This window comes from Numenius arquata, chromosome 2 (genome assembly GCF_964106895.1).
Source record: "Numenius arquata chromosome 2, bNumArq3.hap1.1, whole genome shotgun sequence".
NCBI lineage: Eukaryota > Metazoa > Chordata > Aves > Charadriiformes > Scolopacidae > Numenius > Numenius arquata.
In genome coordinates this window covers 23,536,260-23,824,617 of record NC_133577.1, presented here as the reverse complement: position 1 = coordinate 23,824,617, position 288,358 = coordinate 23,536,260, and the positions used below count along the sequence as shown (strand labels likewise).

Sequence of the window (288,358 nt, the reverse complement as noted above, 5' to 3'; positions counted from 1 at the left end):
ACGCAGCGGGAACACAGATCTGTCTGCTTGCAATCCATTCTCAAATTTACTCTCTTGGATCATCACCACAGCATCGCCACCAAATGGCAAAGCCAAATTAGCACTTAAAATGCCTGAAATTTTATTAATGCCAAAGAACACAAAGAAAATACATAGCATCTCTGTCCTTGAATGGAGAAACAAGCTCACAGAAAGCCCAGCTCAATTTGCTTCCATCTTCTGATGCCTTAAGCAGTGGCATCATTAATGTGACTAGCAGCGATGAAAGGAATAACAGACAAACAGAAAGAACACGTGAAAGCCAAAGCCTCCCGTGAGTGATGAAATAAAGACCTCCCAGAACTACCAGCAGGAGAAGGTATTCCTGTCAGACTATTTCCTCTGGACATATCATGTTCTGGGATACAAACTATTTTTTTGAGCAGATAAGTTCTTGCTCATGTAATATAGCATTTGTAAACACGTATTTCCATGAAACCTCAAATACATTAACCTGCTGTGCACAGAAGACAGAGAAATAGCAGTGAATTACACACTCTGCAGAGCTGATTGACAGGGCAGAGATCGAAGGAGAAAAAAACAGACTGTGGGAAGATATGCAATACCCCAGAAAACACATTGCTTAAGAACTTACACAGAATCCAGTCATCTGTGGTCACAAGTGAATGATACATGGACTCCAACACCAAGCCCACTTCCAGGTGTACACACGAGGCAGTACAGTACTCTGGCATGAAAGAACAGCCCCTTCAGACACAGAGGAAAATAGCCTTGCTCCCAAAAGAAGTGAACAGAAAAAAGAAAAAAAAAGAAAAATGGGACATTATCTATAAAATGAGACAGATGTTAAGCATGTGTGTCAGATTCACATTCAGCTGCCGTATTTTTGGGCTGTGTACAGTGGCAGCTATACCCATGTCAGCCTTTTTCTTCATTTTTGATACCTAAAACTTAGCATGAGTGTTCCGGAGACATGTGCTGAAGGTACATTAAAGGCTCATGCAGGTTGCGCTATACATGTTTAATGCTGTGGTCTCAAATGTGACCAAAGCTACAAAACTGAAGTGCCCAACTGGGACTTGTCATGGACCTGGATACTCAGGCAGAGGATAACGTCACCTTAGCAAGTGTTGGATGTGAAGCACAGGAGGTGCAGAGAAAGGGATAAACCCGCAGCACTGAAATGCAGAGCTGCAGGTGGGAGGCAGCCATAAGCCCGGGCGGGAGGCAGGGAGAAGGATCCCAGTACAGGGAGCTGGGGCTGGTGAGGTTCCCTGCTGCCAAGAGGGTGGCCCTGGGAGACCTTGGAAGCGCACCTTATAAATGCATCCCTTCAGGAAACTGCACTGAGGGCAGGAATAAGCAACCTCTCTTCATCTCTGAAGACTGCTAAGGATGGTGTGCCGATGGCAACCTTTTCAAGTTTGAGCACTGGGCGTCCACTGGCTACGGCCACCAGGTCTGCCAAAAGTGCCAACCAAAATAAGCCCACTTAGAGTGACTCAGCAGGAGACACATGCCCCAAACAGAAAATGATAGAACGTCCAGTAATCAAAAAAGGGCCTAAGCTCCCATCAGTTTTATTTTCAACTTGCTGTAATAAAATAAGCCTAGTTGTTTGAAAACTATTTGGAGAATGTATTTTTATGGGCTTTCTCCTAAGGCCAAGGAAAAAAAAAGATAACTAATTAGATGCAGTGACAGGAGGTGGAGGTTGAAGAAAACATCTTAGTATCAAGATTCTCAAAGATGGAGAGTTATTTTGGATGCCTCCATTTATGGGCAGCTACTAGAGGAGAGCCATACTTTCAGAAAATGATTCAGCTTCTGAATGCTGGGTTCCATTAAAGTGTTTCTATTGCCCAAAACCTGATGACTAGTTATTGTGGTTGTCAAGTTGTGTGATTATTGTGGTACATTTTCCTGAGTGTAAAAATGTGGTAATAAATACCACAGCAGTCTGCTTTGAAGCTTCATATGTTGTTATCTATAAAATGCTTTGAATAGACTTTAATGGAAGAACTCATAAATGTGTAAAAAACTACTATTATCATTTTTTATGAGATTGATATTTAAAGGGTGAAGCAAAAAAGAAATGTTGTGACAATATGATAAATGCCTCTTTTTTACTGTTCTGCATGGACAGCAGGAAGAGAACCCAAGGTAGACCTGCAAGGCCAAGGTAAATTAATTAATTAACAATTGAAAAATATTTTTAAAAAATACCCACTGTCTTTATAATCAAATTGTAAAAGTGAGATATTTCTAAAAATGAGCTGATCTGGGGGTTTGTCCTTTGATCCCACTATCTTTAAAGTACACTACAAAAACTGAAGAGATTGTAACCTCTTGGAAAACCTTTTACAACAGCAAACAAGGGCCCTCCTCTGACTTTGAAGATATCCTGCAATTAATTAAGAAGTCCCTAAATGATTTTGGAATGAGTCAGGAGTTTTACAGAATAACTGGCAGGCTTCCACTTATAGAGAATCACTGGGAATATAAAAAAACAGGGAAGATTAGCCTTCCCCATTAAAGACAACAGCATTAGGAGCTGTTTTCAAAACACTAGAGCTTCTTCTAGCCTAATGCTTTCAAAGCTGCTGTTCTCAGTTAAACTGATGAGTTGTTCTGTGTCTTTATTTTTAGAATGGGAAATTCAAAATAAACTTGGAAGAAGTTCTTTGAAGTCAAATGCACAAGTCAAAATATGAAAATTACTTTTTGACACAACTGACTCCTGCTTTTTTCCTTGTGAGGTTAGTTAAACCAGAGTAATCTAAAGTACTATGGAAGATGAAGGAGAATATTTTAAACCTGTTTTCCCTTGCTTTACATTGATGTAAAAGGCTGTGAGAGATGGAAGGCAGCAGTGGTCTGGGCCTTTCACATCCTGACTTCCCACTAAGTAAATAACCTCTCAACCAGTGCCTGATCAATTCCTCCACTGATCTGAAAACCAAAGATAACTTCTCTGTACATAGTGGCCTATCTCTATGGTCCCAGAAGGGACGGCAGATTAACACCTCATCCCTGAAAAGCTACTCACCTATGCTGTATTTTCTGAAGGCAAGGAGCTACAAAGTTCTTCATACCCTGCATTCTGAAAAGACACTGAGTTGCAAACCTTCACATTTGCAAAGAAGAATACCTAGGAGTTGGAAACAAAGTGAAAGCTTCCTCCCTGCCTCCTGCCCTCTCTTCCTTCCTTCTTTCCTCCCTCCCCAAAGTAAAGTGGCATTTTGCTCTATTCCCACAGAAGTAAGTGAGAACTGGATTGGTTCTTGTGGTTTGCTTCGGTTATATTTGGGAAATTTTTTTTATCCATCTTCCTGTAGTATTACTCCCAGTAATAACACCAGGGCTTTAAAAAGACTAAAGGCTCCCAGGGTTGCAGCTGGTAGATTTTCATGCAGAAGCGACAGAGTATTTTCCCCACTACAGTAGATCCTCTTATCTGGTTCATTATCAGTAGAATCTCCTGTGCACTAAAATCCAGAGGCAGCAAAATAGGCATGTGCTTAGAGATAAGCTGATGTTTACATGATTTGCTAGATGAAGACCTACAGACAAAAGCTGTTATGGAGAAAATGTGATACCATATGGACATTCTCTCAATTGCCACATTTCTTCCAGATTTGTAAATGCTTTTCAGGTGGAAAGCTGGAGAACCATGGATTCCATACAGTTTAACAGTCCTTTTGCTTCCCTGTAGAGCCAGCGGTAAAATCTATTTAAGCTTTACCACCCGACTCTGAATCCTAGCAAGGGGGAGAGTTCAAAAAACCCACAGCTGAATGGAAAGTCCTAAATTTTTTTTAAAAAGGAAAGGAAATGGGGTCAACAAATGGGAAAGCCAACTGTTACTCGGAAATATTTTAATTCCAGTCTGTACAACAAATGCTCTTCAGCTACATGAAGCAGATAAAAAGTGACTGCAGATTTTGGTACTGTCCTGTCAAGTAGGTTAGCAAAATAAAGGCAGATGGGGAAGGATTATATCTAATTCTTTTTCCTAATTCATCTTTTCCTGCCCGTTCCACTGTACCCAGTCTAACTAGAGATTTAGTAGCTTAACTTCCCCTCTATAGCTCACAGTGACAAACTGCATAGTATAGGTTTGCAACTTCCCATCATTAGGAATGGTTAATTGGACACAACTGCTTTTCAACAGCTGCCTTTAAATGCTGCTTCTGAACAAAGGATGTTTACAGTGTAACAACAGTAGAACTCTAGCTTCATTTTTAAAGGAAACACCCTAAAAAGCCCAGGAATATCAGAGTGTTTCTGGTGAATGTAGCTGTCCTGACCAGTGAAAGAATTTCAGGCTGGAATCTCTTACCTAGATGTGGGTAATCTCACAGCACAATACTAACAGTACTGACCTAAAGATACCTTACCGTGTCTTTCCTGTGCTCTCTTTTCCTGTGTAGATAAAGAAAGGAAGCCGTGTAGCACAGCCCTGATAGTGCAGAGAGCGTGTAGTCCATGATCCAGTGTGAGAGGGCCCGCTCTGCCGCCACGGCTTCTTGTTCCCTGCCCGATTCTGTTCTTCCTCCTTCCCCACTCAATTATTTAAAGCTATTTTTTGAAAATTCCCACTGTTTTTTTTATGTCTGTTTTCAAATGCCTGGCTTGAGACACGCTAAGCCTGATCTTCCCAGGTGTTGATGATCAAAACCAGCTCCTTAGAGAGTCAATGGGGAACTGACAGTATTCGGCACCTTCCTAAGCCTAGGTTATAGTATCTTCAGGGAAATGGGGAAGAGTGCATCCAGCATAAGGTCTGTGCTGCCTCTCTGCTTCTCCTAATTGCTTTTACACCTCCCTCTGCACTAACACCTCTTGAAAATTCCAGATCTGGAATAGCCCCCCCCCCTTTTCTTTTTTTTTGGTGCTTTTATCATTCTTCTCTTAGAGTTTCTAAATTTCTTCAGTAAAAATCTTGGAAAATAACTTTCTTCCTACATCTTTCCTTTTATTTTCCTCTCCTCTCTTTTTCTCCACTATCACTTGCTTTGTTTTCACCAGAAAAAAAATTGGAAGGCACATGTCAGCGACAACAGCACCATCTTCTGTTCTGCAGAGATTATGAAGGCTTCACTCTCATGTTTCCATGTGTTCTTTGGAGATGGGTCTGGTTGAAAAATTTGGAGCTAGAGCTGGATCTGAACTAACTCTTCATGAGCCTGAACAAGTCTGAATGTACATGGGGAAGTACGAGTGCATGAAAAGCTAGAAAAACTTCAGCTCTTACAGCAATTATCTCCGTGATCCACCTTTACATTTGCCTTTTATTCTCCTCCTCACAAAAACTCAGTTGCAAAGCTTAGGCTACTTTGGCTTTCCTTCCGTGTGGCTTGACACATTGCCTGTTTCTGATTTTATTTATTTGTTTGTTTATTTATCACAATTAATGTTATCCTTATTCTCTACCAATAGTACTGCACTGATTGTCACTGGGGGAAATACGCAGCCCAAATAGATGACAAGATACACAGTGGCAGAGAATCAGCTTATCACTCCGCATAGAAGGCCATAGACCACAGAAGGTCATAGACCATGTGCTGCCTAAAAATTTGTGTCAGTGTGACAACAAAAGGGGTGTTTGGGGTATAAAAGAGGAAATGAGGTGGGAGTTAGCACGAGAAAAAAAGCAAAAAGCATGACATCTTACTTGAAAGTCTAATATAGGAACAATTAAGACTGGCAGCATGGGTAGGTCAGTGTGGAAGTCAATGTCTTGGTATTTGATAAAAGGATAGGGAAGGATAGGCTAATGGGCCTGGACAGGGAAAGGGAAAAGAAGCAGCATGTGTTTGATGTAGCACAGAGGAGGGAGCCAGCAGAGGGACATAAAGGGAGAAGTGGCAAGGTCACAACAGCAGGCTAAGAAATAGATCTTCACAATGGCAAGATCTAATTAGGGCAAGATTGCTTCTGTTAAGCCAGGGAAGGGGACGTGGATGTAGTATGATGACAGCCCAGACAATAATATTAAGTATGTGGGTACATAGGAATGGGCCTGTTTGGGGGAAATTCTACAGATAGAATTTGCAAGATCCAAGGTTTGTTCATATTTCACAATGGAGTTTGATGATAGAAACTTGGAGCCAGCTGCTCAGCAGGTAGCTTGTGGGCAGTGAAAGCTGACATACGGTAATAACAGCAGACATACTGTCAGTCAGATTGGGATATAAGAATCAGACTGGGATGCAAGTGTTGAAATTAACACTGAAATGGAACTGGAGAGGACAAACTCCAGGCTCACTGTAAGTGGGTAGTAAGTTCAGAAATTAAAGGGAGGAAGGAGAGAAGGTGATAGCTGGAGGGACAAGCTGAATCTAATTTTAAAATGGTAAAGATTAAGACATGCTTGCATTGTGACATGAAAGAGCCAGAAGAAAGGTTTAGAAGCGACGCAGGGTGAATGAAACAAGAACGAGAGAATCAGGAGATAACAGCACAGCCTCTTTGGAGAGATGTTGTGACCAGGTTTCCTGGCTGCCTATCGATTATTTCTGCTTTCAGTTTGAACACTTCTGCCTCTATCCCTCTTAGCAAGGGAGCTCAAGGACTTTAGGGCAAACTGCCAAAAATGAGGTGAGTTTATTCCTTCCCTTTCTCACCTCTTGTAACTCTCTTTTTCCTTATGCCCTGGCAGAGAGCAGAAGTTTCTCAGTAACTGCCCTTTCCTAGTCCTTCCACTTCCACCCAGCTTGTCCAGCTTCACCTGTTGCGTGAAGAGGCAAAATAGTTCTGGCAGAAAATAAACCCCCTTGCGTTCTAACACTCCTCACCGAGGTGGGAGGCTCGGGGCAGCTGGGTTTAAATTCTGAGTGATGCCCAATTCACCACTATCAGTCCAGTCGCGTTTAGTATATTAAACTATCCCGATTCTGGATACACTGACAGTGGACTGCACCTTCAGTCTAGTCGTGCTCACAAACTAGCACGGCCGCACCTTAGTGTCTGGTCGCGTTCAGTGAGAAACCGAAACGGCTAGCTACTTAAGCAGTGCAGTTTATTTAAGCAACAGATATAAAGGTTCTTTTGGTTTGCCAGTGATAAGTACAGTCTGCAAAGCACGTGCGAGTAAAAGAAAAAATGTTAATGGCACAAAGCGCGTGACAAAGTTACAAACAGTACAGCCTGGCTATAAATGTAACAGGTAACCCTCCAGAGAGATTTCTAAGTTCCCCGAGGAAGCACTCAGTATAGTCTAAGTCTTACCCACAGGCGTCCCTATGGGGGGGAAGAAAGGCTCAGCCCGTCGACTGGTCCCGGGAGTCAGAGGCAGTCCGTGATGGGGTCCTCCCTGACTTGTTTACGATGGTGTCTTCCCTAGCATCCCCCCTTTCTCGGGTTATTTTTATATTATTTTTTACCTTCAAGGTGGAGTTTGAGTGACTTTACTCATAAATACCTTTATTATGATTGGTGTAAAATTCTCTCGCCTCGCATTTAAAGGTATAGTTTACGAAAAATTCAGGGCGCAGACTCAAGGAGAAGTGGTCGCACCTTGGAGGCGGGTAGCCTTCGGGCTGGAGGTGTGTTTTGGCATTATAATGACATTATAATGAGCAAAGTTCGCACAAAGGACAGCATTTCATCAAAATTTGACAGACTGTTGGCTCAGGGTAGCAAGCATGCCGCTTACCACTTCCATAGGATCACTTTGTTCCCATTCTGCTGTGTAATCACAGAGCTTGGCCATGGAATCTTCACTCCACTCCATCCTCCGTGTTGCTTTTGCAAGCAATATTGTTCAGGGAGTCATAGATGTAGCGGATTCCTTGCATACCAGCTGCTGCTGTGTTCCACTCTGGAAATGTTTCGATTTTATACCTTTCCTTAATGTGTGAACAATGCTATATATTTCTAATAAAAATTATATTTTAGGAATTATTCCACATCACCTAAACCTAAAAGATACATATATGTCTGTACTTGGGCATGAACCTTTACCATAGTACCCGGTCACCTTTCCCCATGCATGCTCCCCACTGCAAGTGCTGTCTTGGAGTGAGATACGTGTAAAAGCCATGTGCGCTGCTGTTTTTTTGCACAACAGCACCAAGGAAACCTAGAAGAGGACATGAATATACCTAACTATCTGATAAAGCTTCTTTTATGGAACATATATGTGCTTTTCATTTCATTCTCCCTTTTTATTGTGGGATAGGGATGTGGTAGGAAATTTTCCACATGACTCTTTTTCAGAAATCCCCCATCTACTTCTCCTGCTCGCAGCGGGAGAGGAGGGAAAAGGCTGTTTCATGTACCTGGTCCCACTAGAGATGTTACACTACACAGACACACTCCAGTGGACTCCAGCAAGGAAAGAAAATGACGCTGCAGGGTCAGTTAAGCCCTACTCCTTATAAACTGTGTGGAATTGCCTGTTATTGTGCAGGTGGTAATACAGGACTCTAGGAGTTTACATGACAAGAACTGTATTTTGTGTGTTTCAAACCCACCATCAACACGAAACTTTTTAAAGACATATTTTTGGCCTGGGCTCTAATAGTTTAATGTGGTGGCTTAGCTCAGCAGTGGCTTTATGGCAACAGCATAAAACATACTTCCAAAATTGTAAGTGGCTTTTAAGTAATTGTCTGTAGTTTATACTGTAGTTTTGTCCATGATCCTTTTCCAATACAACCAACTGGTGGAATGATCATCCACGCATTGTTCCTCATACAGAATTGCCTGGTGGTGTGATCACAAGGGAAAACATTTACATCAGAACAAGTATACAATTTGTCTACTACAGAGTATGCAGTTAATTAAGGCAGTGATTTTTTAACTAGGCGTGTGAGGAAGGAACCTCAGTCCTCTTCTATTACTAAATTGGTGTACCATTATGGGTCCTCATGAAAACCAATAACCTCTTATCATTAAGTGTCTGAGGTGTAAAATCAGCCCTAACTTTGTCAGCTAGTTATCATGTGCTGGAAATCCAAATCATCAGCAAAGGTGCTGTTATAAAGTTCAGGTAAGAATCAACAATAATATGTGTTTCGCATCTTTGTCCTGCCTCCCATAGGCTCAGGAATAGTATTAAATGGCACAGAGACTCTGGTTAAGGGAGAGGAGTGTGTAGTAAGCCCAACGCCTGTTACAGGGAGTTGAGCAGCATTTTGTGGCCTATAGATAGTAGTGGCTTGTGAAGAGGACATGTCCAGACTGGCCATTTATTTGAGGGCTGTCTGCTATTGTGGTGGACTGGGTTTGATGCTTCAGGTAATTCCTCTTAGTATTAGGTTTTTAAAACAGAGTAATCTGATTGAGGGAGAATATATCATATGGCAGAAATAAAGCAAGCATCTGCGGGCTGTCCTCTCTTAAAAAAAAAAAATCAAGCTATTTCAACCTTTGATCTAGCCCATGCGCTGAGGCTGGAAGGGACCTGGATAGGTCAGGGAATATAGAATATCTTCTAAACAGGAGTGCAGAGAGCAATCAGTGAGTGTGGGGTGTTTTGAGGGCTGAAGCTGGTGCAGTAAGTCCAGGCTGAAAGGGCTTTGGGATCCTAGATGTGGCTGCAGCTGGCAGGCTGGGAGCCTGCGAGCAGGGCTGGCTCAGGAAGAAGGCAGGAAAGGGTTGGAATAAGCTTGGAAAGTGGAGAAAACAGAACAGGACGTGGTCTTTGGTGAAGTTGGGGTATGTGTTGGAACTGTAGAGCTGGGAAGCACAAATTTAAGGTCCTAGAACGAGGACACTTAATGAGTACCACAAGTGGGTGTGAATGTTATGGCTCTGGCCATTTGAAAATTACAAAATGCTGCTTCTTGCTCCTTTTCTCTCTCTTAACTCCATATCCACCTTTCTGGGCTTTTTTTCTTGTTGTTGTTTATTTTTCTGCATCACATTCCACTCAGAAGCTTCCCAGCCTAATCTCCCATTGCCTTAATTTCTCACCCACTTCTTTTTGTCTAGTAAGACCATCTGCAGGGAAAACAGTTCAAATTCACATGCTGATGTTTAACTTGACGAAATAAGACTTCAGATTTGGTGCCCCGCTGTGATAAAAATAAAGGCAAGGCAGAACTCAGAGAATAACAGAGAAATAGCACAGCACCTAGTATTTTATTCCATTTTGATTACCACTTTTTGTGCAGACCTTTTACACTTCTTTTAGTTAAGTTTTACAGGTGCCTGGAAGGGAAGAGTAAGAATGTAATAAAGAAGGGAATACCCTGCCTGGCACTTTTTCAAGCCTGATAAAAGAAACACCCACAAGTCACCAGACTGCATGCTGTAAGTAAGTAATGGAAGAATTACTAAAGGCAGTAGGACACAGAAGGAGTACTGTGTCCAGTTCTGGGCTCCCCAGTTCAAGACAGACAGGAAACTGCTGGACATGGTACAGCAGAGGACTACAAAGATGATGAGGGGCCTGGAGCATCTCTCTTATGAGGAAAGGCTGAGGGACTTGGGTCTTTTTAGTCTGGAGAAGAGAAGGCTGAGGGGGGATCTGATCATTGCCTATAAATACTTAAAGGGAGGGTGTTAAGAGGGTGGGGCCGGTCTTTTTTCAGTGGTGCCCAGGGATAGGACAAGAGGAAATGGGCACAAACCTGTACATAAGAAGTTCCATCTAAACACGAGGAGGAACTTCTTTACTTTGAGGGTGGCAGAGCACTGGAACAGGCTGCCCAGAGAGGTGGTGGAGTCTCTGTCTCTGGAGACATTCAAAACCCGCCTGGACACGTTCCTGTGCAACCTGCTCTGGGTGGACCTGCTTTGGCAGGGGGGTTGGACTAGCTGATCTCCAGAGGTCCCTTCCAACCCCATAACATTCTGTGATTCTGTGATCAGAGCAAATGGAAAAGCAAACAAAACGTATTACAGCATGAAAGAGATTTCAACTGTAAGGATCCTATTTACTAACATACATTACACTCATTCCTCCTCTGAAAAATGTTCTTCTGCAAAGAAGAGGTTTTACTTTACACTTAAGTAAATGTACCAGTTCAAACTGTTTTCTTGAGCTTTTTCTAGATTCTGTATTTTATATGTAACTGAACACATGCAGAGTGGTAAGGCATACAGAAACTGTGTCAGCTAGCAGGTTTTAAATAAACCTGCTTTTTCTAGAATATATTGCATGTATAGTCACACTACACGTCCATTTCTAGTAAGAAGCTTCAACCATTTTGCAATTGGTAGGCTCTCAACAAATTTCTAATGAAGTTTAGGGAAAACGGATAACCAGGAAAAGGAGAGCCTGTACTCATGTGATGTGGAGAGAGGGATTAAGCGGGAGCTCACACCGAGAACTTTCAATAAGCCATTCTTCTTCATTAGATGCCTAAGCAACTATGGCTCTGGCCAGTCTGGTAGCTCCCATACACATTGGAAACCATGTTGTACCCGTGCTGCTGCGCAAGGAATTTGCTGTCCATTGCTTTCAGAGGAATAGAAGGTTCCAGGTTTGCCCTTTGCTACAACCACGTCTTCTAGGAGAGTTGGTTTGCCACCATTTTTGATATGCCAATCTCTAAATTATTTTTCAAGGGAATTCTGATCTTGTATAGTGAATTTACAGCTACTGGAAATCGGGTTGCTTTTCTTAGTGATACACTTTGGCTGCAGTAGTACATTCAACTGCTTGGGAGTTGTTCTCTGGCCCCAGTGCCGGTGGCCAGGACCCTTGTACCAAGCTAGGAGCACGGAACCAGCACCCAGGAACCACTCTGATCTCTCTTCCCAAGGCGGACACAGGGCCTTCAGGCAGACCTCCGGAATGCTGTGATGACAACGTAGACTGGTGTCAACAACTTATATTGGCATAAATGCAACAAGAAGTCCAAAAGATGGTAAAACAGAGCCTTTTGTGTATTACTGCTGCTTGATCTTGTGTTGCAACGTGCATGAAGTTGCACGTAAAGAGAATTTCTAAGATGCACAATGAAGGAAATTCACCCCCTCAAACACGGTGCTGACAACCAAGATGTCTTGGGTAGACCCTCCTGCGCTCCGCCCTCGAGAACACACAGGAGGGTCGAGCTTTGCTTAGCAGCCCCGACAGCTGGAAGCCGGGACGCGCATCCCCGTGGGCGTGCAGGCCTGCGGGGGTACACAGCACCGCACGACCCAGAAGCTTTCCGGTCGCTTTCTCCCCAGCCCCCGCACGGCAGCCACGCAGCTCCCCCGACTTCTACGACCGACCCCCGGGTCTCGCGTCCCTCAGCGCCCCGCTTGAGGCGCCCACCGGCCCTCCGCCACCCCTCAGGCGACCGGGCGCCGCCGTCCGCCGCGCGCCGTCCGGCCGAGCCCCGCCCGCCCCCGCATGCGCAGGCGCGACGCTCCCGCGACGCTCCGCGCCGTTCCCCCCCGCAGGATGGAGGTGGTGCTGGCCGACGCGCTGCTGGCCGGCGGCGGGGACCCCTGCGCGCTGCTGCGGGCCCTCAGCGCGCCGCTCTCCGCCGAGCGGGCGGAGGCGCTGCGCCTCCTGCTCCAGCGCCTGGCGGCCGCGCCGCCGCCACCGCCGGGCGAGGCCGAGGCGCTGCGGCGGGTCGCCTGGGAGGTGGCGCTGGAGCGGTGCCGGCCGCTGCTGCGCGGCGGGGAGGCGGCGGGAGGGGGCTGCGGGGAGCGGCTGGGGCGGGCGGCGCGGGGGGCCCTGCGGCACTGCGTGCAGCTGTGCGGGCCGCCGCTGGCGGCGCGGCTGGCCCGCGACGCGCTGGCCGAGCTGGCGGCGGGCGGCGGGGCGGGCGCGGAGGCGGCGGTGGAGGCGCTGGTGGCGGCGGCGCCGCGGCTGGAGGAGCCGGCGCTGGTGGCCGGGTGCGTGGCGGCGGCGCTGGCGCTGGTTCGGGAGGAGGGCGGGGGGAAAGGAGAGGAGGAGGCGGCGGCGCTGGTGGCCGGGCGGCTGCTGCCGGCACTGAGCGGCAACGGGGCGGCCCTGCGAAGCGTCTGGGAGGGGCTGCTGGGCGGCGGTGGGGCGCCGCGGGCAGGGCGGGCGCTGCTGGCCCTCAGCGCTATGGCCGACGCCCTGCTGCCGGGGGGCCCGCCGGGGCCGGCTCTGGACGCCCGGCTGTGCCCGCGGTTCTGGCGGGTGGTGCAGGAGGGCCTGACGGAGCGGGACGGGCTGTGCCGCAGGCGGGCCCGCTACCTGCTGAAGCGAGCCCTGGACCTCAGCGGCGGGCAGGGCGGCGAGCTGCGCTGCCCCACGGACGGCGGAGACGGTACGGCGGGGCCGGGGGGCGGCGGCAGGGGGGCGGGAGGGAGGCGGGCGCGGCTGAAGGAGAAACTCTTTCTTTTTCTGTCAGAATCGAGTCTGTTTTGGTGGTCTGCTGAAAAGAGCGAGAAACTTCAGCAGTTTTGGGAAACTTACATTTTGATAATGGAAACTTTGGAAGGAAACCAGGTAGGAGCACCCTAAAACCTGCGCGCGTCGTAGCTGTCTGTCACACCTCACTTCTGGCACACGCGCCGGAGGCGTTTTTGTTGGGTGAAATATTTCCAGCTTTGGTCATTGAGGGTATCTGAGTAACCATTAACAGGAGTATTTTTATTTCTAATTTTAAATACTTAAAGCATGTTGGATTTGCTTGTTTGGAATAAATTCAAAGCTCGCTTCTCTCTTTGGAATATTTCTGGTTAAAGCAGTGAATAGAACTAAGAAAGGAAAATCTGGATCGCAGCTAATTGCAAGACCGCGGGTGACCCGTTTCTTAGTGAAAGTCAGGCTGTTGCAACTTAATAACCTCTCTTCAGCAGCGGGGGAGCTTCATCTGTGCTTTGGGTGAAAATTAATGAGTTTGACTCGGCGTTTAGTGGACTTGGCAGAAAGATTCCTGTTGACCTGAGGCTTCCATAATTCTATGGTATTGTGGTGTTAACTGTTAGTCGTGAATACCTCTTTTTAGTTATTTTATTTTGTTTGTACATAATTGTTCTGTAACTGAGAGAAATAGTATTTACAAGGATGTTTAATTTTAGAGATTTGTGCTGGTTTGTTCTATTTTTGATTAATAGAACGGTTGATTATTAGGGAGTATTATGATACACTAGCATGGAAGTATCAATTTTTCTTAAGTGCTAAACTGCGATTGAGTGTTACATACCAAGTGCTGGGATCAGTTGCAGAGGCATTGCAGGTTTGTTTAAGTGGAGTTGTGTTGTCATTTACTGTGTTAATGCTATCGAGAGTAAATTCTAGCCCATGAGTAAGTGCCAGTTCCTAGGTTTGAGATATAAACTGACTACTTACATTACATCTGATTTGTGTTTCAGATCCATGTCATAAAGCCAGTATTACCAAAACTAAACAGTTTATTTGATCATGCTATATCAGGGGAAAAAGGTAAGACATAACTTTTCCTGAAACATCTCCTAAATATTAGGCAGTTAAGTCACGCTTTTTTTTTTTTCCTTCTGCTGTATTAGTAGCAGTTTTTTATTATGTTTTGTTTCTCAAAGTAGCTGTTTTCTGGGTGGCTATTCCAGTTTTGTGGGTCTGCTATATGCATAGGTTGCTTGCCAGATATGCAGGGGCAGTGCCACTATGATCCAAGAAGAAAAAATGCTAGCATATGCTTATTGCTTGCTATGATATCTTGAAATATTTTTTTTTCCTATTGGCAAACCCAACTAAATGGTCCTTTTTTCACGATGTTTTGCTTTACTTAAGCTAATGTGAAAATAAAACAAAGCCAGAGATTCTTGGGGTGAGTCATGAGAGCCAAGTTACCTTCACAACTCCCTCACTGGAAGTGGGGAAAGAAAAAATTAAATGAGTGCTGAGACAACACGGTGAAGGATGTAGTGTCATCTGTTGTAGGGCAAAACGGAACGCATCTAATTAGGTAGTACAAGATGTTAGAAGTTAAGGTTCAGAGATTTGTAAAGTGGGAAGACTGTTAATGGGGAAGTGTTGCAGGTGAATACAGTGTTGAGATGAGGACAGTTGCAGGAAAAAGGATGTGGTTTTTGCATTTGTTAGTCATTTTAATTTGTAAGTACTAAAATTTAGAGGGTAAGTTTTGAAAGCCATGTTAATAAATACTTTTTTTGTATTGGAGATTTAGCAGGGTAGTTTTATAAATCTAATAGCTATAATCATCCTTCTGAAATGTCCTGTGAATTGACTGTGATGTTGTCCAGAATGTCAGTGTGTTGTGTGTTAGTATGCTAATGTGTCACTGTCATTTCTGTGTCAATCTAGAATAATTTGCTTTTGTAACAGGTTGTTGGTTGTTTCACCCATCATGGCACATGTGCATCTATAAACGAATGTTTGAGAGTGAGAATAAAACATTGATGAAGGAAGGCGTTCTTCATTTTCTGGAGCTTTATGAAACAAAGCATCTTCCAAATTCGCTTTGTTTTTCAGAGGTAAGGGTGTTACTGATACTTGCCGGAACAAATGGATATTCTAATTTGTAATATATCTTAACACTAATTGCCTTAGTAGTGTTGGAATTAGACACGCTCTGTAAAAATGACAGCTTCGTTGTGCAAGTGATGGCAATATTTGTAAGTGGCATCAAATATATAATTGCTTGAAAAGTGGCCTGGCTAGAGGGAATGCATTTTTGAGTGCATTCATGCCTATATTTCAACCTAATGCTCTCTAATTAAAGTTGGCTCCCAATTTATTGAAATTTGTTTACCAGAAGTGAAATTCTCAGAGGCATAATTGATGCTTCAGATATTCAGAGTCCCCTGAACCTTTGCAAAATTATTAATTAATATTAACTGATTGAACGGTGTCTTGGATAAACCTGATCAATAGACTTCAAGTCTGTGCATAGTATCTCCTGCTTAAGGATGGATTTTGAAGATCCTGTGAGGAGGTGAATTTCTCTGTAGTACAATGTGTATGTTACTGTATCCTATTAAAAAAACAAACTACAAAATTCCATATGTGGGAAGAAATATTTTAAGTTTAAAGTTCTTGATTATTTTTTTTTTATTAGTATCATTTGTAGGTTGATCCCCCTGGCCAGCCTACACCTTAGTAGGGAGTGATATATATTATACTGTTGGTTTTTTTCCTACTCTCCTTCATAGGAGGATTGCCCTCAGAGGTTAATGCTTCTGACTTACACAAATTAAGTCAGCCTCTTGACAACTAACTTGAAATCCAGTCAGCCTTAAAACATGTGCTAAATCTTTCTGCGTGTGTTGGCCTCTAGTCTTTTATTTCATTTCATCCTCTTCCCCAAAAGATTTCTTATTTGCCTGCTGCTTTCACAATGCTCTGTGAGATGTACCTAGTGAAAAAATTGCATTGCTTGTTTATTCTTCTGCTTCCCTTTCTCTTTAGTTTCCTCCTCTTTTTGCTGCTACTAGTTAGTACTAGCAAGAGTGTTCTCTATTTTCTGACTCTGTCCTTTTAAAGGCTGGTGAAATAAGTCTGGTTAGCCTCTATGTAACAGTGCCTTGCGAGTGTAAATTTAGCCATTGTTCTTGTTTCCTTTTATCAGTTTGTTATTGGACCGTTAATGGATGCCCTCTCAGAAAGTTCCCTTTATAGCAGGTAAGCCACTGATACTTTTTTTAAAAATAAATATATTGATTATTGGAAATATATTCAAATAATACTGGTTTGAGTATGTGGGTAAGGTCTTGGATAAAGGAAAACACATTAATAAACAAATGGTGTTGCTAAACTCCCTACAGGTACAGAGTTTTTCAGGAAAGGTGGGTGGCTGTGAAGTAAGAAGTGGGTTCAATTTTATGCTAGTAGTAGCAACATAGGGATGCCCTAATGTCCTAATTTATGCCTGGTGTTGAAATACTAATTTGGAAATGAAGTGAGATATGGTAAATTAATAACTTGAGAAGATAAAAAATACTTCATTATTTTCTTGCCATAGAGAGAGGGGGCTGCTCTAATGGTTGCCAATTCATGACTGATAAAATGTTTTTTCAATGGTGCCTGATTATCTTTTGGGAAATTAATACTTTTTCACAGGAGAGTATTTGAGGTTGACAGACAACAGTGGCTTCCCTTGATGTAAATACATAAAAAAACCAGACAAAAGTTTGAGGCGTTGCAAGTTTGCTACGCATTCAGTGTACTGATGGCATTTAGTCCTTTGTGTTAGTTGCGTGGAGAGTACCGAGAATGGGGAATAATGTGCTAAAAGCACTTTGTGCACTCAGCATTACGCCAGATGCAGTGGCTCAGGCGATGCAGCTAGTAGTCTGCAACTCTGTTCAGAACGGTGTTGGAGGAGCCTTGACTGGCTGACCTGGTTAGGTGGCTAGAAAAGTTGGCACAGCCTATTTATGCACTTTTTCGGGGGGTAGGAAGGAATGTGACTGTTGTTTATTAAAGCGGTGATCAGTTTGGACTGGGTGATTCTGGATAAAGTGTAGTCAAAATAGGTTGTTTCATCTAAACGTGACAGGGCAAACATGACCTCTTTGGGCTCTGGCAGGAGTTAGGTGGTATCTCAGTCAGCTGGCTGCAGTCTGCTTTCCATGGGTGTACCTGATGGGAAGTCAGAAGTTGAAGCAAGTGCTGAGTGTTTCGGTGTGTATATTAGAGCTGTATTGGATGGATGCTTCATAATTTCTCTTAGCTGCTGTATTTTTGGTGAAAGTGTTGGGATATGTAGAGGAGGGTGTGTGTTTGAGTATACCAAGAATACATAGAGCGCTTATGGTTAATGTCGGGCTGTGTGAGAGAAAACTGTAAAATCACATGACTGTCTGAAGCTAACCATTGATAGCCAGGTTCCTGAGACCTCTGATGGGACACCAGTTGTCTCTGTTAGTCTCATGGAGCATTTCTTGTGTCTTTACTTAACCTTCTGTGCTGATCTGTAGTTTTGTTTATACTGACTTTATAACTTGCTCCCTTGCCCACTCGTGTAGGTAATTTGTCTTTGCTGTTCTCCAGATCAGACTGGTCGCATCCTTACCATGTACCACAGATCTTGTCCTGTGGGCCTTGGCAACCCGCTCCTGGAGGCCCATGTCATTCTGTGGGTGTGGGGTTGAACTGACAGTGCTGTTTCTCACTGTGGGCTCAACGTAAGGTGCTCTCAGGCCTGAGTAACTGGACTTGAGGCTGTGCTTGATTGCCGGAGTGTGCTGCTGCCATGTCCTTAGAGGTGACATCCTCTAAGGATCCATCGTCTGTGTGTTTGCTGGGTGCTGCTGGAATAGTGGGATAAGTGTAGGATGCAGCTGATGCACTCCATCTCTGTGGCCTGCTAGAGCAGTCTCTGAAGTGAATTAACCACTGAACTGCACTTTTTTTTTGTTTAGGGGCAATCCTATTTGTAGCTGTTAACATGCCAGTTGTGTATTTGATGTTTTAAAACCCAACAGGACACCAGGTCAGTTGATGGGAGCCTGTCCTCCTTTGGGAACGAGGCTACAAAAGTTTTTGGCTACCTATCTCATGCTTCTTCCAGAAGAAGAAAAAGGTATATTTCAATTTCACCTTTATCTTTTTCTAAATAAACACACCAAATAAAAACTATGGTCTCATTTTCCAAATCTCATGTAAACATTTACCACTATTTTTCTACATTACTTGAGGGAAAAAAGATTGTGTTTCCAGAGAAGAGAGAGAGAGAGATCTTCACAGGCTTTGAGGCATGCTGCAGTATTAAACTACAGAATTGTTTTAGGGGCAAACTGAATCAGACTTACTTTTTGTATTAAAAAACCCAAACAAATTCCTAAATTCTGAAGGTGAACAGTATTTGCAGATTCTTTTTTCTTTATTTTTCTGCATAGATAATACTGTGATGAGCAAAATCTTTAGAACTATTCTTTTCTTTCTTTGTTTTGGGGGGGGGGTTGGTGTGGGTTTTCTAGTTTTGGTATTTTTTCTTTTTTAATCTACATGCCAGACTTTTTTAGTCGCAACCTGTGTCATTAGGCATTCACAAGAGCCAGTCTTAGTTTGAAGCTGAGTAAGGATTCTTTTATTCTGAGGTTGGATTGAGGAAGATTTCTGAGATTGTTCCGAATTTTGGTGTTAGTGTAGGCTGAAAAGAAAAAGCAACTTTTGACAGACCAGAGTTTAGTATCTGTTCTAATTGGATTAAATAAGGGTAGACCCAGCTCTGTTCAGTGTCCTGGATTTACAGGTACATATTCTGGTAGTAAATACCTTACATGTTTGTAACACCATAGATGCCCTATTCTCTGCTCCGTCCCAAGGCATATATTTTGTTGCAAAATGGAGAATCTGTGATTAGCCACCCTGAGACTGGGTCACCTGCTTCTACAAACTGTAGCTCTGGTTTCTTGTTGAGGCTTGCTTTTGCCACGTCAGCATCCAATTAAACTGGTTGGATCGCTGTGTACTTTGGTCTGCCATCACACAGACAGAGTAGCAGCTTAAAAAAAGGCATTGTCCAGTACTCAAAATAATCTGATTTAAAATTCCATTACTGAACATGATGAGTAGTGCAGATCACCAAAGCCCAAATTTGATTTATTTCTAGTTATATCCTTACCGTATTACCTTACTGACAGGCTTCTTTGCAATGTGCTTTTTTCATTGAAGTAATTTGGAAATCACTCCGTTGTCTTTCATTTAATTTTCAGAAATGATCATAGCACTCTCTTGCTGGGGTCCATATCATTTAAATGCATTGGAGAACAAGAAATCACTCTGAATTGTTTGTTTTGATTACTTTTTTTTTTTTTAAGGTAGTTTCCTGTTAAAATTTATTCAGAAGATGACAAGTAGGCATTGGTGCGCTGTCCCCATTTTGTTTCTTTCTATGGCTCTGGCATATATTCCTGCATGTAAAGTACTGGGCACTGAAGGACTTCATGCTTTAAGGTAAAATGCACACTGCATTGTGTTTGTGCAGACTTCTTATAAAGAAAAGTGCTGAACATCTGGAGAGCCAGGATTTAATTCATATTTGTTACTTCTGGGAGGATGTGGTGGCTGTGCACGGGAGTGGAAGGTTCTTTATGTCTCATAATGCATTTATATCTCTGCGTGACTTAAAAAATTAGTGTTTTGCCTTTCAGTCCTTTGTCGTCACTTCTTTTTTGGCATCATTTTCCCTTGGTCTTCCATACTTGTTAACTGATATATATCAAACTTCTTCCTCTTCTTCTAATTACATTAAAACCTTGTTTAATGGCAGTTGAGGCTATATCAGGGGACAGCCCACAAAATTGAAAAATGAGAGACTTGTAAATAAAAGGCTAGGTAAAAGTTCTTGGCATGCATGTTGTCCTTAATCACACTGAAGTTTCTGAAGTGTCTGCTTTCACTTCCTAGAGCCACTAAAAATCAGTAATTATTACAGTTTAATCAAATTTGAGCTTTGAAATAAAATCCCAATAGTGGTGGAAGGAATATCGGATAAAAATAGCTTACAAAAAAAAAAGGCCAAAAAAAGTCAGACACACCTCTGCTGATAAAAGATCATTGAAGGTTCTTTCAGTGTTGTGCTAGAATGAGAATTTGATGGGAAAGATGTTTTATTTCTATATTTATTACAGATAGAAATGCAAATATTAAATAATCAGCTTGAACTGATGTCATCATGGGGATTGTTCCTTTACTTTCGGATTTGTTGCACTTCCCACTCTCCCCAACCCCACCTTTTTTACCTTGTCAAATATATGTTTATCCAAGTTTTAATGTCAGTTTTTGAAAATACATATAGCAGTCATCTTGGTTCCAGGTGGTATGCTGCCTGATCAGGCAGTGATTGTGTTATGCTTTGTAGAATATCTTTGTTAAATAAAATCTAATACATTGAAGAAGGTTAATAATTACCAAATGCATGAAAGTGTTTAAACTTTGTAAGTGTGTGTTTTCTACAGCACATATTTTTCTTCTTTCCAGAGATGTCCTCCAGTGTACTATGATTACACATCAGATTTTGTTGCGTGGAGCTGCTCAGTGCTATCTTCTTCAAACAGTTATGCATTTGACAGATGTGGTGAGTTTAATTTGTTGTCTTTTTTTTTTTCTCCCTAGTGCAATAGAAACGCACTAACACTTTAACAGGGTAAACAGGACTCAAAAAACTGCTAAATACAACATGGAACAACTGCTTTTGGTGAATTTGCAATTTTTTTAGTGACTACTTAAAAAAATTGTGCTATATAAATATAGGTATGCTTCTGTTAACTTTGGTTTTCATATGATGTATTTTTTTCATTACCTTTTACTAGATGTTTTCTTGTAGGGCTTTCATGCAGTAGTTATGGAAGAGTATCCTATTATGATATCCATTGTATAAACTCAGCTGTTAACAGATAGAAACTAAATGGACTTTTCCGAAATACCCAAGAGAAAAAAAGTGTTCATAATACCAGAATGCTAAAACCACCATTAATAGCAAGACCTTAATTATTCAGTAGTCAATGTATTCGTGTTTTGATTGTCTTATAACATGCTTACTTTCTAGATAAGTAGACCTTCTTCCATGTTGTGTGTTATGGCTATAAAACTGTCTGAGCAGAATTTTCTTTTGGAAATACAGATACAGTACTTATCAGTAACTCTTACTTGTTTATGTATGTTCATTTAAAAGGTATCATCAGTGAATAGCACTATTCTTGTATTAATTTTCAGTTAGATTTTAATACTTAGGAAAATTTAAGTGTTCCTTTGTAAAGATAAGTTGGTCCAAAAGACACAAAAGTGAGTGTGTCATGGAAAGGAAAAAATCAATTTCTTTTTCTGAAACTTTCACCAGATGACAGCAAACTTCTTAAGTCCTTATATAGATGTTATCGGTTTTATATTATGTTGGCAACTATTGTATCTTGATTAATTTCTTCAGGAGAAAGTGTCCCTCCCAGAAGTTTCAAGCTTTCTTCTGTCTCTTAGACCAGAGGAGTCCCTAAGGAGAGATACTATGTTATGGGTAGAGGTGAGAACTGAAGCTGATTCTATGTTTATCAAACATTTTTTAATACCTACCTTACTCTCTGGAAGACCTTTTTTTGGTGTTAATTAGAGGGGGATGGTCCTCTAAGCCTCAAGACAAATACACACTGTGAGGGGTATTAACTGTATTTTTTGATGTTACAGCTTGCATTTAACAGTGCTGTTACATTGGTAATGTCAGTACAGAGCTGGCAGGTATGGTTAAATAGTAACATACTGGTTTTAATTTAGCTTTGCAGGTGGTTTCAAGAGAATGACAGATGTTTCAAAAAGTCTGTAACCTCCGATTTTGAGCATCGAGAGACGTCATCATTATGTCAGTATGTACGCAGTCTTGTGGGAGAGTACTTGAAGACACAAGCATCTGAAAGTAAGTTAAATGTTTATTAATATAAAAATATTTTAAAGATAATTTAAACAAAAAAGTTACAAAAATCCTTTGGATTTTAGGAGAGCTGTTTGTTTATTTATGTTATACTTACTGAAATTCTACTTAATTTGTGTCGTGATTCTTAAGTTTGAAATTTATTTTCTAATTCCAGTTTTCCTTCATAAAATACAGCCCTGCGGTATCAATTGAAAGTTAAACCTTAATACTCAGTTTTAATGCTGCACTGATGCTTTTCCTTTGATTTCTTTTGTTACTTTTTTGGTGGTGTGTGAAAATGCTGGAGTATGGGGGCAGAGGAAAGCACAAGGGAATGTGAATAGTTATGGGTTCTGTAGCCTTTCTCAGCGCAGCTTAGCAAAATGACCGAGTATATTTAGGGAGAGAGATGCCGTATGGTAGTGCAGCTTGGCAGCTCATTACACACCTTCCTGTGCAAGTGATGTTCTTTTGATCTTGGACAGCTTGCAGCAGACGAGCTGCCGGGCATTATAACCAAGGAAGGTTCTTTGTATGCTCTATAAATATGCACAGACTTCTTTCTTCACTGCCATGTTTTTTTCTTTCTTTGAAAGGAATGGATTGAAGAATTGAAAGGAATGGCAAATTGACTTTTTGAATACTTTAACTTTTGTGTGGTACTCAGTTACTACTTCAGTACTGCAATTGTATCAAATTCTATATCGTTTTATAATGTCTAAAGTCAAAACTGAACACTTTTTTAATATTATACCTGTAGGAGATATAAAAGCTAGGCCAGAATTTGCTAATGATGAATAGGTTCAGAAGCTTCCTGCAGCCTGGGAAACTTCACTTGGTTGTCTTATGGTTAGAAAAGTTGCAGGCAAGTTTTGCTTCTAAATGTAAATGCTTTGCTAAAAATTTTGGCAGATCCTCTCTCCTTCCTGAAACGTTTTTTCCTTGGTCTATATTATCTGTAATTTCATGGCAAACATCTGTGTTTCACTTCTAAAAAAAGTGATGTTTGTAATGTCCTGGTTCAAAATGAATCTTAGCTTATAAGCAGCTCTGTGGAGGAAAAAATAAAAAATCAACCATGTCCAGCTGCTTGAACTGTACCTCCAAAGTGTGTTTTGCTTTATAAATTCCCAAAGCCAAAAACATACCAGTCAAGAAAACCTAAACCCAGCTTATGTACTACTATTTAAGAAACATTTTTATAAATATAATGATGTCCTATCTTTATGTCTTCCATAAAAGACCCATGAAAAGAGAAACTTTAGTTAGTTTTTTTTTTTTTACATCCTTTTGACAGAATAGTTTTAGTTCTTCATATAACTTTCAGCTGGTCAAAATTACAGCTGATGTTTCTGACAAAGCATAATGGAATTATTTTCTTTGTTAAGTTCATTTGAATACACTAATGTATTTTTAAAAGCAATAGAAAAGACTGCTGGGAGCACCTACATAATATAACACATTGCCTAAAATTGATATAAGCATAGAGGCCAATGAGATTAGCCTCTTTGAGGCATAAAGGAGAAGTAATTGTGTTTGATTTTAGTTTATATCTAGATAAAAGAACGCAAAAAATTACTAATAATATTCTTGTTAGCATTAATTGTTATACTACTAATTTATTAAGTTGCAAACACAAAAGTTTTAAAAATTAACATGAAGGTATTTTTTAAATGCTGTGGAAACCTTAAAATATCTTTAATCAGGAGAAAATTGCTTTATGCCTGACTGGTTTGAAGCTAAGCTTGTCGCAACAATGATTCTGTTGGCTGCAGACGTGGAGCAGATGAGGAATAAATACAGGTAAGTATGAAATACCTTATTTTACATTTCTCTCTTTTTCAACTCCCTCACTCCTGAAGGATCCGGTAGAAGCCTGATCAAGTCAGGAAGTTGTCCACTTTTCTCTGTAGACTTTGGGTCAGCCTTAGACCTCGTCCAGCTGTTGCTGCAAACATACTGGGTAACATTTCTAAAGATACTTGAAACGTGTCCTATTTATTTCCGTAAGTGACTTCAGCACTTAAGGCAGATACTCAGAAGAGGAATTTCTTTTTAATTTTTGTTTTTGTGTAGTGAAAAAAGCAACATAGAATGGATTGAACTAGAGGCTTTCTTGAACCCTCTTCTGGATGTCTTGATGAAACTTGGCAGTAATGCTTACATACCAACACTGAAAACAGATAAAAGCCTACAGCTTCTCTTGAAGTTATTGCAGACCCGTTCGTTAAAATGTTCCAATACGCAAGATGGTTAGTGATATCTTCAGTATACTGTATCTTATATTAATTATAGTCTAACTAAAACTAAGGTACTTACTGTTTTAAGGCTATATTGTCAAATTAATATTAGTCTAGAAGTGGTAAATGTAAAAGTTGACAATCTGGCATATCTGTTACAGAGTTGAGCTGTGGGCTCAATCCTACAGGGGCTCTTCTGAAGGTGTCCTAAGGGCTGGGAGTTGAGAATGTGGAAGGCTTCTGAGAAAGCAATGGTTGTCCATTAGGATTAGATTAGCAGTTAGCTAAAATTTGGAGAGTGTGACCGTATTAAAAATATTTATGGCCAACCTATGGATTCCATAAGTCATTTAGGCACTCCAGAAAGAAGTTAGCATAGAAACCAGGTATAACCTTCTTAGTTGCCACAGGTTCAGCTGGAGCCAGCCTTCCCTGAGTGAATAGTTAATCTGCTAGACATACTGTTTTCTGAGTTGACTGGTAGGTAATTTTGTCTCAACTAACGCTGTTTAGACTGCAAAAGACAGGATGCCTCTGATTATTTCACACTGTTAGGCGTGATTTCAGTAGGCATGCTTAACTGACTTGCTTTAGTTTGATGTTGATTAGAAGCAAGGAGGCTAAGAGGTACCCACCTAAGCACAAGTCTGCTGATCTGACTCTCTAGGAGTTTTGGCCCCCCCACAGATTGAGCACTTTAGCTTGTAGGCCTTTCAGGAGAGTCTGAACAAAAGCTATGGAGTCCTTACTATTCCTTTGTTAGAACTTGGTCAATTTGTAACCTGAACAGACCTTTTTTTTTTTTTTTTTTTTTCTGAGAGCAAATGAAAAATTGCAATATTATTTTCATGAATTTGATGCTGAACTGGAACGGGAGGGATCTTGGCATTTGGGTTCTGCTTCTCCAGATTATTTGCAGACTTTTTTTTAGTGTTTTCGTAACATGGAGTACAAGAGTAGCTTTGGAGTTGGGGTCACAGGTCCAGGCCCCTGCATGAAAAAACATTATTTCAGGTTCTGCATCCAGGTTTCATAAAGATGTCTAAATGCATCCCTGAAGTAAATGCTTACCTTTATTTTTAAAAGTGTTTTATTCATTCACACACACCCTTTGGATTTTAGCTGTTTGACTGAAATATTGAGAACTAATTATGCAGACTGTTAAAGTTCATATTGTGGGGTGGTCTCTGACTGCTGGAGTGGGTTCCTTCAGATGAAGCTAAACTGGAAGATGTGTCCCAGCTGCCAGTGTGCATTCAGTCTGCAGCACAAGGCTAGAACAAGCCTGGAACAGATCCCTACAAAACACATAGGAGTCCATGTTAGGTTTTTAGTATCAAGAATATAACTCTGTAAATAATTTCCTTGTATGCCTTATTTCCTTATGTGCTTGCTAATGTAGATGTAAGTGATTGCTCCTGCTTTGGGAATTTTGATGCCTGATTTAATCAGCACGTGAAGTTCTGCTAATAGAGTTCTTGAGGTATGGCAAGGCTGAGCATCACAGTTGTCTCCATCCTTTTGAACACTCCCATCATCAGTGGAGTCTTTCAAGAGGCTTTCAGAATTGGACTTGTAATACTACGTCTTTTTGTGTTAAGTTAAACAAGGATTGCTTTGCTTTTCTTACGTTATTTTCTACAGTGTTTTCATGCTTCTTCCTCCTGCACAGGAGAGCCAAGTAATAGATCTTGTTTCTGCAGCTGTGAATTGACTCTGTTGAGGGGTGAGAAGAATAATGCTGTAAAATGCAGAAGTTTTGTCCTGTCTGTCAAATGGAAAATGATAAAATGGGAAGGAAGAAGAAAGGAATTTAGGCTTATAAAACAAGAACGTCAACAATTGGGAACTGTTTTATTTAAGAATACTTTAATGGGGATAGACATGTCTGAAATGCATGCTGAAATCAGCAGCATTTTTCTACAGGTCTTGCTATCTGTACTGTTGGTAGACCTCACTATTTTGAACAGTAAGTTTTTGCTAATTTTTTTTTTTATAGTATTGCAGAGCCACTGGTAGTGAACTGGATTTTATGTCCAACATGTTTATCTGCAGAATTTCTGAATTTTAATTGCAGAAGATGTTTTAGTGATTTGAGATTTATGATGAAATGTGATAATAATCTGATATAGATACATGGTTTGTTCTAAACAAATTAATGAGCCATTTTAATAGAGAACATTGAAAGTAAGTACAGTATAGATTTGGGACTTCTGGACTCTCGTTATATTTCTACTGTTTGAAGGGCTTCCATTTCATCATAATTTCACTACATGAAGTGTAATTCAGGGTAACTCTCTCAAATACTGGAACTCATGACTGATATTTTTAGAACAAGATGGTCTTGCAGAGTATTTTAACTCCTCTTTCATATTGATATCTTATTTCTTTTGCTTTCAGCTTAGCCCTTACCCTTGAAACACAGGCTGAAGTGTGTTTGTGGTTAAATGTGTTTTAGCAGAGTGACTTACCTCCCTTGTGTAATAAACTTGTGTCTTTTTGTTTGTGAAATGCTCTGCACATGTGGTACGCTTTGTAGCCTAGCCTTTTCTTAGAAAATGTATTGGATTTCCTGTTCTAAGCTTATCTGTTGATTTACAATGTTAAGCCAGGAAGCTACTTGACTGGAATCTTGTAAAAATTACTGTGTATCGAAAGCTGAGTTATTTCTAAACAGCAAAAAAACCCACAGACAAACAAAAACCCTCAACCAAAAACGGTTTTCACTTCTGTACATATTAGAGATGGATAACTGCATTTTTTCTCATATACAATTTATTGCTGGATATGGAAACTTCTGTTCTTTAAAGAGTAAGTTCATTAATAAGCTGTTTGTGCAGAAGGTTGGAATAGGACAACAGGGGAAAAAAAGTTGGGAACTTTTACTAAGAGAAATTATGCTTTGATCTTCTGGTTTTGTGTAGGTTTTGGTTCACTGAGTCATGATAAGTCTCAGGAAAGAATATAATTTGGTTTGATTCTTTCAATCCTATGGCTTACACTGCTAAAGACTACAGAACTGTTTTAAGGTATTCCTAGGTATTTAAATACTTGTTACTGTATAACTTTGACTCTGTAACTTAACTAAATCTGCTTGATATAATAAATTTCTTGAGGAAATTGTATTTCTGTATGTTAAAACATTTCTTTTCTTTTCTCTTCACACAGATGGGGTATTGGTTTTTATCTGGAAATCTCTAGTGACACCTTTGGAGAGTATTCTTGGATTTCTTCTCAGACGGCTTACTGCAAATGAGTTAAGCACTGTAAGTAATTACTGTGATATACTTTGGTGTGGTTTTGCTTGTTAGTTTGATTTACTAGTATTCCTAATTTTCATATAAAATCTTTAAACACCTAGAAAGTCATTTTGCATGGAAACACCTCTGTTAACATTTTGAATGGGCACAGTAAGAATACAGAAAAAAAAACCAAAAGTGTCTTGACAAGTAGTGTTTAGTGTCTGTGGTCCATATTCCTTGTTTCTTCTCAAATCTAAAGAAATCATATAGTAAGAAATCATGAGTTTCATGTCATACTGTATCGCACCTGCTAGCACAGTTTAGAGGTGTTTGGAGACTTTCAGTACTCAGCCCGGTTAACATCTTTAGTGACTGTCTTCCACTGTTTGCTCTTTGCTGTGGCCAGTGTTTAAGTTTATACCCAAAAGAAACCTGTGACTTCTGAAGCAAAAGAACTTGACAGTAGAGGATTTTGACTTGTTTAAAAATACCGTGTTGAATGTATTAAAGAGCTGCACCGCTTCTGATGCTCAGGCGAGCTCAGGTGTTTTTACATAGCATTCGTTTGTGTCCAGTAAGGGAAGTTAAATAAACTTAACAATTAAAAGAATTGGAGATTTCTTTCAGAATTTCACAGTGTCTCTTCTAAGGCATATTCCAGAGCCCTAAACTAGAAGAACCTGTAAGCTGAAAAGATTTAAAAAAAACAACCCCAAAACCAAACAAAAAAACCCCAAACCTCCCTCTACCCCCAAAACCCTAAAATGAAATAAAAGGTTGTTCAGCTGAAATGACTGCTGTTGTTTTCCTTCTGCTATCATTGTTACTATTAGTTTTCTTTTTTTTCAGTTTGGTTCCTTCTCTTAATGCCTCAGATGACCTTTGTTTCCTCATTTTTAGGTTGGAGATCTCGATCGCTGTGATCTATACTTAGCTTTAATTCCAGAGATAGTGAATTTGTGCTTGCAAGTCGGCTGGAAGAAAATACCATCTATCAAGAATTTCATTTTCTCCCTGACAAATGCATCTATTCGTAATCTTCAGGAGACAAATTGTGAAGAGGTAATTTAACGTTATTTGCAACAGTGAATATTAATATAAAATAAACCAGTAAATATTAATTAAAATAAATATTTTATTTGTAATGCTTATATAATGTTTGGATTATATATAAATAATTATATAAACATACTAGAAGTGCAACTTAATGTACAAATATTTATATTATAAATATATTTTATTTTAATATATATTATAAAATAATAAAAAATTTATGTGAATATGTATGTGTATATATATTCCCTAACACGTGTATCTTTAGTTGGCAGTGTAATGTTAACGTAAAATATTTGTAGCTAAGATTTTTATTACTTTTGTGTGCTAGAGCTATGTGTACTTAAAAGGTTTTTCCTCAGATATGAACCAGTCTTACTGAGGAAGTTACTGGTAAAAGAAACGCCTTTTGTATTAATGATCTGTTGAATTTCCAAGCTGAAACATACAAAGAAAAAGAAATTCCAGAACCCATCATTGCTTTGGGTTTCTCATATAGTTATTTTTCTTGTCCCATAGTTGTGTGATTGGTATAGCTAGTATATCGGAGAGATGTATTTTCAAAAGGTAAAGAAACATTAATAACTTCTATAAAAAGAGGAGATTTAAATTAAGATTTCTTAGGCAATATCTTTGGTATTTTCTGCATTGAATTATTGATCAAGAACAGTTAATAACATTAAAAAGTTTGTATGTATTTGATTTGCTAGGCTTACTTTTCTAAGGAAACAAAGACTTAATGTCTTTTTTTGTTTGGTTATGTGAATTACGTACTTATTCCATAGTTTCAAAGTAAATGTTTTATGGTTCAAACTTAGTGTTCACTGGGGTCTCTACCAACTTCTTTTGAATTCAGTAGAATTGTCATGATGATATCCTCAGTTGAGTACATCTTCTGTTTAAGAAGAAAAAAGAAAACACTGAGTAATTACAGATAAGAAAAATCTTTCCTGTGCTCTAGAGAGCTGAAAGTAACTTGAAGATATTTAAATAACATTGAGTTTTTAATACTATTAGAAAACTGTATGTTTATTGACTTATTTAATTGAGTCTTTTTATTTCATGCCTCTTTAAATATATGCGTTTATCACACAAAATAATGATAGTCGGTGTTGTGACCTTTCAGCTTCTTGGAGCAGTTAGAATGTGGTATTCCTAATTTCAGCTGTTGCATTGGGTCTCTGACTATGTGGACTCGCGTCTTTGTTTTTTTAATTGCTATCCAGCAATGTATGTAAAATGCTACCTGGCAAGATGGAAGTGTTCCATCGTAGTTGAGCTAGGCGCCTGCACTTAATGCATAAGTGACTGTAACTTGCAAGATTTACACTCTTTTCAGTGCTTGCAACTTGTGGTTGATTGCTCTGACCCAGCCGAGTAAAGCTGTGTTATGCATAGGGTAGGAAAATAAGGAAGTAGATGGGTGCAGGGTTGCTACCTTATGATGTCTGAAGTGATACAAATAGCAGGATTATCAAATGTATCAGGAGGTTATTTGTATCTTATTAGAAGAAATCTGTGCCTGTTTTGTTCATATATGATTTGGTTTTAATTAGGAGCCAAAGCTTAAAGAGCAGATTAAAAAAGTAGCTAGCATGGCTTCACTTACAGCAGTTTGTGAGATAATGGATCGGAAACCTGAAGTGTGCCTTGAATCTCTGCCTTCTGTGGATGCTCTGAAGAGATTTATTTCCTTTTCTCAATACAATGAAGTATTAAAGAAGCCATCTTATGTTGAAGAAAAAAGTAGGTACGTCTATGCTATAGCTTCAGTAATTCTCCAGAATAAATTTGATTAGCTTGGAGCAGTGATTAACATGCTGGCTTTTCCTGTTCTTTTCTTTGATAACTTTTTGCCAGGATAAAAAATGAAGACTTCTGAACACAAACTCTTCATTCAGTTGCTCTTTTGTCTTAACCTTCAGGTTTCAGAACATTAAAGCAGCCATAGCATCGGACCAAAGGTTCTTTTGCTCAGTCCTCTAGTGCTATGAAGCCAGAGCTAACTTTGAATGTTGCTTATCCTGATGCCAGCCTAAATACATATACACTGCACAAAGCCATAGCATGTATAGAAACCAGTTTAAATTGAAATTATTTACTGGTGAGGAAGAGAAGCCCAGAGCAAGCCTGAGGGCCAAAACCCAAATACATGGTTAACAAAAAAATGTTTGCCAGCATGTGGTGGTGTTTCCATTGGATACTCTCCCAGATGTCTATGACCAGTGAGACTGCCTGAGCAGTGAGACTGCTTTTTCTGTGTTTAAAAAACTTTTTGTAGATTTCCCTTCCATGAACATGTCCAATCTCCCCTTAAGTCTGTGTAAATTTGAGCATCTAGAAGAAGTATAGTGAATTTAAGCTGTTCCTGGTGGAGCAGGAATGTGCAGGATAAACTAATACAATATATATTTAGGAATAATATTCTCCTTACAGCTTATGTGAAGAAACAACATCTCAAGGCTGGGGGAAAATTGTTGCTCGTTATGTCTGCGACCAGTGGATTTGCCTTCGTTTTATTTTAAATTCATTTCCAACACTGGCTCAAGAGTATGAAGGAACTTCAGAAATTTCATTATCTACAGTTGAAAGGTCAAGAAAAATTCTAGAGTCTGCATTAGAAGCCCTAACTATTCTTCCTTCAGACCAAGTTTTAGCTGTGTTTGACTGCATGAAAGTCCTTGTTCCCAAGGTAAAAGATAAAATAATGGCATGATATTAATAGTTTTTGGTGTGGTTTTTTTCAAATGTAACACTTTTTTCTTCTCTTTGTTTTCAGCTTCTGGACTCAGCGGAGTCTCTCTGCATAGAAGCATTTGATTTGGCTTGGAAAATTATATCCTCTTTGAGCAACACACAGCTAATATTTTGGTCCAATCTAAAAGCTTTTGTTCACTTCGTCTTTGACACTGAGGTTCTAGCGGTTGCTGCAAGTGCAAAGGGTCAAGCATATGCCAAAATAAAAGAGGTCAGTTTAAGAGTTCTTTTTTGAGAAGTGAACATAAATTTTATCTGGATCCAAAAACGTATTTTGCTTTTTATTTTCCCTTCAGCTGTTGTCATGAATTTTTCATTTCCAAAAAGGTACTAGTTTGAGAGTGTTAGGACAAAAGATCTGAGAATCAGATTGAGGATAGACAAATACATTGTTTGTTCTTGTAACACAGAAAATGAAAATTACTATTTCTTTGACTTTGCAATCTGTTCAGTATCTTCCGCATTCTGCAAGGGTTTTCTTGGTCTTTATTTTATTTTTACATTATCCACTTCGTAACCTTAATGTGGACACAAGCCAAAATAAGACAGGTATGCAAAGATGTTCTAGGTATCTGTTAGCTTTTTTCCTTAATGAATGCCTGTAATGAATAATTGTATGCTCAGTGTTGTAGGAAGTGATGAGCTGCAAGTTAGGTTTTTTACTTTGATCTTAAAATTTGTTCGAATTCTTAGAATTGCTGTCTTAACTCCAGCGTTAGTATTTCAAGCATTATCTAAGGTGTATTTTCCCAATGCTGAGAGTCTGGTCTATGTGACAGCTATCCCATTGTCTGCAGTGGGACATACCACGACAGCAGGCATCAAGGAGGTAATGAAGGTCTCCTATACTCAACAAAGGGCATCTGGTCGAGCCACCTTCTGCCCCTTCATAAGAAAATGAAGATAAAGTTCACAAGCAAGTGCCTACTTATGTGTATTCTTATCCCACTTCTTGGCAGTTTCTATTGCCATTGATGACACCTTGTGCAATGGCTGTATAGTTTTAGCTAAAGAGAAAGAACAAATAGAACTGCCTAATGCTGATATGTCACAGAAGTATAATTTTGATTTTGTCTACCACAGTGCACTCTGTCTTTTTAATAACAGTTAGAAGGAGCGGAACAAATGGGTATTTTTGGGCCAAAAAAGGGAATATTGCTATGGTAAAATCCAGAAAGGCTTCCGCGGAGGTGTCCAGAGTGTTTAGTGTTCTAGAACTGAAATTTCTTAAATTTACTTTCTGTGTTCTGGGCTTCTACTATATTAATTAAACAAGTGAAAAACATTCCAGGATTTTGAGAAGTGTAGTAAATGCCATGCTGCTTCTCCTCAGGTGAAACACAATAGTTTGGTTCTGGAATTATTAGGAAATGTACGTGGGCTGTCTTTGCACTAAAAGAAAAGTTTGAATTCTCTGTAAAAAGACCAGAGGTTTCTAGGATGGTTTTGGCTTTTTTTCCAAAAGGTTTCTTCAGAGTGCATTCTAGTACTTCAGTTTTGGCTCTTCATGATCTTCTTGGTGCTTAATCCTTAGCAATTTAGAACAACTTTCTCTATAAAATCAGACTGTCAAAGAGTTTTCAATGTTACCAAAAGTATAATTTCGTAGCAGGGAAGAGAAAAAGCTTTGTCTTGTAAGAGCTATCACACCTTCTGGAAAACCATTGCCATGGACACCTCTAATTGATGTTGTCTAAAAAGGAATTTATAAAAAACAAATGCACCTGTTCGTTCTGAATCTCCCTGTCCTCTCCCAAATGCTTGCAATTTCTTAGAAAAAATTTATTTTGTAACTGAAATTTACTGTTGCACTTAGCCTAACGAAGGCAGTAGGAGGGGAACATTTTGGGGCAATTTTTCTTGGTTTTTTTTTTTTTTTTTTTTTTTGAGAAATTCTACGTAACTGTTTCGTATATCGGAAATAAAAAAAAAAAAAGGAAATGCTACACAGATATTTTTCCACTCTAACTCAAATACGAACTTTAACTTCAACATGAATGTAGTCTTTAATAAAGAAGAAAATTAGTGATACACTACCTATGGAAGAATTTGTTTTTCTAAATTGATAAGGATTGATTAAAACCACCAGGTTTGTAGTCACTGAAGTATGCCCAGGTGCATTTGTTCCAGTTATCGGGAGATTGATGTAAAGCGTCTGATGTTATACCTGTTTAAGCAAAGATCAGTCCTGTCTTTTGTTAACATAAATGTACTGGGGGCCATTGTTGCCCGTTCACCTGCCCTAGAATCAGGGAATTCTAAATAGATTGAAGACAGCATTACCCTGAGCAGATCTAGGATGCAGAAGGAGATCAGACCTGCTAAAATAGGTGTCACTGCAATATTATTCTAATCATTCTAGCACTTCTGAATACTAAATTTTGAATCTTTTATTCTTCTTTTCAGATAATTTTCAAGCTCATAGATATGTCCACATTGAAGACTGGAGTCTTCAATGTAGTCCTTAGTCATTGTTGTCAATCTTGGATATTTCCCACTGTTATTGAGAGAAGTGCCTTGACGAATGCTTTCTTAAATGCTGGAAATTATTGTGAACTTATCATTGAGGCTTGTGTCTTTGGAACTGTATTTAGGAGAGATCAAAGGTATAAAAAAAATCATTGTGATTATATTTGTTATACTTTTATGAACTTTGTTTTCTTTTAAACTTTGAGATAATTACTGAAATTATTTTGGTATGTTATTCTGCTAATTTTGTTGCTTTGTCTTCTTTCGTCTGTGAAGACTTATTCAGGATGTGAATGCCTTCATAGAAAATCTTGGAGAAAAATGTGCAGCAAATGTTGTTACAGAAAGGTAATGATTTTGAGGATACATTTTGCAACATTTGGTCTGAATTGTGTCTTCATTACGATTGATGCTACAGTAGGAAAGATGCTGGTTTTGAAGTCAGCTTCTTATGAGTATAGTCATAACCTTCTTAAGTATTGGTAAAAGGGATATACATCACATAACATTTTTCTACATTTTGTATTTTAATTATGAATGTAAAGTATTTTCTGGAAAATACATCCCATTTGTTAGCCTGAATGGAACTTAAATAACTACTTCCTCATCGTTTTACCTCATAAAAATGGTACTTTTTAGGATGCAGATATTTTACTGAGTGCTGCTATGTACTTCATCAATGTAGACAAGACAGTTAAGAAACTCAGGCTTCAATGCAGCCAGATTTGAACCTGACATTTTAAAGTTGTTTGTAGGCTTTTTTAGTTTCCATACTGGCAATAGTTTCTGCCTCCAGTTTTTGAAACGGGGACATTGGCTGCTGGATTATTGAACTTTTTTAGTACCTTCACTCCCACCTTTACTCAGTGGAAGAAAGTCAGAGAAGCGGTCTAACATAGGGCTTTGGAAAGCGTTAGTAATTGCTAAAACCAGAGTTTCTAAGAATCTCTTACCACTTCTAGTTCAATACTCCTGGATTTTGTCCCAATAGCTTCTTTGTTTCCAAATGTCTGGTTGTGACAGTGGGCAGCTGTGTGTTTGTTACCCATAATGTTACTAATTCTACTCTTGGCATTAATTATTCCAGGTGTCCCTGAGTAACTAATAGGAATCAAGTGTTGTTTTCACCAAAACTGTAAGCATAAAATAGTTGTTTTAAGATTACAGTTTACAAAAACTTTTTATGATACAGCTATTTCTGTTGAAAATTATTTTAAACACTTAGATGCTATTAAAGACCTCTAGATAGGAACAGGGGCGGTTATCTGGAACTCGCTAGGTTTTTCATGAGCAATGATGAACAGACCTTAAAATTCTGGTTCTGGATACTTGCATATTGTCTCACTGCAGACAACTTGGTGGCTGTATGTTAAAGATAATGTTTGGTACTTTTTTATAATTTAGGAATTACCTTTAAGTCTGAAGAAGCAGAGTTTGATTTTTTTTTTTCATTAATATTTTACAGTACAAATCGAGATGATCACTACGTTCGTGTTTGTGCTATTAAATTTCTGTGCTTGTTGGATGGATCAAATATCTTGCATAAGACATTTATGGAAGACATTTTCATCAAACTACTTGATAAAGTAAGCTTCATTTCTCTTGGTAATAAATGTAATGTTAGTGCAATTATTAAAGTCTAAAGTATTTACAGTTGACAGGATGTATTTACAGTTGTTGGTATAGCCTGTAGATTTGTCTGGTAATACACTTTTTTTAAATTTCTTTTTTGTTATGAGACAGGAGTTAATTCAGCCAAACCAAAATAGTAAAAAATGTCTTTTGGGTTTATTTCTCTCTTTTTAATGGATTTCCTAACTTCCCAGAACATTATCCGAATTGAAACCATTGTTCCATTAAGAATCTTCCTTTAGGCTGCATTTTGAAGTACCACATTTCACTTTAACAATTGCAGACTACCTTTTGAATTGAGAGAGCTGTTGTCTCCTTGGGAGACCTTAATAAACAGGATTAATGGAGAACGTTGGGGTCTGGTTTTCATTTGTGTCATAGCTGCTTATGCATTGGCACAGTGTAAAGTCAGTGGTAAGTTACTACAGCTGCTATTAGAACGTCACCTATGCATGCTGGTACTTTAGAATTCTGCTTTTGTCTGAAGAATGAGAAATGCGTGGTCCTTTATTAATTTCCTCCTGTCAATTAACTAGAGAAAAATGAATAATATTTGTATTGTAAGATTGATCAAGTGGGAAAAGTGTGGTTGACATTTATTTCTTTCTTCGCTTAACTGTGAAACTTTAACATATAAAGTGTATTTGCGTTTTAATATTAAAATAGGACTTGGATCACTAAATTATTTGCTTTTTAAAAAGTTAAGGAAATAGTTTTGAGTGTCATGTATTTTGAAGGCCAAAACAGAGTACACAGGGAAAGAATCTAAGTGATACGAGAACAGGTATTTCAAATCTTTTTAAAGCTGCATTTATCTCATCTATTTTCTTTCATGTAAAAGATCTTACTGCAGAATATCAATTTCTGTCTCAAAACTAGAGCTGTAGTTACAAGCTGATTTAATTGATAGCATGACTAAACCCATTTAAAAAATGTAGACACTAGAATAGATATGCTTTCATTTATATACTCAACTCTTCACTTAGGATCTTTAGTTCTTATATAACTAAATGACAGCTTGAGTCTTCATGTTCAGTTTTATGTAGTACTATTTTAATTGTTCATATACAGGAGGTGCTGTAAACTCGTCAACTTTCTGCTGTTTGAAAAGTCTTAATACCTAACATTTTTGTGCTGTTAACTAAAAAAAGCTGAGTGGAATTGTATATTTTTTCAACTTTCCAAACTTCTCATAGACAAGCATCAAAATTTAATTCTAAATTAATATATTTTCCCTAATTTTATATTTAATGCTGATACTAGCTGTGCAGTAGATGCTGGTTTCTCAGTACAGGAAAGTATATTTCCATGTATTCAATTTTAAAGAAAGAATAGGTGATAAACCTTTTAATTTGCTTTTAGGATGAACTGGTATCCAGATCAAGAACACGCTATTATGCAAACTCTTTACAGCATAGAATTAAAAACCGGGTATGGCAGACTCTCTTAGTTCTTCTTCCAAAGCTTGACCAGGTATTGTTCTTCACTATGAATTCTTAATTAAATATTTGCTTTAAAGAATAATTTGGTGTCACGCAAACTGCATATGTTAAATTACAGCATAGTAGGAAAGGCATGTAATCTCTGTGGCTGATGTGGAAGTGTAGTTTCATTCTTTCAGTCTAAAGTCATGTATTTATGATGCATTTGTAGAGGTCACTGAAAACTGATTCTTGGATTTGTGAATTATAGGAGATTTGATTGTTCCTGTTAAAGTTAGTTAAAACTCTGTATTGACTATATGATTTAAAGCTTTTCATTTAGTAAAAATGTTGCAACTTTATGAATACTCAGAAAATTGAGACGTTTTGGTTTCATCTAGTGCTTCATCATAATAAAGTACTTGAAAAGTGTAACACAAATTAGATGGTTCTAAAATGTTTTCATTTCAGTATTAAAAATATTTCTAATATTATGATAAAGCTGAGAATGTTCTTTTATTTCAAATTTATTTCTTCATAGAAATAACCCTAACAATATACTAAATGATTATCTGATTTTGTTTTCTCAGAATTTTTTGTGTGGTATCCTTGACAAAGTTTTCCAGGCTGGATTTGGTAACAATCAGGCATCTGTGAAATACTTCATAGAATGGATTGTTATCTTGAGTCTACATAAATACCCCCAAATCCTTAATAAGTTCTGGGAGTGCTTTTCCTATGTAAGTAAGAACTTTGGCATTCACTTGAAGAGTAATTTGAACAAAGAGGGTGCGGTTTGTCTTCCCATACATTATTTTCTATCTATTCCAATTTCCCTTTAGAAGCAATAGGTTGTTGAGCAGATTAAATTAACTTGGAAGTGAGTGTGGACTATTGTCTGAGACATTTCGAAATTTGTGATATAGAAGTGGCTGAAGACAAGCGAACTCTTCCAGTTAAGAGGTTTCTTTTTATAATGTGCTACTCGGCACAGTAGAGCTGGCACGCTGAGTCAGAGTACCTTTTTGTTTGGTTGTTTGGGGTTTTTTTTTATGTTTTGGGTGGTTCGTGAAGTAATTACCTTTAAGAGTTGGCCTGTAAAAATAGTAAAATAGTAATTATCTCTGTTGGTATCCTTGAATTTGCACATTGTACATTTGGGCTGAGAGAAAATGTAGGTACTTGCATCTCTTCCAGTGTATAGGAGTGTATAGACATGACTTGCTGTGGTGCCTCTGCTGAAGCTCACCACTCATAATAGTTAAATGTGGATGTCTTCTTGCTTATCAAATAGCGTAGTTGATACTGTAGGTTTTTTGAAAGACAAACAGTAGGACAAGAATTAAAATTAAATTAAAAAATTGGAAAAAATATATATACATTTTTTGCCCCAAACCAGGCAGGTTTTTAATACTTCCCTGAGACAACTTTGCTTGCCAGTGATGTGTGCTGTTATTATATAATTTTTAAATTTTTTTTTATTTTCTGCGCCAGGGAAAAGATTTCTCTTTCCATTTACAATTTATACTTTTTTAAAGTGCATAAAGATGCACTTAAACTGATGAAAAGTGCTGTGACGGATGTAACCTTTTCCCATTTTAGAGTTTCTTCCAAGAGCTCAAGCAGTTGGAATTGCTATCATTTTAGTGGATGATAATCTGATGGATCAAAGCAATTTCATACTGATAACAAATGCACTGAATCACAGTGGGCCCATTCAACCACAAGCAGAAAATGTGGATTTGTGAAAAACGGATACAGATTGTACTTTCAGAGGCTATCCTGGAAAACAGTGACTCTGAAAAGGATTTTCAGGATCATATTGAAAAATAAACTGAACTTGAGCACTTGAACTTGGGGGAAAGAAGTGTTGAAACCCATTTCTTCCAGTGCAAAATGTGGATGAGGCTGATGCTAGGCCATTTGTTTTGCATCCAATGCCCATGCTTGTGATGACATGGAAAAGTGCAAGCCCTGTGAAAAGAATCCCCAAGACTTTTATTGGGTTTAGAGTTTTTGAAGGCGAGGGGGAATACAGTGAATTTGGGTTGAATTTTAGCTCATTTACACTGCTGTATACTTCATTCTGATTGATGTGTTTAGTAAAGAGCAGATAATGTTAGGAAAAATGAAATCTTAATAATACGAAGTTTGTGTTTCAGTAAATTTTGCTGTGAAAACACATAGTTTTTTAAATAGTGTTTATATTCCATCTGTAGAACATGCTGTGAAAACTTACAGGGTATAGAAACATTTTTATATATGCATATTTCTCTTTTGCTTTAGGATGAAGAGAAGCTTAAAACAAGCATCTGCACATTTTTATCAGTGTTATCACACTTTGACATCGTTCTTCAAAATACCTCAGAGAAGGTAAGTTTGACGAAGTGTTCATTCTTCAATCAGTTGCAGTACATATGGATTTCTGAAATAAAAAAGATTTTTGCAGTCTATTTTCAAAACCTTTTTAATACCTGCTTCTTGCTAAGGTATCCTTTGTTGCGGAAAACACTAACTCTTCTTTTCACCTGTTACGTATAGGATTTAGGGGAATTAGCTAAATGGCAGATGTTCTGGATACATAGGGCCTGATCACCTGTGAGTTTTTCTAGAATAGCTACTCCAGTTTTAACTAACGTATGGATGCACCTGGGTTTTTTTTTTTCTTGCTGCTGTTGTTGAATCTGCATGAAATTGGGGGGAGAGAACCTGGAAGAAGGTGATCTTTCTATAGAACAGCAGCACACAAATATGGAGTTCTTTGGCAATAGCTAGTCCATATTACATTCAGAATTTTTTATTTGGAATTCTCAATTTTTTATTGAACTTCATGTAGAGGATGAAATACGGTCAGATGTTACATTAGGTCAACTACTTCACATCTGTAGCAATCCAGGCATTTCTCTTTTTTTTTATACTGTTTGCATACATTTGCAAGATCAGCTTTCTAAGTGCTAGAAAATCAGAAGTTAATAAAGGTTTCCTTGTGTGCAGAAATATAATTTTTAAAGCCAATCGATACATTTGCAAAACACAAGGGGGGCTGTAGGTCTGTGCCCTACTGAGAAGGAAGAAAAGAAATTTGGACTGTGTTCTGAAGCCTGTATTTGCACATACAGGTACTGTTAAAGCCTTGGACTTTCTGAAAGGCTGTTTTTTGAAGAAGCCACTGTTTCTTGGGCCACTCTTGCTTTTCTGCATTGGTCCGTTAAGACTTTAACATAAATGAAAAAAACTTCTTTATCTTTTTTGGTTTTTTAGAAGCCAGCTTTGAAGAAAGCCCTCATAGTTGTTCTACAGTGGTGTTTCAACCATAATTTCAGCGTTCGACTTTATGCGTTAGTTGCCCTTAAAAAAATCTGGGGTATGTGCAGAATGTTGCATGTGGAAGAATTTGAAGCTCTGACACCAGTTATTGAATCTAGCCTTCAACAAGTGGAAAACATGCATGGCACAGGGTTAGTAGCATTTTTCTGACTTACAGCTTAATATTGTTGTTCTGAGCCATTTGCAGCAAGTCTAATTTTCTAAAATAGCACGTGGTAATTTTTCTGGGGTATTTTTTGGGGGGGGGGGGGGTATTCTGTTTCAAAATAAACCAAGACCTTGGATATTGAAATCTAATTATCAGCAAAGAAAATGAAGTGATCATTCAGTGTACCATTAAAGTCTGAAAGCACTACAGGAAAAACTCAAGGCGTGTTCAAACAGTGCTGATAGTTTAGGGGTGGGGTAAAAAAAATACTCTCAGGAGCTTAATTTTCTTGCCTGATGGGTTTTGAAGCAATCAAAATCATTCTTCCAAACTTCCTGGTATCAGTAAATTTTCAAATGTAAAATCTGAGATGTTTTTGATGTAAATATTTGAAAAAACTTCTGTGGGAAAAAAATGGATAGGGACGTTAATTTTGGGTGATGACTAAATGAGCTTTACAGAAATGCTTTTCTATTTACTGATTTGGAAATACAACAATTCAGTTAAATTTTGTACTATCTGTGTGTTTATATCCTTTTTTAAGCCCTGTTTTTAGGAGTTCTTTAGAACTAGGTAGAATTTCTGACAGTGGTGTCGGCCAACATAAGCTTGGGACTGCTGCTGACAGGCCTTTTGTCCCCCACCCCCGAATCAGAGTCACTGTTAAATCACCCGTGTCAAGACATGGGATGGAAAAAAGCAGCAGAGGAGTCGTCTGCTTTTTTTTTTTTTTTCTTTTTGACAGCTAAAAGTTGTCACTGAACAGTGGGCTAGGATTCAGTTTACTTCAGAGGCTTAGATGGGGTACCCTTTCTTGTGAAACTTGCTTCTTTTGATAATAGAATTTAGAGACATGTTATGGGCCTTTCTTGAAAGATGAATAAACTTATTCCTTGAGTGTTGTTCTTTCTTTTTGGTTTTTTTTTTTGTTTGTTTGTTTTTTTAAATGGGTCCTTATTTAGTTGTTAAAGTATTAAAGTATACAGTAAATACAATCAGGTTCACTTATTCAAATTTGACAATTAAAAAAAAATAATCCAGTACGTTGCCTTTTTTGTGCATCTTGCATTACTTTCTGCAATTGCAGGAATGCTAGGAGGAACTGGCAGCGAATCCAAGATCATTTCTTCTTTGCAACATTTCATCCACTTGAGGATTACAGTCTAGAGGCAAGTCTGAGAATATTGCTGATCATTGTAGTTCTGTAGTTTTACAACTATATTTTTATCTTTCTTTGTATGTTCTAGTGTAGGATGAGTAAGGATCAACTATTATTCATTTAAAACTCTGAAAAAATACTTCACCTAAGTTGTGATGGATTTTAGACTATGACTGCAGCTTAATTCTCCAATAAATACTGTGTTAAAAACCTAAGTCAATGAAAAGGTATATGTGATGAATGTGCCCATCTGTGTGGGAGTTAATCAGGTTTTGTATTTGTGGCTGGAAAAGTTACTTAGTAACTGAAGAGCATTTACTTAATCACAGGTAGTTAAGATTTTTCAAACATCTGTTCTTAGAAGTGACTTGAGGTTGCTTAACTAAATTATTGTTTCATGTGAACGGGATACAGATATATAACTTCTAGAGCATCTTTTTCAGCTATCCTTTTTGCTGTAGCTTACGCAACTTAGAGCTGAAAAAACACTGAGGGAAGGCAGGCAAAAATAAGGGTGCAGATAAAAATAAGAGATAGAGGAACTAAGCTGAAAATAGAAGATAAACCTGAACGTGAAAAAGGATACCTGTGTTCTGTCACAAACAGTGCCATCTTTCAGCGAAGGAATTTTTTTTCTTTTTTTGAACTGATGTTCTGTGAAATAGTTTTGTGAACACTTAAATATGTTAGGTACGACTTAGCAAAATTCAGAAGTGAAAATCCTGAACAAGGTGGGGGGGAAAGCAATGCTAATACTTTTTAAGTATTTAAATATATCCAGAGTGCATTTTCACTTTCAGCTTACAGGTGCATTGGGATAAACAAAATGTCTGGGGTTTAAACTCTTCATCTTATTCAGCTTTTCCCTTGGTGGGTGTGTGTGTTCCTCCTTGATGGATTGTAGTTAGCTGTATTGGTACTGCTGAGTTGGATTTTACCACTAGATTTTAATGCTTTTGACTAGGTTCCTTTTGACATCAAATCAATCCGCGTTCTTTACTAGAAATTCATAAGGGCATCTGAAAACTTCAGTGTTACGCTTAAAGCACTTCCACAAGACCTCTGTGCTGAGAAGCATAGCATTAATTCTTTGGTATTCTAGAATTTCAGAACAGTAATCAATGCAATCCTTAAAAAAGGTCTCATCAGAGAGAGAAAGAGACTAGATTTATGAAAGTTTGGGATAGCACTTTAAGTAAAGTGATGAATATTGAGATATATATTAGTAGGTTTTATCAAGTGCCAAGAAAAACAAGTATTAAAATCATAGAATACAAGATAAAAGGGGTGTGTGATAAAATTACCAGAGGTTAATTTATTACCTGTTTTGCTTGCTTTAGTAGTGCTCTGCTAATAACCCCATGTTACATTGCAGACAATATTTTACACTCTTCCCCGCCTTTCGGAACTTGCTGAAGATGAATGGATCTCAATTGCTAAATTTGACAGACTCACTGATGTTTGTTTGCCACCAACATTTCAGTGGTATCGTTCTCGAACGGAACTTCGTGATCTGAAACCAAGTGACTGGTCTCAGCAAGACATGGGTAAAATACAACTAATATACATTAAATATAATTATTTGTATGTAGTAGCTGTGTATATCTGTTATGGTTTAACTCAAGCTGGCAAGGACCATGCAGCTGTTCACTCACACGCACCCCACCCTCCACCCGCCGCCCCAGCCAACTAGGGTTGGGAGAAGAAGGAGAAAAGGAGAAAAAAAACAACTTGTGGGTTGAGATAAAGACAGTTTAATAGGACAGTAACGGAAGAGAAAATAATAATGGTAAAAGAATATACAAAATAAGTGACGCAATGCAGTTGCTCTCCACATGATGATCAGGTGCCCAGCCTGTTCTGAGCAGTGATAGCGGATTCCTGCCCCCCGGGCAACCCTGATTTATATACTGAGCGTGATGTATATGGTGTGGGATATTCCTCTGGCCAGCTTGTCCTGTCTGTGCTCCCCTTCAGCTTCTCTGGGAAGCTGAAAAAGTCCTTGACTTAATATAAGCATTAATTAACAACTACTAAACAGTATGTGTTATGGACATTCTTCTCATACTAAATTTAAAACATGGCAGCTACTAGGAAGAAAATTAACTATCCCAGCTGAAACCAGGACAACATCTGTATTCAGTCTGATCTCTTACGTTATCCTGCTGAATTACGCTTATATCTATGTGAGCGGAGTGTGTACCATAAAATAATAGTAGATGACTAATGGTGTCTACAGTATTACCATTTAGATAATCTTTACTGAAGCAGTAGTTTCACTACCACTTGCATGGCCATATGACTAATACTTCTTTTTATAGGTTCAAATTCAGTTGAAACAGATAGCCAGACAGAATGGACTGATGTTCAGAAAAAGATTATACCTTGGAAGAACAGTACTCCCAGTTTAGACCTCGAAATGGTATTTCAGGATCGTGCTACTAAACTCGGTAAATCAAACAGCAGACTGATTGTGGTGGCTTCGCTTATCGATAAACCTACCAATTTAGGAGGTAAGGTTGATTGCATGTTTTAAAACTTTTATTTTAGACCATAGAGCCCACTTGGATAATAAGAATGAATTTCATCTTATGTTGAGAATTAGAAAACTATTTAATTATTGCTCAGAGAAATAGATCATCATCTTGGAAGAAAGCTGGTAACCAAAAGAAATGCTACCTACTTCGGAAGAAGGGGTCTTATACTGAAAATAGTTATATTTTAAGAAAAAAAAAAAAGTGTTTACACCTAGCATGCATTAATTAAATAGTACTTTGCTGTAAATAGTGCTCAGTTTCTTACTGTTTTTTATATTCTTTGTTACAGTTGAGTTTTTCAACTGTGTATGCAATTAAAGGAAATAATTTGCTTTTATGTTTTTTTTTTTCTGTAACAATTAAACTGAATCTTGTAGACCTACTAGTTTTTTGGGATTATTGGACAGGAAAGTGCAATTTCCTGATTAAATACTCCTTCACAATATTGTGTGAGCCATGATATAATAAATCCTGCAAATGATGTAATAAATCCTGTAAATACTTTATTGCGTTGTGCTTGCGACTGTCAGCAGTTTCAATAACAGCAGTGAGCCTGTTAATGAAAAATCAGCCCAGAGGCTGGTGCTGTGTGCACTGTAACGCTGTCATGTGTCATTCTGTCAAGCCTTTCATTTAACAGGTACTGGATTTAGAGCTTAAGCGTGGGTGTATGTGTCCATCCATCCCTGCCCAGGCTTTTACACTGACTCATTACTTTGTGTAATTGGTATTGTAGAAGCGTGTTGTCAGACATAGTGCTTTCCTAATTTTTATCTTTCTGCTAAGTTATAATTATTTTTTTTCTCTGGTAAATTATATGAAGCAAAAGTGTGACTTAGAACAGATTTAACAAGCACATGAAACTGATTAAAAATAGAGGACTAAAGTAATCATTTCTTTCTTGGGTTCTTTGTCCTTTTTCACTTGCTAAAATATTCTGGCTTGGTGTTTATTTTATATACACAAAAATGACTGATTTTTCTGTTTGTAGGTTTATGTCGTACAAGTGAAATATTTGGGGCATCTGCACTAGTCATTGGCAGTCTTCATTATATACAGGATAAGCAGTTTCAGCATCTTAGTGTTTCTGCAGAGCAGTGGCTCCCCCTTGTTGAGGTGAATGGAAATATTTTAATAGTTAAAAAGCGTACTGTACATCTTCAGTTCATCAGATGCATAGTTCCAGAGTCTTACTTTTTTCCTCTTGCAAAATGAAATTTTTTATTTAACAGAAGCTCCCACTGTTGTCTCTGAGACTTAATCTTGAGTATTTTGGAATAAACTTTGAGTCAACCTCATAAAAAAGAATTTTAAAAAAATACTTTTAATTTCTTACTGCTGTGATAATGGTTACGTGAGCTGTCGTTACATCTGCTGTGATAAACGGATTATGTGTGCTGTCATTGTTAAATCTTACTCTGTGTTTTATAGTGATGTGTTGGAATTTAATGTTTATTTATAAAAGTTGAACAGAATTTCATTTATCTTGCTTGGTCCATTGCTTTGGTAACTTCATGGGAATAATCTTTGAGTTTGTCTGAAGCTAATTTGTGCCAAGCTTTTAGAACCTATTATCTAGCTTAAAAAAATGAGGGTTTCAGCCTATTTGTTTAGTATGTGGTAGAAAATGTGTTTGTGATACTTCATAATAATCCGCTGTTCAAGATCAACTTTGTTTAAATCATCTGAAAAATTCAGTGCAAAATTTTCATTTTTTTTCACAGTGTTTATTTTCAGCCTGTAAAGATTTTTTTCTTCAGAACAAGATAGCTGTAGTGTGTTTTACCTAGAACAGAATGCTGGTGGATACACGTTGTAGTTCCTAATCTCTGTGCAGAAGTATACTGATTAATAGAGTTTGTTGCATGAAGAAATTGGCATCTAATACAAATAAGCAGTTTAGAGAGTAGGATGAAGACAACCAAGAAATTCATCCCTGCAAGCTGTCACAAGTTGTAACGCAGGCATGTAAGGCAACTCGGCTTCAGTACTGCTGTTGTATTGTTTTGGGAAGGGATTCCAGGTTATAACAACTATGCAAGAGTGATGCTTTTACATTTTGATGTAAGGTTTGTAGCTGTCAGAAGCGTAGAAAAGCCTTTGTTTGTTGTATTAGTGGAGTACATTTTTGTGGCATTAACTTAACTTTTTGTGCTATTGCTGAAGAGCTTTTAAAATGGTAATCTGTGTGTACGGACAGAGTCTGTGGGGATAGAGGGCTTTCACCTTAAAAACTGTCCAGTTAAATTGATTTTTTACAATAATGTCAGAAGTTTACAAATGGTAGTATTAAAATATTTTTATATTTCTCTCTACTTTTGATGGACAGGTGAAGCCAGCTCAGCTTGTTGATTATTTACAGCAGAAGAAAACGGAAGGCTACACTATTATTGGTGTGGAGCAGACAGCAAAAAGTTTTGATCTTACAGAATATTGTTTCCCAGAGAAGTCACTATTATTGCTGGGGTAAGAACACACACTTTTTCGTAGGTGTACCTCTTGCAGTCCATCCCTTCTACTAGTCAGTTTGGTCATAGGAAACCCAAGTGACACTGGTAAACCTGGATTTAGAATGGGAAGTGATTTATGGAAACAGCAGAGCTTGGCTTTGTGTGCTAAGGAGTGGGAGGTATTGATATCCATACACTGTAACTTCTTTTTTTTTATGGGTGGAGGTAGCAAAAGCTTGGATTATAGTTTTCCAGGTGCAACAGAGATATCATCTGTTCACTTCAGTAGGATGGGGCCCTGTCTGCGTAGGCTGCACCAAGCTCAGGAAGGAGAGCTGCCTGCTTAACTTGGGTGAGGAGGACTGGAGCAGAGTGGGAGTCTGCATAGCTGAGAGATGCTTTGCAAATTAAGGATGAGGCACGGGACAAATTAACAAGTTTTTGCAGTACATGCAGAGGCTGGGAGGACTTCAGAGAAAAGCAATAATCAGTTCCTATAAGCAGGCAAGCCTCAGATGTGACAAAGGGGAGGCTACTTCAGGAAATCTAGAGGAAAGTGCCTACAAGTCAGAAAGCTACTGGAATTGCAGGGCCACTGAGTGAGACCAGGAGGAAGGGCCTGTCTATCCTTCTAGGACAAAGTGGGCAGAAATACCTGTTTTTCAAACCTCTTTATAATACATAGTTTGTCTTCAGAATGTAGTTCTCATAATCACTTTGTTCTCTTCTAATTAAAAACATAGTTTTAATTACTGATAACCTTTGGTATCTTCTGGTGTGCTCTGAAGAGGTGAAACATTTCCAGTTCAAGGCTTTGATCAGTCTTGACACTCCCTCATACCAAGACCTCACTGAGTGTAAGGTGGGCAGCTGAGCTTCCCTGCTGTGCCAGCAGCTTCATGCCCTGGTCACTTCATCTATTTTGTTTCGCTGTATGTGGATAGTTTCAAAGTAAAGGCAGAGAGGGAGTCCTTCTGTTGGGTGTTCAGCTAGTGCTGGACCCGTCAATTAAAGATGGAAGTGCTCTGCCAGTTTTCCTATGTCAAAGTTTAGTCAGGTCTCCCATTTTTCCTTTGTATGTGTAATGTATTACTGCTTTAAAAAAAAATAAATCATTTCTTGTCCTCATCAGTTATATTGAGGGCAGATGCACAATTTGTCAAATAGTGTTTTGATGCTGTTGTGACTTTTCCATCTCCTGCTTTCTAGAACACCTATCTTTTCCCACATACAACTTACTGTTTCTTCTTTGCTAGAAATGAACACGAAGGAATCCCAGCAAACCTGATTCACCACCTGGATGTCTGTGTGGAAATTCCTCAGCAGGGTATTATTCGATCACTCAATGTTCATGTAAGTGGAGCTCTGCTGATTTGGGAGTACACAAGGCAACAAGTGATCAAGCAAAAAGAACAAAAATAACTGCCATGAGTTTCGTGCCTTATTGTAGAGCTGGGTGACTTCCTGTGGTGCTACAACATGAAATTCTGAAGAGATGAGATACAAACTCAGGGTCAATGAGGATTCTTAAGTTTTGCATGTTTTGTTCTCTTGTAGTTCAGACTGATTTTTTAAATGCCTTATTAATACTTTACCTCCTTAAATGAAACTGTTGCATTGGAAATAAATATTATTTATATTGTATGCGGTGTGTGATTTTTTTGTACTAATAGAACATCAGCACAGTACCATGAACAATCCAACCTCAAAACATGGGCTTTTTACTGCAGTTACTTTGTGGTGACCACGCTTGAAATTCTACAAGCACCATCAAAACTTACTGTAGCAAAAGTATTTGATGCCTCCAGCATCTAGATATACTAGATCATATAATTTGTGCAAGGTAAATTCACTTACATTATTACATTAAAGGCTGCCCCTTGTTTAAGTGCCTTCTGTGGTCAAGTTTACTAATCCTGCTGTGAACAGTCTGTATCTTTAAATGGAGCTGCATTGGTAAGGTAATCAAAACCACAAAATCATACAAAAGTCCATAATGTGAGAATCATGATAAAGATCTGCCATAATTCTAATAGCAATACTGCTAGAAAACTGTTACAGCTAATGTAAAAATTCCTATTGCTTATAAAAAATTGGCATACTCAAAATATGTAAAGTATCATATGCACAGGATGCATTAGGTCATCTGCTGCCTGCTGTTTTATAAATTGATATCTGACTTAACTGATATTTGTCGTTTATATTATACCACCATCTCCTTTTGACAAGGAGGGGAAGGTAGAACGCATTTTCTTTTTTTAATGGAAAAGCTGGTTCAGTTACTGAAAAACAATTTTATTTTTCTTTCAAATATGTACATTACACTATTAAATAATCATTTATTCAGGTGAACCAATTTGACTAATTACACATTCAAAACCTTAGATTTGTGAACAGCCCTGCACTGTATTTCTTTGACTTAAGAAAAAGCTGTCCGTGACCATCTTTTTTTTCAGCAGGCACGTGAGACCTTGCAACAAGAACAGCAGCCTGCATTTCGGAGAGACAGACAGGTTACCAGTTCTTGAGCTCAAGCAGCTTTTGTCGCTTCCTTGTGCTTCCTCCTTCCATAGTTGTTCTCACTAGATTTATTTTGAAGAGCAGAGTACCTTAAGACTTTCCAGCAGCTTCTGGAGGATGATAGCCTTCTGTTTCAAGCTTTTTTTTATATTTTAAAAAGTCTCTTCTTTTGTCAAAATACTTAACCTGTTTAAAAAGAGAAAAGATACTCATCAGAAGAAACTAGCAAAGGAAAGGGCTTTGAGCATCACAAGACTAAGAAATAAATGATCTTTGATCACTGAACTTAGGGAGGAATTTAACCCACTAGTTAGGAGTTTCTTGCTCCCTTGAAGCAGAAGACTAAAGGGTGAGAGCGGGTTTGGGTTTTGTGGGTTTTTTTACCATTCTGAAAGTGAACTTCATTACTTCCATGGACATCTAATAAAAGTAGTCTGTTGCTCTGCTATTTTCAGTGCTATGAACAAAGATTATCTGTAATATGAACATAAGTCCAGCAGCCTTTCTGTGGTATTACAGACTATGTGACCTCTGAATTCATCGCCTCAAGCCACTGATGTGTATGGTGCAAAGCACTGGCAGATGAAACCGCTGTCACTAGAGATGACCTATGACAGAACTTCAGTGCTCCAAGTGCAAAGTCCCTCTCCAGCTCTCCTGTAGGCCCCCTTCAGGTACTGGGAGGCTGCTATAAGGTCTCCCTGGAGCCTTCTCTTCTCCAGGCTGAACAACCCCAGCTCTCTCAGCCTGTCTTCATAGGAGAGGTGCTCCAGCCCTCTGATCATGTTCGTGGCCCTCTGCTGGACCCATTCAGCCATCATTATAATGCCATCATTAACATTTACCTTGTTAATGATGGCAACTACTGTTGGAACTAGTAGGCTGAAGTCAGTTAAAAAAACAGGTACATTCACAGTTATGTACCTGTTTTTTTAACTGACTTCAGCCTACTAGTTCCAACAGGAACTGCTCTCACCCTCAGACGCTACTGTTACTAAAAGGCAGTGCCTATTAAAAAAGTTAAGAATTGCAGCTTAATCAAGAAACTAAAAAGCACAAATGAATGTGTTAAATGTAGGCTGACGGTTTACTGTGAAATTATACTACATGAAAAAAGGTATTCTTATGCACAAGAAGGTATCAGATGCCACTCTTGTCATGCAACTGCAAGCTCTGCATGTCTCCTCCCTTCCATATTGGCCTTCCTTCTTTGATAACAGTAATTTCCGTGTACTTCCAAAAGCTCCCGAGTACCTTTTGGAACTCGTTTGGTTTTGGTTTTTTTTTAATTTAACAATAAGCCTGTATGCTTGTATAGTTGCATATTTATATGAAAGTTTGATATCATATTTTCTTTTCCCTTTGTACTATAAACTACTCTCCATAGTTCCTAGGCCAGCCAGTGGTCTGCTGGCCTAATTTCTAATTTTCTAATTTCACAGCAAGACAAAAAGTGTGCAAATCATGTTATGTGTGACAAAGGTGCCGGGTTATCAATGAGAAAGTGCAAAAGTGCACATGTTCTGCCATCATAGAACGGTAGAATAGTTAAGAGTTGGAAGGGACCTTAAATATCACCTAATTCCAACCCCTCGCCCTGGGCAGGACACCAAGCAGGAGTTGCCATCATTAACAAGGTAAATGTTAATGATTGCATTATGGCATTATAATGATGGCTGAATGGGTCCAGCAGAGGGCCACGAACATGATCACAGGGCTGGAGCACCTCTCCTATGAAGACAGGCTGAGACAGCTGGGGGTTGTTCAGCCTGGAGAAGGCTCCAGGGAGACCTTATAGCAGCCTCCCAGTACCTGAAGGGGGCCTACAGGAGAGCTGGAGAGGGACTTTGTACAACGGCATGCAGTGACAGGAGGAGGGGTAATGGCTTCAAACTGGAAGAGGGTAGATTTAGATCAGATATAAGGAAGAAGTTCTTTACTGTGAGGGTGGTGAAACACTGGAACAGGTTGCCCAGGGAAGCTGTGGATGCCCCACCACTCAAAGTGTTCAAGGCCAGGCTGGATGGGGCTTTGAGCAACCTGCTCTAGTGGGAGGTGTCCCTGCCGACGGCAGGGGAGTTGGAATTCGATGATCTTTAAGGTTCCTTCCAACCCAAACCACTCTATGAGTTGTCACTGCTCCCGCCAGGGCGCACAGAAACGCTCGGTTCATGTAGTACCAGCCCCGGCAGGCCGGGGGACGCGTCGGGAGCGGCGGCTGCTCACCCACCCACTGCTGGGGACAGCGGGACTCGAAGGACAGCCGCAGCTTCTCGCACTTGGAGGCGTCGTCCGCGTGCTTGTCCAGGCACTGCCAGAACTCGTCCCGGGCCCCCCAGCAGGCCTTCCGCTCCTCCATCGTTGGCGCCGACATCTTCGCGCTCTGTAGACCTGGACGCCGACGGTGGGCTCTTTCCCAAGCGGGGCCCGACACCGCCCTGCCCTGCGGTCCCAAAGCAGCGGGGAAAGGAGTTGCTTGAGGGGAGGCCGCGGGCCCCGCACCGCGCTCGCCCGCCCGGCCCGGCCCGGCGCGGCGAAGGTCACGGTCCCGGAAGCGGTACTGCCCCGGAGACGAGCGGCGCGGAGCTTTACTCAGTGCGCAGGCGCAGACCCGGCGGCGCGGGGTGAGATTGGCGGGGGGGCTGGTTGTCCCGCCCCCGCGCGCGCGGGCCTTGGTCGCCATGGGGACGGAGATGCCGGTGCCCCTCAGGGGCCTGGTCGGGTCCGGGGCTCCGTAAACGCTCCTGCCCGCAGCGGTTCCCCCCACAGGCCCTTCCCGGGTGCCTTCCCCCGAGGAGGGCGAGCCGTGGGTCTGCCAAAGGCGCGTAAAAAACCCCAGCGATACTTGGTTCCGCTGGCTTGCACACAGCTGTGCGCATTTGGTGAAAACTGTTTTGTCGCTATATCAGCTGATGGTAAAAACAAGGAAGAACTGGTTTACCCCAGTGGAAAAAAAAAAAATTCACCCGTGGTCAGGGTGATAAAATGATACCAGAAGTGTGGAATCCGGTTGGGTGGGCACCTGGTGAGCTCAGCCCAGCAGCAACACCAGGCACGAAGCTGCTGCCTGCAGTGCTGGTTAAAAAGCATCCAGGAACAAAGTCTTTAATTGTTTTATTTGCAAGTTCATGGCATTTCCTCGTGGCAGTCAGTCCCTGTAGCCAAGGGGTTGATAGTCTTCCACACCGGCCACCTGGAAATGTGGAGTGGTTTTGCAGTTTTGAAGCATGTCTCCATAGTAACACACTTCGGTTTCGGGAAGGGTGACATTTTGGCAGCTTGGAAGAGCCTCACTCTGCAAGGTGCTGAGCCCCTGGCAGCTCCCCAGCTGGCAGCTTTACCAGGAACTTGTCTTGAAGATAACTTCTTAAGCCAGGTAATAACCAGATCCACCAGAGGGGATGTGATACTGGACCTGATGGTCACCAATACAAGTGAGGTACTCAGTGACTTCAAGATTGGAGGCAGCCTTGGGCTGCAGTCATCATGCACTGATGGAGTTTGCAGCCTTGAGGTCAATGAGTCAGGCAAAGAGTAAAGTCAGGAGCCTGAATTTTAGGAAAACAAACTTACAGCTCTTCAAGGAGTTAGTCAACAAGACCCCATGGGAAGCTGTCCTCAGGGACAAGGGAGCAGAACAGAGCTAGCAGATCTTTAAGGATACTTTTCATAGAGCACAAGAGCTCTTGATCCCCAGGTGTAAGAAATAGGGAAAGGAAGGCAAGAGACTGGCATGGCTGAGTCAAGACCTGCTGGTCAAATTAAAGGGCAAGAAAGAGATGCACAGGAAGCCAGGACAGGTATCCTGGGAAGAGTGTAGGGATGTTGCCCAGTTGTGTAGGGATGGGGTCAGGAAGGCCAAGGTGCAGCTGGAGCTGAACTTGGCAAGGGACACAAAGAATAATAAAAGGGGCTTCTAAAGGTAAAAAAAAACAAAAAACAAAACAAAAAACCCAAAGAAAAAGAAGGTCAAAGAAAGTGTACCCTGCCTTATGAGCCAGACTAGCAAACTGGTAGTGGGCCCATGTGAACCTCATGAAGTTCAACAAGGCCAAGTGCAGGGTTCTGCACCTGGATCAGGACAAGCCCTGGTATCAATACAAGCTGAGGAATGAAGGGATTGAGAACAGCCCTGCCAAGAAGGATTTGGGGGTACTGCTGGACGAAAACCTGGACATGAGCTGACAGTGTGTGCTCACAGCCCAGAAAGCCAACTGTATCCTGGGCTGCATCAAAAAAAATCTTGGCCAGCAGGTTGAGGGAGGTGATTCTGCTCCTCTACTTCTCTCTCATGAGACCTCACCTAGAGTACTGCATCCAGCACTGGAGCCCTCAGGACAGGAAAGACAGGGACCTGTTGGAGCAGTTCCAGCGGAGGGCCACAAAAATGACCAGAGGGCTGGGGCATCTCTTCTATGAGGACAGGCTGAGAGAGTTGGGGTTGTTCAGCCTGGAGAAGAGAAGGCTCTGGCAAGACCTTATTGCTGCCTTCCAGAACTTAAAGGGGGCTTATAAGAAAGATGTGGACAAACATTTTAGTAGGTCCTGTTGCAATAGGACAAGGGGTAATGGTTTTAAACTAAAAGAGGGAAGATTTAGACTGTAAGGAAGACATTTTTTACATTGAGGGTGGTGAAACACTGGAACAGGTTGCCCAGAGTGGTGGTACACGTGCCATCCCTGGAAAGATTCAAGTTGAGGTTGGACGGGGCTCTGAGCAACCTGATCTAGTTGAAGATGTCCCTGCTTATTGCAGGAAAGGTTGGACTAGATGACCTTTTAAGGTCCCCTCTAACCCAAACTGTTGTATGATTCTGTGATAGCCAGTGCTCCTTCTGGTGTGTCAGGCTGCTTGGCAGCCAGGTCAGGGAGTAGGTGTTGCTGAGCTAGGTTTCTTCCTTAGCATGAGATAATGGTTCTGGCTGGTGGTGGTGAGCATGCTTTCCACGTTCTCCTTGCAGGTGGCTCACTTGTCTGAATACAAGAAAAGGTATTTTAAGAGAAGACCAAGAATATGCAGTTCTTCAGCAGAGCCCCCTGCAAGCCAGCCAGATTTGAGGGGACTTAGTCAAAATACCTAACCAAGCCCTTGGAACGGATACTTTATTGGAGCAAAGTGAATGCAACTGCTGCTGTACACTGCACGGTATATAACACAGTCCATGTTCTCGTCCCCCGCCTATTTGCTTAACTACCTTCTGTTTGCTAGACTATGATAGGTAAGAGATAGAAATTCAGTAATTTACTTTCTAATAGAACAGGGGGTTTAAGGTGAGTGAAGTCACTCCAAAAGTAGAACTTCAATTATATTTTTCCGTTGAAAAGAATTAATACAGACGTAAATTTATATTACAGCTTACTTATGACCCTATTACACTCAAGCTTTTGTGAAGCAAGCTTTTACAAGCATGAATATTGAAAAGAAAGTTAGTGTTAAGTCTCAAGACTGAAACGTGATAATAGGAAATGTCAGTCGTGTTTTAGATTTCAAAATTTATGGTGCGCATAATGTTGTTTAGTTACTACATTGACGAAACAGGGGGGATAATGTGATTATATATAATTAATCACAAGGCCCAAATAGCACATCTGGGATATTTGTGATAAATAGTTTTTTCTTTAATGACCTGTAGCCCAAGAAATACTCACTGGAGACAATTGTAAATAACTGTATAGTGGATATTATGGAAATGTAGTGATCTGGTTTTAGAAAGTGCAGGAATAGATGATTCTATGCTTCTATGAATAGAAAAAAAAGACAAATTTATCTAATACATTTTTAATGGCAATATTTCCATTTGGTTAAACTGCTATCATAAGGAGGTGGATTTTTTTGTTGTTAGTTAGCCAATTCTAAGTATCGTTAGTGTCTTACTTATGGGAAATGTGCCCAGGAAGTAATTAATGGGATATTTATAGTAGCCAGGCAGAGGTAAATGTTCTAGAAAGATGGGAGGCAAAAAAATTCCAGATTTGTTAGGTGCACTGGTTGCCACAGTTGAAGCATTTGAATTACATTTCCATTTAGCAGTTAGTGAGATAGATGTTACAGAAATAGATGCCTGTCTCCCACTGAAACTCTTGCCAGCAATGTGTTAGTGCATCATGTGGAGTTTATACAGAGGTTCAGCTCTCAGACCCTTTTGTCTCTGTTCCTGCTAATTGGGATACAGCATGGTGTGTGCTTTGCCTTCCAGTTAACATCTAACAGATCTCTCCTCACCTACAGCCTTACTTACTCCATATTTAATTGGAATTTGCCCAGCGGATTCTGTATTGGCAACCATAATGATTTCTCCTTTCACTTTGGAAGCAATTAGTGTGTTACGGGTGGCCGTAGGACTAATAATGCAAGCCCTTCTTGGTGTACTAAAGCTGTGTTCAGCTTTGTGCTTAGACCAGGAGCTCAATTAATTTGTTTTTCTTGCATTTAAAGATTCTGATAGGTGATCCTTATCCGTAACAGATTTTCAGGGAACTGGATTTTAAAAACGAGTTCTTTAAGCAATATAGCCCTGTGTCCAACTATTTATTTTGCTGGAAATAATAACAAAATCTTACCTGAGGTACGCTGGGACATTCTCTTCTGTTGTTCAGCACCAAGCAGTTTTCTTAATAAAAATTTAAAGAATATGTAGTGTGAGAGAGCTATATATATGGATTTTCATTCTTGCTTCTCAGATGTCTATTAAGGTTGTAACTGACTCCTTTGATCTTATAGTGTTTCTTGCTATGCCTGGTGAAAGAAAATAATTAAACAAAAAAAGCACAAAACAATCAGAAAGATTAATTGTGCCTGGTTTTATTATTAAAAAATTGAATAAATTAAGCAAAGAAACACCATGAACTGCAAACAGTAATCACCTCTTTCTGCTCCTCTTTGAAATGTTTTAACAGAGATTCCTTAAAAAATTGAACATCAAGCATCTCTCTGAGTGGATCTCTTGAGATCCTGTGTCACCAAATTTCAGATTCTGCTTTCATCCTTTTACTCGCTAAAGACCCTCATGGGTTACTCTTGGCAGTAGCATCAGCTTTGAAGACGTCGTCTGCAAAGGCAAGTGTAGAAACACTCTGTTCCTGTGGAGGGGAAACATTTATACATCTTTATTGTTTAAAGTCTTCCTTACGTTGCTTTCTGAGGTTATTTTTGTGGTTTATTAGGGTTCCGTGAGACTTAAGTTCTCTTTCAAATAGGTCCTTCTTTAACAGAAAAGGTAATTTTAATCTTTAAAATAGCTTTTCAAAAATCTTTTAAAAACTAAGTAGCTCTCTTGAAGAATCAGGCTTCAGAAAAGACCACTGATATTTTGAGCAATAATTTTCTGAGCTTTGTAAGAGAATTGCTTAAGAAATGGCAGACAGCTAATGAATTACTTAGTTAATAATTAATGAGTTCATTATTTAGTAGTCACAGATAATACTAAATTATCTATGTCTGTAAAGAAAACTTTCTCTTTACATAACCTTGCATTTAATACCAAACATTTGCAAAGAAAGATCAGAAAGAGGCTTATTAGATTCTAAAAGTTTAAGAAATGTATACTGTACTTTCTGTGGCCTTATGCAAAGTACTATTATTTCGTAAAGACTTCATGTTGAGTTTTACTTCTATGAATTTCCTTTTAACAATAACATGCTTAAACTTCTTTGGATGAGTTAGCAAAAATTTAGGCTTTTGAATTAATAAAGAAGGAGGAGTGTATGAAGAGAAAGAAAACTGTAGCTTTTTTTTGGCAACGTTAGCAAATCAATTTTTGGAATCCCTAAGAAAATGTGTATTATCACTTTATTTTTCAACTAAATGTGTGTTGGGGCTCTTACCTTGATTTCCTCATAATGCTGTCTTGCCTGAGTGTTGTGATGAGGATCCCTGCACTAGGGAGTGCCAAAGTGACATGAACATAGAGAATTAAGCACATGGCTTGGGACACTGAGGGAGAGACAGAAGTAGAGGCTACTGCAGCTTTCTGCGATAGCTCTGCATGGATCAGAGGACTGGGTGTGTGGGTTCATCAGGTAGCGCTGGAGGGGATTTGGAAGGACTAAGCCATCTATACAGGCTGGTATGTTTAGTGATCTGAAGCCTGCTGAGAAGAGGCTTGCTTGTCTTTGTGACCTCTCACGGACATCAGCGGAGTACTCTGTGGAACAGTGTCTGAAAATCACTAGGCTACTGAGAGGAGTGACGATTACGATGAAGAAAAAACAACAACTGCAGGTTTAGGATTCTTTTAAGGTGATGAAGTCATTTGCATTAATTATAGGCACTTGTTTTTAATGCCAATATTCCATTTTTGTTCAGTTTTTAGGAAGGAAGAAAACAGAAAAAGGAGTATTTTAGGAAAAGCAGGCGATGGTAAGGTGGGAAGTCTGACTAATACTTACTCTTCTGCTGGCTCCTGATTAGCAATTCTTCAGGCCCACCAAGGATGAGACAAGCTTGCTTTGCAGCAGTGTTGATGCTCAGCTTTTTGCAAGAAAGCTAGATGGGAAATTGGGAGCTTGCCTGTTCTACAAGCAGACTCAATTTTCCAAAGCTATGTAAATGGAAGAAGAAAACTTGTCTTTTGAGTTTCATTTGGATGCCTTCTGTGGCATGTTATGTACTAAATGCAAAGAAGTGGTTCCTAGTTCTCTGTGAGACTGAAACACGTCCTAAAATTCTTTATCAAAAATCCAGCTGCATGCTTGCATTCCGGTATTGTATTTAATAATCCATCAGCTGCACTGATTACCTTATGTTCACTATAAGCATTGTCTGTGAAGCGTAGGTGTATTGTACCAGGTGGAATTGCTTACATGTGCACAAAAGCTTCATCATTCTCAAATGTGGTATTTGTTCCCAAGATAAATGTCAGTTTTCTTAGTAGCCAAGCTAGCAAGTGACAGGCCTTTGACCGAATCCAAAATCACACAATGAGAGAGAGATGGTTTTGTTTACAAGTCAGGAAGGCATTTAAAATGTGTAATTGGCCAAAAATCACAAGGACAGTATTACACAACTTACTCTGCAACTAGGCTGCTGTCATTGAAGACTTGGGAGCTTCAGAAGGCAGAGGGACAGTGAGACCCATCACAGGGAGACAGCACAGCTATGTTTACTCGCCCATAATGTATGCTCATAGCCAATAAGGCAGGATATCCAAGCTGAAGTTCACATCTTGGAAGTCCTTACAAATCCTGCTGCTTGGACCTCACTGGAATCCAGCTTTCAGGATTCTTTTAGGAATCTTATAAGAATCTTTTAAGCATCTGGGTCAGTTGTGATGTGCAGAAGGTGAAGCTTGGAGTTGGTGGCTGCCTTGGCTGCGGAAGTTAGTGAAGGCAGCCTTCCCTATGGAAAAGCAGAGAAGTCTCAGTCTCTCAGTAGTCTTGTTCTTTCATGTTAAAAGGAGCGTGAAGGGTGGATGACTTTCCACAGACTCATCTTGGCCCTTTTTTTTTGAGAGAATAGGAAGCACTGCACTTAGATTTCTGAAGAGTTTCTAATGAGGCTTCTTACCAAAGAAATTAAGCTGCTGTGGATCAAAACAGAAGGTTTTCTTGTGGGCTAATAACTGGTTAGGGAGGAAGGAAACAAAATGCAGGAATAAATTATTGCTGTTCAAAAAGAGAGAGATTACCAAAGGACCTGTGCTGAGGCCAGTCTTCTTGTGTGTACTCATAAATGGTCAAAAAAACATGTAGTGACCATACTTTTTTACTGATTTAGGAGAGTCAAGACTAAAACTGAGAGAGCATCTCTCATTGTCATGTGGCCAGGCAGCAAAATAGCCGGTGGCATTCAGCATTAATAGACATGAGGTAACGGACATGGTGAAAAAGTCTAAAATACATGATGAGGGGCTCTAAATTGACTGTTGTCACTCATCAAAAAGATTCTCAATTTATGGTGGAAAACTCTGTTAAAGTACATCTACTTTAGTTCTCTTCATTTGGGTGAAAGATGCTCTGCAGGTTGATTGCTGTTGTTCCCAATCAATGCACTGATGGTTGTCTTGAGATGTTAGGTGGACTGAATCTAGAAGTAGAGGGAGAGATGGAGATGAAGAGCTGGAAAACTCTTTTGTGTCTTCTGAAGAGATCATCTAGCTCAGCAGTAGGATTAATGAAATGTCTCTAGATCGTTGCAGAGAAATTGTATTTAACAGGTTCGCTACTAATGTGAGCTCCACCACCTTCTTTGTTTAAGGCTTTTCCAGAATTGTAGCTCTCCTTGTATGTTTCACTCTTCATTACTAAGAAGTTGATTGCATCCTAGTGTATCTGCGATGTGCATGGAGAAATACTGATCACTACCTTCTTTAGAATGACCTTGTGCATATATAAAGACCCCTCTAACAGACTTTCAGGTAGAATAAAGAAATATGAGGCTTATTATTTTCAGACACATTAGTTTGAGCTACTGGTCCTGTCCTTAGGAATCTGGTTTCATCTTAAAAGAAGGCTTTTAGGTTGCAGGTGGGCATTTGACTTCCTTTTTTTCTTTCACGAGATCTTTCAGCTCCGTTTTTTCTTATTTCCCTTTTTAATGTTCAGGATTTTTAGATAAGGTGCAGGTTATTATGGAAATGCCCTAGAGCATGCCAGCTGAAGAAGAAAATCTAATTGCTTCTCTTTTAGTAACGACAAGCTAATTAAACTCATCCATCAAAATCCATTACTGCTGGCAGTTTCTGCAAAGACAGCTTGCACGAGGGCTGGACTGTGAAAGAAGCTTCTCAGCCTTGGCCTTTGCCAAGGAGTAGCTCAGGCTTGGAGGCCTTGAAGGACTCCGTCCTTTCTGTAGTACAAATTAGGGACATGAAGTCAAACTCCCAGTAGTTTATGACTTTACAGCAAGTGCAGAGACCCCATTTCTTCACACTGGAGTTGTAGCAAGGGGCAGGTGGGCTTCTTCCCCTGGAAAGTGTTTCCCAAAAGGCATTTCTGTCCTGATCCCATCAGCAGCTCTCCTGTGCTCCTGCTTCACAGCAGCTGCATTGCTTCTGGCTGCTGTTCTTTCCCTATTCCTTGAAGAACCCCTCAGCCCCAGCCTGCTTTCTGAGTCTGTGTAGCCCCCCGCCTAAGTCCCAGTCTGCTTTCTGAGTCCACATAGCCCAGGTGGGTGACTGATGCTGTTCCGAGGGCTTCTGAAGTGCTGGAGACCTGTGACATCCTTTTCAGTGAAGAGGAGGGGTGTTTCATGTGCATTTCTGTTGTGTAGACTTGTGAGTTTATTTGGAATATGATCCAGAGCTATGCAAGCCAATTAAGACTTCTGTATTCACTGCACAGGGAAACCTTCACTTTTCAGTGGCTTTGCAGGCCTGCAGGTACAGTAGCAGAAAGGGTTTTGACCAGAAATGGTGTCCACCTGGCGATGTTACCTTCCCTAGAGATTGAAGATTAACCCCGACCAACTCAATATTGCACTAGCTTTGTTACAGAGCACTCTGGAGAGTTGGGGATGCGTGATTTGTCCCTGAGCTTACAGGAGACATTAATTCAGCTCCAGAACCTGGTGATCTGCAGGTCCTGCTAGTCTGCCCTCAACCCTCAAAACAGTAAAGCTACATGTTGGTTTCATTGCCTTCTGTTCATCTGTTGAGTATTGTGATTGGATTTCTGCCTTTTATAGCTATTTTTCTGAAAACTACTGATATGAACACAACCATCCTAGACAGAAGAACAGGAGACTTTTTTAAAAATAAGCCCAGCTGTGACTCATGTGCTGATGAAAGGCTCATGCAGTCACTGTGGAGAGTCGCAATAAAAGATTATGATAAAGGTAGCAGCAGGAGACAACTACAGACAACAGGCCAAGGAGAAAGACGTGCAAGGGAGGGGGAGAACTGCTGTTTTTTCCCGTGGATTCTTCACTGCTATATTGTGCATGGCAAAAGCTGGCACCTGCAGTGGGGTCTGGTGATGCTATTTACTTTCCTGAGATTTTTTTTTTCCAACTTGCTGTTTTAACAACCCCACTGGATCATTACTGTTTTCCCCCTTTGCTGGAGGAGCCAAGACACATTGTGAGGGCTAAGTTGGGGGCAGAAAGCTGAGGATCCAGGTCAGCCCCTGAACAAGGGTGCACACTGGTGGCTGGCAGTGCTATGCAGGAGCAGGAGCCACACAGTGATGAGGCAGGAGACCAGCTTCAAAGACACCAGGCAGCAAGGTCTGATGCTGCAGGGAGATGCAGTTCTGCTTCAGAAGGAGGTTTGACATGGCCAAGGATGGGCTAAAAGTGCTGGTTCCAGGCTTGTGTTGCTCTCTTCTACAGAGCAGGTACAGCCCTGCAGAGCTGTGTGGGGTCCATACAGGCCAGCAGTGGTCTGACTCACAGGGTGCTGTAGGGATTGCTCACAGTCCTTTAGCCCATGAGGGCAAGCAGGGGAGCCTGCCACCACTCAGCCCTCACCTCCAAGGCACTGAATTTGTCCTGGGAGTCCTTTAACTATCCAAGATCAGGAGGGTTCAATCTTACCCTCACCTGAAGGGTGGTCCGGTTACATCTAATGCTTTCTCAGAAGGGTTTGCTCTCTGCCTTGTCCTTCTGGTGGGAGCCAATTACTCCAGTTCTTTTCATTCCTCAGCTTCAGATCTATGAAGCTTTGGCACTTATAGATGCACATGCTTACTGATAGGGATGTACCGTTTTCTTGACATTCTCCTAGTCACATCCTGGGCTTCAGTATCTGGAAGGTTTTGCTAAGCAGCTGCTCACTGCCAAGTCAGGTGCTTTAAAGCAACATTTTGCCTGAAGAAATATAGGTCACTTCATCTGAGGTCTAAGTGTAGACTACACATAGGTCTATGTGTAGTTTAGAATTGCTTAACATGGGTAAATCTAGTTTGCTCAGCTCCTATTCAGGAGAGAGATTGTAATATATTGCTGCTTGAAATCCCAGCCCTTGTGTGTGTTTAGCCTGTTCTCAGGAAGGATGAGCCAACAGAAGCAATGACAGTTGCATCTGGTAAGTCAGAGTTTTACTGATGCTGCTTTCCATTCTGGTGCATAAATCCACGCCTCCCCCACCCCCAATCTGTACTGAATGTTAAAAAATCTGCTGCCATTTTAGTAATAAATACATTTTAGTTGCATTTTTTAAGGTGGCATTTAGAACCTTTTGGATACCTACCAAGCTGCATAAAACACACAGGAAAATGGAGTGCAGTGATGACAGAAGATGCCACTTATTGGGACTATGGAAAATGGAAGTGTACATTATACTCTGGCCTTGCCCCCAAGACAGGGAACTTGGAAGCAGTGTGGGGTACTTTGAGGATGACAAAATCATATGCACGAAGATGGAGTAAACTCTAAGCCTGTGTGTGCCCTTCAAACCAGTTATTAGAGTTGTACCTGTGCTCCTGCCCTGTGCCTTACCCTCCCCTGCTTCCCAAAGAAATAGATTTAAAAATTTAGGTGTGTAACCCTGGATGGAACAGTCGTTGCAAGCAGCTTCCCACAGTCTGATTTTAGCTTGTGCATGTAAGTTCTGTTAGCAAATCTTTGGTGTCTATTTGGGCATGAAGAAATATGTAGGGAACGGCATACAGGCTGGACTAGGGCCTAATTATTAACATACAAACTCATGTCCCATCCATAGCCCTTAAATAACTGTTAGCATATGCATGTATAGCTGCTCACCGATGGTTTCAAAGGAAGGTCAGCTTTTCCTTTGGTCTACTGCCAGACACGTGTTTCCTGACTGATGCCTAACATAAACCCCCTGGACGGATTTGTCCAGGAAGTATAGAGCAGACTTTTGTGTTGAGGAGAGACTGGCCTTGGTTGCTTTGATGATCGTGTCTCTCCCTTCTGATCGCTTTGGCCAAAGACTACCCACAATAACACTGGAATAAAGGTGTAGTCAAGAGGAGGAAACAGATAGCATTGGCTGAGGGTGAGTTTAAAATCTTTTATTATTTAGCTTTGCCAAACAGATAATGGAATCTGAAGTTGATTTGCTAAAATGTTTTAAAGTGGATGCCACCCCTGCCTGAGACTAAGAGGGCCTCAGTGGCAGCAGGGACTCCTAGGCTATGGCAGCAGTTCAAAAGAACACTTTTAATTTTGTATGCAACAATGTAAACTTCAAAAATAGTAAACTATAACCTTTTTCCCCCCTTTTTTACATAGCATGTGATCTATCACAGATAGAAATTCAATGGCGAACCAAAATCGCTTAAGTAAACATCCTGGTGCTTACAAGTTTCATAAAAAGTGTTACATTTGATGTAAATATCTTACATTTTTAACTCTTAACACTCACAATTATGGAGTAAAAGCAACTGGCGATTCACCCCCTTAGTCCATGCTCTCAGACTGTACCTCAGCAACCACGCTCTTGCCAGCCCCTTTGATCATTTTCGGTCGGATTTTTCCCACACAAGACCAAGACTTCCCCTTCCTCACACTGGTGTTAGTCAAGCGCAGCTCCACACAGGGGTAAAACCCGTGCAAGTGAGAAGAGAACCAGGTCTCCTGCACACAAACTTGCAGTCCCCTGGGTCCTGCATTCCCACAGAAGCCACGGCGCATATGGGGGAGCACGTCCTGATGTCAGTGGGAATTTGGGGTCCCCCGGGGCTGCAAGCCCGAGCCCTGCCATCGAAAGCAAGGGCCTCGCGGTGGGACCTGGTTCTGTGTGGATAAAGACAAGATTTGTGTAGAAGGCACTGGATTTCTCTTGCATGATTCTAAACGTGGACTACAGTCATGTGCAGAATAAGGAGATCTGGGCTCTAAACTCCTTTCTCTCTAGTGCTTTAGTGCATGCATTTTTAGCACTTGAATTTTCTCCTGGTTGCAGCGCAACATGCGCTTGTCTACATAAAGTGATTTCCAAACCTCCTTCCTTCCACTCTTTCCCCCATCTTCCTGTCCCCAAAAAGATTCCCTTTTGGTTCCTTGAAAACTTCTAGAGTACAGCTCTGGTCAAAAATAAACGTGTGATGTAGCATAGCATTTGTTTCTTTTAAATCACAGTGTGCAATGCATCATTCGGTACCTAAAGTTCAAAACGTCTGCCCTGCTTTTCATGAAAATCATTCTTTAAAATAATCTATGCAAATAATATATTTTGACTATATATTACATTCATTTAAAAAGAGAAGAGAGGTTCTTGGTTTGCATGTTGGTTTTTTTTTTCAGTGTACTACTTAAGTGAAAGGTCTGACGTGAAAAAGTACAAGCAAACTGGACATGCCAAGACTCGATGCCTTAGATGGTGATCATATCAAAACTGTACAGGTATGTACACCATGTTGGACAGGTGTGCTTCTTCCCAAGAAAAGACCTTTGCGTCATCATATATAAGGTTAACCACAAAGTTTTGGTAAAAAGAGCATTTAATGAGCAAAGGATGACATGGAGGGGCGAGTTCTCCGGCTTTTGTTAGGCAGTCCTGAAGCAATGTCTCCATTCCCTTCGGGGATTTCTTCCTTCTTCCGGACTTTGAGACGCGTGAGGAGCTTTATTACCCACACGTCCCATTCCTCTGGCAAGAGCAGCAGGAGGAAGCCCAGGCCAATAATGATGATGGCAATTACTCGGACACTGTTGAAGACAATTTCACTCGTGTAGTGATCAACAACTGTGTGGGACATTGAACGGGTGTTATTACATGGGACAAAGCATTAGGGCAGTATCCCCTTCCCTCCCCCTTGCCTCCCCAGCTCTGAGGGCTGGCTGGGGCAGAAGAACATGACCATGGAGGCAATGGTGGCAGGAGACTACCCTTCCTGCTGGTTTAGCACACAGCAGGGTAGGGCCCCTTCAGAGCAGGCAGAGCTGGCCTGTGGCCTCAGGGCACACAAGGGGATGATGCTTGGAGCTGCAGTTGTCTGCAGCAGCATCGTCTCCCTTCCTCGCTGACAGCACAGGAACTCCCACTGAGGTCCAGGTATGCAGAGAAAGGGGCATTTCCCTTCCCTGGCACAGCAGCTTCTTCATGCAAATTTTTCTTCTCACCCTGACTGCCTGGCTGAGTGACACCCTGCACACCCCGAGCCATGCACACACCCTGGTGGGGATCACACCGTTCAGTACCAAAGTCTGCTGGGGCAGCCAGCGGTGCCCAGCTCTGCCTGCCTGTAGCTGGGAGCTGCTGCCTGTCCCGCGGCACCAGTTCAGCACGCTGGGTTTTAGGAGCCTGGTGTCTCTGGTTTGGGCCAGGTTTGTCCCTGCACTCCCCTGCCCAGCCCTGTCAGGCTCTGCAGTCTCTTGGCCTTCCCTAAAGTTCAGAAAACTGACAATGTACCAGTTGAATTCCCCAGTGTACTTGATAAATACCTGCAATGTTATTTACCACAGCAAGCAGAATTACTAATACATATTTGCTCTAAAATGTAAGCACTTTTATTTGTTTCAATTTAGTGTTAAGCCTGCCTTGAATTAAATCATTAAGAATTGATTTCTACTCATCCATGAGAAGTATGACTTCAAATCTAGTTTTTTTTTTTTCAGTATACTAGCTTCTTCAGACAGTAATTAGAAAAGAAATTCTAGAGATTATGAACATTCGTGTAATGTTATACATTACATATTTAACACATAAAGTATACATTTTTAATCAGTGTCATCTTCATGAGTCTTCGAGAGGAGATGCAAAACATGTTTAATAAAGCTATTTGCTTTTATCCCTGTTGTGTATTTGAAAGGGCACAGATTTAATGTATTCATTAAGATGCAAGGCAGAAATTCTTACCCGCATTCACTGGGACACTCAGTACAATTCCAAGAGAAATCAAAGTGGGGTAGGTGATAGCAATCCCAAAATTTAGTAGAATATTGAATGCTGAAGAAGAAAGGAAAGAAAAACATCTTTTACTACAGTGAAACGAGGCAGAAGGAATGTCGCTTGAAACCTTTATACTTTATTAATCCCTCTGTATGTTGTTTATATAGAAGGCATATCAACTTCTGTTGTTACTCCTGGAAGATACCTGTGGACAGACCTCTGTCTGCTGCATTTCCGTCTGCCTGAGACATTGCTGTTCCCAGGGAATTCTATATCCCACTGGATAGATAGATATCCAGTGGCAGGATCAGGTGGGTACAACCTGATTCTCAGCATAACATTGCAGTGACTCCCACTCTCTGCAGCGATCCACTGCCCTGCTGGACAACTAAACACTTTTCACCTGGGAGATTTCAGCCAAACAGTCGCTTCTGACTGAATACTTTTTTCATGGAAAAGCTGCCTCCAGGTGCAGGTGGAAATCTAATCCTCTTCCAGACAGGAACTTGCTAAATACAATTTCATACAATGAAATTATAATATCATTACAACTGAATGATTATAATATCACTCCATTGTAATACCACACACTGTTTGTGGAGTGTCTTATGACAAATTAATAATTGCTTGGACCAAATTCACCCTTGTTTTAAGATGATTGATTAACTTTAGCAGTCAGGAGAGCCTTGCCAATACTGACCTTGTCAGCAGCTGGGGCTCTGACTGTTTTCTAGTAGTACCTATACATTGCACACCCCAGCGATCGCTTGCCAAGCTCTGCGCTGCTTCCTTACAGAAAACTTCCATTGAGTCCACAGATAAGTAAACCGGAGGCACTTCTAGAGCCAAGTGTTGTGACTGTTCAGGGTAAAAGGAGCTGGGACTCGAGATGGGGATGGAGAAGGGCTATTTCCAATAGAAATCAAAGTTCTAGGAAATGTGATGCTGTCATCCAGTTTAGGGACCAACTGTGGCAGCACAGTCAACACATCTAGTTTAACAAGGAACAGCATCACATTTCTGATGACCATGAATCATTAAGGCTTGGATTTGGCATCTCTCCCAAGCTGGGTTCCCTTGGTGGCCCAGGAGTGCCACCTACCAAATTCCCATCAGCGCTATGCAACGCTACATTTTCAAAAGTTTCCTGCTTTTTATAAATAGTAATTAGCCATTACCGAAGTCAGTGGAGGCCACCTTGACTGGCCTGGCCTAACCTGCTTGCTTGGGGGATGCTGATGAGCCCAAGGTAATGCCCTGCCTGGGGGGCAGCTCCCCGTCACAGCCCGGGCAAGTACCACTTGTCTCTGTGAGGCAGAGCCCACGAGTAGGAGTTAGGACAAGCTTTTACAGTTTAGTCCCACAGCACCTTCTAATGAGGGCCACAATACCCTGGCTTGGTAATAACAGCAGAATTGGGCTCTACATTGCCACCTAGGAATGGACTCTCTGCATGATTTCTCAAGCTAATAATTAGGTTGAGAAGAAGGGAAAACAGCTCCAGTATGGCAGAGGCCTGCAGCTTCCACCAGCAGCCAATTTCTGGCATCATCCTCCACCCCAAGTAGCGCGAGAACTTTATGTCTACTCACTCAATAAGAGAATCGAAAATCCACAGAGGTTTCCCCAAGGAATGATTTCAAAAGAGCTCCAGTACTCCACTTTGGTAAAATAAAGGATGACGGGAATACAGGTAACGAAGAGGACGTTGAAGACAGCTAACACGGACAGGAATAAGGCAGCTTCTCCAAATTTAGCACTGCCCAAAAGAAGTTTGAATAAAACCTACAAGAGGAAAACACATGGGTTTAAAACTCTCTTGTACCATTCCTCTGGACGCTGGTGTCCTGGATCCAGTGGCTTCCTGTTCGGAGCTTGGGGCTGAGGGGCTGGGTGCTGAGTAGTGTCAGCCATCACCTAAGCCGTGGTGCTTGCCGGACACTTGAGATGGCTGCTGGTGAAGCTGTGGAGAGCAGCTTGTGTCCCCCAGCCTTCTACCTCCTGGCACCCCCTGGAGCACAGCCAGGGGCAGCTGCCAAATGAGCCCATGTGGGAAGGGGACTCGGCACCTTTGGCTGTGCACGTCCTGAAAGGGAAGGGCGCTCACCCTAGCCTAGACCCTTTGGTCTTTTTTCTGCATGCTCCCTTCAGGAAAAGCTCTGAAAAATTTGACACTAAAACCGGAAGATCGGTGGAGCAGGTGAAGCAATGTGTGTGATCTCCTTGCATCGGACATCACTGGTCCAGGCCTTGATCTGCCACCTGAGGAGTGCTGCAGTGGTGAGCAAGCACAGTCCATGCAGTCTGGATGGCCTCAGTCCTTGTCCCCCAGGAGCACTGCTCTCCCTGCTGCCTCCCAACACGTGATCACAGTGTTGGGCTGCTTCCTCCCTGGGAACTCGTCCCCAGAAGGCAGATGACAGCACAGCAGCAGCCCCGCAGCCCAGAGCCCAGCCACGGCCTGACTAATGAGACCATGGGGAGGGATTTAAAAGCTTTGGTTTGTCAGTGGGAGAAAGCATAAAGAGAGATGGAACGAGGGATGTGAGCGGCCCATCCAGGGAGCTCCTGTGGATGGGTCTGGTCTGGGGTCTGCATCAGGTTTCCACCACAGAACTGCAGAGGATCTGGTGGATCCCCTGGGCTCTGGGTACAGCTTTCCCCTGCTACGGGCTGCAAACCAGGAAAGCCGATGGACTCTGACTTACTGGTTTGTGCTGGGATGGTAGGTCCCCCACCAGTGTGAGTTGTCTCTTTCCTTTGTCTAACTAGAGACCTTCAGACCAGTCGCCCAGGGCCACTGCCTACTCCCACCACCTCGCAGCCATCACTGGCCAGTGCGGCTGCCTTGCTGGCTCTGCATAGTGGAGCAGAACATCCTGAAAGCCACTTACTCCTCATTTGCCACCTGAGGACAGTGTGTTGCCCCTGGCAGGGTGGGCAGCCAGCACAGAGAGACTGAAGTGTCCGTGCCGGGGGGAGGAGGGCAGGTTGAGGTGACTCTGCTGCATGTGGCGCAGCTCATCTGCCTGCAGATCTGCCTGCCCCTCCGACATGCACAACCCATGGAAACTGAGCCAGACTGCGGAAAGCAAGAATGGAATGGCAGCAGCAGTGACAGAGTGGTATTTGTTGCAGAACAAGCTGCACAGCTCCGTCTGTACAGATGTGCAGGGTGCGCTGCAGAGTAACACTCTGCTGGCACTGCCACCATCACCTCCCCATGCACCATCTCTGCCTGTGACTGGTGGAACAGCCCTGAGATCCCTGTCCCTCTCAAGGACCAGTCATGCCATGGGAGAGGGGCAAAGCTAGGCTTTAGCCTTGAATAACCCTCCCTGCCTGCAGATGACTCCAGAGCCATGGCGTTCCCTTGGGTCTGGAGGGCACATCTCTAGTCTGGCAAGGAAATGCTCTTTCAAAGGAAAAATCTGTATGAAGCTTCATGACCTCCCTTATGTAAGACATAGGGCGATCTGAAAACATGAGCAGAAAGCATTGCAGCACAGCGCTGAGGGACACGGATGGATGCTTCTCAGTTTGGTGAGTCTCCCCTGATTGCTTGTGTTAAGGCCACAGGGCTTGCCTGGCTAGTTTGTGTTGGAGGACTGGTATGGTGGGATTCATTAGACCAGATGAAGATGTCTACACCTCATCCCAGTCTCCGTGTCCAAGCCAGGGTGGGTGAACTGCACCTTACAAGTGCTTATTCCTCTCTGTGAACTGCGACTCTCTGTGCCATGAGCAGCACAGAGGCAAACGCACGTATGTGTCTCAGGCTGAGTGAAATGGCTTTCTGCCCAGCAGAGAAGGCTGCATGTCATCTCACACACAGTGCGGTGTGCCCGGCTGGTCAGGATGAGACCTTGATTCATAGGCATGTGCTTTGGAATTTAAGCATGTGATTATTTCCGTGGTAAGCAATACTTTAAGCCCAGCATAGGCCATGTATGCCACTGAAGGAGGACTGACAAGGGGAGGTAACACAGTGACTTGAAAAAGAAGCTAAATCTCTGCAGGGCACTTCCAGAGTGAGTAATTAAATCCAGCACCTACGGAAAAGCAGCCTCATTTTTCAAGAAGGTGGAGCGTCTATAAGTCCTCCTGTGGGCACTGGAGAAGACTCTTCCCAGGAAGTAGGAGTTTTTATCCTAAGTGAGGGCAGACATCAAAGCAAGCGAACACCTGAATGCAGCGTTGCAGAGTCAGTGTGTTTATGGCAGAGCCCCTCAAAGAAAGGCGTGTGGCACTGAACTGCGTGGAGGTTTGCAAGTAAGACAAGAGCAGTTAATGTGAGCAACGGGGGTGACTAGCATCTTTCTGGGAGGGGAGACCCAGGTGTGCTTACCTTGTAGAGAGCAGACATTGAGGCAGAGCCCACCACCAGGGCTATCCCAATAACAGAGTGGCTGTGAAACCCATCAGCGTATGTCATCATAACTATCCCTGCAATAGCAAATATAGCAGCCACAATCTGGTTGGAGACAAAGAAAGAAAGCAAATGTTACTGCGCAACCCCCAACATGGAAAAATCATGACAGCAGCTTTAAAGGAGAGGACAGTAGTTCTGCATCATCTGTTTATGTAGGAAACGAGTAGCAAGCCCTGGCTGGTAATCCAGGGAGCAATGCTGCCTCCCCTCGCAGCTTCCCTGGCTGCAGGCAGAGCTGCGAGGGAGCTGCTGCCCCAGGGGATGTGTGTGCAGGGCCCAGGGTTTCAGACGGAGCTGAAGGGGGAATTTCATCTCTGCCACTGAGCCTCCCCACCAGTGAGTCCCTGCAGCCTGTGCGTGACAATAATACACAAGTAATAATTCCCTGGCGCTTGCAGGAAAGGCTTTGAGTCCTGCAGAGGCTTTGGAGGAAAAAGGTTTTTGAAGTAAGCAGGGGAATTAAACTCATGCAGCTACTTTCCAGTTCAGATGTGTCATTTCAGAGAGCAGAGGGAGGTTAAGCCAGCCAGCCAGGCCCGCAGCAATGCCTGAGGGGGCTCATCCAAAGGGAGGTAGCATTCATGAAGGCAGGCGACAGGCTGCTCCCAATTCAGCTGGGTCAGCAAGAGACCCATGGCTTCTCTGGGACTGTCCTGCCAGATGCCTCAAGCCTCCCTGGGTGGTAATTCTGGGGTGAAAAGGGCTTTCTGCATGCTCCCTGCTTCCTGGCTCTGCAGTGGTGCGAGGGATGCCCTGCTTAGACCACATCCCTTTTGGCTGCACAGTCATGGTGCTGCTTCTAAGGTGACTGGGATAAATGAGTTTATTTTCACCCTTAGCTGGGTCAGTGCCAGTCAACTCTCCCCTCTCTTGGTGCCAGTCTTAAGCTCCATCCACAGGCTGTGGCTGCTTACACATCCAAGAGCAATGGCCTCCTCTCACCTTTCCCGTTCACCACCAGAGATGCTGGGGCTGCTGTGAAGATGCAGGGGGAAAGCCTGTGTGCCAAGCTCTGCTGCCACCTGAGCAAGCAAGCTGCGGTGGGCGGACCCCTTTACCAGCTGCAGGTCTCCATCCTGGCAGCACCAGCAGCCTCTTCCCCAGGTTGAGTTGGGGCTGGTGCCGGGGGGCCACCTATAAAGGTTCCACAGACAATCACCCAGCAGATCCCTCCTGCACATTACATCAACAACTCCGATTTCCTCTAAGAGAAAAACCGCCCCATTTTTGCAAGCAGAAGGGGATCAATTTCTCCAAAGGTGTTGCTGTAGAATGGCAGGGTGGTGTAAGGGCAGAAAAAAGCCAAATCAGCAGAAGCTGATGCTGCCTGGAAAATACGGCTGCTAATAGCATCTCAACAAGAAGGGGCTTGAGTCTGGAAATTGCTGTACTACTGTTCAAGATGCTGCATGAGCACAACTTCGTCAGGCTATGGAGGGGCAGGGTTTTCCCCAGCTGCTCAGCTCCCTGCAAAGCCCAGCTAGGTGGGCAGCAGGTTCTGAAGATGCTGATTTATGACCTGATCAGAGCGGAGCCCGGTGCAAGCTGTAGAGGCTGGGTGTGCACGCTGCAGATTTGGAGAGGTTCAGATACGGCATCTTGGCTTGCAGCCCTGTCAGCATCAGATCTCTCCATGCACAGCTGTGGGGCATCATTTCTAAGGCAAAGCTTGGCAGTGGTGTAACTGGGCCCTACAGTCCTGGACAGGCTTCTTTTTAAGGAAAGGAGAGAAAAAATTCTGACACATGGCTCTATTGCAATGTGGGGCTGTTTCAGATAGGCAGGACTGAAGGAGCTCAGCAGCCCTCAGCAGTTCTCTCATGTCAGCATGCTGTTGCTTGTCAAATAAAAATTCAGACACTCTGTGTGGCTTCAGAGGCACAAGAAAAAAGGTCATTGAATGAGACTAGCATGGGGCAGGTGCAGAACAATGAAAAAGAGATTTGTCTTCACACAATATATAATTCCGCCAAGGAAAGCTTTGCTGTTGCACACCGTGGATGCAAAAAGTTTGCCAGGATAAATTCATGGAAGAAAAAAATCCATCAATGACTATTAGCTATAGGAACATCCCTTCCATCTCAGGAAGTCCTTGAGCCTCAAATTGCTGGAGGCTGGAAAGTGTCATGAGGAAATATCATTATAGGCTTTTCCTGTTTAGACAGATTTTGCTAGGTGTCCACTACAGACAGCTGCTGGGGCAGACGCACCTTTGCTCTGTCTCAGTATGGCTCACTGTAGAGCTGCAAAATACACGGCTTATCTGGAAGATGTCAACTCCAGCCCTTTCACATCCCCTGTGCTACAGCCCAGGTGACAAAGAGTGGCAGATGCAGCATTTCCTGTAGCATCTGCTTCAGACGTGGCCGTCTCCTGTCTGAGATGCATGGGGCTTGTCCAGCCTGAGACCAGGGGGACACCACAGCAACACGCCAGGCTGTGGCAACCAGCCAGTACCTCCATGGGTATTGGTGAAGAGAGCCTGCTTGGGTCCCTGCTGGTGGCTGCAGCTCCGCTGCGGGGGAAACTTGGAGGGTGCATTAATGAACTGCAGAATCAAAAATATCCAGTTTTGCTTTAATGTCAGGGGCTGGCTGGCTTCAGAGCACCTCCCGGGAGGCTGGGTCTCTGTCTGGTTGGAAAGGAAGACTATGATTTGGGATTTGATAGCATAGTTATTTCCAAGTTCCACTGGCAGGTGTGCTTGTCTATACGTTATGTACACAGGAGGTACTCGCAAGCGATGGCTCTCTTGGATCCTGAGCTGTTTTATTTACTGGAGCATGGAGTGAAACACCAAAGTCAAAGACCAAAGCAAATAAATGCAGTCTGCAAACAGCTTTGCTGGGGCAGAGGTCCTTGCCTCTCCTATCGAGCATGTCATGAGTGTCAGATGAGTCTTGGCCTCACCTCTCAGCCTGCCTGTCGACACGCCAGGCGTGTCACATACGCTTTCTCTGGAAGCCTTTCAGCCTGTCTATCAAGCACATCATTAGCGTCAATGACAGGCTGCTTGCACCGCGCCACACCATGGCTACTGGCCTGCAGCAAATGCCTCAGCACAGCAGGGCTTGCAGAGGCAACGCTTCAGGCACTCACAGCTTCACCACATGGGTGTCTTCTCTGAAACCAATATAGCAGCTTGCAGCCCAGTTGGACCATTGCTCTGGGCACAGTGAAGGGAAAGGGGGAGAAATGCAACTTCCTTACAGGAGATGTAGGCATTTACAAGTGCCTGAGCATCGAGGATGGGATTTTGTAGCTTGCTCTTACATTTAAATTCCAGCCAAATTGTAATTTAAGTGCTTGTAGAGCTACCAGTTGCACTTCTGAAGGCCAAGCAGGATACTTGTACATGCTTAAACCCCACTGAGATGCTGCCTGTCTCACCTAGCTTCTCCTGCAGCAGGTGTGAACAGGGACACCCAAACATGTGGTCAGAGCTTTGCTGTGGCACTATCCATCCTGCTGCGCTGCCAGGGAGATGGAGTAGGAGCATGGGAGGGCTCCTGCTCACCACAGGGCGAGGCACTGCCCCCCATTGCAGCCTCGGCTGCCAAGTACTCTCTCAGAGGGTGCTTCTAGAAGGGTCAGCAGCTCTCACACAGCATGGCCCCGAGGGATGGTGAGCTTTGGGGCTGGGCTGTGTGCTGGCTGGCAGTCCCTAGGTTGCTGCCAGAGAAGCCCCAGCAGCTGTCCCTCCTCCTGATTGCCAGCCCCAGGAAGAAGGCTTTGTCTTGGGGCTCATCCCAAGGCTATCCCTGAGAACGCCAGGCAGTGCCACCCTCCATCTCTGCTGTTTTTCACATGGGCTGTACAGAAAAGGGAGATAAGAGGGAAGAAATTGCATCTCACCAGGAGACTCCACGCTACCTCCCTCTGCAGACAGAAGCATCCCCAGTGCTCCCATGGTGGCAAACGAAGCTGGGCAGCAGGACTGCTGTGCTGCCCCATGCCCTGCCAGTCTCTAGAGACAAGCATCTCCTCACTCCTATTTTGTCACCAGTCAGGATGCCACATCTGCCCAAGAGCGAATAGCCCAGTCCTCCTGTAAGCCTCTTCCCCCTGCGCCCAGACCCCTTGCTAGCCCATCACTGGAGTGAGATGGCCATTTTCCTCCTTGGGATGGAGGTGGCTTCTCAGGGAGCAACCCTTGCCACGCCTTCCCAGTGCCAGGTGCCATGGTGAGGGGCTGGGACATGTGTCAGGAGCACCACGCAGCCTCCATCGCCCTTGTCCCTGTTCTGAGTCTCTGCTTCATTACTGCTGGGTTTCAAGCGAGTCAGTGTTTCTCAAGGCAGTGCTGATAAGAAATGAAGGACAGCTGGACATGGCTGAGACCACCACTCAGGTCTGCTTTCCTGCTCCCTCCACTACTTCTGCCCTTTTGGGAAGGGGGGGATCCAGAGCAAGATTTGTCCTCCAGCACATCACCTGCCATGACACAAAACCTACCCTGGCCAGGAAGCTACTGGAGAGGGTTTGATCACCCTGGCTCTTCATGCATGGCCATGCATGCAGGAGAGGATGAGAAGCGCCTCTACTCCAGCGTGTGTGTGCCGGTGTGGGTATCCCTCCATGCAGGTCAGCTTCTCTCCCCTCAGACCACAGCCATATCCAGCAGTGAGAGATGGCATGTGCATACCAAGAAGCAAGCAGCACACACTGGAGACCAGTGGTCACCCCTCTACAGACCTCCTCTCCTACTGTCCCACCAGCACTGCAGCTGACAGTGCCACCAGATGGCTGAAGACCACAAAAATATAGTGTTTTTCTCTACCTTCTCTACCATTCTCTACCATTCTCTACCATTTTCTCTACCTTCTACCTTTCTCTACCATCAAAATGGCCAGCACGTCCAGCTATGACAACAGTGACACTTCCCGGCCTCCAGGATCATTTCAGGATACCCTGACTTCTGTACTCAAAAATCCCAGTTAATTTGTTTTCAGGGTACAGCTACCTGAGCAGATGGGTGGGCAAGTGCAGACACCAGCTGGCCAGACCAAGCTTTTGGCAGGTACATTTTGCAACAATTCCCTGAGCAGCCTGTTGGCTGCCACCACCTCAAGGCTGGCCAAGCTCTCCTGCCGGAGAGGAACACTTCCCGAAAAGTTAACTCTCGGTTGCTCCATGCAGCAAGGACTAAGAACCCTCTTCTGAACACTGAAAGCATTGCCCAGGTGGGTGAGCAGAGAGCTTCTCAAATGGCAGGCAGAAAGTAGGTATCATTACCATTATTGCTGTTAATAAGTGTCTGCTGGTGCAGCAAGGCAGGAGGGACCTACTGGTGCCTTTTCCTTGCAGTTACTCCTGACCCTGGCAGGATGCCCTTGGCCCGGGGGTGGTGGGTTACCCACTTGGCCAGCTCTGCTGCCAGAAGACACTGCATGCTGAGGGCCACCAAAATGGCAGCAGGGTCAGCAGGGAGCTGCGGGGATTTCTGATAGCCCCTGTCCTATGGAGCCGGCGTTCACATGGGGTGTAGGACTAAGGGTGTAAGCAAACATCTGGGATGCCAGCAGGAGAGCAGCCCTGGGGGAGCAGGCCTGCTGCCACAGTGCCTAGCCCCCTGCCCGTAGCTGCTGTCCAGACGCAAGTCCCCATGCACTGGCATCGCACTGATCCTCCACCAGTGACACACACACATGCTTCGGCCACAGGTGGGGAAGGGTAGCCCAGCTCTCCTCCCTGCAGCCGCTGCTGACTGAAGTGAGGGCAAAGGATAACTGTGCCACCCCGCAAGCCTGTGGTTGCGTGTCAGAGAGGTGAGGACCCATTAAATTCACAGGTCAGGACCAGAGCTGCGTGCAGCCGGGGCTTGCAGCAATGTGCGGTTAGAAACAACCAGGTCTGGTGCCACAGCCTGGGAAGTGTCACTCGGAAGGGGCAGGCAAAAGCTGATGCATGGCCACAGCAACATGGAGATAGCAGCTACCCTTCATGCCATGCTCTAGGGCAAGTAACCTCTTTTCAGAAGGAAAATGCAGAGAGGGAGACTGGGGGCTCTGGGAGTTTGCGGGCACCAGGGCAGGCTGCAGGGAAGGATGTGTCCCTGCTCTGCAAGGATTTCTGCACCTGCTTGGCCATCTGCACGGGTTGCTGCTCGACTCGGCCGGCGGGAGGGAAGGGGAAAAGGAAAGGCAGAAGGGGGAGGGGGAAGGAGGAAGACAGAGATAAGGAGTCACTTACCCTCACTCCCATGAACCTGTCCCTCAGAACGATCCATGAAAGCAAGAACACAAAAGCTTTGTTGCAGCAGAACAACACGGAGACATCCGTAGTGTTTATTTTCTTTATTGCATGTAAGTAAAGGTAGTTTGTGAGTGTCCAAAGAACACCAAAGGGTGCTGCCTTGGTAAAAAATACCTTCAAAGTCAAGCCATTGTCTCCAAAAAAGCGGCAGCACTCCCTAAAACAAGGAGAGAAAGGCAGCATTATTACACAAGCCAGTCAGAGTCCGAAGCAAACATACGGACTTCTTTTCTTTCTTGCTCCTCTTCTTCTCCTTTGGGGAAAGAGGGGCACACACCTTATAAAGGGGAGAAGGCAAACAAGTTCCAGCAAGTTGCAACAGCTGTATGAACACGTCGGGCCTGCAAACATGGGAGGGACAGCAAGGAAAGAGCGAGGGGAGAGGTGATGCCAGGAGGTGAAATTTCGCCCTTGCCATGAGCAGCTTCCCAGTGGACATCTTGAAACAGCATGGGGCCATCCTCCTCTTTTCACCCCTCTGGGCAGCAGGATGCTGAGGCGCCAGGGCTGGTAGCAAAGCCCCTTGCTCCCTGCTCTTGCCGCAGCTATGGGACCCCAGTGCCCATCTGCCATCTGCTACACAGGGCTTGGAAGGAGCCTCAAAGGAGATCAATTTGGGGGTTTTCTACCCAAGGGGTGGCAGCTGGCTCAAGCCCCCAGTGCAGCAGCAGGAATAGCAGCAGGAGCTGGGCTGGCAGCTGCCCACTCCTGCTGGGGCGAGGACATGCACCGGGACGTGGCACCTGGGGACATGCTGGGCCAGTTGGAGCAGCAGCATGGAGCCAGGAGCTCAGGTGTACAGCAAGGGCTGGGGATGCTGCAGGTACGGCCCTGGTGTGAGAAAAGGAAACACCAGCGGTTTATTTGTGTCCCGGAGGCACTGGCGGGCAAAAGGGGACGGGAGGTGACGGGTGCAGCCTGGCCTGGCTGGCATGGCTCTGGGGAGGCAGCGGGTGAGGGCTGGGATGGGGCTGCGGGGTCTCCTCTCTGGAGGCTCTGCCAGGGGAAGCCTGTGGGCAAGCGGCTTCTGCTGGGCGGCAGGGCTGGAGCCGCAATAACGCTGGTGCGTGGGGAATGCAGTATTGCAGTGAAGCGCTGCAGCGGCTGCCAGGTGCAGGGCACAGCCTGCAGCCTGCTGAAGGGGGCAGTCAGTGGTGCTGCCCTGGCCTGGCCTGGCTGTGCTGGCTTTCAAACCTGCAAAATCCCGGAGCCCTGAAGTACTTTAATGAGGTGCTTTGACAAAATTTGAGCAAAATTAATTTTTCCTCTGACAATGAATGCCAAATAGCTTTTCACTGCTGCCTTGAATTTCAAGCTGTTTGTTTCCCGAGACTGGGCATGTAAGTCTCATTATTTGCAGTCTGATGAAAGTGTGATTTTGATCCACTTTCTCAGAAGATGGATCTGTATCAGATGATTACCTAAAGAAACCTAGACATGCTCCGAGCCTCTTCAGATTTCCCCCATCACTAAGTCTATGTCTGTCTACACCCTCCTCCGCTGCAGCAGGTACAAGGCTGCAGGGTAGAGGAAACACACATTTTTTTGTGTTTGTTGGGTTTTCTCGCCTGCCAGTCTCTCGTACCAAGCCATGGCTGTGCAGAACTTACCCATCTCTGGATGTGATGACCCTGAGCTTTGGCTGTTGTACGCGGACTCTTTCATCTGAGCAGATGGTTCTGCATCGTGTCGCTCAGTGTCACAGACAGCACATCAGTGTCCTTTGTCCTCTATGAAATCACCTGCTGGCAGCAGCCTATTCCCTGTCAAACCTGTTAACTGCCTCTCTGTAACAGTAAGAGAGCTACCCCTCTGCACCAGAAACCGCAGCCTGACTTCCCACCTGCCGGCACCGTGCAGGGCTGTTCAGGGATGCGCACAGCACCAACACACACCACCTTTGCTCAGCACATGGCTTGGATCCACTCTCCCCTTCCACAGACACTATGCCCAGTGCAAGTCTGGCCTTCAGCCTTGTGAAGCGCTGCCTGTACCAGCCGCTTGCCACAGGGGACACAGAGTGCACGGGGATGCAGAGAGACGTTGAAAAAGCCAGTCCTGAACTTCAGGAGAAGCTTAAACCTGTTTCCCAAGACACTGGGGATGGTTTGACTGCCAGGGTGTCACAGGTAGTCAGTCTAATGCTCTGAAGACAAAAAAACCCACAGGCACAGATTAAATTAAATGACATCAAGTAAGATTAGTATGAGAGGGACAGGAAGGCAGTAGTCAAATGAAAGGACTAAAATGGAATTTATGTTGGCATCCATTTTGGAGGAAAAAAGTTCCTCCTGCCAAAAATCTGTTCCCCACATACAAACTTGGGTATTACTATTTCATATACAGTAAAAACATGTGCTTTTCCTGTACTGTGGGCCTGATCCTCGCCTAGCAGATGCCACTGGATCCATATGGTAGTGCAGTCTGGCACTGACCCCCACCCTGAATCACCCCGTGTAGTGCCATGATGCCCCAAAGGGCAGCCTTGCCCTGGCACGGATCAGGACCCTGAGCTGCATTTCCCGCTTTGGGAGTCTCACTGGCCTATACAACAAAACTTCCTTTTAGCTCTTTTGGCTGGTTTCACCAAGTCTGAATTGCTTCTTGTAGACCAGCTCTTTATGGCAGAGGTTTCCCCATCCAGCCCGGGCTGTGAGGGAGCTTCTCCCCGAGGACACCTGGGGCTGTGGAGGGTGCTACCAGATGTGCACCCACACGCGCAGCGAGTGCCGTCATCCAAAAATATGCACTGCTGAACTGCGGGCTATTTGTGGGGGGTAGAAGATGGGTTAGATGGCTTTCTTGGACGTGGCATCTTCAGTGAAGTCTGAGGAGCATTAGGGGAAACGTGGTATGTTTCATGCACCAGTATGATTATATAGTGTACAACAACCCCCTCACAATTAATTGTCTCCCCGGGTTTGCTACTGCTTATCAGGGAAACTGATTTTTCCTTGGTGCCATAACGCAGCTTGTGAAGCCGTACTAGGAAGTGTTCGATGAAGAGAGTTGTCAGTGATTAACAGTAGATAAACAGTTACAGGAAGCAAGACAGGGCTGTGCTATAACCTACACCACAATCCCAAAACAGTTGGGGGACGAAATCACTCCAGAAAAAACAATCTGCAACTTTAAATATTTTGACAGAACATTTTGGGCATGGTTGCTCCTGCTGTCCAGTAATTTCGGTTTTGCCCACAACGGTACATTGTACCCAATGAGTATCCTGATGTTTTATGGATACTTTTTGGCAAAAACAGAGCTTGTGTCCTGTGGCGCTTCAGGCATGCCTGACTGCGCCAGCAGAGCCTGCCTATGAATATTTTAACAATCTTGTCTGCTAACGAAAATGTTACTTTTGAAGACAGACAAAAACCACCCTACATGGAGGGCAGTCTGAAAGCATTCGGTGCCCTTTGAAGCCCAGCTCCGCACTGTGGACCCTTGTGTAAGGTCTGACCCCAAGTCTCCCAAATCCACGGGGCAGACAGGGAGCTGGGGTCGGTTCCTTGAGGTTTTACAGGACACAGACCTTTGCAGGTCTACCTGCCCAGGACAGGACATGGAGGGAGTCCTCTGCTCGCACTAGAGCAAGCTGGCTGCTTCTGGGTCAGTAAGAAGATGGCATTAGGTATCTCCTTCTGGGACAAGTGTGCAGTAATGGTGGAAGAGCTGCTGTGGAAGCACACCTCTCTGGCAGGGAGACAACCAGCCCCCTCCAGCGTCGACTGGCAGGGCCAGCAGCCAAGCTCTTTCATTTCCAGGATAAAATACAATTTCTACCTCAGTTTACTCAGGCTTCGGTGAGCCGGTGCTGCTGCACAGCCAGCTCTAGCTCATCTGGGCGAAGAGGGAGGATTACCAGATGCCTGGAGGCTGCAGGCTCTTCTCTCTGTTGGGTTTGTCTCTGGTACTAAATCCCTGCTGTTTGCTAAAAATGGGCAGAGGTGCCGGAGGTGTGCTTTGCACAGAAAGCAGGCAAGGGATCCTGTAACCAGGCACTCCCCTGTCCTCCCGGTGCCTGCCCTCAGACAGAGTTTTCCAGCAACTGGAGCCGAGTGGGGCTGTTGTGGAGCGTACACACAACCAGACCCTCTTGGTCACGGTCCTCTGCAGGCACCCTCTCCCCACTCACACGGAGTATGCACTGCTGCCCATCATCCCTTAGACCCACTGGACAGCTTTCGAGGACCTCCTGGGCCGTACACCTACAAGAGTGAGAGCCTCTGGCCTACCTTCAATAATGCCAGGGTTAACAGCAAGCAGCCTTATTTGCTCATAGAGTGTATATTTTCCATGTATTTCTAAGACAGCCAGCTGGAGGAGACTCTGAAGATGCTCTGGTAGTTCTTTGTGAGATGAATGTGTGTGCCTGTGGCTCTAATAACCTGGTAGAGCACTGAGTCCCAAGGACACAGCGTGGTAGTGGGGAGCTTCTGCCCACTGACCTTTAGGTATGTACAAGCAACCTTTTATGTTTGAGCTGGGACCCCAGGCTCTGTTCAGAGTCACTGGAGATGCACATTCCTGAGCACCTCAGGAGGTGCTGAGCCCAGGGAGATGCTACTTTATTTCTCTCCTTTAGCTCTAAAAGGGACCTCAGACTGAGGAGCACAGAGACCGGCACCTCCAGCACGTGTCTGGAAGGAGAAACCCCACCCTCTGTCTTAAAAGAGAAATTGTCATCAAAGACTGACCAAACCTACTTCTGCCTGCATTTCCAGAGGTTCTGCTGGTGTCACCTACCACCACAACATGAAAGCTGCCTCGTTGCTCTTTTGCTGATACAGTTTGTTTGCTGGTCTCACCCTGCTTTGCCCACAGAGCAGTGGGACTTTCGGTGTGGACAACAGCCAGAGAGGCCATTGGGAAATGCTGATGCAAAGCTCAGGCGTGCCCTGGCCCTGTGCATCCCTGGGTCACGCTGCTCATGGCTCCTCCTGGGCAAGGAAGCCACTCTACAGACATCCTGCAGAGCCACCCTGCTGAGATGATCTCTCCTTAACCGTGTAACCCTCCATGTGAGGAGTAAATTCTTACAACTGCAGGCTGTTTCCAGATAAGGCGGCAGCAGACAGGAAGGAGTTTTGGTGTTGCGGGGCATAATGCCATATTTTGCAGATAAACTAGCTTCCTGCATTGTTTTCCTTGATTCTGCCGTCATGAGCTAGAGTTCCACTGTAATCACAGCCCTCGGTTTAAAATATAAATGCAAGCCATTAGCCAGGGCAACAGCAAAGGCCTGTGTAAGACTGGAATGGAAATGTCAAAGGAAGGATACTGGAAGGGAAACGTACTGGCTTAATTGCCGCAGCAGCAATAAAGAAAAGCTTGCTCCCGCTCAGAAGTGTCATATCCATGTTCACAGACAGTCTGAAGGCTCATGACTGAACTAAAAGACAGGATTACACTGCTGGGAGGAGGTCTGCATGTGAACTGAGAGAACTGCAGCCTGGTGACAGGTGGCCCCTGGGAAGTGTTCCAGAGAGATGTTACCCAGCGGACGTGCTCGCCGGGGGGTGTTGCTGAGGGAGATGCTGCAGCCGGCATCTTTGCTGCGTGTCGGGGTAACGGGATGGTGCAGGTGAGAAGGAGGAGGAGCACATGCTCAGCCTGGTTGTTCTCTTCCTCAGGATGCAAACTGGGCTGGTTGGCATAAAGCCCAGCCGTGAGCAGAAGCAACTTTCAGGTCATCCTCTGCATGGAAAGACAGCAGTAGGGACAGATGGAAACCTGCCTGTAGGTATAAAATAAAGCAGTGGGCACCACAGGGCATGACTTAACCCGCCTTGCTGCCGCTGTGGCACAAGCTCCCCGCAGTGACAGTCAGCAAGTTCTGACCGGCACTGGCCAGGCTGGATGTACCAGCGGTCCCCTCTCCCAAATGGGGATTCTGGTCCCCTGCTGCTTGTCACAGGGTGTGCTGACAACTTAGCGTGGCCTGATGGAAATGCGTAATGTCACTTGGGAATGGCACGTAGCTGCTACGGCACTACAGGAACTGTGCTGGGATGAAAGATACTGCAGAAAAGCCTAAGGCATAGAGATGTTACTGCTTGTGTTTTTACTCTAAATTGTTTGCTGGTTTCTTAATCTTTCATGTACTAGTTCTTGTTTTTCCTCATAATCTTTTTAGTGTGTATCTTCATTAACCCAGCAAATGGCAAATTAGCTCTGCCCCATTAGGCATGTCTCCAGCACAAGACGACTAGCAAAATACCTCCATCACTGGAACTGAGCATCCCCAGTGAAGTAAATCAGAAGTAGTTAGCACCAAAATTGCATGCTAAGTAAGAGTTAATCATATTGAAAGCAAGTGTTGCAGTCAAATAAAACTTGCAAATAAAATATGACAGTAACGCTCCATTTTTCCCCCACTGAGTTCACCGTTATATGTTTAACACTATTCACCTTCCACTGCCTGTTTTATCTTTAACCATTGCTAGGTAGATGGGATGTTTCTCCACTGCTTTGAACCTTGTGCAAATGGAATGCTTTTTGTTCCCATTTTGCAAAAAAAACCCACCTATGAAGAGGAAAGGTTGACAAGAACTAAAAAAAGCACACATCGTGTGTTTCCCCAGGCCAGGGGTTTGGTCTCTTGATACTCACTGCAGAACAAACCAATGCCAGAAAGGTTAATAAACCATTGAAGCTGCCATTACATCTTTGGGAAAGATGCAGCAAAGTAGAAAATATCTGGGAGGAATACACATCCTAAGGGAATACTTTGCACAAGCTGCTTATTTCTCCTTTCTAGGCTGTTAACTTTTGTTACAATTTTCTCATTGTCGCAGTCTTCATACTAAGCCTGCAAAGCAGGTTTGGATCTGCTGTTGCTCCTAGTGGGTGGTATTTTTTCTTTGTAGGCTGTGCTTCTTACTTTGACCTTCCAAGGTCTGTACCTGCAAATTGAATTTGGCTAAATTGCTCTTGATTTTCAGCAGAGTGAGCATCGCTTCCCTGGAGCACAGCAAAGCCACCACCGCGCCAGTGATTCTGGCCTCTTGATTAGAGATTGGCAGGCAAAACATGTTTTGCTAATCCCTGCACTGGTTAGGCCTGCATGGATAAATAATCTGCAGGTGCGCTGTTAACAGTCGTACATTTTCCATTCAACGTACAAAAAAAGAGACATGGACTGAAATGTCATGCCATATCTTCGGGGGGAACTCACAAACCAGTTGCAGTGAGCAAAAGCAAAGAAGTGAGATGAGGTGCCCTGGCTGTTAAAACCAGGGGAGGAAACTAAAACCAAGTTTAGTATCTCCCAGTGAAAAAAAAAATCCCACGACATTTTTTCATAATTCATCCTGTTTGGGCCACAGCATCCCTCAAGTGGAGGTAGGGAGAAGACTGCTGTGCAAATCAGAGACACGAATAAAACCAAAATAGTCCTCAAAAATGCTCTGCAAGCACGATGCGTTTCCCAGAAAACAGGATCATGCCTCCAGCTCCACTTTCCTCCCCCTTGAGCCAGTGCTGACCCGAAGGGCAATCATGACAAAATCAGCCTCTCAGGTGGGTGGATGTCAAAGCAGTGCAAGAGAAGAGTGAGGTCATGAAACCCATTTTACAGATGTGCAAGCTAGGGCATGGAGAGGCAAAGTCCCAGGGTACTTGAAAGAGGCAGGATGAGGGCTGCCTGTAGGCTGCACCTTTGGAGAGACGGGGATTTGCTTTTCCCGCATGTTTATTTTATAGCCAACTCCTGTTACTTATCAAGACAGCCCCCGAGCGCCTTTTTCCTGAGTCACCGCAGGTTCACATGCCAGCAGAACAGTTGCACGGAGGCTCCTGTGGTGTGCCCCAGATCATAAAATGCTGCGAATAAATCCGCTAGCCTCAGCACTTTGCAGAGAGGTGCCCGGGATTCCTGCCCTGGCTTTTATTGTCCAGCTGGTCCGAGGCTCCTACAACAAAAGCCCCTGCCTCCAGCTTTTCTCCCGTGCACCCAGAGCAGCTCAGGAAAGCTGCTTCCCAGTGCTGGGAGAGCACAAGCTCCTCCTCGGCTTCCACAGGGCAGAGGTCTGAGACCTGCCCTGGGTGTGCTGCTGCCCCTCGCCCACCCTGCTGCCTGCACTGCCTGCTGAGGCACACCTCAGCGTGGCCACTAAGCCAGAGGACGGGGCCAGGGCACCAGCCGTGTCACTTCTCAGAGACACTCTGTACTTATCCAGCCCGGTCTGTCCGTGCTGAGGACTGACCTAGGGCTGCAGAGCCTGTCCCTTCGGTCTCTCGTTATACCCTGCCTAACGGGAGACTGCAGCCCGGCAGGTAACATCACCCCCCCGGTGATGACACTGATTTCTGGACTCAGAGACAAAGGGTGTCCCTTTTTTCCTGGAAAATGCCTGGCTGTTCAACTAATACAGCCCATGGTAATGGCTGGTGATGGGGCAACATTAAGCCATTTAGTGAGTGATTTACCACGATCAGGCATTTTTCCTTTACTAGATCTGTGCCCGAGAAGAGCTGAAGAAATGCTTGGCTACTGTCAGAAAATCTCAAGTTTGGAGCATCCTATCCTTAAAAAGGACAGGCTGTCATAAAAGCACCATTTTTGCAGCTGATTTCACAGGGAAAAGTTTCTATAATTGATTGCTCCTGTCTTCAGGGTCAGGTCATTTTGAGAGCATGTCTACAAATCTTACAAAGCAGGAAATTCAAGCAGCAGGTCACTCATGGACCGTGCTGTGCTCTGTCATGCCAGCGTGCTGCTCCCAGCCGAGGTCCATGCCAAGTGCATCCGCTCATGGCCACCACAGTAAGGATTTCACCCCTCCCCGCCGTGCCCCAGCAGGGATCCGTCCTCCCATGCTGTCCCTCCTTCTGCTGGGGGCCCTCGCTGGCGGGGGGCCCCAGCTGAAAAGCTGAGTGGGTTGCAGGGCTGTGTTCTAGCCCCAAGCCCAGCTGTGGGAAGGTGGCAGAGGGACCTGCCGTGGGGTGTGAGTGCTGCTCGCACAGTGGGTTTAGGGCTGGATATGGCCCCATGGTCACCAGCATCGGACCACCTGAGAGGGGGCAACGCTGTCGGTGTGGCTTTCTCCCCCAAGTGGATATGGCTTTTACGTTCCCTTCTGCTAGCAGAGTTCAGTGGCACAACATGATGCTCTGCCACAATGTATAATTCAAAACATTTATTTCCAACTTCGTTTATTTCCAGCTCCAGAGGTGGGAGATGGGGCGCTGCTGCCTACTTCCAGCTCCAAGTAACTGGGGGCTTCCTTCAGCGGGACTGCAGGGTGGCAGGTCCTGCCATGACCCCCTACAGCTTGTTCCACCCCTGATGAGACCTGTGAGCTGCAGCTGATGGTGCCCGTCAGGAGCTCTGTGCCTCTTCTGACCTTCCAGCTGGGGCTGGCACTAACCCTGGGGAGGGAGCTTGGAGACTTTGGGTGGGGGCAAGCCTGCAAACTGAACCCCTCCCACTGAGCTTGCAGGAGGGAGAGATGCAATAACCTGGCCAGGGAACACCAAACCCTGAAACTAAGAAAGGATGGAGAACTGGAGAATTTCTGGGTGTCAGGTACCTCACGCCTGCTTTCCTCAGCTCTGGGGGTGAATTCGTGCAGAGCCAGAACAGCGAAAAAGGCCTGAATTGAAGCTTAAAGCAAGAGGTAGATCTGGGGCTTGACACCAAACCTACCTGATTACATGAGCTGAAAAATAACTGACCAAAGTATTAAGTGGTTTTTCAGAAATGGACATTATCTAAAATAGTCCTATAGCTTGTTAATACCCATCGGCCCATAATATTTTTCTGTAAGCCTTTTATCAAATGCAAGAAATGACCACAGAAGTCAATGCAGGGTACAGTGACATTTCTAAATTTCTAAATGCTGTTGAACATTTCTGTTTCTACACATGATTTGGGGCTGGTGGTCTGCCTTGAAACTTCTATCTATTCCGGGAGTTTCCAGCTCATTTGCAGAAAACTCATTCTGATAGGCAACGAAATAAGAAAATTATCTTAAATGAAACAAAAAATCTCCAGGCTGATCTTTCTTCACTGAACTAGAGAGACAGAAGCAATTGGTTTTGCTCAGCGCTGTACACGTGCCAAACTAGGCGTTTGCACAATAAATGGTCCCAGGAAATGCTTAGCTATGGATTTACATAATACACCAGAATGGCTCCAAAAGAAGCAAATAATACAAATCTTACAAACCACCTGAATACACATTTCCAAGACAAGCCTTAGCACATGCTCAGAAGCCTTAATGAGAAGCTGTTTAAACTAACATTAAAAAAAAAAAAAAGTTTAAAAGAACAAGACCAAACCACAGGGAAAATTCACTTACTGTAAACTCCCTTAGCAAAGCTCCCCTGGGGTGGGAGACTCGGGCTGCGGAAGCACATGGAAAAGTCTGCAGCCTCCCCTGTGGGATGGTCCTCCACCCCAAAATTTGCTGTGCCTGGGGCACTAAACCTCTTCAGCGTGCCCCCATCCATTTTAAGTGAAGGGAGCAGCAGTTCTGGGATACACTCTACAGCTTTTACATACATGACTGCAGCAAAGGCTGTAGGAAGCGGATCGCATTAAGATGAATATTTAATTTAAATTCGCACCCGAACATACTGCAGAATTTTGCATCCAGGTTGTTTGTCGTGGGAGCAGGACCACCAGCCACTTCTAACAGGACATGAGGGAAAGCGTTAAGGAGGAGGCAAAGTTGCGCAGCAGCACTACTGCACTGCCGATACTTTGGAGGAGGAGCACCGGCTGTAGCAGTGCGAGCAGACACTGCAACAGATTTCCCACAGAGCCACATCTGGCCACGAGCACCAGAGCGAGCTGAGCTCACTCCGGGGTGTCTTATCGCAGCGACAAGATGGTCCCTCTGAAGTCCCCCTTCAGCTTGCTGCGTGGGGCAGGCTGGCATCTGTAGGTATTCCATCAGGCCAGAAGGGATGTGCCATTTTGGAAAATGCAGCAAGTATTGCTGGCAAGAAGCAGCTTTTAGTGTGACAACATGCACTCAGCGATCAGACAGCTGAAGTTATCACATGGTGCATTATCCAGCATTTTCTGCCTTTACACCTTAGAGGTACCCCGAGCCTGCGTTACTTTATACTCTTCTGGATAATCATAGAATCATAGAATGGTTCGGGTTGGAAGGGACCTTAAAGATCATTGAGTTCCAACCCCCCTGTCATCGGCAGGGACACCTCCCACTACACCAGGTTGCTCAAAACCCCATCCAACCTGGCCTTGAACACTTTGAGGGATGGAGCATCCGCAACTTCTCTGGGCAACCTGTTCCAGTGCCTCACCACCCTCAAAGTAAAGAATTTCTTCCTTATATCTGATCTAAATCTCCCCTCTTTCAGTTTAAAACCATTACCCCTTGTCCTATCGCTACTCTCCCTGATAAAGAGTCCCTCCCCATCTCTCCTGTAGGCCCCATTCAGGTACTGGGAGCCTACTATAAGGTCTCCCTGGAGCCTTCTCTTCTCCAAGCTGAACAACCCCAGATAAGTGGCATTATACAAATAAAATGTAATACTCTTGCTATATGCAATCCCCAAACACCCACAGACCAGGCAGATACTACACTTGGACGTAGAGATGAGCTTTTTAGTCATGCTCAAAGATTGCGACTGATTACTGAGCCCATGAGGAGATGCAACCCTTGACTTGGTCTGGTATAGCACACAGGATCGGCCTTAAATCCTCTGGTGGGCTGCTGGAAGGGGCAGCAAGGGGAATGAAAGCTTCACAGGTGGCTGAGGTTTACTGGCATGCCTGTGGTGGGAGCAGAGGGCTGGTTCCTGCTGTGTTTGGGGCAGGGCTGGAGGATGGGCGAGAGGGAACTGGCCCATTTGCAGGGCAGGGTGTGAGGGATGGAGGTTACGCTGGGAGTTGCCGTCCTGCCCAAACTGAGTAAAGAGAAAGGAGTGTCAGCTCTGGCAGCGCCAGGTAAGGCCACGCGCAGGCAGAGAGTGCAGAGCAGTTAGTGAGCTGCATTGGAGCTGGTGACGATCCTTAAGGAGTTATGGAACAAACTGACAAAATGAGCAGCAGCGAGTTGCCAGACAGCATTTACTCAAGAGCTCAAAAAAGCCCAACAGTGAAACGGGGAATTCCTAACAGGGATCTGTAACTTTGCCCTTAAAACCGCCTTCCTACGTGCAGCAAACACCCCATTGATTCTTCAAATCTAATTAGCATTGTGATTGCAGCTGGCCATCCATTTTGAAAATGACCATTGCTGGTTAAAGATGGCGCTGCATCACCTTGTCCTCCTCCTGGGTTCACCAAGGAGTGATGAGGCCAGGGAAGACCATGCGCCCATTCAAGGGGCACAAGGACACAGCCGGGATGTTCCTGCCCCTTGCAAGTATTTCCAGCCCAGCAGAGCGGCTGGTGAGCCTGACTCCAGCAGGACCATTCCTGCTTATGCCATGCACCTAATGACTGCCATCTTCCAAAACAGGACACCGACTGAGTGCTGAGTTCAGGCATTCCTGAGGAATTCCCCCTGCACCGGTCATGTCAGGTAGAAGTGGCCCGGGACTGTTGGGTCTCCAGAGGGACCGCTCCCCTGGAGAGGCTCTTGCTTCTCACTTTTATCCTACGCAGTCGAAATGCAAAAACCCCGCAGGGCTCCGCTCTGCAGCCGCTCCGTGCTGCTGCTGCCAGGTGCCAGCAGCGCCGCCAGCCTGAGGGAAAGCCTCTCATCACCCTGAGGGAAAGCTTCTGGCCTCTACGGTCCCAGTTTTCCCCCTGGGCAGGGATCAGGGCAGTGCAGCCCTGCTCCAGTGTGCCCCAGACTCCCCAGCCCACCCCAGTTTTTGGGAAGGGCACCCCAGCTGTCAGAGGAGCTGCCGCAGGGCTCCTTCCCTCACCCAACGTGGCTGAGGAGCAGGGGCTGCATCTGGGGGATGCACAAGCACCAAAGTCACACATAACTTGTGTCCTGCATGGCCCAGGCTCTCACATGAACGTGTTTGCTAATGTTGGCTTTTAAAAGGTAAGTTAATCGATTTTTTTCTTTTAAAAAAACCACACCCAAACTGCAAACCCACATTGTTTTTAATGTTAAATGTTAAAAACAATGTTCAGATTGGATATTAGGGGAAATTTTTACACTGAAAGGGTTATTAAGCATTGGAATGGGCTGCCCAGGGAAGCGGTTGAGGCACCATCCCTGGAGGTATTTAAAAGACAGGTTGACATAGTGCTGAGTGACATGGTTTAGTGATGGTTTGTTATCAGAATTAGGCTGATGGTTGGACCAGATGATCTTAAAGGTCCTTTCCAACCCAGACAACTCTATGGTTCTATGTTACCTAAGCAGACTAGGGAATTCCCTGCAGGTGCCAGCAGTTTGGAGAGGCACCTCAAGCAATGGTACAACTCCTCAGTTACTGGGCAGGTGAAAAGTCTCCCAGGGAAAGTGCTGGAAAGGGCGTTAGGAGACTGAATTTGCAGTCTGTGGTGATGATCTATCAAAATTACCCCATGTGAGCATGGCCAAGCCACCCAGCCAGCCTGTCCCCCCTCTGCTCTACAGCGGGGCGAGAGGGTACAGGCTCCCTGTTATTTCCCAGGGCTGTTGTGCGGCACTCAGCATGTGGTGAGGGACAGCATATACAAACTAAGGCAGAGAAAACCTAAACATTAGGCTCTCAAGGCTTTCACTGCCGGAGTCAACATCGTCACTGCTCTCTGTCATCATCCAAAATTTCCATTGACGTCAGTGGATGTTCTGGGTGTGAAAGGCCTGCAGAGTCTGAAACTGTGCAGCGACCGCTTGTGGATACCTTAAGCTTGGCCTGATGTGACCTGAACCACTTACTACTTTTTGGAATAGTCAAAATGAAACTTTGAGGAGAAGCTGGCCAGCTGGCCTCTTGTGAATCGGATTTTTGTAGCGGTTGGTACAGGCAGGCAAAAAACTATGTAAGAATAAAATGCTTTTATAATGGCTGATGTCTCAGCTTCTGGAAATGGAGGGGTTTCGTATCTGTTAATTTAGAGGCAGAGTGCTGACAGGAGGGGGAACAGTGTTGTTGCATCTTAGGAGAGGGAAAGAGGAAGACAACAAGGGGCAACACAAGAAGGAGAGAAATGTCTCAGTGGTAACACTGGCTACACAAACACCCTGAGAGAGATACTACTGAAACCCATATGTATGTTGGAATATATATATAAAATACATATACATACATACATACATACACTCACATGCATGTTTACTTTGGATCTTTATGCCTATGGATTCTCACAAAGGCTCTGCAGGGAGATACAGCTCCAGCTGGGCAAAGCCCTGCCAGCCCATGGCCCTTCTTGCTGGCGATGCCAGCCTTAGGATGTGTGCATAAACCATTGGCTCAGTAAATCCTCACTCTGTAGCAGCATCAAGCTGTAATAAAGAAAACGAGGGAGATAAGTCAACTTCACAGCCTAAATACTAATCATTCAGCACCGTGACAGGATACTGGGACAGCTGGGAACAGGAAGGCATGTGAGTCAGGAGATACCGAAAGAGACACCATCAACTTGGCAGCCAGTCAATGAAAAGAAAGTTATACAAAAAAAGAAAGCCGAGAGCTCGCTGACATAACAGAGAAGCTGACATTTACGACGCACAAATTGCCCCTAGATGCATTAAATAAACTGGGATATAGAAAGGAAATAATCTTTTCTAAATACTTGTATTTGCAGTTGTCATCATTTTTAGAGAACCTTGTATCAAGAACAGGTGAATCTTTTCTGTTTGAAGTCTGTTTGCCTTTTTAATTGCACTGCTGATGTCCATTTAACACAAAACCAGAGCACTCTGTCCTGTACTCCCTTACTCTCTGCCCTTCAGCAATGTCATCCCAAGCACAGCGGCACAGCAGGGAGGGGAGCGGGTCCTGGACAACCCATGGAAGTGGAGTGAGGAGGTCTTGAGACACTGTGATGGGAGTAGATGCTACCCTCATCCCAGAGCTGGATTTAACAATACCCTTCAGAGCGTGGCGATCTTTGAAAAGCAGCTTGTGAGAGACTGAGGAACTCGGCAGTCTTACATCACATGAAGTGAAGGAGTACAGCTGATGAGTACGGTGCCAAAAGGGTGGTGTTATAAAATATGATGTACAGCACTTCTGAGATTCATATTTCCAAACAGTTTTACTTGTTTTGACCTTGGTCCCAATAGGCTAGTCCTTCAGAAAACATGCTCTTTGACACGTTGCTGTTGCTGGCTGCATTAATTTTGTGCAAGCCCTGGTAAAACCAGAGTGATATGTAACACAAATCGAACGGCTTCTGTGGTACTGCAACATTTAGGGTCTCTCAAGTGGTATACAATAACTGAGAATGGCTTGGAAATCAATTACCTGCTATCCAAGAGAAATACATAATTTTTGGCTCCCCGTATGAGCACTTTCTTGTTTGAACAGTGAACAGGCAAAGTAAAAAATACCGACGCCCACTGTGTCTTTAGAGAAGGACTGGATAGCACAGAAATGGAGCCATAGCAGCTGGAACTCCAAGAGACTGGCTCATGAAGAGTTAGGTAGATACAGCCCCAGTAAAGAGCAGGAGGAACTTGTGAGGCTTGGGTCTTTGAGGACATGTTCTACAAATGTTGGTCAAAAAGCTGTAAATTTTTATTTTCATTCCATTTGCAGTGAAAGAAAATGCTTATCCGCTGGAACAGAAGTGTCTGAAGAAGGGTACAGGTTAAAACTTACAAAAAATACTGAAAGAGGTTTTGAAATTGTTCTTTTTGAACATTTTAAGTGAAATCTGACTTTTTAATTACAAATGAGTATTCTCTAAGTCTATAGTGGAAAATAATGGAAGTGATCCGAATCAGCAGAAAATATTAAAAAAGAATAGGCAAGAAAATATTTTAGTTGAAAGGTGGTTTTATTTTCATTTCCCTTGTTTGGATGGATGTTCTTGGATTTCACCTTTCATCCACTTGGAACAAGATTTGTTCTGAAATTTCAAAATGCCTCCTGGAAAAAGAAAATAATTGTCTCCCCCATCTATTAATGACCCTTGATACTATCCCTTAGCAACACTTCAATGTGACTGCATAAAAGGCACTGCTGACCCAAGCTTCATAGCCAACAAAGAACTATGTCTTGAGGTAGGACAGTTGTTCCTCCATAGCCTTACAATACAGTTTATAGTTATCTTCATAAATAAGACCTATAGGAGGAAATATTAAAAGAAACCACAAACCTAACTCTGCTAGAGAGATCATGCACATGCCAGTTCAGGAGCCTTGTCTCTCCCGGCTTTTCAGAGTTACAAAGAAGTCTGTAAAATTACAGGCATCATTACATGAGGACCTTATGTAAAAGCAAAACTTTCTCTGCAGACTCAAGACATGGAGTAGAGAGCATCAACTTAATTTTCTTTCTGAGCACCGGTGGTAGGTCCAGAAGATGGATGTAAGCCACATTTGTCTTTCAGTCTTTTTGCACTCTGAGGGACCTACATCCTCGTAGTTCTCTCAACCTTTGCCTCTCCTCTGCTGAAGCCAGCAGCCTCTGTTTCCAAAGGAGCTACGGCCCCTTCTCTTCCTGAAAGCTGTGTCATTTGCATGGGAGAAAGAGCTGCCTATGGGCTGGATATGTGCAGGGAGTAAAAAGGTGTCTCCAGAGATCTGCCATTTGCAGCCACGTGTCCATACGCATTTCCTCTGGGATGGGGCCAGTGAGAGAGGAGAGCTACGAAGCAGTCCATTAGATAGCAACAGATGCAGATGCCCCCCAGCTGTGCAGGAATGACAAACTCCAGCAGAGCCCTGCCTGCTGATGCTGATGTGAACTTGGGGTCCAGAAGCTGGACCAATAGCAAACAATTACCCCAGATTCAAAGAGCTGCAGTGACCCCGCTATGTGTATTGTTGTACTGGATGGATCAGGTCTTTAAAACCGGTGTCAGCTGCCAAGGCTATTAAATCTTATGCTCATCTGAATTCCACAATGGTGTAGCTCTGTTTGCCTCCCCAGTTTCTACTGGAAGTGTGGAGTGGCACATACGTGGGTCACCCTTGTGCCCCCACTGTTGGCTATTAGAGCAGCCACATTGGTGTTGACTTTTCTTCCAGCTGCTGTCAATATCCTACTCTGAACTTTTCAGCCAACATCCTCATTAGAGACAAAATAAGAACATAAATACCTAATGGGGTTATTAACCCTCAATCGCTTCATTCAGAATGAAGTAAAGCAAGCGTGATATTAAAAAGAAGAGAGAAAAAATATAACGGGAGAGAGAGATCAGATAGAAATTGATTCATTCTACAAGTAAACAAAGAGATTATGGCACTGAGGTGATTATGCTGCTTAGAGGTTCGAAGAAAATGAGATCTATTTGAAGTCCCTGGAAAGACCAAAAATGAGAAGAGTGGTGAGAGACAGTCAGGAATTGAAGGAACCAGAACTTAAGGAGGTTTCAGATTTGCCAAATTTAAAAAACAGACTCAAAGTTGAGATGGTGGAGCAAAAAAGTGCTTGTGAATAAAAACTGCTGGAAGCCACGAGCACCCCTCTGAATGGTACGCTAGCTATTATTTTTTATGTGTTTGGATGGGATACTGTAGCAGTTCTTCAGAGGCCAGAAAGAAATTTGCTTCGAATCTGAAGCCTTCCACAGATAGTGTGCTTCACAGAGCTGATCTGTGTTTTAAAAATGTTAAATTATTTATATGAAATATTTAGTATTTTTAAGGTTTTACTCTTAGTCAGTAAGAGATGGTGGAGCAACAAAAATCTCTGGCCAGTGTCTGGTGCCACAGAATTAGGAAAACACAAAGCAATAGGGTCTTGTCATTACCATGCATGTGGGGGGGGAATGTCAGTGTGGTTTGGATCAGGCTGTTACAGCACACACTGCTTTCCTTCCTAGTGACATTTTTTATGTACTTGTTCTTTTTCTTTTATATTTTTATTGCCTACTAAACAGTTTCTTTTGGCTCTGCTTTTTGTGATCCTCAGTGCAAAGAAAACAGTTCTGTTCAGAGAAGCACTTTGAAAACTGCCCTGATGAGGAGCAAGCTGGTGCCTCACTAGCATCTAATGCACCGTCCTGATCTTGGCTGTGAATTCACAAATTAGGCTTTCAACCCAGTCATCACTGAAGGTACTGATTTACTGTGAAAGACTGGCAGCCAGAAAGGAGTCCTCATCTGCAACAGTAATAACACAGGAACTTTTTGGAAAACGATGCATAACTCCTGAGTTAACGAATTGGAAAACCCATCTGCCGGTCCACATGCTGTACTCCTGTCTTCAGCATCAAAATTATTGAAATAATAATACAGCGTAAGCCTTCCCCTCTGCCTGGTCTGTGTCAGTGATGCATTCACTCAGGATTCCAGGATGGACCTGGACCACACAGGAATTACCAGCCTGGGTCCAGCCAAGCCCTGTCCTGTCTCCAGCAGCTGCCAGTGGTGGAGGCGCTGGGGACACAGCACACGTGAAGAAATCCTTCCCCTGGGACACCCTGCCACTTTCTTGTCTTTCTCTCCCTGCTCTTCTGCTTCATCCACCTTGGATGCATTCACAGTGCACTCTCACTCAGCCTGTAAGACAAGCTTAGCTCCCCGCAGTTCAGGAGCAGTGAGAATAAATTACCATTTCATTAATTAAAGTTATCTGAACCACTTTGGTGTAAATGCAGAGCCAAAGTACAGCTCTGTTGTAATTGACAGAATGAGATAAACCACTGTGATAAACTCCTGATCATCTGCTCAGCTCAGCTTGGATTTTGCCAGCCTTGGGGAGCGTGCTGCATGTGCCCAGTCTGCCACCCAGCCCTGTCAAGTTGAGCACCTCTTCCTGTGACAAGGAACCATCCATACTATCCATACTGGGTGCCATGATGGTGCCAGGATTCACTAGGACTACATGTCTGGAGAGAGAACAGGATCACTACTGTCTGGGAACTAGCAGAGCAGACAGAGGGTCAGGATTATCCAGACTGGAGATACGCTGTCTAGTGAGAGCACCTGGAAGACTTGTGAGACGTTTTAAGTGGCAGAGACTGACTGCTGACAGTAAACTTGAGGTGACTCAGGAACATGGTATCTGGATTTGTCTCAGAAATGTGACTGTGACATTTGAAACTGCCAAATGAAAATTACACTTTTAACCCGCATTTCCCTTAATCGGACTAGATCATGCATTTCATGATTTGTGATTCATTTCATGCTAGAAATGTTCTGACCATTATCTGCTTCTGTGTTTATTACATTTTGATGTGCCTCTGGTAATGGCTTTAATAAAGTGTCTGGAATAGAGCCTGTTAAAGAGTTTTCTTACATTTAGATGCTCAGATACCATGTCATTGACTGTAGCACAGATGAACATCCTTTTATGATAGAGGATTTCTAAAATAAAATGTAAGAATATCAGGAAAGACCCTCACCTGCTATAACCCGATTTAGAGTTTTTACAAAAGTAATTTTGGTTCTTTGACTATTTTTGACTATAGGAATCAAGCTCCTTTTAATCTACATCAGCAAAGCGTGCAGCACATCCATTTTTACAGCACTCACTTTTGGCTGAGATGAAATAGCTCTGTGACATACAGCTGCAGTTTACGGCATCTTCCTGGATTTAATGGGTAGAGGGAGTTACAGGGAGTGTGAGACACTGATCTTCTGAGTGAGATGGTAAGGGCTGTGCAATGAGTCTCCCTCCTGCTTGCTGGTTCTGAAAGCCGAGCTGCAGCGAGGAGAACCAAGTATTTGCCAAATACGAAATTACCGGGTTCATTTGTCTTCCACCTTCCACTCCTGTGACATGCTTATTCCTTCCTTCATTTTGGAAAATGACCTTGCGATCCTTACTTCCAGGATCACACTCTGCTTCCAGAGCAGCTGCACAGACAGCAGTGAAAAATCTGCTCCCTGCTATTACAGGGCAAATGCACCGTTAGGGCAAAAAGCGTGGGGTGTCCTTGCAGCAAGAGTGAGCTCCTGCTGAAACCGTGCCACCTAGGACAGAAGTGGACTTTATCTGGCTATGATTAATGCCTGCCCTGTGGGCATGACTGCTCTGTCTTTTTTTTTTTTTAATAACGGATTTATAAAGCCCGTGACTTAGACTATAATTGTAAAATGGCTTTTCTGGCCCTCTCCCAGATCTGTGGCTCCAGAGGCCAATATCAGAATGTGCTACATAATTTGGATCGGATACCCTTTGGTTGCAGTTATGGTCAGTGCAATCGCAGCCACGTACAATGGATTGCCTGGGAAATGAAAATGGTTGGGTTTATAGCAGAAAGCATGCAAGGAGGAGGAACAGTGCTGCTCTGAGAATGACTAAAAGCAGAGGAGAGGAGCATAGTTAGTTGGCCTGTTTCGGTGTGCCTGTGAATCCTTACACATGCATAGCAGGGGGTGTTGAAAAATTTAACAGAATTACTGCTGGGAATGTATCACAGCCTACATATTCTGTAAGTGCTTTTCTCAGTTCAGATATAGATTAATTTAACCAGATAACTTGTTGACATTATCTCAAAAGCAGGTTTGCATCTTTCTAAGACTCTAAGATTTCTTTCGACCTTGGATTGATAATGTCTTTTGGTTAAGCCAGCCTAGCCATGCTGGGCTCAGTGCTGCAAGCTTTCTGGGGGAGCTTCACAGTGAGACTCGTCATTTGCCTGCTTCTCACACAGGGCGTCCTCTTTCACTGACATTAATAGGCTCTGGACATCTTATGTTATGTTCTGACATGAATGGGGTGAGATTACAGCACTATGTCAGCAGAAAGCAGATCTTCGGAAAAAAAGGAAACAGGCCTTTAGAAAATCCTGGGTTTATCCTCATCTATAAGGACATTTGTAGGTATTTTCCCTCGTGTTCATCTGCCAGGTTGTGCTACTGCATCACATGCTGTGTTCCTTAGCTTCATGGTGAGTTCCATGAAGGGGTGAGAAAAGCATTACCCCAGTGTCCTCATGCTTCTGCCCGACTTCCCTCGGCAGGTACTGTGGGACCAGAGCCCTCATCCACAGAGCCCCAAACAGCAGCTGCAGAAGTCAGCATTCATCACCAGTTAAATGAAAAATAGCTGATTTTAGCAGACATGTGCCTCAACCTCGACTGCGGGCTCTGTGGCACAGGCGCTGTGTTTGCTTCCCTGCTGGAAAAGCACATAGCGCAAGCTGCTGGTGCGGATCAGGATTTGCTGGATGCTAATTTCATACAAAAATTAAGTGATAATGATACTTACATGGCTGTGTGAGCTAGGCAAAGGAGACACAGGCTTAGATAATGGAGATTTAATCTAGCATGCATGCTAGGAGAGGAAGGGAATTAGAAGTCAATAAATAGAGAACAAAAATACATGAATGAAAAGTTCAGCAAGGAAGATGTGTATGGACTTGAGTTAAGGCAGTGCCGACCATGGGGGAAAGAATAAGACAAAGATGATGATTAAGGCTAAGTCTCCTTATTGCTTACGGCATCTAAAAAATGTGTAAGATGATGGATGTGTTAATTAGCTCACTGCATCTCAGTAGCTGAAGTAGTTGGTAGGTGGGCCGAGCCATAAACGAAAACATTGCCAGCATGTGAGAGAGACTTAGCAGGCAGCTTCAAGATTAGATGGGAGAAGGGAACAGGAAAACATGCAGTACCACCCTGAAGATACATAGTGGAAAAAAATCCACTTAATAATTCTTGCTTTTTGGTTTTGATGTGAACTTTATTTTATTGCTATGCTCCTTCAAAAAATACATATTTAATCTTTTCTCTTCAGGATCAATAGCACATGTAACAACAAGGATGAATATGCTAAATTTAGCGTTCATGGTCAATGCATTCTTAAAAGAGAGTTTTCCCTAATTATAGAGTATAATCTGTGAAATAACAAATAAACTATTATTGTACTAACTGCTCATATCCATGTTTACTCATGGTCACTGCCAGAATGGAGTAATTGTGTTTTATGTGAGGCTGTTATTAAAACTTAGAGCATCCCCAGAGATCTTTGAAAATTGAGGTTTACATGTGTTAGGAAATGGCTTGCAATCACATTTAATGTATACATAAATCATCCTAGAAAGTAAACCAACAGAGACAAATGATTTGGTGTTGATGAGACTCATTAAATTTCTCATAAAGATAATATAAAAAGAATTTGACAAAAAATCCATAGACAGCACAAATGAGCAAGCTGCAAGGAATTACTGGATTTCTCCACCTTCACACTGAAATCCTAGGAGGATCATATCAAATTAAAACATAAATTCATATACAGGTGCCTAATGCACTGACTTTTCCAGTGGGCTGAAGACTGTCACCACCCACTGATTTCAGAAGGAATTATGAGTGATCAAATTTGGATTTTAAAATAGAGGTGTCTCTGGCACAGGGCATCAGCCATGGTGGGATTCCAGCCCAGGAGAGTTGAAAAGCCTTATTCAAGGGGAGTTTTGCATTTTGGAAATGAGGACATTATCTGCGTATGGCTGTGGAGGAAGGAGCACTTACCATAAGGATTTTTTTTAAATTTGTAGGTGTATGGAGAATGAAGAGGGCTGTCGAGGGCCATTGTTTTATACCGAACAGGAGTGGGATGGCAAACGGTGTAAATGGAGGTAAGAGCCGCCCGTCCCACAGCCTGATCCCCCCGCACAGCCAGGGTCTGCCTTGGGTGAAGGCAGCCTGGGGTGACACTGGGGGGAAAATGACAAGCCAGCTGGGGCAACCTGAGCTGCAGGCACCGTCGTGCTTGTGGGCAGGAGTGTGCTGGCGGTGCCTCAGCCCCCCCTCCCAGGGCTCCAGCTCTGTTCTTTGTAGGGGGAAGGGATTTTCGGAGCAGCGCTTGCAGACAGATGCTTGAGAATAAGCAGCCTTCCTGCTGCGAGAAGGCAGGTGTCCGCTCCCTCAGCAAACAAGCTGGGGCCTGATCCTGGAGACTCTGCTTTCCCACTGAGACCCACAGGCTGTGCAAGGGGATTTTTCCACCCCAGTCAAGGGCATGTCTCCACATTTACCCTAGAGCTAGAGAGCACAAAATATATGGCTTCATTTTCCTTTCCTTTTCAACAGTTTGTATTCTCCAGGGGAGCTCCTGATCTGCAGGACACTGTATGAAGGCTGTCAAAAGTAAAACCGCCTGTTACCCCTCTGGGACATCCCTGCTCTTGCAGGGCAAGGGGGCTCAGCGTGTGTATTCAAAGGGTGCATACACACACACACACACACACACACACACACACGTACAGAACCATGAGGAGACATTTCCAACAGTTTTCACTACTGGTTCACCACTCCTTCCAAACAAGTCATTACAGTTTCACCACAGTCTTTAGTAAGACTAGAGAATCCAGCAGCAGGACCTCAAAAATGCTACCCAAAATATCCTGATGCCTCATGGGGTATCAGTAACAGAGTCATTTGGAGTCACAGTGTCCTCCAATATCCCTATCTAACCCCCCGCACCCCCCCATCCCTGATGCACACTATGTAAAATCTGTTTCGTTTTACTGTAACTGTGCACTGGGTAAACTGTGTTAAATTTGGCTCTGTCAATACCCCATGTACACAACTAGGATAAAGAACCTCATTGGCTGGGCTCAGCCCTTTCTCAAAACTTCAGGCTCTGTGATGAAACTGAGAGAGATGCTACTCAATAAGCTTAAACCCTTGAGAGAGAAAAAAAATGTACCGAACATTAGTTCATATTGTTACTAATTTTAGTGTCGCATCTGAATTTCTTTTCAGATTGTTTCCCAGGAAGAGTGACAAGAGCAACAGTGTGGTTTCAGCCTCTGACATGAAACTATCTATTCAGAAACCTGGTGAAAGCGATGCCTGTTTTGCTGCCCTACTGTCTCCTGGATCTCCAGCAGCGAGAGTGCCACTCCTCTGGAAGAGCACTGTTAGGGCAGTGAAGGGATCTGAAGAACCTCACTGATGCAGGGGGGCAAAGCACCTCCAAGGTGTGCAGGGCTCTAGGTGGCTGGGGATGCCAGGTTAGTTATCTCCTAGGGTTGCTGGCTACTTTCCCGATACTGGGAAGCTAGGCAGCTTTGCCATGCCCATGCTGGGGCTGCCCCAGAGGTACAGCCTGCTGAAATCTCATTACAGAGCCAAAGATTTATAAGCTGAAGAGCTGCAGGGTGAGCTGACCGTGAGGTAGGCAGGTGGCTCTTTTGCTGAAGGGATCCCACAGCAGGAACGGCAGCTCCAGTTCACGCAAAAAGACCAGTGGCTTGCAGAAGCAGAAAGCAGGTGATCCTGTCATCTAGCTGGAAACGTTTTCCATCTCGTTCTACCTCATTCGTGCTTGTTTATTTAGTAGTGCTGGGTGAGAACGAGCAGTGCTAGTCGCTGCACAAGAGCATGGGGGAGGCACAAGATGTGTTGCGAAGACTGTAAGGCAGCTACTAGGAATCAGGTGGGCATACTGAGGATGACAGGGACATGAGCATGATTTGTATCAAGTCTTATGGAAAAATCAGTTAATTCATTCTCAGAGAAGCATAAGATAACAAAGTTGCATCAACAAATCTTGTCTGGTCAGTGCTTTTTGTGTCTTTAGTTGCCAGGAAAAGGGAGCACACCAGAACACGGGAGCGGTTACAAACTGCATCCCCGTGGAGGAGGGATGGACCAGGTAAGCATGCACTTGAACCAGGACAGGTCTTTCAGGTGTCTGCATTTTGTCAAGCACAGAGTGACTGTGTTCAAAGCCTTAGGTGAGCTGAGTCCGTGCTAATAAGCTTATCTGCAGGAGCACATTAGATCAGCCACGATAAATCTAATTAATATGGGTTTGCATCTCACCTGCTGCTGCCAGTCCTGCAATACCCTTGGTGTGTTTGTGTTAGCGAGGATGGATCTGCTCACGCTTTACCTCTGAGAGAGAAGAGAGGCACCTGAGGAGGCAAAGTGTCTGCTGGAAACCACACGCAGATGTTTATGCCTGTTTGCAGGATGGGGCATATGTCTTAGCCTTTTGTGGATCTGACCCCAGGACAAGCCCTGCTCCTCAGGAAGGAGGGCCATTCAGCATCGCTGAAAATCAGTGCCAGCACCCCCAAACTCCAGTAATTTAGTTAAATTATTTATTAAAAATACTGATAATAACACTAGCAAGGAATCAGTGGGATTTGCCAATTACTTCTTTCAATTTGGTTCATAAATGTTGCTGGGGAGCTGGGAGCCAATTTCAGGTGACTTACACTAGTCCAGATTCTTACTGTCACCGACCCCAGAGCTGCGCCAACGTGAGGTATTTTTGGTTTGAAAAGAGTGTAAATGAATGGAGAGTTTGGCTCGTGGGGTGAGGACTGGATAACATGATGACAGAAGGGCTTTATAAACATTTATTATTCAAAATCTCTTCTGCAAACGCAAATACGCCTAGGCAATTATCTCACTTTAGCTGCAGATGGGCAATTTTGATGCAATTATTATGCACCTTCAGTACTACAAAGCTTTCAGTGCCATTCCTTTTGAAAATGTCTGAATTCAACAGAATGACAAAACTAATGAACTATTGCATCTTTTTCCTGTCAGCTGCACAACATCTAGTAGGTGCCATCAGCACGCTTCGTGCGGAGGAGCTGGGTGGCCATGGCTGTTAGCCCAAAGGCACACAAACGCCAAACGCCCACTGAAGGCAAACTCATCGGTAGCCTTCAGTAGCCCCGTTACTTGAAGAAGGATGATTTGCTATTGTACCTTCAGATCGTGACATCACATTGATTCCAGGATGCTATTTGTCATCCTTCTTTCAAATTTCCCTAATGAGATTTTTCTACATGTGCCTAAAATCCATGGTTATTTACTGTTCTGTGCTAGACAAAGGCTTTTTGGGTAATGAGACTCCAGATACCAGCAGCACAATAGTGGAAAGTGTCTGAAGCCACACTGACGAAGAGAACAGTTTGTTTTTAGCACAATTGCTATGGAGGAAACACACTTGTCTCCAGTGTCTTGAAAATACTTGTCTCTGGTTTCTTGCAGCAAACATATCCGGGAAGCCAGCTGTTATTATTTTTTTCTTATAATACTTAAAACAAAACAAAGTTTAAGAAATATAAAGCAGCAGACAACATTTTGCAACTTGCCAGCCAAAAGTAAGGTCCACAAGTAACTACACATATAACTGGTAAGATTTTCAAGAGGAATGTCCTCATTGTGACTCCTGTTTACCTAAAAAGAAAGCCAATTTGATGCTCACTTTTGAAAAGATCCCAAGAAAACACCTTTAGCAGTTTGGTAAATTTTATTTGTACATTTATTCATGTTAAGAAACGAATCTGTTAATGTGTGAAATAGCTGTTGCTGGTATGTTCAAATCTTCCCTGGATACTCCCGAGAGATTTGTCTGGACCCCTGTAACTTGGATGGCTCTGTGGCTGCTGAGCTCTGGAACATCCCACGCTAAGAACCTGCAGCCAGCCCCAGGACTCAACACATTAGCAATACTACGCTAGGCATGCTGTCCATCAAAATCATGTAGGATTTACTGTTTTAGCTTAGCTCATAGAAAAGCTAAAAGAACTATCTAGCTCATGTGAGTGTTACGTTCCAGCAGAACTCACGCAATCTGCTCCCACAACAGGCCACGGTTGCCCCACCATCTCCCATTCCCAAGGACGCACTAACCACTCTTTCAGGCTCCTCTTGTTTTTCAGACTCCTGACAGCTCAGCTGCACACCGTTAGAAAGCTCTTCCCTTGTTTCAAACACCTCACTCGTTCTGTTTGATGCCACTTAGCTCTTTCCTCACTTTCTCCAAGCCATGCATGATTTAGCTGACCTTTATCATATCCCCCTACAGTCATCCCTTTCACATGATGAAGAGTAAAAGCCACATGGAACTTGGTAAGGCAGAAAGTAACAGCATTATAGGAACTATCTGGAACTACAGAAAAGCACGTCTGTTTAAGTTGTTTGAAAAATCTATGAAATCGATAGAACTCTCCGTTAAATGCCGTAAGACTTTCAGAGGGTTGGCCTTAATTGCTAAAAATTTCATGAGCAAGTGCACGTCTGCAGGTACATAAATGGAAGGCAGCTGAGCATTTGGCTGTGTGTCACTGTATCCTCTATAGGATACTATTTTTCAACATTAAGTTTTTCTACTTCAGTTCTTCAGAATCAAAAGAAACTTTTTAAAAAATAATGTGGGGGAGTAGGGTGAATTTCAGCCTGGTCAAAGCCTGAGTTTCCCTCTGAAAGAAGGAAAGATGAAACACAATGAAACACATCTAAGTAGTTATTAACTTAATATTTTTAATATTAACCAAGCCAGACACTTCTCTGACAGAAATCAGCATGCTGTTACGGGACTCAGTGGAGCTGTGCCAGCTAAGGTCAAGCACTGACTGGACCCCATCACATTTAATATAGAGAACTTCATGAAATACTGAAAATGATAGGTGAAAATTTGTTTGATTATTAAAAATAAGCTAAGCAGAAACACTTTGTAGTGGGTTAATACTTTTTTTTTTAATGTCAAGGTTAATTATAAAGAAATCAAATCCTGAGGGTTTGAATCAACATGTTCTGGCCTGAGGACAGAGAAATATTTAAGGTGGCTCTGGCAAAAAGGGGCAAACAGCAGCAGAATGTGTATCTGCTGCTGGTACCCAGATATGTAATGGGTACGTGTAATTTAGAGGTACCTAGAGACAGGACATGAAGAGATGCCATGAAGTACACATATATTTCAATAATAATAGCTATGTCTCGTTCAGTGTCTGCAGATCACTAATCATTAACAAAATAAAAAAGAAGATACGATCTGAGCCCAGGTCCCCAGCAGCCAGAATTACTCCATGTTTCTATGACCTGATGTTCAGGATATCATGGTGAGATGGTCTAACAAGAGCACCATTTGTTAGATGGTGAAAATATCAGACAGCATTATAGAGCTGTAGCTTCATTTTTATTCTAGGTACTATTAAGAGGTACTGAACTAGAGGTGCAATTCTTGCTATTTCCTAGTGTGCTATTTAATAGTTTATTTAATAGAGAACTTTTCATAGCTGAAGAATTATCTTTCTGTACTTGGAAATCTATATGCATCCAGCTGAAAGCATAATAAGGCAGACTAGTGAAGAAACCGGTAGTTTCAGTGCAGAAAAAGCAAGATACATTTTTCAGTTGACCTGGCCAGCCTCTACAATAGATACAGTGAAAAGAATTAAAAAAAACCAACCCCACAGTATTTTGGTGAAGCAAAACATTTCTTAGAAGTGATGCAAGTGAAAATGCAAGATGACAACAGGGAAGTTTTCAAAGGTACGAAGGAAACGTTGCAGCACTCTCTTAAGTGCTCATGAAATTAGCAGCTTCAGTAAATGAATAACAGCCCTCCAGCCCTGAAGAGAAGGAACATGATTTATAAATCAAGAAACCACAAGCAATCAACACCAGCTTCACACAAGGAAGCGCTAAGTTGGAACAGGGAACAGATGAGGCGGCCACAGTGGTCTTGTTAGCGTAGGCTTGCTGAAGACAAGAGGCCCAAATCATATGGCAATGACCATACAGCCATAAAGTAAATGACGCTCTTTCCTTTAAACTTGCTGAGCTTTAGCCCTGACCTCAAAGACTGACAAACAGACCAACAGGGGGATTGTTTCTTTTCTACAGCTAGGCTGAAATGAAGTGGTCTTCACTAACTGCTACTCAAAGCAGGCAAACAAGATAAAAAAAACCCCAGATTTTGTTTGTCTTCTCCATTTTGGATTGGATTCCCTGTCAGAAAGCTACCATTTGGAAAGCTGTTTTAGCACTAGAAAACACAGAAATGGTTGTACGTGGGTGTGTAAGTACATATATGAACCTGTCTGCCCATCAGCTCGTATCTTACCATTGTTTCCCTCCAAAAAACGCTATGGATGTTCACAGACACCATTACATAGCCACTTGACAGGGTTTTCCAATTTATGATGCCCTGTTCACATACCTATGTTGCTACCACCCTTCACCTTTGGTTATTTCTCCCTTTTCACCAGCTATAGCTCTGACTAACAAGCAAGCGTGGCCAGCTCCTGCAGACCCGCACTGAACAGGATCTTCAGCTAGGTACTTGTGCATTTATATGAGGCTGCCTTTCCATGCAAACACAAACAATCCTGGGAAATCTGGACACAGTCCATAACCACTAGGCAGCTGGACAAAAAGGTTTTTTCCACTTCTGTAGTACTGCCAGCCTCCGACACTTCTCACTGTATCATCCGTCTTTATTGAGAGCTGTTAATTATAGCTACGAAGTCTGTTACCATACAGGCACTTTCCTTTTTTAAAGCAGCTTTAAAGGTAGCTGCCTTCAAGATATTTTGACACAGATCTCGGCTGAAAAAAAATACGCAGAATTCCTTCTCACTCCCTTCTGAGTTTTGTTGCTGTTTATGTTGCTGTTGTAAACAACATGGGAGAACCTGTCTAGGATAGTCCACATTTAATGACTTTGTGCACTGGGTGTCAAGATACTTGATAGGATGACCAAGGTAAAATACTTCCTGCAAAAGGACCAGCTACGAACTCTGTCTTCCTTCATGTTATGATGACTGGAAAAACAGCATATCCATGCTCACCTCAGCTTTCTGCTTCTTTCCCCACACAGTAAACATGACCGCACACTCTTTTCCCAGTCCTTTTTTACCTCTGCCAGCCATAAAATGCAGTCACTTTTCTGTTTGTGTGTGCAGGTCATGCCTGCAGGCAGGGAAGGGAGGAGGTGACCCCTGAGGTCCCTTCAACCTAACTTCTTTGTTTCCATGGTCTCAGTCAGTGCAGAGGGATCAGCATAGGTAGGATCAGTATAGGTGGATTTGCTCTTGAGCTCTTCTGGGAAAAGCCCTTGCAGCAGGGAAGCTTGGCAGCTGCTAACCAGAGGAAGAGCCAGTTAATGAAGTGGAGTTTAACTACTGACCAGAGATCATTCAGTGCTGCAACACACCACATTCTTCCCTAGCAAAAGCCATTCCTAAATACATTGTTTCGTAGCACATGCCCTGTCTGCAGGTAACAAGAACTACTTCTCTCTCTAGTCCTTGCCTCAAGCACAGTTACCTCATAGGAGTCATATAATGTAATTATTTTAGAGCATCTGTTCAAGCCACAGCAGAGAAGACAAAAGTAATGGAAAAACAAGACAAAATTACAGGACACCGCTTAATTCAATCATCCTTGGAATGATTTTGCAAACCAGGCTCAAGATTAAAAAACATGTGTTTCTCTTGATCAGGTAGTACCCAGTTTTCATTCTTGATTAGCATTCCAAAAGGTCCAAAAGCCCAGAAGGGGTGATCCTCAACAGATGATGGATCTTCAGATTACAGGAAAATTTTTCACCAGGCAAGAACATTAAGCTGTTTCCAGAACGTCATGGTCTGAAATACATATGCAATCCCCGAGAGCAAACTGGGAGGTTAAATTAGAGAGAACTGGTTTACTAAAGAAGGAACCACAACCATTTTCTCACAGAAGCTATACCACAAGCTCTCAAAGGCAGTTAGCTACCTGAATAGAAAGAATTAGCAAACTAGTCAAACAGAATTTTAAAGAAATTCTCTTAAAGATGTTTTCAGGAGACGTAAAAGCTGGGGTCAGTTTAGAAAGGGAGATAAGCATGTAAATGCCACCTTATGTGCCCGAGAGCCAATGCAGGCTTTGCATTGTGAGAGCTGCCTCCAGAGAAGTTAGGACTCCGGCATTAATTTTGTGGCATTCCGCCAGCCACTCACATCATCAGCCTAATGTAGGTACCAAGCTTCCATACCATGTACCTGAGGAACAGAAAAACTACCACCTTGAACACGGATCTGGGAGCAGTTTTTTAAGCTTTCCGATGGAAAACATCAAGAGGGAGTGCCACCTCAAGTCTAGGATGGCGGAGGGCTCCCACTAACAGCTAAAGTTTGGCAAACAGACTTTCTCTTCCACTTCAGCCTTTCCTTCTGTTCACCTTACATGCCTCATGTTTGTGTCTCCTCTTTAGGTGTTTGCTCTCCCCATGGAGAAAACTGGGCAAAGGAAACTGGGCATTCAGCTCCAAGCTGGTAGTGCTGGAATATGCAATGGGGCACTGAGGAGCCAGCTGTGGCAAATTTCCTTGCTAATCTAACCCCTGGTACTGTCTTCAGTGTGTAGAAAAGACTAACGTGAACAGGAGGCTACTCTAGAAATACTCTGGAGCAGGCAGACTGTAGAGCATATTTTTGACAACTGGCTGAGAAAATTTTGTTTCAGGAGCCACAAAGAGCAGGAAACCATGACACTAATCTTTAGTCACCTAAGAAAACAAGTCTCCCCAAGGAAGCAGCTGAAATGACAATTTATGTGATAATCTGGCAATAATGCAGCATAGCTGTACTATGCCAAGGCAGTAGCAAGGAGGCACCTCCAAAACTCCTGTGGGGTAATGCACCCCTAGCCCATGTCCCACAGGAACACACTTTCCTTCTCAAAAGGAAAGAGACAGCAGCTACCACAGGTTTCATCAGGAAGGGGTAATTATCTAACTTTGAGACACAGAAGCCAACATCAGCATCACCCTGAGCTCTGAGGCCTGGGCTTCATCTGAGCTAAGCCCAAACGAAAGCTCCATGCCCTGGCTTGATGACAAATGCACAGCAGGCTGGATATCGGACAGATGCCCACCAGCACTGCCCCTACCACAAATACCACATGGTTCCAGCAGAAGGCTTCACTGCTACTGCTACTTGCTAATAGTATGATTTGGCCCCTTCTTCAGCTAGAACCCCTGGAAGAAAAGTGCAAATTCAGTGAAAACAGCCTGAGAAGTGATACTGTGGCCCATCAATAACACATGACCAACAACAGTTCAGACATCTGCAGGAGAGATACAGATGACCACAAGTGTGATAAACCTCTTGCACAATATCCACATATTCTTTTAATTAATTGCTTCAACACCAAGCACAAAGGTAAGCCCTGACAGACTGCTGTAGAGATCAAACTGATTTAATGTGGAGTTACTCCTGGCTTGTATCTAACTCAGGCAAGAATCAGATGTCGTATCTTTTAATGTCAAGGGTCCTTTTTGTTCTTTGATTTTTTCCCCCAGCAAGCTGATGGGAACTTAAATTGTAAAGTGATTTTATTTTGAGGACCACAAAGTAAATAGATATTATTTTAAGGCTAATGTACTGAATTAGACAAATAGAGTTCATAAACTCAAGTTTTTTGAAAGAAAACATACTTCATTGGGTAACATTTGCTAAAAACACTTGTATTCATCATGCCTTGATGCCTTCATAGCTTATTTATGGCTCTATTAATGTTGTCTGCTCTGGTGGTGAAGCTCCCACCTAAGTAGTAATATAAATCAGTAGGATGCAAAAAGTCGGCCACATCGCAACATTTTAATGCTTCTGGGTAAGAGAGACTCATGAATACAAAATACTGAAAATCAATAGTAAAAAAGCATGCAGTCATGCCAAATCAGGCTCTGACCTTCTTCCCCCTTAAAGTTTCATCGTGGCCAGGCAGTTGGGTACCACCACGGCATGTCCATGTTCTCTGCCTGCTGTAGAAGGGGAGGGCAGTGCCCATGGGGCAGGGAGTTGGATTTTCGTATGAGTAGGGATCAAACTAATGAGCCCAACTCCTGGAATTACTGGGGATGCCGGGCTAGTGCCCTGTCTGCTCCATGTTGGCAGAAATACATGTGAAACACATTTAGAAACTGGCCCGCATTCTCCTGGACATCACGTGAAGCTATGCCACTGATAATTTATGGCTACTGAAGAGCTATCTCAATTCTGAGCCCATATACATATAAAGCAAAAGTGACTCTTGTGAAGTTAGTATGTTGGTAAATCAGAGTAAGTGAGATTTACTACATTAGTCCTCTACAATTGTTGCTCCTGGTATTTTGGTTAAGTTTCAAAGAAATAACTATGCTTCAGTGTTACCTGCAACTTTTTTCTTTCTTTTCAGGGTAAAATCTTCACATTCTGCAAGATTAGTGCTAATTTGGGGGTAGTATAGACGAAAAACTCTGATTCAGTGAAAAAGAACATGTTAAAACATGTTCCAAGTGTGGCTGTGGATCAGTGCAGGTATGTGCGACCATTCTTTCATTCACCCAACACATCAGCTCTAGTCAAGGTTATAGATGAAATTTAGTTTTAGCTTCTAGAGTTTTCTTTAGCTCAAATGCTTTATGAAATAAAAATCAAGATCTAAATGACAAACAAATAAATAATAATGCAAACCATTCTGGAAGGTCCTGCCCTTTCCTTCTCAAAAAATAATTAGGTAAGACCGTACCTTCAAAATAAGCAAGCTTTCTGAGGTATTCTCCTGCTAAAACGTGAACACAATCCTCCAATATTCCCCAAGTTGGCACATAAAGAGTAAATCTTTATAAAAGGTGTGTTTTGTCCTGTGTAGAGACACACAAGGCTAAGCAATATCTTACAGAGATTTTAATTTAATCTTTCTTGTAGCCAGGGAGCTTTAAGCTCTAGAGCTTTTAATTTATGTTACCTCATAAATTAATAATGTAGGTATGACGAAGGGTAGCTCATCAGATTAAATGTGTCATTTTATAAAGCCGTTTGGAAGAAAAAAGTATGAAGCCAGCATTAAGTAGTCTTAAATGATCCATTAGGTGCATAAATCATTACATGTGTTATTTCTGGACTGGACAGTGGTTGAAATGAATGATAATTTAGTTACTGTAATTTTATTTTAAGCTAGTGAGCACTTGCACAAGAAGTAAGAGAGCGGTGCTGACCCTGGTGTGCTCTTCAGTGGCCTGCCAGAGCTCTCTGCATCACTCCCACGCACAGTCCCGTGCCAAGGGTGCGCGGCACCCTTGGTAGTGAGCATGGGACAAGTTCTCCCTGAGTGGTCTGCACTTGAGCACAGCTCTGACATTTGATGGAGCTGCACAGGGAGACTAGAGCAGTTTGGATGTGAATACATAAGTCTTGGGTTGCTTTGAAGAGTGACTTTCTCCCCATTCTGTGGACCCAACTGATAATCTACTTCAGCTTAAACAGAACAATTCCTTACCATGCAATATGGGTCATTCAGAAATTCTTAATACTTTACATTATGGCCTAATACTCAAAATCTTATAAAGAAACTGAATAAACCTGCTCTTAAATTTAATGTGCTACTGTAAAATTTTGGTGGCAAATTTAAAAAAAATAAATATGTGCTATAAAATGGGGGAAAAAAATCTGTGCAGCTTTAAACTGGGTTGTGTCCACAACAGCTATGGTCTTCTGTGAAACTAAAGAACATACAAATTCATATATATATAGCATTATGTGTGTATATATATATATAAAATCTGTGTAGGAGAGACTATATATCTATTCACTGTTCCTACATTTTATGATCCCTCTTTTGTATATTTTTTCCTAATGGTTGCTATTACATGCTCTTTAGCTGTACGGCGAGGTACCCCAAAGCACTCCTGCTGGCCGAGGCCCCACAAAGCTGTCCACTGAGGAAGGGGTGGTGGGAAGGCACTGCCTGTGCCGCAGTGAGGGGATGCTGAGCTGCCCAGCCCTGCTGAGGATGATGTGGCTGCCCAGGTGTCCTTGGGGAGCATTCCTGCCAAAAAAAATTAGGTGCCTGTGGATTTTAGCAACCTGTGTAGGCAAGATCTCAGAATCCCTTCCTCTACTACCTACTAATGCATGTTCTTTACTAAGGCTGCTGCAAGCTTACTTGTAATGATGTCCCCCTGCATCCCAAACAGGCTGCAGGGCTTGCACCTGCTCTTCAACTCAGCCATCATTTAATTAAATGGAAGACATAAAACTACCAACCATATCAATTAACCACAGCAACAAAGACTATAATGCTTGAGTTTTAACCCCAGGGATCTGGCAAACCACAACTGCTCACCCCAGAATTCAGCAGTATTTAAAACATTATCTGAGAGCAGCTGGAAATAAAAATACTTAAAAACCAAAGAAACGAAAAGGTAGTTATTTTAGGCTAGCATTTGCTATTGTTTTCAGATTAAACTGTTGCTTTCTCTAACCTCCATACTCCTCTCATCTCTGAAGCAACCACATTTGCTGTGGAGTAAATAACAAATACAAACTGACAACTGAAGTGCTGGAAGCATGACATCTTATGAAAATGCCTTTAAAACTTCCGGATACTGCTCTAGGACCTGCAGTGAACAATGAAATTCCTTTATCTGAAGCCCCCAAATGATTTAGAAGGTCATTGTTATAGAAGGAACTGTAATGATGGCTAAGCAACACAACTTCAGCATTTATAATCTTAACCCTAGTCATCTGAGGTAGTGCATTGCCTGAGTACCCTGTTTTCTCAGATTTTTTCCTGTAGTGAGTTTCCACCTCGCTGCTGCGCAGCTGGAAGCTGAGAAATGTGTACTTCTTACTGTTTACTTTCTCAGCTACTTCATTAAAAGGCTGTGAGCCCCACTGTGTAACAGAAGGGGAAAACGTTGTTCACATCCTTCCACGTATCGGGGAAGCTCTCTGACACAGGACATCTTGATGGCTGAGTCATCCCATCTGTCCCAGACACCTCTCAGGCCAAAACGAGATGAGATGAAGGAGCACTCCCCAAGAGGAGGTCCTTCAAGCAGCCAGAGCATCCTCAGCCCCTCGCGGAGGACGGGCACTCAGGGTTTTCCACGAGTGCTTCAGGCTTTGTGGGTTTGGCTTGCCGTAAAGACAAGGTGTGCTGAAGACAAAGTGCTGCCTTTGGTTATGACTGCGCTTCCTCCCGGAAATAAACACAACAGCTTGAGTTTAACTGGGATCAAAGCGTGGCCTTTGATGTCAGGGGCATAATGCCAGGAAAATACTGCAATACTTTTCACTTGGCTATTCAAGGCACTGCACTAGTCCTGAGTTTGGAAAAGAAAACTAACTTAGCTTACTAAGAGATTGCCATAAAAGCCAGCTGTGGGTAGAAGAAGAAGATATTAATAAAAAAATGATGTTCGCAGAGATTTGAACAGAAAGCTCTTGAGAAGCAATTGCAGAAAATGCAGACTTTCATTACGTGACTTGTATGTATTGGAAATAAACCTGGATTTCTTGCTGTTGAAGTGAAGTTGTATTAAGAATAATCACATACCACCTAGCACAGGACACAGAATGTATTCAGAACATCCTTTAACAAACCTGAAGAGGAAAGCAAATGCAACCTTGATTTAACTGGCTGATCTGAATGAAATGTCCACTAGAAACAGAGCAGCATACAAGAGCCACAGGAGAAAAAAAAAAAAGCTCCCATACCTGTATCTTTGCTTTGGAGACTGCTTTTCAGCTGACTTAAAAACATGTCCAAGATAATACAAAGGAAAGAATAAAAAGTTCCAGTTTGTTGCAAACCACGTTAGAGTGAAGGGCGCATCAAATTTCTTAAAGGTCAGTTTTGCTAGCTGGGTTGAACCCGACCAGGAGGAGCAGACACCCAGGACCACAGCCACACCCCAGAAAATCTTCTTGACTTGCGTCACGGAGCATTTCCAGCAACAGCGGTTCACCCTTCCACCGCCTTCCGCCCCGGCTTGCATCTGTGCTTCGGCGGGGGCTGGAGACTCCCGCGAGCGCTCATCCCCTGGGGAGAAGAAAACACAAGGTTTACTAAGGAAATCCAGCCTGCACTTTACTTTGCAAATCCTAGGCCCTTCTGAAGTCACGTGGAGCTTTGCCAGCAAAAAAACCCCACCAGGTCTTGCCACAAAACGTCCTTCGTTTTTAGATCATTGCAAAGCCTCTGGTTCAACTGAGGCATAATTACAAGGCAAATAATAATTATCACCTCTAGATTTAGGAGCCACTGCATAAAATGGAAATGAAAATTACATGTTGCTTTGATATACGTAGAAAGGCTTAACACAACACTTAAACTGATGCTGTTAGGACACGTAAATGAATGTAAAATATGGTATTGAGTTTAATAAAGCAGCAACGGTGATTACAACAACACTTGGAATTATTATTGTCTTGGAGAACACAGAATTGGGCCGCTTACGGAATATGGTGTTTCTTAAAGGAGAGAGGGGACAATGCATTTAATCCTGCAGTTAAAGCATGATCACTGCAACGTAAGGAGCACAATTAATACTGATCTTGGATCACCAAGTATTTCAGTGATCCCTAGCAAAACAGGTCTCCTGAAGCTGTAACCAGACGGCAAAAATTAGACCAACGCACAGGCTGCCATGAAGAGCATTTCAGACTAGACAACCCTAACTTTTTTTAGCTCGAGTCCTGCACCAAATGAGACCAGACTGGAACTTTGCCCCAGTATAACTGAGCCTAGCGTGCTGCTGGAAATTTCTCCACTAAAAAAACCTTTCCCTTTACATGCTTAAACGTGAATTATTATAGCCCTGCTGTCATACCACTATCAGCAGATACTGTGGGCAGCTTGTGAATGACTGAGCAAAGTGAGGTCAGGTGGATCAGTTCCTATCGAGATTAAAGCATGCTGGCAGACCTCAGCAGCAGGCCACTGCCTTTAGGGCTTTCACCTGCCTTTCTTAAATTCACCCCATTCAACAACCGCTAAAGCCGTCAGTCACCCGCATGCAACACTCAGCAGCGATTTCTGTGAAAGACTGACTTCAGTTTAGTCGGTCCATTCACTTGAAGGAGGATGTAATAGTAATTCATGTTGAAAGCCAGGAACCTACAACTTCAAAAGTGTCCAGAGGTCATTTCATGCATTGAAAGGTGAAAAGAGAAATATAAGTACTGCCAGAACAATGAGAGACTGCATTTTTTCCAAACATATATAAATGTTCAACGCAGACTAAGAGAGATCCACACACAAAAAATCCTTCCTTATCCTGGTGAGAACCAGTATTTGGAATGGAAAATCTCTTCAGACCTCTTATTTCAGGTTAACCTAAATTTGTATTTACATGAGCTAATACATCATTAAAGGTTTATTCCAATGGAGAGAACTATTTATTTCTTTACAGGTAAGAAATGCATGATCTGAGCTAAAAGTACCGTTAGTTTGCCTAGTAAAGTTGTATTTTGTAGCAGGAAGAACTGTGGCTTCTGTTTGGTACCTTGAAATCTAAAGAGTGTAGAGCAGTAAAGATATAAATATCTAGTTTTTCTGAGTGGCTTTAAGAGAGATGGGGATGTTGCTGATTTCTCCACTTATTTCAGTTTTCAATAGGAGATTGTGTGGTCAGCTTCCCACATAAGAGGAGATGCACCAGCAGGCCAATGAATTATCCAAAGTTGATGTGGCTTTCTATTAAACACGTAATGAAAGGTTACAAGCTACCTGCTAAATGTTAGAAGAAGATAGAAATGAAAAAAGGCTGCCTGTGAACCCTTCGTTCATTCAAAATAATTTTAACACATTTTCTTTGTAAATATTGTTTGTAACTAATGCTTTTTGCCTCACTCAGTGCACAGACCTGTCAGGGTTCAGTTTACTGAACAATGAAACATTCCTCTAACTTCACCACGTAATGGGCAGCTGCCAGCGCTTTCTTTGCACTCCACCACACAAGTCCCGCAATGATTACTGAACTTTTCCTTTCCTCTCAGGCTTTTCTACTGGGCGTTGTCACTGCAACAGCAAACATTTCACAGGCTCTAACGAACTCCAGCATCCTTCCCACGGACCACAGGGAGAGCTGGGCACAGAAAAAAAATGAACGTAGGCAGCCAGGGTGCCAAGTGAAAGCTTAGAAGGGGTTTGTGCCACCGTGTCAACACAGGGAAGAGCCTCCCTCCACTCGCAGTTTGCATCTCTGCAACTACTTGGAGAGGTAGGCAAAAATGTCCTCCTTTTAGAAGATAGCTAGCAGGCCACCCGCTGTCCCCCTCTTCTCTCCAGTTACTCCCATAGGAAGCAGGAAACCAGGATTTAAACCCCTCCTGCTGAAGGTATTTAACACTAGGGAACATGCCTTAAGCCACTAGGGTATATGATATCCCAAGATGAGTAGGTGCTCTGAATCACAACACTGAAGCTGTGTTATTTTTTCTAAAATAGGACTCGATCACTGAGACAGCAAGATAACATGTCTGGCCCTCTGGGCCAGTAGTCTTGGCAATCACTGAAAAGAGGGAAAATCACAACTATATCATCTGATCCACCAAACACTCAACATAAAATAATGCAGTGTTTGGTGGACATCCCACAACAGACACTGGGAAGGATCTTCTCCTCACCAAAGGCTGAAGCCGCCCACCCTGCTCCCCACTGCACTGTGCACATACGCATGAGTCAGCAGCTCATTTGGACAACTTGCATGAATATCACTACCTTTTAACTCTATTCCATGGCAATTACCTCCTATGAAATAAAGCTAAACTTTATTGATGTTTTCTCTGCTCTGCAAAATTACTTTTTGCAGAGCAAAATTACTTTGCTCTGCAAAATTACTTATCCAGGTACATTTGATTTTGTGTTAAATACAACAACAGAAACATTCACTTCCAGCAAAAGACAGTACTGCATGTGTCACTTCTAAAGTGATCTTGCAGCTCGAGGCTCACATTTCTAAGGATGCTCATTCTTTGGATGCACTTACATGCTGGATGGCGTACAAAGCTATCCTAGGCATGATGGGTTTCAAGATGACAGGCGCCATATTTTGGGGTAAAAATCACTGATCCAATGATTAGCAGTTACAAGCTAAGACCTCTTTTAACTATCCATCAGTGAAACTGCATCATGCCCTCATGATTTCCTGGGCTGCTGGAGGACTAGATGGCAAATGGACACAGACTTTTCCAGTGGATGTGGCACTGTCCTGGAGGATACCTGGGACATAATCTGCCCCTCCGAAAGCCAGACTGTGTTTGGAAATCGTGGATGCTACAGATGATATACACCTATGTAGTGCCATCCTCAATTCACCACATTGTGGACTTGCCTGCATGCATAACACCCAGAGCTGTACCTTTCCCTGCCCAGTCCCTGTGTCCCCAAGAGGACAGTTTTTGTCACCCAAGTCACAGATGCACAGATGGAGTGACATCAAACCCACACATGGATGAGAAGCTCCTCACTGTCTTTCTAACACTGCTCAAGGCAACAGAATGCACATGAATTTAAAGATGGCAAAATGGCTTTTCAGAATGGATGAGGCAGGATGTTAAAGATTTTTATTTCTGGACATCCTCCTCCAGACTTTTAATGGGTTTCTTCCGTTACCCTTTGCAGCAGACTGCTCTGTATGCTACTGTATCCCTCAAAAGAGTAAATCAAGATGCTGAGATAGAGAAAAAATGCCTATGCTTTTACTAAATTTGGCTTTTAATTCTCCCGTTTTTTCATTCGTTTTCCTGTTTCATAAATCCCAACTGGAACCACTCCTCTTCCCTCCCTTTCAGCCAACCTCTCTCCTATGGCATTCAGAAGCAAGGGAAGGAAATCACCTCCAATGCTACTGCCAATGCTATTACCCATGAGGATCCCCAACCCCAGAAAACTGCCATCCTTCTGTCTCCTCTGTTACGGGGGAGAACCCTCTCAGCTGACTTCAGATACCTGTGGTAGGGACACCTCTACCTGAACTACTCACTCAACGCTCCCAGTTGAGTCCATAGACAAAAACAGGCACTGAAAGGCTGTGCTTACCCCATGTAAGGTAGATGCCTTAGATGATGTGCCCTTTCTCACTGGCTACAGATGCTTTCACTGGGTTAGAGAAAATCCACTCCAGCAGAGGTTACACCCTGAAATAGTCTGTCCGGACCTCTTCAAAAGTGCTTTAAGGCTTAAGACTCTTGTGCACAGTCAGCCAGTTAAAGGCTTACCATGGGAGCACACTGTACCTCACTGTAGATGTTAAAAATGTGATACTGATAAAAAGCAAGGGCAGCATTCATCTTCTCTGTTTGAGACATCTGCTGTGCAGACTTGTGTATCTGAGACAGTCATTTACACTTTCTGCATAGTTAGTAGACAGAAAAAAGACATTTCCATAGCACAATTTATCTCCTCCTAAAACAAGCCAGATGAATCACCCTCTCCCAAGTGCTTGTTTCTCTCTACCAGCTCTAAACAGTCTGAGACGACAAGCTCAGAAGTAGGTGTCTATAGTGTGGGTGTCTGAAGCCGGGTGAGGTGAGTCCCACCTCCCCACCACTGCTGTCAGGAACAGACAGTAAAGCCACTGCAGACAGCACTGGTGGGCTCAGAGATGGGCCCAGCCACATAAGCATATATAGCTGTCACCCACGAACTGCTGTAGATGCTGCCGACTAGTCAGCAAATAAGCAAAAGAAGTATTACAGAAGCGCTGGGTGCCCTCAGAGTGAGAAAGTGACCTTCACAGACTAAGGTCCTATCTGTTAGGGACTGAAACATGTGCCTAATGATAATGCACAACTCCCCCAGTTTCCCCAGACTATGAATGTGCTTCAGTGTAAGCATATTCTTAAACAGCTCTTTAAATCTGGCTTCTGGAAAAAATTCTCACAGAAGGAAGAATCCTCACAGGTCTCTCTGACAATTACAAATAAGCCATCCTCAAGGCATTTCCATCTTGCCAGCCTCTCAAATGTTTTGTAGCTGCTTGGGCATTGCACAGAATAAGTTTGTAAAGCTTGCAAAAATATTATCTGCCCATCATAAATAGGGGAGAAGGAGCTGAGGCAAGTCCTGTAAGACAGCACCTGACCCTCAGTGTGGGTAGAGCTCTAGAAACCTGTGACATGCAGGGGGTTCCAAGCTGGACGCTACACAACGCTTATTCTCGCAACCTTGAATGTTCTGTGACTTCCTCCTCAGCCAATAATTACTACACTTCCTCAGTGGGAGACCCTTAGTTCCAACACAATTACTTACCAGTTACAAACATACCTAAGAACACACACAAGGACTTCCAGTGGTGGTTTTCTGGATGCACAATACTATTTTTCTCAGTAGTTCACTCCCAAACTCCTCAAAGTGTTTTTATCGCATTCCTGTCTACCACACTAGCTATGCATTATTTAACTGTCCAGGATTTTTGAGCTAAGCTCTTAAAAAACAGCTGAGGCATCATCCTGTGAAGAGAAGATGAAGTGCCATGAAGTGATTTACATCTCTAATTGCCACTGTGGTTGTCTAAATCTGAAATGATATTTATTCAGATATGTTGCCCAGGCATTTTCTTTACAGTTAGTCAGGTTAACGAGTGAGGTCTTACGGATTCATCTGTTGCCTGGCAGATCACCTGGTAGCCAGTGCAGCTTTCTCATGCCATTGTCCACGATGATCTCTCCTTTAACAGGTCACCTTGATAGCAGGTTTTAAGGAACTGTTAATATTTCATTTAGGAAGCCAGTAATCTCCGTGTATCAACCTTTCCAAAGGCCCATGTCTCTGCTGCACAGAACAGTAATGAGAGCACGCACAGCCTAACTTCTGCATCAAGGGACATTCCCTCCTTCTCCAAATTAGCTTTAGCTTTGCCAAGGCTGCTTGCACCAGCTGTATCCTCCGCCCAACCCTCCTAGAGCTCCTCAGATGCCAAAGAATCTGTTCCTGGGGATGCCTAAGCATCATGACTCATAAGCAGGTTTGTGCCTCTCTTACACCCAGACCCTGTCAGGATTCAAAGACACATTTGTTTCCACCTCTCATCTTAAGGATCATCTCCAAGAAATATTTCTGTCCTGTATTTGTCACTGAAACAAGGCCTAGAGCCTCACTTTTTCTCCTCTAGGCAAATGCCCTCCTCACTTTGTGTTTTCCCAATAAATAAGGACATATTCTTATATTCGTATATTCTGAGCAGAGGAGTTTTGCTGATACCTGGGTTCCCCTAACCTTGGAGACCCTGCAAATGAGGGGACCCTCTTGGGCAGATGGGATTCCTGCTCCTTCTAGCCCTGGGTGGGAGGCTGCTGTATGTACTGAGCTACTGAAGAGGAGCACACACTCCACCTCCACGTTTTGAAGGAAAGGGTTCAGCCACACAGCTGCAGCTCAACTCTGAAACAGAGTGGTAAGTGCTAGAGAGGTTGAGCAATAGTGAGGAATGGGCATCCTAGCATGGCATAAAGCACAGGTCTCTGCTTGGCGTTACCTACCAGGCAAGGTAGATGATTCATCCTGCAGCCTCATCAGTGTCCTCTGACAGGGGTCAAAACAGGCACATTTGGTAAAGGAGATGCAGTTTCCCTTTTTTTACGTTTTTAAGAGGCTTCTGACAAAATCCCACTCCAAAGGGCGTTAGAGAAAACAAGCAGCCAGGGAAGGTGCTGGAATGGATAAAAGGCTCAGTACAAGATGGGAAACCAGTGGGGAGTAAATACAGCAATGGGGGAAGTAGCTGAAGCTCTACAGAGGTCTTCTGTGGGACCTGCACTCTTCACCATAACCACAGATAACGTGAACATGGGGACAAGTGATGAAGTGATGAAGTTTCCTAATGACACGAAGTTAGGCAGGTCAGCAGAGGGATGATAGACTGCGTGAGTGTGTCATAAATCAGCAGCTGGAGAAGTGTGCCGATAATGAGGTGCAGATGCGAGTAAACAATCCATATGCTGCACACACAGCGATGGGGACCGGCCACTGCCACTAGAGATCCTGAGCCCTTCACCAGTTGCTCCACAAAAAGGGCAACTCAGTGTTCAGAAGCAGCCAAAAAAGCAAAATAACTACCAAAAATTATGAGGAACAAAGCAGAAAACAGAGAAAAAAGTTGTTTTCTACATCTGGGAAAACGGCAGCTGTCAGCACACCCACGCTGCAAGAGATGCATCTCAGGGTAGAAAATGCACCTTCCCAATTGATTCCACTAAGCTGGAGACAGGACCAGACAGACCTTTGGTCAGGTCCCTGTTGTGGCTGTGCTTGTGATTTTTGAGGATTAGGTTCCTCTTGGGTTCCTACGGGGAATCTGTGAGTTCTGTGGATGGCTGCGAGTGGGACTGCAATGCGTAGGGCTGCAATGACTCTGGGTTTGTCTGTGCACATTTCCCCAACTTTCCAACCATGGTCGGTGCTGAAGGTCTAACAGACCAGTATTATATTTTTTAATGAATACCAATTAATGTATCATAATGGAAATAGGACAAAACCCCATAAACCTTTATTAAATCAGTTTTTAAATGAGAATATTTGGCGAAAATGGCATCGCACATAAGGATATTTAGATGCTACTTGGGAAACTGTAAAAGTTAAAAGCATTTTCTTTAAATACTTTGCTTTTACAGTAACAGATAAAAATAATTTTACTTAATTTGATCATGGAATGGTATGACTAAATTAAGAATAAATCAATATAGCAGATAGTTTTAAAATCCACAGTAGAGGTTATTTTAAAGAACAAAACCAGGGTATTAACATAATAGGTCAGAAGGTCTGAATTTGCTTGAGGCCACAGACTAAGGGATGTAAGTGTCTGGAAATGGGGAAAAATGCATGAACACCAATTCAAAGCAAGACGAATGCAGTCTGAGTTCAGCCCCTCTTCTGCTATTGGTATTCACAATATAAATTAACTAATTATACAAAATAAAGTGTTATGATAGCCTATTCAGGATAATCAAACTTATCGGATCATCTCACCTTAATTTCAACAGGGCAGGAAACAGGTCTGTTGGCTCACAGGCAATCAATATGATTTTGCTTTCCTCTTGTCTGTGGAAATCTGTCCCATATCACTGATACCACCAGATCATCCACATGGCTTAACTTGTACAAAATAGGCATAAGTTTCTTATAACAGGTACTCCCAAAACCTGAAGTATTACTCAAAGATATATAATTTTCTATCACTAATGGTTATCAGGTATTAAATCCCATTTTATCCTGTGCTAAATATTATACTTAAGCTTACTAAGAGTTGGAATTAAATAATCTGCACATATCTGTTGAAGATACGCTAAGTTCTCCTCCTTAGCATACATAGTTCTTTCTTCCCCTGTCAAATACTCCACCAAGGCCTCCTGCAAAATATATATTCTAATTCCTGCTGCTGATACAGAGAGAGCTGAAAAATTATCAACTCCATACTGCAGCAATTTGGACTTTAATCCATTTAATTTATCTTCAGAGGCAACTGGTTAGAAATTCTACTAAAAGTGCTGCACTTGAATAGGCCTCATTAAAATACGATATTCCATATTGTTCGGTGAGGAATTCCCCTAAATACTGTCGTCTTTATTATTAATCAGAATGTGTGACTGGAGTCCAAAGTTAAAATGGAAGATACTGGGCTTTTATTGCTGTATCAGCATTGTGGTATCGAAAAGTAACAGCCATAAAAGCACATAAAGAATAAACCTATGAGATATATATTCGTGATAGTATGGAAAAAGAGGGTTTGGTTTTTATTGCTCATTATTCTGCATTCCTTGGTTGAATAAAAATTGGACTGAAGCTTACAGTGAGCTACCTGGTGAGGTTACTGGGAGTTTTGCCATTGACTTTGAGGAGACCAACAATTCTGTGCAAGCAGAACTTCCCTTACAACAAAAATAAACTATGAGCAAAACTCTATTCTGGGCAAATTTGTGCAAATTTCACCCTGAACAAAGGCTTGCGAGATGATTGTCTGTTCTGATGAAAAAAACAAACTGGATTCTCTGCAGGCAAGTACTGTATTAATTAGCCAGGCGTTTGAGTGCCATGCATCTTTCTTGAGTAATAGTTTTATCTCCAAGGGAATTCAACTAATTATACTAATCTAAATGGCACATTTATATCAGTACCTATATACAGGAATTTATATTGAGGTAAGCGAATTCACGCTAACTGTGGAGGCTATGCCGGCTGCATTTTATCAAAACCAAGACAATGTTCTTTCTCCTTTACGGAGCTTTCCAAACTTTAGAGCTGTTTGGCTTTCAAGTAAACACAGTTTTAGACAGAAGATTTTGCTATAGCCCAGTGATTTGTTGCGTACTGAATTCTAACTCAAATTGATTCTTCCCTTACAACCTAAAGGGTTAACCTGCTATTGAACCTCAAACACAAAGCTTTTTTGAGGTCCTAAGTTCAAAACAAGATAGTTGGAGCAACTGTTCTCTGACAACCGATAACTGGATATTAGAGTGGACTTGACGTGAACTCGAGCACGTTCACACTGGTTGGAGCAACATATGTGTACCCAGAGAATGATTTGCTGCTCAAGGATCTATCAGAAGGAAGAAGAGAATGCCTCATCACCGCTCACCAGCAAGCTCAGGAAAAGCGGCGTCTCCTTTGACAGCAAAGTTAGGTTTGGCTAGACCCATGTTGGTACCAAGGCACTCAGTATAACTCCAAGCAAAAATATGTTACATCCAAAAATTCTAGTTTCTATTTTCTCTCTGATACTTGCCTCTTCCTCTCTTCAGTGAGAAAGACTTTTGCAGTCTGCTATTCCTCACTTGTTCAAATCAGCTACAGAAGACAGACTCATGCCTTTTTCAGCCATAAGTACAATACTATCCTTGCTGAAACTTTCACTAGGAAATTTGATGTGATTGCGGAACTGGCATTTCTAGATCATACTTCCTCACTTTGGTATTCTCCATGACTGAATTACAAGGCTTAAGGGACTCACAGGTAGATTTTTTTGAGGAGGTTTTTGTCCAGAAGTAGTGATACTGAGCAAAATGCATACATATTACTTCAAGAAGAGTCAACATATAATTTTTGTGTAACCAAGAGGTGCTAGATCCCATGGCGAAATTCATGCCTTGAGTAGGACTCTCAAAATTTCTGTGGCAAGTACCCCTGCATTATGTCCAGATAGAGTGGATCCAAGTTCCTGGAACTGGGCAGGTAACATCGGAGGTGGTACCTGGCTTCTCCAATACATGGTGCCAACACATTTGGTGGGCAGCTCTGCCTAAAAGCAAGCCATCTCTGCACTGCTAAAAATGCTAAAAACACCTCGTTTCCTGTTGCCTTTGATCTTGTTCTGCAGTGGCTGTCAGCAAAACCCAGTGAAGATTACAAAGTAAATCTACTTTTTTATTGGGCAAATTCCTGCTTCTGCAGGACGCTATCCAGGTCTGCAGTGGCATCTCACGGTTTATAATTAACAAAGATTAACTGGGCTGTGGACTAAAGGTTGGCGATGGTACTCCAGCCAAGTGGAGGGAGCCACTTCGTATCTAAGTGAATGTGCTGTGCTGAGTATAACATGCTAGGGAAGCTACAACATAAATAATGCTATATGTGAGGCTTATAACTTGGAAATTGCTGGGGAATATGTGTAGAGTGATCATAGACTTTTACGTTGAACTACTAGTCTTTTCTGAACTCTGGCTCTTACACTGAACTGCTTCTATACTATAAAACCCACTGTCTACAATCAATCAGGAAAGAGAGACAAAATTTCTGGCAGCCAAGGGGACAAACTGCAGCCTGGGGTGCATCAAACACAGCAAAACCAGACAGTCAAAAGAGGTGATTATCCCTCTCTATTCAGCATTAGGACAGTCTCACTGTGAATACTGTGTGCAGTTCTGGGCCCCACAGCTTAAGAAGGATGTGAAGGTCCTTGAATGTGTCCAGAGGAGGGCAACAAATCTGGTGAATGGGCTGGAAGGATGTCCTACGAGCAGCAGCTAAGGACTCTGCATTTGTCTAGTTTGGAGAAAAGGAAGCTGAGGGGCGACCTCATTGCTCTCTACAGATTCCTGAGAAGGGGAAGTGGAGAGGGGGATGCAGATCTTTTCTCCTTGGTATCCAGTGATAGGATGTGTGGGAATGGTTCAAAGCTGCACCGAGGGAGGTTTAGACTGGACGTTAGGAAGCATTTCTTTACTGAGAGGCTGGTCAAACACAGGAACAGGCTTTCTAGAGACGTGGTCAATGCCCCAAGCCCATCAGTGTTTAAGAGGCATTTGGACAATGCCCTTAATAACATGCTTTAAATCTTGGTCAGCGCTGAATGGGTCAGGCAGTTGGACTAGATGATCACTGCAGGTCCCTTATGACTGAAATAGTCATGATGATCACCTATGATGATCTATTCCTTTACAAGAATTATAAAATGAAAATAGGAGATAATGAATGACACATTCTGGTGGCTTAATATTTATTTTTTACTAGTTATTGTTACAACTTCTTATGGGAGAAATCTATAATTACATTGATGGATTAGTAATCTGCTTATTTTTTGAGAGCAAATGCCTAAATTGATTCAAGATGACCGGAAAATGCACCTTACTTCATTTAGAGATAAGTGGGTGAAATGTAATGGCCTGTGATCTACAGAAGATCTGAGAAGATGATCCAACAGTTGCTGCTATTCTTAAGTTCTGTCACTGTAAATGAAACTATTGTTTGTCCATAGTGTATACACGTTGGCTCATTTCAGCCGCTAAAGTAAGGAAGCTTGGATAAATCTTTAATAACTTATCTTTCTGCTTCATGACGCATTAAATGTCCTGCCCTGGAAATAGTTTAGTAACATCAAAATGGTCTCATTTTATTTTTATATCATTTGGGGAAGGGACATACAGTGCAGAAGTTATGAGTCACCTCCAAACCTATAGTTTATGGGTTTCCACAGGCAAGATGGTATACGAAATATCCAGTGGGACATGATCAAAGATGAGCTGGTGGGAATCCCCAGTGAGTATGCCTAGAACAACTAAAAGCAGCTCATTTTGAGGCTGTTTAAAACCTAAGAAAGCACGGTGCCACTTGGGAAGGGAGCCAGGTGTTATGCAACAAGAAACTCCTCACGCGTTTGGAACAAGATCTTGGATATCTGCTCAAATACGCTGTTGCATTAACTGAAAATACTGCAAGGAATAGGAAAATTGGGCAAAAGTTGCCCTGGGGCAAAGCCAGAGTGTAATTACTACCTATGCGTGCTTAACACCCAGTACCCACAGTAAACATGGAAGAAGGTACTGCTATTCCATCAGGGGAGTAAGTCTCATTGACTTTACCCTGTAATAGCAGAGCTCATGCTGGCAGGTACCACGGAGAAGCAGGTACCACGGAGAAGCAGGCACACGGCAAATTTACACCCTCATTCATTCCAGTAGCTGCACTCAAACTTGTTACCGTTACCTTCACCCCTAGATCATTCGCTGCATCCCAGGTCCAGCCAGGAGTAAACGAAAGCACTACCACAACTATGGAGCAAACACAATGTGGGTTTGATGGTCTCTGCCCTGATCGTGTATGTTCATAACTAAAACCATCTTCTGTGCAGGAAGACAGGTTGATCAAAAGTGAACATTTTGCCAATTAGTCCCCGCAGAAGCAAGCACGCATTCCTCGCAAAGGCCACTTTGGTGGGGAAGCTACACACAAACCCACAGCCCTGGCTGAGCCACCCAACCATCGGCCTCTCCTGCTCTCCAGCTGCTGCTGTTTTCTACAATGCAGGAGCACTGCATATTTCTATAATGTACAGTTCTCACGTAAAAAAGGACCAGTGGGCACAATGCTAACTCCTGGGGTGAAATTTTCACAGGGTCTGTCCCAGTGCTCAGTCAAAGTACAAACAAGCACTGCCTGACTAACAAAACCTTTAGATGCCACCAGAACACTGCTAATAGTTAGACAGCATTTATCCAGAGATATATTTATGCAACGTTTCAGCTGATTTCCCAAAAAGGAAGTTTTAGTAGGAACCTGAAGTCGTTGACTTCAGTAAAAGAAGTCCTCTCACATCTCTGATCCATCCATTTGTGGTAGTGCCATCCCGTGGCCAGAAAACGTGTGTGGGAAGTTTGGGGATCCATTCTTATCTACTGCAGGTCTTTTCTTGCCTGCTCTGTGAAAAGACGTACTGCTCGTTTGTAGACAAGTTGCTTCATTCTGCAGTTTCTCAACTGCTCCATCTGCAAAATGAGGATAATAAAAATGGCATCTTTTAAGGAAGCAGACTGCCACTCATGGAAGTTTTTGCTGTGCTTGGGATCTTCAGTTTGTGCTTGCTAAAGAAGGGAAAAAGATTTATTATTAAAGTGATTACAGTGTTGATATGCTTGTAACAAATTCCCTCCAGGCATGCAACTATATTAAAGGCCAAATTCATTTCTCATTTGGTACTTGTACAAATTCCCTGCAACTCCAGTGGTGCCGACAAGGTTACTCCAGCTGAGCAGGTGGCAGAATCTGGTTCCACAGCAACTCAGTTTAGACAGTTATGTATAATCATTGAAAGCAGAGAGGTATCATTTGCTTTATAAGCAACTCTGAATATCACTAGTCACTCTTCCTGACAGAACACTGCAGAGGAAATGTGCTATACAGGAAGGCTACCATTTCCTTGGTGCTAGAAGCCTGGGAATAAGTAGCTCTAAGTAGGGACTAATTAAGTGAAGGATGGGTTTTCTCTGGCAAGGTGACTGTCCTGCAGCTACTTGTGAAACCTGATGTTACCTATCTCTGGAAGATCCCAAGATGCAGAGCAGGGATGGAAATATTTACCTTCCCAAGGAAGGGAAGTCAGTCCTCAAAGTACACTGTGTTTTCATGTACAAATAAGGTGAAACCAGTCAACTGGCTGGACTGAGAGGAACGGCCACTGTGGTATGGATGGAAACTGGTGAGAAAAACAAAAGATGAACAAGCACAAACCAAGCACCGAACCTACATTTCTCAAAATATGAAACATGTGCAATGGTACCAGGCACAGAAAACACGTTATGGTTACTGCCTGCCTAACTGATGCATGTAGATACAGTTGTCTTGAAAAGTGCTGGTACAGCAGGCTGAGAGCATACTGATGATTCAATCTCTGGAATAATTTGAAATGGCAGTCACGCTTCTGAAGGCGCACAAAGTCCTTATCTCCCTTTTAAAGCAAAGAAGCTACTGCACCGACAGGAAAATAGAGGGAATGCTGGAAGGCTTTACAGCAATGCATATCAATGAAAGGCTCCTCTTGGCTAACTATCCTAGAGTGAAACATATTCCTAGTGGTTCTGCCAAAGATCCTTGAAATGCCTTGATGGTGGTTGATTGGGGAGAAAATAATCATAACTATGAAGCAGAGGAAAGTTTTTGCTGTCTTACTCTTGTACCATTGGCTATGCCTTTTTCAAGGGACTTGGGCTACCAGAGAACGTTAGGAAGGCAGATCTTTGCCAGAGGACCAAGGGAAGCTGGACCAAAGGAAGCAAGCAGTCCACAGTACGCCCACTGCTTCACTTTATTTTTGCTTATAACTACATCTTGGCTTTTTCATATGGCTCTGAACACCAGCTGGCAAAATTAGTCAATATTAGTCTGAAAGGAAATGTTGTCAATTGATTTGCAAAGAGAAGCTCTCAAACAAAGCCAGTCTGTTTCATTAAAAGGAAGCAAACAACAAAGGAAACTCTTACCTGCCTCGGTACAACCTCTGGGCCCTATCATACACCATCAAGGCAATTTAGATTTTGCTACCGATGATAAAGGAAAGAAGAATCTGAAGTAAAGAAAGAAAAGTCCAACTAGGTCAACAAAGTCCCTGGTGGGCGGCGATAGGGTATCTGACAGCTAGTATGCAGAGCAGACATGGAAATGCTTGAAAGGATTCCATTTTATGGCACATGGAAAGATTGCGCTGCTCCTCTTTCTATATAAAGTAGGTAATAAACTGTATTTGAACTGGTAGAAGAGGAATGAGATGACCCAAATTTCAAAGCAAGAACTTGGTGGGTTATTATTATTTATGATTCAAAAAGCGTGTGCAATGCACCAAAAGAAAGGGAAACATGCTCCCTACATTGAGGAGCCTCCAATGCAAACCTTGAAAGAAACACTCTACTATGCACAGGGCTAACTCCAGGTGCTTCAATTTATTGTAATTATAGTGTAATGAAGATCAGACCTGCACTTCTTGCAGTGAGAAAACTGAGATCCCCTTTCCTATCTCTACAGCAGGTGCTTTTTATATTGGGGGAATGAAACAGCTGTATTCTCCATGAACTGAAATAAAAAGCTTCAGGTACTCCTGATTTTCCACTTTTACTTGCTGATTTTAGTTCCTTTCCCCTTCTCAGACATTGTTATGTTTTCTCACTCTCTCCTCTCCAGAGCTATTGCTACCAGTTTTTTATTTCCTTTCTTTGTTCCTTAGTTTTTCAATATTACTTTTTACCTTCTTTGTGAGCTTTCTATGGAGTCTCACATTCATATTTTACCTCTTACTGTTCAATCATTCCCTTTTTTGAGTTGTTCTTCCTCTTTGCCTCATCTTGCTCATCCCTTTCTGCCTCTCCTCCCTCCATTCCTCTCGCCAACCCCATTCTCTCAACCAATTACCACATCCCCCAGTGGATCCCCCAAAGCATTGGCTTCCTCTTTTCCCTTCCTTCAGGAACTGAGCTCCACATCCATCCCTCAAATGGGCTCCTCTTCCTGACCTGCACCCTCCTTCTGTTCCTCCTGCTCCTGTATCACCCCCTCCATCTCACCTTCTCTGCTTCTCTAGGACATGGCCTACAGGTTTCTACCCAAGATTCCAGCTCCTTGCCCCACACCTCCCCACTGGCTATGCACAGAGCTTCAGAGCTCTCTGGGAAACCCTCCAGAGAATATCACTGCCCTTTTGAAGGTCTCCAGCCATGGTTCCTGAAAGTCTCCAAAGGTCCCTGTGGTCCCTGAAGGCCTGCCAGCCCTCCACTGCTGTTGGTCTCCCAGTATCCCTTGTAGCTACAGGGTCCCAGTCCCACTGCTACCGTAAAGCTGGACTAGCAACCAGAGGCGATGACAGATGGTTGAGATGTGGGGCAGTGTCCCTCCCATCGGAGGACAAATCTGTCCAGCATCCTTCCTCCCTTCTGCCAGGGGTCCAGCCTGGCAGGTACTTGCTCAGGGGCTTGGGGGTCGCTCCCTGTCCCCGAGAGGAACTCTGCCTCTGGAGCGTGGGGGGCGAAACAGCCAGAGCAGAACGGGGGTGGGCGTCGGCGATGCCCGGCGGCGGGGGGCTGCGCGACCCGTGGGCGGGCGGCAGGAACCCCCGCCGCCCGCCCACGGGTCGCGCAGCTCCCCGCCGCCGGGCATCGCCCGGGTACGGCACCCGGTCTCCCCGGAGCATCCCCCTGTCGCGGTACCCAGTCTCCCCGGAGCATCCCCCGTCGCGGTACCCGGTGGCCCCGGAGCATCTCCCGTCGCGGTACCCGGTCTCCCCGGGATACCCCCGCGGCGACGGCCTCCCGTCCCGCTCCCGGCGTCGTCTTTTACCTTCCACTTTGGTGAGGGTGAGGACGGGGCTGTTGCAGGCGCTGAGGGGGGCCACCCTGGCCGAGTGCTTCTTCATGGCGAGCCCGTCGCCGGCGGCAGCTCCCCGCCGCCCCGCGCCTACATCCTGGCGCCGCCGGAGCCCTCCCCCGGTACGGCTCCCGGCCCGCCGCCCTCTGCCGCAGCACCGGGCGGCGGCGGGGGCTGGGGCTCGCCCGCCCGCTGCCGCTCGGGGCTGCTGCAAACCCGACGTCACCGGCACGGCCCCCCCCGCCCGCCCCCAAGGGCTCCCGGGGCCGCCCCCCCGGGTCGAGGAGGCGGGAGGGGGGACGGCGCCCGGACGCCGCGGCGAGGGGCGCTGCTGAGCCCCCCTCCCCGGCCTCGGAGCGGCGGTCGGCGGCGTGCCTTGCTCCGGGGCCACCGGAGCCTTCCCGGGCGCAGCAGGAGGGGAGCCCGGACCGTAATGCGGCTGCGGACACCGCTCCTCTTCCCGCTGCTCGGCCAGGGCTGCCCGGAGCGAGCCGGGCTCCCGGCCCCCGCGGTGTCTGCTGCCGCCGGGCTGCTGCACCCCACGGAAAGGGCTCCCGGCTTTTCACGGTCTGCTTCGGTTCCTTCTTACTGTCTTACGGGAAAGGATATTTTACACTCTCCAAACCATTTTTTGTTATTTGCCCGTATTATATCCCTCCCTTATTCTCCTTCAACACCCATCGCTATTCCGGGTCGATTTTTGCCTTTAGTAATTTCTACCATTCTTCCCACAGCCTTTCTGTTCCTGCTGTGTCCTTTCTAAGAGGGACACCAAAATTAGACACAGCATTCAAGATGAGGATACACCATTGATTTATCAATAATATTCCAATACTTGCAGTAGCGTACTCTACAGCTTTCTTAACGCAGCTTACCAACTTCTTTTTGAGGCATGAAACACAGTACCTCCATACCTACACACAAGTTAGGTAAAATGTGGTATTTCACAACTGGATGCTGCATGTATGTAGCGACTTTTTATGGTGGTTTTTTTTCCCCGCACAAATATTTTTAAGACCCAACATACCAACAGTGTGTGGTAGATTTACCCTTCTGTCGATATGCAAAAGTCTAACTGTTATTAATTAACAAGACAATGCAAGTGGATCCAGGAGAGAACAGATTCTAATGAACGAATATGAAACACATAAAAAAGATTATATCGCTATAAGCAAAGAATCATGTTGCACAAGATGTTGAGCATGGTAAGCTCCGTACCCTTACTCTTAAATTACCCTTACAACTAAAATACTTGGCACGTTTGCCAGGTTCAGATACAAGATGCGTCACCAAAGACGCAAATACTCAACATTTCTTAAGATTTGCTCAAATTAAAATGAGTGCACTTTGCAAACAAGACCGGGCAGCCATCAATACTCCACAAACATTCCAAAGTATTTGTTAATTATATAAATACTGGCTATTGAAATGCAGCGCTGGCAGACTGTTTAGCAAACCGTGGGAAAACACCACCTTACGTGTGCTGTGTGGACAGCTCTTACATATTTAAGAGGTGAGCTTTCTTGGTGGGTCATATCTGGCCAGTTAGCTTGCACATGTCTCATCTGGTGATGTGCAGTCTGATGAAGCTCAGGGGTGGTTTGCATTTCCTGTGCCCCTTCCGTGTCAGCTTTTGGGACAAGCTTTGTCAAAAAAGTCATTCATCTCCTTTCAAAGTGATCCTTTTGGAGAGTATACTCGTGCTCAGTGCTAAGACCACAAAAGCTCAGCTTGGTCAAATGAAAAAAACTGGCTTTCATGGTTATTTCCAGATCTTCTTGGTAGAATTATCTGATCCATTCAGCTTCCTGAGATGTCACAGATCATAGGCATGTTGGGAACTGTGGGTCCGTCTTGTTTCACTGCACTATTTCATCTTGGAGTCTAATTAGTTTCTGATCTTTGAAAGAAGTTACATAAAAAGAGGCAGATCTCACCTCAGATGGTTCTGTCCGTGAAATATTTTGCAATGTTGCAGTGCCTTTTATCTGAAGATTTCAAAGCACGTTATAAAATATTAATTCATTTTACACTGCCTCTGTGAAGAAACTTCAGGCTCACAGGTGGCTAAAATACAGCCACAAAATATAAGTGACTCCCTCAGATTCAGATGACTATGTAACATCAGTGAGGAACAGGACCTGGATAACCCTGGCTGGCTTCTGCTCTGAGCTTAGCTTCCAGGAACATCTGAGCCTCTGCTATGTAAGCAGAAAACTACTAAATGAGCATTTTACATCCAAATTTAACCTACTTTTCCTAGAGGTAAATGGCTGTGCAAGGCAGGACAATCAGACTTCTCCACTGGCTGTATCTTACAATCAATGGGACGTTCACAAGAATTAAAAGGATATTTATTAAAAACTCTTTGTTGCTCGGCACTTACAGTCTTTCCTTTCTGCAAGGTTTCTGTTCTCTTATTTTTTAAAGGAAAGACACAGCAATTGTTTTACACAATACATTGTTTTACTTGGAGGAATGGTGCTGCTCACCTACAGAATCACATTGAAAACAAGACAATTTTTTTTGATGATGTTATTTTATCTCTGCATATATTTAATATTGCAGGATTTGTAGAGTTGTTAACATGTTTCAGGCTTGCGGTGTTTTATTTAAGCCTAGAACTCCAAAGGTCAAAGACTTGTATGGCAGTAACTATCTCCTGCGGCTGGCTGGACCTCTGCTTGCCAAGATGAGGGTCGTGGCCAAGTGCTAGGAGGCATCTAAGACTTCAAACCTTGTGTCCTCCTTCCTCCTCTGATGATGCCTTGCACAACCACTCAAGACTCTTCGCCTCAGTGTTCAGTTTACTCACCCCAGAGAAGCTTTCAAAGGCACCAAGGACAATTATCAATCAAGTAAGACTGGTTTCAAATTGGGGATAGGAGATCCAACCACTGTGGGCTTTTGGAAGTCTTTTGCCCAATACATGTGTGCAGTATAGCTAACCGGGGCTGATGCAGTCTGATACGGCTCTGCCTGACCCTGATCCCAGAACATTTTAACTCCGTCAGTCTCTGATTTCTTCCGCTGCCCTTACAGACGCACACACTTACACCAGAAATCCACACTTAGGCCACTGTGCATAAAAATATCAGCCACGTATCACAATAACAAAAAGTTGTGTTTATTCAATGAAGTCTAGAGTGCCTGAGGTCTGTATTCCAAGGGCTCTGCAGTGAGAGCTGCATTTCGCAGCAGGCTCATTACTTTCTGAACTTGTATCATGCTGCAGCCTCCTCACCTCTCTAAGCCTTAACACATTTGCTGCTGGATTACATTTAGTTTAATTTACAGTAAGCATCTTATAGTATAAGCAATGCAAAACTGATGCACTTAGGGTAAAATTTCAAGTAAAATTTATGGCTTTTTTCCTTTACAACAACACTCCCATATTCAAGAGGCAACGGAGGAGAAGCTGGCGGATGTTTGGGCTGCAGACAGCTTACAAATGTCGAGAGGAAACTCTCAAAGCTTGAAAGCTGGAGAAAGCAGACTTTCATTTCCGATCACGAGCAAGGATGCTTCACGTGAAAAAGGCAAGGTTGGATTAAAAATCCAGGATGACATAGTTAGAATCTGCCCAGTTTGAAGAATTTGTGGAATTTGTAGTTTGATGGAACTGGTTTTGTTACAGTCAGTTTACCCTTCTTCATTTTAGATTAAGAAAGTATAGTCATTGGGTTGGAGTTCTTTATACGTGAAAGTATATATGAGTGTGCTAACACCCAGCATCATACTGCTGTTAAGCTCATGTACCATCACCACTCTTCTGAAAGTTTTCTTATTTACATAGAAAGGTAAATTCAAGACAAAACTAAATTCTCATAGTAATGTGTGCTACCACCTTTGACTTTTATCCTATTAGCTAGTTTGTTTAACCAACATGAAACATGCGCCCAGTTGGTAACATGCACAATTGATATTTTTCCAATTCAGACATATTCATGTTTAGTGTACTCATTAATAGGACATTTATTAATTTAAGTGCTTGCCTTACCACTGAGGGCAATAATTGTTGTGCTTAGCAACCCTAAAGGAAATGGAGTGTAGACTTTTACTTGTGTAGCCAATTTCCTAATAGGCTCCATCTCATGCCAGAATGAATTCATCTGCCAGGAGTCAGATACATGCATGAAACCTACACTGCCCACAATCTGTCAGGAACAGATCATCCTTTCTTCCAGTTTATTTGAAGTTATTCGGTGAATATTCTCCACAAACAACTATTAGTCTGTTTGTGAGGAGCTTGTTCTACTCGAATGCCATGTCAGTTTTGTTTGGTTACTAATAACTTTCTAATCTGTTTTTATTTACCAATTAAAAAACCATAAATGTCAAAAGCACATTTCTAAAACAAATAATGGCTATTTTGGAAGTGATGTTTGCTGTCCTGCAATCATTCTGAAATCTGCATTTAGATGCACTGTCTGGTGACCATCCACCACTATTCTGTTTGCACGCCTCCTAAATTCACATCCTCCACTCCAAACTCACATTTTTGTCAAATTTACATACAGTCTTTCTCTGCAATATTAGCCTAGCTGTAAGGACGACCTCTTCCTAATCTTCCCTATTCCACAACAGTTCAGTTACTTGCAGTATCATGTCTTGAATTCGCAGAACAAGGCAGTAAAGGGAAGAGGAAGGATTAAAACCCGTCTGGTTAGAGGTGTTCTCCAGACTGCTCCGAACAGAGGTTACTATGTCAGAATTACTGCTACACCTGAATGCCTTCTCTTCAAATTTTGTCAGGTATACAGTGCTACAGACAACAGTAGCATCCAAGGTGTCCATAAAGGCTGCAGATTGTATATATGACCACATATCCAACAGTTCCTAGACACGGGTGCAAAATACTGGTGAGAACATGTTCCTCATGTTTTTTAAGGTTTTGTTTATAACTGCTGTAAGCATTACTGGAGGAGACAGCACTGATGAATTTTATTTCCAAATCTCATAAAATATTAACTGTTTCCAATATTTGCTCCTGGTTTTGCGCATAAAAAACAGCTGCATTTCAAATAATACTGGTGAATTCCACAAAATGTAAGAAAAAAAGCTAGTTTAAGTCTCAGAGTTCCAACACTGGACTATGTAACTTTAATTTTCATACTTGTGCTTTAGGATTTGACATGAAACATTCATGTCTTAACCAAGTTTTGGAAGGGAAACATTTCGTCATTTTTTGTGTTACTTTGAATTTTAAAGAAAAGTGAATTCGGTGCCCATGGGCATGTATGGGATTGTGAAGTTTAGTGAATGAAGCCGTACATTTACAAGGGCATCAGATGTTTGCCAAGCTGCTTCAAACCTGTCTGACACCGCCAGGGGTCAAGAGCATCCCAAAGGCATTCATTCTCAGTCTTCATTGTCTTTGGCAACACAGGGGAAATGAGCACTGGTATTAGTCCAAGGCAATACTTCCTCACAAAGGGACATCCAGGAGAAATATGACAGAGACTATTCATTTTCTGGTGGCCACTGGGTCTCCTGCAACTGACAGCAGATTGAGAACAGGTGCTTAAAGGTGAACAGCCCATGAATACAATGCAAATTCGCATGGCTCTTGTCACAATTACACGATGCCCACACAGCTCCTTCAGTGGTCTGTCTCTACACCTTTACCTCTCTACAGGTGCAGTTTGAGGGAGCTCCCCATTTTGGACCAGGTGGATCAGGAACAACCCATCATCTGGCTACTGTGATTGTTCAGTGAGGCCACCTGCAAGGTTTGCTTTTAGGAACTGTGACTTATAAGGAAATACAATGATCAGACTACCTACATATATGGCATTTTTTGATGTTAGTGGTGGGAACACAGAAGAAACTGAAAAGGAATAAACCAGTTTAACACTTCACATGCCCATTTGTCTTCCTGCAATTTGTCATTCCCTGGGAACTCCAGCAGGCCCAACAGTTTTGCCTGGTAGAAGCTGCTCTTTGCTAGCTGCTCCCGACAACTCCACCAACCCTCCTTCTGTCTCTTGTCACTTTTTAGCCATTTCAAATGTCGATTCCCAAAGCTAGCAGTTCCCTGTGCAGTTGTGGCTGGAGATGAGAAAGTCGTGCTCTCATAACCTAACAGTCTGGCAGTTTTTCTAATGACCCTCCTGGGTTTATCAGGCAATTGCTTTTCCTTGCATATTTGCATATGGGATGCTGCCTAACTATGAGACCTTAATGACCCCAAATCACACAAAATACATTATTATGCCATCAATATCAACAATTCAGTAACAACTATTTCTTAACCCTCTCATTATCTAGGATACATACAGTATTAAAAATGACAGGGCAGCACCTCTACATTCTTCACCACTAGCCGACTCCTGGCCAGTTGTCTTTGTAAAACACTGGATGAGCAGTGCATTTACACGTAGTTGTGCATGTTTTCCACCACCAGAAACAGAGTGTAAACTGTGTTAAACCTCTACTGCTGTAACATCCCAGCTTAGGAGGACCTGACTCCTCTAGTAAAGATGCAAAGGCCAGGAGATCATGTTTGGTAGTAGGTCACACTTCTAGCATTGTAAAAAAAATGGGTGAAAAAAAATCTGAACTTGGAATACATGAAAACAGAATTAAAAAATCAGAAACCTAAAAACAGGATTAAAAAAATCTATTGTTCAGACTCCGGCTCAGAAAGAAAAGAAATAAGTTCAATCTGTGAGACAAGCTTTTGTCCTCAAAGAAAAGGTTCTTTCAGAATTGACTGAGCAAATAAGCATATGCTCCCAGCCTCAAGGACACAAGCAGAGCCCATGAGAACTGAAGACAGAAACACATCTTTTTCTCCTTCTCACCTGGATATTTACAGAACTCTGCACTGCCCTCCCAAGTAGTATCAGGCAGGAAAAGAACAAAAAATAAGATGAAAAAGGGACATCCAAAGATCTTTCAGACACTTCTGAACAAATATATTCTGTATTTCAAGTCACCCTTCTAATGGACAGTGCTCTGGGATGAAAATCACGACATCTGTCAAATTTAAGTTTCACTGCCAGCGGCTTGAACCAAAGATTAGGTAGGATGTAAGCACTCCCAGTGGCTTGAGGACTGGAGGGGGTTTCAGCCCACATAAATAACTTGCCAGATATTTGCCAGGAAGAAAATTGCTGCCTATCTAAAATCCAAAGACACATAAGAGCCAGCAGGTCTGGACTGATTCCTGTGTTGCCCTTTTACCCGGAAGGCTGATTTTAAACACTTTAAATAATTACATTTTTCCTGTTCTCCTCTGTATACTCTGCACTTTGTCTTTCTTCTTACTTTTTATGTCAGTATTTCTTGTGTTCTTTTTAAATTGCATTGCCTTTTCCTCTCCTCTTTCATGTCTTTCCTTTGTCAAATTTCTCGCAGTGCTAATACTAAGAAGCCCGCAATATGAACTGAATGCCACGTCCACTTACAAAGTTACACAGAGAAACAGAAAAAAACATTCAACTGTGGGTTCTGGTTTTTTTATTGTTCATGTCCATCACAACTCTTCATACCTAGTACTGGGATTTTTGGAGGTGTTGTAGACCTCACCATTCACAGCTTCAAAGTGAATTTGCTGTAGCTGTCCAGAAGCTGTGCACCTCTCCAGGTCTCCTACCCTTTGCTCTGTGATTTTAAGTTTCTGCCTGTGCACACTATCAGTGCTATGCCTAGAAGAATTCAAGATGAGGATGAAAAATAACGCCCTAGGCACAGCATCTCCCCAAATTTTCCAAGTCTGCCCTGGTTCCTTACAGGAACTCCAAGCGAGGTCTGGCAGAGAGGGCTTCTGGGTTAATTCCCGGGAAGCAGCAAGTCAGATCCCTTGAAGCAATAGGTTAATTTTCCTGGGACCTCTCACGGAAACACTTGAAGTAAGTAGCTGTGCTGATTGCCCTCAGAGAGACCATTCAGTTTGGCACACTGAGTTCCTCCTTCAAGTGTAGATTTTATTTAAAAGGAATTATATAGGATGAACCTTTTAGCACCAAGTGCTTTGTAATTATATCCTCTCTACCCTGCAATCCTAATCTCTCCAGTCTCCCTCTCTTGGAGAGGCTAATTGCTTCATCTTGAGCCCACTGGCTACTTCACTGTCTTTTGGGAGCTTCTCATCTTGCTTCTTTCAACTGCTATTAAGGGAGATATTCTTATAGTTGGGCCCCAGGTATTTTATTATTATATGAGACAGCAACATAAGCCTGCTTCCTAAAAGAATATCTGTCTTCAGATATGGGGAAAAGGGAGAGAATACTGGGGTGGGAATGCCTATATAAAATCTAAAAGTACCTACTGGTGTGTGTGCTACGAGCAGTGGCAGTGTGATCCTCCCACTCCATTTCAGGCTCTGCTATTACTGTGACACAGGGCGTGAGTTAAGTTTCTGCCACAAGTTACTCATGAGAAACCTGGGACTAACTTAGCTACTTCCTTAATGTGCTTTTGAGTTCCTATGCTGAAAAGCCCTGAGAACAGCCAAGCATTACTGTTATTAAACACTTGGAGTACATCTAACAGGCTTACTCTTTATAGTAATACTCCTGACCTGGACAGGCTGGAGAGTTGGGCAGAGAGGAACCTCATGAAACAAGGGCAAGTGCTGGGTGCTGCACCCACAGAGGAATAACCCCATGCACCAGTACAGGTTGGGGGATGACCTGGTGGAGAGCAGCTCTGACGAAAAAGACCTGGGAGTCCTGGTGGACAACAGGATGACCATGAGCCAGCAATGTGCCCTTGTGGACAAGGCGGCCAATGGCATCCTGGGGTGCATCAGGAAGAGTGTGAACAGCAGGTTGAGGGAGGTTATCCTCCCCCTCTACTCTGTCCTGTTGAGGCCCCATCGGGAGGACTGTGTCCAGTTCTGGGCTCCCCAGTTCAAGAAGGACAGGGAACTGCTGGAGAGGGTACAGCAGAGGACCACAAAGATGATTAGGGATCTGGAGCATCTCTCTTATGAGGAAAGGCTGAGGGACTTGGGTCTTTTTAGTCTAGGGAAGACTGAGGGGGGGGTCTGATCAATGCCTACAAATACTTAAAGGGTGGGTGTCAAAAGGAAGGGGCAAGTCTTTTTTCAGTGGTGCCCAGTGACAGGACAACAGGAAACAGGCACAAACCTGAACACAGGAAGTTCCATCCAAACATGAGGAGGAACTTCTTTACTTTAACGGTGGCAGAGCACTGGAACAGGCTGCCCAGAGAGGTGGTGGAGTCTCCTTCTCTGGAGATACTCAAAACCCTCCTGGACATGTTCCTGTGCAACCTGCTCTAGGTGGACATGCTCTGGCAGGGGGGTTGGACTAGATGATCTCCAAAGGTCCCTTGCAACCCCATAACATTCTGTGATTCTGTCATTCTGTCATTCTGTGAATTTATCACCCTTTCTTAATAAAGAGGATGGATTTATTACTAGTGCAGAGGGTGACTGCTGTTTGTCACTATTGCAAGAATAATTAAAATCTTTGGGTCATACACTAAATCTGAGTTTTTGAAATGACAGTGAAACAGCATTTTGTAGACCAAGAAGTACCTCTCTTAATATTCTAGATGTTCATAAATTGATTCATATCTTATATATCTTTATAGAATGAATGATTTTAACCTCACAAGGGCATTGCTGAACAATACAATGTCAGATGAAAACCTACAGCAAAGGTATATTGCCTTGTAGTCATGGGAAACACCACGGAGAAAGTCTAAAGTCCTTTGGGCTGCTTCAAGGCCATGGGAGTTTTGATTAGAGAGCAGGGTTAAAGAACAGAAACAAGCTTGAGGTTGTGGCTGGAAAGTCAGGAGGGCTGCTCTGTCCCCTTGGAAAGGAGCTACTTTATATGAAGGACCATGGATACAGTCAGGAGATTCATAACAATGTAAAACTAGAATTATTCCACAGAGTTCAGTGCAGCCACGACAGATGAATGCACAGGCAGCAAAGAGTATAATTTACCCCAAATACCATATGTTTGTAGTAGCCCTCAAAAAACAGTCATGAGACCAAGGAAAACTGGAATTTTTTTCCAACAGGAATACTTTGAATAAAAAAGGCAGGATTGTAATATTATGTTCTCCAATTGATTAATTTTTTAAGTTTAAAATCAGCAATAACCTTGTGGCGTTTTTTAACTCTTCAGATTGGAAATTAAGGGAATATCAGTTTAGCTCTAAAATATTTCATGCATACTGACCAGATAGTGATGAGATGGTCTAATAGATTGCCTTTGATCTCAGCAGATATAGGGGAACCACAGCCTGAGGGTCTGTGAAGGAGGTCAGAAAAAAACCAGGGAGAAAGCAATGGTTTCTCCTAGTCACTCTTGTGCCTCTCTCTGTATTATGGCACACAAATTTACTACAGGTATCTTCTTTTCCCTCCACACTCTCCAGCAGAAGGTACGTCTGCTGTTTGTGGAGGTTCTGTATGGTACACAACTTTTATCTTTTGTCAGCTTGATTCCTGCCAACTTTTAGGAGTTTTCAGTTTACATGTTGTTGCAAAAAGCAGAGATTTCTACAATCTTCCTTGGGAAGTGAATGTCCATTGGTGGATCTTGTCTGTTTTTCTCTTGTAGTATGAGAACAGGTATAGTGGGTTCTTGCTGTCTCTTGCTAGCCGGTACTTGCTAAATCTGTACAAATTTTGTTAAAATAGGCATGACAATTTTTTAAGATGCTGGAGTAGAAACTTGAAGTTTCATGCTTATGTGACAATGGCTGCGAGCATTGAAAAATGTGTCATTCTATGCTATAAGCCCTGTATTTTACACAATAACAAGATAGCTCTTTATAAAGACCTGCTGCTGCTTATCATTAATCCCTCAACTTCTAGACTGGATTTGGCTAATGCTTTTGGGGAATAAATCTGGATCATTAATTAACAGTACCAGGGATATCTGTAATAAGATTACACACATGGTTTTACATACCCATGACTCAGTCGATTTTCTTTTGAACTTTTGCCATTGCACTCAATGCACTCAACACTGGAACTGTCATTACTGATAAAACAGTAATAATAGAACAGCTAAAAAGGAAACTAAAATTTAAAAGTAGACAAGTTACAAATATTAGCTTATAGAGTAAAAGGAGGGAGAGTCACAATAAGCTATGAATCCATAGGAAAGCTGAAAGAGGGCAAAGCATTAGGCAGAAATATCCAAGACAGAGAAGGAAACAGAGAACCACCAGACAGGATAAGCCAAAGACAGATGAACAACAGAACAGGCAAGCATCAGAACACAAATGCAAAACAGACTTAGAATCAAAAATAAGGATAATATTGGGTTAATTCAGAAAAACTGAAGCACCTGCCTATTGAGAAGAAAGTCCATGAGTGCTTTGGATAGAGTGTGGGAATTCAGCAGATCCTGTTCCTTTCAGCTGGAGTTAAAAATAGGCTACTAAAGCACAGATTTTTATTACAAGGAGGCTCCTTGTCCTATAATATGTTGTTTGGGGTTAACATGCATCCTTGTTCAAAGAGGCTTTCAACTTGTTCTTTAGCTACAGTTTGATCCTTTCACCGGGGCCACCAGGACAAATTCTTTGGAGAATCCAGCTGATTTGTGTCCCTCCCATCACGCAAAGCAATCCTGGTCAAATACAGGAGTGTTCGTTGGATGGCACACGGATATGAAGTAGGAGTAGTGGGGAGAAGAATGGGCACTTCATCTGAGGCTCTTGGTTGGTACCCTACGGTACAGCACAACCCCGGGGGAACATCAGCTCCTGGTGTCACAGCAGGATGAGGCGTGCTCTGACCTTTGCTAGGAGCTGGACAGATGCCTGGATGATGGTAGGAAAAGGGACCCAAGAGCAAGAGACGGCCTATCCATCTCCCTCTCAACTGTACTGAAGCTCCACGAGGCAGGCTCCAGGCTCTGCGCTGACGGCAGAATCCTTCTCCCAAGATCTGGAACAATGAAACTTCCCCCATTAGGTGGCTGTTCGTGTGCCTCTTCCATCTCCCACTCTCACCAGATGCAGGTCTGGATCTCAGGTTAAATTTCCACTGAACTGTGAAGCAGTGGGAAAGCAGATTTATATCCTGCATGTTATTTCCACCAGCATTCCTCCAAGTGTATATAAAATATTACTATAATTCTGTCCTAGGGTTCTGTTGATATTAACAAATCACTTGAATTTTGCTCTAAGTAATTAAAATTACAAGTACCTTTCATTGCAGTTACAGGCAGGAGGCAAATGTGGCTGGGGCCTTGTTATTCAGATATGTGTAATAATTCAGGCAGCGGCATATATTTCTTCAACTGCTTTTCTTTCATAGAACAGTCTAAAGCCTTCAGCAATGCAACACACAGTTCCTCAAAGCTTCAAAACATAAATCTAGGTCCCATACCACCTAATGCAAATAAATAGCACAAACACCAAGCAATTTTTTTCTGATTAACTATGTCTAAAACACCTTGCAAATAAGTTATAGCTGCTTCATGTAGTAATTCACTGAAAATAAATAACTCTTCAGTGTCAAGTTAAACTTGGCTTGGATATTAGCATTTCCAGTGCAAAATATAAAATAAACTGAGCATTGCTCATGGAGACCTAAAAAATAAAGCTTTAGACTGAGTCCAGGCTCTCTGGCTCTTTTAGACATCTCTAGGAATAAACCAGCACTTCATACGAAATAAATATAAGACTTGCTGTTTGCTCAGTCTTTCCCCCACTAATGGCATTTCTCCAGGATTGACTTTCTAGAGAGGATTAAAACAACAACAACAAACAGATAAAGAAAAGAAGGGCAAATCAGTAAGCAAATGCAGTTATAGGAGATGGGAAGGTTATAAGGCCTCTCAGGCCCTATTCGCTGGAGCCTTTAATCACTGTATAGGACATAGCTAGTACATTTAAAGGAACTTTGGAAACTCTAATTGAAATGACTTATATACTCCCCACGGCACAAGACTGTATATGGGAATTGACAAGCTTTTTCTTCGTTTCTTTTTCCCATCAAAAAGCTTATCTTGTGCTCTTTTCCAGATTGTTTGGATGAACAAGGAAGGTTATGAGTAGAGAAGCAGTATGATGCCTGGAAGGCTTGCATGAGATGGATGAAAGAATCAAAACAGAGCTTTAAATCTACAAGGAGCTAAGGCTGCTGCATGACTAAGCTTGAGATAAGTCCTTGCCAGTCAAACAGGAGGAAAGACGCCTGGTTTTGTTAACCAGGAACTCAGAATAGTTTTTGTCATCCCAGCATTTAAGAGCTACTCATATAATCACTGTGTAAAATAAGGTCATAGAAGGCGTATCTGTGGGAGACATTTTTTTGAATGATACTTTTGTGTCTGACAAAGCAAAGAGGGCACCAGCTGAAGATAACAATACAAAGGCAGAAGACAGGCAGAAGCATACAGAACTTATTAGTGCAATTAAGGCTACAGAAAGGGAGGACATAAAATACTAACAAGGCAAATGTTAGGAGTGTGAGTTGGCTTTGCTGAGATAAATGCAACAGAGCTCAGTCTAAAAGAGCATCCAAACAGATATTCACAGATAGCCTGCATCCATTTCATTATTTTAGGAGTGTAAAGATTTACTTGAAAATTACTTTAAAAAATAAGAATGTTTTTGCTGTCTGGACAGGATCCAGACATGGACCCCTTAGGCCAGTCTCTTCCCATTAACTGCTGAAGCACTACAGAGAAATCCCCAACTCACCACTCTGTCTTTTAGAAGGATACATTTAGGTGAAAGGGGACCATTAATTTCTATGTTTCACTCTATGTAAACCAATAATAATAATAATAATAATAATAATAATAATAATAATAATACTCACTGCTTCATGTAAGTTAATGCTATGTATTTTAAAGAATTCTGACCCTACTCTCCCTCCTCTGGCAGTGTATAATATTCATAAAGATAATAAAATAAGCTGTTTGCCCTTCAGTCAATCTATACCACCCACATTAAGCTTCACCCAATTTAACTGCCAGTTAATGTCTTACTGCTGTCTAAATCCATAAGCAGCAGGATTGGTTAAGTCCTTTTGCTCAAAAAGCAGCGTTCTTTATCTTGTAGAGGTATCTTGTTATACAACCTTTACCTTATCATACAACCACTCCACCAGGTATTATTTATCAGTGAAGTCAACACCTACATAACGACATTCTATCTGATCATTTTAAGTACATCAGCATTGAGCCAAGCTATGTTTTTATCTCACTACATCCTTATCTCCCCTATATCTTATCAAACATTCTTTTTCATATTTTATATTGCTAATCAGGGAGAATCTTAAACAGTAGTATCTGTTCATCACATGCTCTAATAATTGAATACCACCAGAATTGTGTTCAGCAGCTTGCATTCATTGAAAAGGCCTATAGCCGTGGTGTGGATATCCCAGTTCCACCTATGGTTTCCTTCCTGGGCCATTGCCTGCAAAGTGAAAAAACTCTTTATATTCTCTTTCACAGTGATTTTTACTGTTCCTACTATTACTTGTTTGGGGTTTTGGGCTTGGGTTTTTTTGTTTGTTTTTTTTGTTGGTTTTTTATTTATTTTGGACAGCATGTCCTGAAAAGAGTCTTTAACTGAAAAGATACAACGTCCTGTTGCGTTACCAGCAAAATGACTGCATTTCAGTGTGCAGAGCTGCATAATAAGTTCAGGCAGTCTGGTCTCACTTCCAGACAGCTTGTAGATTAAAAATTGTTTTCTCTGCTTCAGGGGAAGTCACTCAAAGTCACCGAAGACCTTACTGTAAATGTTCATGTGCATGCCGCTATATACTGGCAACAACGAGGGTCATTATGTTCTGCCTTTCCTATCCATCTTTCGGGTTTTTTACCCCATTCAGCATGAAGTTCAGGAAAGCATTTAAATCTCCTCCATTTTATCTGTGTTTCAACTGGAGAAATTATGCTTTCTTTTTCAATTCCAACCCAAAGTAAGTACAATGCATCTGGTATGATCAAATTGCTAGCCAAAATGACTGCCAATGACTGCCTGATCAGTGCTGAGGGACTGGGTTTCTCGTTTGTGGGGTTTTTTAATATTTGGAAAACTTTGGGGTGAAAGGCACTGAAAAGCAAATAGAAATCATTACTGCTTCTCTTGTCACTTAAGATACTAACATAATTAGAGTCACTGCTACTTCTGCTGCAGATAACACAGATGGATGAAAGGGAACAGAGAAGATCCTTCAGGCCTACAGGAATTTTTTTGTTGTTGTTTAGCACTAAGGAAGATTATGAGAATCCAAAGCCTAAGAGAGAAGCTGAATAAGTGGTAGTTAAAACACACCTGGATGTGAAAGGCAAAACAACTGTGGATAATACGTAAGACTGTGTCAGAATGGTTTATTATTAATCTCAATATAGGGCCTATTTTATTGTGGTTTTCATTTTTCTTTTCAGACTTTCCCTCCTCAGCAATGTGAAGGAGCCTTAGGGATTTGCCATGGATCCCAAGAATAACTTGAACTGAGCCCAGATTCACAAGAAAGAAGGAAAGTGAGCATAGCACAAAGTCATTTATATTATAATCGCATGAATTAGCATATTGTAAGTCATCCATTTTTATCTCCCATGTCAGTAATGTGCCCTGATTGCTGATGATAACCATATATATTAGCAAGCTGAATGTTCCATCAGCTGAAGCCAGGGCACTGGCAATGGAAGGATCACTTTCAAATGTTACATCTTTTGACGTATATGCTTAATGTGGTTTTCTGCTGTGTTTCATGGTTTATCATTTCATGGATCATAGTATGCTTGCTATTGACATTACCACTCAGCATGTTTCATTTCCAGGCCTCATACTACGCTCATAGTGTGCTGCTCAGGCACATAATCAAAACGCCAAATAATGAAGCTTCAACTTCAACTGACCTGAGCATATCTTCAGAGCTCTGAATCTGCTTATGAAGTGATTTGTTGAGTGGGGTTAAGTAGATATTTAAAACTGAGAATGTGCATTGGTGCTTTACTGATGCTGATTAGCCTCACTCCACGTCACCTATTCAATTTAATCCTAGAGCACACCCATTTCCCACTCCTTCAGCTGATGTTGTTAGGAATACGGTGTAACTCCACCCATAAAATCCCATTCTCTCCCAAGTCCTACTGAACTCAGTATTTATCGCAGGTGTCCCAGAGGTTAGTTTTGCCCCATGGGAAAAATACTCCTTTCAGTTTCACAGCAGCTGCCTGTCTGTTTTACTGGGTAAGTAATCAAGAGCAATTCCCTTTTTTCTTGTTTTATGGTAAAATTCAAACAGGAGAAGTCTGAAACATGGTTCCTGAACCATTTTTTATTTTGACTGCACTCACCTTGCTCTCTGCTATTTAACACGTCTCTAAATGAAACAACTGTCTTTCCATCCTCTCTTCATTCTAGAACTTCGTTATGACTCTAGTCTTTTCCCCACCTCCTGTTTCTCCTATTCCTGCTGAAGTTGGTCTGTGAAAGATTGGCTAAAACTGGCCACAACAGCTAAATTTTATGTAATAAATTATGGATTTATGCCACTTCAGTATGAAACCCAGAACGACTCTGTCAGAAGAGCGTTTATTTAAATTTGGTGGTCTGACTTAATGTGATTAACCCTGCCAATAACGCTAACAAAAATCAGAGAAAGAAAAGAAGGAACTCAAAATACTAAGTCATATTTTAATGTTTTTAATGTTAAGGGAGATAGAGAGCTGTCTATGTGTCTGTCTTGTAAGCGTATTTGTGAGACCAAAATGCTGTGCAGGTATTACCTTTCATAATATGTAAATTGCATTTTCCTACAAAAAGGAGGAAAAGTGGAGGAAAAGTTCACATTACAAATCATTCTGTCTAGGACAGAAAGTGACTGCAATGTAATTAGCAGGAGCTTAACGGCTGTTGTAAAAAGTCACATCTCCTATGAAGAGAGGCTTTGCACAGTCCAACCTAGACAGACTTGAACAATATTACTAACACATTCATTATATCCATTATAATGCCTCAAGCACATTTGCAGCCAACCCAGGCTGCAAATAAAATACATTTCCCTAAATGGATTAATAAGAAAGTGGAGGTCTTAGAATTGCTTTGACATATCATTTGTACACATTGTCATCCTGACAACTCCGAAGTATTAGAGAAACTCCAACACAGAGACTGTGTGCAGAGAGCCCACAATTTATTACAGTCTACAATGCAGCATCCTGGATCTGTTGATTAGCCCTTAGCTATAACAGCTAAGAGATGTCTCAGAAAAAGTCTAGAAGACAGCTTAGTTAAGAGAATATTTCACATATATCTTTATCTCACATCTTCCTTTTTTAACATTCTTATTTATAACTATGTTTTCGTGTCTATGATGAAAAATGTCGCCTATTACTTTGCTAGACAACACTTGTTTTAGTTTACTTTATGCCTCCCCACCCTTTAAATCTCATGAGACAGATGCATTACTTTCTCAGAAGCAAAAGGTTCAAATAAAGCAGTACTACAGTCAGACCCTGGATACCTGCAAACTAGGACATGGCTTGGACTTCCAAACAACAGCAGGTGAGGAAAGTGTGCACTGCTGTGGATGAACTGTTATATGTGGAAAACCAGGTGGAAATAAATCACCAAAAATCCGCATGGGCACCTTGCACTCTTTAGAAACCCCATTTGTGACAGAGCAGAGGTGTCCCTCAGCCCCCCAGGCCAAGCAGGGGTACCTGGTGCAGGCACAAGCCTCTCGCAGGCATTCGGGGAGTGAGGAGAGGAGATGTGTGTGCTCGGGCACCTGGGAGCTCTGTAAGCACACCACCTTGCTCAGCCGTCCCAGCTGAAGACCTCAAGACCCCTACAGCATTTGACAGTGATTTTAGGCAGAATTTTGAGTGAGTACTTCTCTCGCTGCCACTTCTGTGCATGTGTTCAAAGAATTTCAGTGAAGCAGAAAGGCTCTGTTCTCCCTTTTGGAAGCCCAGTTTGTTACTTGAATGAGGAGATGTCCCAACTTTCCTGAGCGTATCTGCACAAGCCTACTGTGTGAACTGTGTCCACTGATCCACAGGAGTAAGGTATCTGCAGTCTGGTCTTAAGGGTGAGATCCAAATTCTGCAGCAGGCAACAGGAAGGCTATTGCTGGTATCTGTTGGACTCCTGGCTTCGGTGACTTTGCGTAACCCACCAAATGCTGAGTTGTTCTATTCCCACTGAAGTCTCTGGAATTGTAGCAGAAGAGAAAATGTCCCAGAGCAGGAAGCAATTGATAAAGTCACTATTTTTTCAGCAGTGATTTAGAATGTCAGGAGTGCTGGAAAGTGCAGAAGGTGTTCAGTGGGGATTGAAAAAAACCAGAGCAAGGGATTAAAGAGCCCAGGCTCGTCTCATCTGTGAACAGCTACCTGATACCTGATCTTCAGATAAAATAATGATACAGGAACTTTATGAAAAATGTGTAGGTATTCAGAACATCATATTTATAACCTGTACATATGACATCTTAAAATGTATTGTAAAAAAAATCTTCACGTAGGCCCATTGTTGCCGATGACACACTGTATAGCGACTTATTTTGCACTTAAGGTACGGCCTATCTCAAATACTTTGGTTTGATCCTTAGCATAAAGGCAATAGAAAATGCTGTTCTGCCTTTTATAAAATGTCTTTGTCAAAGCAGTAGAATTGAACCCTAAGTCACCAAAATGCATTAGACTTTCACGCAAAGCATGATAGGGCTTTTGCTCCTCACTCAGCTGTTTTGGCTGGCTGTTACAATCACTTTGAGATTGTTCTGATTTGGCTCTCTCAGTTACACCTTTTAGAGCTCAGACAAGACATTCTGCTTGCAGTATTACTTGGTGTATTTGGCGTTTGCTGCAGTCAAGCATGGTTGTTGTTAGCGTGGATCCACATAAGCAGAGACTCATCACAGAAAGGGCTATGATGATGATGGGAGCGAGTCCCTGACCGAAAGTGGAGGGAGGATGCTGCATGGAAAGAGTACTGGTAAGAGCATCATGTGCATTGCTGTACGTTGTGTGTGTTGTCTTTGAATAACCCAAAACAAGCAGAAAGCTGTAAGTTTGTTAGGATATGCATAGTGAATGCTTCAGATGTTTATAAATATGATACAGTCACCATCAGTAACTAGCACAGTTATTATTTCACAAAAGGCAATAACCATTCAAACTTGAAGGAATGTGCTAATTAAGATACAGAGTAAGGTTATAAAATAGAGAAGCCCAGGGAGAAAGAAAGGTCCCACTAGCTATATTTACATTTTTAAATTTTAATTTCAGAGCTTGGTGCCAGAGAAGAAAGTAAAAGGCTGCCTCACCACAGCCATTTGCTAATAAGTACAACATTTACCTGCCGGTGGGTGGCAGGACTGAGATGACAGATCAGAAGAGGGGAATCCATCCTAAAAAGAGGAACAGGGTAGATTCAAGCTGTAGGGCAGCTCCCAGAGCAAATCAGAGTGGCAAAGTAAGTTGCCTATTCTGCTAGGTAGTTTTGGAGACCCACTCCACAGGCAAGGGATTTCTGCCAAAAGGACACCTTGGCTATCACAACCAAGTCCACACTCAGAGCCCCGTGACCATGCAGATGGGGTACTCCAACACTGCAGGCTGCCGTTTTCTGCTTCTCTTTTGGTTTTGTTTTCCATTACCCAAACATGTCATTTGTATTTCAGGCTAATATTTGAAAGAGATCTGGGACAATCTGATGCTCCTTGGTTTTCCTACTTCCTGGGTAGCCAGGAATCCAAACCAAGAGGGGTGTGTGGAAGCCTTCCAGCACCTGCAGCCTGCTATCTATGACGGAACCTGCAGGCACTGGAGGTGCTTATTGCCAAGTGCCAGGGAGAAATCAGCCCGGCCATTTATTATCTGCTGCCTCACAGGCAAAGCTATGAAAGGAAGCCATCATTTACCACCTTGGGTGACCCTCAGGTTATCTTTTCATGGAAAGATACATGTATGCCAGAAACTTAGAAAAGGGGACAACCCTGTAAGGCTGGAAGACAAATGAGTAGTCTCTCCTTATAAGAGTAGACAGAAGCAGAGTTTTGTTATTCTGAGCTATTACAGGGTATATCAATTAGTTTGCAAGTAGACTACATGGCAGCAAAGGTTAGAAACGCTTCTGTTGCTGACTATTAAAAATGGATCAAAAGATCATACTACAAATACTGTAAGGTGGGATTTGAGTTTTAGTTGTTCTGAAGAGCTGTTAGCAGAGGAAATTACCTCTCTGCTGTCTCCCAAGACAATCTTTTCATGCAGTGAGTATGATCCAAAGCTAATTAGCATCAGTGGAAGGAACTCTTGGCTGATATTTGTGTCTGCACTGAAGTGAAGATGAAATGCTTTAGTAGTGGGGGAAGGATTTCATCCAATGAGCATCCAGTGAAAGGGTTATAACCAGTAAGCAATTCAGACAGGAATAACACATCTCCCTTCTCCTCCCCACCTCTTCTTAAGTTGTCTCTCAGACATGATCAGGAGCTTCTCCCGAAGATCTTGGAAATAAAGAATTTTCTTAAGAGTGATAGTAGGTGGACACCTGCAGTATGCTTCTGGGAAGCTTTCTCTTACAGGTACAATCAATCCATGCTTGAGTGAGCTATAGAACTGATAACATTTACACTAAGAAAATTCTCTGAGAAAACAGTCTGAAAAGTGTAATACTGAACATGCCGCCCCTCCCTCCACACTTTAAACTAAGGACGAGTCATCTTTCTTCATATTTTTTTAAATAAGGTAATTTTAGAAGCAATATGAAGCAGAAGTAATTTTTAGCAGCACCATTCATAAGTTTGAAAGCTTTTATAGGGTACGAAAAATAAGTACTGTGAAGCAAATGCATGGGATAGGAATAAAACTCCAAAATTGCCTAATGACCAGCTAAAAATATATTTTGACTCATACCTTTCAAGGCTTAAGAAAATCAGAAGATTTCAAGAAGGTGGTATTTCAACTGGGCTACGAACTCTGTAAGACAAAAGCTATCAACTAGCGCACTGGGTTGTATTTGTGATATTTTGAATACACTGTGGTATCCTCTTCTGTCATCATTTGCTTAATTCTACAGTCAGCCCCAAAAATACATGTATTCATAAACCAAGTTCTGCTTTTAGGAATGAGTACACTTGACTTCTAATTTCAGTGGCACTTGGGTGCAAATACCTCAAACCCTGCATGCTTATTAAGTGTCCTTTGTTTTGTTCCCCATCTCTAGGCTATGGTACACTGCAGAATCCATAATTCAAGTGCATCTTTAACTTTCCTTGTTTCCTTCCTCCAATGTTACCGAGACACAGCAAAGTGATTATTAAAATACACATTCCTGCCCTATTCCTCAATCATTTCAGGTGAAAATGCCAATCTAAAATTCTCTTTGTCTTAGCTCTACAGAGCTGGCACAGCTTTAAGGGCAGCCATTTGAGATTTTCTCCTGTCTTGCACATCATCAATAGTCCTTTCCAGGTAAGTTCCACTTAAAAATATCTTTATAATGGGTAACTGTATTACAGGTAATTGTGTCAAAATATTTGCAGCATAAGATCCCCAGTGACTTTATAGTTCAGAAAGAAAACAACATAATGAGTATGAACTTATTAAGGAGTTTCCCTTTCCTACGTGGGCTGAAACCTTGCAGGGAAGATGCACGGACAGATTAACAGAAGTCTTTTAGTCTTTCTATACTTTGGAGAGGAGGGAGAAGGGGAAACTTTCACTGAGACAGTGAATCATTTGTCCTGACACATTCAAGTTCGTTAACAAAACAAGCAGTTATCCTAAGTTAAAGCTTTGCCCAACAGTGTCAATCCTGCTCTTATTTTAAAATGTCCTTAAACAGTTAACCTACACTGACCTGGATTTTTAAAGATTGCCAATGAATCCTCAGGCAGAATCAATGGTGTCTCTCTTGGATGTGCTGTATGGTGTTACCATGTACAAGATCTGAGTCAGTAGGTAGCTCTCTCTCATCCTGTAAGGATGATGCAAAAGTTGCCTTACTACCAAAGGAAGGAGTTTCTTTTCCAAATGAAGCAGCTCACGCATGAGAAATGCTGCTACACATATCAGTCCTTCTGCTGCATAAGAATCCAACTTACTGAATTGTCACAAGACTCCCTGTCAAAAATACAAAGCTTATTTGCCAGTGATACCCTCCTACTCTGCTGCAGCCCACAAAATGCTTAAAGTAACCAACCAAAGGTAAGCTTCGAAGCCTTCTGCCTTGAGCTTCAGTTTCAAACAAAGCAATTGAAATTTAAACAGAGGAAGTAAATGTTGTTCTGTTCATGATTTCACCCTTCAACCAGAAATAAATACAAATCCCCTTATTCGTTAACTATTTAATGAAACTGAATCAGGTGAGTGTTCATAAAAGTATTGTTAGAAATTACTACGGTGGTGTGATCTTCAGCATGAAAACAGAGCACTTAAGTGATCCTGCCACCTTCAGTCACCTTGTAAGTACAGGAAAGGTGTCAGAAAGTTCTCCAATGCATCTCTGTATTTCCTCTGTAATATTGCTAGGCAAGTACTTAATGGTGGAAGCAGTAAAATCCTGAACAATCTTCACCATAAGCTGCTGCCTTCAGTTATAGTTGGCCTAGCAGGGCTTACCTTCGGATCCCCAGACTGAGTAAAGAGAGAGACAAGGAAGAGCCTACGTGGCTGTCCGTAACATTTAACTGTTATCACACTGGCAGATTTATGTGTTGTGGTTCCCTGTGTCCTTTCTTTTGCCTGCCCTTTCTAGCTTTTATCCCTACTTTTTGATCCATACACAGTGGAAATGGAGCTCCTGCTTAACTCTCCTCCGGACTGTCTCATGGCAGGACATGGTTTGTGCTACATGTCTGCTGGGTGACCTCTTTGTGCCTCAGACTATGACAAACATTATTCTCCTTCATTCCTGCCCCATTCTTCTACCACATCACTGTCCCTTAATTTCAAGTCAATGATTTTGCAGCTTGACCCTCTCCTCCTCCAATCCTTCCTAGGTTACAAGGGCTGAAAAGCCACATTTCCTTATACCTGAGCTATAAAGAGACTGCTGAATGTGCTGGGAAGCACCTTGGGGTAGCAGATGTTAAAACTGAGATTATTAAATGTTCTGGCTATGCTGGAGCATGAATGAATTTGAAGAGATGAGCTCCTAGCTGTTCTGTTAGCGACATGAGAAGAGTTAACTGCAGTTTGGGTAGCACAGAGGAACAATTTCAAAGCAAGAAACCCTGAAATGTCAAAGAACAGAGTTATCAAAACAGATCATTGTTAACAAATGGCTGTTTATTGCTAACACAAAGCAAATGTATGATTTGAAGCTGGATTCTTTCTGTAAGTGTTTACTAGAGGAAGAGACAAAAAAAGACATTTGTATCCTATCAGTTGTTCATAAAATTCACAACTGTTTCCATATGGCCCCCTACTATACTGTTTTATGACTTCCCATTTTTGGTCTTTAACAATGATCCACTGAGTGAAACACGCTCTCAGTATTAGCGTAGGTACATCCTATTTGCAAGACTAATTTTTTAGAGGAAAATGAATTTGAAATAGTGACTGGAATAAACGTCATGCACTTGAAGTTCTCAGAATATCATGCATGCCTGGACAAAATCTACCATACCACAGTTGACTGACAATGACAATAGACTTGTAATTCTATTGGTAATTGCTCAGTTTGGGTTTGTCACCTCAATTTTCCTGTCTAAGTTCATGTGAGTACGTGTGGGTCTTTTGAAACGCCTTGGCACCTCTTTTGTGCTAGGAATTAATCAGTAGTACATAATGCACGGTAGCAAAACCACACTGCAGAACATGATCTCATGAAAGCACTGCAGAGAGGAGGGACTCAAGTTATTCAATCAGTTCAAGGAAAATACCTCGAGACTGTTTTCAGGAAACACTCTCCAGGACAAGTTTCACCATAACTAATTTCAGTTACTGTGGCTTTTTTCTGCATGTGTTCAAGTAGCTAAAAAAAGGGCAACAAGCGCACACACCAGCTGAAACCCTCATTCCTTTGCTTCTGTGCAGTAAAAAGGGTGATCAGTTTAATGTTTCTGAGAGCTAGGCTGTCTGCTCCCCTCCAACAAATAGCAGGAGAATCAAAGGTAGGAAGAAACCTCACCTCGGCTTTCACTGGCAGTCATACAGATACAACATTACAAAGTCACATATGCCAACATTCATTAAGTATCTTTTTTGTAAATAACCTTATTTTTACTTTTTCCTCTGGCAAGCAATCTCACCCCACTGGAAGTGCCACTAATGCATTACTGTGTAATTGGAATAACATTTGCAATGCCATCAGAGAAAAGGCTTCAGCTTGAACCTTATTAACAACCTAAGGATGAAACAAAATACTTAAACTATAATTTGAGGGGTGGGTAAATATCTAGCAGACTTTGATGGCAAAACAAGTGCGAAGGAGCTTATCACCACCTGGCCCGCGTTGTTAGAAAAGACAAAGCAAACTAGAGCAACGCTGCCTGGCTACGGTGAAATGCATAAGGAAAAAATCAGCTATCCAGGGGGACAGCGTGAGCTCACAAGTTTTTAAAACGCATGGACTCAGAAGTTACAAATCACAGCATTGCACAGGCAGAGCAGAAGGCTGTTTGTCTCTCCTGGCAGGGTGCTGAGGGCTTGCTGGCACCTCGGAGCAAGGGCAGGCTCAGCTGGACCATGGACAGGCCAGCTGGGCTAGCCTGGGTAATAGTGGCAGAGAATCATAGAACCACAGAATGGTTAGAGTTGGAAGGGACCTTAAAGATGCTCAAGTTCCAACCCCCCTGCCATGGGCAGGGACACCCCCCACTCTACCAGGTTGCTCAAAGCCCCATTAAGATCTAGTTTTAAATTCCAAGTAAAAGAAGTCCATTCAACCCACTGGTCACAGAATTGTGAACTGCCAAAGATGTAAGTCTCCTAAAGCAAGAGACAGTGGCAGATTTGACTGCTGGGGGACAGGATTTAGTTTCTGGATTACACAAACACCTGAGGACTCCAGCTAAAATCAGTCTGCAAAGGTGGAGGCAAATATATTGCGACTGGTGTCAAGACAACCAGACAAGCTTTCTGAGGGCGAAATGTTTTCTGTACATCAATATTCCAGGTGTTTCATGTAACCATGAACCAAATGCACTCAAAATTAGCAATTCGTATAGCAGTTCCAGAATTTGCTTCAGGCTGAAAAAACGGAGTTCACCATGATCTCAGGCATTAGGGCCTCTTCTCAACAGTTCTTTGAAAATTATGAGCACCAGGGAAAGCTAAACCCTATTACACAGCATGTGACATCAAATGCTTGAGATCTTACGCAGTTTTCGATGTTATTAATTTTCTACCTGATGGCAGTGTGTTCCTATTATTTTTGCCTCCCACTCTTGTTCTGTGATGAAAACTCTGCAGTAAAAATTCAGGTTAATTCCTTTTATTTTTCTGCCTCCTGCTGCTATTCTATCTGTAGGAACTGCTGCAGAAAAGTAAAACTGTAGCAGAACAGCCTAATAAAAACATTGCTCTATCCCTTGTGATATTAATATTAACAGAATTTCACAGCTCCCTGTCTCAGACAGTGAAGAAAACAGCTCTTAATTCTCATGTTCCAACTATTATTTTCCCGTCGTCATGGGGTAGCAGAAAATCAAAACCACCCACCACCTCCTGCACAAAAGCCATCCCCAAGAGCTGCACAAAGAACACTGTCATCTTCCAGTGGCTTCAGTGATCCAGTTTTTCTGACTTGGGTGGGTTGGGGTGGTTTTTTTCTGGCTTTCTACATAGCTATTACTATCCAGTGCATGGCTACAGACAAAGCAAAATATCAGTTTCCAGAAGACAGGGCCTTCTGTGGCCAGAAGGGAAAAGTGCAGTCACCTCTGTGCAAATTCTCCTCCACCATCTGATCTGGAATCACAGCACAGAAGGGGATGGGGCCAGAACCAGCCACAACATGAAAAGAACAAACAAATCTGTGATCCCTTCTTTTTGCCTTGCCCAGACACAATAATGTTACTTAGTCGTGTATTTTATAATATAGAACCACGAGTGAGTGTCCTTTGCAGCTAACACCAGAGATTTTTATGATTAGCAATGGATGGATTGCTAACAATTCAGGTAAGCACCTAAAAATGTCAATCCCCATTACAACCTTTGAGCTGCAGGCACGACTGTTGAGATTTAGGGGACTATATTACGATATCGCCCTCTAGTGTCCACAAACAAGAGAGAGAATATCTTAACTACTGGTTCATCTCAGCACTTCTTTTTCAGCAGGGAAGTTCACAAGTTTTAAGCCTATAATACTTAAAGGGTGGGCGTCAAGAGGAAGGGGCCAGTCTTTTTTCAGTGGTGCCCAGTGACAGGACAACAGGAAACAGGCACAAACTTGAACACAGGAAGTTCCATCCAAACATGAGGAGGAACTTCTTTACTTTAACGGTGGCAGAGCACTGGAACAGGCTGCCCAGAGAGGTGGTGAAGTCTCCATCTCTGGAGACATTCAAAACCCACCTGGACACGTTCCTGTGCAACCTGCTCTAGGTGGACGTGCTCTGGCAGGGGGGTTGGACTAGATGATCTCCAGAGGTCCCTTCCAACCCCATATCATTCTGTGATTCTGTGAAGTGGGTTTGCTGTTGAAAAGCATGCATGGGGTTCACAGTATTATGTACTAGACATGCCCAGCTCAGCTATCACATGCGTTGAATCTCTGCAATTGCCACATCAAGGTTGTACTTTCATTAGACCAAGTGAAAACTAACAGAAACACAGTTGTTTTAGACAAAGCTGGCAGACCCAGCTTATTCCCAGCTGTTCTTCTGCATGGGGAGAACAGCCAAGGTCCTACTAAAGCTGGATGAGGCCATGCAGGTTGCTGAGACCGGGGACTTTGCCTTAAGGTGCCTTAAGAGTCTAGTCATGCCTGGTCATCTGCATGAGGACCTACAAGAGGATGCGAGAGCATGCAACATCTGCCTCAGAGCAGCCAGTCTGTGAGGAATGTCCAATATAAAACCACCCAGCCCCATAGGCAGCATTTCTTGTGTAACCTGTTGAGATCAGAAACAGGTTACAAGCCACCCCTACACATCCCCCCCCTTGCACAGAGATGCCCTGGGGAAACATCAGGCTCAAGCAGGAGCTTTAGGTGATGTGTCCTGACTGACTGGGGTCTGGATGGAGGACTAAAAAGATGGAAGGAGGAGTGGTATTTTGTCACAGACCGTAACCTTTGGGATGATGTGGAAGGAAGGGTTCCCGATCCGTCTGCATAAAGAGTGAAACTCCTTGGAGGAAAGACATACATAACACTGAAGTTGAGCACATGTGAACTTGGAGAGGTTACTAACATTGTCTGTGCACAGAAAAAAACCCCAAACTTTCTCCTGCTCATCCTCCTAGCATTCCCATTGCCTTGAAAGCAAAGACACCCTCAACAGAGAATGTAGTGACTACAATAGTAACACTTTGCAATGGTTTTATCTAAGCATAGATATAATACCAGATGTGCAGAAGCCCAGAGAGGTTAACCTGACTTGTTCAAGGTCACAGCACATGCCCACAAATAGATCCAGACCTCCTGGCTCCCAGGCCTGTGGTTAAACCACATCAGAGAGCCTTGCCCTCAGCAAATGTGCTGAGAAGTTGCACAACCTGAACTTACTGGTTACATGTCTTTCTGAAGTTCCTGACAGCAATCCATAATCAGATACTTCCAACTCAGCATTACAACTGTGATCTGCTGGTGGTGACACACGCACTGTCTTTGACTTTTGTAAGTAAGCCTGGTGCAGTATCAAGTCTCTTTTAGACAAAAATCCAATCAATGATTAACAGTTGAGGTGCACCATATCCGCTGGGATCTTTAAGGGTATACAGTGACTTTGCAACTGCATGAGTCTCCATGAGACTTAAAACGTGTTACTTCAAGATCATTTTACTTCCAGAAATAGTTTAGGTTAGTACTACTATTTATTGTAACTTCTGAGTTGAGAGAATCCTATTCACTTAACTACTTTTGATTTTCATCTTAAAAGGTGACAGCCAAAGTTTCCTGGAGGTTTTTTTGATGGGGTCCTCCCTTCAATGCAGTCTGCTGAAGGAACGATTCTCCCTTCCCTTACTGATTTTTCATTCACTCCAATTATACAGACACACTCAAGACTGAGCTGCAGCAGCATTTCTTAGCCGTCATGAGAAGACTGTTTTGAACCTTGAAATCTATGATTTCAAATTGCCTCTTACTCCAAGTTCTTTTTTCTGATTCAAAGAACTGTGTGAAGGGAATAATTCAATTCTCTTCCCTTCCATTTTTCTGTTTCGAGCTGGGAGAGATCAGGTATGACTTGGGTTGTCATCTACTGAACTGCTGAAAGGGGCTTGCTGTTAAGTTCTCAACAGGAAATGACCAAAACCCAGCAGAGGAATGAAAGAAAGCAGACTATAGATGGGAGGGTCTAATCAAGCCATCATTAGACTTGGCTTCCAAACTGATAGCAAGAACAGATTTTGGGGGAAATTCAAAAGAAATAAGTCACTGAGTGAAATTCAGTTTTACAGTAGAAAACATAAAAATGTGGTTTACTTTTCAGCATATGAGCATGCCACAGTATAACCAGGGTTTCTCTGCAGCTGCAGTGGAGAGAGACGGATGGCTATTAAAATTGGCTCTGCATGGTAGGTTCCGGGCTGAGGCATGCCAGTACGTGCTCTGTATAGAATACAAATGGTCTTTAGAAGGAAAATTTATTTCACCCTTTTTTCTTAATTTCTCCACCACTTATGCCGTCGTCTTTTCCTCTCACTTCAGGGGTTCTCACCTGTGAACCCTGATCACCCCCCAAGCAGGCGCAGATCACCTCCCAAGGACAGGAGAACCTGACACAGCAGCACGAATGTGAGCTCCTGCAACACCTTCACACCCGAGAGCTGCTTGTTCCGGGCACAGCATCCTTGGTGAACAGAAGGGGACCGAGAAGGACATGCAGAGGAAAGTCTTAGTATTGGTGTCTTAGTATTTCACCTTCCCGTTGGGAAATGCTGTAAGATCAAGTAATTGCAGCCCTAATGCTGATCTTGACGAAAAGAATTTAGAATGACTAAGTTAAAGGAACAAATCACAAAGGTTAGTTAACTAAACACAAAGTACCTTAAGGGCCAGACACTTAAAAGTCAGAAACCTGAAGGTGCTGGTATGTATAGATTAGGAACTTTAGAAGCTTTTTTAATATGACCAATTTCCCCTGAAATTAATGGAAATCCAAGAGGCTTAGAACCCCAAAACTCTATCAACAACAATAGGTGCCTCTCTGCACCTTTAGGTGCTTTACTTAAATGCCTGGCCTAAAATCCAGCTTTCAGCAGTTAGTTCCATGTGTTAGATGGATCAGGCACACAAAAGCTTTTCAAAATCTTTCTACAAAAATGATTCCAAAAGTTACAAAGAAACACATTGTCAAATGTGTTTAGGAGCCAAAGATTCTTTTAAAGTAATAGTAACTGAAGGGCAAGGTTTTCAAGGGTACATAGATACAAGGGATAGACAGGTGCTTATCAAATTAATAGAATTGTGTTTAATCCTATTAAAAACAAAAATATCAACACAATTTGATTATTGTCTTATAAGCACACACACTCCTCAAGCAGGAGGGACTGTCGTAGGGCTAGTTATTCTAATAGTATTTGCCAGCAATATTCCCCTTCTAAGTGTTTTGTAGACAAATAGCCCATTGCTTCAATACACTTGATATACCTGCTAAATGTATTCTGGAATTAGCTTTATTAGACGCTGGTAATAGCCTAAATATTGACTTTTGTAATCCTCTTTAGGAGTTGCTGCTTTCTGCACTTGAATTGGCATTCCTCTTAGAACAGAGTATACCAATGACTATCCTGTTTAGAAATGATTGGATTATTTAAATCCTAGCGTGTGTTACAAAAGATATAAAAACTGAAATGAAATGTTAAAGAGGAAACATTAGGCTTACTGGCAACACTTAGCTATGTGAAACATCCATAATTTATAAATATCCACATAGCTTCTCAGCTTCTTTCCCAATAAACATTTCAAATCAATAGTTTTACTTTCATGCTTCATCCATATCATCTTAGTTGAGTTGCTGTAGAACTGATGCGCATTTCCATAGACTTAAAATGCTTAATGCAAAATCATATTTAACTCATGAAAAAAGCTCCAAACACAGAAAACTTAAACCAAAAGAAATACAGAATTGCCGAAGTAAACGAAATGCTGGATTTCGCATTGTAAGTGGATTAAAAGTTAATCACTTTTTATCTGAAAGCAACATGAAATTGCAACATGGATGACATTCTCTGCTCTTCAACAAAGCAGGAATAGTAAAAGCAGTACAAATTCCTTGCAGTATTCTCTACAAAACTGTGGTCTGTACGCCCATGCATTTGTCAGCCTTGACGCTGCTCACCAACATGGATGCCCCTGCCAGCCTGGGGAAGAGGCAAATGGGGAAAGGAATAAACTGGGCTGGAAGGGGATGTTCCCGCTCACTCATCTCTGAACTAGAAGGCTGCTGGACAGACTCTAGACAGCAACGCATTTCTGGCCCATATCAACCTCTGCTGTATGCAACTCCATCAAGTGCTTTCTCATTTCAAACTGAAGGCATGAAGAGAAAAACAGAAACAAGTTCAACAGTGCCAAAGAAAGCAATTCTTACCCTCTTCCCAAGCTACTACCTAAGTAGTCCCGACAGTTTATGGTGCCGAGCAGCCAGCCGGCCATGGCCAAGGGTGGCTTGGCTGCCCTTGACACTGGGCTCTGCCTGTGCAGCACTGGTCATGGCACAGTTTTTCATCTTTTGTTTTGTTCATGGACTTCATTATGATGGCAACCTTTTTTAGAATGAAGAATTACTTTAGAAAACTCACATATCAAACCCTGTTCAAAGTAAGAGGAACATAGCAGTCTGATTGTGGGTATTCTTTATTATTAATTTTAAATCTCAAATTTGTTCTTTGGACTCAAGCTTTTTCAGGTCCATGAAGTTGATAACGTTAACCCATGCCAAGATGAAATCTATTCAAAATAATTGGCTTAGAGAGCCATGTTATTCATCACCTTTGGAAAAACAGGTTTGCCTCATACTCCCAAAATGCAAAATTCTATTAAGATTCACATTTGTATTTTAGAAGTTTGTCTATTTTTTTGTTTGTCACTTGTTGAGGAGGTACTGTCATATCTCTAATTGGAAAATATTGCTGCAAACTTATTTTTAAATTACCAAGATTATAACACCAAGACAACCCTTACATCTTTTTTCTGTCAATCAGAAACTATTGTACAAATGGGAGTTTTGATTGCTGACAGTGTTCCCTTTGGACCACTATAAAAAACTTCCTCATCTTTAAGGTGAAGGTCACATGCATAGGTACTGCTGCTGAACTAGCATAAAAACCATAATTCATTTGTTATAAATAATACTTTTAAGAATATATCTACCCTTTAAAGTGAGGCAGATGTGTTTTCTAAGAAGAAATTCTCTTGGTTTATCTGGTTTCTAGGTAAAACAAGTTTTCTCAACCATTTTTGAACTGTCTATGCCAATAATGGCACAGGATAAAACACCCTTGGTAACGTTTCTAGGTGGCATTATGGACAGATCATGTCCTACTTTCTCTTCTACACATGCCTGTGGCGTGACTGCTGCATAAGCAGATCTTTATTTGCTCACTTCATTTTTGCACCCAGTGAGAGATTACCTATTGAATTACTGAAGTAAAATTTACCTTTTCAATTCAACCACTGAGCTGAGAGATAAATACCTACTTAGATGCTTGAATTCAAGAAGACAGGATTCCCCTCTGGAGGACTTTAGAGATTTCCATTAATTTGACAGGGAATGCAGGTGTTTGCTTCAGGAGGCTTTCTTCACTAGACATCTAGAATTCAGATCCAAGCTAGACAGTCGGATGCAGAGTTGCAATATCTAGATGCAAGCTGGGTAGGCAGACTGGATCTTATCCCATGTGATTAACACTTCATAAAAGTAGGATAGCCTTAAACCGAAATCTCTTTCCCAGTTGTCTTTCTGCCTTCAAATATGGCCATTAAAATCCTGGACTACTTTTAGCCTTTCTATATGATTTATTAAATACTAAAAATTTAAGTAGGTAAGGAAAATTACAGTGCATTGCTGTCAATGTGAAAAACACCTGGATAGAAAAAGTTTCCAAGTCTGGATTTCAGAGCTCTATTTGGATCATCACAAGCAAAGTAATGAGGCAACTTCATCCTGGATCTACAGATAGTAAAAGGAGGTAAAGAAATATGAATGCCCAAATGAATGAAGGAGCAGACACTCTGAAGCTCAAAGAAAGAGAATGAACAATTGCAAAACAAGAATTTTAAGCTGAAGCTGGAAAGCAACTATATGATACAAATTTTGGATGACTCAAGCATAAAATACCATGACTGCAGTAAAAGATATACTAAACTTAAAAGCTAAAATAGCAAAATCAAACGAAACACTTCACAATTAGTAAAAACACTATTTTCATTCAATATAAAAGTACATATATTCTGCATGTTGCACAAAACGTTTTGGTTTTGCAACAAGAAGTTACTGTGTCAGAGGTTTCCAGCTGAGTAGCTGCTATTAAGATGGTAGCAGATGATCAGCTTGCTGTCCAGACCCCTGGCTCTACCCCAGGTAGCCCTTGTTCTGCAGAGGCTCCTCACAGCATTGCTCTAACATGCCCCACAAATCACAAAAGTTTGCACTTCCCACACGTTCCCATTTCTCTTAGACGTTACACTGAACACTTACGCTGAATTTATGCTCATGGGGTCACAGAAAGAATGACTATGCATCTTTAAAATAGATGATTAAATGGTAGTATTGGTATCTGTATCTTATATAGTTAAAAAATCCTTAAGATTTCAAATAAAATGAAGCTATGGAGTGCTGAAACGTCTTCCAAAGCAAGAGAAAGAAGTATTTGAAAGTCTCATTAATAACAATTGATTAGAGTCAATCAGAGGTGCACAATGCTTTGCAGATAAGTTTTGTCAAGCAAAAGCTGCTACGCTATGAATACATCTGAATATGCTTGGCACTTGGCGGTGAGTTTAATCATGATAAATTATGGAAGATGTAAAAATAAGACTAATCACTCTGTGAGTTTGAAACATTACTCACCAGAAATTAATGCATATTCTGGGAAGTAAATTAATTCCTGATGCCCTTTCTGAAATACGTATTATTAGACTTACTAATTTTGAAAGTGACTTTTCCAAGGTGCAATATTCACACACATAAAGTATTTGCTAGTCCTCTCTCATAAAAACAGATGAAATATTTAAATATGGCACAAATTGTATCACTGAAATAATCTCCTATTGTTGGTAAACTTTTAAAACTTAAACTGCATAGGAAGAGCTTCCTAGAAAGCAATTAGTTTTGTGGAAGTAAGTAACCAAAATCTAAATTCCAAAGAGTGATTCTACATTTGTATGTAATTTTATTTTTACATTAGTCATCCTATGGTTGGAGTGAAGTTCCCCTCCCCCAACTGTGCTTTTCAAGGACAGCACTTGCTCTGGAGGCTTCATCGGCTGCCTAACACTTCACGCATGTCTGGTCGCCCTTCACGAGTCTGCAATGGAGACTGCAGAACAAGAGCACAGGCGTTGCCTTGGTCTTTGAGATGCTTCAGAGGTCGTCCACTTCTGTATCTCCTAGTGCCCTGACACAGCTGAGGCCCCACCAGCAAACCCCTGAGCACCGTGCTTAGGCTGCCAACAACACAAATTCATCGCTCAGTATGCAACAGGGTGTAAAACCTGTCTTTGCACGTGTGAACACACAAACACACCCGGCTGAGGGCAGAACAGAGCGGGTGCACGAGATGCCCACGCTCAGGGGGTAAAACTGGCTACCACAGCGGTTACGCAACTAAGTCTGCTTTGTGAACACATCCAGGTGGTTTACTCCTCGGAGGGAGATCCTGATCCCTGCAGAACGAGCTCTTTAAGAGCTGTGAAAGACACTGGAACCAGAAGAAAAGGAATAATAAGAACAGTTTGACCTAAGGCAAGCCCTCTAAATTTGATGTGATGTGGGGAAGGAAGTGTCTATACATTTAGGGGAATCAATATTAACAAAAATATTTAAACAGTGAAAATTAAGTGATTCAAAAAGGGTAATGACTCATAAGAACAAGAGCAGTACAGTGCTAAAAAGGTCAACGACTTACCTAATTAACAAAATAGCTTCTAAAGAAGATACTGAAAGAAAAGAAGCAAATCCAAGAAACTCAAAGAAAGAATTCTAGGGTACAGAAATTCAAATATGTCTTGTAAACCTCGTTAAAAGGCATCTTAAGAGCTGCTAATTCACATTCTTTTACTCTGCCACACCTCTCTATCTTGAAGATTAAAGCAAATATACTAGAACAAGTACCAACAGGATCCTGCTCTTTAAAATGACCAACCAAAAAGCATGCACTCTAGCTGCTGAAGCTGCAGAGGTTTTGGCCACTCTAATATTTTTTCGTTTCTCTCTTTTCTTTACTATTTTACCCTCTCAGTTGCCTATTATGGGCCAATTCCTCAAAACAAGTCTTCAGCTCCATGTCAATAACAATAAAGACATCGTAGTATTGCTCTCTGGGTACTTTGGAAAAGCTGAATGGACTTACATGACAAGCACATTTTGAGAACTACTCCCTGCCAACTGAGATGGAATAATCAGATCCCTGTACATGCTCCTCTTTCATTACAATTCAGTTAGGCCTAGACAACTAGTATGCAAACACAACAATTTGTGTGCTTATACCTGCGTGAATGGTGAAAAAACATTTATACTTGTGAAAAGTGAAAATAAAGTAGGATGTCAATGTCTTGGGAGCAAAAAAGAATTGGATGGTTACAATATAATCTTATAACACAGGTATGCTGAAATGCTCTAAGTCTGCAAAATCTAACTCATTAATAATGAAAGATTCTTGCATGTAAGCCACTACATCAATATGAAGAAAATGATAAAGCTTCTAACTGTATCCATAGGGATTTCTTTGGGCAACTAGAAAAAGGAGACATTGCCAGCATGAGCAAATAGCTGTCAGACCTTCATGAAGAGCTCTTTACTGTAGTTACTAAACAAAAACAGATGTTTCTAATATAATTTTGTCCGGCTCTGGTTCATCCTTGCTCATTCACTATACCTATCCGTGGGTGATCTTTCTGTGATAAGATTTGTAGGTTTTACTAGCCAGACACAATAGATCCCTATCTGATATACACATTTTAGTTGCCACTTTACTCTGGGCAAGAATTTTCCTTTTGTAAATGGAAAAAGGAAAAATCCATTTTCTTAAAATGTTGTTTCTGTTGTTGCTCCTGAAAGTTGGCTTCATAACTCCATCAGCACCTATATCTTCTATTTTATTTCAGCTCTTGGGAAAGAAGTTGAACAGGCATCGATAAATACTGACACTGTCAAAGCAGCAAAGTCAAAGGCTACTTACTACCAAATAATTATTAGTAAAGCAGAAAACTAACTTTATAAGACCTTAGAAGGGAAAGGAAGAGGTCTGCAGTGTCCTAAGGAACACAGGGCACCGAATGGGGAGCATTATTCTCTTCTTTTAGAAGAAATCTACCCTCACTTCCCTGAGGGGTGAGTGACTAGGAAAGAAATAGGAAGAGATGATTCTCCTCACTGTTCAGAACCTGATGATGTCTGACTAGTTCAAAATCAAATCAGCTGTAACATTATTATAGCTCTTCAGATGCGAGCAGTTTTTATACTATTCATTTTTATGGATGACATAAATTTGCTGTAAAGGCCTACAGACTACCCAAACACTGCTGCTCCAATTACTTTCTATGATTCAAAGCCTCCCCAAATTGATTGTGGATTCAAGATGTACAGTTCAGTAGACATCTCAGCAAAAAAGGGCTAGTGGTTATTGCTCTACAAGTTAGGTCTGAATACTCCCTTGCTTTGCTAAATAGTTCCCGCTTATGTTGTGAGATTCCTCCAGACAAATTATCTTAGTCTGCTCTCCAGGGATAAAACCACAGCTCTGGCTCATTCATTCTGCTCTGCTCCCCTCTTAAAGACCAGTAAGTCTTTGCTAATTTCATTCGAGAACTCACCCCATTTTGCACTGCAGATGCTGTGCTTCACTGTGCTGACAGGCAACATTAGACCTGGATACCGAGCCTCACAGATAATAAGGCAAGGCAGAGTCCTAGCTCTGTACTGTCACTCCTAAATAAGTGGTCTTCTCTTCAGCAGTTCTGGCTGTAACAAGTTCTTGGCTGCAATTCTGTTACTCTTTTCCTGAATTTTTGATGAAAAAGTCCGTAAGGAGTTGAGATGACTGAATACAGCTCTAAGATGCCAGCTACAGCTAACAAGGTTTGAAACATTTTGTTTCAATACAGGGAGATTACTGGCTGCAAATTATCATAGAATCATGGAATACCAGGTTGGAAGGGACCACAAGGATCATCTGGTCCAACCTTTTGCTGAGAAAGGTTGGACCGGATGACCCTTCAGGTCGCTTCCAAAAAAACGTTGTATTGCTTTGGAGCTAGTCTCATGTTTTGAAACTGGTGATGCCAAAAAATACATGTAGATTTTATTAATCCAAAGCTTTCAAAGTCTCTGACAGTAATTTACCTGAAAGTATGAGCTCAGACCCCCCGAACCACCTCCTTCATTTGCCTAAACTGAGATTAACTTGGAGGTGGCTTAGAAGAGCTGACTTCGCACCTTCTCTCTTCTCAAGTTGTTTGAGTGTATTTGTGGGCAGTTTCAACTGGGTTAGCCATTGTGGGACATTTGACAACTGGACAAAGATGGATGATGTGTTTTGAATCTACAGGGCAGGACACTTGGAAAAAAAAGGTCTGTGTTGCCACAAAGGTACCTCTATCTCCTGTGTCTCCAATGCATGCATGGTCTCCAGCTGATGCTGATGAGGTGAAAAGTGTAGAGCCTTTAGCCTCTTCCCTCTGTAAATTCACATCTGCTCTCTCTTTGGTTTGCAAGGGGAAAAAGTTACACAAACACTGATGGAAGTCAACAGCATCGGTGACGATAATCGGAAGAGCTCCTACTAATATGAATCAGTTTTTCAGGATTGTGAGTTCTGTCAATGTCTGCTTATGTCGAATTGCTTGCAAAATGGCCCTGTATTAGCTTCCTGAAAGATAATCTCCTATGAGACTTTCTAGAAATATCTTGATTGCTCAGTCCCTTTTCTTTACCGTAAGATGTAAATGCCCTGAGACTTCACTAGTAAGAAGTTCGACAAATGATGGGAATACATTAGCAGGTTGTGATCCTTTGTGTCATTCCAGTGAAAACAATTCTCTCAATACGAAAAACAACTCAGTCTTGTCTTTAGTAAGAAGTTTGAAGTATTAAGACCTTCTGTCTCATGTTAGAAGAGTGAAACAGCATCCCTGTATACTACTGACCACAGGCACGGTGCTAATGAGAAATCACAACTGCAATGCTATTACTGAGAAATGACTGGGTTTTTACCATAACTGAAATAAAACTTCTTGAGCAAATTTTGCAATAATTTAACTATTTAAAGTAGGAATCTCATTTGTGTTTATTTTAAATTCCATTTAAAGGCTTTCCACTTCAAACTTAAAACATGAATGTGCCATGACTGCTTGGCAAAATGTTGTTTGTTACACATATCACTATTTGTACAATCTTAAGAAACCCCACAGCAACCCCCCAAACAAGTATTTTGAACCTTCATCTGATTCTTTTTTTCCAGTGCAACGGAGAATAAATGATACTCTGGCTCCATAAGAACTTACACTTATTTTTTCTGAGGTCCAAAGGCAGGGTCCCAGGGTTCGGGGTTGAGTTGGGAAGGCTCAATGCACACCACTCACTGTGGGCCTCAGGACTGTTCCCTGCACACTGGTGAGATTCCCGGCTGCGCACCTGGTGGGAAACAGCACCATGCACAGCGAAGTCATAACGACTGTGGGAGCTAAGACTCCTGTGAGACCGACTGAGCAGATGAGTGAGATCAGAGTCACATGCTCCCTGCTCCTCACAGGACTACCTAAAACTAAACCATATGGCTAAGACCGTCGTGCAGACAATGGGGCTTCTTATATCACATATTTACATCATTTCAAGATAGGTGCCTTGACTTCTGTTGTCACAACAAGAAGTACCTTCTAAGGGAAAAAATCTGGAGCAAACAGTGACCCTATTATCTTGACATAAATTTCACAGCCTTTCTGGAAAAAACTTCATTTGTTTTAAGAAAGGTCTAATTTTAATGTTTTATTTTGAAATCTTACCTTTCTTGCCCTGCTTTCCCTTTGTTCTTTTTGTAGCTGCAATGAGCCCAAATGTTATGGGAAGAGTGTTACAGGATGCAAACCTTGCTCCATTCTTCTAGGATACAGAAAGCTGGGGCAGAGACGTGGAGGCACCTCTGTGCCAGAATACAGAAATACCCAAAAGAGAGAGAGCGGGAAACAGTATCCTTGAAACACAGGGTGGAGCTGCTATACTGCAATTTAAATATTGATACCTAAATCCTGAAAAGCATCAACTACTGTAGTTAAGCACAGTATAGAAGCATATATTCAGGGTTAGGGTGGGACTTGGGAAAAGTCAGGCCACGGGTCCAACTCCCAAGTTCTTTGTTTGGGAGGACTCTATAGTGACTGTCATTCAGGCTGGCACCTGCCCCCAGGAAGGAGCCCAGGAGCTGTATAGTGACAGTACAACAGGCTTCAGAGGGAAGCTTCACCAGGGTCTCTAAGGACATCTGCAGAGGCTCCTGACTACAAGAGAAATTTTGTCTCCTCTCATCAAAAAAAATGAAAGCCTTATTTCTTGAAACATGGAGCTTCGTCTAACTTAGACTTCAGTTTTCATCTTTTGCAGTAACGTACCATGAGCAGATAACTAGCACAGCTCAACTGAAATTACTATTTATAGGCTGGAGATCTACTCCTTCCAAATCAGTTCAAACCTTCCTGCTTTCAAATGTCTTTTTAAATTGCCATGAACAAAGCAGAGGAAATCTATCATTCAGGAATTAGATTTGGGCTTATATTTGATCATCTTCCCTTCACACAGATAGACCTTTATGTCACTGAGCACTTCAGATAAGAGCCGACAGCACCTTCTTGTGTAAATCAACAGAGGGATCAATGGACTTTATTCAAACTACATAAAAATCAGACTGATCCAAAGTATGTTCTACATAATGAACAAATAAAATCCTTCTCCCTCAGCTACTCAATAAGAGCATTTGCAAGGCTTTCAAGAGGCAACTGCAAACACTTATTTTTAAAATCCTTTGTTCCTCTGAAATGCATTCATGCTACTCATGCTATTGTTCTGAATTATCACAAGCAAACTTCATCACTTTTAATTTTCATTATTACATTTTTCTGTTACTGATAACTAGGAATCCTCCAGGTAAGAATCACTCCAGTGCAATCACAGGCACAAGGCTGGGGTATCACCTAAGCGTGAGGGTTATTTGAGACTAAGAGTCACCCAGTTGTGCCCAGGGAGGGTGCTGCACCTCCCCACCAGCCCAGTCACTGCACCTGGCCTTATGTGCACCTGTTCCACTTGGAAGACAAAGTGCATTAGCTTAGCCCCCAGTGAAACTGCTTTAATGTGCCATCGTGTACATTAACTTGTGCGTAGTTATTGCAGCTCCGTTGATCGACGCTAATTCATTAAGCCACAATAATAAACTTCTCTTGTTGACTACCCCCTAACATATCTGCTAGCCCAAACCAGGAAAGATGATAATTCACCACCCCTTTGTAGACAATCTTTTCTGTTGTCCAGGCACTCTCATTTTTTGAGAAGTTCTAATTGCTGGTATTTCACCTATAATTTAAAAAAAGCCTGTAAATTAAGCCTACCAATACCACCTTTTGAGTTTTATTACTTAATAACCAGGTGTCTCCTTGCAAAGCAGAGAAGCTGCAGATTCAAATGGATGCCACATGAAACTCTTAGCTGCTCAAAGAGTAAGATGAACCTAGTATCTCCAAACTGTCTTTCACTAATGATTGCTGTAATTAGCATGTACGACATGAGACCACTCTAGGCAATCCTGCTTTAGCGGGGGAGTTGGACTAGGTAATCTCTAGAGGTCCCTCCCAACTCTGACAATTCCATGATTCCGTGACATATTAATTTAGGTTACTATGACCAATAGGAAAATTAGACAGTTGTCAACAGCATAAAGAGCAAATAATTGGAATGCATCCCTAATTTGTTAGGTAAGTAAGAAAAAGAACTTGGTAAATACGTATTTTTGTTCCATTCTCAACACGATAATGCCAAAGACATTGTCAACTCTTGATACTATAAGGGACAAGATGATTCATTTCAGTAAGGACTTCATAGTTAAACACTTTAATAAACATACATAAATTTCTCTAGGCTTCATTTTCACATATTTGGAAAATCCAAAAAAATAAGGAATATAGTTTTTGTATTTATTTTTAGTTCTGCTGCTGTCACATTTCAAATGTTTGAGAAAAAAGCATGCAACTATTCAGTTATGAATCACTCCCAAACCCATATCCTCCTTATAAAGTAGAGTTTGTCCAAGCCTTCCCAGCATGTGTCACTGAACCAACATCTGCTGGACAAATGACTTCCTGGGCACTGAGGCACAGATCATGAAAATAAAAAGAACAGAGAAGGTGCTTATATGCCAATTTAGTACTACCACCACCTTCAAAACTAAACTGCCGCTTCACTGTCACAGAATCTTGAGCTGAGTACAAAGTATCCTCAGGATTTAGTGCCATCTGAGAGCAAATTACCTGCTCAAAGATCCAGCATGAGCTACAACCCCAAAGCAGGACTTCTCCTGTGAAGTGGTCCATCTCCAGCCTTGCTAGTAAGCCTAATTTTGTGGATCTGTATACAAGATGCAGAACAAACAAAATATGTAGGAGGTGTGTTTCTTTAAGAATCAGGAGACTCACTGGACATATGGAGTAGCACACTCAAGCCCTTGTTCCAGAGCAGCTATCCACATTCAGACTTCCCATGCCTATCTGAGTCCGAGGGAAAACCTCTCTCAGTTTCTCCACTTTACACAAACACTGAAGCTCTTATTGGAAGAGGGATTTGACCCTGTTTCTGAAAAAAGTGCCCAAAACACTAGAAAATCAGAGTCCCTTTCTCTGACTGAATGGTCTATTTATGAATATACTAACTATGAATAGTCTAGTTATTTATACAACATGAAATAGCTTCAAAAGGGAAGATGGCTTTCTCCCATATGCCAGAAGAAATACAAGCATTTCAAGCATATTGTGTTTGGTGAGATAATGCCTTGACCATGAAGTGCAATTCATGGCTTCTGAGTGCTTGTGGTTGGTGATAGGATCAGTCAGATCGGTATTAATGAAAACCTTGAGAAAAAATACTGGACATAGCCACCCTAAATCCTGCATGCGCATGGTACATTATATGCCATCCAACAAGGAAAACAGTGACCAGATGTAAGTGTTTTCATAAGCACCACATGACACAGCAATGAAAGAATGAGCACCTCTTCAGAAAACCAGCTGCAAAGTCAATAGAACATCTTGTTCCACTACATTTGTAGCCAGAGAGATGTGAAATCACCAGACCTGAGTTGACAATAAAGCAGAATTGTCTTCAAGTTACGAATTTTTAACTGGCTATCACAGACTTGCATATACACTGTCCTTCAGATAAATTTGCTGAGACTGGTAATAGCTAAAATCATGGTGTTTTTTTACTTGGAGCTGACGTCTATTTTAATAGCTGCTAGAAGTCCTATCATATATTGGATAGCCCTGTGAGGGGCTATAAAAAGTAGAATGAAAATAATGCAACTGGCTCAATGATCTCACAATTTATGTGTAGGGCAAAGCAAAACAGAGAGGAACAAGAGATGGATGATAAAGAACATGAAAACAAGCCCATCAAGTCAACACCCAGGCTGCTTCTCAGTCTCTGTATTTTCCATTTTTTTCAAAGAAAGAGAGAGCTCTCAGGGTGGAGAAGGGGTTAGTATTTGCTTTGTTCAGATTTTGTTCAGATTTTTCAGAGCAAAAGTTCCAGAGCCTGTAATCAGCTGAGCCATGCTGCTGTGGTTGATTCCTATTCATTTTACAGTAAATATGCCTATACCAATTCCTGAAAACATAGACATGAAAGCAGAAATACTCTCTGTGGCCTATTAAGAGCACCGCAAAGAGCATTAACTCAGAAAATGAATTAAACTGTAAAAATTAATTCCTGCAGTGCCACCTTGTGTTCAGATATAATTCCAAATCCTAACAACCCCTCAACCTTTATTTGTGCCAAGGAAGCCTTCCAGCTCTGGAAACTGATTCACCTTAAGATTAGTTTAACAACAAAGCATCTCCTCGGACATAAGAGCAGCTGCTCCTCACACATTTTAGCATTAACCTCCTTCCTGGAACTTCCTGGAACCCCAGGGACCTCAATTCAGAAGCCAGATTCTTCTAGAGCTGGGAAACACTTCAAGTTGCACCAGTACACGGCAGTCAGGACACTCCACGATAAACTGGGAAAAGTCCCTGGAGAATGGATGAACTTGCTGTATTTTGAAACTTTCAAGAAAAGGGTATCACAAAAAACATTCAAGTAAATTACATTAATCTGATTGCAATAGGTCACAAAGATGTATATACAAGATAGATCCAGATTTCATCTCCCCCTACACATAGAAGTGTTGCAATTCATAAGCAGCTCTAACTGCAAAAACTCTGGTGAGAAAAGGCAAGAAGTCACTCTCTATGCAGTACAACACTAAAGTAGGTCACGCTTATTCGGTAACAGAAAACTTGCAGAATTCCAGGGCATGTCAGAGAGAAAAGCATAGGAAATATTTATCAAAAAAAAAAAAAAAAAAAAAAAGCCTTGAAAATTATCCTGAAACTTGTAGCACAAGTGAGAGAACTCCACTGAAGGTGAGCATATTATTGCCATTTCATCAATATTGCAACGAATTACATTCCCTTCTCAAACCCAGAAAGCAGTAGATTTATTTATTTATAAATTTATGTTATTTACATTTAGACATATTTTTAAAGAAGTTTAATAACCACTGCTCAGGACTTCCTGACCACATACGGATTCCACAGACAGCACAGATACCAACAGTGCATCTAAACTGGAGGTTATGGGTAGGAGATGCATCTACAATGTGCTATGCAGCCTTGGGAAGTTGAGGGTGCACACAGAGGCTTAGCTGGACACACGGCTCCGTGTCATTCCTCAATAGTATGGACATAAAATATGTAGCACCACTTGCTACTACCCAATGATTGAAGAAGCTGCAATGGTTCTGTTAACTGCTCTCTGCCACACTCTTCCTAATGAGCGTCACTAGGCAGTGCTTATTCCTGCTGTGTTTTGTGAGGCTGCTTCAGAGAAGGGACCTAAGAGGATCCCTTCCCAAGTCACATGGGCATTGTCCTGGGGAACAATGCATGCAGCATCAGGCAGAGATTTCTAAAACTCGTATTTCACCCAACTCATGAGCACCTTCCCTGCCACTGACCTTCCAAAACAGCACATACAGGAACACCTGCCATGACCTGTTAACATCCTCACTGACATTACTGTGACATGCTGTCATCTAGTGAGGATGAGGAAGGACACAATACTGAGCAGGAGGCTCCAGGAGATGGCAGCATGATGCAAGATCGTAAGCAGCACCAACACCAGCCATACTTTGACTGTTATCAGGTGCATGAACACCTGATGCTGCTGGACACTGCTAACGGCGGACCTCCTGTGTCTCAGCACTTCTGGGCCCACAAAATGTCCTCACTCAGTGACAGTCTGTCAGATGCAATTTCCAGCCAGGAGGACTTGAGTTAGGTCACTAATTCCAGGATGGGAAAGGCCACTTTCATCAAAAACTGACAGAAAGGCTGAGGTGGGATGGAACCTCTAGAGATTGTCTAGTCCAACCCCTGCTCAAGCAGGGGCTGAGCCAGCTACAGCCAGTTGCCCAGGACCATATCCAGATGTCTTTTAAATATCTCCAAGGATGCAGGCTCCAGAACCTCCCTGGGCACTGGGCAACCTGTGCCAGTGTTCAACCACCCTCACCATCAAGCCCCAGTGTGGCTCTCCAGGGCTTTGTCACCTCTGCCAGATGGGTGGGAGCATTCCCAGACCAAGCAGCTGAGACAACAAGCAGTCCTTGCTCCACTCCACTCCAGAGTGCAACTTACTTTCTTATGTTTTAAGAGGACTTCAAGTATTTGAAGTGTGAATGTGTGAGCCCTTCCTTCACCAAACAAACAGTTATTTTAAAGAACTGTGAAATTAAAAAAAAAAAAGCAGATCAAAAAGCAAGATGGGAAGGCCAGAGGCAAGATAAAAGATTTAGAGCCTTCAGTTACTTTGAGTTTGTGTTCTGTGGAATCCTGTTGCAACTGGTGGAATACCATTAATATTTGCCCACGTGAATATGCTAAACCAAACATCCATACACACATACTACCAATCCAAGCTCTAGCAAACTCTTTGCAAGAAAGTTGCCATCTTCCCTCTCCCTAACCTCGGACTGAGGCAATAAAAATAGCTTTATTCCCGAAGAATGAAAAGCCTCTTGACATGTGGACCCTCTCAACATTCAGTCATGCCAACGATTTTGCTATCCTGGGCATCGGGATAATGTTTTGACAGGTCATTGACTGGGCATGGCCAGAAGAGGGAGCACAAACCCCTCTGCTTTTATTCTCGGGGCTCCATCACCAGTAGAGATGCTCTGTTTATTTGCTTTTATTTTTTTAACATGACATGTTCAGTTTTAAATAATTTATGGAAGCTGTTTGGAAACTCAGAACATTTCTCATCACAGAATGCATGAAATCTGAAGATAAATGAATGATTATTTGGGGCCTGAGAAATAAGAGATCAAAATCAGGCAGGATTTATGGTTGCTTCAAAAAAGGTAAAAAAAAACCCCAAAACTAGAGTTATGACTTTCAATTCTTGAGCAAAATGGAAACCTGGAGCACTAGATACTTAGTGTGTAAATGTATGTATGTGTATATGTTGCATATATATGTATGTATGCATGCATGCATATGTATGTTTTCCTTCATCTACAAGGAGAGTGAACATTTCCACTCCTTTAGAATGAAGGATGAAAGTCTCCCTTTTGCAGGTGGAGACACTCAGACACCAAAGATGCAGCAGTGACCTCGGGCCAGACATCATCAGTGAGCGCGCTGGCAGGAGAATCTCAGGGCTTACGCTCACGGTTGGGTGCAGAACGCCGTGCATCTGCTGAAGGGCTCAGCTCAATGTGGCTGCAGTTTACAGACCGAACCATCTTCCATTTGCTAGGCTCCAAGCCCAGACAGAGCAGCCACACGGCTGTTTGAATTGCTCCAGGCTGCTATAATCTGGAAGGCTTGACTCCCACTCTGTTGTCATAGCCTCAAAACCATATTGTCTCAGTGATGAGAAGGCATTAAACCGTCTTGTCTGGTTAGAAAGAAGACATACAGGGTATATTACAGCAATAACATCCTGTGGGGATGCTCTTGCTTACAATATATAGGGACCTGTGAGGTGTACCTTTGGAAATCTCAGATTTTTAAGATGAAATTAAAAGGAAACAACTACCCACTAGCTAGTTTACAAAGTAGAGGGAAGTACCAATGCATCTATTGGTATTGTGACACAGTACCAAAAAAGAAGCATGTGCCTTTGGCTGCAAATATCCCAGTGCAGTGATAAACTCAAAGAAATCTGTGCAAAGAATCATATCAGTTTCATTAAGCTCAGACTTTGAGGGAAATCTATAGCATTGTCAATTCTCCCAATTTCACAGAGATTCTCAAGACACCTGCTATTTTGCTTCCACCACAACTGTGGACGTGTCCCTGGGAGAATCTGAGATACCTTTAAAAACATTCTTAGGGCTGTTGGTTATGGGGAAAGGTTGAAAACTTGATGCACATGCACTCTGGGATTCAGCCATAAGATGACAAAATGAGTAGATAAAATAAAGAGCATTAACACATTATTTTATTATTATATCTATTGATTTTCAAGCCCTTCCTCTCATAGGATTTCTGACTAGCAGTTCTGGGAAGCTTTGTGATTAAAATACTGAACATCCAAGGAAGTAGAAAATGCAGGTACTGAATTTACTAGCACAGTGTAAAGTGAAATAGAGGCCTAGGTATATAGTCCCAAAAATCTGGGTCTGGAGAACCAGCTGACTAGAAAGGCTTCTGCCCTCCAACAAAGAAAAGGAGTAAAGGAAATGAAAATCTGCATCTGCTCTTTCACCACAAGCCAAAAGGTAGGAGAGCTTCAAGTTCCTCAGAGAACCAGTTAGCCAGAAATTGAATTGAAAGACTGATCCTCCAAGCACGAAGAGCAGCAGGCCTTCTCATTACTGACATTCCCAGCATCCAAGCTAGTCAGTACCAAGAAATGGCAACGGCAGGATAGCAAGGTTTCTCACTAATTCTCAGACTTCAAGACGATGCTGACAAATCCCACTCCTCCTCACTCCCCCATTAATTTTTCATCTCTCATCCTAGTCAGCTCCTTCAGTCTTACAGCTAGAAGTTACCTGGAAAATAACTGCAAATCCTGTACCACCATTTGCATAAGTCTCACAATATAGATACTAGCCCATTTTTTCACTTACTTGACTGGGAAGGTGATTATTAACAGAAACCATGCAACAATCCCACCTCAAGGAGTGTCAGGGACTTAGTGAGCATGAGGATTTGGAGTTTGGAAGGGCATAATATTTTGCTCCTGTGTTGCACAGTAGTGTTCGCCAGTATTTAGTGCTGCTGTCCTCAGAAGAAAGCAAAAGTCTCTTTTTCCCCAACCTGGGGTGTCCAGGAACAGAAACAGGAACCTACACAGCCAGTGTCAGGTCACACATGACACATTTGGCTGCCAGCTTTAAACATGGAGAAACATACTTGATCCCAAGTCAAACTGAGTTCATTTCCAAGTGCTTAAGTAGGGTGAAAAAGTATAGCAATTAACAAGAACCAGTTTTCCATCAATTTTAAGGCGTTCTTGAAACTGCTAGGATGCTGTGAAGTCATTTCAGCGTAAATGTCAATGGGCTATATCAAACTACTTTTCCTGGGACTGCTGAGTCTTAGGTTTACCCACCTTCCAGTGTTAAAGCAACAAACTCAATATTGAGTAACAGAAATGGGATAAAAAATTCATCATTATTTCCTCTTAAGCACAGCCTTCTAACCTCTTCTTGTTGGCTTCTCCCACCTATCCCCTCCTTACTGTTGCTATTTTTCTGTCCTTCCTGCCACCGCCTCTCACAGCTCCACCCCAGCGCTTTGTCACACTGATCTGCAGCTGCAACCTCCTTCCAGCCCTTGCAGATGCCTTACCAGCTTTCAGAGTCCTTACAGAAAACATGCAAGTAGAAGGCTTGAAAACAGAAGAAAGTTTTTCTTCAGCACTGCTGCTGCCGCCTCTCTGGAGCACACAGCTTGAGCTCCCAACTTATCTTTAGCAATGGAGAATCTAGTAAGTTGGTACTAGTGCTCTACGTTGGTCTATGAAGCCTTCTACTAACAAGAGTTTGAACCATTTATCCACTGAAAGTCTTAATTACATTCATGCCAGCTTCCTTCATCCCTTTATATTTCTCTGGGTATAAATTACATGCGAAAATATTTTCTAATGTTTTTTCACATTGCTAGAATTACAGAAAGAAGTTTTAAAGCAAATGAGAACACTGCTCAGGCTCCCTTAAATAAGTTATGTGTGCCTTTTGATGGAACATCGTATACTTTGTTCTGAATTCTTATCTTTCATACCACCATCACATACCAGTAACACCACTCATTTTGAGAACACTACTGTGAGATTACGTAGTAAAACGGAAATTAAAGATCAAAGAGATATGAGACAAATCCCATGAATTTCAGCATAGTCTTCAAAGTGGTGTAACCCTGTATTCTTGTCACCTGACCTTTGCTCATCTTCCCAGTTATCTACTAGTAGACCGTGTGTGCTACTTCCCTGCAAACACTGCATGGAAAGTCAAAGGAAGGTCTTCAGTGAACTTAATGTGGGTCATCACACATGATAACAGACATAATGCACTGCTTTGCTGTGTGGGTGGTAAAGGACTAGCTTGAAAGCTCTCTGTGGGTATACCTCAACAGAGTGGTGAGCACTGTTTGGGGAATACCCACGTGGCCCAGCCTGGTGACTCTACAAAAATGATAGGGACTTCTGCGCAGATAGATATCTGGTGACACCAAAGAGTATTAAGTCAACAGGTGGATTATCAGCTCCATGCCCTGACAGGGTCACAAAGCCTGAGCCTGGCACTGTGCTGAAGTTACTTCAGAGCTCCTGACTCTGGAGCAGGCTCACTAGAGGCTACTGTGCAGCCCTCTGCCTGGTACTGGATTGCCCTGCACTGACTTACCCTGTGTGCTTCAAGGTATGGAGTACACCTTCACAAACGTTTACTCCTTTTCTCTCTTGCTGATCAAGCGTATGTTATCAAGACTGAGATATATTAAAGCTGTTTTATTTTCTGATTGGATTTACTATTCCTAAACTTAAGACCAGGCCCAGTTACTTCAGTAAGTGTCAAACGGCAAAACAAAAAGGGAAGAAAATTGAGAACAGACTTCTAGGAAAGCTCCCAATGTCACAGGTTTCTGTGAAAGCAACAGGAAAAGCAATTCAGAAGTGGGTCATGGTGGGAAATTTTTTACCATTAACTGGTATCAAAAGGCAGGTTTGAGAGTTAATATAGTATGAAAATCCCAGAACAAATGTCAATAATAGAACTGCTAGGAGAGAAAGTAAGGTTTTTCACCTGTGAAACGGTTGTACTAGTAGGAAAATCTCCACTATGGATTTGGATAGTGACAATGTTTCTCAGGAGTCACCAGGAAGTACAGAATATTCATCTCCAGATAAAAGCGCCATCCTTGTGAGAGAACGTTATTTCCTTTCAGGTCCATCAAACGTATTACCTCCCATGTGTTGTGGCTAGGAACGTGTGCTTACAAGGAGAACACAGGACTCCACAGTGGGCGAACACTTCATAATCATTGACCCTGCTAGTTTGTATCTGTGATTAAAATCTCCAGCCAGGCAGGGATGGTGGTAATTAAACATAACATGTAACCTACTGGCCTCAGAAAGCAGCAGTTATTAACAAATCCGAACAACTTCCTTCTCATGCAATTGCCATTACTAAATCCATTCACTACCAGTAAGGAACACAAAAGTCAAAACCATCTAATACTCTCGAGGGAAAGGAAAAATATGAGCAAAACACAATACTTTGCAACTCGTGATACTTCATCACGACAGAAAACATTCAACTCAGAAGGACTCATTGATTTGCAGATGTACGTCTACATCAAGCAACAAGAAGAAAAGAAAAATCCTAAGATCATCTTAATAAAAAACATTAAGTATACAGTTCTGTCTCACAAAACCTATAAAAGAGTCAAGAGAATTTCTACTCCACATGATGGAGTTTAGTGGAGACGTAAGAACTAACTCTTAATTAGCTAAACTGAGTCCTGGGCATGGTATTGGCACTAGAATACGGCACCTAAGCCAAAGAGCCTGTCTCAGAGGCGGGGCATATTAGCCTAGATAGAGCACTCTGTAAACATAGCTGTAGGCTTCCAGAGCCTGCACTAATCTGGACACATATACACAATTTGTTCAAAGCTGAGCAGGTATAATCTAACCCATGGACACCAGGAAATCTATGTGTGTGCCTGTGTACCAACAGCAGTGACCTGAGACCCTGGAAAACAAGTCAGTCACCTGATGACTGGGTAAAACTTATGTCAGATAATCCCTCTGTTTGAAAATAAGAGGTGAAGAAAGCACAGTTAAAAATTGTAATTGCTGTAGTTCACTGACTGTTCCCTGGGGCACTGTATTCTGAAGCCTGGAATAAAAGCTATCAGCATCCTGAATGGAGCTGTCAAGCCACACTTGTTAGCAAAATTGGTTGAGAAGATGAAAAATCCCTTTTCACTTGCAATTGATAGAGCCAATAATTCAGGCTTGCCAGAAGAAGCCTCTAACAGCGATGACATCTGAGGCAATTTGAAACCATCTAGAACTCCTTGATGGGTTTCTGTGAATCTAGCTCCCACGGGAGGTTCAGAGATAAGCAGAGCTTTGTATAAAAATCTTTCCAAGGATGAATGTTTATATAGCACAGACCACAGTATTTCCTCCATGACAGGTACGCTGTAGAAATGTAAAGAAGTTGGATGTGGAAAACCTTGATGGTCAACACTCATCTGTTTGCCCAAGTTTATATATATTTTTTTTCCAGTATGTGTTGGGATGATTCTCAAAAAAATATTTTAGAGCCCCCCCAACAGCTTGGACAAAACCAGGAAATTCAGGGCATACACCACTACAAAAAGCTTCTTGCTACCCCAGTGCAAGGCAGCAAAGATTAAAAACCCTAAGGCTTTGCTCTGTTAGGAAGATGTTTTCCTGCTGTTGTTTTTGACTAGATGTTAAAAGGTTCCAGCAGAGGCATTTACATCCACTGGATGTATATGAGTGTTAAATGTACTTCCGCAGACTGAGAAATTTTTACTGAGTATTTTTACCTGTTCATGTCACAAATGTAAAAGTTCCTAAGAAACCTCCTATAAGAGCTTAGGGAGTTTTAGCGGTTTTTCAGTAAGCCATGGATAAGTAAGCTCTCATCTGATCTCTAAACCATGAAGAATCTCAGGCTACTCACAGTATGTATCACCATCACAGGATGCAGATGCTATTTGCAAAGATTTACACATTTTCTAATGGTGTTGCTGCTTTTCTTGTGGAAGCTGATAGTTCTCCTTGTGAGCTGCCACTGCTACAGAATCCAGTTATATTTTTTAGTCTACAAACAAGACCTGAAGATCAGGAAACGTTGAAAGCACATAAATATTGTTCTCAGTGGAACAATTTATAGCTTTTCTCAAAGGATGGAGAGTCAAGATATTCTTAAGAGAAGCCAAAGTACCTGAAATGCTCAAGGGCAGAAGAATTGCAGGACGTTTCATGTTATGCATTTATTTTTGTCAAAGGTTGTTGATCCATGCATTGGACACAACCTATTTGTCTCAAGGCTGATAGTGGCTGCAAGGCTTATTCACACATATTCCTCCTGCAACACAAGCACAGGGACAATTTTTATTAGAAGTGTTTAAAGAAACACAGAAAAATGATGAATCATACTAAGAAAGTCAACGCACCCTCTGCTCGTCACAAGAACAATCACAAACAGCATTGCTGGAAATCTCTCCTGAAGTCTGCCCAAAAAGTGTTCACAGAAACCAAAGTTGATCTGAATCCCCACTTATCAGTTATGCATCTAGTTAACAGTTATCTCGAGTCCCTAGGAATAACAAAAGCTTTGCTGGCTTCAGTCCAGATAAAGATCTAGGTATGAGGCAAGAAGTAACCAAAGGTTATAGACAAAGCTAGCAGCGTGCACACTGTAACTTACTGTTGGTCAGCAAGACAGGCAGTGGCCACACAAACTAGGCATCAAAGACTTTTGCAGACGTGACAAAAAAAGAAAGCATAAAAGATGATGAGAATGAAAATAATGAGGCAGTTTGTACCTCTCAAGCAAGGGAAGAACAATGTGCTTGTCTGAAAGATGGAAGCAGTGGGTGGATGGTTGGCGTCTGCAGCTGACTTGGGGCAGAAACAGCCACTCAACACCAAGAAGCACTTCAGAGTCTGTTTTACCACATCACCATTCTTCCTTAATAGAGATGCCCCATTGTCAAGAGAGTCCTGCCAATGTTTTGATGACGGATATTAAGTATATCTGTATTTTTACTTCTTTTCATTAACAGTGTGTTTTTTATTATTTCACAATAAAAAACTACGCAGAGCTAATAAATAGCTCGTATCTCTGTTCAGCTGCAAACAAATCTCCCACAAACTGAAACTTGTGGCTGAAACCGGGCAGCTCTGCAGTAAGTGGTTTTGCAGGAATCCTGAGGAGAGGTGTTTGCTAAACAGCCAGTTTAGATACCAGCCTTTTTTTTGACTTTTTTTTTTTTAAGGAAAACTGGCATCTGGAAGAGTCATATTTTAAGGAAGGTAGCCTAAGGCAATTCATTTTCTTAAAAGAAGCCAAATCTAACACATGAAGCAGCTTGGTTTTGGTGCAAAATTAGATCTCAAATGTCACAATTGAGCCCTTCAGGCACAAGAAGAAATGTACTCAAATCAGAGAACTTCCCTGTCTAGAGAGGCCCTTGACCTTGCTGAGACCCTTGAAATCTGCTAAACTGAGAAATAATAAATCTTTTTAAGCTTTCTCCTCTTGGGTGAGCCTCAACATCACACAGTCATCAATGAGGTTTCTAAGCCCTGATACAGGTTCTTCTTATGGACTGACATAATCTGAGGTGTGGTTTCTAGAAAAATATCTGTGACCACCTCTAGGAAAGCTCTTCTGAAATCTGGCTGATAAACTTGCAGTTATTATGACCAAACTTCTACTGTGAAATGAAGATAGAAATTATTTTCTCAATAGACCTTTCATATTACCAAATTCAGCACAGATTCTCCTTTCTAATGACGAGAAACTAATCTCCATCTTTCAGAAAGATCAGCTCTTTAGCTGAGATCAAGACTTTACACAAACCTGACCACTTTCTCCAGCATCAGCCCCACCTGGGAGTTGAGTGCAATGTGTGAAAAGTGCAGGCTAGTAAGCAAATTCTGAGGGTAAAATCTACCCATTCTCACTGGCCTCAAGCACTGAATGTACTTCTTAATGATTTTTGCCTTAGCGAGACTCCTTGGGTCTCAGAAGCATCTCCATGTAATCTGAAAAGACAGATTCTAGCAAGTCAAACCAGCCTAATTTTAAGTCTACAGCAGCATGTTTTCTCAGTGGAATCCTGCTAAAATCAGGACCATGTACAATTAGTTTCCTCCTTGCAATTTAGGTTATTGCATTAAAAAGTAAACACGTGTATAGTGCAGCCTAGAAGTTAATACCTCCTGCACTGAAAACCTGCAGCCATTTGACTTCTATTCTGTTGGTCTGCTGTGATGGCATTTTACCAGCTTTCACTACCTCATTAATTGCCTGATGTGAAATCTAGCATATGATTTATAAGCTGTAAAATATCATTTCTGTGCTCAAGAAATGAACACAAGTTAACAAGACACCTCATTTTAGCAGGTATTTGGGCTGCTTAGGTGATTGTAACACATAACCCAAATAAGGAAAAAGTGCTGCCTTAAGGCAATTCTCATCATGTTTTCTTGAATGTTTCCTCTTCAGGCTATTCATAACCCAGTTCTAAGATGTCATTCAGCTATCTGGAACAACCTCCCCAGGGACATGGTGGGAGGAGTCCCAATCACTGGAGGTTTTCAAGAAGCGACTGGACAGGGTGCTAGATCTCATCTAGACTCTTTCCCTTGAAAGGTTGGACCAGATGATCTTTCGAGGCCCCTTCCCATCTGGGCTGTTCTAGGATTCTGTCTCACATCCAGTGGTTTCAGGAATCTGAAGAGTATGAAGTTTTTCAAATTTAATTGGCCACATCCTCTCTGTACTTTTTAGTCCCTTTATTCTGGAGAATTTGGTACATATGATAAATTACACATAACGTGTGAGTACAGAAGTGCAAACGTGTCGCTAAAGTTCTTCAGCTAAGTACACATGAACTACAGTAATTTTTCACTGCTTGAGCACTCTCAAGCTCAAATAACAAAATAATTTTTCTGTTTTGTGAGTTACTCACATTGGAGGTTCCATACAAAGATTTATAGTTCTGCACACTGTATAACTGCAATTTTCCAAATAGGGGCCTGCAAGTGATAAGACCTGCTGTTTTTACTACTCCCACAGTAGACTCCAGCTCTCAGAGAGTGCAGGAGACCTTGTAAAGGACTGTGATTTACAGATGCGTGGTCTTTTAAGGAGAGCAGAAGATGAGATATACAGAAGGAGCTGAGGCATGAAAAAAAAGCAAATATAAATGCAGGGCAATTTACAAAAGGACTTAACTACAAACAGAGGTGGTGCTTTCTTTGCTTAAGTGTTTTTAAATCCCAGTGGTGCTTCTCTGGCCCTAAATGGGTTTGAGTACCTTTTGCAAATACAGCCCAACTTTCACAAAAGATTGAAAATGTATAGCCCTCATGGTTAGCTGAAAAATGCTTTTGGCATTATCTGACAGAAGTAGCCAAAATCCTTTTATCTAGCAAAATACATGATGTAAAAACCCAGCACATATCATACAGAACACCTGCATGGAGGTGTCACAGACCACATCCTTGGGTTTGTGGCCACCTCTCTGTTGTCTGCCCTCCTGCTCATACGCAACCTGCAATTCTGCTTTAGCTGTGGAGCTGCCAAATACAGGGTATTTTGTACCGCCAAAGAGTTTGTTTCTTCACATCCAGGATTATACACATGATAAAAAAATATTGCACATTATGGAACATTTATCCCCATTATTTCAGATAGTTGTCTACAGATAGATGAAAAGAAATCGATAAATAAGATATAGCTATAAAAATAGATAAAATAAACGCACCAATCAGGGTAATGCCAGGAAGGAATCAAGCTATCACTATGCCTTTTCTTTTTTAAAAAAAAACACAACAAAGCAAAGCAAACAACTCCTCAAACCTAGTATTTTTGAATGTATGACTTTGGACACTGCTCTTTAAAATTCATTTACCATACCCATTTCACATTTTAGTCTTCCCTGATTCAAACCTGTATGAAAAGTCCTGTAGCTCTGTGATTAATTACTATTTGTGCTAGCTCTCCTATCAATTGATTTTTTTTTGTTTTCTCATGTGAGCAATGACTGCTTTCCTGTTTCCTTCCCTCCTCTTTCTCCTTTCTGTTCTTCCTCCTGAATGCCCTTGATCATGCCACCAGATCTGCTTTTTTTCTTTTAAATTGCTGCCAGAACAACCCTGTATGAAACATTGCCTTAAAGGTTTCCTGTCAATATATTAAGCTGCTATGCTTCAGATACTGCAGAGATAAGCATCAAAAAATATTAGGAAAAAAAATCAATAATGTATTTATAGGTGTGACATCATGAGCTTGATACAGTTGAGCAATAAGTCACAGCATGGCAGACCTTTCAATCAAAAGAATGTGAGAAGAATGGTCTCTGAAAAGGTGACAACCAATGCCTTGCAAGATCCTGACTAACAAGAAATGAATGCACAGAGCAAGGGTTAGGATTTGAGGAATCCCTGAAGATAAAGACATGTCACATACAGTTAAGTGAATGTAGCATGGTCACATTTAGAAAATACTTCCTGTTTTTAAAGATATTTCTGGCTCCAGCATTACTCCCAAGAGGGAGTTTCTTTCAATATGGAATCACCTTTATCTAAATGCATACTTGGCTAGTTTTTTCCACTGCAGTTTTCAGATTTCTTAATTCTGATTCTTGTTGCCTTTGTGCTTATACCACTGAACGCAGTTTATATCCACCTTGAAATGTGAATGTAACATTCATGTCATATTCTCCATCGCCTTACACTCTGTTTGCACGGGTGTGTAAAGTGCATAAGGTGCAGTTTCTTTTTGCGTGCACACAATGTAGAAAGATGGTAGTATCCCTTAAGTTTAAGAGAGAAGGTAGGAAGAGAGGAAAACCAGGGTAGGATCTTCCTATTCGCATTCATAAAGTATTGGGCTTGTTTATATTTTAAAGACTGTAGCAAATCCTCTCCCTCTCATATCCTTCCTGTTTGGGAAGGAGAAAGACAGCTACGAACTTGTCTATCCAGATGGGTCATCTTTGCAGGCAGTGCAGATGCAGTAGCTAATGTGAATTAGCCAATATGCCACAGCCATTTCCAACCAGCCAGCTGGCTCTCACCCTTACAACAGGGCTTTCCTTTTCACTGTTTGCAGCAAATTATGGGGGCAAACATCCCACAGGGCTCTGTCCCACTGCTGGGTCTTATATTGAGGGGGTGAGACAACTGGATGCACTTGAAGTTCAAGAGACCAGAATCTAATAAAGTATGCAACATCCAGGATTCACATCCTGAGAACAAGAGTGTGACAGATGCGCATACAATTTTCTTTTAAAAAAAGCCCTTTTTCTTAAAATCTTGGAAAATACAACATAAGCATGAATCTTTACACCAATGTCAACAAACACAGCAGCATCTGGGCATGTGGACCAAGCCTCACATTGACTGACTGGGTTCAGCAACCTGCTGTCTCCTAACCCACAAACACACACGTTTCCTCGTAGGGCACACTAGGTTCAGTGACCAGCTGTGTCCTAATACATGTGCAAGATTTCTTGTAGGGCAGGTGCCCAGGCAGGACTGTGTGACATATTCACAACGCCTATCAAAGGCAGCCGAACACAAGGATACGCTACATCTCAGAAACTCCCCGAGCCACAAACCATGGGAGCCGGGGAGAATACTCTGGGTAGCTACAGCTCATGCCTGCCCCGTCTGCACCTCTGCCCTCACAGGGGGCTGCTAGCACAGTTTGAGATAAGATACCCGGCTGGACAGACCTCTGGTCTGAACTGGCACAGCCGTTCTTGTGTCCTAATGTCGTGTTGATGGCCTCATACGTTCCATGCTCACTAATCCATTTTGACAAGGACTTGTTCTAACACTTCAAACAAACATTTTTTTTGAAAAACGTTTTTAAGCCAGGGAAATATTCCTCCTCTTCCCGGCTCTGGCTGTTCTTAGCACTGCAATTGTTGGAAAAGAGACCGCATTTTTAAATTTTATTTCCATCATTGTTCAATGACGTGGATGGCAAGTTAAAAACCAAAAACAGGCAGAAAAAGGCAAAAACAGAAGTTTGGAAGTTTAGACCTAACCAATGCACATTTCCGAAAGTTCCACGGGAGAGTTTATAGGGGCACTGCCATGGTAAGGCAAACCATAGGTGTCAGTAACGCTCCATCCACAGCTGGGCAGGTAAAGATTAACTCGGCCTTCCCCTTCCCAGTCCTGACTTCCAAACAGCACACACACACACACAGAGGCACACAGGACCCCCAAAGCAAAGAAGTACAGCGCTGAAGCTGGAACAACAGTCACAGACTCGTGCACCACAAGCCACTACACTGCCACTGCAAACGCCAGATGCTCCTGTGCTACACAGCAACTAAAGAATATTTTTGAGCTCATAGAGATTAAGAAACCTACTAAATCATCAGCCTGAGAAAAAAAAATGACAACTCAGTTTTTTCATTCAGAAGGTACAGCGTAATTTCTACTGCTTTTGCTTGTTACCCACAGCCTAGAGGTAGCACCTCAGCACCTTTCAGGTTAGGATATTGCCAGCTCCTTCTTCACCTAAACTCTGGTTGAAAAACTACCCAAACAGCAAGGTTAAATAAGATGTAGTTGTTCTATTCATTAGAAAGATGTCTTCCTTATTTTCATAAATAATAACTGGATAAAAGTTGGGACATACATGGAAACGTGTCTAGGTTGATCAGACTCCCAACCCCCTAATATTGCAAAATATACATTGATTATAAAAAATACATGAACATACTCTGGCCAGCTTATGAATTAAAGACTGATAGAATATATGAGAAAGAACGCAGTTTTGGAAGAACAGAGAAAAATGCTTAAATATAGACTAATTTTAAAGGAAAGGTGAATTTTAAGTCTTACTGATATTTTTAGAAAAAAAAAATAAATTAGCCACAATTTAAGTCTAATACCTCCAGGTAGTATCTGCAGTTGTGCTATTTATTTTCTCATTTTCTCCCTCTTGCCCATTTCTTTTGTAAAAAACTCCCATAAATAAGAACAGAAAATTATTGAATGCACAGGGTATATTATAAACCATATAAGCAAAATGAGCATATTCTGAATAAAATATAAGCTTATTTTCCCCTTCACTACCTTTGATTACAAGTGACCTTCATTGTCAGTTGAACTTGTAACACCAGCAGATTGAAAAAACCATGACAAACCAGGACTATCTAGTTATAGGTCTCACTTTGATTTAAACAAGTTTAAGAAATCACTACATGTAGGAAAATATTTTAGCCAGAAATACAGTTTTGAAGCTAACATATTTCTCCAAAATAGGGCCAGATGAAAATAAAAAAAATCAAGACAGGTCTTGTTTTAGTTTGTTTTTTTAATTTCATCTAGAATAGGACAATTTTCATAGAAAGGCTTATCAACTACACAGATTCTCTAAAAACCTTTAATTACTTTTTTTTTAATTCACTGTCACTTGAAATAAATTAACTTATATTCTGTACTTCAGTAGAAAACCTTGCTTTATGTCCTCCAGACTTCTTAATGGGTTATTTTATAAACATCAAGAAGTAAAGTCTAAGCTAAAGCAAGATCAAAAATTAACTTTCACCAACAGAAAGTTGCATTGCAATGCAAATGGGAACAAAGACATTAAAATCTGAGTAAAATCACAAACCAACATACTAGCATTTATCATTAACAATTCAATAACCTCCAGCAAAACTTTTCAGTATTTTCAAGCTACTTTCCAAATACTTTGTATTAACAGACAATAAAATGAGTGTGCAAAGAAAATATTTTAAGAAAAGTTTTAAAACACAGTGAAGTATTTAGCCTTTTTCTTGTAGCTCTGAGCAGCTGAACACTCTGATACTACATTTTCATGAAGAATAACTTTTTTGATGGTCCAAGAACAATTCAAATGATCAAAATGAGGAGCATTTCCTGCAACTGCTGGTGTTTCATTTTCCAAAAAGAATTAAAAACCCCACTCATACAACTGCTTATTCGAAGATGTATGATTTATGCGCACACACAGTTCCAACAGGCTCAAAGTGGCTAACTGTACATAGATCTGTTTGGATGCTGACAGCTTAACTATTCATACAGCTTAGAAAAATTATTCTGTTTGATATTAAGCCAATTCACTTGCAGGTTGTACCTCTTGGACTCACATTTCAGAACACTAATTTCACTAATAAATTCATTTTAATGTAACCTTGAAATGAATGTCTGTTGAATAACATTATAAATCAAGAGATGGCTCTTTGCTACTTCAGCGCGTTATGAAATAAGGCTTTTGGAGGCTGTTTGACACAGAAGTTAATGGAATAGATCTTCAGCTACTATACATTGTCACAGATGTATTGAGGAAAAGAGTACAGGAGAGACAGGGTCATTATTTCTCCATACCTCCACTTTGAACTCCATTTTTGCACTACGATCTCCTCCTATTAACCTTTTTGGGGTGCTTGGGTGCAGCTCGTAAGGAATCTCCTAACATGGCACTCACAGGTAAACTGCACGCATCAATATGTTAAGTAAGCTTATACACACAATCATAGATTTCAACGATCATTAATTAAAGTTTCAGGAGAGTGATAAAATAGCCATCGGGGTAAATTTAAGGGATTTGAAATCTGACCTAAACTGAGAAAATTACATGGTTATAAGGTCATTCATGTTAAAAAGAGGGATTTTCTTTCCTGTCAAAAGACTGTTAAAAGCTCATGCTGTCGTGCAGAATGGGTAGAGGAGTGTTACTTCACGGATGTCATTTCACTTACAGGTGGAATAGCTTTGGCTGTCTAGCTGAATATGAAATTCTTAGACCAAATCAACTTTGGTAAGAAACTTCCCCTGACATTTTTCAGGTACAAAACGGACACGGGATAAATCTCATGGTCCCATCCGATCCATTAACAAAGATCCCTTTTCTGTAATCTCAAAGTTGAAATTCAGTGACCAATAGGTGAAGCAAACTTTTCCCGACCTCAAGAATCCATTCCTGGGTAGGAGATTAAAAGGGACTTGCGCTTGTGCTGAGGGCACTTGGCCACTTCTCCTGCACACATAAAAGCTACTGATTCCTTCCAAGGCAAGAAAAGGAGTGTGCAGATGTTTTTTTGTTAAAAGTCATGCTGTGAAGACTCAGCTCACCAAATGCCAGCTGTATCCCCCCTCAGTATATTTAAATCCCTATTTAAAATGCCAAAATACAGGACAAAGGCCAAAAATCTTCCCCTAATGTGTTTATAATAATGAAGATCTGACACTTAGATCAGCAGAGCATTACAAACTCCTACCTTCTCCCTCTGATAAGAAACGGGTTAGTATCAATATCAGTGTATCCTCAGACAGAGACACTGTTGACACAAAGAAAGCTGGCAGAGCGGGCAACGAAATAACCTCGAACCATAAAACAGAAATTAAGAGAAAAAAGAAAAATCAAAATTTTTTTTGCCTATATAATTTCCAGTCATGTTTCATTCTGAACTGAAGGGCTGAGAATAAAGATGAGAAGGTCAATGGATTATGCTGTCACTGGCATTCGAAACAGCAGCAGAAACATGAAAACACATTCCTGATTGCTAACAAGAAACTATGACATCTCAAGAAAATGGATGTCACAGAGAGGTAGACTCCAGGAAGTTCTAGCTTGGGGTTTGTGGCATTTTTTTAATCCCTGTATTACTTTCCAAATTTACTAAAAGTTCCAGCAATAGCATGAAGGTCAATACTGAGAGGATATATAGGTCCTACATCAACCATTACAGAGCTGTTGTCTTAACTGCTGCAATTTAAAAGAAGACCACACTCAAGAGGAAGCCCCTTAGATGTTTTCTATGCTTCTCTGCATCATTGCAGGGAAAATACACAGATGATAATCCAGTGAAGAAGTTTCTCTACGAAAACGATCCTGAAACCAGCATCATCTAGCTAACTGTTAGGAGCATGCTGAGGAATAGCTTTATAAACAGCACACAGGTAGGATCTTCTGAATTATAATGCCATGAGTGACTTTCTTTAAAAAAGGGAATGAGTCCACTGGAATAGAGATGTGCACCGTGATTTAAGTTATGTGGTTAAGGAGAGAGTTACCTCTTTGTTATAAATCATAATTATCAAGGCAACTCTCATGAAAGGTGTGGGGGGGGTGTTTAAAATTATTTTTAGTGATTAAAATTCAGCTCTATGTAGAAGTTAGCTTTCCATAGTAAAAAGACATTGAAACTTTCAGTAATATACCTTTATATCATTTTGAATGTAGTTAAAATGACACTATTGTGGATGAAACCTCTGTTTTCATAGTGTTCATAGCATGTAGTATTAAGAGGACTACACAGGTAGTAGACTGCAGACAATACAGTCTTTGCTGTACATTCATAAAATATCTAAAGTTAATTGATCTACGTATAATATTTGGGAGCAAATTTAGAGATTCCCGAGTTGTGAATCTAAAAACACGAAGTAAATCTGATAGCCTCTGTGTCTATAGAACAATTGTTTCAGCTTTATGGCACTGTCAGAAGTGAGTTATGTTTCACTGTCTTCTTTCACTGAGGATGACTGCCCTGGGAGGTATAAGACAGACTGTTCTGTTGACGTAAATGGAGGAAGCAATGAAGCCAGGCTTAGTAAGAACTTTACTGTATCAGCTAGGAAGGAACACAGTTATATGATATATAAAGTCAAACGTGTAACAGGTTCTTGCTGTTACTAGTCTGATGTAATTGTGTATTTTGTGTGGAAATGACACTAAGAGAATTTTGTTTAGAAAGTGAAGCAGCATCTCCCAGGGCCTTTACTTCCTTGGGAAGGAATTCTGTGGCCGAGCGGGCACTAAAGGGGTAACAGCACACAACATGTTTTCTTCTGTTTTGACTAAACTCTCTAACCACTTGTCTAAATACAAATTGTCCAGATTTTTTTTTTAAATGATGCTGCCTGGGATATGTAAAGCTATTTAGCTATAATCATGTCTTAATTTTCATTGCTTTCACTTGTACTGAAACAGCCTTAAGTGCAAAGCTGAGCATGCCTCATATGAAATAGCTACCTAAGGATACCCTTTGGTGCTATGCTTCCAGAGACACAGGACAGCATGCAACCCAGAAACTGGGGACTAAGTGACTTAAGGACCCTTTGGGGCCTTTCTGATGCTTCCAAGGGGCCAAAAAGAATCACTGAAATAATTGACAGGGGTGGAAGCCTAGAATTTGAGCCAGGGATGTCATCACCAGAATCGCTGTAATGTGGCCCAGAAATCTCAACAGGGCTCCATGCTGCCCTCTGCCCTGGGGAAGATGTCCTCAAAAGCCTGTTTCATTCAACCTACCAGATACAAGCATGCTACAGGTGAGAAGCTCAGCTCACAACGGTACACAAGACCATAACCCAGCCATTAGTTTGCTCTCTTCGTAGACCACACTATTCTCACCCCAACTGGAAATACCTTGGTGCAAACAAGTATTTGTCCACTTTGCTGCCTGTGCAGCTGACACAGTGCGTATGATTTGGAGGTCCACATTACATATTGTTTCAAATTATAAACACATCCACTTCACCCCTAGAGTAGCAGCACTCCCTCAAGAAAAACAGCATGACAGAGAAGACAGTCAAGTGGGCAAGAAATGGATGCTTACTAAGTTTTATTCATGCATAATGAAAAGGCTTCACCTTATTTTTGATTCCTGGAAATTTGAATTAATGAGTTGTCTGAAGCTTTTTTAGCTCCTTTATTGTCTACAAGGATGAGACACATTCTGTACCAGTAGAGTTCAAGTCCCATCCCTAAGAATTAAAAAAAATAATAAATGTGATCAATCTACAGAATACAGATTGTCCATTATTAGCTATTTGAATGATTCATGAGATACCATAAGTTGGCACAAATACTCTTGCTTAACGACAACCACATAAGTCTGACATTACAAGGAGGCTTTAAAATGTCTTTAACCTGCATTTCTCCACTTTGAGAGTTTAAAATGTTGTTAGGGTTTGCTTTACAAAAGGATGCTTGATACGATGCTGGGCTTTAAGAGCAGAATCCAGCCCATGTCCGCAGAGGGCCGGGGGAGTGACAGAATGGGGTGTACAGATGAGCACTGGCCCTGAAATTAGGTAGGTGAGCAACTGAAAGGGAGGAGAGGACACTGTGTTGGCTCCCTGTGGCTCAGTCCTTACTGCACTCAGCACAGCCAGAGTGAGGTGGCTTCCCAGTGCACAGCCCAGAAGAGTGCCCTGACCTTGGCTTACAGACAGTTCTGGAATCAAGGCGAGGATTTTCCATTCCTACTTGTAATATATTAACATTTTGTGAAAAACAGAGCCATGTATCCTTGAGACACGGAAAAAGCAGCATAGGCTAGAGAAGCTACTGCACTCATATAGGAGGATAGATACGTGGATTCCAGGGACTATTCAGATTCACTTTTTTTGTTCTTCTTTCCAAATATATCAAAAATTCCAACTGATGCTGGACAATTTACTATAACAAAAATATAAGCAGCCCTGGAAGCAGAGGCGACTAACTTTACTTTGATAATTAGTCCTAAGGAAGCGAATAAGATGCAAGGGCATACTAATGTGCCTAGACTCCGAGCATAAGAGGAGTAACTCTACAGTCTCTTGTTTCTTTTCAGCAGGAAGAGTTAATCTATTTTCTTCATCCCTTTTTTTTTTTTCAAGGCAAACTTCATTATTAAAGACAACCCAGCTGTTCATCAAATAACACCATCATGGTTTTTTGGTTTGAATGGATGTCATGCACAAATATAACAAAAATAAAATCAGTATGGCAAATCTGAATGCAACTAAATAAATGAAAAGATCTGGGAGAGTTCAAAAGCTTGAAAATTACTTGCAGATGTGGCCAGGTACTTCACCGTAATGGACACTTGTATCAGTAGATACATCAAAACAAAGAGTGGGAAAGTGAAACAGTCTGTGCTAAAATATATTCAAAGGGAAAAAAGATTTTTATGCTCACTTTGTATAATTTCTAATGAGACATCCAACAAAAGAGTATACACTAGTCAAATGAACAGCAGTACTTCTTTTCTTTTATGGCCATGAAAACTTCATTTAGAAATGGACTCAGATGGTGCTTAAGAACACAATTATGCTTTGTGCCTTTTGTTTTTCAGCCATGGATGAAGTAGTATTCTTTATTTTTATGTTCAAGATAAGGACTCTGATTATACTTATATCAAAAGCATTTTAAATAATAATGGTAGAAAAATGAGCTTCAAGTTACATTTATACTTATTTTAAGCCTCCATTATACTAGTTGAATGGTGCAACATGGATTTTGAATAAATGAGAATTAAGGTCAAAGTCTGTTTAAAACAAAAGTAAAAAACAAGAGCTAGTTCTTTTTCTCAATTGAGTCTGAAATTATGGCAATGAAATACCTAATCCATGGTACTCCACAGCAACCAATGGAGACTTACAAAAGATACTCAAGACAGAATCACAGAATCTTCTTGGTTGGAAGGGATCTTTGAGATCATGGAGTCAACCTGTTGAGATCCAGACAAGTGGCTCAAAACAGGTCAGTGTTTGCTAACTTGTCTTCCCCACTACCAGTGACCTAAGCTTGATCTTTTTCTCATGCAGATACAGGTTAGTACCTTTCTCCTAGCCAGCTGAGGCACATATTTTGGAGAAACTCCAGTGGTTTCTAACTACTTAGGTAAAAGTGTTCATTTTTCACTATTCTAAGGTGATGGGTAAAAAAAAAGAGATAAAATGTACTAGCCAACTCCAAATTCATCTTGACTTATTTCAGTAGTCTGGACAAATCCACAGGATATCTACAGGGGACTATCCTTTCAACAGCTCATGTATATTCATGTAAATAAGTGATGCATATGTCAAAAAACAATCCTAGCTTCACACATAAAATGAAAGTCTCTGTGCTGATAATTATCTGCTAGAAGTGAGATTCTGAGGTCACAATAACTCATGAAAACAGCTCAATGCTCACCAACAGGCAAAAAAGGCAATCCAATATTTGGATTAGCAAGGAAATAGATGGGCCATCGCTATGCCACTATGCAAATTTGTGGTTGCTGCACCTTGAATACTGCATGCAGGTTTTGTCCCTTCATCTGAGAAAGGAAATGGTAGAACTGGAAAAGGCTCAGAGAAGGGTAAAAGGGATATTGAAGGTATGGAATAGCTTCTATAGAAGGAATAAATATCTAAGCTACATCTTTTCAACCAGGAAGAGAAATTACTTTAAGGAATGTGAAAAGGGTCTACCCAAATCATAAACGTCAGGAAAAGACTGGATACGGATTGGTGTACACTGTCTCTTCCTGAGCAGGAATCAAATGAAGCTATTAGGAACCAGGTTCACAGCAAACAAAAGGAAGTGGTTTGTCACACACTACGTAGTAGATTTGCGGAAATGCTTGCCAAAGGATATTGTGGGATGAGCAAAGCCTACGACAATTCAAGGGGAAATTGAGCAAACTCATAGAAAAGCTTCCACTGAAGGTTATTACATATAATAAACAACATCTTGCCCAGGAAGTTGCTGAGATGCAGATACAGGATGTTGGCGGAGTATTAGAATGAGGTGTCAGTACAGGCTTGTCCTGATCTTACTGCTCCTTAGAAAATTGTTTACAATCATTGATGGAGTGAGGAAACTGAAGGACACAGACCTTTGACATGACCTAGTATAGCTCGTCTTGTACACATACTGCAAACTGGATGCACATGCTTTCACTCCCTCAAATCTGGCCAGAAAAAAGACCACTGAACACTTAAAAAGTAAGAGAAAGTACAAAGCAACATTTAAAGAAATGTCTTTTGTCAAGTGTTGTACATTCAGACATATCCTATAAAATGAAATTGTGAATGTTTTTATGGTTTTCCCCGAAGCTAAGTTTTGGTTTACTTTGGTTTATCCCTTTGTATACGTTTAACATCCAGCAGCATTTACATTTATTATCTACGAGCATTTGAGAGACTGAGATGTAACTAATCCTGGACAGCCAAAATACATAGAGCAGCAATTATTTATTTTCAAAACATCAGTTACACTTTTGCCTTCGGCTAAAGGTGTGGAAGCTATAGCACACAAGAAGTACTCAAGATGAGAAGTTATGCAAGAAAGAGAACAAATTAATTTAAGAATATAGTGTTCTGAAAAGAATGCATAGGCGTTATTTGCCCCAAATTTGACCTATTTAATGATCACTGCCTGGTGGGTAATGTATTCCCAAGACTAAGTACCTACTAAAGAGATATGAAGGCAAGAAATATTGACTACTCTGTTGCCAGGAAACAGTAAAATAAAATCTGAAGCAAATAGACATCCTTTAAGTTACAGCTACAATACGTGGACTTCCATTTCTGAAAATCTTTGCAGTCAGAGAAGGCAACATAAGTTAAACCATACTCTCAGAGCAGTGTGGACATTGTTGGCCGCATCAATTATTATGTCGAGGCTTTAGGAAGGAAAGAACTACAAAATTGGCTGAAGTTTTGGCTCTGTGGGAACATGGGAACAAATCAATAGCAAGACAAATGTGACAGTGTGAAGAATGTCATTTGGAAGTTTCTAATGAATCATTTCAAGCAATGGGGAAAAAAACCCCAACCACAAAGAGTTACATATCAAAAAATACTATTTATGTCATGTAGGTAGGGCACTGCCTATTGTTACAGAAAAGTAATTGTGCTGTATGCATGGACAGGTCTATGAAGAAAATGCAACTGTGAGTGTAAAATATATTAGTACACTCACGGTATCTTGCATGGGCAACAATGGTGGCCTGCTAATGTGTGCTCAAGTTGTCTTTGCCCTGCCATTGCCTGTGCTAGCAACGCTGCTTAGCCTCACTGATGAACCACCTCAAGCTCAGGGGGTCGCTAAGCAGGGAAGAGCCACAGCACTCAACAGTCTGTGGGGGTGACCTATACTCAAAGGGGTTTTGCTATCATGATGTTTTTAGCTAGCAGCTGCTGTTCATAGCCATTTCTCCCTTTTCACACCATCAGGCTGCTTCCCTTCTGCCCAGTTATGTGACATGAGGTACTGGTGTATTCTTCTTCACTGCAAAACCCAAAGACCGCAAGCAAATGCCCTTCCAAGAAATCCCTATTTTATGTGTGTCTTGTTCTTACCTTGTTCCCGAAATATCTAATAATGGCCACTCTGAGAAGGAACACTCTTGGTTAGATGGATCTAACCAAGCATTTCCTACAATATTCACGCACTGAGTCAGAAAAAAATTTGACAGGTTTGCACAGACTACAACATTCACCTCTGTATTGCTCTAGAGACATAATTTCAGAGCTATGGCAAACAAAAATTGCCAAAGAATCCTGACGGGTCAGTTTTCAAAAGGAAGCTCTCAAAAGATATCATATATACATGGTGATTACAAAGCTTAAGGAATTCTATACAGGTACCTGAGAAACATTATCAGGAAGAAGCCAGATCTCTACTGAAAAATACGGTTTGTTCTTGACAAATTTATCATTTGTCTATGCTCACATTTATACATACCTATCACTGTCAGGTCTTGAAAGAAACTAATTTACTTAGACTTATCAGAAAACTGAACAATTATATATCATAGTATGCAAAAAAGACTGAAACCATCCATTGATTGGTTTCCAATCAAATTCCAATGGAATGAAGCCGTTCTAGAATTCATCAGTTATTCAAATAAGTAGTATTTCATTCCAAAACCTTAAGATTTCAGTGAAATGTTAAAATCAACTATTATACTAAAAATGAAAATACACACCAAAAAAACCATAATCTATAAACATATTTTTTCATGTTAAATAAAACAGAGAAGTAGACTTTATCTGCTTAGAGAAGGCTGTTTTCCGTTGCAGAAGAGTTCACTAAAAACACATTAAAACAAATTCAGAGATTTCTGGTCCTTTTAAACTTAAGTCACCCTAGACTACATAAGGGGACCACTGAAACATTAGTAAATTAATGGCCATCATTATAGTAGCTATCACAAGTCAGTCTAATTGTAGCCATAAATATAAGAACAAAAACTTGGGGTTTTCCCCACAATTTTATTGGAATATCAATGTATGCTTTTTAGAATGCATTCAACCAGCAGTCATAAACACAAAAGATGCCTGAAGTAAAAAATATCTTCTTCCATTTAATTTTTACATAGAGTTTGTGTTTATTAATCCCTACCCTTTGCATAGAAGATTGACTTCTAAAATGTGAGGCAAGTTGGGAGAACAGACATCTCATTAAGCTCAGTGGTGACTACCAGTTAAGAAACATACTAACATATTATTCCTGACAGAAGCGTATTTCTTAGACCTCAGCTTTACAGACACATTACTCACTGAGAAATGCCTATGGCACTTCATGGAGATGGGGGAGAAAGAAGTGATTAGAGAGGTATTGAGCTTAAAGATAATGTAAACATCAGTCCAAGAGATAAAACATTGTTTGCCCTGATTAATTCAAAAGAATCCTATTAAAATTCTAATCTGAATTAATCTCAGACATTTTATCCACCTATAAAAGAATCCAGAGCTCATTAAAACCCTTGGGGTCATTCAGGCAGGGCTTAGACTTTGCCTCCCTGCCACTGTCTGTCTCTGCCCTCCATCACTAGGAGGTCGCATGTACTTGGCCACTATGGCATGATGCTCCTTAGTGGGGACGCTTTGGCTACGTGGTGTGCCACTGTGTCGACCTGCAGCATGGCAACTGCTGCCTCCAGTGCATGGGCTGTCTTCACACCATGATGTTCGCCCCCAGCCAGGATGTTCAGGCCCTGTGACACTGGTAGAGGCTCTTGGGTGCAGCAAGAGACTCTCGGGCAGGTTTGTCCTGCGCTCAGGTTACCCTGGTGTGTAACAACTGCTGCACAACCACTTGTGCACCCACCTCCCACTGCTGAGAGGTCGATAGTGCCTGCTTAAGCAGGCCAGGTAGCCTCTCTCTACAGGGATGCATGGATAACGAGAGATAGTAAACCTACCCTATGCTGGTATTAATCACTGCAGCACCCACCAAAAGTAAGATTACTATCCCAATGTGCTATCTGCCAAAGACAGATGATTAATGCTTAAAATCAGTGATCTAATCTTATTCTTTGAATAAACTTTGATGTACCTACCTTGTCCATGAACTTCCCCGAGATCTGTGATTCAGCCCTTAATCTGCAAGTCTATCAACTTTAGGTTAACAACTCACAAAGATTCTGCATTTCTGTTGCTATCTAAGTCAAACTCTTGCTTTGAAGACCAGACCATCTTCCTGCTGTTTCCTCAGGGATTTCAAACTATCATCCAAAATGTGGCTAGATTAAGGTCATGACCTGAATTCAAATAATTTCTCCTGCACTCTTCTGCTTTCTTAATTTCCTCTGATTCTACAGCTTCCACTGAATTGAATGATTTTTTTTTTTTTTCCTATTCTCAAAGTTCTCTAGAAATTATCACTAGGTGTTTTGGGGCGCTGCTTTTCTAATATATTTTCTGGTCTCAGCTCCTGCCATGTTTTTGTCAAGGATAAAGGCTCTGTTAGTATCACAGAGACTGAGAACAAAGAAAGATAATTTGAGGGTAGAAAGAAGAATACCTAGGAAAAAAATCTCCATTCCCAGCCATCTCTGTTATCCAATTGAAATTAAAGTAAACAAGGCCTCTTTACTTCATTTTTAACTCAGCAACTTTTCTGTTGCCCTGCCATATGTCCATATAGTTTTTATCCTCCAATTTCCCCTTAGTGTTCACTTCTAACCACAAGTTTCCATTCATATATACTTTCACCCATTCTACCTCTCACTAAAACGCCCTGCTTATGCTTTCATTCAATTCCTGTTACTATCCCGCAAGTTCATCCTGTCACAAGCACAGTAAACACACATGGAAATCCACCATGTATATTTTTCAGTAATTTTGACAGTAAGACTCAGCATGGCTGGTAGTTTAGTGGACTGATTTGAAAGAGGAGGAGACAGGAAGATTTGGAAATAAAGCATCAAAGGCAGAAAGTGTGTTTCAGATAAGGGTAATGTTATGGTAAGTACTGACAAGGTCTCTTCAAAGTCACTTCCTCTCAAGCTCCTCTAAAACCCCCTTTTTCCATAGTTAGTTTAGGAAAAAATGATTCTTTCTTCTACCTGCAACATTTCAACATCCTAAACATCATTTTCTGACACATTCTTCCTCCCTTAATTGATGTTTGTTCTCTTCAGTCTTTCTAGGAGAGGTCACTGATGCCCACAATTTAAATAATGCTTCTGTATATACTCTGACTGTTGGAAGAATCAGTTTATAAACAATCCATACAAGACAGAGGCAAATGGACAACACCAAGATGGAACAAAGTTTTGAATTTTGTGGGGGTTTTGGTTTTGTTTTTTAAAGTTGTGCTTCCAAATTGTGGATGCTAATTTGAGAAAAACATCATTCTCTCAGATTGCAAATCAAGACCTACAACATGAAACCAAGCAGGATTAAATGGGAAGTTCTTCATTTACTTTAAAGTTGGTTTGTATAAAGTATTTGTCTTGCTGATCTTGTGACAAAATACATCCTTTGAAAGAAAAATCTTAATTTTTTTCCCACATATATCCAAGTAGTCAGAATAAAATGGATTCTTTGCAAGCATCTCTAATGGCATTTAAAGATGGCAGTCTGGTCACCCACATAACACATTCCTGTATAGGTTCCTATTCAAACTTTTTATGAAAATAATTTAGCAAACATATCAGAAATGGTTAAGACATTTTTTTTAAAGTTAAAGCTAACAAATTGGTGTCCTGTACAGATAGAATGAAGGCTACTTGGTTTGCTAATGAAAAGCAACTTCCAGCTGCTAGCATTCAAAGCTCAACCTGGACCAAGAGGACTGGGCCTCTGGTTCCATAAGGCTTGTTTTGTGTCCTAGTTTCTGAACTCCTGGGATAAAACTGAAATCTCCAATTCTCCTTTGAAATTATGTTTCCAGCCTGACTAGATGCACGGTGTGGTTTGCTCTGAGCCACGTATGCACATACAGTTGCACAGTGCGAGAAACAAGAGCTCTAAGGTGTTTACATGACCTCTTCTCATCCTAGCTCAGACAGATGCACTCTTGCAGTCTGGTAAAGGGGAGAGTGGTGGTGGGGAGCATCCCACATCTCTGCCTCCCTTCCAAGGTTCTGCTGGCAAAGTCTGAGCCACACTGAAATTGTACAATCTCCTTGTCATCATCTCATACGGTTTAAAGGGGTTTGTAAGCCATCAACTAGAGTTCAGGGGGAGGTCTTAGAAAAGAAAAGGAAAAGGAAGGACATATTGATGACAATAACGGATAAAGTGCATACCTGCTCTATTGTGTGTAGACTTTGCAAGGCACGCGGGAGTAACAAAAATGAAGAACATGCTTTAACTTCTAAAATGAACACCCAGGGCTCTACCTACCTGAGCCACACACTCATTTTTCAGTGTAAGACTACACTGAAAGCCTTGGGTTTTTCCAAGCACAAATATGGCAGTAATTCAAGTTCCTGAGCTGAAAAAAACCACAGATGGCTTTAAGGAGCTGACAGAAAGTTAACTGATGAACAAATGCAAAGTATAAACACATGGATTTCCAGGCTTTATTCTGTCTTTAGCTAGTTAGAGATGAGATGAACACCAAGGGCCAAATCCTAGTTCCGCTCAAGTCAGCTGGAGTTTTGCCATTGACGGTATCTGAGCTGCGTTTTCCCCTGAAGTCAGAATTCATCCTCCACCTCACAGGAAGAAGGCTGTCATACTTGCCTGATGTTTACACTAAATGGAAGTTTCACTGGAGGGTGAGGTGAGATGAGATGCACAATATACGTCTCTTACTCTTTTAAAAAATATTTTGTTGGAGAATCTCGTAAGCAGGGATGTTTATGAAAGCAAGTACAAGAGAAGAGTTAGACCCAGTGTGGGTGGGGTGTTGCGTAAACAGAGGTTTCACACTGGAACCAGAACCTCCATCTCCTTCACAGCGCTGTCTGTGATGGTCAAACAGTGGATTTAAAGTCTGGTTTTGTTCTTGAAGCTGTCAAGAAGACAGCTGCAACCACAGCGTAAAAGTATTGCAGTTTGTATTGCCTTTGCAATATGCGGAGAGGTTTAGGGAACACTGATATGAGAGCACCAAACTCTCTTCAGTTGTGATTTACTCCAGTCTGAATCTCAGGCAAGAAAGAGAGAGAATGTGGAGCATAAACTCTGCTATTTACAGTAAGTCAGTGTGTCTGCACTCTTATTATCTCTCACACTTATTTAAAAAAAAATGGGGGTAATAATTTCCTCATAAAACATAAAAATACCTGTAATCTAGAAAAATATTCTTAATACTTTCCTTGTCTAAAGAGGTTATAAAAGCTTCAGGCATGTTCTGATTAATGCAACGTATTTGCAGATGTGCTCATGAGAATACTTCTTAATCTCTTCAGATAAACTACAGCGTCCACTTTGTTCATTTTCAAATTCCTCATTGTATTAGCCTGCATTTTTCAAAGAGGATTTTGTTTTTCCACTCCCACCCACTTGTCTCTCCTTGTAATAATTCATAGGTCTACCACCTATAATCTCCACAAACACAGCATTTACTCTATTCTTATTCAGCAAGGTATTAAAGTTTTACCTCTTAAATAGCATCCTCAGTTTCTGTATTATCTTTGTTTAACGTTTCTTCCATGACAAGAAAACCTAAGAAATTTTTCTGCAAAGTGAAATCAGTAAGTTGCAAAAGAGAGACAAGTTTCTTGGATTTTTTTTGTTCTTGTTTATTCTATATCCCTGAAAAAGTAATTATTCGGCATATGGTAACTTAAGAAATGCATCGATTTTTTTCTTTAAATACAAAAACATATGCCATTGTGAATTCAGTTACTTTTTCAGTGACAGCCTCAGACTTCAGAAATGGAAAATTGTGCCAAATATTACTCAACTATTACATTTCTAGAATAATTACTACTTTGACAATCATAAGTCAGGAAGAAACCCAGTTTAAAAAGTCTTCTGAAGAACTGCACCTTCAAGGCTGCAAATATGACAGTTCACACACATTTCTTGTCTTCTATACAATGGCTCATTACTTTTCTATTCCTAACAGGGTCATATGGAGTATCAGAAGGATTTTTGAATTGCAACTGTAGTCTTAAGCAAACAAGTTGCATTTAGAAATCATCTCTAACCACAAAATCACTTCCTACCACTTGTATTAAACCTAGTCAGATTTAGAAAACCTCTAGTTTGACTGCAAAAGACAACAAAGGAACACAGAAAGTTCTAAAATTGCCTGCCAAAGGAGAATTAAAAATCTGAATGATCAACATTTGGTTCATACACAAGATACTAATATTACTATGAACATTTAGATTACTTAAAGCTGCAAACTGGCTTTACACACAAAGCTATGAAAATAAGAAAGCACGTTCTTCTATATGTCTATTTATAAAGAAAGCATGTAATCATGGATTAAAAAAAAATAACACAGCACTCAGTACAGGGATGTAAGGAAGCTGCAAGGCATGCCACATAAGAAATGCTGAGACGTGGCTTTTTGCTTTTTCATCGCTTTCATGATGCTGCAGTCAGGCCCACACTTCTCTAGTGGTGCCTGCTTAGCCTTCCATCAAATCTGATGGTCAGCACTCTCTAATACCCAGCCCAGCATGTGCCTTTTAAACAAATTCTCCGTTTAGTTTACCTGCTCAAAACTCCCATTTTGCTACAGTCACTCTCCAGCAACAGCTCTATCTGTACCACATAAACAGGAGAAGTATATAAAGCAGAAGGTAGAAGGGTGCTGCTGGAAGCCTGCACTACCAACTCCTCCCAGAGCTCGCTGTTGTAGTAGCACCTTGGGACAGAGGTATGAATCTGCATCCATTGCTGTATGAATGTCCTGAGCCACCTTCCGAATACAGGCACATAGGCTCTACAGAGCTGCTCAGCTTTCTATCCTGCAGATAGCTGAGTGGGTAGTAAGAAAATCTAGTACCTCTTCAGTAAGTATAATGATGCTGTTGTACTTGCTTCCTGGAGCATATGCAATGGTGGCTGCAGTTTATTCCTGTCCTGGAGCAATGGACAGACGTAGCAAACAACCCTGTGGTAGATGCAGACAGAGCTGTTTTCTCCCTCCTCTGTGGTGTGCTCTAAGGGAAATTCAACTAACAAATTTTCGGCAGCTGCAGGACCTAAAACACAAGCAGTGTCCTCCACCTCTTGTGTTGTGTTCTCCTGGCACATTTTTTCTGGTCCTTTTCAATAGGTCTAAAGTTTATTGGAGGGTAATTATGGGATCAGAAGTATATTTATGGCCAGTGATGAGTGAAAGCACGTGGAGAAGGTGTAAGGTGCACTGTTATCACCTAATTGGCTACTGACAGCCTACCTGAGGCTGCGGTGGCCTGGATTCAGCCCGAGGACTCCACCTACACACACTGGGTCACATCCAAGTTGTACAGACAACTTGAATTCTGGCATTTACAAATTACTCCACTTTTCTGTCTTAGTGATTTGAATTTACACGAGCATTTCTGTGTATTTTGCTACTTCTAAAGTGAAAGCAAAGCAAGAACAAAAAATTTATCTCACAGCATCCTACTGAAACCTTACTCATCAAGCCAGGTGAAATATTTCTGGTTGCACTCTGTTACTTGAACTAGTGGAAAAACTGACACAAGGTATGTGATTAGCACAGGTTAATTAGCATGAGGCACACACAGGTTTTCATAGTTATTTGCTAACTTGGAGGAATGCCAAATTCGTAAATCTTGGTTTAAAAGGGAGAATATTTTACCAGGACCAGACTTTTCTGCTGTTTTTTTTTTTTTCCCCAAGGACTGCCTTCATGTCTGACTTCCCATAGTCTGGGCCATTCATAATTGTCTCCAGATCCCAGACTCATTCTTGACCATGCTATCTCAGTCACAGTTCTGCTAGCTCATTTTCTGAATCCTAGTCTTTAATTCTCCTCCTAAAAGCAATAAATGAAATTATTAGAAAGTAAGCTCCTAAGTCTGTCTCTCATCAAAATCAACAGAATTAGTATGAATCAAGGGATTTTTTTCCTGCCAGATTATTTAAAAGAGAAATTCAGCTGGTAAATTGAAGCAAACATTTAACAGCACATCCAATTTTAAACATTTAGGTTTCTGAGAATAGCCAAGAATTTTTAACAATAAAAAGATAAAGGTGAATAGCAGAATCGGAGAAAATGGAATAACACAGCACTGAGGTAATAATTCTGGGCTGATCATCTGAGTTTCTGTAATAATTGTCGATAAGAAAAAATGCAAAACCTTTCAGACAACCTCTCGCAAAACTGATGTAGATCATGTCAATTACTCAGAGGATGAACACAGAGTCTGTATCACTGATCCATCCTAACAAATCCAGCAGCAGTCACAAGAAAGACCAGAAGATCAATTTGAGCCAGCTAAATATAAATCTGTTATTTGTCAGAATCCATATGGACAGTTGTCCTTGGGTTGTTTTAATTGTGTTGCTCAGAGTTTTTCTTTAGAAAAGTATACAATGCATCACAGAATCCAATGTTCCCAAGACACTTTTTTCCACAATAGACTTGGTTATTAAATGCTTCTATTAGCCCAACTTTGTTATTGCTATTAATATTAATCAGACTTTTGCTGTGTCTAAAGAGGAAAAAAACATTGCATTATGCACTCTGTACACAGTGAATAGAAGTATTGTCTTTGCCTATAGGTGATGCCTCCCAGTACCCATTACTGATGAAAAGACCTTTGGTTGTTTGCATTAGCAACTGCTCCCATCATCTACTGAAAATAATTAGGATCATTTATTGAGAAGCTGATCCTACTGAAGCATCCGCTTGTATCCCTTTTCCAGTTCTATACATTCAGGAGCAGCACAATGATGCACTCTACAGAGGTACAGCCTATATACCAACAAATTGTTCCTTTAAAAGCTACAAAACATTTTGTATGTTTTCAATGTTTTATCCTTGAACAAGAAGAGCAAAAAAAGAAGGATCCTTCAATGTGCTGGGATTATGAATTTTCAGCTCACAAATCCACTTCTCTCCCCTGCAAATGTTCTAAACAAACACACTTTAACAAGACTTAGATTTATAGCCATTTGTGAGCATAGCGGGCAAATTACAACAAAAGAACTTGCTTTTACGCAAAAATATTCAGTATCATCCTTGAACTTGGCATTATGCCACTACCTGAAGATCAGGATTACTTATTTTTGTTGTTTGGTCATATGTGGTTTCCTATGTATTTCCTATGTATTGCCCCATTATCTATCACACCTCAGCTTTTCCCTTCCCAGTGAGTGTAGTCGATTCACGTAAACGGTAACAATTTAAGATGACAGAGTTCACTCTGGATAAAAGAATTAGCTATTGCAAACTGTTGCTAATTTTCTGCCTCTGCATATGTTCTGCAAGCTTTCATGGAGGCTTTAAGCTTAAATCTCTGCTATAAGCTCTGTAAAGCTTTAATTGGCTTTTTGACTATAAAATCCCCACCAGTTTTTTTCTTCTGGCTTTCTGGATATGCTGTCTTTTAAGTCTAATTCCAGCTTCATTCTGCATTTTGTATGATTGCTGCTTTTATGCACATGGGGCTAGTCCACAATTACCTTTGTATTCAAATATATAAATCAGTACAGCTTTTCCACACCAACCAAAGAATTGCTAAAACTTCCTTCTATTAGTTACTGCAGAGTGGCTACCTCTGCAGAGCACCCCCCATCCACACTGGACAAATGGCCATTGCTCAGTATTTCCTGCAGCAAAGCTCAGGTCTGCAGGAATCATCAAGCCACATTGGCTGTAGACAAATCGGATGGCAATCCCGCTCGAATTCCCTTGCCAGTAGCACTGCCTGACCAATTTCATTGAATCAAAATGTTTTAAGCCACCAAGACCATGTGCATCCCCTGTTATAGACAGCTTCAATATTACTGCCATCATTAATACTAAATCTGAAAGCAAAGGCACAGCAAGAGGGAGATAGCCTGGATAAACATCTGTCTTCAGGATGCTAGAAAAATGCTTTAACTTCATCTCACAGTCCCTCCTCATGGCTCGTCTCCTGGGGAGAGGCCCTCGGACCGCTTGGTGGAAAGACAGTAGACACCACACCATGACTGACCCAGGAGGGGAGCACCTCACACGGCTCCTTGTGCCCTTGCAGCTGCGCTCCCCAGCCTTCCTCTTCCTCACGCATCCACAGAACCACTCTGGGCTGGAGGGGAGTGACAGGTCCTGGGAAACATCTGGTCTCCGACAGGTAACAGATTACCCTGACCCATGTCACCTGCTTTCTCTCGGAGCCAAGGCAAACGGCTGCGCTGGGAGACGGCGCAGCTTCTGCTCTGGGCAGGTCTGCTTGTTCACCTTGAATTCCCCGTGAGCTTTCTGGCAACGGCATTAAAATTGCCAGGGAAACTGCTCTGACTGAGAATTAGCAGCAGCACCCCAGGTATGTCTGCACGAGTGTGGATGTGAACTGATCATCAATGTGCTCTTTTCCACTGTTGGGAAAAGCACAATTAATTAAATCTGCTACTCAACACACAAGATCACCTATTAAAAACCACCTATGAATAATCTCATTAAGCAACACGGGTTTTGCTTATCCCTGAATCACCTTCCTGAGAGCAGATGCCAGACACTTTTTATAAGAGAGTTTATGAGCCTACAGAAGTCTGGAGGGAAAATCCTGCTGACCAGTCACAAGAGATAACACACCACAGCTGCTGAGCAGCATCTCCTTAAAATATTTGCCAGCCCTCAATGCTGAAGGACATCGAGACCTCTGACAAGTCCCACACTTTCAAATCAAAGCCACAGCAGACGGGTACTGCTTTTGCAGTGCAGTTTGTTTAAGCAAATCAAAGGAATTGGCAATGCTGCATCAGACAGCAACAGAACAGTAAAATGAAGATAGGAAAGATTACAGCAAGTGGTGGACAAAGAAAAAGATGGCCAGCAAGGAACAGCAAACAAAACAAAGGCATCAGAGGAGGCAAATGACTGAAAAAAACATAGCAGTGATTGCACCTAGTCAGCTCCAATTTTTTGAAATGAATATATAAATTATCTATTTTTTTTTATATAATATATTTATCTATTTTTTTTCAAATCCTTAATTTATCTGAACAATGTACAGCTCCAATTCTAGATAAACTTCTATAATGGAAGAAATTAGAAAGGCTGTGTTTCTTAAATGTTGCTATTGCTGGATAATGTTAGCTCAGTTTACAAAAAAAAAAAACCCCACCAAAAAGCCACAACCAAACCCTGTGGGCAAAACAGACACTACTGAAATGTTGCTTACATAATTATTCCTAAAGTCTTCCACAAACTGCTTCTGTACTTAAAATCAAGCATGTGTATAATTACTGCAGCATCAGGAGCTAAGTTTGTTATTTTTTAATTTCACAAGATTTAGTTCCATCACAACAAAACAGCACGGCCTTAAGAAAGCAATCTTGATTTTCAGCCTTTTAGCAGAATTATGGTGAACTTTTGAAATACAGACAGAACAGATTTGTTTAAGAGCCTTTGAGAGGCTCCTGAATTCATACTCAGACACGTTGATGAAAATTTCCAAACCCACTTAAGTGACATGGAAGCACAAGCCCCAAAGCTCTCTCCTGCAGATCTTGCTGGAGAGCTGTAGATCATCAGCTTCCCTGACATGCAGAAGTGCAGGATGCTGCATAGCAATTGTGGCTACAAATACCACTCACACTGTTTACTTCTCAGCTTTCTGTGTACTGTTTCTGTGATACAGATACTAACGAAGCCCTGGAACTGTATTTTGTAGCTTAGACGAGCATTTTAAACCAAAAGTTAGCAGGAGAAAACCCTCTATACGATCTGAAGCTTTAGAAAGTTCTATACAATCTGAGGCTTTCACAATTAGAAAAGTTAATATATAGGCATTATGCATTTCAGTTTTTAAACTACAGAAAATAATGAGCCTGAAAGATTCTTTTTTTAATCACAGTTTTATCCAGGCTGTGAAAATGTGTGGAAGGAGTTCACTGGGAAAATATAAAGGCCAATTATGAAGCACAGACTTATGAAAATGACTGCATTGTGGGGCCAGGAACAAGTACCCACTTGAGAAGCTGCTTGTTAAGTACCAGCCAGAAAATTAGGAAAGTTATACTGCCCCTGTATATTTCTCCTTCTTACCAGCAAAAGAAGTCTCCCAAGGTATGTTTTTTGTCTTACTCTACCACAAAAAGTTAAAAATAAGCTTAATAGATTTTTAAAAATGAAGAAGGAATGGTTGATGGCAGCCATCAAACAGCAAGTACATTAGTCGACCAAAGCCTTTCTGTGCACATTACAGACCTATAGACCACCCTGACACAAGCACAGCAAGATGCATTGGGCTTTAAGCAGGCAAAAAAACACATTTTCAACACTGAATTTCCCTGCATACAAAATTTCATTTTCATTTCTTTAGTGTATGAGAATAATTTTTTGTATCTCCATTATTTTCCACCATTTCAGCACTCAAACTGCTCTTTGGGATTAAAGCCAGAGCAGAGGAATCTGGCATTACTCCTCTGAATCACCAGGCACCTGTTACAGTTCACTCTCTCCCCTTCCCTATGCAGTGGCATAATTTCCCTGGGTGATTATGTATTTCTCTTTCCCAGTTCACTTGGTACCCAATATACAATTTCTACACTGGGGAAGGCATAAACAGCTGTCCAAACACAAATTTAATTCGTGCCATCTCACCAACCCCTTGATGGGAAGGCTGGATGCTGTTCAACAAGCTTAAGTGCAAGGTCCTGAGCACTGGTGGGAAAACCCAGTAACACTAATATGGAGTAACTGGCATTCCTGCAGAAACTTGGGCTGCTGTGGATCATGAGGTGAAGAGAAGTCATCAAGACCATGCTGTCGTCTGGGTCATATAAAGAGAAGGATAGAGATGAACTAGAGACTTGGAGACATATTGGGTACACCTAGCACCAGTATGCTTAGAGTGCCTTCCCCCAGAGTGAGGGTCTGGCTGGGAGGGTGCTCCCAGGCACACAAAGTGACCCACCTGCAGTGTCCTCCAGCAGCTAGAGCTCTCACATGATGTGTGAGCCTGGGCATAGCGACCACCACGCACTCCACTGCTGGTTGAAGTGCCCGGTGGGCACACAGTCCTGCATCCTGAGCAGGCTGCAGCAGGTCCCTCTTTGTGCTGCAGCAGCTGGGAAAGGAGCTGCACGCATTCAGCACAGGTAAGGTCGTAGCTGGAGTAGCCATCAATAATAATGCAGACCATCTGGACAGAATCCAGAAGAAAACATTGAGAATGATCAGAAGTCTAGCAGCAGTAAGCTACAAAGAGAAGTCAAAGGGATGCAAAAAACATGGAGATGAAACAGAGGTGAAGATGTTAAGACTCTACCGAAACATGAAAAGCTTCTGCAAGGCGTAAGGGAATAATGGTCTGCAATCCATGGGGGGAAAGATAAAAAGAAGTGAGCTTCAGTCACAGCCAGATAGATCCAGCTTTGATATTTGTGATGAACTATTCATCGCCCTGAGAGGTGGCTATGTGACAACAGCTAGCATGGGTGTAGCCCAGTTAAATGCTTAGAGGCACCAACAGTCCACAAAGTCCAATGAACTTTCTACGGAGACAACTCCCCTTCCATGCATTCTCCCTAGAAAGGCTGGCTACACAACTAGCAATTTGTGCAAGTGCTTCTATGGCCAACTGATCTTTTGGCTAATGATTCCTGTCTTCTGCAAAGGTTAACAAGTCCAGAAAGAGGTGGATGTGTTCGTCTGAGCAGAAACCTGGATTAGTAGAGGTGGTCTTCCATTTCGGACTACTGCCAGTGATGATGAAGCACCAGTGCTCTCCACCACTAGTGAAGAGCAGTGTTCACTGTTTGCTTTTTCTCCCCTGGTTGCTGGGCAACCACAGAATCTTTTACATCTGTAAATGCAGCAAATACCTTATTTTGAGCCATTTTAATATTCAGTATTCAGCCTGGTGAAGAGCTGATTCATCTGCACTTCTCTTCAGATGGGTATAATTAAGCCTTGCACTGTAGTATAAGCCCCTGGAGTTGGTAGTAGGTTGAAATTACAGTAGATGAAACAACAGTAGGAAAAAACACAGGTTGAGCATTGCTTGAAAGGGGACTGACACATTGCTCATTCTTTATCCTCATGTGGACCAGGCCTGTATCACAATGGCACTTCATAGAATGGGATTCCTTAGAAATATACATGAAATTTTTTGCATGCTTAAGTTTCTCTATTTCTATCCAGAAAACATGTACAAGAGATGAAAAAACATAAAAGGTACATGACTGATGTAACAGTCATGACTAAATTTATTGGGAGTGTTGGGCATGCATAATTTCAATCCTGTTTAGTATCCCCCAACATCTCTTGAAAAAAACAACAGACAAGCCCAATTAATAACCATGTAGATATACACTTCTACCACTACATGGCACCAATTATATGATCAATTGCGGTGTTATGCTCTATCAATAATGTCACCCACAATACAGTAAAAAACCAAGGTCCTCCATAACTCATCCTAAAAGTACCAGCAGATGTTTTGTGGCAATCTTGCCTCAGTGGTGTAAGATTTCACTATTTCCAGTTCTTTTTCCCACTATGCTGCCTGCCCTACCACACAGCAGTAGAAGAGAATGCACACTTACGGCTCACTCGCTCCCATGCAAAGCTTTGGTTTTAAGCATCTGAGCTGAAACTGCCGGTGACACTGGGTTTGAGCAAAGAAAATGCACCACAAATGGGACTGTGCTGAGGGGGCTTAAAGACCAACAGCTACTGCCAAGTCTGCCATAGGGTAGGAGGCTACGACTGCCAACAGCTAAAACTTCTGCACAAAATATACTAAGATATGCCCTAAACCTCTCACAACTGCTCAGGAAACTTGCAACAGTCACTGGTTTGAAAAGGTGAATGGAAGATACTGGGGAATACTGGCTTTGTTTGTCTGTTTAAGAAAAATCTTTAAGCCATCACCACTTCCCTCAGGAGTACTGGGCACTTATCTGACCAATTTGTGCTTATTTAGTGCTTTTGAAAACCCCTTTCTGCACACTCATAGTTCTTGGTGTTGGCTGCTCTGCAAACTATGGGAATTCTACCACTGACGTTTATGGGAATAAAACTAGACCAAGGCAAGAAGCTGTAAGAAATATTATTTTCCCTTTTAAGTCTTCCAAGATGATGCGGGACACCAAAGCTTCTTGATATTTTGTCTGTGATGTTGTGTATATATGTCAGGCCTTCTTCAAACAAGGCTACTTTAATGCATGATTGAGTCAGATTCAGACAATCTACAGAAAAATCAAGAAAAAGCACATTTTTCAAAACATCTCAGATAAGAAAAAAAGAGAAAAAAAGCTATTTAGTTACTATTTCATGTTGTGACCTCATTAACCTACATGAAACATTAGTATACCAAAACCTTGCCAAAGGAAGATTTATGCTGCTGACCTTAAGATAAAGGGAAACAAATGGAATAGGATTCAAGCAAAATATTCCTTAAAATAATTTCCAAATAGATTTTTAAAATAGAAAAACTTCCCTGACAAATAGAGAAAAAAAATAGGCACATGTAATGATTATACTAAAAAGTGACAGTTCTATAAGTGATCTCAGTCACTTGATCAAAAAACTTTCCCCTATTGTATTTCATTCTGACAACCAGCCAGAAAAGATTCTCCTTTAAAACAAATTTGATATTTTAAAACATAACTACAAGTTCAGATTTGAAATTGCATTAAAAAATAAAGCCATTGATTAGAAATACATTTCAGCTAAAAACTGAACATCTTTTCTAAGTATTCTTCTTCAGAAGGGGAAAAGTCTACTAGAACAGAGATTGCCTCAAAAAAACAAACAAATGTTTTTGACCACATCCTTAATTTTTCTAAGTGCCGATTTCTGATGCAACTCACAAGATGAGAGGTTATGACCTTTTCCATAGAAAACTTGAATATCTGAGAGTAACTGGACTGCCTAGTAAATACAGCAATATCCTTCTCTTTGTCCTTTGTCTTATCAATTTCTAAAGTAAAATATCAATAATGTTACTATAGAATGATGATATAAGCAACCCATGTTGATAGCTGTGAGAAAAAAAAGAAAAAGAAAAGATAAACATTGAGGCATACAAGCTCTTTAGATCTCAAATAAAAGCAACAACGTCAAGCTAAATGCAGATTAACTGTTACGATATGTTAACTAGTTAACTAGTCTAGGTTAACTGGATATATATATTGGTTGGTGCCAGCGGAGCATAGGACAACGTTCACAGATGAGGCCGGTGTAGAAATCAATCCTTCTAGAGGACACAGGAGACACGGACAACCACTGTTCCTAGAGTCTAGTGTACTAAGAGGCTAGTTGGGACAGTTTGAGGTGAAGCCCAGTGAAAAGACAAGGATTTGTTTGAGCCCAATGAAGAGACAAAGATTTATGTCCCAGACTTGTCTCCTGAAGGCATTTCGATGTCTCCAGTCCATTCTCCTGCCTTTCACAGGAATCCTTTGTATCATTTTGTAAACGGCAAAGAGGCAGATCTAAAATACAAGCAACATCAAACAAAAACTGACTCCTCAGAGCTTTTGCCTTTACGCCCCTAGCTGCAGAAAGAGGTGAAAGGAACAGAAAGGAGAGCTCCTGCTTCTGGAATAGAAACACATTTTTCAGGTCCTCATGACAACACCACGCTTTTCCAAATTCTCAGCGTGCTAGATAGGAAACAGCCTTTTGGCATATGGGGCCCAATTCTCAGACACAACTGGCAGAAGGGAGGTCTCCTGGTTTTTATAAGGGTTACATTGCTCAATGTCCTTGATCCATTAGCTTTGTGTCAGCCCATACCACCTGGATATAAATCTTTTCTAGCTTCTACTCCTTACGCTGCCTTTTAATAACTTGTAAGACCCTGCAGAAAGGCACAACTTATTTATATGCCCGGAAACAGTGCCGGATCTATTTTTTAAACATGCCATTGGTAGTACACATCAACAACTCTTCAAGGTAGTTTCCTGCACAATGCAGGGCTCAGTAGCTGCATTACAAATGATGTGGTGACTGCCAGCAGACCAAAGATGTACAACTCCAGCAAGACCTCCTCAAGCATTTCCTTCCAGTGGCTGTGATGCTTCATGGGCAGAAGAGCACACCAAATATGCTCCTGAACGTGTTTCTCTCAGGTAACACCGATTCTGATAATCTATGTGGAAAACAGCAGAATCATGGTCCCTTTACTATTTCCAGAGATGTGAATGCTAAACTAAGAGAGCACCAGCGCTGTACTTCTGTCATTTCTTTCATTTCTTAATCAAACTCAAAAATGTTTAAGCAAATAATCATTTCTGCTAGTCTCCACTTAAAAGCTGGTCCCATCCAGCCACCTAACACAAATATGTTTTTTCCATTGGGCTCACTCAAGTTTGACAACATAGCAAAGAAATGGTGTCCAGACCCAAACTAGGTATATATTCAGTTCAATTTCATCATTGCATCAATTGCTTTTTTCCCAGGATGGGCTGATGACACATGAACAGTCACTTTTTTCCCCATTGGTATATCCCATTGTAAATTCATGTCTACAGTATTTTTCCTTCTGTCAGACCACCCTCAGTGCTGTTGTGTCTCGGGCTTTTCCTCTTTCTAACAAATATCTGTGTTGAAAATCACTTTTTTGAACCTATATTAAGTAAAACTCTCACAAGTATGGATGTAACCTAGCACTTTTCCAAATTCAGCTTTGTTTTTCTGCCCATATTTTTAAAAGGTTTTGGTCCTTTTATATTACTTCATTGTCCCTACTGTTCTGTAGAACTAGTGTTAGATGTGTAACTGTATCAGCAGTGTATTACTTGGTGCAATGATTCTTCTCCCCATTTAATCAGAGATGCTGTGCTAAATTTCAGTTTGATGAAAAGATACAAATCCTTTTAAGTCAGGATTTCCTACCTTTTGATAACATGTCAACCAGAGAACAACTAAAGCACTTTCGCAGGCAGTGCTGTTTTAAAATGTTGGCTGTTACAGCATTAATTGTTTTCTGTTACCTAATTAGGAGAGTACTTTCACAAGTACCAATGACTGCATAATGAAATTTTTAAAAAATAACACCACCAAACAAACAACAAAACACAAAATAAACAAAAAACCACCACACAAATTCCAGCAACCCCCAGTTTCACATAAACGTAATCTGACTGCACGTCAGAACTACATCCTCCACACCCCCTTGACTTCTTCATAATAAAAAATGTTAAGTTATGAAAAATAAACAATTCCTTTGCACTATTTGCAAGTCAATGATTTCACTAGTTCTAAAACTTAATTACAGAAGTTCTACACAATAGTTTGGGTTGGCATCTGAGAAATAGTCAATTAAGCAATGATATTAAAACCTGAAATGACTTGTAAAAAATAGCAATGCTGGGAAAGTATAATGGTACCAACACTCCTATGTAGCAAAGAAGTAATTCAGAATCCAGCACTTGACATGCAGGTCAGACCTTCTGATTGCATTAACAGCACAGATGTATTGAGACTAAAGATTAGAAACAACATCCCCAAGTCAGATGCAGTTTCTGAAGAAAAACCTGTAAGAGAGAAGCAGAAGACTGCAACAGAAGAGTGGTCATAATGCATAAGATCCACTAGGATCATAAGGACAAGTACATATGTGCTTTTTTTGAAAATGCATAGATTTAGGTGCGTATCTAACTGCTTCTACAAGAAAATTGCTCTATGCATATAACATTGCCTGCAGAATAAAAAAAAAAAAAAAAATCAATCAAAAACACTATCCAGTAAACCCTAAGTTTTAAGACATTAAAGGAAATAAAGGAGGAAGAACTAAGGTTAGTCTAAGAGAAAAAGAAGGATAGCAATAGGTGAAATTTCAGGCGAAATTTTAAATGAAAGTTTATTTTATTTTTGTTCCAGTAATTCAATAGACTACCTATACTGTCTGTTAGAATTAGAGATGATCCTGTCTTTCCCTATTAATTTAGAAGAGTCCTTAAATCCTAGGTCCCCCATGTGCCTAATGAAAATGAAATTACTGAGGCTTTATGTAAGATGGAAACATGCAGAGGCAGACAAACAGAAGGTGCTAGGAAAATACAAAATATAGCAACAGAGCAGAAATATTAAAAAGGAAAAAAGAACAAAACCAATATCAGATAAATGTATACTCACAGTCAACTTACTGTAGTAACTAAGGGAACAAAAGGCAAATAATTTAATGAGAAACTATAGCAGTTAACTAGATACACTGTTCTACTGCATATTTTCTTTTCTTATTAAATCAAATAATGTCACAATCTATATTTGAGCAGTATGGAAAAACTGAAGATTAGCCATATGGTTACATTTATTTAAATCAGCAGAAATTTTGATAACTTTATCGAAATTGTAGCACTCCTTTCAACAGAAACCACTGCAATGCTTTGTGAACAGTAAGAAAAGATTGATGTGGCCAAATAACGATCGTCTCCAACAACAAACAAAATGAGTAGGGTCTTAAAATCCCAAATAAAGCCAGAATGAAATAAGGTATTTGACCTATAAATCAGCATTGAAACCTATCTGCACTTACCTACAGAACTACTCTTACCAAAGGGAAAAAATAAAAACCACCTACACAACTTAGCCTGAAAGGGAAACATTTTCAGGTACTGACAAAAAGAACCTGCTAAAGAGTTGACTAACATGGCAGAAAGCAAACAAAAAAAGATGGTTGTGTCTTTTATTCCTTCTTTACAAAGAATGAAGGATGCTTAGAAAGAGGTGTTACATAAAAGATCACGAAGGGTGATTCTCTTCACTTACATTAAATATAGCTCTAGAATCCTCACGTTTGGATAACTGAAAAATAATGACAGCGTGAAATCATGATAGAATAAAGCGCAGTGGCTTCTGACTTGTGCAGCTTCTCATTAAAGAGAAAGAATGCTAAGTCAGGTTATTAAAAATTCCTTGTTAACTTTTCATTTCTGCTTAAACCTGTTTAATTTAAACCTGTGACAACAGATGGGATAATCTCTCACTGTGAACAAATTCTTGCAGTACTTCAGTGGGTCCTTCAACCAAAAAAAACAGTCTTGGTCTTCCGGACCATTCTTACACAGAGAGCAAGACAAAAACAAACAGCAGAAAGAAGGAGCAGAAGATGAAAGACATCCAGAACTGATTTCTTTTTGAGATGGAGAGGTTATGAAGTTTGGAAGGTAATACAAGCAAAAGCTGGTTTTCCTTGGACTTCACTGTTAACTCTCAAATCCAGTAATTTTCACATATAGAAGATCATGCATGACCATATATAAGCATCAGTAATCAAGAGAAGGGAAATGACTAAGTCATTTGACTCCAGTTTAACCGGGAGATAGAAGACTATGGTTTAAATGATCGAGGCTGCCCTGGGGGGTTGAGCCCAGAGGCATTCCCCCTGCTGGCTTCAGGAGACGAGTGGAGCTCTGGATCCGGCAACCATTTTTTCCATCTCAAGAACTCAGCAGACAGGCAAAGTCTCCTCAACCATTGTCACACCTAGCCCTTGCAGCAACATCTGCCCTGTGGGTGAGACATCACCCACATTCCTCCTCAGTGGGCTGCATGACCTCCAGGCAGCTCCCTCTGAAATGGCTCTGTGGAAACAACTCTGCGTGGTTCTGCTCATACCATTTATTTCCTTTTTCTTCTGTCACACCCAGACATGAACTAATGTCTTGACACCAGGAAGGTGGCCCACATGGCACCGGAGTGTACCAGCACATACCTTGAGCTAACTCCACAGCCATGGGGGACAGGAACTGGAAAGTCCCTCCATGGGGCAGTTGCTCCAGCATGTTCACAGCACAGGTCATGGGAGCTCTGAGAGAAACCCTTCAGTGGCCAAAGGGAGCCATCGATGCATGGGTACTTCAAACGCACCAGGCAGCATCATCTCTGCCAGCTCCTACACACCTCTCAACATACCATTTTCCCCCTATGCTTTTATAAATCCCCTCCCCATCTGAGGTCCCATCACACTGTGGAACTATCCGGGAGGAGAACTGTTGAAGGAGGAAGGTGCTGGAGCGTGTCCGAAGAAGAGCAACAAAGCTGGTGAAGGGTCTAGAGCACAAGTCTTATGAGAAGCAGCTGAGGGAACTGGGGTTGTTTAGCCTGGAGGAAAGAAGGGTTAGAGTAGGCCTTATCGCTCTCTACAACTACCTGAAAGGAAGTTGTAGCGAGGTGGGTGTTGGGTTTTTCTCCAAAGTAAAAAATCACAGCACAAGAGGAAATGGCCTCAACTTGCGCCAGGGGAGGTTTAGATTGGGTATCAGGAAAAATTTCTTCACTGAAAGGTTTGTCAAGCATTGGAACAGGCTGCCCAGGAAAGTGGTTGAGTCACCATCCCGGGAGGTATTTAGAAGACACGTAGATGCGGTACTTACAGACATGGTTTAGTGGTGGACTTGGCAGTGTTAGGTTTTCGGTTGGACTCGATGATCTTAAAGGTCTTTTCCCACCTAAACAATTCTATGATTCTCTAATTCTTTGTTTTTGTCTGTCCATAGGCAGAGCACTACACGACAATGTTCACCCAGACCCTCTGATGCCTCCAGGGAGCAGTGGGGGTTCTCTGTCCAAATATCTGTCCATTCTTTCCCTCTCCTTTCCCATTTTTAAATTAATCTTCAAGCTTCCTCTTTTCATTTTTATTAATAAAACACAAAGATGGATAAGAAGAGGGTTTGTTTGCTAAGGCACAGCTGGCATCTGTCCCAATGGGGAAAACCAGTATGATCAGTGCCCAACAACAGATGCCTGTTGAAAAGTACAGAAAACAATGTGAGCAAGCACGGTGTGCCTGCTCTCTCCTCACATATGTTTCAGGCAGCAGAGAGCTATGGACTCAACCAGTTAAAGGCTGCATCTAGACTCACACCAGCAACACAACCATTTTCTGTAAATCTCTCGTTCCTTCTCCAACATGTGTTCCATTTTGGCTCCCATATATCCTGGGTCAGTGAGGTCCATAATCTTATGACAAGGATGTAGAAAAGAAATGAACTAAAAAACACAATCAATCTTTACATGGCTGCTTGAAAACTGCTGCCTGATCATTTCATTGAATATCTAATGAATAATTCTTTCTCTATGAGAAAGATCAGAAAACTTCTTTATAGGCTTCTAACATCGCTCCATTTTTCTCATGTATTACCTTAATCTAACTAGTATTTGCTCAGATGAAACCTGCATTATAGTTCTGATCACATGTTTTTTCTTGAATTACTTTTTAAAAAAACACAAAAAACAACTTATAGTTTATAAGGATATAGTCATTTAAATAGTGATGTAATTTATTTAGATTCTTAATTAGTTATAGAGTTGCTGCTTAATGTTAACGATGATTAACCTTTTATATGTTATGGTTTTATCATGCTGATTTTGGATGAAAACAGAAATTTGATATAGGCATTGCAAAACCAGCATAATTTTTTGTTGTTACTTTTAATTAAACTACTGTAAGTGAAGTGGATTCTTTGGGGCAAAAAGCTAGCTTACCATAACATATCTTGAATTTAAAAATAGTTCACTCTACACAGAAATTAATTTATTGTAATAAACTGAACTATGACAATGGTCTGTGTCCAGTCTCTGTCTCGTTCAAGAGTCTAGAGCTAGTACCTAATTTAAAAAAAGAAAAAAAAAAAAATCATACACTGCATCTTCATTTACAGATGGGAAAAAAATTTGGTTTTGTAAGCTGATCTTCAGCTTCTAAGCTTACTCATTTGATTTATTCAATCAAGGAAAAATTCTTTCCACTCCTCCAGAAAAGACTACAAATACCAAAAGTGGGCTCAGCCGTTCAAAAAAGTGCAGTCCTGGTTAAACAGCCAGGGACCTCCACCTCATTCATGATCAACATTTCTTAAAACTTCAGCAGCAAACAAAGCTGTTACGCTGATTTTTTTAAAAACTCACTTGGAATTATCTGAAAAGATTATAGTGTATTTACTTAGGCATAATTAAAGTCCCATAAAGTTTCATAATGAGACTTTATTTATACTTAAAGAGATTTTTTTCATAGCACTTTAAATAATGAAAGATATTTATTTATTTATTTATATAAAGAAAGGAAAATTTACGGAAGTTTACCATGTTCATCACTAACAATCCTAAGATTCAGGCAAGAACGGTCTGTGCTGGAGTTGAGGAATGATTCAATTTCATTTAAGAAAGTGAGGCAATTCAATAAACTTCCAAAGGCACAAGTGAGATGTGTAGTGCGCAGTCCCCTAAAAAACAATGGGAAATGCCAGTACTGTTTCGGGCTTTTGCAAATCTCATCCCTGTTGTAAAATGAGGAAAATGCAATGCAGTGCTGCTAATCAACAAGTCTGTCTACTTTGTCCAAAACACCGGAATCTCACACCCACAGTTACATCAAAACACTTCTGAACTGAAGCCCAATTTCATCACTGCAAAGCTATTTATAAATTGCCTCAGCAGACATATTGCTACCCTAAAGAGACCAAAATCTTGGAACATGCAGTGAGAAATATCTGTTTCAACCATATCATACAGTGGATGGTTAAGCCTGACACAGAACAAGAGATGCCTTCCTTGCAGATGCCATCATATTGCAGAAGCATGAACACCAAGAAAAGACATCCTGCCAGAAGTTCATTCCTGGCGCAGTGTGCTCCCTTCCCTGTGCAATGCATAGAAGAATTAAATCATGGGGAAAATCATACAGGAGGGAGACATGATCAGCAATAACCAGAGATGGAAGAGGCCATCACTCAAGCTGTTTACTTCCCTCACTGGGTTGCCGCTGTTTCCTGCACAAACCTGTTCACAGGCCAACTGACCAGGTGTTAAGAACAAACACTGCCAAGAACTGCGCTGAATGTAATTCCCTTCCTCTTGAACTTACTATTCATGGAGAATGCAGAGATGGCTTTAGTTTGCTTATAAAAAAATAAGACTCTTGTCTGTCCCATCACTAGTCACTTCATATCTCAGAGTCTGTACTGCACAAGGCATGATGCTACTGATTTACGTTCTTGCAGTTCACGCTTCCACCCTGGGAAAGAACACAGATTGTCAAATACTTCTTTGTAATTTACATGATATAATCTTTCTGAACGCAGTAGTCATCTTGGAATCAGTGAAACAAAATTTAAAAAATAATCTCTAGAAGATGCAAGTTTCAGAGCAGTGTGCGGGTGAAAGATCCAGGCTGCTCCCTGGTTTGAGACCCTCATGTCACAATGTGATTATCACATCTCCCCCAAGCTTACATGTAAAGATCCCGCAGGACACAGATGAAAACAGAACAGCATTCTTCTGCTAGTCATTATCTAACAAGCTTCTACGGCAAATCCAAACACCCCATCTCATATTTATAGATGTTATAAACAGGAAAGTTCTCTCAATTACCTTTTTCTGTTAAAGAGAAACATTTATGCAACTACTACAGATGTCTTTTTTCCAGCAAAATCAGGAGAACCCAAATGCTTTGTCTGACTGTGTGTCAGACAGCCATGTCACAACGTATGTCATTTGACTGGTTTGCAGGTGTGCAGCCTCCCTGTGTTCAGACAAGAACCCCACTGACCCTTGGCAGTACAACCAGCGGGCATAACTTATTAATATTTATATTGTGGTAACACTCAGAATCCAACTTAACTGGGATCATCAGTATTACATCCAGTAAAAGCATTATTATTTAGAGTACTTTACCCTGACAGCATACAAGCTACACAGGAGAAAAGGAGAGTATAACAAGAGGACAGACAGAATAGGACTGGGGAGGAAATGCGGTGGAAAAATCACAGAATATACCCAATTCCTGGCCCAGCTAGGAGAAATGTTCAAAACTCGTTCCTGCTACCATGTTATAGTTTTTATTATAGGTAGCATAGAAGAGAAATTTTGAAGACATGCTTCCAGTACATGAAAAAAATTAGCATGGAAGAAAGGGCTTAGGTACAACATGGCCCAAAAACGTTTGGAAACATAACAAGAGTTTAAGCTATACGCTTCTACTTAAAAGAAAATTCACCAATGCACAAATACATTTCAAACCAACGCAATTCTAGGTTGCCTTAATAAAGCCCTGACTAAGAGAAATGCTAGAAAACTTCATGGATGCTAGAATCACAGAATGATAGGGGTTGGAAGGGACCTTCAAGCTCAATGGAGTTCAAGCACACTTGCAGATAATTGAAAATCTGAACTCCGTTAAAGTCAAACTTGTAAGAGGATGGTATTGTGAAACAAGGAAAATCTTTACTTACATTTTACATTCAAAGATCTATCTGCATGTTTCAAAAGTTTGTGACCAGTTTGTTTTTTACTTAATGGGGATGAATACCCATGCAATTGGACTATATACTTTTGTACAGGCCTCCCAGTTTCAGAAAAACACACGCATATTTTAATTTAATTTGATACATAGACCAAGACCAAAATAAGTCTATCTTCTCTTGATACTTTTGAAAATTCAAAATTACCTTCTTTATCTTCCTGTCCTTCATCAAAACTATATAGGATGTCTAGGTATCAGTATAGTTACTTTTTATATTTCCAAAATACAGAAATACTTTAGGTTAAACTCATTTACCTGGATCACCTGCTTGTATTCCTACCTCAGACAAGTTTGTTTCTAAGATAGAAGGCAAAAAGGGGGATAACATCATGTTCTGGTATTTATTCATTGTTCCTTCGGTAGCTAAGCTTTGCTCACAGCTTAGCGAAACATCATTTCATGAACAGCTTGCTGTTATCATCTAATCCTGTTCTATCTTTTCAGTTATTTGAGAATTCTTAAGTAAATCAATGACAATCTTATCAATAAAGTCCATTGTCATTTGCACGGCTGAAAATAATTATTCCATATCATTTAACATGGCTGGCACAGTATTTTTTATCTTGCAGTTTACAAACATATAGGCAAGCTGTTGGATTATTTTAAGGTTATATCTGAACCTATAAGACACCAGCTGCCAAAACATTCAAAAATAGAATTTAAATATGTTAACTCCTATTTTTACCAACTAACTCAGGAAAAAAACCAAACCACTTTTTGGAGAGGTTCATCTCACAACATCTTTGCTGGTGACATGGACAGTGCGACAGAGTGCACCCTCAGCAAGTCTGCTGATGACACCAAGCTGTGTGGAGTGGTTGACACGCCGGAGGGAAGGGATGCCATCCAGAAGGACCTGGGCAGGCTTGAGAGCCTCCAGGTCCCAACTCCAAGTTTCTCATTCTAAGTGTATTGTCTAAGTGTACTGTATTCTCATTCTAGGTGTTTTTCAAATTACACTTTTATCCACCACCTGCTCAACATTATGCATCATGAATGTCACAAAAACTTTTGCAGAATTTTGAAATAATTTTTCAATGCACGTTCCAATTTCTGCATTAAAAAAAAATCTGCCTCTCAATTCTACTGAATACCCACCAGTGATCTTAAAACACTGTGGGTGCTCACAGACCTTTTAGCACAGCAGCCAAAACAGACTCAGGTTTAGTCATAGAAAAATAGCACAAATTTATTTTCTGATGCCTTCCCTCTATTTTTCAGTAGAAAGGTTTACCTAGTACTTCTGCCCAGGTAAAAAGCATAGCACATACACTTTTCCATCAAACCCCTTACTCATTTTTCCATTTCTCTGTGAACACCACTCAAGGAGTGCTGTGTGCAGTTTGAAATAACTAGTTGTCAAACTAGAATATTCATTGTTGCAACTGTAGAAAAGGCTAAATTAAGACTTCTGTAAAATGCCTTAGATGAACAAAACCATAGCTGTGATACAAACAATACATTCAGGGCAAAACTAACAGACTTTCTACAAGGAAATTAATTACATTATTAGAAAGGGAGGGGGGAAATGAGCTGTAAGAACAACCAGTCAATGTAAAGAAACCATCCAAACATGTCAGTGCAGATCATTGCATAGTGTTCCCTCAGGGTACTTGTTATGAGGAAACGTAGCTGTTTCTGTTCAGGGACACGGTTTTCACCAAGGTAACAGCTAAATCCCAACAGCGCTGGCTAACACTGCACACACACGCATTCGGTTTGCACGTGTTTCAATCATGTGTTTATATTTAAAACAATGAAAAAGTACAGATCACTGTAACACCAGGATTACAGTCTTGATTTGGGTCTGTGTGAATTTGCACACATATAGGCTCAGCCACTAAGCAAAAGAAGGTGAGAGGACTGTGGATTCCAGTGCTACCTTGTCAAGAACAGTTTATCTGGAAAGGAGGGGGCGGAAAGAAAGGGCACCTTTCTCAGCCAGTTCCCAATACATGGTATACCTGGAGACAGCATGGATCACATCAATATTGGACTCCATCCCCTCTGTTCCTGTGATCCTGAACTGATACAGGACTGGGCAAGTCTAAACAATGTCAGCAGAAAACAACATTTAGGGATTTGCTTCTTGTACAAAGATCATCCAGTTGTATCTCATTTTCCTGCCCCTGAAATCTGCTTTCCTTGGCAGAGCTGTCTTTTTTCTGTCCCTTATCAGGAACCGGTGGCCAAAGAATCTCCAAGTCAGGGAAATATTCAAACAGCAATTACAAGCCCAATACTATTAGGCAAGCAAAAAGCATTACCAAAATTCGGCTACTTTTTTTTTTTTTTTTTTAAATTATAGGTGCTTAGGATTTAGCACAGAAAAAAGGAAATGTTTATTTTGAAGCAATCTTCTTGACATTCTTTAGCATTTATACGGCTATAAGCAAAGGTAATTTCTGATTGATACTAAGCTGTCTTTTTTTTTTTTTTTTTTGTTTGGTAATTTCAGATAAATTCCTTTCTCCTCTCTGCCTACCTGCAAAACAAAATAATACAATAATTGCAACATAGCCCAGCTAGCATTCACCTCTTAGCCAAACATGTTGGGGATACAGTCCGTTCATGTGTTAATATTTGAGCTCATAATCAATTTAAATATAGACTATGAGAAACATATAAACATAACACAAACCCTGACACTTCTTAGACTTTCAACAGAAGAGAAACCTAATTTTCTTCCTAGTTCTAGCTCTTCAGACCCGTTTGAAGCTTTTGTGACCTGTCCTATGCCTTCACTATTCTTCAATGTCTTTCTTATACTATTTATTTCCTTGCCAGTTTTCACAGATGCGAATTTGGCTGCCTGCAATCCAATGCTCCATATGGCATTCTCACCCACGTACTCTTACACTTCCATAATAATCTCTTTACTTTGTGTTTTATTTTGCTTTGTATTTTTTTATTTACTAAATTTATTCAGAATGTTTTCCTTATATTCCCATATTTTATCCCTGTTGTTCTTGCCAAAATCTTTTTCGTTAATTGCCCTGTCATATATGCATATGGATACTCCAGCAAACCATAACTATCAAAACCACAACTCAGGTGAGTTATGTGACATTCACTTTGTGAACTGACATTTCTCATTACACCTGCAGGAGCTGAGGGAGGCCAAACAGCCAGCCCAGGCTCTTCAGAAAAGGCTAGCTTAAAGAAGGCAGAGGGCTTCAATAAAATTTACTACATTTCATTCTTAGAGGTTACTGACTGCACACAAATAGATTGGGAAATATATTCTTCTGCAGGACAGATACTACTTTATATTCTTAATATTTGTATTGGTGCCCAGGCGTTGCACAGATCCTGTCGTAAAGCACAAAAAACAGACCTGACTTTCAGCCTGATACCAACTTGAAATCCCCTTTTGTCATTTACAAACCTATCTTCACTCATTTTAAGTGTTAAAATTAACTGGTATAACTCATGATTTCCCAGCATTCCGCCTTGACATTTCCCCCAAACTGCTTTGGGAATTGTCTTTTTGGCACTGGCCACCTTGTCTCTCTGGGCTTCCTATAGAAAACTCAGAATGTGTTTGCAGTTTTTCTTTTTAGCATATCAGTGCCCAGGGTGTCGTTAGTCTTTCTAAGTCTCTTTTTCTTTTAGGTCTGTCTTTTTTTATACATGACTAGCACTGAAGCTAGTAATGCAGCTGGCTGTCAGAAGAAAAATGAGATCTAATGGTGACACATGAGAAACCTAAATAGATGAGGAAAAAAATTCATCAGCAGCTGAGAGAGAAGACAGGTGAAGTGGTTAATGGGATAGAGACAACAGAAATGAAGGAGAGGTTGAGTGCCTGGGATGCAAGAATGACCTACAAGCTAGTGATCAAACGTGGTGCCAAATCAGGCAACAAAGTCCCTCTCAGAGAAGAATGACATGCAGGTAGTCACAGATCCCAGGCTACACCTTAGAGAAGCCCCACTACCACAAAAATGAAGACAAAGGCAACAGGACAAATCTAAGGCACAGATCCTTATATTTGAGCATCTAAATCTCACTTAAGTTAACTGAACTTAGATTTACTAAAACTTTTGGGAATCTCAGTCTTCTGCCCATCCATGCAGAACCTCAAAATTAGTCTAAGTAATTGAAGCTTAATTATTTCCAGCTTTCCAGGCTGTTGCTGGCTGGCACTCATCTGAAACACTGATAAACTGGTGTGTTTGATCTAAGAATAAAAACTGGTACCCTTCCTTTTCTTGCCATTGTCCATTTCCTCTCCTTGACAAAGTCTGCACCAGGAAGGCCATTAAATGGCTACCCAAGCCACACTGCAGCACAGTTCAGTTAGGAAAACTGATTCTTATTTGCCTGCAGTTGTATATTACAATTGGCTAACGTATCCACAGAGGACTTGCAACTGTACGTCACATCAACGAAGTTACCTGTCTTTTAGGATGAAAAAAGAAAGTTGTATAGAGTATTTTGTCCTGATGTTCACGGGAGTCTTTGTCCAAACTTTTGCATCGTTTTCATCACAGAACCCTCCCTTGCTCTTCAATTCCCATGCAAAGTGGATAAATCTAGCACCTGAGCAAAAAAGGCAGTGGCTGGAGAGCAGTACCAATTTCCACATAGAATCATAGAATGGTTTGGGTTGGAAGGGACCTTAAAGAGCACCTAGTTCCAACCCGCTGCCATGAGCAGGGACACCTCCCACTAGAGCAGGTTGCTCAAAGCCCCATCCAGCCTGGCATTGAACACCTCTAGAGATGGGGCATCCACAGCTTCCCTGGGCAACCTGTTCCAGTGCCTCACCACCCTCACAGTAAAGAATTTCTTTCTAATGTCTAATCTAAATCTACCCTCTTTCAGTTTAAAACTTCATCCTATCACCATACCCCCTGACAAAGTGTCCCTCCCCATCCCTCCTGTAGGCCCCAGGACTCACCTCCCAGTAGCTGAAATGGCTTTCTCTCCCCTCTCCCCCCATTCCACTTGTTCAAATCACAGATAATCACATGCAAATAAAGTGTAATTAATATTGGATCCTTAAAGATGACAGTACCTTAGGTGAGGATTGTATAGAACGTGAAGACTTGTGTTCTATACAAGAGACTGCAAGTCTCTTATAGTCTGCAAGACTTGTGTGCAATCATTTTTTTTCTTTTTCCAAAAACCTGACCCAGAGTTAAATTTGATCACAAAAAGTTTGGTAACTGTAATTTCTTGTCATATGCCGCATTTGGGACCCAGGATATCTGAATTACCACTTTTATCAGTTAGATATTTGAAAATTTAATGCTGTTTCCCCCAAACTCCACAACTGATAATTGTCTTTATCTGTCTTTTTCTGGCTGCTTACTTTAAGCTGGACTCTACAAGCCTGTGCTGCTTAAGTAGCACTTTACTCCACTGAAATCAACAGAGAACCTATTTAAATAAAATGAATGATGTACTTGGTTTGAAGGGAGTTTTATGCTTAAGGAAATGGTGCTTCTCGCAAACAAGATATCAAAGATTTAATTTCATAACATGGTGATATATGAAACACTATATGTGTTTAATTCACAATCAAGAAATATTACCAGGAGAAATATATTTTTCTCAAATAGACCAAACATCCATCAAAACACTAATTTATACAGTTTTTAATTTGCATTAAATAAACTGCAAAGAAACACTGTCACAAGGATTTCCTTATAGACAGACCATTGTGTCAAACTTAATTGCTCTGCACACGTCAATTACTTTGGATTATACCACAATCTGGAAAAATGACAAGATCAGATTGATGAAAAAAATTAAAACAGACCTATTGTTATTTTGGAAAGCACAAAAGGATTAAGAGAACTGAAGTATTTTGACACTGAATGGAATTATTTCTGTTTGCACAGAAAAATTATTTGGTTTATTCACACACAAATTGACTTACAATGTATATACAATAGCAATGATGAAAACTTCTAGATCACTATAATTAGCATATACAAACAAAAATGATATTTTATGTTGTGAAGAATATTAAATTGGTATTTTAAAAAAAAATTTATATTCGCAGTCAGTAGAAACCAGCTATTTGGGGCAATACAAATAATAAGCATCCTAAAACTTAATATATACAAAGAAATAATTTTAGTCACATAGCTGCTGAACAGCTTAAGTTACTCATATATAATTTTGCAGGGGCTTGAAACTTGTGTATCAAAGAATTGCAGAGACATTACCTTGAAACTCAGAAGCTCTAAGGAAACATAACTCCCTCGTTATTTAACTGAATAAAAAACACTGAAGACCTATCTTTCAAATATAAAGCAGATGCATGACCCTGCACTTACACCCATGGGTATTTTCAGGTATTACTTTGGTTACTGGATAAGGTTCTTAATATTTTAATGGTGTAACATTAATAAAATTTAAAAATTGAGAGATCAATAGTACAATAAAATAGAATAGCTTCAGTTGGAAAGGACCTACAATGATCATCTAGTCCAACTGCCTGACTGCTTCAGGGCCGACCAAAAGTTAAAGGATATTATTAAGGGCATTGTCCAAACGCCTCTTCAACACTGACAGGCTTGGGTCATTACCTTATAGTAACTACTGTAAGGTTTAAACTTCATTCATTAGTTAATGCCAAAAGTTTATAAATGCAAAATTATTTGAGAAATACTATTTAAAGTAGGTGATGGTTGAGAATTGCCCTAATTCTAACTCCAAAAAAAAAATAATGACATCATCCTTATGAGATGACAGAATAATTCGTCTTACTAGAAATAAATCAACATCAACAAAAAAGCAAGAAAGACCAGGACTTGCACGGTTGGTTATTGTCAGAGAAATTTTCCATCTTCAACACTGAGCTCAGATTTATATAATCAATTTTCTTTTAGTCAAATTAGCTGCTGTTGCACAATGCAGATTAGAGTGCAACTGGTTTAACCTTAAAGATGCATAGATCTCAACTGCTAAAGTGAAAGAAGCTTTTCTACAATGTGTTGATGTTCTTGTATCTTCCAATTTTTCTTCAATATACAGTAATTCAGCTAGAGCAGTTAATATCCAAGGTATATTAAATCTCTTGATCTAAATCGCTCTTATTCTTCCAGTACAGTTCCTACAGCTGGACATGCAACTTTGGCTAAGGTTCTACAATTCTCCCTCCAAAAAAGCGTTTCAAGATCCAAATTGTCTCAACGTTTGAGATTGTTTTACCTCTTTCTGTTTTGAACCGCCCCAGATAGACAGTTTCATTGCTCTCATGCTGTCCTCACCTAGCATAAATAAGAAAGGCCATTTTCTTCTAAATAATTGGGGAACCACAAATACCTGCTGTCTAATTGCCTTCTGCATGGAAACAAAGTAAAGAAAAGAGGAATGCTCTTAGGTGGAAGTGAATTTACTACACGTTTACATCAACAGATAGCTACAACAGGAATGCTCTCAGCTGGAAGCTGGGATCAGATCCAGCCACTCTGCACTTCCATTTGAAAAGTGCAGAAGGCATTAGAAGAGGAAAAGAGACTCTGGCCTTGTGCTAGCATGTTGTCTCTGTAAAAATACTTTGGCTGGTTTACTCCTGGGACTTTCTGGAGGTTTACGAGTGTCCAAGGCTGCCAAACTGCACAGCCTTCACAGACCTATTACAACCACAGTTGGATCAGAACCCTCACTCCCCTTCAGGACCACGCAATTCCTTCACACCTTTAGTTGCCCGTTTTAGTAAGGCAAAATTCCTCTTAGCTTCTATCAGAGTTTTACCAATGTGAAGACTGAACAATTTTGGTCTTGCAAAATAAAAAGATTGGGTGAGTGCATTAACCTATCAACCAGCTTCATTAGATGAATTTTAAATTTCACCTAGGAGTTTCTCCAAGCCACAACCTATATGTCACTCGTATGGCTTTGTGGTGGGACAGCTTAACAATAACAAAAAAACCTAAGCTGCATGTACAGCGTTTTGTTATCTTTAGCATTTCAAATTTCTCCAGGAACACTGTAATTCCATCCCACTGCACACCCACCTTTGTCTATGTCTATGTTTTATATGTTCTCACTCCTCAGCTGACCAAGTCAGGGATATCAAAGCCTAACTGGTTTCCAAGTTACAGATACAAATGATGAACTAGAATGCCTTCTGTTATTGTTTTAAAAGGCTCCTGCCTCAGACCCATTCAGTGTCCCCCACACTAGTACAGGTGCATTCTTTATCCTCATCTGAAGTGGAAAAACATGAACAAGGATTTAGCAAAAATGAGGGGGTTTGGGCTTGGGGAAATATGAATTTTCTATCAGTAACAGGCCTATTTGAGGACCTTCTCCTACCCCCATGCTTCTATAGCATGCCCTGTTAGAGGTCTCAATCCTTAACTCCTAACCTAAAACAGCAAATGACTATATATGTTGTTTCTCCTTTCAGCGCTTTGGCTCTGCGTAGTCAGCTTTCTAGGCAATGGGAAGAAAGAGTGGTCTCTTCTTAATTGCTGTAGATGGTCTCTACCCATGTTGGGACAAGCTATTAAGTACTAATTAAATACCAAGTTCAAGATGAAAAAAAATTAAAACTGCATATCTATTAAAAGAAATAATTATTCTATAATTTAAATAGAGCTCCTCAATAGTGCTCAGGAACATATAATAAAGACCATGTATGGGTAGGTGTAATTGGATGCAGTTGCCTTAGGAACAGATGTTCAGCATATAAAGCAGGATCCCTGCTTAAAAGGCAAACTCAAAGACTTAAGCCTGGTGGGTGAAACCTGGCTTGACTGAATTTACGGACAGAAGTGCCATGAGCTTGATTAGAGTCGGGGATTCATCCCAATAGCTTTTCTAATTCTCTCATATTTGCAATATTATTACATGTGCAGAGCTGAATAATATATTACTTTGAGCCAGAAGTGCTTTACTGGAGGTGCATTTCCCAGTTTCTTTTGTGCAGTAAGTTCATCAAGAAATGAAAAGTACCTAGGGAGCCATAAGAGAGTCTAGGTTTACACTCTAGAGATTCTGATAACGTTCCCACTTCCAATGCATTTTTATTATGTAGAAAAGAGATATTGTGCTTTTAGAGAAGAGTTATTGTAGGATGTAAAAGAATTTGACGTGCAGAAAGAAAACACCGTCTGGTATACGAGTGTCATTTTAAAGTAATATCAATAGCAAAGATTCCTATAAAGATGTCATGCAAATACCTTTTCATTTTCTGAGCTATCTAGAAAAAAAATACAGAACACCTAATATTGCATGCCAGAAATTCCAGTGAGATCCAACTTCTACTATGCACATGCCATAAAAAGAAGGTCCAAAGTACTACTCCCAGAACAAGATTCAAGATGTGCTCTTGTCCATGCATATCTCTACAGAGAATATAGTTGTTCATGCTTCTATGATTTACTGCCCATTTTCGTTTCCATTTGGAGAAATATTATAAAACACAAAACTAGTTCTCACCCTGCATGAAGTCAGAACACATATACAGCCCTCCTGACGTCACTATTTGCAATAGACAAAGATTTTCCTACAGATATTGATCTACACATTACTAAGGTATAAAGTTTGAAATAGCAATGTTTACTACATTTTCTTTCTGTCTTTGAAACAAGAAAAGCAAACAAAGAAGTTGTTCATTAAGTTATTTATTAAATAATTCTTCCCAAAGACTGGGAAGTAATTTTATGAGCAGGAACCAGAGGCCAAATTCTATGCTGCACCCCTTAAGAGGATCATCATAAGTCTAACAAGCCAACTGTGGGAATGCAGTGATTTAAGATGTCTTTGTGCACTCTTCATATATTGTTCCAGGATTACCTGGCAAGCAGGAGAAACCACCCAGGAGTCAAGATAGCCACCTGAAATCCCTGAAGCTATGCATACAGTAGCTCTTTTCCTCCATATTAGTCTAGTTTTCATTCCAACTAATTCATTTTCCCATGATATTTTGAAAAAGGGCTTTACTCCCTATATATTGGGAGAAAGTTCTTGTGGTTGGAATGCAGGAGTCCCACAATACACGTACAATACTAACTAAATGTGGGCTTACCTTCATTTCCAAATCAAGACCCACCTGTCATTCCTATGACTACAGAGACAGTTTAAATTGTTTTTGAACAATTGCACCTGAATGCACCATAATTTGCCTTTTTGGGGCACAATCTCTGGCTTGCATGAAACCTGAGCTCCCAAATTCAGGCCCACAGAATACACTTGTAATATACGTAAGAAATAGCTGAGATATAACAGAGGGCTCTAGTCACAACACATGATGTAGAAGTGTCAGGAAGACAAATCTATAGAAAAAAGCAGCCTTTTCTGCTCTTCTCTCACTCCTCTTCCTCAACGCGAAAGTGATCCAAACTCCTAACTTTGTTTACAGACATTTTCCATGGCTCTACTGACTTTTAGGGGTCTGTTTCTTGCCTGCCTTTTTCTACCTTTACATTATTTTGTTATTTCTTCTCTTTAACTAGCCTCTGAAATCAAACCTAAACATATTTTTTTACATTATAAATATCTTATTTCTGAAAGGAAGAAAGATCCACAACTGAGAACTTACCAGGCCAGTGTAAAACTAAATGCTATACAGCAAAAAATAATTTCAGCAAAACTACAAGAAATAATATGTTTTCTGTTACTTATTTCTGTTCCATGGAAAGTACTACCCAAAAACAAGCAGTAGCTAGTGTCTAAGCTGAAAAATTAAATGTGATTACCATAAGTCTATTACCATCTTAGTTTGCCTGAACAAATACTAGTATAAGTGGCTACATATGTTATTAAATCAGTCTCAGAGCTTTCAAAAGACATTGCATAAAGCGACCAGGAGACCCAATGGAATCATAAAACCATGAAGATGTATTTCCTGTTTCACGGTGTAAACACCACATGGTTGATGTTAACGCTGGCACTAAGTATTTCAGCTAGGGCAAAAAATTGGAAGCAGATAATCCCTACTGAACACCTGATAAACAGCATTGCCTGGATGCAAGTTACTGTTTGAAAGAGGAAAGCCAACTCCAGCCGTTGAGGACATGACCATCATCATCCTCATACAAGTACAACAACTCTGAAAGGGCAGGTCCTCAGTTCACTTCCCACCTGAGCACAAGCCTGTGCTCTGTTCACACAACTGCATGGATCTGGCAAAACCAAAGCAAGATACCCTGGATGAGGCAAAGTCCCCAGACTGCCACAGGGCTCACAAACAGCACAACTGCCAGCAAGTTTGAGTCAGATGACTTGGCCTGCTGTCCATACACAGACAGTGGACAACAGGCTCAACTGTCACGCTACTTTAGTACTTCAGCCAGTGTGAAGAAGAGATAGTGAGGAAAAGCATCAAATCTGTCCTATTTCCAATGTAAAAGTCAAGGAAAAAAGAAAAAGATAAAACCCTTTGGGTTGTCACTATCGGATCAGCTCTACTGCCTGTTATTTCTATTGCAGTGGGATTGGTAGGACTTTGCACCACTATTCAAAACTGAAAATCTGGTTGCTCCCTTCAAACATATAAGGCCCATTTTCATGAACTATTGCAAAGAGGCCAGTTACAGGAAAGCAAAAAGAATATTTAAATGCAAGATCAAGGCCTTATATATTTCACTAGCAGCCAGTTACATTCCTTTGTCCTAGAGAAGCTCAAAGATTCAAATTTCCTTGACTCATATGACTGGCTTGCTGAGTTAATATATCCTCTTGTCTATGTGATGTCATCCTTATTTGTCTAAATGTCAGGCCACCTAAATTCCTACACTACTGGAATAGCTTTTCTCAGAAAAAAGCCCAATTCTTACATTGGCCAGATACACTCATGGAAGCAAAATGACAGGAAGCAAAATAAGGCATATTTGGTACAAAAATGAACCTCACGAGGCCCTCAAGTTCAAGAGAAAAATAGAGGTGTCTGAAAGCACTTAGATGCACTTTTTTAAAAGGTGAGCTGGCTGAGTGCAGCACAAGTTTGCCAAAGTTTAAAGAAGATGAAATCAGGGAATACCACCCCTGCATCCCTCCTGTCTATGGCATTTTTTCATGGAGTGGTTCATAAAGCAAATAGTTCTCTATGGCCTTCCATGCAACCACAGAATTTTTTTTTCTTCCACTGATGTGCTGAGGAATGAAATAACATGTGCCGAGTGAAGATAATCAGAGAATCAAAAATGCTCAGGGAAGCAGGTTCTACAAGATATATTGCACAAAGCCTAGCTATTCCCTAGGTAGGAACCATGATCTGCAGATAAATTTCTTTCTCCAAACATAAACGCTGGTTGTATTACTGTTCTCAGAGTAGTCATCATTCACTAGCAATAGTGGAAAGTCTATGGCTTCAGCTTCCAAAACAAAGAGAGGGACAGAACAACACCCTCAAATGCTCCGGGCAGGGCACTTTGCCAAGGGGCTAAAGTTGCCTTCCTGTAACTTTTCCATCCCTCTCTTTATCCTCGGCCTTATTTGACCTCAAGTAAATGGCAGTAATTATCAGCAGCTTCTGATTTACACTAGGAATATGAAACGCAAACACCTAATTACATTAAAGAGAGATTAGGGCACAAAAACTCACCTTGAAGACAGCCTGCCATGAGCCAGAATCTGGTAAAATTAGCTATTAGGCTAATGAGCATCGCTGGTGATGCATTAAGTAATTTCAAGAGGGACAAACATCTGGGACCCAGAGTCTTTGTCCTTTTGTAGCTTTGTGTTTCAGTAACACTCCAGTTACACAACAGTATCTGATATTACGGTAGACCAGCACAGACTTTGCAGCCAGATTCCAATGCCATTATCTCATGCAATTAATTGCTTCTATTAAACAAATCATTGATTTAAGTTGCAAATATACACCACACAGTACACTCCAGAACTGTTAAAGAAATTTGCCCTGATGAAGGAAGGCTCTCCAATGGACAGTTCCAAAAATAAGCATTTGTTCATAATTCTCGATAGTGCCCAAATTCTTTCTTAACAAATTAGCTTGCTCCTCAATACAGAGTAGTTTGTGTTTTTAGCAACAATCCATTGTTATGGATTCAACACATTGATTAGTGAACACGTTCACATTTCTATTTGAAAAAAATACAGTTCACCAACGAAAAGAGTCTCAAATGCCAGATAGGACTCCTCTTCAAAACTGCTAAGTGGGCTCTGACTTTACAAAGACATACAACTAGCTTTAGTAGTAGGTTTTCATGATGGAGACTTCAGTGGTATATTCTACCGAAATAACAGCATTCAATGATAACATTCATTAAGGGTATCAAATGAATGCTGGAAGCCAAGAGACCCCTAATTGTTGTCCCATTGACTGTTTTGCATAACTGGCATACTGTAGATGACATGTAATTAAAGCTGCACTGAAAAAAAAAAGTAGAAAGCAACCAATTAATTTGGTTAAACAGCAAACAAACAAAAAAAGAGGGGCCATTTTGTAGGTGGCAATTTTTAGTTTCTTCCCTGTGAAAACTAGATACAAAATATAAAATATTTATCCAGCTGCCTCGTTAAAAGTGATGGTTACTTAACACTACACAAATAAAACTGTTTAGTAAACAAGTTGCTAAAAGTTCACTAAACATTTACAGTTTACTAAATATTTACTAAACAATTCAAAATATTTAGTAAAACATTTCAAATTACAATTTTCTTGGCTTACCAACAAGCAATTTCAAACTTAAAATTTTTATTAATGAAGCTCTATACTGTAACAGGAACCAGTTTTCTGCTTAGCATTTGCCAAAAAATACTTTTCTTACCACCTGCCAAAAGCCAAAGAACCCTCATGTCTCTACTCCATTGGAATCATCTTGAAAATTAAACTTCTGAAAGGCTGGCTATATTGCAGTTTCCTTTTTTCATATGGTACATTTTCAGCTGCTGAGTATTCATCACCTGTACTCCTCTGCCCTGTCTCAGGTGGCCAGATTGTGATATTCCATACTTATTCTCAGTTGCAAGACCACCCAAAGAGTTAAAGCCCACAGGGGCCAATGGGTTCACTTTCCAACGAGAAATATGTCCTGTAATATTCTGGGATATCCACTGCAGGCTTATGATTAGGTCTCTGAAATATTTTAAGGGGCTGTCTCTGGAGACAGTTCTTCTCAGTTACAACGAGCACTAACACATGGGAAAACAGCTTTAGGAGGTTTTGAGCGAGCTGTCACGTGGATATAAATCAGGAATGTCCCTGGTTTATGCACAACCACATGTAGGTTTAGCTTGCAGCAGACAACTATTGCTGACATTTGAAACAACGACGCTACAGTACTTTTAAATCTGCAATGCAGTTCATTACCATGGCTTCCTTTCACCTGTAGGAGTTACCATGTTCTCTTAGCTTTTCTCCCTAGCATAACAATGCGTTTCATTTAGTATTGCCAATGAAGAGCACTAGAAAAAAAATTAATCAGGCCTCAGACACCGTAAGCCTAGCTTAAAACAAGGAGAAAAGCAATATTTTTACTTGTCTTCTCAGCTTCTGGGGGGGGGGGAATTGACCTATAGGTTGACCCTGGGCAAGCTATCCAAGTTCCTCTCCCAGAGCAAGGCATCTAGAGGTTACTGTACATGTTTTCACCTGAAAAACGAGATTCTCACATAATCATTTGATCTCAGGAACAGCAACATGAACGATCTCACCAAGTCTTGCATTAGTTAAAACAGAGCGTTACATTCAGTATTCATGTATTGGAAACCAAGTAGTTTTAAATTAATCGCTTACAGCCGGCCTGAAAATGGCTTTCCTCCGAGAAAACAATATTCTTCAACTTCTGCCTTTGAACTTCTGGAGATTCCTATATATCACCTCAAAAAATAAGTTAAATTCTTGCTCAGATGCAAATATGTGAAAACAGTATTTGCACAAATTTCAAGTATTAATATTTTTATCCTGATTCATATCCCCACTGGATTTGCTTTTAGCAAGTGTGAAAGTTTCAGCATTCAGTGGCACATGAAAAGCAGCTCAGAAGGAGGAACGTTGGGGATCAGCTGGAAACACTGGTCTTTAGCTGTTTAACTGATACTCCAATATTTACAAGGGTACAAGGCTCATACTTTTAATTAGCTAAAACCAACACTAAACTACTACCTTGAAAGGCTATCAAAGTTCAGTAACTGGGGCATTTTGATACACAGACAATTATGCTTTCTGAACAACGTTCAGAACATTTGTAAGCCATTGTGTTCCAATACGCTACTTATATTGGTGATAGCACTTAAATTCCACATCCAGGTCAAGACCTACTGTGCTACATGCTGGATGAGTACTACATTGAAATTCTGGTCATTAAAACTGTATGGTTTATTTTGTTATGGTTGAGATATCTATAAAGAAACATTAAAAATAGAAAATCAATATTTAAAGTAGCAGGGAGAAGCAGAGTGAGAGAACTTCAGTTACTTGCCTGAACAACAGCAAGACACTTAAAAGTTGTCACCAGAACAACCTGGAATTATTCACAAGGTCAAAGTCTCATAGAAGCAATGAACCACAGACTGTATTCGATTCCTACTAAATAGAACTGAAATAAGGTAAAAATACATACCATTCTCATAATATTCTTTCTGTGGGTAGAGTAACATCTGTAAGCACACAAAGAAGGTAAGTGAATAAAAGTGGGAGGCCAGGTGGTCTCTTGGGCATCTAAAAAGAGGGAGGGACCCATATAATCCTTATTTGTTGATACCAAGTCTGTATTTAGGAACACATGCTAAGGATATTTGAAAGTCCCTGCTTTAGAAGAAAAAACCTAATCTTAAACAAGGAATAGAAGCGGGTGCTCTGTAGGAAGAAGCAAAGATTGCAAAATAGGGATAGCTGGCTCAAGCCCACATGAATGTATTTAAAATACTAATCACATAATGACACACTGTGATATTGAATTGCCACAAAATAGACCTAGTTAATGGAGAGAAAAATGAATGTTTGGCAAAGGTGCTAGCTGTGCACATTTCAGGTGGAAACAAGCACCCTGCCAATTGCTACAATAATTAAAATAGACAGGTCTTCTATACAGATCAGCAAGACAGTTCAAGAGTTTGGTGACACCTGTTATTTCTCAAGTACAGAAAACACCCTACGGACTATACTTCTAAAAATATTTAGAAATATTATTCCTACTGATAACGGTGCAAAATGGAAACTTCAAATATGGCTGTTCACCTCCAAACCTGTCTCTGCTATTAAACTGAAGTCACAGGCTTTTAGAGGCAGAAATTATGATAATTTACTTAACCTTCATGGAAGAGAACAGCACTGCTAATACAGCCCTAACGATGGTTTGATCTCCATACAACAAAAAGGCTGTCACTGGGATCTACAAACTTTTTGGTGTTTTGCTGTTGTTTTTAAAATGTGTTAATTAAAAAGATTTAAAAGTCAATTAACATATCTCTTATTGCTAACTAGGATTCCACAAATATTGAGCTCTGTTACTGATGTAGCTGCAGAGTATGATTCTACAATCTGACTGCATCTTATGTGTGTTTCTTTCCCTCTGCCTTTGCATTTAAGAAATCAAATCAGATGCTGCAAAATAGTCCCCATGGGACAAATATGAATATTTGATTGAGACTGGAGAGCAGTTATTCACATAATTAGTTACCCTGAAAATCAATAGTGAGAATTTCAGAAAAATAAGAACTGCCAGATCGGATCCAGACACACTCCTATCCTGTTTCTGAAGGTGCTATGGAGGAAAGTGCAAGAAACCCTCAAGAAGCAGCCCTCTCCCAGACGAAGAGGGGCTAATTTGAATTATAAATAATGAAGTTTAATATTCTCTCCAATATTTTTCCCAACTTACTGCAATTCTGCATCTTGTCACTGCTATCAATAAAAAGCCCTTGATTTCTTAATCTCAAGAACAAATTATGTGTTTTCTTCAAAAAATATTTATCAGTTTTCATTTGATGGCTTTTCAGCTTCATTGACTGTCCACCTGTTTCTCTCTTACGACGCAGTAAGAAGAAAAGCTCTCTATTTGCCTGAGCAATACGTGCCAGTACTTTCCATATATTTGTTTCAACCTCATTAAGGTAAACAGCCAAAACTCTTGAGACTTTGTATAGGTTGTCTGTACTCCTTCTCCTTACTCATCTCAGAGCCTTCTGTAATCTTTTTTGAGAGGAGATGATAACCAATATTACACAGTATTTCACTAGGCTGTACCACTAAATTCTCTGAAGGCATCGTAACACAGAAGTACATTATGTTATTCCAGTTTCTAAAATCGGTTTGCAAGTGCAGTCAAACAGCAGAGGTCTTCCCTGAGCTATGTACAGACCCAAACTATTCCCTCTCATCAGCTGATGTAACGATGTAAAATTTTGCAGGTAATTTTAGCATTTTCAGGAAAAATGAGGCTTTTATTTGTTGTAATTTAATGTCACTTGTTGACATTTCGACTATTCACCTGTCTGGGTCAGGTCTCCCTAGAGTAATGACAAGTCCCTTCTTGTTCTGTCCAATCTATATCAGTTTGTGTCTTCACCAGATTTTCACTTCTTCCTCCCCTCTTTCCATCTAATTATAAGTATATTAAAAACTTAAGTTGGTACATAACCTTGAGGTATCCCAGTATATTTTAAATGCTCACATTTTTACTACAACAAAACCAGTCTCCGAGGAAGTTTCGGGGTCATGGCAACACTATCTCTGATTATCTCTGGTAGTTTTCCTCGTGGATTTTTGTTTAGAATAAATAGCAAAAGCTTTCTGAACATCTCAAACAATTCTATACATACATACACACACACATATATATATACACACAAACAGTCTAAATAAAGTATGAGAAGAAAACACTCCAGTGTGAAAAAAACAGATCCGACCCTACAGGTGATTTAGTTACAATAAAAAAGAATGTCACTGAGAGAGACAGACCAAATCTAGATCAGACTAGATTATGGATTTATTTTCCAGAAAGTAGGTCCATCATTAATGCACTGCATAACTATACACATAGTGCCAACAGCACCTAAATGTCTACAAGCACGCACAATAAAATGACAAAAAGTACCTGGGGTGCAATTTGAACTTAATAAAAATAATTTCTTCACACGAAAGTCACAAGGAAAGTCCATATCCCAAAACTAGGCATAAACCCAGCTTGAAGGAGTATTCAAAGAGGTTTCAAACTAGTTGTTACAAAGTTGACTTCCCACTTTTGATTATCTATGCTATTTATATGCACTCAGCCAGCTATTCAGCTGAGACAGATCAACACAGCTCCGCTTCAGCCATGCCATATTATGCCAGCTAGAGAGATAGGTCTTTTCTTCTGTGTGTTCTTCTACATTCCTAGCAACTCAGATTTTAAATGGGCAATGACTTCACATAACCTATTATTTTTAGACATACATTTATGAAACTCAGACATTATGTATATTTATCCCCCACCACTGCAACTCAAGTATGTCATTTTGTTATTCAGAATGAGTTACAAGAGAAAATATAAGTAGAGTGGCAGGCTTAGGCTTGTCATTAACTTTTTCGGATATAAATTTCAACAAATAGGTTATAATTGAGGAGCTGGCATGACTTTTATTATTTCAGAAGGTTCAGCCATAGCAGCTCAGTGTGACTTCAGCTGGACTATTAGTCACTAGAAGCACTAACATCCAATTCAGTCTGGCATCAGCATATGATCTGATCCTGAGAACTGACCTGAATAAGCTTTTACTCTTGAATGGTCCCAGTCCAGGCAATGGAATTGCTCTTACAGAAATCTCATACTCCCAGTAAAGTAGCAAATATCAGATATTTCTGTCATAATCGCAATCAAGAAAAAGGCTCTTACAGAAGAAGTCTTAGAATATTTATTAGTAAACTCCTATTACCAGGCAATAATGAGTGGCTCTTCCTCACGGAAAAATTGAACTAGTACTGCATACCATGCTTTCTTGTACCATTCTTTTCCATTATTAAGCACACTGCCACACAGATAGTCCACAAGTAAACATTTCAGAATGTTTACACTTAATAGTTAGGAAAGTACAACAAGAAAACAATCACTTTATCAGAACCAGACTTCCCAGAAAAGCACTGATTTCTGTTACAGCAGAATCCTTTTTACAACAAAAACCCCAGTTACATTACAAACAACATTAAAATAACCAAAATATTTCTATGACTTCAGGTAAATTATTCTCAGAACTTGTCAGTATACACAATTGCCACTGTGGTGATGAAAAATGGACAAGAAATAAGATGTTACATGCAAAAATACTAGTTGATATACTACAATCACTCAAGGTAATTGCTTCCTTTGTAAATACATATGTGGACGAATACAGCTACGTCTCTCCATATTGATATCATGGGAAGTTTCTTTCTCAAGCACAGGCATATGGAAGAAACAGTTCCACTTGACACAGGAAAAGGCTTAACATTCAAATCAAGTGCTGTGAAAACCTGACAGCCCCCTAAAACAATAGAAAGACTCACTGATAACGTATTACTTGTGAAAATAGTATGTGCATGAATGCGCTGGGCCTTTTACACAGCTGTCACAAACACGGTAATCAGCATCACTAAGTGCGCCTGCAACATTAAGAGAAATATTTGACCTATTTTCTTAGCAGAATTTAGCTGTCGTGACTCCTAGCACTACGCTCCTGCGAGCCAGCAACTGCCTGAGGACTAACACATGCACAGAATTCCTCGCGGAGAGTGAGAGTGCTTCCACTGGGCGAGTTTCTCCCACGGGTAAAGCGATCAGTCCCTCGCACCCACGCTCTGGGTGGCCCCCACGCAAAAGCCCCAGTGCTCGTCCCTCTCTCTCCTCGCAGCCCCCCCACGCCCGGCCGCGCCGGAGGACTCACGTTTGTAGCTGGCGGCCCAGGGCTGGTAGCCGTAGTAGCCGGTGATGCGGAGGATCCGCTCCTCGATGGAGGTGAGCCCCACGGAAGCGCTGGTGAGGTCCTCCACGGAGCGCGACCACTTCAAGTCCTCTTTGATGGCCTCGTCCACCACCAGGTACTTCAGCTGCCGCAGCTGGGGGCTGATGTCGGACAGCCGCCGGGGGCTGACATCGGGGGAGCGTCGCATGCCGCTGGGGGCCGAGAGAGGAGGGTCAGCGAAGGATGGAGGGCCGGGGGGGGGCGGCTGGCAGCACCGCCGCGGGGGCCACCGCCCTCCGCCGGCCCGAGGCGAAGTTGGCGGCGGGCGGCGGGACCTCGGCCGGCAGGTGAAGCGGAACCGGCGCCGCCGCCGCAAACTTTCCTCGCCGCCCTCCGCCGGAGCGACCCCCCGGGGGGGCGGGCGGCGGTGCCGCCGGCTAAGGTGGGGTGAGGTGAGGTGGGGTGAGGTGGAGTGTCCCCGTCCTTCCCAGCCCGACCGGCCCCCCCCGGCAGCGGTACTCACAGGGTGGCGGCTTTGCCCCGCGCGGAGCCGTTGGGGAACTCCCGGATCCCCATCGGGAGCAACAGCAATGGCTGGGGGGCGCCCAGACTTCACGGCGGGGCGAGCCGGCGGCGCTCACCGGCCGGGTAAGAGGCGGGAAGGAAGGAGGAGAGGGAGCCGGGGAGGCAGCGGCGGCCCCCGCGGCAGAGGGTCCCCGGGCTGGCGGTGTCCCCCGGCGGGAGGTAGGCAGGCAGGCAGGCAGGGAAGCCGGGCGGACCGCCGCTGCCGCCTGCGAGGCGCTGCCAACTGCGGAGCGCCGGCGGCGGGGGCCGGGCAGGGCAGGGCGCGCTCCGCGCCCCCCACCCGGCGCGCTGCCGCCGGCCGCCAGCGGGGGGAGCCCCGCGGCCCCGCCGCCGCCAACCGCCCGCCCCGCTCGCCCCCTGGCGGGCGGCCGTGAGGCGGGGCGGGGGCGGCCGTGCTTCCCCCGGGCGGGCCCAGCCGAGGAGCGAGGGCAGGTGCGGCCAGGCCGCGACCGGTGCCCGCTCCCCTGCTCCTCTCGCACCGCCGGCGGGGCGGGCTCCGGGCAGGTGGCCGGGCTGCGGGAACCGAGCCGGTGGGGGCGGCCGCCGCCCGGAGGGAGCGCGGCTCCGGCAAAGGGGGGCGTCGTCCGGCGACGGAGAGAGCCGTGCGAGGGAGCCGGGGCACGGGTGGGCTGCGCCCCCGCGGCGGGCGGGGCGGGCTGGCGTGGGGCGGCTGCAGAAAGGGCGCCCGTGTGTGAGGGGATGGGCCGCGGCCCTGGGGCGGAGGGTGTCCCGGTTCTCCTCGAGGAGGCCGAACGAGGCTCAGCACATGCGGGCTGTGACAGTGACGGTCCTGAGGCGACAGGAGCACCCTCCTGATTTCCCGCTAGCACTGCTGGACCACCACCACCGACGCCCGACCTTTTATCAAGCAACGTTTTTCTTTTCTTTTAAACACATACAGTTAAGCTTCAGTAAATGTGTGAGCATAGATGCGCATGGAATGGCAGGGGTTGGAGGGGACCTTCGGAGATGGTCTAGTCCAAAGCAGGTTCACCCAGAGTGGGTTGGACGTTCCAGGCGGGTTTTGAATTGTCTCCAGAGAAGGAGACTCCACCACCTCTCTGGGCAGCCTGTTCCAGTGCTCTGCCACCCTCAAAGTAAAGAAGTTTTTCCTCATGCTGAGACGGAATTTCTTGTGTTCCAGTTTGTGCCCGTTTCCTCGTGTCCTGTTGCTGCGCACCACTGGAAAGAGCCTGGCCCCATCCTCTCGACACCCACCCCGTAGATATTTATAAGCATTTGTGAAACCCCCTCTCAGTCTTCTCCAGGCTAAACAGACCCAGGTCTCTCAGCCTTCCCTCATAAGAGAGATGCTCAAGTCCTGATCATCTTTGTAGCCCTCCGCTGGACTCTCTCCAGTAATTCCTTGCCTTTCTTTAAGGAGCCCAGAACAGCGCTCCAGCTGTGGCCTCGCTAGGGCAGAGTAGAGGGGCAGTATAATACTTCGTTCACAAGCAAAAGTTTAAAATTCAATAATCAATACTTAGGCAAAATTTGACCACCTACAAGAGAGACTGTTGAAGTTAAAGAATTTTTTGTGTATATGTATGTGTCTCATGAAAAATAATCAAGTCCAAGGCGAAAAGGTGGTTCCCTTTGACCACTGCACAAGCTCAGTTTGCTTGTAACATTAAAACACCAAGGTATTGAGCGTGGAAGCGAGCTGGCAGCAGTTGAATGCAACCTTTTAACGTTACCTTCAGTGATAGTGAAGGAGAAAGTAAAAGAAAACCTCCAGCAGATGACAGCCAAACTAATCACCGTTTTAAACACACATGTACTAAATAATGTACTAAGTTTATTTTACTCCCTACGCAACCCTTATTTTGAGCCTGTGAAAGTGAAAATATTTGTTGCTGTGGAGGCCAGTTCCAAAATCCAACAGCGGTGAAGAGCAGCAACCCAGCAGTGCAGGCAGAGAGTCCCTGTGCAGGCGTTTGACACTGCCTACCTGCAGCGTGACAGAGCTCCTTGCGAGGTACACAAGCCAAGGCAGAAGGATGATTTAGGTTAAGATGAGAGGATGAAAACACAGGGCTCCCTAAATCCACAGATACCAATTACTGGCTTGGTTTAAGTCTCTTCAGGGCATTCAGAGCTGATAACAGGCATGAATGGGATTAAACATTTCAGTCAGGCCTCCTAAATCCGACATCGTTCTGTATGGAGAGCGCATGCTCTCTCTGGCTTTAAGTGATGGATGCACAAGGATAGGATTCCATCTGAGAGTTGCCTGTAGTGCTGCATGTATCTAGGGTCAAATTCCTCCATTATTGTAGGTACGAGATTCTCAAAAGTGTACTAAAAATAACATAATACAGGTCCAGAAATGTAAGTCTGGACTGGCTGTGCTCAGTACAGGACTAATTCACGTTGGCATGAGAAAACAGTTAGAATCATAGAATTGTCTGGGTTGGAAGGGACCTTTAAGATTATCTAGTCCAACCATCAACCTAACTCCGAAAAAAAACCCATCACTAAACCATGTCTTAAAGCACTATGTCAACCCGTCTTTTGAATACCTCCAGGGATGGTGCCTCAACCACTTCCCTGGGCAGCCCATTCCAATGCTTAATAACCCTTTCAGTGTCAAAATTTTCCTAATATGCAATCTGAACCTCCCCTGGCGCAACTTGAGGCCATTTCCTCTTGTCCTATCACCTGTGAATTGGGAGAAGAGACCAATCCCCACCTCCCTACAACCTCCTTTCAGGTAGTTGTAGAGAGCAATAAGGTCCCCCCTCTGCCTCCTTTTCTCCAGGCTGAACAACCCCAGCTCCCTTAGCCTCTCCTCATAAGACTTGTTCTTCAGACCCTTCATCAGCTTCGTTGCCCTTCTCTGGACCCGCTCCAGCACCTCAGTGTCTTTTTTGTGGTAAGGGGCCCAAAACTGGACACAGTACTTGAGGTGGGGCCTCACCAGTGCTGAGTACAGGGGGACGATCACCTCCCGAGTCCTACTCACCACACTGTTCCTGATACAGGCCAGGATGCTGTTATGGAGTTCTGAGTTTGAGAGCAAGCAAAGGTTCCAACAGCCAAGCAAGCGACATTGTTGACCAGCCAAGTAGTGACACCTGCTGAGCACTCACCTGCCTGGCGCAGAGGAGCAGAGGCTTGGTCAGACCTGCTAGACATTTTGCCTCTATCACTGAGGTATTTAGCTGCCCACTTTCTGTAGCTCCAGAGAGGAGCCACAGAAGTCAGAGGCCCTGTTACACAGATCTCCACTTTAATATGCCAGAACCATCTCATTCCTCTGTCCAATAAAGATTGTTTCCCTGCTGTTTTATTCTTTCCCAGCTGCTGTCATTTCAAGGTGTAAATTAAATGATGGATGGCTGTTAATACTTTATCCTGTCATGCAGGCAAGTGACTTCGGACAGCTTGGGTGGCAGTGCTGACAAACTTGAAGTGAGCATGCATCTTGTGAGAGAGAAAAGAAATGCACGGGAGTGAAACTTTTGAAATTCACTGAGATGTTTCATAAAGATGACATTTCAAAATTACATCAAGAGGCAACATCAACATAGCTAGCTCTTAGGATCTTATCAAACCTTTCTGTAAGTGATGTTTCTTCTTAAAAAACAGCAGCTGCTGGAGACAGACAAGCGAAAATTCTTCTGTATATTGTTTTAGTTATGTTTAAGCATTGTAGCTAAACTGAAACATGACAATGTGGCATTGGACATCGAAAGATAAAATATGGGAACCCACGTGATTTGGAATTTTTAGATTTATGGAGCTACTTAAGATTTTTGATATGAGGAGAGAGAAAGTATTGTAGTATACTACCAAGAGTAAGGAACAAGTTAAAAAGAAAAATTTGCTAAACACTATATACCTATTTAAGGAGTAGTGGGCAAAATGGAGCAGGATTTGAATCAGAGTTTAGGCTGGAGCCACCTAGAATGGTATGTAACACCAAGCTGGAGCCACTATAAACAGCTTTTCTGAACATCTTACCAGTGCATTACTTCAATAAAATACCTACAATCATCCAGACACAGAATAGTTAGGAAATACTGTCTTTTTTAAAATGGCAGAGCACTATATCAAGGGAACAATTAGTACTTATTCCAGAGTGTGGTGACTGACTTTGTCCTATTAGATACACCTTTGTATTTTTTCCCAGACAGTATGAAATAATATGCTTGACTGACAGTCAGCTCTTAAAAGACACAGCCACTAAGATATATTAACATTATGTTGTCTACAATGTGATGCCATGTCAGAGGAAAATATAATTTACACTGTTATTTATTTTCACCTCCCATCAATACTAGCTTGCCAAAAGTTTCTCTGTGATGGAAGTTTACACTTATCAAAATATTACTCATTTCACAAGAAAGGGAAGGGAATTTTTGTATTTCCCTCCCTTCCCCCCACCCTCCGCCACCCAAGATTTGTGTTTTGTGTTTAAAGGATAGAGTGACGTTAGTAGGCTAAGACAGCAAAGGTATTTCATTGGGCAACAAAATCACAACTACCGAAACTACAGCATAAAGTTGACATGTTCCCTCTTCTCTAGTTTGTAAAAATCACCCCTAGAAACGGAGTCTTCAGAAGACAGTCTAAGTCCCTCCTTAAGCAAGTACCTTCCTAAGAGAATCTTCTGTAGCTGATGTATGTACCTGCTTCTTAGTATTTTTTATGCTTAGCAGTGAAGGTATATACCCGAGCCATTAATCAGATGTTCCCACCCCAAAGGGTTTTGGGTGCTAGACAGAAATACAATATACATGATAGAAGTTCTATATAATATGTGGAAATGCTTGTACAGCAAAACTATTAATTTTCTCTAGCTAGGGTCAAATTTGATATCCACAGGAATATAATGCTGCTGTGTCTCCAAAGTTGCTCTGGCTGAATCAGTGGGACTAATTTTACTATGTTATTCAGGCTGAACAGGAGTACAATTTTGAATATAATCTATTTCACACAAAATATTTTGAATCAGCAACCAAAAGAAATATATATAGCTGGAAACTTTCTTGTCTATTCTGCATAATCTTGCTTGCATTCATGTTTTAAAATATTTAGCACCACCTTTAAATGGTTTAAATAAACCCAGAGAACCAAGAAAAACTGATAGAACAGAGAGAGAATAGACTGAATAATGAGCAAAAATCAGCACAGCCACCTCCAACAGACTCACACTTGCTCTCTCAAGTAGAGAGAGAGAGAGGGGGAGGCTGAGAGAGCAGTCAGATTAATTTAAGACAAGTTGCAACACATTTTTCTTGTGAGCTCCCACATTGTTCCAAGACCCCTGCAATGCACAGACAAAACTAAACAAGCATCAGGATTTCCAATGTGACTCCTTGCTGAAAGCAACTGGAAAGTTCTAAAGATGATGATGTAGCTGCCTGTGGTAGTGAGGAAGGTACATAGAGAGTCAGTGTCCCGGTTCCTGGGAGATATGCTGCTTTATAGAAAGCTGATTTTAATCTGCTACTTTGAAGCTATGGAATATAAACTGTTCAGTTTCTTCTTTGCCAGTTGCAGTGGAAAATAGAGTGCTTTATATTTGTAATTGAAAATAGGCCTATTGGTTGTTTTACTATTCATTGTTGGATGAGAAGTGCAAAAAATTTATTTTAGCACATCTCATCATGTCTTGGTGGTGTATGAGCCCTGCCATTGCCTCTCTTCCCAGTTCAAATTGAAAACTGAAATGCAAAGAGCAGAAAAATAGTAACATTTTCTTCCTCCAGTAAGAGGCCCCAAAGGGACTGTAGGTGTCAATGACAGAAAATACAGAACAGCAGACCTCTTCAATATCTCATTTTGAGAAATCCCAGGGGCTTGAATCTCAAAGTCAATCTGCATTCTGCATCGCCTTGGGTGTCCATTCATGTTCTGCCATTTCAAGTAATTTGTATCAGAAATAATGGGCTACAAAACAGAGGTTAAGGAAAGACTAGATACTGTCTTTCAAGTTTTCTATATTTATCTGTGTATCATTCCTAGTTTGTTCTTTTCACATTGTTGACCACAGTAAGAGTTTGGCTGAGGCGTGAGCCAAACAATCGGGGAATAAGGAAAAGAGGGAATCATAGCAACAGCTATTACCCTGACTAGCCCATGAAAACACACAGCGGGGAGGGGGAAGGTGCAACAGCCACAAAGATACAGTGGAGAGAATGAAGGACTCTGGAGAAAACTTCAAAGAAAACTTCTAATGGATTCGTGCTCAGGGAAAGCAGTTGCTTCAGTGAATCAGAGCACAACATTCATATTACGTTTAAAGTTGCTTATCTGGAAGGTGTGCTGGCTCCAAGAAAAATCTGGTAATTCTCACCCTTCGGGTAAACTTTTGTTTTTCTAGTTTTGAAGGTGGTTTTTAAAGTTGACACTTTTTTTGGTGGAGAAAACATGTCTCTAGCCTTGAACTGTGCAGCTTTCTCAGCAGGAGAAATTTCTGAAGAGAAAGGAACACTTGGAGACTGATTTGACAGGCAATTTTTACTGTATAAAATTAATAGCAGCTGTTGGAAGCTGCTCATGTGTCCAAAACATTAAAAATCCCACAGCTGAATTTTTGATCTGGGGGCAGAGAAGATCAAGGAGCATTACACTGTTGCCGTATGGTTCTATCGAGTGGGGCATAGCCGCTTACTTCTATGTATTCATTGTGAACCCTATTTGTAAATTAGCCACACTTATTTTTCCAGATCTTCTGTAAATAATTTTGCAAGCTACTGTAAATATCCTGCTACACCAATCCAGACTCCACTTCTCCCCACAATATACAAAAAGGTATCTACGTTTTGTCACCTACAATGGATATATGTCATCCTATCATAAAGACTGTATCTCACTGCACTTTTTTCCAGCTGCTTTTTGAAATTAAAAGACTTTATTAAAAAAAAAAAAAAATCCATTACCAGTATAAATTTTTAATGAGAGTAACAGTAAGAAGCATGGGCAGACAGTTTGCAGAGGTGCTATGCAGGTCCCTCCTGCAGATAGCAGCACCCTTATATACTGTATATGCCCACATAGGGGCAGATGTTAGCACTACTGTGAGCCTCAAGGCTGCACTGCTTCTTAGTATAAAATGATATAGCATTAAAAAATGAGTTCTTTCATCTTGTAGATTCTTTTATTGTGGTGATAAATTTGGAACAATGAGAGGATTTGATTAAACTTTTGCAGTCACTGCTGAATGGACTACCTTGCTTGTAGAATTAATAAAAAGGCCAAGACACTTCATTAACATGCTTGGTATTGAGCTGGATTGGCAGCGGTACAGTTTAATCCTGCCAAAGGGCATTTGTTGAGGAGAGTCAGAAAGCTTTTAAATCATATTCTTAAAGGTTGAGTCAGAAGAAGACGACCTTGCAAAAGCTATAGTCCTGAACTGTCCAGACTTCCCCCCCCAGCCCATTCATGCTCGAGCTGCTTACTGCACAGAACAATGTTAAATAATATGGCTTCTCCTTGTGTAATTCAATGCATCAAGCTTGATTTTGCTCTGCATGCTGATTGGGAAGCGAGATACAAAAGCTAAGTTTGAAAAAAGCTGCGTGTGCTGGCATCCTCTGACATTTTTTTAGTGCTGAAAGTACACGAGCATCACCTGATGGTCTAAAGGTAAACTTTCATTTATGGTAATTGATATAGACCCACCATACCACTGTCACCAATGCCTCACATTCTGTATAAGCAATTACAGCTCAGAAAGACGTGGAGAAAGTGGATGAAAATCACCAGTTGTGCATACTCATGCCTATCAAAACAAAGATCATGGTTTATTAACCATGATTAATTAATTAATCATTGCTGTTTAAAATCATGCATCTGTGGCAGACATACGTACAGAAAGTTACATCGTCGAGTAAATTGCATTATAATTCTCATACACAACAGCCTATAAAACAGATCTCAAACTTCTGTTTTGGAAACACTGTTTAGGTTTACTTAGACATGTACAGTGAACATCCCAAGTAATTAAAAACATTTTTAGAACTGTTGTTCTAAAGAGTTATTTGTTGTCCAGAGGGAAATAGTTTTTTCGTCTGTAGACACGAGCAGCTGCATTTCTCAACAGAAATGAGAAATGCTCCAGCAAACTAGTTTCAAGTCATTAAGATTTACAGCAAAGTTATCCACCAAGCTCAATTAATCTAAATTATTTTGTGCTGGTAAAACTTCACCAGCTTAATGGAGTTGTCTCCAATGTATAGCTTCTGAATTCACAGGTAGGCTCTCATTTTGAGGAGTGGCATGATTTTTGTGATCAATCACTTTATCATATTTTCAAAAGAAATGTGACTGCAAGAAAATTTTATTGCAGTATCTTAACTTCTTACTTTGCTTAAGCTAAGCACACAGACTTCTTAAAAATCAGTAGGTCCATGTGTTCCTTTGTTGGTAATGTTTCTTCTAAAATGCATTTTTATATTCCTTTTTCTAGGCTACCTTTATTGATTTTGAGCTGAAGGTTTTCCTTTATATATGTTTTCCTTTGTTGGCCTATGGAAAATTCCTATTCAGGTAAAAATAAAGGAAGGTGAGGATATCCAGCAAAGACAAATTAAGCCATATTAACAACCCGACAAACAGGAGGCAAACTAAAAACCATATATGAAGGTAGGGAAGGGATCACATTAGGCTTAGATATCTTAACTGGGAAAGGGACACTTGCCTTGACTGTCTTGAAACACAAATATTGTCCTTGAAGTAGTAATCCAGAGACAGAAATTACAAAAAGATTTCCTAGGCTGTAGGACTCCATAGTACAGGAAATCACACTGCTGTGTGAAACTGAGGACCTGTGAGAAAGACTGGAAGAGAGAAACATTCTTCAGGCTACTGTGGGTTTTTAATCAAGTATTTGGCTATAAAGATAAGGAAAAATGCTAGCCTTGATATTCTTTTGTTAGAATTTGTAGTAAATAGAAAAAACAAAGATATTGCACACTTCCCTAATAGGATTTTTTTTAATGTCTGCCAGCAATACAAATTTTAGTTGAATCAAATAGCTAAAGAAAGAAAAATTAGAATAATTCATTTTTATTTGATTTTTTCTCCTGCTACACAACATATGGATGAAGCAGTTGAGATTTCACACATTAAAGAGTTGAAAAGTGGCAACATTTTATGCTTTACTGTGCAGTGAAGAGGTAATTTGCCCCCTTTGTATCTCACATGGAATTTTCATATTGCCTTCAAGGTATTTTTTGTAAACATTGAAAGGGAATTAGAATAGCCCCTATAAAACACAGTCATTATTACTGCCTGAACACTGAGCTGCAGGTAGTGTTTTGAAATCCTCCAGCACTCACATGCATATATACCAAGAGTTTTAGCTCTCAACCACTACTAAAAATTAATGTCTCGTAACCTTAAATATGGCGATTCTCTACTAAAACAAAATAAATCCTCACCGCAACAGATTTTAGCCTGCCTTTTGGCACCAATTATAAAACAAAATTGTATTCATTCCTTTTGTTGTCATAAATAAAAGTGTCTTTTTTGTGGCTCCTCCTCCCACCTACTGTTTTGCCAGTTACTATGATGCCATTCGAGACTAAAGCCCACTCACCCCATGCAGTTACTGAGGTGGTCATGTCGCTCCCCACCCTGCAAGTTTACTTCGTGCTGCATTAGTCCATAAAACACTACCTTGTCCTTGCAGAGCTGAGCAAGAGCTCCCTTCTCTCTACTCCAGCAGTTGTGGATGCTCTCTGCTTTATCAGGTGTAACACTCCTTAATATTATAACACAAGCAGCAATATTGTAATGTACAGGAACTTTTTTAAAGCCTAATCTTAACAGTCAAATTAAAAAACCTCAACAGAAATATACGGCTCTGCTCATGAAGTTGAGGAGATATGCAATAAATATGCAAGTTATTAACAGCGATTTTTCTGACATTGTAATAATTTGTGGGCTAGCAGGCTAATTCTAGGCTCTGGTACATCTCTCACTGAAGTTTAAATATTCGTCTTTGTTCTGTGATCAGTTGGTTTTGTACCACTTTCTTCTTCTAGCATTGAGGTATTTTGTGGTAGTAGGACAAGTAAAAAAAAACAAAAACTACAAAGTAACTGATGAAAAGTTTCCATTGACTGAAACAGGATCTTCAAATTAAGCTGATGAACAATGTTTGTGCTTTTCTAACAATTTCACGAGTTAGTAAATCTGAGTGGTGACTTTATTAGACCATTCTACAGTTAGTGACTAGACCACACAAAACAGAAAACAACAGAAACAAGAATATCTGCAGTAGGAGAAAATACGCACAAATTCTAGCTGCCTCCTAGATCTTCCAGAGTGCACTTACACTCCAAAGAGAAAATCTCCGTGGCATTAAGGGAACCTGCATGTGTCATGACAGCACATCACCAGATCATATACAAAGGTTTATGGAATGAAAACCCCACACACTCCCCATGAGGTAGCCTAGGCATGAAAGCTGTTTTTTTAGGCTTGTGCATCAGCAGCATGAACAGAGGTTCACCATTTAGGAGATGCTTACCACTTCAAGGAAGGAGAAAAAAGGGGAATTGTTTTCAGTTTCTCACCTATTTTATTCTCCCAGGAGCAATGAGAGTGCACAGGGTAACATGTACTTTACTTAAGTTAGCATATCAGATTATAAACAGACAGGATGCAGCAAGGAAATGCCAGATTTTCACAGTCTCATTGTCCTGTAATTGAGAGACTGGGCAGGAGGAAAAAAGATACTAATACAAATCCTTTAAAGCCATTTATTATGAGAAAGACAATACATTGCTTTTCCTGTTTGCCCAGGACAGAAATAAGGAGCTTCCACCTCAGCAAAAAACTTACTGTTTAGATACTGAGCAAAACTTTTGGTAAGGATAGTTACCAACAGAGAAGTGCCTCACTTTGCTGGAGCCTCCATCACCAATATGCAAGCAGCTAAACACGCACCTGTCAGGGGAGGAATCCTGCCTTGTCCATTGCTCTTCTCCACAGTGGAGGCCTCAGTCTCCTTTGCTCCCTGGCAGCAGCCATTTCATGTGCCAGGCCAAAATCATGCCAGAAAAAACACAGACTCAGTATTAGATTTCTAGAGAAGTGTTGCTACAGTTGCTCCTATTATTCCGTTTCATGTTTTGCATTGCATTAGTCAATAGCTACCTCATTATTTGCAGCCTCCTTGGTTTTTCCATTTTATTACATTTTAGTTGTCAAACAAGATTGAAAAGAAAAATCCTGGAGCTTAGGTGATAACTTGTTTTCACTCTTCTGAATGCTCATTCTCTGGTTGAGAATGAACCCTTTTTCCATCCCTCTCCTGAGTTCATCTGGTAAAATTAAGTTACTCCTGATTCTCATGCCTTACCCACGGATGATCATCACCTCTGTTGTGTACGAGCCAGCTCAGAGCTCCAGAGAGTATTCCCTGTGTCGTGCCTTTCAGAAATGCGGTTTGTAGCACTAACTTTTGAAGAGATTCTTTGGTGACATTTTGTGAAGATACAAGTGAAGCACAGAAGAGATTTCCCTGCAGCCTGCACCGCAGGGGGCTGTGAGAGGAGTGCCGCTTGCCTGCTTCCCTGGCTCCACTTTCACCACACGCAAGAGACAGTCATCAAAATGACAGAAGCAGCCAAGTTGCAAAGGAATAGTATCCAGATAAAGGATGAAGGGTGGCCACGATTTCTTCATCAGCCCCTAATGTAAGTAGAAATTACCAAGAAAGACACAGAGCCTCCTCCCACCACTCAGAAGCGGGACAGGAAGCTTAGTGAGAAAAAAAACCCAACCAACCCTGAACATTTGTAAGGAAGTCAGAGTACTGTGGAATCTAAATTGCTGAGTATCTGACAAGAAGGGCTATAGTTACCTACCAGCAGTAACAGCACACCATTTTCTTGTGAAGTTCAGCCTGCCCTCTGTTACCTTCTTCTGGAATAGGCAGGGTGACTGCAGAGCACGCTCTTGTCACCTTGAAGTCCAGCTGGCTACAAATGTACCCAGGGGTTTTCATCCTGTGCCAACTGTGTTGTGGCATTGTGTGACATAGACCGATAAGACAAGCACATATACAGCAGAGAAGTCCGCAAGAGACCAACTAAACTGATTTACAGAAGATGTATCCCCCCCTCCTTGGTCCCAGAAGCAGGTGAGATCTCTCATATGGCTGCGACCATTTCTTTTATTGGGGAGAAAAAGAGCTGATGTGCAATTATCTTGTTCACCTACACTAACCATACCAACTTTTTTTTTTTTTTTTATTAACTAGAATTGAAAAAGTTCACCAGCCACTTCATTTCTATACCTTTCCTAAACACCAGTTGATTTTATTAACTTTTAAGGTCTTTATCTACACAGACACAATTGCTGCCAATGTCAAGCAAAGGGCAGTAAGAGCTGAAGGGAAGGGTAGGAAGATAACTCTGAGTGAACTGTGCAATTCTGGGGTGTGAAACTGCCTAGTGCCAGTCAGTGTATGTGTGTTCTTACCCTCTGTCAGTGCCTTCCCAGCAAGGTGCGTGTATCTGCACACACACGCAGCTCCAGACCACAGCGCTGATCCACTCATTCCCTGAGCTGCTGTGCCAGCTGTGGGCCCTGCTGGAGGCTGCTCACTTGGGACTAGGGCATTTTTGCTGTCTTCTGCAGGAACATGACCAGGCTCCAAATAGCCAAAGGATCTAGCTGTAGAGGTATATAAGGAGACTTGTCTTCCCTCCCTTCCTCTATCTGGGATCAAACTCAAGCTTTAATTTTTAATAGAAAGGCAGTTTTGTAGTCTCTCTCCTCTTTGATCATTGAGGAGGTTTTAAAAAAACAACCCATTGGTTCCATTCCTTTTGAAGTCATACACAGCAGGATCATTAGTGGTAGGTAAGCAGACAGATGTCGTGCTCAATGTTAGATTCCCACTGTCACCATAACAACATTTAGTAGGGATGCTGAGCTACTATCATTTGAAACCAGACCAACAAATGCTGCAGAGTTGTGGGCAGCTGACATAGATTTCATTTTGAGGCTGTTCTCTCCAGCAGCGAGCTGAGAACCCAGAGAAGGACCTGTTCCTCCTATTTTGTCAAGAGGCCGGAGAATCTGTGCTTCATAGAACAGTTGGGAACTTTAAGCTCTGTTCATCTTATGAGAAGAGATGAAGCTTTGCAAGCTTTGGTAATTCATTGTGCAGCTTCTAGTTCTGGCTAGTTTGCAGCTCCTGCTGTAATTGTCAAGCTAGAGAGAAGCTTCTGAAAATTGTTCCCTTCTCCCCCCTCTCCCTTCCCAAACTCTATGAACTGTTATTAGATGTAAATGTAATGAGCTCCATTCAAAATTTGAGAGTCATTTATGCATAAACGCTTGTGTTAGATTTTCCTTTTATAAACATAGTTTTGGTGGAAGGTGGTGGCTGAAAAGTAATATAAGAAAAGTTTCCTTTTTCTCCAGAAACCAGGTGTTTTAACTGTGTTTAAATAACTTCTAGGCAACTACAAGTGTTATCCACATTAGTTAGCAGTCCTAGCTTATCTGCAACAACAGCTCATGGGGTTCATTAAAGTCATAAATCCACCCTAGGGGCAGCTCCTTCACCGTGAAGTACAATAATCTCCTTTCATATTGGTTTCTTAGGTCTAGACAAGCAGGCAATATACATGGATAATTAAGGACCTGGTTAAAACTGCAAAAGAGAGTTGTCTGGAATATGTGTTTTAAGGTGAACTAAACTGATTCCTAAATTTCTATCCCATTTGAAGACAAACAATAGGAGATCCCTGAGGTGGGACACTGGATGATTTGTGTCAGAAGGTACTGAGAATTGGCAGAAACCTGCACGTCACCAATACTTTTATGACACTTTCTATCCAAAATCTTGGATGAAAACAGCATTTCTTCTATGAAAATAGCATTTTTCTGTGCTGTAGGTAGCTTCAACTGTATCTTTTAGATGTGACTGCACAACGTAAGAGAGATTTAATTAATATCACCAAAACTTTGTAGTGGACACAGAAACAAAAGTCTAATTCCTAATTCTGGAACCTAACCCACAACACCCAATGAATGATAACGAAACTCCAAACATGTGTTTTTCACTGCAGCTGACACTAATCCTGTCCACTTTGCTATAGGATTACCTTGTGTAACTTGTCCAAACCGAAAAAACCACCCAAAAATTCATAAGTAACAGTCTTGTCAGGTGAGCTCAGCTAATGGTGAGGACTAGCAGGTAAGAATAGTTTGACATTCAAACAATACCACAAGAGTTTCCTGTCGGGAAGAACAGAGGGGAAATAGAAGATGACCTTAATTTATGACTTCCTCACCATGTTGGCAATGTTATGCTGAGTTTCTGTAAAGCATCATTTCTAGTGACAGCAGGTACAGGTGGCAAAAAAGAATCCCAAAGGAATGAGTTTTGGTGCTAAATAGCACCAAGTTGCTAGGCTGTCTCAACAGGTGTAAGTGAAAAGCCACATTTCTTTCGGTTTGGAGAGGTTCATTTCAGAGAAGCCTGCAGCCTCCAGGTGGTGCAAAAGCAAGGCTTTGAACAGGTGAATTGAGCACAAAGCTCCATGCAGAAGGTTCTGCTGCTGCCACGCTTTGCCACACGAAATTACTGGCACTTCTATCTGTTCCCCCTGGTGGCTCTATTTGTCCTCTTTTTCCTTCCTAGTAACGTTTTCCTATTGTTTATACAAGCTTCAAGATGGAATAAATTACTATGTTTTCATGGAAATATATTTCTTCTTGTCTGTATAATGAACTCCATTTATTTATAATCTTATAATACTTTAGCTATACATAGCTATAAGTTTCAGTGTCAGAATGAAAATGAGCAATACCACTCCAACACAAACCTCTTCACTCCATCAGGTACATGTTTGTTAGAAAAATACTTACTTTATGTTTTCCATTATATGTGCATCTATAGTTTTCCACTGCTTTGCAGATGTGCACACATACAAAGCTCTGCAAAAGAGCTCTGCAGTGGCAAAACACACATACTAATATTGTAGCTGGAAAGTCAAGGGGCTGCTTGTGGGTCTCGGAGCTAAAAGAATCTGAGCCTTCATTTTAGAGTAAATTAGAAACATGACAGAGGCTACTAGACCAAATACAGAGACTTAGATCAAATAACTCCGCAACTGTATAAGCCAGCAGCCTGTGCTTACACCAAAGCAAACTCTGAGCTCACCAATTCTTTGTCTGCAATTTCTACCTCTAGTACTATGAAAACTTGGAATCATAAAATCATTGAGGTTGGAAAAGACCATTAAGATCGAGTCCAACTATTTACCTAGCCCACCACTCTTTACCAAGTCCACCACTAAACCACATCCCTGAGTGCCACATCTACACGTCTTTTAAACACTTCAAGGATGGTGGCTCAACCGCTTCCCTGGGCGGCCTGTTCCAATGCTTGACAACCCTTTCAGTGAGGAAGCTTTTCCTAATCTACAATCTAACTTGTAGGAATCATGAGCCTCAGAGCAAGAACATTGGAGTAGAATGACAAAACAGTGTACTTGTGCGTCTCAGTACACAGCCTTTGATCAGAATAATCTCCTTGACCAGCAAAATCCGCTGGCCCAATGGCCTAAATAGTGCAGAAGTATAACCACCAATGCCCCTAAGTGTAACAGTTGTTTGTAAATTTGATCACATGGACATCATCTGCTTTCATTAAGAGTTTTTAGGCTGCATCCTACCACACATGAATTAGAAACTTTTGAGATAAGAGACTATTTGCCAGGTTATGTAGATGACTTAGCTCAGGTAACATCTGTACCACTTTTAATTTATCACTGCAAAAGGAAGAAAAAAGACAGAAACAGAAATTTAGACTCCACTTTAGTATTTTCAACTATAAGAACAATTTATTGGCCTGGGTCTACACACTTTTGTACTTCACAGAATATGAACTCTGGGCCTTTTGATTACTAATTGCAGTGAGTTCATTACAAGCATTATCATCTGAGTGCAAAACAGTGGAAAGAAGACAGAGAAAGGTAAATTCTAGACATAAGAACAAAGATGACGGATAAAAGCCCTAAGAAAGAAAGAAAAGAAGGCAAAGATTGCAGAAGACAGACAAATCTCTGGGATTCCCAGGCTGGCTGGGAATATCATGTGTTGTTCATCATACTGGCTGGTTCGTCTCCTACCTCCACCACTGCTAGGAAAAAGCTCACCAGAACTTTCTTATGGACATAATAGTGTAAACAATTAGATCTTCTGTTTCTTGAGTGCTTGTAGAAGAGGCAGTTCTATGTTAGTTCTCTATACCCAAATCAATAAAAAACCATAATAGAGCAGAATACTTCACACCTCCATTCTGACATGAAGGCAGTGCTTTTAAAATGTACTAAATATACCTTTTATCAGTGCTTTGCATTTATGTATCATAGCAGTGAGCTATATTTAGCCCCTTTTCTCATGACCTGTCTGTACCTTTGACTTTTTCAACATTTCATGCTTAGAAAGAACAGGACACAGGTGTCCACCTGTCCATTCACTGGAGGGTAGCCTAATTACTGAGATAGTTTAGAGTTTCAGAAGTATGTGTTCTTTTCCTTTCACTTCTCTCCCCAATGGCTCATTGACTGTTACTGAATAAAAGAACCTAATGGGCTTGCTTGGATGAGCTTGGCTTTTCCTAAGCATCTCAGATTGATGGCTATAGCACTGTCCTAGGGAAAACATGAGATTGAACATCCTCCAGCAGACATTGGATATGAAAACACTTCTACCACTTCGGCTGCTTTTATCGCAACAAGATCAGTCCTGACACTTTAAAATCAGTGGCCAGATGTGCATTTTCTGGAGGGACTGGGGTCTATTACCCAGGTTCTGAAAATTAGCTGCTGCCCCCCTTAAAAGACCAATATTTCTTCTGGATTCCAAGGAGACTCTGATGTGAGCTAGAAGCAGAGTTGCACAACTGAGATTTCTGACCAAAGGAGCATGCACTTGCTCAATAAAGGCAGTTTCTAGAATATTACAGTTCAGTATCTGTTTTTCTGGCATATTCAGTGCTTTAATCATCGTCTTTATCCATCACAGAAATTCGATAAGAGCTTCAGAACTGATCCTTGATCAGATTATAGAGCTAAAAATCAATGCGAGCAGTAATCAATTTTCTGCAGCCAGTGAACTTGCAATTGTTTATCTTGGGGACTACTATGGGCAGACATATGAAAACACTGTAGTATTGTTTTCCCCAGCACTTGCAATCCTACTTTAAGCACTTTAATCAACATCTGATCTTAGATTTCCAACACTATGAAGACATTTTTAAGGATCACCTGGTTGAAAAACATTGCATTAAAGCTAAATTCCAGATGTCTTTAAAATGCACGAAGGGATAAAGTCCCTGAACCTGTAATAAACAAGTACCAAAGGATTTTACATTTAATTAACATTAAGTATGCAAAGATAAGAGCATCTTCTTAACTGTATGATTCTGTGTTCATGCATTTTATAGTTGGCTTAAGAAATAAAAGCAGTACCATCCTTAGTGAAGAAATTAATTTGAGGTGAAAGTCTTGTTTTGTCATGATTTGATTTTGGAGCACAAGTCTTACGAAGAGAGGCTGAGGGAGCTGGGGCTGTTCAGCCTGGGGAAGAGGAGGCTGAGGGGAGACCTTATTGCTCTCTACAAGTACCTGAAAGGAGGCTGTAGAGAGGCGGGGGTCGGTCTCTTCTCCCAAGTTACAGATGATAGGACAAGAGGCAATGGCCTCAAGTTACGCCAGAGGAAGTTCAGGTTAGATATTAGGAAATATTTCTTTACTGAAAGGGTTGTCAGGCATTGGAATGGGCTGCCCAGGGAGGTGGTTGAGGCACCATCCCTGGAGGTATTCAAGAGAGGAGTTGACATAGTGCTTGGGAATATGGATTAGTGTTGGGTGGTGTGGTGGTGTGTGTGTGGGTTGCGTGTGTGGTGGTTTTGTTTTTGTTTTTTTGTGTTGTGTTTTTTTTTTTTTTTTTTCATTGGTTGGACTAGATGATCTTAAAAGGTCCCTTCCAACCTCTGTGATTCTGTGATTCTGTGATTGTTTTCTTTCCGAAGTTAGCATATCCTCACTCGGGGCACAAAATGATCTTGTGATAAGTGCTTGCACAAACCCTTCCAATCCTTAACTTACTTTTGAAGTCTGATCTGTCTCTCTGACCTTTGACTTCCATTTGTCCTAGTCGACTGGCTCAGTGAAACCAGAATCAAGTCTTAAGGATGAGTCTTCAGCAAAGAGAGCATAGAATAGGAAAACCACATCACTGGTATAACCTGCTTCCCCCCCAGTGTATAGAAGGTTCCCCAGCTCTCAGTTCATTCACATGGTGCACTCTGAGTCATCTCCTGTTGGTGTCCATGTTTTCTGTACTTACGGACAGCACTACACTAACAAAAAAAAAAAAAAAAGAAAAAAAGTCAATCACACAGCTTCTCTGGCCTTACGTGTCCTGTTAGAAGCCAGGCTGAAGAAGCCTGACATCCAATTCCAAAGCTTCTTACAATTTACTCAAACTTTACCTTTGAGAGATATGTAAGTGTATGCTTGTCTGCTCAGCCATCAACACAAAAGAATTTCAGTATTGAAAAGTACTGAGCTACCTGAATGCTTAGAATTTTTTTACTTGAAATGTCAACGCTGACACCAGCAAATGCATAGTTGTTTCACTGATAAGGAGAAGATTAATTTGAACATCAGGGAAAGCAGATCTGACTTTGCAATACTTTCCAAAACACCACAGACTTGCCTAAGCTATATGAGGTTTTGTCAAGATCTTAACAAAAAAAAAAAAAAAAAAAAAAGCAGAATTTCTCTCTTCTTGCTTTGATCAGTTGTGAGGAAATTAAAAAAGGCTGTTGCTGTTTGGCTTTAGCCCTAAAATCTTGTTGAGATGAATGATGCAATTAACACCTCTGAAAGCATTTAGTTGACCATTCATACAGTCCAGAATATCTTTCTCAGAGTAAGGGGGGTTTTATAGTTGGCATTTATAAATATTAATAAATGTCAGAGACATTAAGTAGAAAAAATTTTCTCATGTACAAAATGCAACCTACAGAGAATTGTTTTTGTTGACAGGGCCACATAGCTTTTCACTATCCTGGCCTGAACTGGAAACTCAAATATCATCATTCTGGAGCTAAAAAGATTGCATCCAAGTTTTTATTTTCACAGCATTTTAGCTTAAAAAAAATAAATTTTAAAGGCAAAACTTTATTTTACTAATTCCTAGCTGCTCAATTATTAATTTTAATTAAAAATCCCTGTTATAATGCAGTAGAATCAAACTATTCTCGTATTAAAGTGTTCATCTACTCTTTATATTAAGCAGAAGCAGCACAAATACGGAGGAGAACAACTGCAATACCTGCCTATATGTAAGAGTTAATATATGAGCTTGTTTAGGTCTTAAGTAGTTTTTGGAAAAGCTCAATCAGTTACAACAAGAGGTGTTTGCCCAAATCTTTCAGAAATAATGTATTTATAGATATCCTAATATATCTTGTCCTAAGATAGGAAGTTCAGAAAATATAAAGTCTGCTGCTTTTTTGTGTGTGTACATCTACTACTGTCTATTTAGGACTACTTCAGAAGATGAACTACTATATTCAGCAATAGTCACCTACTACAGTTCATCATTCAAAAAGGGACATAGGAAAGAGCTCAGTGCTCCATCATCATGCTTTGGATGCTATCTGGAGTCCTGAACTGGCTGAGGGTGTTGCAGTTCCCATTAAGCACACCCAGTGGCAGATAGATAGAATTGCTGGGATCTGAAGTCGGGCATATCCTCCGAGATCCTTGAGAAGATAATTCAGCCCTGACTCATTCAACAGGCTTCACAGGGCTTTCAGAATAACGTTTCTGTAGATTATCTGTCTCCAGGAGCGAGGAAGAAGTTTTAGTGACATCAAAGGGGTCCGGCAATTTTACCTCCTGCTTTTCTTGAAGCGCAGGAAGAGAGGGCAATCTGAGAAACCAGTATGCGCAGGAAAATAAAAGCAGACTGCTTAGAGAGGTTCACTTTACTGAGCTTTTTTTGAAAGCTTTCATAGCTCCACAAGAGACATCTCTTAATACTGCAGTTCCATCAGATCAATGTTCACTAGCGCAGAGATCTCACTGACTTCATACTGCTGCTTGTAAGACGCAGCACAACACTAATGTTTCCAACCAAAGGGTCAAACACAGTTTACCCAGGTGGTTTTAAGTAGAATGGGTTATGGCTTACATGGTTCCCTCAACAGTGATAACAGAAACCTAGAGCATCTGCAGTCAATGTTAAGCACACAGATCACATGCCAAAGCCAGCCTTAACAACCTTATCTTATTCCTCCTTCTCACTCCAGGTGGGAGTAAAGGCTTCAACAATCACCTGCCAGTGTTAGCGAGGTACACATCACTCTCTTGGTCCCACTTTTACTCTGTGAGTATCAAGATACGTTATGCAAAGAAGAAAGAAGCAAGACTTTGGAGTAAGCAAAAGCTTGAGACCTACAATCTGTTCTCATTTGCAATACAGTTTGAGACATCTGGAAGGTTCCTCATTACTAACACAGATTATACGATTTCTATTTTTCACATTAAACATCTATACTTCAGTATTCTGTATTACAAAGAGACATACCCTACTTCTTGTTAACACATGTAATATTTGTATTCCAGTAGCAACCTGTTATAGGTTCTGTGAAGATGAAGAGAAAAATAGGATATTTATATTTCTTGTTAAGACAGTTAAAAAATTTGTTAATGTATCCTCCTATTGAACCAGATAGACCATAACACTAGCAGCGGTGTAACGCAGAGTGTACCTGTTAGAGATCACCGATTCAAAGCTTTTATAGCTCAGTTATGCATTATATATGTGATAAGTGACTTCCCCTTTCAGCTTAATCAAGATTAACTGTTCGGACCACAAATGCCCTCTATTCGCGTATTAGTGAAAACAATTATACAAGTACAAATAAATTTCATATAAAAATTATGTAGCTGAAAATAGGAATCAGCATTAATCCACTTTATCATTAAGTACTGCAGTTCTGTAGTAGAAATCAGTTAATATTTAGTGGTTACATAAAACATCTTCGAGGGAGCTAGAAGTGTGCCCAAAGTGTGTCAGCTTCCAAGGGGAGAGGTCAGTAAAAGTTTCTTTTCATAAGGGTTACTTTAAAATGAAGACTTGGGAGTTGTGGTTTTGCCAGCAATTAACTGCATTTCTGTATTTTCCATGAGAAAGCCCCGTCCTAGATTCATTATCAGTATTTCTCAGGATACCCCTAATAGAGCTTTGGCACAAGATCCCCAGCCAAAACCCAGATGCAGATATTTTCAGGGAATGATTCCTCTGGGAGGCCGGCCTTTCCTCCAGCAGCCCCGTTCCAGCCCCATGCAGCTGGAGCTCCAACCTTTCTCAACCTTCACCAGCAAGACATTTTTCCATTTGTTTCCTCCATCTTCCAATCTCTGTGCACAGTTAAATGATCACAACAGTAGCCATGGATTACTTCAGCTGAAGCAGAACTCCTAGTGAGAGTATTCAGAGACAGCTCTTTCTACTCTGAAGATCATATCCTTTGATAGTAAAGTGTTCATACAGATGCCATAAATCCACGGTATGTTGCATGGAAACATAAAGCTAACCATTATTCTTTAAGGGAAACTATACATCAGAGAGTGTCACTGTTACGAAGAGCACATTATACCAAATTATACGATACAATTCTTATTAAATGTGTTTTCTGAAAAATAGAAATTAATGCATTACTAATAAAGTATCAATTTGATTTTCTTTAAACCTTATTCTTTCTATAAATTATTTCATTAAAAAGGTTTATACACAACTGATATGTTTTATGACCTCTTGGTATCAGTACTATATTTTGTAAACCACACTTTCATAATAATTAAGCAGCATAAAAGGTTCAACACCTTCAGCCTCTGTAAGTTACACCTGGAAATCTTGAGATAATGGCTGGTGAGGGAGAGGGAGGGTTGTGGAGTTTGTCCTTTCCCCTCTCGTATGTATATCTTATGGCATGATTGCACCTCAGAAGAGGTCAGATTCCAAGGCTGGCTTAAAATGGTCTGCCTGTGTTGAGGGATGCTTTACTGTGATTGAAATATATGCTTATGTCCTGGAAGGCCTTATGTTTGCATGAGGGAGCTGAGGTACCATCAGGCATTGCCCTGTTGCTCACCAGCACTGGATCCAGATCTCTCTGCATGCTCTGGGCTATGAGGCACTCTTCAGAAGTCTCTAAATTACCAGTTTCTCACCAGAGATCTTTTAAGAGCGACATGGAAAGGGGAATGGGCCAAGGTCATGTTTACTAACATTAGACCTAAGAAAAGAAAGGACTAAATTCCAACTTCACTGCTCTGATTTTATGTTGTCCCATAATTGCAGAGCTTCATTTCCTGCCTATAAATTGAAAAGATCATTGCAATACGTTTTTGCAAGCATAATTGCATACCCATGTAATTCAATCCTTACTGTATTTTACAGTGTGCATTTAATGAGTTGTATTAGAAAACCAACTCAATGGTTGTTAGCTGCTAACACATTTAGAGAATTAAATCAAGCTTAAAACCATTGCAGCAGCATTTGACACAAATCTCAAAGGCAAATCTTAATACAAATCTCTATTATATACCCAAAGAGATAATAAGGCACTACAGAACAGAGTAGAAGATGGAGTGCATGCCAATTTACTTACACTGACAAGAGCTTCTAATAGAGTTGTGCACCCTTCATAAATAGTGTTTTGTATGCACCTCAGTAAACAGGGAGGTGGGGTGCAGATAAAAGACTCTTCTCCAGGGAGTCAGTTGGCTGCAATTCACAGAACCACGTGGGGTTGGAAGGGACCTCTGGAGATCATCTAGTCCAACCCCCCTGCCAAAGCAGGTCCACCCAGAGAAAGTCACACAGGAACATGTCCAGGCGGGTTTTGAATGTCTCCAGAGAAGGAGACTCCACTACCCCTCTGGGCAGCCTATTCCAGTGCTCTGCCACCCTCAAAGTAAAGAAGTTCCTCCTTATGTTTAGGTGGAACTTCTTACGTTCAAGTTTGTGCCCATTTCCTCTTGTCCTGTCACTGGGCACCACTGAAAAAAAGACTGGCCCCCTCCTTTTGACACCCACCCTTTAAGTATTTATAGGCATTGATCAGATCCCCCCTCATCCTTCTTTTCTCCCAGCTAAAAAGACCCAAGGCCCTCCGCCTTTCCTCATAAGAGAGATGTTCTAGGCCTCTAATCATCTTTGTGGTCCTCTGCTGTACCCTCTCCAGCAGTTTCCTGTCCTTCTTGAACTGGGGAGTCCAGAACCAGACACAGTACTTCCAATGGGGCCTCACCAGGGCAAAGTAGAGGGGCAGGATAACCTCCCCCGACCTGCATTCCAAGGATGACTTTCTCTTCATTTCACCCCAGACCAGCAGGGACCAATGGAGGTGCTCTGCACATCCAGAATCCTCATCTGCAGGTGGTCTGGATCTATGGACAGTGCAACATAAGCCCATGAAGCTCTAGCCACCTCTGGTCTAACTTTCAGAAGAAGAAAGTGCTGCCTGTGGTCTGACAGACTATTCAAAAGATGCCTGAGTAGCAAACCAGTGTAACAGAAGCGAAGGACTGTGGACATCGTACATACAAAATGCAGGCAAAGCCCAGAATACACACTCAGCTTCAACGTATGATTAGCTGTGTGCCCTACCTGCATCCCTCCACCAGCAGCACCTACCTCGGGCATGATCTTTGCTTCCCCTGAAACATACACTCAGGGAAGAATATTTATTCCTTACTGCCCCAGTATACACAGTTGTGTCCCTCAAACCCCATCAGGTCAATTCTTATAGTTGAACTACTTCAAAATTTCCCTCCATTGGTTTCTGCTATGCAAGGGAGGAGTAACCACTAGAAGGGGGGCCTGAACCTCCGAGTCTTACACAGTCCAGACAGGTACAACTTAGTTCTTCCCTTTCCGGTTCCCTCACAGCTTTCCGCTTATTGTCTTCTCTTGGTCCAAGTGAGTTTATAGACACATTCTTCACTGGCAGATACATCTCCTTTTTTACCACTGGTATGACTAACATAAAGTGATAGAGTACTAAGAAACTTAGCAAGAGTGGTCAGCATTCTCCAAGCCAATGGGGATATTGATTCAGAAAACGAACGGTTACAGGTTGTTAGTGCGGATGTATTACAGTCTGGGAAAGAGCAAAAGCTCGGGGCCCCAGCATTCCAAGATAAAGAAATGGCCTTGTGTATAAGATAGTGAGAACAGCTGCATGTTAAGGAGGTGCTGAGGAGGAACCTAACTGTCTGGGAAAGGTGTCCATCTGGTCAGGACAGGGGAGGAGATTTTTGATAATGAGTTCTTAGAAATAATTAGAATAGTAACGCCTTTAATTATAATAACCTTAATGAATATGTATGCTTTTCACCATAAATGGACGCTTGCTTCACAAACCGGTGTGCAAGTTTGGTGGAGAGATCCCCCTTGCACCCAGCGCTGCAATAAACATACCTGCTTTATAACTCTCTGCGAGTTGTAAGGTTTGTTTCCGCGCGTCAATTTGGCGACCCAGATGGGACCCCCTCTGTCCGGCTGCGGGACCTGCTGAGGACGGGACTCCTCTGGGCGCCCCCGAGATTTCTCGGAAGGACTCCCCAACTCATCCAGATCACCGCGGGGACAGACAAGGACCATCTCCTGCGGACCAGGTATGTTTTAGGGTTTCATAGGTGGGGGACCTGTAAGCCGTGAGGAGACGTCCTACGCGTGGTAAAGAGTCGGTGTACTCGCCCCGGGGTATGCTCAAGCTTGGGCTAATGGTGTGGGATCCCTGGGTTTTGGGTTTTGCTTAAAACAATTTGTACAATTTGGAGAGAATATTAGGTGAAGAGGGGAGGGAAATAACAAAGATGTGAGTTATCTTGCTACAATTTGCTTCTTCACCATGAGAGAATCAATTATGTCTTTGTTCCTAGATCTGTGCAATTTTTCGTAACCTGGACCATTATTAGAGCTTTATGAAAGACAAAAGAAAAAAGTAAACCATAACACTTTACACAACATAAGCCATGACCCAATAGATGAGTTTAGGTCTCTGGGATCCATGCAAGAACTTTCTACAAATTTCACAGCCTAATGCTGCCAGAAGGACAATTGTCTTTCTGCCAAAAAACAGTCTCCTGGGTGAAAACAAGACTTCATGCAGTAATTTATTTTTTTCATCTTCTTATTAAAAAAAAAAAATCTATAAAACAAATAATGTAATATTTCTTTAAAAGGCAGTTTGAGAAACTGTTTATTCTGATTATTTTAAAAATCTTTAAGTTGCAATTACAATTAGTGCAGGAACTTTGCAATAATAACATTGAGTAGGAAACAAGGATTCAGACAAAGCATTAATTTCAACTGATAATTGCTGCAAGTCATTTCTTTTCACAGCCAACATTTCACCATTGTGTTCCTAATATCTAAAATCCCAAGAAACAAAATTTATTTTGCATATTTTAAACAGGCAAACTAGAGCAAGGAAACCACAGCCCCACAAACACTGAACAACAATCTGCCGACTACCAAGTTTTGGGAGGAGATGGGGTAGGGAGTTGCTCTGGAATACCAGACCAAACCAGAAGAGATCACATGCAAGGGCAGGCTGAAGGACCCACAGAAGTAATTAATTATTCTATACCCACCAGTTGTCACTGGCTTAGCAACTGGCAGCTTCCTGAAACACAATTCTGCTGTTTACACTGCTTCAGAGGAGGGACTCAGAGCTGAAACCTCCCACCTGTGGTCACACTGCACCTCCTCCAGAACTTTCCACCCTCTGTGCTGAGCATAGGCATCTCATTTTTCCCATAGGAACTCACAGAAGCCCCAAACAAGGGCTCTTTTGGGTTCAGTCTCCCCCAGGTTGTCTGGGGCACACACACCCATCATCCCACCACCTAGTCCTAAATAAGAGGCCACAAGTTATCACCACAAGACATTGGCAGATACCAGAGCAAGAGTGCATGGGAGTTTCACACCAGCATCTGGACTTCTGGAAGCTATAGCCCTTAGCTGGGTTTGGCAGCCTTATGGAGAGCCCTGCAGCTCCCATGAGTCTCACAACTCCATCCCAAAATGTTTACATGGATCAAGAACTTCCTCACTACCCCTCATAGAGCCTAAATGCAAGTTTAGGCAGGCAAACTGCTGCCAGAGAATGGCAGCCTCAAGAGCTGCAATCAGTTCCCTCTGCTACCTCCACACCACTTGGCTGAAGGTCTGGACCTCCTTCTTGTTGGTATGAGGCGTTGATTTTATAAGTCCCAGCTTTGAGACTCCAACTCACAATACCAGATATGCACATCAGTGTCCTTATACTACTGAGAACAACAGAAAAAGTACTTTGCTGCGGCCCAGGCCTGTTGATCTCCCACACATAGGTGAAAGATGAGAAAAACAACAGACTGGATGGCCTGCATCCCTCATCCTCCATATTGCACACCGGTACTCCTGGCCACCCGTTACTTGTGCAACCCACTACTCTGCTTACTGTACATGGGTGTGAAAACATAAGCAATACATACACATATGAGAGAACATGGGTGAGGAAGATCAATTTTGCTTAAAATAAGATCACTTGCCCCTCCCATAAAAAGCCTGCAACAGGTTGTGTTACATTCACTTCCTACACGCAGATCTTATATGAGCCCTTCTCATTTCTCATCCTTCTCCAAGACTGCTTTCCTACCTTCCACATCCAGCAGCCTTCCCCCAGTGCACTCCAAGCAGCTTCTCATTATCAGTCCCCCAAAGGAACCTCCACCTACTGTTCACTTGTGCCCTGAGAGCTCCCTTCTAGAGCAGCTGTGCCTAATTGGTAATTTGGGCAAGAAGAGGAAGCAGACTCCTTTTAACCCTTTCCAGGCTGCTACAGGGAGATGCTTACACCTCCACATGGGTTACTGTGTGCCAAACTGGAACAGTTATTGTAATTGCATTGCAAAGAGGGCCGGTCTGATTGCTGGGGTAAAGCAAACAAAAGTCAGGAGAACCTTTCTGTGGGGTGGTGAGGCAGTACAGTACTCAGCTCCACAACTCCCATTTCTTTAAAACATGTTGCAAAATAAAGTGAATGCAAAGAACTGTTGTGAAGTGATTCAAGGGTTGGAGGAAGTTCCCCACAGTGAAAGACTTTAGGAGGTAGTTTGTTTATTTTGTCAACAAAGAGCCTGAGAGGAGCATTGACTACAGTAAGCAGCTGTCTGCATGGAAACAAAAAAAAAAAAATCAGTATTAATGATCTCTGTAATCCAGAAGTATAAAAAAATTCAAATGAGAAGGGTCATGTTGTAACTTTGTATGAAATGTAATTTTCAAGAAACCACCCACTAAGAAAATTAATGTATTCCTTTTTTCAGTTTTCATCTTCATTATTTCAGGTATTATAACTTGGTAGCACTTCCTTTTTTTTTGTTATTCATATAAAAATCAATATACCTCTGTGCCATCAATAAAAATTATTATCTTAAAATTACAAATATTAGGATATTTATATGGTAAAATTTTATTAAACATATAAAAATGAGGCTAGTATGTGACTCCTGATTACCTGACTATTAATTATGACTTTGGCAGAAACCTAATTTTTAATATTTTTACTAGAAAGAACCATAAGTTTCTAAGGAGATTTTAGGAATAAGAGATGGGCTAAGGCTAGAAATAAGCTGCTTCTTAGAGGAAATAAAGCGATGTACTTTCTGTTTTGGATGTTAATCAATTTATGGGAGATTCCTAGAGAATCAGATAAAAAAGTTTTCTCCCTGGCAGACTTCCTTAGAAAAATGTACTGAATATCTATGGGGAACTTAAATCATCCTTCCAATTGTATTTTCAAATTCGTGTTCTTGAAACAGCTCAATAGAGAAGGTATTCTGTATTAACTTTTGTAGTTCTGGCAGTAGTTTCTCAAGCAGTCTACTGGTTTAGTCTTTATTAAGCCCTGTAAAGATTTTTTCAAGAGAGCTTAACTGGGGTTTAAATCGCGTCAGCTTTTGCAAGATTTTACATAATTTTACCTTCTTCATGATGTGCTGAGAGGAGTCAGCAGCTCAGTTTGCCTCCCTCTGGAACGGCACACTGTTTGCTGATACGTAGGTGACACCAGAGGTGGTGATGTGCCTTGACTAAGAAGATCCATGGTGAGCCCTCGTCTCCTGCACAGCCAGGCTGAGGAACAGCTGCCTGGAGTGCAGTGCAGATACCTTCCAGGCAACATGCCAGGCCAGTGTGTCTTTATCTTTGAGTGTGGCATGACTGAAGAAATGAGTGTGGGGAGGTGGCTGGGTGATAGGCCTGGGTGCTTGGAAAAGCTGAGAGATCCCCTGGTTAGAGATGGCCATTGCAAGTGCCCTCTCCTTTCTAACTCAGCCCCAAGAAGCTGTACCAAAAGGTCCTTTCCCGCTTCATATAAGATTTTCTGTGTTACTTTGCAGGGAGCATGTAAAAAGTTTAATGAGGAGTTCAACAGCCACGTTTTTGGGTGCTCCTGGCTCCTCACTGACTTCTAAATCCAACAAACTCCAGCCAGGTGAATGCACTTGCCAGAGGGCATGGCTGTCACTTCAGCAAGCCAGCCTTTGCTCCCTGCAAGGGATGCCATGGGTGCCAACGATACTGATGTTCATCTTGGCGTAACCCTGCTTCTGGAAGCTGCCAAGGAGAGAAGCAAAAACACTGCAGGTCTCCACACCAACCCCGGGCACATCCTTGATCTGCCTGTCTCTGCTGTTTGGCCAACAACCTGGCTCATAACCCATTGTTTTGTTACAAAAATCATTAAAATGGTACCTAAGGGAGATAATAGACCAGCTTGGACTCCTGGACGTGTTTTGTCTATGTAGAGGACTGCCTTTGATGGCTCTTGGGAAAATGACAATGGGCAAGGTGGAAGCATATGTGCAATGCTGTTAAAACCTAAAAGACAGCAGTGGTGGAGCGGCAGAGGAAAGCATCCATACTCTCTGAAGTCTGGGATTTAGTTATAGTTTTGCCTGTGCTCCTATATTAAATAAAACTTTAGTAATAATATTGTCCATCCACTTTTAAAATTCATACTGCAGTGCTTGCCCCAGTGACCTCCTGCAGCAGCTTAATCCACCAATTAATGGAAAAACTGCATAAAGAAACAGCAAATAAAAACATATACCTCTTTTGGACTGAGGACGCGAGAAGACAGGGCTGTGACAGCATTGCAGCTTCACAAGAGGTTCAGGCTGACATCTTTAATCTTGTAGCAATAACTGCGAAGTTGTAGCTGTCTTTTAGTGGGAGGTGGTTAAGACCATTTTTGGTGTTTGATTTCTGTAACACGCAACCTGGTGGCTGAAGGAAAGGCCCTCTCAACCCCAGCTCTGAAAAACAACTTGCATCTCTGTTGGTCTGTTTTTGTCTGGAGGGTGCAGGAGACACCTGTATAGCTCTATGACTCTCTGCACTGTGGTTACCAGGGTCCCTATCAAACAAGTAGTGACAGGGACAAATGATTAATGAAGCAAATTCTCCCTTTTTACCTCACAATGACGTTCTCGATTTAGGCATGTTTCCATAGTAACAATAATGTCTTCAGAAGAATTTGTTGGTTTATCTTCTGGATTAATTCTATGGAGTCTTACAATATATGGAATTAAAGCATCTTTCTGCTCCACAGAAAGCAGATCATTGTTTCCCTCTTGAAGAACAACCAAAATTAAAGAACATTTTGACTGACATTTAATATTACTAAAATAGGACATTTTTACAATTTTTTAATGCCAACAAACACCCCAAACCAGCCCAAAATAACCAAGCATGAGAAGAATATCTCTGGAATATGCCTATAAGAATAGGGGAAGAGATTGGTCTTTTTCATTTGGTAGTGTATGGCAACATCTCATGACAAACAAAAAAAGAAAAGTTTTTTTTTTAGAAAAACAATCACTTTAGTTCATAATTAAACCATTCTATACATTCCAGAATACCATATAGTATTTCTTTTATAGGATGCAAGTTTTGACAATCACTCCTCTTGTTTGCAGGTGCATTTGTACAAGCATTTAGGAGCACGTGTTTTTATGTCAACGTGATCTACAAACTGCTTGGATTTCCAGAATCACCTTGTCATTCTTTGGCATTGCCCTGACAACAGAAAATCACACAATGCAGTTCCTTCACACTGGCTGTTTTCAAGGGGTCCTCCACGCTTTCAGAAAGGATCAATGTGTTTCAGAGTCAGTATCTGCACTGTGCTGAAATTACTTTGTGGAGCAGAGGATTAGCTCTTTCCATTTCTTTTATTATATTTTAAAAGAATAAAGATTTATTTTTCTAAATATGAGCTCCATGGCTTTTCTCACTGCCTTAAGAGGTCTTTAGGGCAGAAAGTGCACTAAACAATCCTGCTTTTAGGTGAGTTGTATGCTAAGGCTGCCTACAGTACTTTGACTGTGAACATCAAGGGTCAGTGTGGTTTACCTACCCAGAATGTATGAGTTCGATCTACGTGACACTCTGTGCCCTTGCGAGGCAATGTCAGTGCACATCTGGGGCCTCTGGACTGGCCCTGAGAATACAAATAGGATAGACTCCCTAAAACCTACAGAATTTGGACGTGTTTTAGCCATGAAAATAATAATAATAAAAAAGCTATTCTAAAAGTCATCGGAGACTATTCTGACCTTTATTTTAAAAGCTTTACTGAATATGGACATGGTCCTGGGCATGACCTAGCTGACCCTGGTTGAGCAGGGAGGCTGGACTAGGTGATCTCCAGAGGTGCCTCAACTATTCTGCGATCGGAGGGCTTTATTTTCTGCCTTGCCAGCTGCTTTCTGCAGCAGTGATCCCACGCAGTTCAAAGCTGCAAGACCAGGCCAAGACTTCTTGTTACATGTGCTCATTTTGCTGTGCTGGCCACAGGGGACAGAAGCTTGTCAGCTAGCAGGAGGCAAGAAGAGACACATAAGACATTGCAGAGGATGTGCAGAAGTCACCAAGGAATACACAATTATTCTCGTTACCTGGGAGGAGGTAACACGCAGCAGGCTGCAAGGTGAGCATCCGAGCTCTGGCAGGTGTGCTGTGCACTGCCATGGGACCTTATGCCTGCTCTCCAGGTGGCCCTGGGGCTCTCGTGTCATCTTCTGCTCCTGCAGGGATCTGAAACAGAGAGGAAAGGCCAAGGTGGTTCACTGGGTGGATTTAGGAAGTCTGCCACTAAGATGCAGAATCTTTTGATAGCCTAGATCCCCCTGAAACACTATTGAGCTCTTCTCTGTCTCCAGTTTTCAGTATCACATAGCTATTGTTTGATACACCTAAACAGATACATACACAGATAAACATACACATTTTACCAACTTGAAAAAAATATGGTCAAACTGTTGCATAAAACCTAGGAATAAACATTAATAAATGACCTAATGAAATATTAACCCACGCACCCTTTTCATTATTACTCATCAAGTGTATTAAACTTGCAAAGAAACACAAAGCAGTCAGAAAGGTATAGTTTCTGAACACAGATAGCAAGCAACAGTGCCTGAACACAGAGAAATCCTGAACTGTGTGAAAGGAGCCACTACAAATGCAATATACTCTATGATTTTCTGCATTTTGTACTCTGTAAATACTTTCACCTACGGTTTGACAGTAGTGTCAATCTGGGCAAGCAAATACTGTCACAATGAGTGTTAAGAAACTAGTATCCTGGGAAAACAAAGGAAAAAGTAATTCTCCGCATGGGAGCACCTGTGGCTATGACAGATGTCAACGTCATGGCTCATACACATGGAGCTAAATATCTGCAGGGGTGATTTTGCAGCCATACAAACTTGAGAATAATTCTGTGTAAGACAACTTGGAACTGTTTGTTTGTACTAAATTAGACCTGGGGTTTAGTATTTTTCTCTGTAGAGTTTTCAGTATAACATTCAGAGACTGCCAATCACACGTCACCTCACAGAAAACAGCATTTCTGCCATGATTTTGATTATTAGTTGCAAATATGCCAAATAATCTATGTACTACTTGTTTCTAATCTGGCAATGTGCAAGATTTCAGTCTAATAAACTATTTCCTTCTTTTCAGATCCACACTTTTGGTATTTGAACCCAGGTACATACCAATTGAAAACTGTTATGAAGCGTGAAGACCAGTTGGAAACTGTTACGAAGACTGAAGCCTACAGTGTCCATCTGTTTCTTCACCGAGTTTGAGCAGTATGTCCCAAGGCTTCAGATTTTCCTGCTTCAGTGTCTTTTTTGTCCATAAAATAGGGTGAAGAATTACATTTCTTCTCAGCATTTTCACTGATTTGGAACAGAGGTCTAGTTTTCTCATCTCCTAAAAGAAAGGCATTATAGAAGGTGTGTGTTATTTTTCTATATGTAAGAAACATCACTATAGCTATATTTTACTTTGGATAATAAAAGTAAGTTGGAGAAGTGGAGGGACAACTTCACAATGATAGTGCATAATATGGTATTCATATTAATACGAATGGAAAGCTTAAGTATCAGTGAAATCCTGGGAAATAGGCAGAGATCAAATTTCTTCCTAATAAAAATAGTCTATTTTTATTTGAAGACTGTAATTTGCTTTTACTAGTGTTCGTAAGAGTATTTAAGCGTTTGCTGTTCAATATGCATGTTCTCTATCTTATCTGTCAAGTTCTCCTTACTGCCTGAAATAAAACCAGTGCTCTTCAAATGGATGGATTGTGATTAGGTGTGCAAGCCAAGACAAAGTGTTAATAATACCTGTTAAAATATCTCTACATGTTTCTATAGGATGAATCAGAATTGATGCGGGCAGTAAGAATCTTTTTATGCAGCATCCCATCTCTGCTTAGACCAAATGCTGGCTACTTCAGCCAGGACAGCCCTGATTTTCATCGTTTGTCTTCTACAGATACCTTTGCAACTTTGTGAAAAGTTATGTTTTTCCCCCTCAAGACTATCCTAGCAGACTGTTGGGTCAAGCAAATGCTTTGGAAAGGTATCCTGGCGACTCTCCAAATAGAGAATAGCACAACCCACTATCACCTGAAATCTGTTGGGATCTGGCTTTGACTCTGGCTCAATCTAGCTGAACTCTCACCAGCCTCTAAGGGAGCAGTAAGCTAAGCTATCTTGTCTATTTTACGGCATTAGAAAGCAAAATGCCAGGATTTTTAAGCCATGAAGCAAAAGAGTTCCAAATAATATGACCAGCTCAAGGGTTTTGAACTGCCAGTATCACAGGCAAAATAAAGGACTGTGCTGCCTTTCTGTTACCTGTGTCATTTTAATATAACTCTTCCTTGTCACAAGACTTTTCATGAAAACAAGGCTTTATTCAAATAGCATTATCTGAGGGAGGATGAAATTAAAGAGCTGTGACAGACTGAAGTAAAAAAATAAAAAAAGTCATATCATCCAAAGGAGTCTTGTGTGACTCATGCAGTTATTTCATGCCTGTATAAGCCTATACTTGCATCACGTTTTCATATATTTTCATAATATAAAAATAATACTTAATTTTGAGTGTAATGTGTTCTGTATAAAGATATTTAAAAGTATAATTGTAATCATCTGCCTATAGCACAGAATATTATACCTGGATGCATGGTACTTTCTGAAGCAGCAACAGGAGTTTGGAGACACAGTAAATCCTCCAGACAAGAAATAGAATAGATAAAGCAGTTGACTTGTATATCCTGGACAGTGCAGGTTTCGTATTTTGTTTAAGCATGATCTGATTCATCTTTGTACTACTTATGCAGCAGTGACTGTTCAGTATGGGAAGGTGAGACTTAAAATGATTATACACCAGGAAAAATACAAGAATAGAGGGCTGGAAAAAAAAGTGTTTGGAAATCAAGAAGTGGGAGAATTAATATTGCCCTTGCAGCCTTACTGTGGTGTGCTTTATTATATACACACTTTATTGTGGGCTGTGGCACGTGTTGACAGGCAGAGCTGTGCACAGGACCTTCCTCCTTCAGATCACAGGACGGGGAAAAGGACTAAAAACAATTCCTGCGCCTGTTGTAGGAACTAGAAAACACACAGTGGGTGAGTCAGAAAGGATGAGCTCACGGTTGAGGCAGATTAATGCTGCCCAGGATACAATTTCTCTATCACTGCCTCAGCCGCAGAGGACTCTGTGAAGTGCCCCAAGTCACCCAGTGTAACTCTCTGCATGCACTAATAAACTGTGCTTGATGTGATCCAGGGGTTGATTTGTCCAAGTGCTGAGCTGCAAATGGTGTTAGCACCCATGGCTCCCAGTGCTCTTAAAAAGCCAGGCTAGTCATACTAGCTTGGCTAGGTACCCCTTAAAACCAGAAAAGCCCTGTAGTAATGTGCAGAGGTCCCTCTATATTCAGGATTGCCCTTCCGCATGTTTCATTGGGTTAATATTATGAACATGGAGACCACAGAGCTTATGGATTAGAGCTCTCTAATGCCATAAAAATATGAATTTCCATCTTGAAGGCACTGATATGAGCAGTATGGAGGAGCTGCTATAGCTGCCAGCTATTTTGTTTTGCCTGAACAATACTTTCTAATCTAGCCTGGGACCAGCAGTATGCTGAAAACTACCCTTAAGGTAGTCCTTCATTCATTTTCTTCAGCTTTTTTCCAGCATGAGTATCTTCTGTGCTGCTAGAAAAATGCATTCAGATAGTGTTACTTTCGCAAGCCAAACACCAACATATAGGAAGCCTTGGCATTGTGACAGACTGTGAAATTGTAATACTTGATATGTCGTGTTGTCTATGGATGCCTTAATGTAGTCTTTATTTCAATGATACTTTGGGGGAAAAATTGGGGGCCTGTGCAATAACAAATTGCACTCAGATTTTCAAGCAACAAGATCTGTACTGCTCACCTGGCAAACTCATGCCAGACACTACTTTTTCTTCCACAATTCCCTGATCTGTACGAGCTCTGTTCCAACTGCCACTGACTTTAGTGGGCTTTAACTCACATTGCAGAGGGTAAGGCAAGTTTTTATAAACTGCCCGTCAAACTGGTATCTAGATAAAAACAAATCACATTTAAAGCTTTTTGATTAGCCTTAACCTGAATCAGAAAGGAAAGATTATGCCTTCATATGTAGCTTTTCCTCATAAGCCTTTTTGAGACTGTACACTCTCCAGCTTTCCTTAATGCAGCCCTTCGCATTTCCAAGACCAGTAAGTCTTTTAAGCCAATGGGAGGTAATGATCTTACTTTAAGGACAAGAAAACAGAGGAAGATATGAAAGCTGACTAAAAACCTGATTAAGCAGACAGAGGTCATGGTTCCTTACTTATTTCTTTGGACCTAAACACTTAAAAGGAACATTGTCATTCTGCTTTAATTCAGAAAACAGAATTCATATAAATAAAAAAAATGAACTGTTAAATAGAAGCAACAAAAAATATTGAGTCCAAGACAACAAGACTGGCAATATTATTTTTGTAATAATCACAATAAATTTATGAAATAAATTATTTTCTTTATCTGTTTCAAATCACCAAACACTTTCAGGCCAGACTAACTTTACCAATTTGCTGCCGTTGAAACTGAATTAGCTGTCCAAAGGTTAAGCTGTTGAAGAACACACCAGCAGAGACAGAGCTTTAAAACCCACATACATTGCAGCCTACAACTTGTGAAAGATTTATCAGTAATATTTGTTCATGAGAAGAGCAGAAATCTATGCTACATCGTTGGTTTCACTTCAGCATGTTCACAAAAGCTAGAAATACTATTCTGCTTTTAAAGCTATTTTCAATTGCAAACACTTTCATTTAATAAACCTTTTAAAAATACTATTTATCCTATTGCTACATAATTCTTGCAGAATACTATATGTATAGTATTAATAGAAATCTTTACAGACATTTGGCTAACTTTCAATAGGCTTTTGTTTTGGAAGGTGCAGATTCACCAGGCAACCTGGTCCTGTGTGTTGCAAGCAATTAATGCTCCTACTAATTCATATACTATGTAAGTTATTTCTTTGTCAAGCTCATGCAGTACCTTGGCTGTCCATTCAGTGTATATTTGATAATCCTAAGAGAGAAAAGCTGCCATATAATCAAAGAGCAACAGCAAAGCTCCTCCAGACCCCTAAAGTGTATACAGTAGTACAAAGTGTACTCTAACGTGAGTTTTATTCCAAAATATTTTTCGCCTCTTGTGTAGATCCTAAGATGATAAACCACAGAAATTATTTTAGTGTTTTCCTTGAACCTACCAGCCACTCAAGACTATGCCCAGTGCAGACTCTTTGGCATTCTCAAGTAGCACAGGGATAGAAAATGCTGATCAGAGTGTGTTGTCTGGCACGCGGAGCTGAGACCGGAGCCTGGAGGGCTCAGAGCACTACATCTGGCAGCGGGAGATACGAGAGTCTCTGGTGGATAAGAAGCTCTTTACACTCAGGTGTCTGAAGAATCTTTCCACATTGGACTTAGCCTTTTTCCCTAGTCGAGGTTCTGAAAGGCAAGCAGAGGTTAAACCAGGTTTCCTCGACCAAAAGCTGTCACCATGTTCCATAGTGCCCACCAGTGCAGAAGTTCTCATTGCAGCAATAGTTTTGCTTCTCTAGATGTCCTGGTATCACCTGCCTATCTGAACCACCCCACATTTCTATGGGGAGACCTCCAATGTTACCTACATTGCAGGAAGGGAGGTACCTGTTGTCAAATGGTCCCATCAATGTAATGTTTGGACCCTACTGCAGCAAATTTTCATACACAACTGTACTGTGCAGCTGTAATTATGACTGAAGGGGACAGATCTTTCTAGATACATCCATTACATTACAGCCACACCTGGAATTTGATCTAGCAAATACAAAATGCCTATCGCTGACAGTTTGCAGCTAAGCTGGGCTGGCAAGCAAAGGATCATAGTCACTGCAAAGAGAGCATTCATGTAGATGGCTATTGCAACAGTGCCGTGGCAAGCTCTGCAGGGAGTATGAGAAAAGCAATTTTGACCTTCATGAAGGGGCTGGCCAAAAAAATAACCATCCCAGAAGACACACAACCAGCAAGAAGACAGCAACCAGCATAACACTGCACGCTTGGAGACTACATCAAAATACCAGTGCAACTCACTAGAGGAGAAATACCTCAGCTGTAGCAGAACAACAGTGTATTTGCAACTCAGGCAACAACTGCAGCATAACATTTACCAGAGACACACTAAGCCTGAGGCAAAGCTAAAGTATAGAGACCTCATTTTGCCATGCATTGATAGGGGGAAAAATACAGCAAAGCTGGGCTTGCCAGGAGGTTTTGATCAAGTGTGTCAGTGGCTGTGTCAACTGAGTAATAAATCCAGTTGCTAGGTTTTTAATTACTCCAGTGTGGGGTCCTAGAGTGTAGGATCTAACATGACGAGAAGACTTCACAGGGCTTCCTGGCAGGTAAGATTTTTCTACAAGACATCAGAGAGCCATGTTGAATTACTGTCTGTGTGGCCTGAGCTCTTCTGCAAAACTGTTAAAGACTCACATATCCAGGTGGGCTTAGATGAACCCATTTTACTCTCTCACAGCAGTTTATAGCTGCTGAGGCTAGGGACAAGAATAGGACAAAGGAGACTGAAGATCTGAAATATGGTAGGCAACCATGACTGCCTCTGGTGCGGGTTAGAGCCAATTTGTACAGAAACATTCTATCTGAACAGTATTTATTTGTGCACTGTGGGTGTTAATACAACTCTTCACAAGCTGCAGGAAAGCCGTTGCACACAGGTGCTCTTAGGAAGCCATTACTCTCAAATCTCCCATTAGTTTCAACAGGAGATCCAAGCTGATATCATGGGAGGTCATGGACTTATTAAAATTTGCAAATGAAAACCACAGCTTCCTATGAATGAAATACTTCTACAGAGATGCCCAGCAAATTTAGGCAAAGTTTAGTGTATTCAAGTCTCCTCTGGGAACACAGGAAGTGAGAATAGGCACCATTTTAAAATCAATTGTAGCTTTCATGAGATAGGTGCAATTTTCAGAGCAATCATGTCAATTCTGCAGATAACCATTGTGCAAGTTAAGAATATAAATTGTATGATATAAAAGAAAGAGAAAAAACCAATTCCTTCTGAGTTCATATAACTGCAAATGAAAGACAGCAAGAAACATCAGGGAGTCACTTTTCACAGAAGCACAGGTAGCAGGGGTTTAATTAGCATCGGATCATATGTATCAGACTGAAAATGTGTAATGAATAGCTAGCACTTTCACAAGAGACAAGGCTGATAATCTGCTCTATTCTTTCAAAAAACATTTCTCTATGTAGAGAGGTGATCCTGGCCACAAATAATCGTGCTGACTGCTGTAGACCTGCTAAAAGGATAAATTTGAGCCTAAAACATCTAAAAATGAGCCTTCAAAGTATGAGCCGAAAAAAGTATATTCAATGACCCTGTAATTTATATATGGCAGAAAACAGAACTTTCTGCCAGATCTAGCCACATCAGAGATGTACAGTTTACCTTTAATGAAAACAACCTCCAGCAATCTTTTGAGTTGCTTGGATTTATTTTCCTTGCATCTGACTAAGACAAAGTATGTGTCATGTTTAGAATCTATAGTGGTACATTCTGGGGACAATTTTGTAGAGCTATATGAACTGCTATAGGTTTTAACGTTACTTTGAGATGACTAAAAAGAGAGTGAATGGGTTAAACACTGTACAGGGAAGCTGGTGGTGTCAGGGAGAGATAAATGCAAAAGTAATCTCATTTCCAGACAAATGAGACACCAGTTGGGTTTGCATTACTTCTTCATCCAGATGTTACAGAATTTACCAGCATGTCTCTAGGGGCTTCTCTTTGGCCTCCAGCCTGCAGGCCTGGCCACGCGAACCGATCTTTAATAACCATTCCCTCTTGACCTAATAATTTGTTTCAAGTTTCTCCCCCTTTTCCTTGAAAAAGTCTTCCACTTGCAGATTCCTGCTGATTACTGCCCCGGTGATAATATTTTATGAGGACCTGGCTGTCCCCCACTTCTCCAAGCTGTCTCTGCAGACCCACTCTGCAGTGACCCCAGCCCTGGGCAAGTAAATAAAAATTTGAGGCCTCCTTAACTCTCAGGCACTTGGTCTCCTTTCAGAACACTACTGAGTTACCTGTCTTGCTCTGTCATGGTTTCAGTATTTGCCAAAAGAGTATTTCCTACAGTGCCTCCCACTTCCTTGCTGTCCCCATGTTGTTGTAGTTCCTGCTGCACAGCCAGGACAACCAGGGCTCGGCCAAATCTATCACTGGTCATTCAGTTTGCTCACAGATCAATCCACTATTTTTTCACCGCCATCATAGGACATAATCCTTCATCCAGCAGTCTGTCATGGGAAATAACCCTGCATTGACCAGTGTGCTTCTTCACACAGCACAGCAGGGTGCAGCTCTGAACACTATTTCTTTCTTTCACGGTCCTGTAATTAGACAGAAAATAGTACTGGAGTGTTTAAAAAGAATGTTTCCTATTATTATGCTTCTCTTACCTTACCCTAATTTCTGTCTTTGTTCCACACTGCAAACATTGATTCTACAGGGAGCAAGGCTCAATTGTTCACCATAGAAGAGGACAATAATAAAATTCAGATTTTCATCTGTATGTTGTTCATTTACCTACACAAGTCCAAAACAGACTTTAAACAAGAGCTCTTAGTGACCCAAAGAGATTTCTGAAAATGCTACTTGTTGATGGAGCTGACGAATTTACTTGCACCTTTTCTATACAAGCATTTCCCCCTGCCTCAGATCATAAATCCCTGAAACAGAGCTTTTAAGAGTACAGGGAAACACTTCAGCCAGGGGGGTGACAGTTTAGCTTTGGCCAGAACTGAACATGATTTATGATGTTCAAACAAGACCAAGGTCTTTGGAGACCATGCTCTAAACTGGACAGATAAATTATTTTTATATGTGGACGCTTCTGTTTACCTAATTCATGATGTCTTTAGTTTAACAGCTTAATATTTCTTTGAACAGTCATGAGATAAGAAGAGGATTTCAGAAGTGCTTCTCATCTGTATTAGTAGATTACAGCTAAATTGCAAAAGTTCCCTGAATTAAAACTGATCAGGGAATACAGAGATGTGACAGTTTATCATTAAAGCACCGAAGTTTTCTTCTTTGTGCTTTTCCCCTAAACATTCAAATCCCTCTCTGATTCACATACATGTGGGTCATGATCAAGTCACCTCTTAACCTTCAACTGCAGTAAGCAAATAGATTAAATTTTTATATCCTTTTCCTACCATTTTAAAATGTTTCTTGAATCCTTTTGCACAAAGCGTGCTAAGAAAGACCCTAGAGCAGGTTGTTATATTCCTGCAGTGGTAGTATTATTATCATGTACAGAAACAATGCACTATTTCTGCTCATGTGATATTCCCCCATTTATGTATCCTTTGGCACAGTGCCAGGCAGATTCTTTATTGTCACAAACGGGTATTTGAGTAGTGCTACAGTGCACAACAGAGCAGCGGACTGTGTGATTCCCTTTCACTGGGGATGCAAAATACAAATCTATTAATTAATCAGATTTCAGTCCCACTTTTTATCTTTAATATTGATTGATCACAGACTGCTGTTGTTGGGGTTTTTTAAACTAAATACTGTTTACAGAACAAAAGACAGGTCCATAACTGTGTCTGTCAGTTTAATATCTTGACTAAATACTCCCTCTGTTCATACTTCCATTATGCAAATATCTTTAAGATGGAAAGAAAAAATAGCAATGACATATATTCATACAAATATATATAAAATATGTATGTAAATAGTTATATTGATATATGTTAAATATGTACTTGCAGACATAATATCAATCCAAATTAATTACACTCTTTAGGTATCAAAAAAATAATTTAAAAAACCTTTATCAACATAGATATTTTGTGATATAATCCTCTCCCACTCAGTTTCCCTGAAGCACATTTGCCTTTTGAGCACTAGCTCTGAGCTTTGCTTATTTGTTCCAAAACCACATTCTTTTCCTCCATGAAGCTGTATTATGATCATGCCTTGCTCATAGGTAGCTGTAGGAATTAATCATTAAACTACAAACATTTTTTAGAGATAATTCTATCTAGCAGACACAGAATAATCCTGAGCCGGTGGCACTACCTTGTTTGGAAAAATCATATTTAGAAACTTGACAGGTATTCTGCCATTGGCAGGAATAGCCCTATGGTATATGTTTTTAGACTTTAAATTACCCTTTGTAATGCAGATCCTTTCTTAGATTTGAAGGAGCTGTTTATCTAGGTCCTTCCTCTGATTTGGGAACCCTGGCAGACTCCCCGGCAGCAAGTCCCATCACTGAACCGGGGGGTGCTCTACCCTTCCCTTTCAATTTGTCAATAATTACAGCAGATTATATCACACCCTATACAAAGTGACAGTCCCTAGTGCCTTTCACCAGTCAGTAGTTCACTGGAAGCCCATTTTTTTTGCCTTTTTGCTTGGAGAGTGTGTATTAGAAAAAAAAAAAGAAATTCCAACACATTAATAGATCCAGATTTAAGACAAACTGAATACAATATCCCAGCATGTTGTGGCTTTATGGAAACTATGTGCATGCAATTGTTACTGGATTTCTTTTTCTATATCAGTGGAAGGGAGGCTTATGAAAGAGTTTCCACATATTATTATACAGAGCAATTTGTTTATCAGAGTTTGTTATTGAAAATCTTCATTAGGCACTCAACAGCTAATTCAGACTTCTGAAAACCACAAGTGGTCTGCAGCTTTTGAACCTCAGGCTACTTTCTCACCTGCGGCACTTGAAAACTTGTAGATGTGATATGTATAATAAAGTTTGCAAAGGAAACTGCAATCCCAGAAGATCTTCCTTTCAAGAGCTAATGGGATTTATAAATCCTATTTTCACATGCCACTTTTATACACTAGACATGCATGAGCACAGCTTCTGGCTATTTATTTCCAGTTTTTTATATCAGCTGTATGTTTTCATCTCCTTTTCTTTTACACCACTAAAAGAACTTCAAATTGGTCAAATTAAGTGGCTGGATTTGAATGCATTAGAAAAAATATAAATGGGATTAAGAACATGATTTGTTTCAGAATGACTACTTTTAAAAAGTATATTCTTAAAAGAACCCTTCAATTAATTTTAAATAATCAAATTTATGACTGTCCTAATATGTGCTAATACTTGATAAAGAAAAGGGTGTTTAAGAGCTTCCCCTCACAACAGGATTACTTTTCACACCAGTCAGTCTTGCCAACAACGCACAAACCTGAACTTTTCCTTTAGATTCAAGTACTTTTTTTTCCTTTTTTTTTTTTTTTTTTTTTTTTTTTGTTCAGTCATTAAACCAGGAGGAGGAACCCCAATCCATTATCAATTCCACCCAGATGGTAGGTAGCAGATGATGACCCCTTGTATGAGAGCATCTGCCTTGTGTGATGCTGGCTGTACAGAGAAGCTGAGTGATGAATAGACAAACCAGACCCACATCCAACTATTCCTTGCCCCTTCCCCTACCCCTTGTGCGAATTAGGTCCTGCTGCTCAAATCATATGCTTTCCCACGCCAAAAGCAGTTTCCAAGATGCTGTTTTAGCTGTTGCTTCAGCTGTATCACTTTTACTTACAGCCTTTCTTTTAACCATCATGCCAAGTACATAGCATACTGCACGGTGTTGGCAGTGCAGACACTATTCGGTCCTAGGGGGAGTGCCATAAATCAAAGAGGGGCCATCTCCTGGCATGTCAGCCTTTTACCTTTGTAGAGTATTTGTACTGAACACGCCTGTGACAAATCTCTTTTCTCCTTCTTTTTTCTTGGATTATGAGTATAATAAAACACACCCTATGACGTTAATGGTCTGGTAATATTGGTTGAACTATTTGGATGCTAGGAGAGACTGCAACTGAGGTCATTTGTTCAAACAATGTATTGGATTACAGGATTCTTTTTGCTTTTTGTTTTGCTTTCCTCTGCAGGACCAATTTGTAAACTGAACGAAGTAGGAGCTTGCTTAATACAGCTATTCGGTGTTTTATCTCACCTTCATTGTCTTGTCTAACCACACAGTATTTCTGGTTTTTTGTGACAGGAGAATTGTTGCTTCTCCTGCACTTTTTTGAGCACTCACACTGTAATGTCTGAATACATAATAAATAGGTGTACATTTCCTGTCACAGCAATCTGGTGTTGGAGCCATTTCACTTTCTCTCTCTTTTTACAGGTGGAGAATCAAGAGAAATTAAACTGTCAGACCATCCATTCATTGTATGGTCTGTATGGTCAGCTTCAGAGAGGTAGGATTTCTCCATTTAGAGCACTTCCATTATACAAGCTTGTAATACATGATAATGACATAGTTCTATAACAACAGATGCGCTGGGGACATGGTGACACTTGAACTAATTCAGATCTTCTAGGCAAACTAGTAGTGCTGGGACAGACACAAAGGATTGTGCTATTTGCATTATGCAAGTGAGCGCCATCCCTTTCACAGCCCAAGTGCCACATCATCTAGGCATGACCTCTAGCTTTGAAGCCTAGTTCCTAGCTCTTTAGAAGTTACGTGTTTGACTGTTAAGTGCTCTTGTAAGTCTTACATCAGAAAACAGGGGGTATAAATTAAAGGGTTTGTCTGCACAGCAAAATGAGGTGTGTCAGCTCTTGCACAGACAAACTAGTACAGCTAATGCCACGGGTGAAGGAGACTCAAGTAGGCTTTGCAATATGTCATCCAGGGAAGGACCCAGGTGACGGTGGATGCTCACTAGGTACGGCCCATGCAGGCAGGCAAAACTTTTTATTTATGGTTCTGTTTATGGCTTGCAGGAACAAATACCCCACATTTAGTAAGCTGTTATGTATGGTAATTCAAAAATGAGGCCCCTCTTTGTCAGTTCCTAAGAGCCATCACAGTCTCAAAGCAGCGATTCAGATGTGTGAAGGCAGCTGCTTGCCTGATGACAGCGTTTCATTGCCAGAGAGCTCCCTCTCACAAGGGCTTAGAACATAGGTTTTGCAAGATTTCCCCCTCAAAACTGCACCTTCCCACTAAGAAAAGCAACATAATTTATGGACTTTTCTTCCAGAAGCTGTCACCAGCAACAGTAAATTGTAGAGGATAAAAGTCTCTCTCTCCACGTCAGTTACAAAAGGTCAAAACAATGCCCCTTGTCTACGTGTCTGTCTCCTCTTTTGTGGCCCCTTTTGGCACGGTCCCCGACTCCAGTCTTTCGTCCCTTGGTGCCCCATCCTGTCCTATCCTTCTCCTCTCCTGCTTCCCTTGGCCGCATGCTCAGCGTTTGAAGGCTGCTGCTCTGCTGGGTGCTCCCCACAGGACCTCACCCCAGCTCTGCCAACACTTCATGCAACACTCGTGCCCAAACACATCAGAACGTAAATTAACATTTCACGTTGCTACAAACTTGGGCAGAGAGCCCAGCAAGAATGGTTTCTCCCTTACTGTCTCCAAGATCAAAACCCAAAATGATTGATTCTGCTGCTATTGGCACCTAAGAGCCTAGGTGATCTCTCTGATAAGGCGAGGTACAATTAGTCCCACAGGAAACACAGGGCACAAAAAGCTAATAGCCCAGCCACTGCTGTGATGAAAGCTTACAATTGATAGTGCCTGAAAAGGCCTTACTTCTTCCAATGAACACCAGATATTTATTATAAAGTCTGATTGAGGTTTGAAGGCAAGTATGTTTTAGCCAAAAGAATTGCAAATGTGTGAAACCTTGAAGCTGGGTGTACTGTTCATGCCAGCTGAACAGCTTGCGAGAGACTGCAATGATACATCTGAAATTCAGAGGGTTTAGAATTTCTTTACCTTTTTTTTCCTTTCACTCAGTCTTACTTTTTGGTAGAACAGAGAATGGAAAGCACCATTTTTGAAAGCATCAAACCTGAATACAGCCATGAAGGGTTTCTATTCTGCAGTCTTTAGAAGGAAGTATCAGCTGTTAAGGTCTGCATACAGGTGACCAGCCCTAAAGTTGATGTACTAAGAAAACAATGTGGAAAAGAGCCAAAGATGACAGAGGATGGAATGGGGAAAGCAGCTGTGCAGCCACACCTGGGACTGCACTGATCAAACAGGAACTGGAAAAAACTACCAGGCACTTCAGAGAGAGAAACAGGAGCATTGAGAACTCCCTTTAGGTGAAACCTCAAGAGATAGGGAGATGCTGGTTTATTGGCTGTCATCGAGGCCAAATCAGCAAAGCTGGGGCCCATGGGGAAAGATTAAATACAGGCAGGTTGGTTATTTGGGAAAGGAGAAGGTATGAAAAGGGATTGCTAGGTAAAACAACTCCTGTGATTAGGGCTCTGTGGTTTACCGGCCAAACATCCGTGCAGCTGATCCACACAGCCTGGAGCAGGACAATAAACCTGGTTTTGTAACCATACTGCATGCATCTGGCTTGCTTCCCTTGTCAGAGGGGCCCAGAGGGTGTCCTCGAATGCCAAGCTGGAAAAGGTTGGAGGATGGACTAAACACATCAGTGCTCCTAATCAGTCTTCCTAACATACACCCAACTTTATTTTGTTTATTTTCATTTTAATGAAGATTTAGTGCAAGAAGAAGTGTTTAGAAGTAGTTCGTGTTATTGCAGACTATTGGTCTAAGCCTGTTTATGCTTTTTCTGCCACACTGTCCTTTGTATCAGCCTTTTGCTGAGCATAGCCCCGAGGACCATGTCCGTGCTCAGCAACACCCACCTTGGTGTTCTGGCTGTACCCTGTCCCACTTGTTTTCCTTCATTACTATACTGCTCAGGGAAGGTTGAGGGACTTGCCAAAGCTAGGCACTTTCTGGAGTTATTTCCCTCAGTAAAGCAGTACACAGGAGCTTGTGTCAGTCTGTCTTGTGTCCGCGCCCTGTCCTCTTTCCACATGCATGTGCTCCTCTCCACGTATTTTCCTGCCAAATGCTTTCCCAGGTTAGCAAACCAGAAATGAAACTTCAACAATACAGAGAACTCCTAGGGGTGCAGACAACTATCAGTCTCTACTTGAGCCAGTGGATCACTCTGTTAATTCACCCATGAAGAAAGTTTGGGAGACCAAAAAAAAAAAAAAAAAAAAAATTCTATTAGATGGAAAAAAAATAATAAAACTGATGCATTTGTAGCTGACAGCCAGCTAACGATAAACTCAGAAGTTACACAGTGT

At 41.7% G+C, this 288,358-nt stretch overlaps 3 protein-coding genes across 3 annotated transcripts; 1 reads left to right on the top strand and 2 right to left on the bottom strand.

Moving 5' to 3' along the window:
- The first annotated feature begins 12,349 nt into the window (after window positions 1-12,349).
- Window positions 12,350-48,292, top strand: TARBP1 (tRNA guanosine 2 -O-methyltransferase TARBP1). Its single transcript, XM_074161478.1, has 33 exons — window positions 12,350-12,535; window positions 12,608-13,190; window positions 13,275-13,372; window positions 14,242-14,311; window positions 15,194-15,342; window positions 16,437-16,489; window positions 18,295-18,392; window positions 19,633-19,768; window positions 20,795-20,891; window positions 21,741-21,830; window positions 22,079-22,217; window positions 23,542-23,544; window positions 23,921-24,017; window positions 24,291-24,466; window positions 27,623-27,720; window positions 28,597-28,758; window positions 30,306-30,521; window positions 31,068-31,072; window positions 31,186-31,441; window positions 31,529-31,717; window positions 33,913-34,112; window positions 34,252-34,323; window positions 35,441-35,561; window positions 36,970-37,080; window positions 37,619-37,768; window positions 39,315-39,401; window positions 40,290-40,486; window positions 41,591-41,672; window positions 43,038-43,209; window positions 43,984-44,175; window positions 45,191-45,315; window positions 46,529-46,665; window positions 47,906-48,292. Exons 1-33 carry the CDS (start codon window positions 12,350-12,352, stop codon window positions 48,069-48,071), a joined length of 4,713 nt encoding a protein of 1,570 aa, XP_074017579.1. The 3' UTR covers window positions 48,072-48,292.
- A 634-nt stretch (window positions 48,293-48,926) lies between these two features.
- COA6 (cytochrome c oxidase assembly factor 6) lies at window positions 48,927-51,723 on the bottom strand. Its single transcript, XM_074169058.1, has 2 exons — window positions 51,400-51,723; window positions 48,927-49,355 (listed from the first exon to the last, which is right to left on the bottom strand). Exons 1-2 carry the CDS (start codon window positions 51,541-51,543, stop codon window positions 49,260-49,262), a joined length of 240 nt encoding a protein of 79 aa, XP_074025159.1. The 5' UTR covers window positions 51,544-51,723; the 3' UTR covers window positions 48,927-49,259.
- A 12,788-nt stretch (window positions 51,724-64,511) lies between these two features.
- Window positions 64,512-242,173, bottom strand: SLC35F3 (solute carrier family 35 member F3). The gene is made up of 8 exons (XM_074168670.1): window positions 242,121-242,173; window positions 241,580-241,809; window positions 112,798-113,122; window positions 76,527-76,746; window positions 70,251-70,376; window positions 67,495-67,687; window positions 65,870-65,959; window positions 64,512-64,756 (listed from the first exon to the last, which is right to left on the bottom strand). Exons 1-8 carry the CDS (start codon window positions 242,171-242,173, stop codon window positions 64,512-64,514), a joined length of 1,482 nt encoding a protein of 493 aa, XP_074024771.1.
- Between the last annotated feature and the right edge of the window lie 46,185 nt (window positions 242,174-288,358).

Coding starts and splice junctions, on each gene's coding strand:
- TARBP1 (XM_074161478.1), top strand. CDS start 12,350: ATGGAGGTGGTGCTGGCCGACGCGCTGCTGGCCGGCGGCGGGGACCCC. Junction 20,892..21,740: donor TTATGCATTTGACAGATGTG/GTGAGTTTAATT, acceptor TAATTTCTTCAG/GAGAAAGTGTCCCTCCCAGA. Junction 37,081..37,618: donor TTCTTCCAAAGCTTGACCAG/GTATTGTTCTTC, acceptor TTGTTTTCTCAG/AATTTTTTGTGTGGTATCCT.
- COA6 (XM_074169058.1), bottom strand. CDS start 51,543: ATGTCGGCGCCAACGATGGAGGAGCGGAAGGCCTGCTGGGGGGCCCGG. Junction 49,356..51,399: donor CCCGCTGTCCCCAGCAGTGG/GTGGGTGAGCAG, acceptor CTTTTTAAACAG/GTTAAGTATTTTGACAAAAG.
- SLC35F3 (XM_074168670.1), bottom strand. CDS start 242,173: ATGGGGATCCGGGAGTTCCCCAACGGCTCCGCGCGGGGCAAAGCCGCC. Junction 76,747..112,797: donor TCTCCAAAGCAAAGATACAG/GTATGGGAGCTT, acceptor TCCTTGTTTTAG/GGAGTGCTGCCGCTTTTTTG. Junction 64,757..65,869: donor GAGTGTCCCAGTGAATGCGG/GTAAGAATTTCT, acceptor TGTCCCACACAG/TTGTTGATCACTACACGAGT.